The sequence below is a fragment of the Mauremys reevesii genome, linkage group 12 (assembly GCF_016161935.1).
Source record: "Mauremys reevesii isolate NIE-2019 linkage group 12, ASM1616193v1, whole genome shotgun sequence".
NCBI lineage: Eukaryota > Metazoa > Chordata > Testudines > Geoemydidae > Mauremys > Mauremys reevesii.
The window spans coordinates 17355491-17563645 of NC_052634.1; the positions used below are offsets into that span (position 1 = coordinate 17355491).

The 208155-nt window shown below is 47.8% G+C and overlaps 2 protein-coding genes across 9 annotated transcripts; one reads left to right on the forward strand and one right to left on the reverse strand.

Annotated features, from left to right (window-relative positions):
- Positions 1 to 5047: 5047 nt before the first annotated feature.
- Positions 5048 to 85007, reverse strand: HEPACAM (hepatic and glial cell adhesion molecule). Of its 2 annotated transcripts, XM_039496857.1 has the most exons (9): positions 84939 to 85007; positions 84175 to 84341; positions 72778 to 72977; positions 40871 to 41212; positions 26437 to 26718; positions 14619 to 14712; positions 12700 to 12773; positions 9704 to 9774; positions 5048 to 7183 (listed from the first exon to the last, which is right to left on the reverse strand). In XM_039496857.1, the coding sequence occupies exons 3-9, from the start codon at positions 72860 to 72862 to the stop codon at positions 6887 to 6889; spliced, it is 1245 nt and encodes a 414-aa protein (XP_039352791.1). In that variant the 5' UTR covers positions 72863 to 72977; positions 84175 to 84341; positions 84939 to 85007; the 3' UTR covers positions 5048 to 6886. The 2 variants fall into 2 exon arrangements, with proteins under 2 accessions (XP_039352791.1, XP_039352793.1); XM_039496859.1 differs by lacking the exons at positions 84175 to 84341; positions 84939 to 85007 and having other exon boundaries at positions 72778 to 73194.
- A 7932-nt stretch (positions 85008 to 92939) lies between these two features.
- CCDC15 (coiled-coil domain containing 15) lies at positions 92940 to 119865 on the forward strand. 7 transcript variants are annotated; one of them, XM_039496868.1, is made up of 11 exons: positions 92940 to 93018; positions 93989 to 94220; positions 98878 to 99027; positions 100002 to 100211; positions 101316 to 101432; positions 103520 to 103684; positions 106406 to 106525; positions 109824 to 109927; positions 117158 to 117337; positions 117457 to 117605; positions 119339 to 119865. In XM_039496868.1, the coding sequence occupies exons 2-11, from the start codon at positions 94026 to 94028 to the stop codon at positions 119458 to 119460; spliced, it is 1512 nt and encodes a 503-aa protein (XP_039352802.1). In that variant the 5' UTR covers positions 92940 to 93018; positions 93989 to 94025; the 3' UTR covers positions 119461 to 119865. The 7 variants fall into 7 exon arrangements, with proteins under 7 accessions (XP_039352802.1, XP_039352796.1, XP_039352801.1 ...); XM_039496862.1 differs by having other exon boundaries at positions 92966 to 93070; XM_039496867.1 differs by having other exon boundaries at positions 92968 to 93060.
- Positions 119866 to 208155: the final 88290 nt, after the last annotated feature.

Sequence of the window (208155 nt, forward strand, 5' to 3'; positions counted from 1 at the left end):
CTGTGTAGCTTTCAGTGATTCAGGATACGAGCTTCCTACCACTCCCCAGACCAGATCTCCCCTTCCTGGAGCCTGCAGAGACTTTTGCTGCATCCTGTTCTCCTTATGACTCCTTGTGACTCTCCCGTGCAGGGAGAAGAGCGGTTCCCAGGTTACAGCTGCTGCCAGCCAGCGCATGGAGCGTCAGAGTGCTTCTCTCAGACCTGCTCTGCCTTTGGGCACCTCCTTCTCTCCTGCTGCATCCCTGGACAGGCCGAGCTGAGCAACCAGAACCTCCCCTGCCAGCTCCCAGCCCCCTGATACCAACGAATACTTCCCAGCCAGCCGTCATGTGTGGGGCCTAGTTCAGCCCCCTTGGGGCTCTTCTTGCTCTGTGAGATGGGCCAGCCCTAGGGCAAGAGCTGGTGTCACAACCTCGGCTCTGAGACACAAGCCCAGGCCTACTGCTCTTGAATCCCCAAAGAATGACGTGTGAGAAGGTTCTTCTGCACAACCAGCCAGAGGAGGCCGTTTCTCCACAGGCCCTACCTGGCGGCGTGCGGGTCCTGGGGCGGCAGCGCCAGGGGGCCTGATGGGGGCCTGCCAGAATGCCCCTGCCACTTGTGCCCTCAGAGTGACCCCCCACCCCATTGCAGCCCTTCCTGTTGTTGGGGTGCGCGACAGCGCCCCCTGCTGTTAACCCTGGAGAGTGTAAACATTTTATTCCGTAACAAAAGTCCCCTATACACTTTGCTTATGTGAGGTCAGTGTGGCGCTGTGCTGGGTGCATGCAGCACGGCTGCCGTGCTGGCACACAGGAGGGCTCGCTCTGCATGAGCTAGGGGTGAATACTGTCCTGCCGTTGCACCATGGGGCTTGTCACCCGGATTGACAGGCTGGGAGTTGATTTTCCTCTATTTAACATTGTTGCCCTTGGGAATCCATTGGGCCTGATTCTGTGCAGCCCTGCCCTGGTGCATAGCGAGCCAGGCAGCGCTCACCCCACCGCACCCGGGGGTCGGAGATGGACGAGGTGCCAGGCAGGGGACACAGGCCCTGCTTTGATTCTGTGTCCGGCGTCTCCCTGGGGCGGTTGAGAGCTGCCATGCCACAGTGGGATCCAGCTGTGCCTGGTGAGTGCCGTCGGAGGGTACGGACAGGCCCTGTCCCACTTGCAATCACTTGTGTTGGGGGCTGACTCTGACACCGGGGGGAAATGGCTGTTGTTCCAGATGATCATTTATGTGAAACTGCCCTGTTTTTTCTGACCCCTTCCCCTGGCATTACGGGAGGCGTGGGCTGTGGGGGGCTAGCAGGGCCCACGCGGCCACACTCGGTGCTTATTCCAGCCAACACCGGCATGCTCAGAAATGCCCACTTAAAAAACATCAGGTTCAGCCATTCTGTGGGAAACACGAAACAGGCGTTTGGAGAGAGGGCAGTGCCAACAGCCCCGGGACAAGCCCCACACCTGCTACATCTAGGAGCCCCAGGACAGGGGAGAGGCGACCCCCATTGCCCTCCTTTTCCATCAGGCCCCTGCATGGTGGGAACCCCATACAGGGGGGCTCTAGGGACAGCGGGGAAGCCCCACTCCTTTGTGGGGGATGCCAAGCCACCACCACAGCTTTCTGCTTTTCCACTCCCCTGGCATGACAGCCTTAATTCCCTCTTGTCCGTGTCCACTCTAAGGTGATGATCCCGGTAGTTTCCACCTCTATCTCCAGGAGAGCTTTTCCAGGGCCCTGATCTTTGTCCTCACCCTCCTTTAAACTCCATCTAAAGAAAATGACCGCTTGGTAGCAAAACTGCTCATCCGAGACCAACTAGACAAAAGCAAAAGCTGGCAGACATGCGTCCTGTGCATTTCCTTTAGGCTTTTTAATTGCTGGGTCTCCCTTTACAATATATTGTCCCCTTTCTACATCAAGTACAGCTGGGAACAGAAACTAGGACACACAGAAAGAGGCCTGTTTTCCCGCTGTAGCGAAGTTAGTCTCATAATGAGGAAAGTGCAAGGAGGAGCGACACGTACATTGCCATGGAGAGCGGAGCTGACGACACGGGGAGCGGCAGGCAGGTCCATCTCTCAGTCCAATGTGGCAGGCCACGATCCAGCTGAAAGAGACGTGTGACTGTACAGGGCCCCTACCCCCACACTTTGTAATGCGTTCATTTTAAAAGAAGGAAGCTACCCAAGCACTCTTTCCAGCAGGAATCCCCATTCTCGTCCCATGGCCCAAAGGAGGACAAGTGTGACTTTTACTTCTCCTCTACGATGGGAGAAGACGGCCTCAGACTTTTACTGCAAACCCAGATTTTTCTGTCTGATTTACCCTAGGAATCTGCATCTGCCGAGAACATTTCCGCAGTGACTGTGTGCTCAGTATCCGAGTGCTGGCTAGGATCTGGAGAGGGCCATTCCAAGAGCTGCACCCGTCCAGCGGAGTGGAGCCTCAAACAGTCCAATTGCCCCAACGATTCTACCCGCATACTGAGCCCAAAGCCATTCCACTTTGCAGCCATCTCTATGACTGGGAAAGGGCCCACCAACCAGCAAACAAGCGTTTGCGCCACAGCTCACCTATGGCTGGATCCAGCCACCCCCTGCATGCTCATACCAGTGACGGGAGTGACGGGGTGAGCACCAGTCCCTGGCTATTACAGACACCAGGCGCTGTTCCTGAAGAAGGGCCATTCCTCTCCTTCTGGTGGGGTTCGTGCCCCTTTCTCTTCAGTGTGTCCAACAAACAGCTCTCAGATTCTGGATCAGCTCATCCTTCAAGCACCAGCCCTGGGGTCATGAGCTGGCCAGTCCTGTGGAGCAGGCAAGGAAGCACATGGACTTGCTTCATACACACCCAGTTACAGCAGGGACCACATTCTGTGCGTGCTGTAAGGTGGATTCTGTCCCAGGGGGAGCTCTACAGTGGCAGAGGCTCTCAGATGAGCAATTCCTCATTGCTTGTTCACAAGGCACTGGGGCTATTGTTTGGCTTTGGCATGACAAAGTTGGCTGAGAACTGTTCTGCCTGGAGCCAGCCTTAGAATTAACCATCAGAGCTGGGCAAAATCTTCCGGCCCAGGCTTTTTTTCACCAAAAACACAGATTTGGGTTGGTGGAAACGTTTCCCAAATCTGGGTTGAATTTGCCTAATAAACAAAAAAAAAAAAACCCCCAAAACCCAAAATAAAAAAATCTGGAAAAAATCACAACTTTCTGTTGTGATATTTGACTTCAGTGGTATGTTTGAAAAAGATTAAAAACCTTAGAATCAAAGTGCTTTGTTTCAGGCTGAACAAAATGTTCCATTCAACCAGAAATTTGATTTTTTCAACTATTTCAGTTCACTGAAAAAAATTTCATTTTTAGCCAACCTGAAACAAATCCCCCCCCCCCCGCCCCAAAATTTTCACTCTGCCCAGCAAACTGGAAGCCCAGCTTTGTGCACAGCTCTAGCCACGCCAGGCCTGACCTGGCTCCCTGGTGTCTCAGAGGCGGCTCCTGGGAGGAGAGGGGTGCTGGGGCTCTGGCACAGGTTTCCTTTAACCAAAGCGTTAATGAGTTGTTGGCGTTAAATGCCTGGTACCAGCAAACGGGCCCCAGGGGGTTCACGGCCTGGTGACCAGTCCCCCACCAATGCTGCTGCTTGTGCTCACTTCCCTCCTGCAGCGTCGCCAGTGTCTGGTCTCTGCTCCCCACACAGTTTCCAGCCTAGACAGGACCTGGGTTTCTAAGGTAAAAAATGAAGTGAAACTGAAGGGTCTCCTGGACGCCCTCTTGGTCTTGGCCCAGCTCCCACAGGTGCCTGCACTCCTCTCCCCCCTGGGCACCAGTTGCTCCCTTGGCAGCAGTCTGCCAAGGTGATGGGGCTCAGACACTGACCACAGGCCCCTTGGATCTGCCCTGAGGCCTGTGGGGTGGAGTCGACCCGGCTGTGCTCAGGCTCTGCCTGCCCTGTGCTTTGGGCTGGGGCATGGCACACAGGATGGACTTTGCTCCCTCCTTCCCTTCACGCTCTTTAATTGCAGGGTTGCCACCTGACCAGGTTTTCCCAGGATCACCCCTCTTTCGAGGGACTTGTCCCAGGAAATCTGCCCGGGGCTTAGCACTCCTGGCTAGTTGTGCAGTTCTGTGGGCTCAGGATCCTCCCGGGTGTCCCAGGCTCAGAGGTGACAGCTCCTCCCGCAGGGTCTGTCTTCACTACAGTTAGCCTGGCCCTCCCTGGGCTCCACCCCATCCCTTCCCTGAGTGTGGTGGTGCTTTGAGCCCAGGCCAGCTAGCCTGGCTGGGCGGTGGGCTGGAGTCTGGCACCGCTCTCCCTAGGGCTGGTGACCTGCCTGCTTTGCAGAGAGGATGTAGGTTAAATCACTCCAGTGCTGATGGTCCTCCGGTGGTTTCCCACAATCCCCCCAGGAGGTCAGACAAGTTCTCCGACTGTTCACCGGGGAAGAGTTAAAGAGCGGGTTCCTCCCTGCAGCACCACGAACCCTGGAATGTACCCCCCAGCAGACACACATGGGGGCATGCAGCAGCAAAGAGGATGCAGTGTTACCCACTGTCTGCGCCAGATTCACTCCTGCTTTACCCCAGTGTAGCCCTACTGCCTGTGGTGGAGTCACTCCTGATTTACACCAATGTTACCCACTGTCTGTGCCAGATTCACTCCTGCTTTACCCCAGTGTAGCCCTACTGCCTGTGGTGGAGTCACTCCTGATTTACTCTGGCCAGGCTGAGAGCTGGGTCAGGCTGTGAGCTCCCTCCTTCAGAGAGTGAGATGTTTTTCTGGGCCTTCAGCTCAGCCCATCTCCTCCTCAAGGAGCAGAAAGTGCCTGACCTGAGAGGCGTGTTGGTCGTGTTTTGCCTGGAAAGCTGTTCTACAGTGGGCTAAAGGTGCTCAGGAGTCTTAAAATCACCCTAAAGTTTTTCCTCAAATGTTTCTACACGTCGAGGGTGAGGCTGCAGGTCCCGGCCAGGCCAGACCCGTCTGTCTGCGACGTGCACGACTTGGGCGCCAGGTTTTGTTTGGCAGTGGTGGCAGATGAATGGAGCAAAGCAGCCAGGCTGGAGGGTAGTAGGTTTAGTTTATTAGTCAACAGTGTCTGCTCTTACAGGGATGCAGTACAAGCTCGCGGGTGTGAGGAGGATGTCGGCCCCTAACCCCTCCTGGCTAGATGGCAGCTTCTCTCACCACACATTGCTGGGGGTGGGGACGCTCTTCTCCTAGCTACCGTCCCCAGAGAAGTCAAACATGAATATGCACCAGTGTCACGTCTGAACGTCCGTGTAAAGAGCAGGCAATTTTCACAGAAAATAGAGACATGGCAGAGCTGGCGGGGGAAGGGAAGACAGCCGTCGGGCTAACTAGACACCTGTCAGGCAAATCCCAGGGCCCAGCGTGCTAGAAGCAAGCGGACCGCGAGGGAACATGGTCCGTGCAGCCGGAACAGTCAGAGACGGAACATAAAGCTATTTCACAGCAAAAGAACATACCCCAAGTTGTGCTAGTGACCTGGAGTTCCAGTCCGGGCCCTCGAAAGTCCCCCCCCGCCCCCCGCCTGGGGGGCTGCCCTACAGGAAGGCAGTGACAGTCAGTGGAGCTGACCCTGCAGGCAGGGGGCGGTGCCGTGGAGGGAACAGGGCGGCTCCTGCTGGGATGGCAAAGCTGACCGGCTCTGCTGCCCCAAGCAGAGATGAGATGAGGCCGAGGCTGGGGGTCTGGTGGGGCCAGGACTCACATCTGCGCTCGCTGAAGCAGTGACTGTTTTGGGCCCTCTGCGCTGTCGGGTGGGGGCAAAGGGCTGGAAAGCTGCAGGTAGGTTCCCCTCAGCTGAGGAGCCCCCTGGGCATAGGTGCGGGGAGGGGGTCCCAACCGGAACAGCCAGCTCCTAAGCCGGTCCTTGTGCAGCCCTGGGCACACGCATGGTTGGAAGGTTACTGCACCAGCTGTTCTCAGCCCCTGTGCTGCCCCCTCGGGGCCACAGCAAATTGAGATCTGAGGCGGCTTTAAAGTAGGCTGTGGCTGGGGCCCTGTGGAACTGGTCCCATGATCAGGGACCCACAGTGACCTTCTTTGTGGCTGTCAGCTCCACCCAGTGGCCTTTCGTTCTGCCTGCTTTTCCGGCACAAAAACGGACTAGTTTCAGCAGCGTACTGCCTCCAACGGGCCTGCCAGCCCCGCAGCCAGCTCCGTAAATGAGCAACGACTCACCAAGCAGCGTCCTGAGAGTCCTGGGCCTCCGCTCCCTTCCCCCAGCTCCGAAACCAGCCCCGCAATGCTTTGTGAATGTCTGCGAGCCCTGGCCAAATGATCAGCGCCCCCGTCCACAGGGACACGGCCACACGTGTGTGCCCACAGACACGCTCCACGCCCACATCAGCCCATCAGCAAGCCAAATGTACTTGCCCACAGGCTCACATAATGTCACCCGGAGAGGCACATTCAGGCAGACAGGCACACCTAGTCACACTCGGAAGCATGCCTGCTCACACACGCCTACTCACGCTAAGCTGCACACACACACACACACACACACACAGGTTCTCACGCACACACATACACGTGTAGAGCTGCGTAGGGACAGATCTCAAGTGTGAGGGGAATTAGTCTGACACCCCAGAAAGCCAAAGCTTAGTGAGCTGCCTGGGATTGCTCTAGAGCGTTAAATAGCAAATTAGTGTCTTTAAACCCGCTGAAGCTTGAACATTGAGGCTACAGTAAATTTTAAACTGGGCTCATCCAGCCAGCGGAGCAACGCGATTCACCTTTATCTACAGGCAGTACCTGGGCCCCATTCCCCACCCGGAACACGCGGACATACACACGCCTGAAACCAACGCGCTGCCACCTGTTAGAGACACATTCCTAGGCAGCGGGAGCTTCCTGTTCACATGAGCTGGATGCTCTCAGGCTTTGATTTCGACAGAGTTGGCCTCCTCCTGCTCCCGGATGATATGAACGCCAGCAGTCCGCAGCATGCGTGTAGCACTCCGGGAGCGCACCGGAGAGCCGGGGGACCTGGGCGGAGATTTGTGTGTTCTGGAGGAGGCTGGAGATCGGGCTGGGGAGCGGTGATATCTGCGAGCCGATCGAACAGGAGGACCTGGGGATCTGCCAGGAGGAGAGCTGGAATAGCTGGGTGGTCCTTGCTCGGCTGCGATTCTGGCATCCAGAGGGGAATCCTCTTCCGCCTCCGGAGAATCCTTCAGGAACACAAGAAGAAGCAACAGGCAGTGTTCAGGATGAGCTGGGCAAAGACAGTAGTGGCATTGCACTTGGGGCAGGCCTTAAAAGCCAGCAAGAGGCAGATCCTGCAGGAGTGCAGTAGCTGGGTTCTCCATCCAGCGCTTTTCCATTCCCAGAGACACACAGGGGTTAATGCTTGTGTGAGCCCCAAGTCACAGCACTAGGAGTCATGGGCAGCCTTTGACAGCATGGCTTACTATAGTTCTCAATCTGCTCCATCCTGCTCTGAGCGCAGACAGGCCTCAGGCCACTGCAGAGGGGGGACAGATCATGCCAGAGGGCATTTGTAAACAGCATCAATCGTGTTTGCTACCAGGGCGGGACCCCCGGACTTTTGACGGGGTTTCCCAGGAGGTGCATGCCCTAAAGCGCTGCTCAGATGGCGCTTTCTGATGTCCTGAGCTGCGGGTTATCGCACACACCGGCTCCCCTCCCTGGAGAAGGTTTAGCCAGCAGAGGATCAGAATGGCATGTTTTGCTGCCCATGCCTGCAGTCAGTGATGAGCTGCCAAAATCTTAACAACCGGTTCCCTATAAAAAGTTCTGATTTAAGGGGGGGGGAGCAGGGAAGGGGCCGAGAGAGAGATCCTCGTGGGGCCGGGGGCCCCTGCAGGGCCTGGGCCAATTGTCCCACTTGCCCCCTCCCCTCCCGTCTGGCCAGCCCTGGAGCTTGCAGCAGCCCCACCCCCCACCTTGCTGGGCTATTCAAAAAGTGGCAGCAGGACGACTCCCGAGCTCAGCTGAGCTGCCCAGCTGGTGCCGGTGGCTGGCCACGCTGCAGCTGGGGGGAAGCGGGGGAAGGGCTGGGGGAGCCTCAGCCTCAGCTGGGAATCCTGGGAGCAACAGGATGGTCCGGCCCACGGACCAGAGTTCTTTGCCCACCCCCTGGCCCTTTAACAACCGGTTCTCCACGGAGGTCTAATTTTAGCAACCGGTTCTTGAGAACCTGTGGGAACCTGCTCCAGCTCACCACTGCCTGCAGTGCTTCCCAGTGCTCATGGAGGCTTCTCCACAGCACCCTGCTCTTCGCACGTCTACCAGCAGGTGTCGCCCTTGAGTCACAATATGCTTCACTGCGACAAGCCGGGACGAGCCGGCAGAGAAGGATGGGAGGCATTACTGAACCTGAACTTGTCTCCTTTGCTTGTTCTTTTTAATGACAGAGCAGGTGAGAAATGAAGAAGCCACAGTCCATGGTTAAGGATGTGAGTCAGCTGCCATTAAAAGGCTGTTTTTTTATATCCCTCCCAGGTTGCATTCTGAAAAAAAGCCCCTTGCCGTTTGAAATTCCTTGGGTGCACAGTTCAGCCAGGGGAGAATGATTTGGAAAAAGTTTGGGCTTACCAAGGCGGGTTCAGGACTTAGCAAACTGGGGGGAGGGGAAGAGTTCAGTTTTTGAAGAATCTTGTCACTTCTCTTTCCTGTTCTGCCTCTGTTAGGCCTGGGGCTGGCTACCCCCTACGTGTTTGATAATTGGTTCGATGAGATGCTTTCGCGCGGGATCACTGTCACGCTGAGCAAAGCAGGAAGGCCTGCAAGATGCCTATCCTGCCACACCAGTGCTGTGCTGCTGGACGTACTTAATACACTCCCAGGATGCTGAAAGAGTTCCCAGCCCTGGCAGTACTGGAGCAGAAGAGCCCAGCAGCCACTGTCAAAAGAGCCCCCGTTCTGGGCCCATGGGAAAAGCTCAGCTGTGCAGAGGCCTGGCTACACGGAGGGGTTCTACTGGAGCTGGGTGGGAGTGAAAGCCGGGGCATGCGATTTTTGTACACTTGGTGGGCCAGGCTCCTCCATACCCAGATAAATGCAGTCTGATATCCTGGGTTGAATGTTCCACTGCAGCCAGCTACTTGGGACCTGCCAAACTCACAGGTGCCACAAATCCCATTGCTACCTGCAAATGCGCCCTTGCCTGTGCTGACACAGCTTCTTCTCATGCATGGCCAGTTTGTTAGAGCCAGATGAATCTCAGCACTTTGCTTTGGAGGAGCTCGACTGGCCATTTCCAGGGTGCGTCCCTCTGGGGTTCACGGCCCACAAGTTTTGCTTTGAGTTTCTGGCTCAAACAAACTTCACACCTCAGAGGAATTCAATCAGAATGCCTGGGTCTCCCCCTATTTCACCTGAAACCACAAGTCCTGCGCAATTTCCATGCACGGCTCTAAACTGATCCAGATTTGTCCAAGACAAACAGCTTCCCCCAAGCAGTGCAGGAGACTCAGCCCAGTGAGTCTATGACTCGTGCTGGAAGAAAAAGTTGCTAGGGCCTCACTGGAAGTGTTTCACAGAGCTCCAGGGTTGTGAGCCCATTTCCAGGATCTGTGCCCGTGCCTCCATGTGAACGTGCCTTGCCTTGCCTAGAACAACACTGTCTCACCCTCTTATATGGAAAGAAATTCCCCTGCGCCATCCCAGGGGACAGCTGTGAAATTACTGGCCTCCAGACCCGACGGGTTACAAAGCACAACACTTACTTTGTCCTTTAAGATGTAGAGAGCGACCGGATTCCTGCGCTCATGTTCTCCGCTGCGGGGGACAATCTCAACTGTACAGAAACAGCAACAAACTTCGGTGACATTTCTGATTAATAACTGGAGAAGGACCCTACACACAGCGTGTGTGTGTCTGTGTGTGTATGTATGTGTGTGTATGTGTGTGTCCATCTGTCCATCCCAGCTGCTGCCCAGGCCAGACCCGGTCTGTGGGTGTTAGAATCCTCCTGGTTTTGCTTAGATTCCAGGAGCAGGACAAGCAGCAAAGAATCCTGTGGCACCTTATAGACTAACAGATGTTTTGCAGCATGAGCTTTCGTGGGTGAATACCCACTTCTTCGGATGCAAGAAATGGGTATTCACCCACGAAAGCTCATGCTGCAAAACGTCTGTTAGTCTATAAGGTGCCACAGGATTCTTTGCTGCTTCTACAGAACCAGACTAACACGGCTACCCCTCTGATAGGAGCAGGACAAAGACTCAAAGTGCAAGTTCACACAATCTTCCAGTCTCCATTCAGTCAGACGTACTGAGCTAGATTTTGGAAATCCTGCCTGTTGTTGAATTACACTAGCAGTGCAGGCACAGGCTGCCAAGCACAGAATCACTCACAAGCGGGGTAAAAACATGCCCCCGCATGCTTGTGCTGCACAAAAAATAGATCAGGAGTGGCAGAGTTGGCTCCCTCCCGAGTGTAATATTTAGACAAACTCTGTGGGCAGCCCCCCAAAGGCTGCATCACAGCAGGAACCTGAGATCACAGCAATCAGCTACTAAAATTTAGGGACAAGAGCCAGCAGCTGTAGGGGTGGCCTACGGCATATAGGACCCCTCGTCTCCCGGGCTCCATATGAGAAATTGGCTCAGATGCAGGAAAGGGAAACAGGACTTTTTTTGCTCAGATTCATGGTCTGTGAAAAATCAAACAGGAGCCAGGGGTTTAGGGAGGATAGGCCCATCAATGGCTATTAGCCAGGATGGTGTCCCTAGCCTCTGTTCGCCAGAAGCTGGGAATGGGAGACAGGGAATCAGGGCCGGCTCCAAGTTTTTTTGCACCCCAAGCAAAAAAAATGTCCCCGCCCCAACTCCGCCCCTTCCCTGCCCCATTCCAACCCCTTCCCCAAGTCCCCGGCCCTGCCTCCTCCCCAGGGTGTGCCGCATTTCCCCTCCTACCCCTCCCTCCCAGGCTTTCCAGGGTGGAGAAGCGGAGCAGCAGTGTGCTCGGGGGAGGAGGCAGAGGTGAGCTGGAGGGGGAGAGCGGTTCCTCTGCCCCCCCCGCCAGGGTTACCTCCTGCGGCCCTCCCCACAGCTCACCTCTGCTCCACCTGCTCCCCTGAGGGTGCCGCCACCGCTCCGCTTCTCCCCACTCCCTCCCAGGTTTGCCGCAAAACAGCTGATTTGCGCGGCAAGCCTGGGAGGGAAAACGGAGAAGTGGAGTGGCGATGCGCTCCGGGGAGCAGGCGGCAGTGGAGCGGAGGTGAGCTGAGGGAGGAGCGGTTCCTCTGCCCCCCTCCCCCGGATTACTTCCTGCCGGCCTCCCCACACCCCCCACCGCCACAGCTCACCTCCGCTCAGGGCCAGCTCCCAACTTTTTGTGCCCCAAGCAAAAAAAAAAAAGGAGCCGGAGTGCCGCCCCGTGGAAAGTGCCGCCCCAAGCACATGCTTGGAGTGCTGGTGCCTGGAGCCGGCCCTGCAGGGAATGGATCACTTGATGATTACCTGCTCTGTTCATTCCCTCTGGGGCACCTGGCATTGGCCATTGTTGGAAGACGGGATACTGGGCTAGATGGATCTTTGGTCTCATCCAATATGGCCGGTCTTACGTTCTTATACAAGCCCCTTTGTACCCTCCCCCACCCCAAACAGGCCGAGTGACACAACACTGGTTTCATGCATGCATACAGAGCCCCAGGGTCTTAAGCAGAAGCCAGAATAAATGATGGGACTCAGGAGCTAGAAAGCAGAGAAATCTGAAAACAGTTTTTTGCAAGAGCATGGAGCTCCAAAGCCCTCAGTGCATCAGTCACAGCCACAGACTTCCCACCTCCATGTGAAGCAGGGCTTCCATTGAACAGATGCCACAGAGGAGTGGTTACATGCCTGAACCTCCCCATGCTGGGAGCTCAGGATTAACAGCTGAAAGAATGCACAACTGAAAGAGCGTGCAAGACATCACAAGGGAAATTGTGTATGCACACGTGGGCAGGAGCCACCAGCGCTGTGTTTGTTAACGCTTGTCTCAATGTTAAAAGCGTGGGTTTGGTTAGGCCTGTAGTCCGTTAATCCTGGCTCTGGGATGGTGCACAGCACCCTGAGCACAGGCAGTGACATTTGACCCACACATTGATTATTCAGGATAACGATCTGGCTAATGCATCCCTGGGAAATAATTGCTCAGGACAGAGCCTGGTGCTCTTTGCTATACAGGAAGCCAGGACAAAATCTCGCCTGTTGTTATTTCATAGAATATTAGGGTTGGAAGGGACCTCAGGAGGTCATCTAGTCCAGCCCCCTGCTCAAAGCAGGACCAATCTCCAACTAAATCATCCCAGCCAGGGCTTTGTCAAGCCTGACCTTAAAAACCTCTGAGGAAGGAGATTCCACCACCTTCCTAGGGAACCCATTCCATTGTATATGACTTTGACCCAGCTAGCATTTACTACCGGCCTGAGGAGTCCCACGGTGACAGCTGCGCCCACTGGCAAGGGTTTGCAGGTCATAAGAGTCATTGCATAAGAGGGTCACTAAGGAGCCCTGACAACAAGCTGTTACCAGCTGTTTTCCGAGCTCCCCAGTGTGTGCAAACAGGAAAACTCCTCGTTGACTGTTTTCTTTGCCTGCAGAGGTGCTGTGTTAAGGGGCTGCAAATAGCCACAAAAGCCATCTTGGCGGGATTGGCCAACAAGCCCTGTGAGGCTCCAGCCATCTGTGCCCTGCAGAGAGTTCAGAGTAGACAGACTCTCAGGACCGTTATTTACCTTCGTGCTTTAAATGCTCTTCGTTCTGATCCATGTATTCGGAGGAGCTTTGCTTGTCCAGCTTCTGTTTGTCTCTGTTAAATGTACAAGGTGTTTTGTAAAGAACAAGCCGGGAGACTTGTGCTCAGATGCCCTGTTCTCGTCCCAGGGGAAGGCCCTTTGTGTGCTACTTAACCTGCAATGCTCACGGCTCTTCTGCTCCAAGGCAGCACAGTGGCACTGAGGCACCGCTGCTGGGGAGGTTCCCCCAGCTTTATATACAGCCCAAGGCCGCTCCTGAGGAATGTGTTCAGTGGCAGAAGGGAACAAAAAAACCCAGGACTGCAAAACAAAAGGAGGGTGGCAGCTGAGTCTTGGAGATGCTGCTGCTGGACCCTGCCTGCTCCAGGACCTGTCACCTCAGCTACTGCAATACTGGCCAGCAAATTCCTGGGACAGCGGGATGGTTTGAAACACACAGAGGCTGACGTGGGGCAATGTGGGGAAACAGCCAGGGAGTGAATGAGCGTGAGAGAGAGTGAGGGGTTTTGGGAATTGGATTGGGAGGAGATCCCAGCTCTGGGGGGACAGAAGGGAACAGCATTGCAGTAGTGACTCCAGGGAAAAGGCAGGTGAGGAGTAGGGGTTCAATATACATGAGAATGGTGCCACACGACTCAGGTCAGAATCCACTGCCTGGAGCAAACAAGGAACTGACTTGTAGCCTGGGTTCTATAGCAGCACTAGTCGGGAGGGTGGGGGTGCTGGGTCAGGCTCCTCCACTGGGAATGGCTTGTCTTTTATCAGGGGGTTATGTCTGGGAATAGCTCAGGGTGCGTGAGAAGCAGTTAGCCCAGTCTGCCCTATTGTCGAGGTGGATATAAGCTGGTATTTAGCCTTCTCCAACCTCAAACATTTCTGGTTTTTAAAACACCAACCCACCACTTTGTAAGAGACAATTTAAAAGTGAACTACGGCAGGGGTGGCGGTGAGGGGGAGTGCCAGCTGGCTGTGCAGTGGCATTACACACATGCACATTATTTCTGGAAATGTGAGGAACTCATCAGAACTGCAGGACACAAGCAAGCCAGGCTGTCTGTGGTCCTGGGGGAATCAGTGATGGGCAAAGAGAAACCGACAGGAGCCAGGAAAGGAAACAGATTTTAATATTCCAATGACATCTCTGGGGATAGGGAATCCTCCCGCGCTCCCTAAGTGCTGACATCATCTCATGCAACAGGATGGGGGGGGGAGTTCATTGTGGGTTTGATTCATTGCGGAGTTCGTCGAGTTTAAATGCCCAGGGCTCTGGGGATCCCCTTCTTGGAGAGAATAAAGACACGAGGGACATGTTACTGGGGTTGTGTTCCCTGCGGCAGACAAAAGGCCCCCGGGCCCTGGGCTCCACAGACAGCCCAGCAAACCACATGGAACCATTTGCTGGGAGATGGTCCCCAGAGAGCTCCCAGCCAGCCCCACTTCACTAGGGTGACCAGGTGTCCTGATTTTATAGGGACAGTCCTGATTTTTGCCTCTTTTCTTATATAGGCTCTTATTACCCTCCACCACCTGTCCCGATTTTTCACACTTGCTGTCTGGTCACCCGACACTCCACTCCCCCTGTCGGGGCTGGCATGGGTGAGAATATGCAGCGTGAGAGGACAGATTGGAAAGAGAGAATAGGCCACAAGGAAACAAATACAGATAAATACTGGTGTGTCGAAGAGAGACAGGCCTGACAGAGCAGGGGGAGCAGCCAGGGGGCGCTGTGTCCCTCTGAAATCCCCTGGATGGGGCTGGGAGCCGAGAGCCGGATGCGGGGGAGCAGCCAGGGGGCGCTGTGTCCCTGTGTGATCCCCGGGATGGGGCTGGGAGCCGGGAGCCTGGTGTGGGGGAGCAGAGTAACAGCTATTTTATTCAAGTTATGTGAAAATGCTCACTTTTTGGAGGGTTTCCAGCAGGCACAGACCGTCACCAAGGTGACAAGGAGGAAAATGCCCCCAGTGGAGAGGATTATGTAGAGGGAGCTCCTTCCTAGGAGAGAGAAGGGAGAGGAATTACCCACTCACACCCACCGCGGCTGCCATGTCACTGCCTCAGCCTGTACAAAGCCCATTCTGCTCTCTGCAGAGAGTACAAGGAGCAACCCAGGGTCAGTCTGCCCTCAGCAATGCTCAGCTCGGGGTCACACTGAAACCTTGCCAGGGATGCCCCAGATGGAGGAGAACCCAAACAGCCCAGGAGATGAGCACAATCCTGTTCCTTTCAGTTCCAACACGCACAGCTGGGGAGAGCTGGAGGAGATCTGGACCAGCCTCTCTGGGTCCCTAGCATAAGGGAAATGAAGCAGAAAGAGACGATTTGCCCCTCTTCCAGGCTTCCAGCCTGACCCCCCAGGACCCAGTTAAGTGCCCTGCTTTATCACTTCCCAGGTGTTTGTCAAACACCGTACCCAGCAGGGATGCTGCAGAGGCAGTGAATGCCAGCGACTAGCAGAGAATGTTTGCTGGCCCTGGGCCTTGGACACACTGGAACTTCAGTGCCCGGGTTGGGTGGGGTCTGTGTCAGTGAGACTCAGACCTCAGGGGTTCAGGAGCCAAATTACATTACCCAAAAGAGCCACAGTCGTGTGAATTCATTGTGTCATTTACTACAGTACTATTCGTATTAAACAGTATGACGGGAAAAATTAGTTTATATTGTGACGGGGCAAGGTCAGATGGCTATAGTACAGTAGTGGGAGACAGATATATTGGCCACAGGCTAAACAAATCCCTGTGACCAGGATAAGCAAATGGCAGCTTCTCCAGGTCAATTAAGACACCTGGGGCCAATTAAGATCTTTCCAGAAGGCAGGGAGGACAGCTAGACTGATTGGGACACCTGAAGCCAATCAGGGGCTGGCTGAAACTAGTTAAAAACCTCCCAGTTAGTCAGGTGGGTGTGTGTCAGGAGTTGCAGGAGGAAGCTGTGCTGCTGGAGAGAATGAGCAGGATAAACCATATCAGGCACAAGGAAGGAGGCCCTGAGGTAAGGGTGAAGTGGATATTGAGGAAGTGGGGGCTGCTGTGGAGAAGTGGCCCAGGGAATTGTATGCATCCTGTTTCTAAAAAGTCACCTATCATAGCTGAAACTATTAGGGTCCCTGGGCTGGAGCCTGGAGTAGAAGGCAGGCCCGGGCTCCCCCTTTTGTCCCCACCCCCCCCCCCCGATTAATCACTGAAACTGGGAGACAACAGAGACTGTGCGAGGGAGGGTTGCTTCTCCTCACCTCCCTTGCTGGCTCATGAGGAAAATGGCTCAGCAGGCTGTGACCCTTGCCTCTAGAAAGAGAACGGCTACGTGAAGGGTCACAGTGGGCCTCTGAGGCTAGCGAAATCCACCAGGAAACGCAGGACCCATGGAGATAAGCCACAAAAGTGCTATGTGAATGCCTGTTCTCACTTTCAAGTGACATTGTAAATAAGAAGTGGGCAGCATTATCTCCTGTAAATGTAAACAAACTTGTTTGTCTTAGCGACTGGCTGAACAAGAAGTAGGACTGAGTGGACTTGTAGGCTCTGAAGTTTTACATTGTTTTGTTTTTGAGTGCAGTTATATAACAAAAAAATCTACATTTGTAAGTTGCACTTTCACGATACAGAGATTGCACTACAGTACTTGTATGAGGAGAATTGAAAAATACTGTTTTATCTTTTTTACAGTGAAATATTTGTAATAAAAATTATAATATAAAGTGAGCACTGTGCACTTTGTATTCTGTGTTATAATTGAAATCAATGTATTTGAAAATGTAGAAAAACATCCAAAATATTTAATTGGTATTCTATTGGTCAGTAGGTATTCTATTGTTTAATAGTGCGATTAAAACCGCGATTAATCACGATTAATTTTTTTATTCGCGATTTCTTTTTTTAAGTTAATCGTGTGAGTTAACTGCAATTAATCAACAGCCTTATAAATAATATATGTATATATTATTCTCACAGCAAAATGACTGACCAAGTATTATTATTTTATCAACTACAGTTAGCTAATAACATAGTAAGAGTATCCTGACTGGTTAATAGTTTAGATTGGTTAATATTGTTTTAATAACAAGTGCTGCAAAGAGCCACAGGAGATACATTAAAGAGCCCCTAGCCTGCCTTAGCCCCACTGTGCACCGCTGCCACCCTGGAGCCGCTCGAGATAAGCGGTGCCAGGTCCGAGCCCGAATCCCTCCTGCACTCCGCACCCCAACCCCCTGCCCTGATCCCCCTGCTGCACCCTGTACCCCTCTTGCACCCCAACCCCTGAGCCCCTTCCTGCACACCACACCCACACCCCAACCCCCTGCCCCAGCTCTACATTCATGGCCCTGCATACAATTTTCCCACCCAGACGTGGCCCTCGGGCCAAAAAGTTTGCCCGCCCCTGGGCTAGAGTCACAAGGGGACTTTGGTGCTGTTCACAAAGTAGTAGTGGAGGAGACTCCCACCTGACAACTTTTAGCCCCATGGTTAGTGCACTCATCGAGCATGTGGGAGACCCAGGTCCAAGTCCCCCCTTTACCTGCTGTGGAGCAGGGAGTTGAACATGGGTCCAGCCCTCCCAGGAGAGCACTCTAACGGCTGGGCTCTGGGGCTCTCACACGGGCCTTTGAAGCTGTTCCACTTTGTATAAATAACTAAACAGACATAGGTTAGGTTTCAGACATAGGTTAGGGGTTTGATACAGGAGTGGGTGGGTGAGATTCTGTGGCCTGCATTGTGCAGGAGGTCAGACTAGATGATCATAATGGTCCCTTCTGACCTTAAAGTCTATGAGACTATGAGCCAGTCAAGCATCTCACCTCCCAGGTGAGTGCCCTAAACACCAGACCATAAAGTCACTTATTCTCTCACTCTTTCTGGCCCAGTGACTAGTTCAAATGAAAAGTTTCCTTGGCTCCAAAGCAGACGTTGCCAATTCACCAAAAACTTCAGAAGTTTTTGGATTTGGTTTGGGTCAAACCACTTTTTAAAAAATTATTTTTTGGAACTGCCAGTGAACCGAAAAATCAGTTATTTGCCCAGCTTTGCTACAGAGGTTATGGATCTGCTTATCTGCCTATCTCAGTGATCACTAACTGGGTGTCCACTTGGAGGCGCCAAGGGCCTGATTTTCATTAGTACCTACAGCAAATATCGATTTCAGCTGAGGATGGGCTGCTCAGATCCTCTGCACGTGTTATAAAATGTGGGCATCAAGTTTAGGCACAAATTCTCAAGTGTTACCATGAATGTAACAGAGGGTGAACTTCCCTCCTAGCTCCCCCTGCCACCGCAAGGGGGGACTTTCACTGTTGCCAACTATCACAATTTTATCTTGATAATTGATGATCATTTATTGTGATAATTGGTGCACGTTTTTGCAATAACCACAGTCTTGTAGCAGATAAGCCTGATATCAACTGGAATGAAAAACAATATCCGTGAAGGAGTAATTCCATTTGGTGCTGCTGCTTTGCAGCTAATTCTTCACTGAGCAAAGGCTAGGGGAGAAAACGCTGAACTAAATCCACTGCAGAGAAAGTGGCAGGTGGTTGGCACTGCAATTCAGCTTTGCCCTCTGGCATTTCCTGCAGCTGTGCTGGCTTCCAAACATCTTGGTCTTCCAAGCCTCTGGGCGCAGTCAGTGCTGCCAAGAGAAGGATATTGATCCTAAGGCACACCTCTGTCTGCCGAGGCATCCACACTGAACGTTCAGGTAGAATGGTCACCCTCTTCAGACTTGCTTGTTGGAATGTGAGGACAATGTGCTCCGATATGCTAAATGATCTAGAGGAGGCTAGTGACCCTAGGAAATCTGCCATCAATGTAGGCCATCTCTCTGAAACCAGACTAACTGACAGGCTCTCTGCACCAGAGGCATTACACTTTCTTCTGGCACAGAAAAAGCAAACACCACCACCATGAACATGGGGTGGGTTTTGCAGGCAGAAACTCAGTAGTATCCATGGTTGAATGTCCCATTGCAACATCAGAATGAATCGTACCACTCAGAATATCTACCACAGGAGGCTTTGCCAACATCATTAGTATATCTGCTCCATCACTCTCCAGCTCTGAAGAGAAGGACTTGTCCTATCAGCAACTCGAGAGTGCCATCAGCAAGCTACCACCAGGCAAGCAACTCTGTCTATTGAGAGACTTCAACACAAGAGTCAGCTCAAGCCACAAGATGTGGCTGCTATGCACTGGCCACCGTGGATTGGGAAAAATGAACAACAATGGGCAAAGGCTGGAGCTCTGCACCCCCGAGGACTGAGCATGACTGACACCTACTTCCAAGGCAGCGTCTTGCGGGACGGTCTTGTGGAGACACCCCAGATGTGGATGCTGGCACTGATTGAATTTAATTGTCACCTGCAGAAAACCTCTACAGGCTGCTCTCCGTACTCACAGTTTTAATGGTGTGTGGCAAAATATGGCTTTCACTATGGAAATTCCATCATACCCAACAAAACTGTTGCCCATGTATTAACATCAATAACACACAAGACCAAGGAAGATGTCTCCAATTCACTACAAATCTCCTGGAAGCTATGTCATCAATTGCACTTCTCACGAATGGTGATGCAGCATGAATACAGTCAGAATGAATATACATATAGCTGCAACCTTAGCTTTTGGTAAAAAGACTGTACAAGATAAAGACTGCTTTGCAGCATATTCTGAAGAAATGCTTCCAGTTATTGAATCAAAGTGCACAGCATATCTGCACCACAACATGAACTCCTCTTCTGAGACATAAGCTAACTGCAGAGTGGCCAAATGCAATGAACAGCAAGGCAATGTGCTAAATCATACTGGCTCGATCTGTGTGAGAAGAGACCTCTTAGATCTCCATTCTCAGTGGATGCTTGTATGTATGATGCAATCAAGAAAGCAATAGGTCCGTCAGCCAAAAAGACTGCCTCATTCAAATCTCTTAATGGAGACATCATCACTGATGGAAGCAAACAGATGCAGTGATGGGTTGAACACTATCACAAAATTGATTCATGTGAAACCACAGTTTCTGAAGCAGCACTAAATGCAATCCCCAAGCTTCAGACCATCCAACAACTTGATACAGAACCATTTAAAAATGAGCTAGTACATGTAATCAGCTTCCTAGCAGCAGGAAAGGCTGCAGAAAGAGATGGAATTCCAGCTGAAGTACTGCAACAAGGGCAGGTTGTGCTGAAACCTCCACACAATGTCTTGCTTGGCTTTTGGAGGCAAGGAGGGGCACCACAAAACAGGAAGGATGCCAACATCATAACATTGTATAAAACTAAAGGAGATTGCAGTGATTGCCACCACTACCGAGGAATTGCTCTCCTCACTGTTGCTGGCAAGGCATTTGCATAGGTCCTTCTCAAACCATAAGTGCCGTTTTTGTGGATATGTATGTTCAGCCAGAAAAGAGTTCCGTGGCACCTTATAGACTAACAAACATATTGGAGCACGAGCTTTTGTGGGTGAATACATATCCACAGTCAGTGCAGCTTCCATGCTGGTAGATCTACTATCATCATGGTCTTCACACTAAGGCAGCTGCAAGAAAAGCATCAAGAACAAGGAAAACTTCTCTAAGTTGCCTTCCTAGATCTTACCTGGTTAGCAGAACAGGCCTTTTTCAACTGCTAGAGAGAACTGGTTGCCCCCGAATCCTCCTCAGTCAGATTAAATTCTTCCATGGTGGCATGAAGGCTATAGTCTAGTATTATGGTGATCAATGTGACAGATCGGAAATGTGCTGTGGTTTCAAACAGGGATATGTTTTGGCACAACACTCTTCGGTCTATTCTGTCTGCTACTTTGTCATGCTTTCTCCTCTCCATACAAGCTCAAATGGAAAAAAACTCTTCAATATTCCAACACCTGCTGATAAGAGAATTTCTTTTTGCCAACAATGCAGGACTCATCTCACACACAGTGAAGTGGTGCTGCTGCAACTTTGTAACAGCTTTTCGCTAGCTTGTGATACATTTGGACTAACCATCAGTCTAAAGAAGACAATGAATATGGCACAAAGTGTGTTGATTGCACCAGAAGTTTCAATAGCTAACACCATGCTCAAAGTTGTGCACAGGTTCTGCTCTCTAGGATCAACTGTGTCAGAATTTATCTCAAGATGAAGAGTTTAAATCTCACATCAGAAAGGCAGGTCCTATATTTGGCCAACTGACGTGTGTGTGTGTGAGAGAGAGAGAGAGAGAGAGAGATAACAGGAAACTAACACTGAACACCAAGGAATGAGTTTACCAAACGTGTTTTGAGCATGCTGCTGTATGGTGGCGAGACCTGGACCTCCTACAATGGGCATAAAGAAGACTAAAAACCTTCCACACCCATTGTCCACACTGTGCTCTAAATATCAAGTGGGAAAGCAGAGTTCCTGACACCAAAGTAAAGCAAAATTGCCAAGTCTAATCACTAATCTCAAATACAGACATTTCCGTTGCCTTGGTCTTCTGCATCAGATGGAGGATGGACCCATTCCAAAGCATCTCCTATATGGAGAACTTGTGGATGCTGCAAGGCTACTGGGCCGACCTAGATTGATGTTCAAGGACATTTGCAATAGGGACTTGAAAACTTTAAAGATCTACATGGCAAGCTGGAAAGATACAGCTAACAGGCCACCCTGCAGCACTAAGCTATGCCAGGGAGTCAAATAGGCTGAAGAGAGGTGTTTGAGAGAGAGAAAAGTGAAGAGAGCAAAAAGGAAAGCATAGCAGGCGTCAAGAACGGTTGTCACTGTTTTGATGTTCTTCTTAAAGCCCTAGCTCCTGGAGTCATGTGATGACATGAGAATCTCAGCTCTCATTTTTAAATGAGTACATTTCTAGCTCACTCAGCTTACTTTCTAGCTTACATAAGGCCAAAAATACATATTTTTTTAAAATCTCATGATTGTTTGAGCCCAGCTCATGATTTTTGAATGCTTGAGGTTGGCAATGCTGCATTTTTAACATCACGAATGGAAGAGATTCCTCTCCTGGTGGGCGAGATGCCAGATGAGCAGCACAGGGGTTGGTGCAAGGTTATAGCATCAACTGAAAGGCTCATCTGACCAGTGACCAGGGCTGGTGCAACCATTATGTGACCTAGGTGGTCGCCTAAGGCACTAGGATTTGGGGGGTGCCATTTTCTTTGGCAGCAACTGCAGCGGCCGGATCTTTGGCTGACCCAGTCGCCGCCGGCATTTAGGCGGAGGGAGCTGGGGCAGGGGAGCGTGGGGAGGGCCGCCTGCAGCAAGTAAGGGGGGGGTGGCAGGCAGGGAAACTCCTCGCCCCAGCTCATCCCTGCCCCGCCTCCTCCCCGAGCACGCCGTGGCTGCTTCACTTCTCCCACCTACCAGGCTTGCGGCACCAATCAGCTTAGGCGCCGCAAGCCTGGGAGGCGGAAGAAGTGAAGCAGCCACGGCGTGCTCGGGGAGGAGGTGGGGCAGGGGTGAGCTGCTTCATTTCTCCTGCATCCCAGGTTTGCAGCGCCAATCAGCTTAGGCGCCGCAAGCCTTGGAGGTAGGAGAAGTGAAGCAGCCACGGCGTGCTCGGGGTGCTCGTGCACGGAGCAGGGGTGAACTAGGGCGGGAGGGGGCGCCTCAGGGTGGAGGGGGGGAGCTGCTGCGGGGGGGGCGCCTCAGGGCAGGGGCGTGGGGGGAGGGTGCAAGGTGGAAGTTTTACCTAGGGTGTGAAACATCCTTGCACCGGCCCTGCCAGTGACAATCAGCATCCTCAACTAGACTTGAATGTGAATCACGACCAGGCTAAAAATGGACTGTGAGTGGGCTTAGTGGATGGGGACTCAGGAGAGCTGGGTTCTGTTCCTGGCTCTGCCATTGATCTGCTGGGTGACCTTGGGCAAGTCCCTTTCCCTTCCCAATGCTCCACTCTTTGCTTCATCTATTCATACTGCAAGATCTTAGGGGCAAGGACTGTCTCTCAGTCTGCTTCTGGGCAGTGCCTGGCCCCATGGGGGCCTGATCTTGATCAAGGCCTTTAGGTGCTAGTGTGATACAAATATTTACTAAGGAAAACCAGCATTGAGCACGAGGAGATTGAACTCATTCTCCTAACAAATGTAATCGGTGACTGTAAGGCAGGGGCGGCTCTAACGATTTCGTCGCCCCAAGCAGGGCGGCACGCCACAGGGGGCGCTCTGCCGGTCGCCGGTCCCGAGCTCCGGTGGACCTCCCGCAGACGTGCCTGCGGATGCTCCACCGAATCCGCGGGACCAGCGGACCCTCCGCAGGCACGTCTGCGGGAAGTCCACCAGAGCCGCCTGCTGCCCTCCCGGCGACTGGCAGAGCGCCCTCCATGGCATGCCGCCCCAAGCACGCGCTTGCCATGCTGGGGCCTGGAGCCAGCCCTGCTGTAAGGGCTGAGAAGGGTTTGCTAAGGGGAGGTGAAGAGAACAAATTCTAGCCATGCATTAAATGAACATTGTGTGTGTATTAGAATGTTATAAACCACTAGAACAAAGTCTGTTGACAGTTGAATGTTTAATTACCCTGACCCCGATTGGAATCAAGTAACATTCCTGGCCTGAAAGCCCTGACGAATACGGAAGACATTCTAGGCGCCACAGGAGACTTTCCCCCTAAGGGACAAATAAGGGGAGCCAGACCTCTCTTCTGAGATTGCACCTGGCAGCTGGCCCCAAGAATCTGCCTAAGCATCTTGACTTCTTCAAAAGTAAGAGGTCCCCATCCCACTCACTGCTATAAAGTTGGCAAGGTTTCCTCAAGCCCTGGCTGTGAAGAGCAGCATTTCAGTGACTAGGATACTTCTGCCCTGAGCATCAGACCCAGAAAATCCTGGCACCCTCACGTCCACCTGCAAACATTCTGCATGGGTCCGGTATTAAACCCGATTTGTAACTGGAGCCTGTGCTTACAAAGGTGGGATAGGCTCTGGCCCATCCCCAGGCTAACACAGGGCACTGATGGTTGGGCAGGACAGAATTGTGGCACTTCGTTATGGGAGAGTCCAGACAGCATGACACAGGCAAGGGGGTCAGGGGGATGGAACTGTGCAGGCCCCTCCCTCACAGAGAGGACCAGGCAGGAGTCCCCCTCTTTGAACGCTGTTTCTCTGGCACAGGTACAATCAGGCTTTGTATCCTGGCTACAGGGACAGAAAAGAACGGAGTTGTGACAAGCAAAGAAAGGCCTCTAATTTAGCTCTGTTTACCCTGCAGCTCTGAGGCCAAGTTCAGCACATCAGTGACTCTGCCTCACTTACAGAGAAGAGTTTAAAGAGGACACAAATTCCTGCCATCTCACCCTCAGTCATTTCCAGCATGGAACCAACATTTAACTCCTTGGGACCAGCCGGGTTGTTAACATGACAGAGACCTCAGCAGCCTGGCTGACGTTTGGGTTTTGCATCATGGACTGGGGTGGGAATTGCAGCATTTTAATGCTCTGTTAACTTAGGGAGATGTTTGAGCTCAGTAGCGGTACAGTGAGGGCTGTGCCCAGCACTGCAGCTCAGCCCTTGGTCTGAACACAGCGGGAAGCATGCCCCAGCAGGGATACAACATTTCCCCAGAAGACAGAGCCTGCAGGATGCCTGATAGACATGCAAACAAAGCCCCCGATGTGTGTGAGGCTCAGATACCGCGGTGATGGGCACGGCGGAGACACCCATGGACACAGACCTGCCCAGTCAATGCCAGGTTTGGATGGTGGTGGCAGGCGAGGCAGGGCCACACACTGAATGTCTCTGTCCCTTTCCATGAGTCCCCTGCCCCCTGTTCAGCCCTGTCCCCAGCCTGGCCTTGTCCTATGCATTCAGCCTTCCCTGCAGCCCCTCGCCCCCTACGCTGCTGGCATTGCAGGTGAGCAGCAAGCACAGGACAGAATCATAGAATATCAGGGGTGGAAAGGACCTCAGGAGGTCATCTAGTCCCACCCCCTGCTCAAATCAGGACCAATCCCCAGATTTTTACCCCAGTTCCCCAAATGGCCTCCTCAAGGATTGAACTCACAACCCTGGGTTTAGCAGGCCAATGCTCAAACCACTGAGCTATCCCTCCCCCCCCTGAGAGTCTCTCTGCTCTCAGTTCCTGTGCCCGGTGCCACACTGACCCCCACTGCCTTGGAGGAGCAATTGCAGGAAGAGCCCAGCTCAGCCTCACAGCCCTGGGCTGGAGCTTGCTCCCTGTGATGGACTGCTCTGAGATTTTACTACTTGTCTTAACAGAGGTCTGGTGATCATGTGCAAACGGTGATTTTCAGGTGCCAAATCTGGGTAGATGTATATGGGGGCAGCAAATGCCATTTCCCTGACCCCAAGGCTGCCGCCCTGCCAAATTTCAAGTCCCTGCTCCAAAGCACGGTGACACTAGGGCTTCTCAAAGAAATCGCGTGTAGGAATTTTTTTGACATGGACTAAACCACCTGTGTTAACTACTGGGGAGTTCATAGGCTAACTTCAGCTGCAGAATGTATTATCCCAAGAGAAGATCACAGAAAGTGTTTGTGAGCATTAGTACTGAGACAGTATCATTCACTTCTCGTGCACTGGGAGAGGAGAAGGAGCTCTACAACACTTGTGCCTTGCATTGGGGTTGCACAGAAGGAAGGGTGAAGTGGCCATTCAGTGGTACCTTGGCACCTCCTTTCTGCCACAGGAAGGCACTGTGTGGAGGGCAGCGGCAAGGGTGGTCTGTGCTAGGACTAAGGAATGTACCACAGGATCTCTCCAGGCAGTCAGTGTGCAGGGGCCGGACTAGCCAAGTGGCCTCAGAAGGCTGCACTGCAATGCCAGGCTCTAGCTGCAGATGGGAGGTGGATTTCACCTGCACTTCACCCACGCAGAATTGGAGAGTGGCTATTTCAGATACAGAGAGAAGCCACAAGCCTTCTAAAAGATCAGCCACCCCAGAGTGGGAACCTGGCCCCACACATTGTGGGCTCTGCACATGCAGCTAATTACTGCTTTTATGCAACCCTGAGAAAACACAAGTAGTTATATCATTTGGCATTAGGGTGACCAGATAGCAAGTGTGAAAAATCAGGACGGGGGTGGGGGATAATAGGCGCCTATATAAGAAAAAACTCCAAATATCGGGACTGTCCCTATAAAATCGGGACATCTGGTCACCCTATTTGGTATCAGTAAATACCAATTACTCAGTCACTTCCCGTAACAATTAACTAATCTTCGTAATACAGAGCAATCACCAGTAAAGGGCAAGGAATTCGTTTATTTCTTTTCAGTCATTAAAAAATTACTATGTAAATGTTGCTTTCAGGTTCTAGATGAGGAGGCACAGAACCGCTAGCACCTCACTGCGGCGTTTTGCGTCACTACCGACACAGAAGACCAGCACACCTCTCATGAGTGACTTACCTCCCTCGCTGTAGCATTGGGCTCTCTGTCAGCTTACTGTGGGCCTTGGACTGACCCCAGAAGCAAAGAACCTCCCACTGAGCTACTGGCACCCTTCCTGCAGCGCAGAACTCCCTAGTGTGCCGCTGGAGGGCTGGCTCCATATCGGTGCCGAGTGAAGAGGGGCCCATTTTACACCTATCAGCAGATTTCCACCGCAGGTCACAATTGTGCACTGCTCTCCACGGGCATTTCACTGGATTTAAACATGTCCCGCCTGAAACCACCATGTCGTGTTCCCCGTGTGTGCCAGGCTGGAGAATTGCTGCAGCATGTGGAACGGACAATGTCACCGCACAAACTGTATGCCTTCCCCCACGTGTCCGCGCCGTCGGAATACTTACTATACACCGTCAGCTTTATTGGGACGCTGCGCCCACTACTAATGGGGTTTTCTACCAGACAGCTGTAAATGTCATCGTCAGACATGAGGACTCGTGTGATGGTGAGCACCTTCTGATCGTGGGAGAGAAGGAGCCGGGAGTCGTTGCTGAGGGGCTTGCCGTCCTTCAGCCAGGTGTAGGTGGGCTTTGTGCCATTCTCGTGGGAGCAGTTCAGGGTGAAATACTCACTGAGCTCCAGCACGGTGGCTGATGCAAGGACAACATGAGGCTTTGAAATTGGAACTAGAAGAAAAAGAAAATTAAAACACTTCTAATTAACACTACGAAAGAGACGGCACCTCCCCACAGTTCTACAGCCCCCGCCCCTGCTCCAATATCTTTCCCCATCCCTGGCCTGAGGAGAAACTGGCGTAGCCAGTAGCAGAGTCCTGCTCACTCGTTGCACTTGGCCATTTTTGGGTTCTTTGGGGTTTTCTTTCAGACTCAGTGAGCGAACGCTCTGACTTTGCTGTGGCCGGGCCGGGGTTTGTCACAGTGCCAGATGCTAGGGAGGCAGAATGTGGCAGCCCTGACCATAAAACCAACCCCCGAACAATCAACCGGACTGCAACAGAGCCACGAAAGAGTCAGGGGGGTCTGGCCATGGAGGAGCACTGAAGAGAAGGGAATCCCCATGTCCTCCAGGCTCAAATCATTGGGCCTCAGCAAACTCTGACTGCAAAGCACTGCTGAGTTTTCCAGCAGTCCTCACATGTCATTATTTGTTTGCACCCAGAGACCACAAAGGAGATTGGGGCCATATTGTGCTGGGTGGTGCACAGACACATACTGGAAGAGACAGCTCCTGCCCCAAAGAGTTTACCCTCTAAACAGACAAAGGGAGGGTCATTCTCTCCCCATTGTACATATGGGACCTGAACCCAGAGCGAGAGCGCTGTCCTACCCAAGTGGCTGCCGGTCACCTAGCTGTCTCTGTGCCAACTGGCTAGTCCGGGGCAGGAGGAGGCACTGGCTTAGGGGAGAGCACACCTGGGTGCTGCTGGTGGAGGCAGCAGGCCCAAATACAGCCTGAAGCCGGGGCAGGGCGTTGATTCAGGGAGCAAGCTGGGCAGATGGCCGCAGCCAGGCTGGGAGAGGGGCCCCGTGGAGGCCTGCCCAGCACAGCCATGACAGGGCCAGACACCTGGCAATGCAGCAGGGACCACAATTCACACTGCAAGGCCCTGCAGCAGGAAGTGCCTGGCTTGGGGCTAACAGACCAGAGATGGGGCTGTTTGACTTCTAAATCAGGTTTGAGACTGTCCCTCCATAGCACAGGCTTTTACATTTAAAAATGACTACAAACCTGTGTGCAGCCAGTAATACAGGCAAGGACTGTGTCTTCCATTGTGTTTGTACAGCCCCTAGCACAGTGGGGTCTGGGCACTGACTGGGACCTATGGGCACTACCACAATACACAGATTAAATAACAATAGAGCTCTGCAAACTGAATAATTGCACAGTTTCTCATTATTAAGCGCACATCACTTGTTCTTAAATGTAGATCAGCTCATATGGGGATCTTGCTAGCAGTCAGAGCTGATCAAAATGAATTTCCATTCTGCAGGAAACTTTGACATTTCAAATTTTGTTTTCATTCCAAACTGGACTGAAAAATGTTTTCAAAATTTCCAGCAAAACAGAATTTCTGCACATTTTCAGTTTCAGAAAAATTTCAGTTCAGAATTGTGAAATTTGGTTTAGAATGTTACGTTTTGTTCATGTTATGAAATAATGTAAAAATAATGATAAAAATATAAACATGTCAGTGGTAGTAGCACATAATGATTTGTGTCAAAGTGACAAACTATTCCGTTCATTACAACACAAACAGGAGACACTTCAGTCGAGGAAAAAAAGATAAGATGTTTCAATCTGTGCTAAGCGGCAGCTGCCTATAAGCATCTTAAACATAGATAAAATAAAAATAATCGTCTATTTCAACTGTTATGCCATATTATGGCCTGTGAGGAGTAGTAGGAGTTCATATTATGCACTGCTGCTATGGAAATGAGAAAAACCCATAAAATAAAATTGAAAACAAAAGTTTAAAATTCCCTGAAATTAAAAATTTTCAAAATGGAAAAAAAAAGAGATGTTTTCTGTGGGTATTTTTCAAAATCGACACATTTGACACGAAAAAATATTTGGCAAACCAGCACTACTAGCAACATGCCTATTAATTGTCACAGGTCAGAGCAACTGCACCTATATTTCCCCCTCTAAGGTCCACCAAGCACACCCACCCTCAGGCTTCCAGCTCCCCAGCCATCACGGCTCTTGGGCAGAGTCCTGTGTCTTTCTTCCTCCTGAGCAGCATATTTCCAGACTGCACAGTCCCCTGCCTATATTGTGAGTTCCCCAGCAAGTCATATTGTCTAAGTAGGCCTGCTTTGCCTTCTCCTCAAACAGTGTAATTGCCACCGTTAAGCTAACACATGGCTCTTTCTAAGCAAGCATAGCTATTCTTAAAGTGAAAGCATTATAGAGAAAACATGTTATAAACAGTACAAGAATCTACACATGTGCTAATAAACTTACCAGAGATCACCCCACAAGGGCTCAGGCAGGTAAACAGTCCTTCAAACCCCCCACCAGTGTTTTTGTGTGGCTACAAGCTCATAACTCCTTTTTCTCAGAACAAGAGCACTCATGCAAAGCTTAGTGCCTCCTTTATACTGTCTGGTGTTTGATATGGGAATAGCTAATTCCTAGACAATGGGTTTCTCCTCAGGGTGTAGTTTCCAAAGGACAGGGTTTTGCAGAACCAGAGGAGTTACATTTGCGTACGCCTCCCCCTAGAGATTTCTTGGGGAACCCACTGAATTTCAAAAATTCATCTTGTTCCAAATAGTCCTTTGAAGCTCCTAACACTTTTCAGGGTTTTCATTAGTCAGGTCTCCTCCCTGGAGACGTCACACACAATCCCACAATAATATGTGAACATTTGGTATTTTCCATACAATGAACTCCTAAGATACTTCAATTTAAGTCAGTAAGATTTGTCCAGGATATTGCAGGACATTGCTGTCATGCTAATTACTAGACTTTTCTTGGACTGGATATAGGAAACTAAACGTTCCTAGAGGCTTTTGTGAACATTAAAATGGGAGGAGTGGTAGATACACTGGAGGGTAGGGATAGGATACGGAGGGACCTAGAGAAATTAGAGGATTGGGCCAAAAGAAATCTGATGAGGTTCAACAAGGACAAGTGCAGAGTCCTGTACTTAGGACGGAAGAATCCCATGCACTGCTACAGACTAGGGACCGAATGGCTAGGAAGCAGTTCTGCAGAAAAGGACGTAGGGGTTCCAGTGGATGAGAAGCTGGATATGAGTCGACAGTGTGCCCTTGTTGACAAAAAGGCTAACAGCATTTTGGGCTGTATAAGTAGGGGCATTGCCAGCAGATCGAGGAAAGTGATAATTCCCCTCTATTCGACATTGGTGAGGCCTCATCTGGAGTACTGTGTCCAGTTTTGGACCCCACACTACAAGAAGGATGTGGAAAAATTGGAAAGAGTCCAGCAGAGGGCAACAAAAATGATTAGGGGGGCTGAAGCACATGATTTATGAGGAAAGGCTGAGGGAACTGGGATTGTTTAGTCTGCAGATGAGAAGAATGAGGGGGGATTTGATAGCTGCTTTCAACTACCTGAAAGGGGGTTCCAAAGAGGATGGATCTAGACTGTTCTCAATGGTACCAGATGACAGAACAAGATGTTACGGTCTCAAGTTGCAGTGGGGGAGGTTTAGATTGAATATTAGGAAAAACTTTTTCAATAGGAGGGTGGTGAAGCACTGGAATGGGTTACCTAGGGAGGTGGTGGAATCTCCTTCCTTAGAGGTTTTTAAGGTCAGCTTGACAAAGCCCTGTCTGGGATGATTTAGTTGGGGATTGGTCCTGCTTTGAGCAGGGGGTTGGACTAGATGACCTCCTGAGGTCCCTTCCAACCCTGATATTCTATGTTTCTATGATTCTATGATCAGTACTGAGACTAGCGATAGCACTCTGTATACCCATTCGAAACAGCAGCTTTCCATAGTCTGAGCAGGTGCGATCCTGGCCCCCCTAAAGTCAATGGGAGTTCTGAGGTCATTTGAGGCCAGGATTTCACCCATATGACCCAACGGAGAACAATAGGACTCAGCAGGAAGCCTTGCACTTGGTAGTGTTTGCAGTGAGGTAATGTTGTTCTGACTCCTAGTTGCCTAGCTGTTACCATCTTCAAGAAGTAAGGTCATGCTTTTCGGTGCTCTGGAGTTGCTAGGTCCTTTGTCTTTGGCATTTCTGAAGTAGTAAATAAATTGGAAATCTAAACAAATGTTGAATAATAGAGCTCCGCAGCCTGCAGGCAAACAGCACATTCAAGCAGTGTTGCACAGAGGTGTCTGTGCATTAGTGTTTTGTACAGGGCCGGGAACATCACCAAACAATGAAATCTAACAAGGGTTGCTAAGGATGCTTAGCAAATGAGAACGATGAATAATGAAAAGCACTTTGCGTTTTTAGTGTAACACATGCTAAGGCAGGAAGCCTGTCCTGCTGCAAAGCCCAACAGCTATTCCATAAGAACATATGAACGGCCATACTGGGTCATATCTAGCCCAGTCTCCTGTCTTCCGACAGTGGCCAATGCCAGATGATTCCCAGAACAGGGAATCATCAAGTGATCTGTCACCCATTCCCAGCTTCTGGCGAACAGAGGCTAGGGACACCATTCCTGCCTATCCTGGCTAATAGCCACTGATGGACCTATCTTCCATGAACTTATCTAGTTCTTTTTTTAACCCTGATATAGTCTTGGCCTTCACAACATCCTCTGGCAAAGAGTTCCACAGGTTGACTGTGTGTTGCATGAAGAAATACTTCCTTTTATTTGTTTAAAACCTGTTGCCTATTAATTCATTTGGTGACCCCCTAACTCTTGTATTATGAGAAGGAGTAAATAACGCTTCCTTATTTACTTTCTCTGCACCAGTCATGATTTTATAGACCTCTAACATATCCCCCCCAATCATCTCTTTTCCAAGCTGAAAAGTCCCAGTTTTATTAATCTCTCCTCATATGGAAGCTGTTCCATACCCCTAATCATTTTTGTTGCCCTTTTCTGAACCCTTTCCAATTCCAATATATCTTTTTTGAGATGGGGCGACCACACCTGCATGCAGTATTCAAGATGTGGGCGTGCCATGGATTTATATAGAGGCAATATGAAATTTTCTGTCTTATTATCTATCCCTTGCTTAATGATTCCCAACATTCTGTTTGCTTTTTTGACTGTTGCTGCACATTGAGTGGATGTTTTCAGTGAACTATCCACAATGACTCCAAGATCTCTTTCTTGAGTGGTAACAGCTAATTTAGACCCCATCATTTTATATGTAGAATTGGGATTATCATAGAATCATAGAATCTCAGGGTTGGAAGGGACCTCAGGAGGTCATCTAGTCCAACCCCCAATTATGTTTTTCAGTGTGTATTACTTTGCATTTATCAACAGTGATTTCATCTGCACTTTTGTTGCCCAGTCACCCAGTTTTGAGAGATCCTTTTGTAGCTCTTTGCAGTCTGCCTGGGACTTAACTATCTTGAGTAGTTTTGTATCATCTTCAAATTTTGCCACCTCGCTGTTTACCCCTTTTTCCAGATCATTTATGAATATGTTGAATAGGACAGGGCCCAGTACAGACCCCTGGGGGACACCACTGTTTACTTTTCCCATTCTGAAAACTGTCCATTTATTCCAACTCTTTGTTTCCTATCTTGTAACCAGTTACCAATCCATGAGAGGACCTCCTTTCTCTCTGTCTCTCTCCCCTTCTCCTCTCTGTAACCTTCTTTCTGCACTCCTCTGTGAAGGATTCTCTCTGTGTTCCTCTTCTCTCTCTAAAGCACTGGGTGAATCCCCTCTACAGTAGAGCCCTGCAGCCTGACCCAAACCTGACACGACCCAGTACGAGTGTTGGGGCTGGGTTGGGGCTGGGTCAGGTCAGGTGGGAAAACAATCAGACCCTCTCTGGCTCAGGTCAGGTGGGATCTCCTCCTCTTGCTGCCTGTGGGGTTGGTGCAAGAGTTGCTGCATGCCCCAGTCCTGCCAGCCACCAGCTTACTGTGCCCTGTGTATGGCAGCCTGGAGCAAGTCACAGCACCTCTCCCTCTGCAGCGCACAAAGTGGGGCAGCTGCAGATGGCCAGGGGCAGCTCCAGGCCCCAGCACGCCAAGCACATACTTGGGGCGGCAAGCCACAGGGGGCGCTCTGCCGGTCACCGTGAGGGCGGCAGGCAGGCTGCCTTTGGCGGCTTGCCTGCGGAGGGTCCACTGGTCCCGTGACTTCGGCGGACCTCCTGCAGGCGTGCCTGCGGTGGATCCGCTGGTCCTGCGGGAGGTCCGCTGAAGCCGCGGGACCAGCGGACCCTCCGTAGGCAAGCCGCCGAACGCAGGCTGCCTGCCGTGCTTGGGGAGGCAAAATCCCTAGAGCTGCCCCTGCAGATGGCAGGAGCAGGCCATGCACTGCTAGCGCACTGACCCAGGGCAAGAGGAGGAGAGACACCCTAACGAGGAGGTGGTGGTGCCAAGTCAGATCGTGTGGGGTCAGGTTGGAAAATGACTTGACTCTCTTGGGTCAAGTCGGGTGGACTTGGTTCCAAGTCCGACCTAAAAGTTAGACTCAAGCAGACCTCTACTATAGAGGGCCTGGGACCCAGGACTGCCTCTGGACAGGACAGTATGCAAGCACTGGACACAAAGCTAGCAGCTAATGCACAGCTCAGAGAGATGGGACACCATGGGCCAGGAAATATCTCCAAACCGAAACCACGCTGCTTTCCCCGCGTGAGCTGTGGGAAAACCTCCAGCTCTACTGAGGCCAAGTATTCTGTAACACTCTCAGTACCGATAAGGAGCCAAGCAGCATTTGCCCTTGACTCTGGGGGCAGCATTACTGAGGTGCTATAAATGTAAAGACAAAGGCCTGAGTAAGAATTGTGTGACATGGACTAAAAACTGGTGGAAGGCTCATAAACAAAGGGGAATGAGAAATGATACGGCGATGCTTCGAGCTGGGAGTAGGGAGCAGTGTTAGGCTCAGCCTAAGGCCTGGTCTACACTGCGGGGGGGGGGGGGTCGAACTAAGGTACGCAACTTCAGCTACGCGAATAGCGTAGCTGAAGTCGAACTACCTTAGTTCGAACTACTTACCCGTCCTCACGGCGCGGGATCGAAGTCCGCGGCTCCCCTGTCGACTCCGCCACCGCCGTGTTCCAGAGTCGACGGGAGTGCGTTCGGAGTTCGATATATCGCATCTAGATGAGACGCGATATATCGAACTCCAAGAAGTCGATTGCTACCCGCCGACCCGGCGGGTAGTATGGACGTACCCTTATCTAACAGCGTTGTTAATGGAATAACAGCATGTTAATGGCCCAGAAAGGTGACACCAGATTAGGGGGAGTTGTGAAGACAAAGCAATTCAAGAAAGGCTAAAAACATGATATTCTACGAGGGAGGGAGGGAATCCAAGGATGATTGATATTGATGATCAGAGGCCCGGCAGGTGTGAGTGAAAGTTCTAACTGGGCCAAACTCATGCTTGGTGTAACTCCAATGAAATCAGAGATAGATTTGGCTTGATGTGCATAGCTTATCTAAACAATGACTAAAAGTAGGGAGACAGGGACATAATGGGTAATAGTATTTAGAGTGATGTGTGAGAGCAAACTAGGAATAATGGGACTGAGCAAAAAATGTAGCATGAATAGATCATTCCTGGGCAGGAGATGTATCAGGGTGCGGAATGATCTCCTGAGGAAAAGGTAGAAGCTCCATTGGTTGGGACTCTTCAAACTAGACAAGACAGAATAATAAAAACTCGGGGGGACAACACTGCACACTCCGGGGAATTGGTTTGTACAGCACCTAGCGAAACGGGCCCCATGGCTGGCTGGCCCTTAGGCATTACCGTAATAAACATGGCTGACACTAATAACAACTGGATGAATTTTTCTATCCCTCACTCCTCTGACTCTCTGACATGGTGCCCAGCATGATACCTGCATTGCTTATAACACCCTCAGCCCCAGCCATTCAAGTACATAGGCAAGTGTGTCACTTGCTAACTATGGTGATCTTAAATGTAGAGCCCTGCAAATCGCTGGATATCTGCAGATATCCACATCCGCGGATGCAAATATCCATGGACCATTTTTGTGGATTGCAAATCGGACACGGATACAAATTTTGTATCTGCGCAGGGCTCTACTTAGAATCATAGACTTTAAGGTCAGAAGGGACAATTATGATTGTTTAGTCTGACCTCCTGCACGACGCAGGCCACAGAATCTCACTCACCCACTCCTGTAACAAATCCCTGACCTGTGTCTGAGCCATTGAAGTCCTCAAATCATGGTTTAAAGACTTCAAGGTGCAGAGAATCCTCCAGCAAGTGACCCGTGCCCCACGCTGCAGAGGAAGGTGAAAAAACCCCAGGGTCTCTGTCAATCTGCCCTGGGAGAACATTCCTTCCCAACCCCAAGTATGGTGATCAGCTAAACCCTGAGCATGTGGGCAAGACTCACCAACCAGTACCCAGGAAAGAATTCTCTGTAGTAACTCAGATTCCAACCCATCTAACATCCCATCACAGACCATTGGGCGTATTTACCTGCTAATAATCAAAGATCAATTAATTGCCAAAATTAGGCTATCCCATCATACCATCGCCTCCATAAACTTATCAAGTCTTGAAGCCAGATATGTCTTTTGCCTCCACTACTCCCCTTGGAAGGCTGTTCCAGAACTTCACTCCTCTGATGGTTAGAAACCTTTCTCTAATTTCAAGTCTACACTTCCTGATGGCCAGTTTATATCCCTTTGTTCTTGTGTCTACATTGGTACTGAGCTTAAATAATTCCTCTCCCTCCCTGGTATTTATCCCTCTGATGTATTTATACAGAGCAATCATATCTCCCCTCTGCCTTCTTTTGGTTAGGCTAAACAAGCCAAACTCTTTGAGTCTCCTTTCGTAAGACAGGTTTTCCATTCCTCGGATCATCCTAGTAGCCCTTCTCTATACCTGTTCCAGTTTGAATTCTTCCTTCTTAAAAGATGGGAGACCAGAACTGCACACAGTATTCCAGATGAGGTCTCATCAGTGCCTTGTATAACGGTACTAACACCTCCTTATCTTTACTGGAAATACTTCGCCTGATGCATCCTAAAACCGCATTAGCTTTTTTAATGGCCATATCACATTGGCGGCTCATAGTCATCCTGTGAGCAACCAATACTCCAAGGCCCTTCTCCTCCTCTGTTACTTCCAACTGATGCATCCCCAATTTATAACCAAAATTCTTATTAATCCCTAAATGCATGACCTTGCACTTTTCACTATTAAATTTCATCCTATTACTATTACTTCAGTTTACAAGGTCATCCAGATCTTCCTTTAGGATATCCCGGTCTCTCTCTGTATTGTTAATACCTCCCAACTTCATGTCATCTGCAAACTTTATTAGCACATTCCCACATTTTGTGACAAGTTCAGTAATAAAAAGATTAAATAAGATTGGTCCTAAAACCGATCCCTGAGGAACTCCACTAGTAACCTCATTCCAGCCTGACAGTTCACCTTTCAGTACGACCCGTTGTAGTCTCCCCTTTAACCAGTTCTTTATCCACCTTTCAATTTTCATACTGATCCCCATCTTTTCCAATTTAACTAATAATTCCCCATGTGGAACCGTTTCAAATGCCTTACTGAAACCGAGGTAAATTAGATCTACTGCCTTTCCTTTGTCTAAAAAATCTGTTACCTTCTCAAAGATGGAGATCAGGTTGGTTTGGCACGATCTACCTTCTGTAAAACCATGTTGTATTTTGTCTCAATTATCACTGACCTCAATGTCCTTAACTACTTTCTCCTTCAATTTTTTTCCCAAGACCTTGCATACTACAGATGTCAAACTAACAGGCCTGTAGTTACTCGGATCACTTTCCCCTCCCACCACTTTCTTAAAAATAGGAACCACGGTTAGCAATTCTCCAGTGGTACATGTACAACCCCTGAGTTTACAGATTCATTAAAAATTCTTGCTAATGGGCTTGCAATTTCATGTGCCAGTTCCTTTAATATTCTTGGATGAAGAATATCTGGGCCCTCCGATTTAGTCCCATTAAGCTGTTTGAGTCTGGCTTCTACCTCGGATGTGGTAATATCTACCTTCTTATCCTCATTTCCATTTGTCATCCTACCATTGTCTCTAAGCTTCTCATTAAAGACTGAGGCAAAGTATTTGTTTAGATATTGGGCCATGCCTAGATTATCCTTAACCTCCACTCCATCCTCAGTGTTTAGCAGTCCCACTTCTTCTTTCTTTCTATAGAACCTTTTACTACTTAAATGAACTGGGTAGGAAGTGGAATAGTGAGGTGATAAAATTTACCAATGGCAAAGTTATTTAGCCCTGTCTACACTAGACATTTAACTGGGCTTGTAGCCAACCAGGGGCATTGCTGGCTCTACACTTCAGATAGCATTTGTACTCCTCAGTCCTCCAGCAGCACGCCCTCTCACTCTCAGCTCCTTGCACGCCCCTCACTAACTGAAGTGAGGTCCTTTTTAAACCAGGTGCCCTAATCAGCCTGCCTGTCTTAATTGATTCTAGCAGCTTCTTAATTGGCTCCAGGTGTCTTAATTAGCCTGCCTGCCTTAATTGGTTCCAGCAAGTTCCTGATTGTTCTGGAACCACCTCTGTAACCTTACCCAGGGGAAAGGGACCTGATTAATCTGGGGCTAATACATCTGCCTTCTATCACTCTCTTGTAGCCATCTGGCCCGACCCTGCCACAAAACAGACACGAGTTCAATTCATTTAGGTGTAGATTCATAGCAGAAATGATGAGGAGTCCGGTGGCACCTTAAAGACTAACAGATTTTTTTGGGCATAAACTTTTGTGGGTAAAAAACCCCACTTCTTCAGATGCATGGAGTGAAAATTACAGATGCAGGAATAAATATACTGACACATGAAGAGAAGGGAGTTACCTTACAAGTGGCGAACCGGTGTTAACAAGGCCAATTCAGTCAGGGTGGACATGGTCCACTCCCAATAATTGATGAGGAGGTGTCAATACCAAGAGAGGGAAAATTGCTTTTGTAGTGAACCAGCCACTCCCAGTCCCTATTCATGTATATATCACATTAGTAGATGTGCAGGTGAATGAGCCCCTGATGGTGTGGCTCATGTGGTTAGGTCCTCTGATGGTGTCACTAGAGTAGACATGGGGATAGAGTAAATAATGGGGTTTGTTACAGGGATTGGACATAAAGGTGGTGGCTATTCCAATATTTAGATTTACCAAGACAGCATAAAACAGTACGGTAAGCAGGTATAAATATACAGCACATGAAAAGATGGGAATTGCCTTACCAAGTGGTGGGGTCAGTGCTAATGAGACAATTCAAACACATGTTGCGGTGTTATCAAGAAACTGAAGTGCACTTTTGGTCATTTCAGTATTCCAGAACATCTAGTGATGGACAACGGACCATAATTCATTGCAGCAGAATTTAAGTAATTCAGAAGGAAATATGATTTTGATTGTATTACTAGCAGCCCACATTATTCACAAGCAAATGGAGAGGCTGACAGAGGTGTACAGAAAGCCAAGAAAATCCTACAGCAGGAAGACCCACTCCTTGCTCTTCTGACACCAATAGCGGCTACTGGATATAGTCCAGCAAATGGGAAGACAACTCGGAAATACTGTTCCAACTCTGGAAAAGAATCTGTCTCCAAAATGGTCAGACATGAAGAGAGTAGCCAAACTGGATGAAAAACACTTTTGCAACAGAGGACACTCAGAGAACTGTTGGGTCTAGAACCTGGTGATTGTGTTCATGTCAAACTGGATGGAAAAAAAGGATGGCTAGCTTCTGCTGTCATGAAGAAAAATAATTCAGTGCCCAGATCATATGTGAGCAAGACCAACAGTGGAGAGTTGGACAGTTCAGCATAAACCATCAATATAATCATAGGAGATATACTAATCTCCTAGAACTGGAAGGGACCTTGAAAGGTCATTGAGTCCAGCCCCCTGCCTTCACTAGCAGGACCAATTTTTGCCCCAGATCCCTAAGTGGCCTTCTCAAGGATTGAACTCACAACCCTGGGTTTAGCAGGCCAATGCTCAAACCACTGAGCTATCCCTCCCCCCAGCTCCAGTTTGTTCCTTAAAAAGAACAATCAACAGAGCAAATTCTACAGATGGTGGATGCTGAACAAGGAAAAGACTCAAGGATTCCAAACCAACCACAGCCAGTCATTAACTAGTAGACCGCCAGACGACCAAGTTGTTATGCATTCAAGGCATATAATTAGAAAATCCGTATGGTTCAGCAACACTTAGACTGATCTGTATTGAACTTCACAGATAGAATGATAGTATAAATATTGTAAATGGTAGGAATGTAGAACTTAAAGGGGGAGATGCAATGGAATACTAAACTGTATCAGAGAAACAAGGTGGGCGAGGTAATATCTTTTATTGGACCAACTTCTAGTGGTGAAAGAGACACGCTTTTGAGCTTACACAGAACTCTTCTTCAGGTCCAGAAAAGGTGTTCAGAGGGTCACAGCTAAATGCAAGGTGGAACAGATTGTTTAGCATAAGGAGTTAACATGTTCTAAGAAACTGTTGAAGGTGAAGTGGGCAGTTAATATCTCTGCTGTCGAAGGACAACGGAGAGTTAGTGAGTCAGCAAGGGAAGGGCCTGTCTTTTTGTTATGTGTGTATAAACCCAAGCATAATGGGGCCCCGACCCCTTGATGGAGTCCCAAGGTGTTAATGAAAGCACGTAATAAATAATAGCAACAGTCCAGGATGGTGAGGGCTGGACCTTTACAGGGTTCCCCTACCAGCTTTTTTAATGTGTCTCAGATGTGAGGTGCAACAACCCCTGCTAATCCAACTCTGTGCTCCATACACAGCTCTGCCAGTGACCCTGTTATCCAGTCCCTGGGGCCCCCACTGCACAGCTCTTACCAACATATCCACAGTCCTCACTCCTGGCCTGCAGAACCCCACACTGTTCCAGTGAAGGGTCCTACCCAGCCTATAGGATTAGAGAGCTGGCTTTCTAAAGTGTGCTCCTTGGCGGAAGTTTGGGAAATTACCTCCAGTGCCAGGATAGGTGACAAACACTTGGAATAATGTGCAGTGCTGGCAGGGCCGGCTCCAGACCCCAGCGTGCCAAGCGCGCGCTTGGGGCGGCATGCCGCTGGGAGGGTGGCAGGCGGCTCCGGTGGACCTCCCGCAGACGTGCCTGCGGACGGTCCGCTGGTCCCGCGGCTTTGGTGGAGCATCCGCAGGCGTGCCTGCGGGAGGTCCACCGGAGCCGCGGGACCAGCGGACCCTCCGCAGGCACGTCTGCAGGAGGTCCACCGGAGCCGCAGGACTGGTGACCGCCAGAGCGCCCTCCACGGCGTGCCGCCCTGCTTGGGGCGGCACAATTCCTAGAGCCGCCCCTGAGTGCTGGATAGCTAGGCGGTTTGCTGAAATTGTGTCTCACATTTTCCTGCCCTCCTCCTTCCCTGTGACTGAAGATTTGCTGGTACCTAAGGCCCGCTCCTTCATTTGGACTGAGTCTGCATGCAGCGCCGGCTCCAAGCACCAGCGCAGCAAGCAGGTGCTTGGGGCGGCCAATGGAAAGGGGCTGCACGTCCGGCTCTTCGGCGGCGGGTTTCTCAGTCCCTCTCTGAGGGAAGGACCCGCCACCAAATTGCTGCCGAAGAATGAAGCGGTGAGGTAGAGCAGCCGCCGAAGTGCTGCCGATCGCAATTGCGGTTTGTTTGTTTTTTCCCCCGCCGCTTGGGGCGGCAAAACCCGGGAGCCGGCCCTGTCTGCATGATCAATTGGGAAAGTGAATCATCCATATTCTATTTGGAAACCACATGCCTGAGGACAAACCCCGAATTCCCAAGACTGATGCAAAAACCAAGCAGGAAATGTTTGGGCCCCTCCACTAACCCTAACTACGGCTTTTCATTGAGAAGGTCGGAGCCCTTACAAATGTCCTTAATAGTTAACCAATCTGGCAAGAGAAATGCAGACTAGATGAGCTTGTGCTGTAAAATGGATACTTGGAAAGTGACCCTGCTTATGAAAGTCTAAGGACTCAGAACAACTGTGGTTCTAAGAACTTTTACTGAGGTTCCTTCTGCATTTAGCATGGAGCAAAATCCCCCTGGCAGCCCTCTGCTGGGCTACAGACAGCTGGCCTGGATCAGTCCTTTAAGTTCTCTGTAATAAAGAGAGAACAAAGGGACTCCAGGGAGGATTTTACTGAAGAAAGGAGCTGTGCTTGTTTTCTTGGGAAGTTCTGTACACTTACTGTCCACGGTAAGGTTAATGTTCTTCTCCCCGGTAAAAGTGTCATCTGTGATGGAGATCTCCACCTCATAGGTGCCCTCGTCTGACAGCTGCAGGTGACTGATCAGCAGGGAGCCATTCTCAAGTATTTTAATCCGGTCCTTGTAATCGGGGCGCAGGTTGCCAATGATCTCGGTGCCGATGGACTGTACCACTGTGGTAGGCTTGTCTCGCTTCAGCTGCCATTTGACCACCGGTTTATCGCTGCTGGTGCTGGTGTACCTCACCGAGAGCAGGGCAGGTTTGCCAACTGTGCCATGGATGAGGAGAACTGGGCTGGTGATATTGACGCCTTCCAGCAGACCTAGAGGGAAGAGACAGCAGGGCAGGTTAAGGCAAGGCTAAGACATGTGTTATCACTGTGGGAGTGACAGTCTAATACCTGTGTTCAGCTTCTGAAGATGCCCAGATGTTTCCAGAAGCTTTGTCAAGGCTTAGTCTTAGCTGGCTGCTTATGCAGTTAATGAAAGTACTGGGCCTTCTCTCCTGAGAGTTTATTACACGTTAGGCAGGAGCCAACGGCAACCCCATTGATGTCAATGGGGCTGCGCTGGTTAATTGAGAACAGAACTGAGCCCTTCTCAAGGCAATGAGCAATACCTATTTCCAAGCATGCTGATGATGATCCTTGCAGTTCAGGCTGCATGGCCCTTACCTCCTTACTGTGGTTTTAAATGGTGAGACAGCAAGACTGAGCATTTACACAGCACCTTCCCCCCCACCCCCCCAATCAACTTTTAGGCATTTCACAAGGAAGAGGAAATCTCGTTCTCTCCATTTGACAGGATATTGAAAAGCAGAGAGGTGACGTTCTTGCCTCAGACACAACAAAACAGTGAAGCACTGCTGACTCTAGTGCCCTTCTCTAGCCACTAGTGCACACTGCCTCCAGTGGACTGTAGACAGAAAACTGAGCCACACGAAGCGGGACAGCCTTCCCCAAGGAGCAAGTCTGAATTAATATTTTTAATCAATGTGTTCTCTGTCAGGGCTACATAAAGAACCCAGGCCTAGACATCCAGGAACCGTCAGAGAACCTGCTGTCCATGGTCATGGATACAAAGGCTGGGATACAGTACATGGAGGTAGGGCGGTAGAGGGCCTACCCCAATGGGTATAGCTAGCAGCTGGAATATTCTACACACACTAACAAAGCCATTATCCCCACAATTCACGGTGCTCTACCATTTCAGACACTGTGCACACACAGCAGCTCCAGCGAGTCAGAGAGACCTGGCAGTGTGCTAGTAAAAGGCCTGATGGAGATCAAACCTTCATCTTGCCCACTGCCTTTAATAGCATGGGGCAGGTGCGTGCTGTAGAGCTGCTTTGTCACATAACTGGACCTCTCTTCTGCTCCTACAATTCTGTGCAATGTCTTGGTGCACTGGTGAGCAGTCCCAGCCATAGTCCACCCCAGAGGTGTCTGCCTTTCAATGGCGGGTAGTGAAATGATTTATTATAGCTGTCGTGGTGGTAGCATCCTCTAGAGTTAAGACTGCAAAAGGGTGTGTATTAACATGTACATGGCTAGCCACTTAGCAGACATTTGCACAGACCTCACAGTGATGAGTGCAATATCAATGCTTTTCATACAAATAAAGTAGGAGCTAAGATAGAACTGGGCCCAATCTTTTTTACCTTAAACAAACCAAGGAAATTAAATTAAAAAATGAAGACAATGTTAAGATTAAACACAGTTAAGCTCAAGGTAAATGAAAGTTAGGGCTGAACACGTAACCGTAAGTCCTGGGGTCAGGGCGGTGCCTATTGCTGTCCTCATGAAAACCCACCTAGATCTGGCTAAGTTATAAGCATCTACAAAATGCTGTGTGAACATGCTTAGTAGAGGCTTGCTGATAAACTCTCTGAACAGCCCATCTGCACTGAGCATGCTCCAGCCCCACAGAGCTTCCTCTGCATCAACGGCTATAAGCTTGCTCAAGTTCCATAGAATTTCCTACAAGCCAGTGGTACTGAGCATGCTCCTAGCCATCACTCAGGGTATGTCTACACTTCAGTCATTGGGCCAAAATCTGCACTCCAAGCATGCAGACACCTCCTTCCGACTGCACTTACAGCTGCGTGTGTGTGGAGCAAGAGGGAATCTGGCCTGCAGAGGCTGGAGGTGGAAACGCTCTGCTAAGTACTCCAGACCATCTATCTCATTGTCAGTGCAGGCTCGTTCCCTACAGAGCATGAGCTAGCGCTGCGCTCACTCCACTGCCAGAGTCCGTCGTGAACATGCAGCATGTGGCACTAAAACATCAATGACTGTCACATGGCAATATTTGACTTTATTGCAGAATTCCCTACCCTGCAACTAGGAAATACCACCTTAAGATGATCTACTAAAGATGAAAGATTGTGAAGTATTTTGAGATCTACTGATGAAGAGCACTAGATAAGAGCTAGGCATTATTAATTATTTTATGACTACTGCAGCCAAGCAGTACATGCAGATTATTCTTTTAAATGGTGCCCACTTTGTTCAGAAAATATTTTCCATATTGTTTTAAAATGCTCATTTCTACTAATGGGTTACCAGGTTAAATAGCCAGCCACAAACCCCCACAGCAGCTAGGACAAAATCCCCTGTCAAATGAGAACAAATGAGCCAAACATGAATTAGCCAATTAAGAAAAGCGAGATCAGACCTAAAGAACACAGTTCAAAGAGACACACCTCAGCCTTGGCTGATCCACTGTTACACACAGTTTCCAATGTTTTGGTGGGTATAATCCTTGCACTGCTGCTCTGAAATGCACATTTAGAACACTGTCTCTGAGAATCGCACCCTCGACTGGCATGTTTGAGGCAGGCTGATGGGTGAGGTCAGCCTCCCAGACACCATTATGGGGAAGTCTCCAAATCATCTTCCCCACCTTTGGCAAAGCAAACCAGCCTCAGGCTTTGGCGGGAGGCACAGCCTGCCTGACCTTTCAGTCCCTCGGCACCCACGGCACAATGTCAGCAATGTGAAGGGCTGCTACACTACCAAGTTAATTACCTAGAACTGTGTGTCTGGAGTGGGGTGATGTATGAGCTCATCGCCATTCAGCCAAACACAGTGACCGGAGAGAGGCCAGGAGAAGCCTCCCCATGTAAAGGGCAAGGAGCCAAGACTTAGCAAGAAAGGGGAGGTTAATGACTGGCACAAGGAGAGCCCTGCAATTCCAGGGCCCCATTTTAAAGACAAAGCAGCAAAGAGTCTTGTGGCACCTTATAGACTAACAGACGTTTTGCAGCATGAGCTTTCGTGGGTGAATCCCCACTTCGTCGGATGCATGTAGTGGAAATTTCCAGGGGCAGGTATATATAAGCAAGCAAGAAGCAGGCTAGAGATAACGAGGTTAGTTCAATCAGGGAGGATGAGGCCCTGTTCTAGCAGCTGAGGTGTGAAAACCAAGAGAGGAGAAACTGGTTCTGTAGTTGGCTAGCCATTCACAGTCTTTGTTTAATCCTGAGCTGATGGTGTCAAATTTGCAGATGAACTGAAGCTCAGCAGTTTCTCTCTGAAGTCTGGTCCTGAAGTTTTTTTGCTGGAGGATGGCCACCTTAAGATCTGCTATTGTGTGGCCAGGGAGGTTGAAGTGTTCTCCTACAGGTTTTTGTATATCGCCATTCCTAATATCTGATTTGTGTCCATTTATCCTTTTCCGTAGAGACTGTCCAGTTTGGCCGATGTACATAGCAGAGGGGCATTGCTGGCATATGATGGCGTATATTACATTGGTGGATGTGTAGGTGAATGAACCGGTGATGGTGTGGCTGATCTGGTTAGGTCCTGTGATGGTGTCGCTGGTGTAGATATGTGGGCAGAGTTGGCATCAAGGTTTGTTGCATAGATTGATTCCTGAGTTAGAGTTACTATGGTGTGGTGTGCAGTTACTGGTGAGAATATGCTTCAGGTTGGCAGGTTGTCTGTGGGTGAGGACTGGCCTGCCACCCAAGGTCTGTGAAAGTGTGGGATCATTGTCCAGGATGGGTTGTAGATCCCTGATGATGCGTTGGAGGGGTTTTAGCTGGGGACTGTATGTGATGGCCAGTGGAGTCCTGTTGGTTTCTTTCTTGGGTTTGTCTTGCAGTAGGAGGCTTCTGGGTACATGTCTGGCTCTGTTGACCTGTTTCCTTATTTCCTCGTGCGGGTATTGTAGTTTTGAGAATGCTTGATGGAGATTTTGTATGTGTTGGTCTCTGTCTGAGGGGTTAGAGCAGATATGGTTGTACCTCAGTGCTTGGCTGTAGACAATGGATCGTGTGGTGTGCCCGGGATGGAAGCTGGAGGCATGAAGGTAGGCATAGCGGTCGGTAGGTTTTCGGTATAGGGTGGTGTTAATGTGACCATCACTTATTTGCACCATGGTGTCTAGAAAGTGGACCTCCCGTGTAGATTGGTCCAGGCTGAGGTTGATGGTGGGGTGGAAGCTGTTGAAATCATGGTGGAATTTTTCAAGAGTCTCCTTCCCACGTGTCCAGATGATGAAGATGTCATCAATGTAGCGTAGGTAGAGAAGGGGCGTGAGTGGACGAGAGCTGAGGAAGCGTTGTTCCAGGTCAGCCATAAAAATGTTGGCATATTGTGGGGCCATGCGGGTGCCCATAGCGGTGCCACTGATCTGGAGATATATATTGTCATCAAATTTGAAATAGTTGTGTGTGAGGATAAAGGCACAGAGCTCAGCAACCAGTTGTGCTGTGGCATCATCAGGGATACTGTTCCTGACAGCTTGTATTCCATCAGTGTGTGGGATATTTGTGTAGAGAGCCTCTACATCCATGGTGGCTAGGATGGTGTTTTCTGGAAGGTCACCAATGCATTGTAGTTTCCTCAGGAAATCAGTGGTGTCACGGAGATAGCTGGGAGTGCTGGTAGCATAGGGTCTGAGTAGCTATCTCCGTGACACCACTGATTTCCTGAGGAAACTACAATGCATTGGTGACCTTCCAGAAAACACCATCCTAGGGGCTGGTGAATAAGGGGTAAACTCCAGTTCAGGTCCCTCCTCCCACAGGTGCTCTGGGCTCTAAGGTCTGCCATTGCTGCAATCAGAGGCATGACTGCAGCACCTGCAGACATACTGGAGCTAGCTTTCGCTAGTACGCTGGAACATCAATAGAAGTGAACCTGCAGCGGCATGGGCTAGTCACCAAGTACATACCCAAGGTCCTGGGCGTGCTGCCGCAGCCTCATGGCTATTGTTCTTCAAGCTAGCTAGACCTGAGCACTGGGGGGCTACACATACTGCAGTCACACCTCTGATTGCAGTGTAGACGTACTCTAGGGCTGGGTTTGAACTTAAATGTTACCTCTAGAGATCTGCTCTTGAGTTAGATCATTTCAGTCACATGGCAAAATAACTCGGGGGCTGCACAGAGTGGTTGGGTTAGCAGCTAAGCTGAGTTGTAGCCAGTACTTCCATCATTGGGGGAAGGAAAATCTAATGCAGGATCAAGGTCTGTGCAGCTGAAGAGAAATTCCACAAGGGGCCCAGCTGAAGCAGAACATACGTGTATTAGTTATTGGCCCTAACTCCAGTCCCGTTCACAAAAGCTTGATGGGATGTAATCAGTAAGCTGTGGACTCCAGTTGATGGTGTTCTGCATTTCAAGCTGATTTCAGCACCAAGCCTCCTCTGTTCCATGGAACGGTTCCTTAAGGCTCCTTTAAGAGTTGTTGTTCTAGGCTCACAGGGCAGCGATTGCAAGAAAATCCAACTCCAACCATCTCCACCGAAACCAGGCAACGGAACAAAGAAGCAGAGAGAAATTTCCCTTGGTGACCTTGCACTTACAGGATTACCAGGAATGTACGCATGTAGGTGCATATTGTTATAGGGTGCCAGTCAGAAGAAAACACATTGCTGTCCCCATGAAAATCTGTAGGGCCAGTCACACCTATTAGTCAGGAGGCCACTGCTCTGAAAACCCAAAGGACCTCTGGATGTGTACAGCTCATGGGGCCTCGAGGAGGGTATGGAGCAGCCAATGGACAAACGTTGCCAGAGGCCTGGCTGCTGAGCCCCAGCTAGAGCCATTCCCCTGACCAAGCCCCTCTCAACCCCCTGCCACGCTGCACATGGCTCTGAGAAGCCTCGGAGCGGTGTTTGTGCTGCTTTGGATCTGGCTGGTCTCCGAACACAGTGCTCAGTGCAAGAGAGAGAAAGGGGGCTGGGGGTCCAATACCTCTGTCCCAGGTGTTCTCCAGTGACCCTGCCTTAGCACACCCCTTCTACCTCTGCTCTGGCACCTGCTTCACCAAATGCAGGTGTGTGCTGAAGCCTCACTCCCCAGGGCCGAGTGCCAACTTTTCCGCGTGCTCCATGCAGCCTGGAGCTGGGTGCTCCCTGCTAGTGTCAGAGCAGCTCGGCAGTCAGAGCCTTGCTCTGGGGCTCTCTGGTCTCACTCTAGTGATTCTTTTGGCAGAACTTGGATCAGGCAAAACAAAATGTCTCTGTCCTTCTTTAAAGGGCTTTCATCACACGTGAACTAAACCCTACAATCCTGGCACTGGCCGGAGACAAACAGCTCCAACACCAGTGGAGACGCAGGTTCAAGGGCGCCGCAGCCTATGTCGGCTGTAGCCTGCCCCAGGCCTTGGGTCTGCGGATAGTGGGGAGTAGAGGATTGAGGGGGACAGAATGAGGGCAGCTGGCTTCAGCAGTGTTACTGAGCATGCTCCGTCCATGTGAGCGTGCTTAGTACAAGCCAAGCAGCAAATCTGGGGGAGCACATGACCCCACATACCCTGTCTCCCATGCATCTCCTCTGAGCCTCACTAATATCAGGCAGCTGTGCCTCTGAGCCACACCACCAATCTGTGTGAGTCAGATCAGCTAACTCCACAGGCAGTGGGCTCCCAGGCTAGACTCCTACCCATAGATAACCTGTGCCTGCTGATGGGGGGATGGGGAGGAGTAAACCCCTGGAACAGCTTGAGTCATGCCAACCCTCCCCCCCCCGACCCTACCCTCCTGGAAAGCAGCAGCCCCTCCCTGCAGCTCCCAGCTGTTCCTTTGCTCCAGCTCCTGGGCTCAACTGCTCTGCAGGGAGTGAGCCCAGCCATATCATGTGACCAAGCAATCTGGGGGGGGGGGGGGCATGTGACCTATGTCACCTCTGCTCCCACCTGCACCAATGGTGTAAGTTACACCTCCCTGCACTGATTTGGCCCAGAAGTGGCCTTGCCCTGGACAGAACAGGCAGTGCCACTGCTGCTGCTGTCTTTCCAGAGGGTCACCCCAGCGGGAGTGGGTCCCTCAGGGTCCTGCCCTGCAGGCTGGGCAGAAGGGAGTGTTACCTTTACACAGTCACTCTTGTTTATGCAAGAAAATAACATGCACTGTCCACAAAGGTGTTTCTCGGTAATAGAATGTCAGTAGTGAGATCAGCCCATCCCCCGGCTGCTTTCTCTGTCCCTGTCCTGGCCAGGCTAGTGCTGTTTTCTACTGCCAAAGTCTCCTCCTGGATGGACTTTCTGCCAGGGCACCATGCAGCTGGCACAGAACCTGGGCCAGAGCTGTTACTCTACAGCCACCGATTAATCGCTGTGCTGGGAATGGCAGGGGGAAATATTTCCCTGTTTCACTGAGTTTCAAAACCCATTGGGGTCCATCCAGCAGCATGGACTCAGGTTAAAGCGACTGCCTCCCAGAACTAGTGGGGAAAACTAGTTATTAATTCAATCCATGGTTGTAACAGTCAGTAAACCACATGGACCATGGAGTGAAATGTGTGCAGACTGCCCCCTGCTGCCTCACGGCTCTAGAAGAGCACTGAGGGCTGCAGATCCTGGCACCAGGGCGGGTGCTGAAGGGCTGAGACATGGGGCCAAACTGCCAATCTCTCTGTATCTGCAATTGGGGCCCGATTTTCAAAAATGCTCAGCACTCCACATGGAGACACTTACTTTGGTGCCTAATGGGGAGCTGAGCTCTCTGGAACATCTGGCCCGGGAGCCTACTGTAGGCACCTGCAGGACATCCTAGAACTTTGTCTTTTTTGCAATGAATCGGTCCTAGAGGAAATCTGGAAATAGTGACGCAAGGGGCAAAAGTCTGCTCCTGGTCACACTGATGTAAAGCTGAAGTAACACTCTAAAATCCATGTGGGGTTAATGGACAGCAGCAGTTGGCTCCATGTCATCCAGAAAGAAAAATAATTGAATATTTTAATGAGATGGAACCAGATAAGATCCCTGTGGCATCCATCTCCTACAGAGAGCACAAACTTTCTCTCTCATTTTAACTGCTCCTCTAGATGAGGCTGAAGTGAGCGGCCTTCCTCTGACTCCAGGGTATTAAATGCCTAATTCTATCAGGTCAAGCGCAGGTAAATCCCTCTTTGCTGTTGCAGGGGCAGGGGTGACCACATGCCTGCCCCATCTCTTCCCCCCGAGGCCTGGCCCCACGGTCAAGCCGGAAGCCATAGCCAGGCAGGGGAACCCAGGTCCTTCCATCTGCCTGGCATGGGGGAGCCTGAGAGCAGCCTGCGGCCTGTGTCCCCACCTCCCCGGACCCCCTGCCCAGGGCAGCTGGAGGATCCACGCTTCCCCACAGCTGCCTGGGTACCCCAGGCCACTCATACCCTTGCTGGGGAAAAGCTGCTGTCCTGGCCGGGGGGCGGGGCCTTGGGGGGAAGTGGAGGGGCAGGGAGCTGGGTCCATGGTGAAAAGTGGGAGGGCCATCGCCCCTTGCCCTGGTCCCCCTGTGCAGAGGGGTACAGAAACCACAGCATAGAACTGTCTTATGTTAATATAATGCTCAGGTGATCAATCTGCTGCTGGGAACAGCTGTTTCTGGCCCCTTAAGTATTCAGAGGGGAGCAGGGTGGGAATGCTGCATTCAGACACCTATTGTCAAAGAGTGTGGAGGAAGGATCTCTGTATCTTAAGGTGGTATTTTTATATGATAAGGCCAGAAGGGACAGCTGTGATTATCTAGTCTGACCTCCATTATAACACAGGCCATAGAACTTCCTTGAATTAATTCCTGTTTGAACTACACACCTGAGTGCCTTCCATGTAAAAATCAGTGTCAATAACTGACCTGCTCACCAGCCAGGGAAGGAAGGTCAGGATCTAAAGACTAAGAAAGAAAGAAAGAAAGAAATGAATGAATTAAATTCAGTGTAGGAAAGGCAGAGAGAAGCAGCAGAAATGCCTTTTCGTGGCTGACGGGAAGCACGCCAGAGCGATGCTGGACAATCTGTTCCCAGCTAAGGCTCTTTCTCTTGCTGCTATAGAAAGGGGTTCTTCCTTGTGTCAGGTGTCATGGCAACAAAGTACTGGAAGTGAGAGAGGGGCAGAGAGTGCTATAGATACAGGAGAACCCATGAGAGAGCGAGGGAAGCTGGACTGAGAGAGAAAGAGAGAGAGAGAATAAAGAGTGAGTGAAAATGTTTGATGGAAAGAGGGAGAACAGAGAAATAACAGAGAGCTGGGGAGAGGGCAGTAGGAGAAAAGGGAAATTGGCAGACGTGTGTGGAGGAGAGGGATAAAGAACAAAAACGTAAAGTGGTGAAAGCGGAGAATGGAGCCCACATTTCTATGGAGAAATACAGTCTTGGCGGAACTACCATTAAGTGGATACATAATTGATTAAACAACTTCAAACAAAGAGTAACTATAATGGAATGTCAGATTGTAGAGATCTCAAGTGGGGTTCCACAGGGATTTGTTCTGGGCCTGGTGTTATTTAACATCGCTATTAATGACCTGGAGTAGGAACAGACAGCATATTGATCAAATCTGCAGATGACACAAAGCTCGGGGGTGGGTGGGGTTGCCAACACTTTGAAAGATAGAGCTAAAATTCAGAGGGATTTTGATAAATTGGAGAACTGTGCTATAGGTAACAAAATGAATTCAACAAAGACAAATGTAAGGTGCTACACTTAGGGAAGAGAAACCAAATGCGCAAATACAGAATGAGGGGAATCTGGCTTGACAGCAGCACTGCTGAGAAGTCAACATGAGTCAACAATGTGCTGCTGTTACAAAAAAAGCAAATGCAATTTTAGGTTGTATTAACAGAGGCATGCAGGTCATGGGAGGTGATAGTACCACTCTAGTCGGCGCTGGTTAGGCCTCAGCTGGAGTATAGTGTCCAGTTTTGGTCACCACTGTATAGAAAGGATGTGGAGAAACTGGAAAAGATCCAGAGGTGAGCAACAAGGATGATCAAATGGATGGAACACAAGTCATACGAGCAAAGGCTGAAGGAACTGGGTATGTTTAGTTTGGAAAAGAGGAGATTAAGGGGGGATATGATAGTCGTCTTCAAATACTTGAAAGGCTGCCATAAAAAAGATGGAGAAAAGTTGTTTGCTCTTGCCACGGTGGGCAGGACAAGAGGCAATGGGTTCAAACTACGGGCTTGGCTACACTTGCGAGTTACAGCGCAATAAAGCAGCCCTGGGCACCCTAGCTCACTCCCCATCCACAATGGCAAAGTACGTAGAGCTCTCTGACTCCGCAGCTACAGCGCTGCTGGTTCTCCACCTTGGCGAGTGGAATAACATTTGCTGCGCCCCTGCTGGAGCACTGCAGCGCCAGTGTGGACAAGGTGTTGCATTACTGCACTGTGATCGGCCTCCGGAAAAGTCCCATAATCCCCTTAAGTCAAGTGGCCCCTCGTCAGTGTTATGAAATCGGCTGCAGGAATGCAGAAATGCCCTTTCAAAGCTCCGTTTTGGAGAAGCTGGCTGCTTATCCATTTACTGTTTGCATTGAGTGAGAGGCGAGGGGGAGGAGGATCTGAATTACAAAACAGCGTGCTGACACACTCTCAGCACCCCAAAAACCCACTCTTTCCCCCCACATACACAAAACACACTCCCTGTCACACTCCACCCCACCACCCCTATTTGAAAAGCAAGTTGCAGTCATTGCATGCTGGGATAGCTGCCCATAATGCACCGCTCCCAATGCTGCTGCAAGGGCCGCAAATGTGGCCATGCCAGTGCGCTGTCAGCTGTCAGTGTGGACAGACTGCAGCGCTTTCCCTACTGTGCTGTACGAAGGCGGGTTTAACTCACAACACTCTACATCTGCAAGCGTAGCCATGCCCTAACTGTAAGCAGAGTAGGACAATGGAACAGATCGCCTAGGGAGGTGGTGGAAGATCTTTCACTGGAGGTTGTCAAAAGGAGGCTGGATGGCCATCTGCCTTGGATGGGTTAGACACAACAAATCCTGCATCTTGGCAGGGAGTTAAACTAGATGACCCTTGCGGTCCTTTCTAACCCTATGGCTCTAGGTTTCTAAGATATGAGTGAATGACCCCGCAGGCTGGATAAAGCGATGGGGGATTGAAATCCCATTATGGGCAGGGGGAGGTGCTGGAAAAGGCCATTGAATATCTCTGATTTCTATGGCTAAGGCCTGCACCAGGATCTTGGCAGTGGTGGGGATCTGAAAATGGCAAGGCTGACAGTGCTGGCAGATTAGTGACTTACAGATAACGGAGGATGTTTGGGGCCTGTGGTGACTTCAATATTTTTGGACTTTGGAGCAAGCTAAGGCCTGAATTGTCCTCCCTGATTTTTTATCACTGCTTCTCCTCTGGATGTTCCTCCACAGGCTCTCTCATGGGGGTTCCTCCTCTCTTCTGCTTTCTGCGCAGGCACCACAGGACTCTCTCCTTGGCCCCCTCCCCTTCTCATTTCACACTTTTTCTTTGGGTGATCTCCTCAATTTGTACGGCTTCAGCTGCCTTCTCTCCACTCAGGACTCAATCTGACCTCGCTGGTCCTGCCTCATCTCCCTCCATCCATCCTGCCACAGGACCTGTCTGACATTCCCTTCTGCAGGACTCACTGCCAGCTTTAACTCCACAGGTACGTCTACACAGCATTTTGGGATGAGCCTTTGACAGACTCGGGCTAGCGAGGCTCACCCCAGTGCTCTGAAAATAGCTGTGTAGACTGTGCACTGAAGTTGTGGCTCAGGCTGGAGCTTGGGCTCTGAAGCTTGGGGGGTGAGGGAAGGGAGGGGCTACTTCAAAGCACAGTCTGTACAGCTATTTTGAGAGCACTGGGGCGAGCCCCACTAGCCCAAGTCTGTCGATTGGGGCTGGGAGGCTCGCTCCAAAATGCCGTTCAGACCTACCCTAGATGGCCAGAAACTGGATAAATTGGAGAGAGTCCAGCGGAGGGCAACAAAAATGATTAGGGGGCTGGAGCACATGACTTATGAGGAGAGGCTGAGGGAACTGGGATTGTTTAGTCTGCAGAAGAGAAGAATGAGGGGGGATTTGATAGCTGCTTTCAACTACCTGAAAGGGGGTTCCAAAGAGGATGGATCTAGACTGTTCTCAGTGGTAGAAGATGACAGAACAAGGAGTAATGGTCTCAAGTTGCAGAGGGGGAGGTTTAGGTTGGACATTAGGAAAAACTTTTTCACTAGTAGGGTGGTGAAGCACTGGAATGGGTTACCTAGGGAGGTGGTGGAATCTCCTTCCTTAGAGGTTTTTAAGGTCAGGCTTGACAAAGCCCTGGCTGGGATGATTTATTTGGGTTTGGTCCTGCTTTGAGCAGGGGGTTGGACTAGATGACCTCCTGAGGTCCCTTCCAACCCTGAGATTCTATGATTCTATGGTCTGAATGGATTCCAAGGCCAGCAGGGACCATTGTGATCATCCAGTCTTCCTCCTGACATAACGCAGACCTGCCCCCAGATAATTCCTGTTTGAACTACAACTGATCTTTTAGAAAAAAAATCGTGATTTAAAAATGTCCAATGATGGAGAATCCACCGCAGCCCTTGGTCAGCTGTTCCACTGGTCAATCACCCCCATTGTTATGGTTTATTTCCAGTCTGAATTTGTCTAGCTGTTAGATTGAAGAGCCCATTGCCAAATGGAAGCCAGTTCTGGTGCACAGGTGTAATTTGTAAAGTCATGTGTATAAACCTGTAAAGCTGAAAATGGCTTGAAACTTAAAAACTGGACAGCAACAGACCACTCATCCCAGTGATGACTGACCTTGGTGATATTCTAACCCAAAATGCTCTCAACCATGCTTGTAGCTGTTTCCATCTCTTGACAGTGACTCAACAGTCGTTCTAGGCTTCAGAGTGATGTTTTGGGTTATTATGTGTGCAGATTGTGTTGTGTGGTCGTGTTGATTAGTTTGTGGGCTGTGTTGTGCTGGGAGATTGGTGTTGATTTGTGCAGGTGGGGAAGAAGGGGTTTGCGCTAAGGTGAAGGGCTGTGTATCTTTGGATTATTGTGTGTGCTGGTTGTGTTGTTGTGTTGATTTGTATCTGGGGGGGGGTTGTGCTAGTATATTAGTGCAGGTGATGAATGATGGTTGTGTGCTGCCATGAGGGGCTATTTGTGTTTGGGCATGGGTGGTGCATGAATCGCCAACTGGGGGAGACTAGTCCCCAACCCCGCCCCTTCTGCACACACACACACACCTCCGCCAGAGTCCAGAGCTCCCCCCAAGCCCTGAAGCACCGGGAGGGCAGGCGGCATGGCCTCGGCCCGAGCTGGGGCCACTGCACAACGGGATTGAGAAGGAGGATGGGGGGAGCCTGGGGGCAGAGCATGGGTGGGGCCACGCCTGGCTGTTTGGAAAGGCACAGCCCCCCTCAGCCTATCATACCCACTGCCCATGGTTTGGGGTTATTGTGTGTGCTGGTTGTGTAGCAGTGTGGGTGGTTTTTAACAACTGTGGCAGTTGGGCCCCATAATCCACCATTTGTGTGGTCTCCCTTGAACAGCCAATGAAATTGTTGCACGCAAATTTACTGTAGAATAAGGGTAGTGACTGGTGAGTTATCTTTGATATCACAACCATCTAGGACTCTTGGCATGGTATAGATACATGGCTTACTGTTGCACGGGTGTAATTCATAAAGTCAAAATGACTGAGAACTCAAAAATTGAATGGTAACAGACCGTGAATCCCAGTGATAATTCATCTTCATGATATTCTGAACAAAAAGAGGTCTCAACCATGCTTGTAGTTTTTTCCTCACTTCACACTGACTCAACAGACATTTTAGGCTTCAGAGTGACACAGAGAATGACAATCTTGGATTCTTATTATATAGATTTGTTCTCTTTATAGGTACTTGCAGATCATGATCAGGTCACCTCTTTACCTTCCCTTTGGTAAACTAAATCAACTCAGCTCCTTGAATCTATCACTATCAGGCAGGTTTTCCAATCCTTTAATCATTCTTGTGGCTCTTCTCTGACACCTTCCAATTTATCAACATCCTTCTTGAATTATGAAGACCAGAATTTGACACAGGATTCCAGTAACAATTGCACAGGTACCAAATACAGGGTTAATAGAACCTCTCTATTCATACTTCAGAATCCCCTGTTTATAAATCCAAGGACTGTATTAATCCTTTTCGCCACAGCCTCATACTGGGAGCACATGTTCGGCTGATTATTCATCATAACCTGCAAGACTTTTTCCGATTCCCTGCTTCCTAGCATAGAGTGCCTGATCTTGTAAATACGGCCTATAATCTTTGTTCCTAGAAGTAAATATTTACATTTGGCTATATTAAAAACACAGATTATTTGCTTGTGCCCAATTTATCAAGCGCTCCAAATTGCTCTGTACTAGTGACCTGTCCTTTTCATTATTTACCATTGCCCCAATTTTTTGTGTCACCTGCCAACTTTATCAGTGTTGATTTTATGTTTTCTTCCTCGTCATTGATAAAAATGTTAAATCGTGTAGGGCCATAAACACATCCCTGCAGGACGCCACTCAAGACACATCTGCTCAGTGCTGATTCCCCAGTTACAATTATATTTTGAGACCTATCAAGGTAGCAATATTTTAATCCATTTAATGGGTGCCATATATATTTTTGTATTGTTCTAGTTTCTTAAACAAAATGTTGCGTGGTACCAAGTCAAATGCCTCACAGAGGTCTAAGTATATTACATCAACACTATTACCTTTAAGAACATAAGCACAGCCATACTGGGACAGACCAATGGTCATCTAGTCCAGTATCCTGTTTCTGATAGTGGCCAGAGCCAGACGCTTCTGACAGTTGCAGGTTTAGGGACACCCAGAGCATGCATCCCTGACCACTTTGACTAATAGCCATTGAGGAACCTATCCTGCATGAGTTCCACAAGTTGATTAGGGATTGCATGAAGTACTTTCTTTTGTTTGTTTTAAACCTGATACCTAGTAATTTCATCAGGTGACCCCTATATATTGTGTTATGTGAGGGGTTAAATGACACTTTCCTATTCACTTTCTCCACATCATTCATGTTTTTATAGACCACTGTCATATCTCCTCTTAGTCGTCTCATTTTTAGGCTGAACAGTCACAGCCTTTTTAGTCTCTCCTAGTATGGAAGCAGTTCCATACCCTTAATATTTTCAATTGCCCTTCTCTGCACTTTTTCCAATTCTAATATTGCTTTTTTGATATGTGACAATCAGGACTGCATGCAATATTCAAGGTATGGGCATACCATGGATTTATATAGCAGCATTATGATATTTTCTGTTTTATTATCTATCCTTTTTCTAATGATTCCTAACATTCTGTTCGCTTTTTTGACTGCCGCTGCACATGGAGTGAATGTTTTCAGGGAACTATCCACAATGACTCCAGGATCTCTTTCTTGAGTGGCAGCAGCTACTTTAGGCCTCATCATTTTGTATGTACAATTAGGATGATGTTTTCCAGCGTGGATCACTTTGCATTTATCAACATTGAATGTCATCTGCCATTTTGTTGCCCAATCACCCAGTTTTGTGAGATCCCTTTGTAGCTCTTCCCAGTCTGTTTTGTACTTAACTATCTTGAGTAATTTTGTATCATCTGCAAATTTTGCCTCCTCACTGTTTACCCCTTTTTCCACATCATTCATGAATATGTTGAACAGCACTCACCCCAGTACAAATCCTTGGGGGACCCCGCTAGTGACTGTCACTGGGCAAGTTAAATGGGCCTTTGTGAGAACTGACCATTTATTCCTACTCTTTGTTTCCTTTCCTTTAACCAGTTACTGATGTATAAAAAGATCTTCCCTTTTATCCCATTTACTCCTTACTCTGCTTAAGAACCTTTGCTGAGGAACCTTGTCAAAGGTTTTCTGAAAATCCAAGTACACTATATCCACTGGATCACCCTTGTCTACATGTTTGATGACTCCCTCAAAGAATTCTAATAGATTGGTGAGGTGTGATTTCCCTTTACAAAAGCTGTGTTGACTTTTCCCCCAAATATTGTGTTTATCTATGTGTCACTCTACTCTGGCAACACCATCAGAGGACCCAACTACATGAGCCACACCATCAGGGGCTCCTTCACCTCCACATCTACTAATGTGATAGATGCCATCATGTGCCAGCAATACCCCTCTGCCATGTACCCCTCTGCAATACCCCTCTGCAATACCCCTCTGCCAAACTGGACAGTCTCTGCGTAAAAGAATAAATGGACACAAATCAGACATCAGGAATGGTAACATACAAAAGCCAGTAGGAGAACACTTCAATCTCCCTGGACATTCAACAGCAGATTTAAAAGTAGCCACCCTTCAACAAAAAGCTTCAAAAACAGACTTCAAAGAGAAACTGCAGAGCTATAATTCATTTGCAAATTTAACACCATTATTTGGGGCTCGAATAGGAACTGTGAGTAGCTGGCTCACTCTGAAAGCAATTTTCCCTCTCTTGGTATTGACACCTCCTCCTCAATTATTGGGAGTGGACCATGTCCACCCTGACTGAATTGGCCTTGTTAACACCGGTTCTCCACTTGTAAGGTAACTCCCTTCTCTTCATGTGTCAGTATACTTATGCCTGCATCTGTAATTTTCACTCCATGCATCTGAAGAAGCGGGGGGTTTACCCACGAAATCTTATGCCCAAATAAATCTATTAGGTGTCACCGGACTCCACATTGAAAAGGTTTAAGATTACCCAAGTCCTATCGATTGAAGTCTAGAAATCTTAAAATGCTTGACAATGTCACTTATTTGGAATAAGATGTGTAATTATATGAATCAGTGGGTAGTAGAGGCAGGAGGCTGAAGGTAGCTGTGACAAACTAAAGAGACGGGAGCCCTAGCACTGCCTAGGAGATCACAACTGGCTTTAAATGGCCCCTTTGTTGGCCACAGCAGCAAAACGTCCACGGGCTGCCTGGGCCATAATGAATGCCTCGGGCTGTGCCCAGCTGCCATCCCTAGCAGTGACCCTGTAGGTAAACATTCAAGCCAACACAGCAACAAGGTGTGGAGGACATGTACTCTACTGCCACCAGCACCGAACCTGTTCTGTGAATAGAGGTCACTTCCTTGGCTAGGGCTGCGTTACACAACCTCGTCACGTGCCCTGAATACAGACTGTGCTGCAGACTTGTGTGAAGAGGAGGACCAGGGGCACTCCAGAAGGCATGGGGGCCTGAGCAGAAATCCTAGGCAAAGGAAGATGCAGCAGGAAGCGACAGTGTCTGTTTGATGAAGGCCTTTTCTGCTCAGAGAGTGGGCTATTGTTCTGAGCTGTCTGATAGGAATGTCTCCTATCCTATAGAGACAAAGGGCCAAGTTAATCTTGCAGTCAGTCCTCGGTGTGTGCATGGCAGTGGGGTCCATTGTTGGATCTACAGCCGTCCTGGGATAGAGGGGCTGCCGCTCTGCTCGCCTGCCCCCTGCTAGTCCGTGCAGAGGCAGGGCTGCTATTTGCACTCAGTGCTTTGGAGTCTGGAAGAGAGAGCTTTGTAAACACTGCCTGGCTAACGGACAGCACAGGGCACATTTCTTCAGCCGTGATGTGGAGAGGGAGGAAATATGCTGTATCTGATAGGCCGCCTCCGACCGGACATCGGCCTGCAGCCTGGATGTCGTAATCCAATGGCAAACAAAACCCGTATTGAAATGCAGCGGGGGAAAATGACTCATCTGGGCGACAATTCAGTATTAGATTAGGAGCTGTGTGCAGGAGCATAAGAAAAGGCTTAAACAAGTCCGAAAGTCATGAGACCTATTAGTATGCAGAGCATCTCCTCCTTCCTGCTCCATGCAAGCAGCAGAAAAAGCTATTTCTGCTAACGGGTGATCTAAAGACAAGGGCTGATGAAAAAACAAGTTTCTGGTTCAGACATCCCCTTTCCTAGGGAGAAGGATGTGTGGGGCAGAAGTAGGGTGACCCTATTTCCCAAAGGGAAAATGGGACAGCACGAGGGGCTTGCCTGAACCCCACCACGTGGGGCTGACCTGGCCACTCTCCCAAGCTCTCCTCCCCACATGGGGGGAAGGCAGGGCTCAGGCGAGCAGCGATGCACACACTACACAGGGTGTGCATCCCAAAGGCTGGGGCTGGTGATGCTGCTTGCCCGAGCCCTGCCTGCATCCTGCCAGAGCCCTGCCTCCCCCCGCCACCACCCACATGGGGCTGGCATCACTGCTCTCCTTCCCCCGCTCCACGTTCCTCTGCACCCCACTTTTTTGACACAATGGGCATTTGTCCCGTTTGCTCTTGCCAACTGATCAAGTGTCAAAAAAGTCAGGATGGCCGGGACAGGGCTCAAAAAAGGATCTGTCCCGGCCAAAATGGGATGGATGGTCACCCTAGATAGAAGGGGTAAGAACTAGGAGCACCCACTCCATGACTAGACTGTCCACGCTGCTAACTGTCACTGGGCAAGTTAAATGGGCCGAGCCCCCTCCCATCATTTTTCAAATCTCCCTTAAACTCACTGCATGCTTAGCCAGGCACCCCTGATCCCCTGGCTGGCCCGCTCTACTCTGGCTGCTCTGCCTGATACGTTATCACTTGTGCTGGACCTGCCCAGCTAATGAGCTATGCTCCCTGGGGCAGGGAAGTTGGGCCAGATTTGCAGTTAAACCTTCAGAAAGGTGCCTAGTGGACTATACTAAAGCACCTAACAGGTCCGGCGCCTAACTCCTATTGAAATCAATGAGAGTGAGGCACCTAACTCACATAGGCACCTTTGTAAATCCGGCCCCTTGTCTTCCTCTGTGTCTGTGCCATTCACAGCTCTAACAGTGTCTAGCTAACATCCAAGCCTGACTCGGCAATGCCATGACCGCCCTCTGAGAGCACTTACCAAGCAAACGTTTCCACAGGTATTTATTCATCAAGCCTTGGGCCAGTCCTGACATCAGCAGGATCTCTGGCTCCGTGTGAGATGAAGGGGGAGAGGCAGAAGTTATCCAAAGGCCCTGGGCACGGGGAGATTCTAGGAGCATGTGCCAGACTTTTCCTGCCAAGTAACCAATGGGCTTTAGTCACCTGCCAAGAGCTGCTTTCTCCTGCTTCTGGATGATGGGGAGTAACACAATGACCGTGCAGAGTCATAGAACTCCAGCAAGCCACACACAGCCACACACCACTGCCTGTTCAACTATCACAGCAGCTTGCAGCTGCTTTGGCCATCATCTTCCCCAGGGTCCAGCCACCTCGTCCACAAATAAGAATAGGGCGAGGTGGTAGATACAGGTGAAACGTCCTCTTAGGGATGGGTATCTATGGGGGAGGGCGGAGTGGGGCAGCCTCTGTGCATCCCCACCCTATATCTTCTCATAGGAACTCAGGCCCCAGTGCTGGGGCTGGGAGGGAGGGATCTCAGGAGACACCCTGGGGCGCTATGGGATTTCAGCACAAACCTGTACAGAGATGGAGCTGTGACAATGGGGGGGGGGGTCACTGGCCCCAGCATGGCCAGTGGGGAACCAAAGGAGGGTGAGGATAGATGGAAGAAGTGGGAGAGCGGGGAGACCATGAGGGAAAGGACAAAAGCACTGGGGAGTGGGCTTTCCTCTTCCCCTGCTCCCAGCTGCCAAACCTCACCAGCACCTGCCTCTCTTCTCAGGGCAAGTACCACACACAGGGCCAGCTCAACCCATTAGGCGACCAGGGCACTAACATTTGGGGGGCGGCAACCAGATCTTCGGCCGCCCTGGTCGTCAGCGGTACCAGGGGCGGGACCTTCCGCTGCCTCTGTCGGGACCGGTATTTCGGGGGCGGGACCTTCCGCTGCCTCTGTCGGGACCGGTATTTCGGGGGCGGGACCTTCTGCTGCCTAGGATGCCAAAAAACCTGGCGGCGCTCCTGACCTCACACTTCCCCTAGAGCAGGGGGGAGCAGGAGGAAACCATCTCCCCTTGTTCAGGGCAGTTCACGCAGGGCGAGTGCGCACAGGGCTGCATCACTCCATTTATAAGCAGGAAGGTATCTGATCTGTCAGCCGCTTGCCCTGTTACGAAACGTCCCCGCTGTAAATCGCACCGGAAAGGAGAGGGATAAATGGCTGGTGTTGGGCCTATCTCCCCCCGGCTCGAGGTTAAAGGCTGCAGTGCGAGGCAGCTCCCAAGGCAGCAGCACAGACACAGTGACCAAACTCATCAGCAGCTGCACAAAGGCAGCAGGGCAGGCTGGGCTTCAGCCAGGCCCAAGCACAGCCAGTGGGGCCATTGTGAAAGGCCTCTCTCAGCCAATCGGTACCCGACTTTGCTCCGCATTTCAGCAGTGACTAAGGAAATGTATTCGGGGCACCTAATCCTTCCTATTGTACAGCAGTTTTAGCTGAATAAAGAGTCTCTCAACGCACACGGATTTAAGTAGCCCGGTAATCCGCAGAGATTGCCTTCCACAGTGATTGAGACTCAGAGAAGGGGCAGAGCGGGGCTAGGCCTGGCCTGAAAAGGGACATGCTTCTACGCTCCAGCCCGGAGACAGCAGCTGGAAAGCTTGCCACATGGCAGGGGCCGCACACTGGCTGCATTTCCCCAGAGTTGTTCTGTGAGCCACAGAGCCCCCATTATCACACTGCATAACACAGCATTATAATTAACCCTCGTGTTGGTTACATACAGGTGTCTGGAAGCTAGGAGGGATGAGGGACAGCATGGGGCGCTACGATGCTGTTTGGGGAGTAGTGTGGCCCAGTGGTTTCAGCCATAGGCGTAGTTTGTAGGGCTGTCAATTAATTGCAGTTAACTCACACGATTAACTCAAAAAAGTAATCACTATTAATCACAGTTTTAATCGCAGTTAATAATAAAATACCAATTGACATTTATTAAATATTTTTGGATGTTTTCTACATTTTCAACTATATTGATTTCAACTATAACACTCAATTCACGTGTACAGTGCTCACTTTATTTTATTATTTTTTATTCCAAATATTTGCACTGAAAATGATAAACAAAAGAAACTGTATGTTTCAATTCACCTTATACAAGTACTGTAGTGTGATCTCTTTATGGTGAAAGTGCAATTTACAAGTGTAGATGTTTTTGTTGTTACAGAACTGCATTCAAAAACAAAACAATGTAAAACTTTAGAGCCTACAAGTCCACTCAGTCCTACTTCTCCTTCAGCCAATCGCTAAGACAAACAAGTTTGTTTACATTGAGGGGAGATACTGCTGCCTGCTTTGATTTACAATATCACCTGATAGTGAGAACAGACATTCACATGGCACTTTTATAGCTGGCGTAGCAAGATATTTACGTGCCAGATATGCTAAACATTCGTATGCCCCTTCATGCTTTGGCCACTATCCCACTCTCATTAAAAAAAATCATGTGTTAATTAAATTTGTGATGGAACTCCTTGGGGGAGAATTGTATGTCTCCTGTTCTGTTTTACCTGCATTCTGCTATATATTTCATGTTATAGCAGTCTCAGATGATGACCCTGCACATGTTGTTTGTTTCAAGAACACTTTCACTGCAGATCTGACAAAACGCAAAGAAGGTACCAACCTGAGATTTCTAAAGATAACTATAACACTCAACCCAAGGTTTAAGAATCTGAAGTGCCTTCCAAAATCTGAGAGGAACGAGGTATGGAGCATGCTTTCAGAAGTCTTAAAAGAGCAACACTCTGATGTGTAAACTACAGAATCCGAACCACCACCAAAATAAATATATATATTAAAAATCAACCCTCTGCTGGTGGCACCTGACTCAGATGATGAAAATGAACATGCATTGGTCCACACTGCTTTGGATCATTATTGAGCAGAACCTGTCATCAGCATGGACGCATGTCCTCTGGAATGAGTGGTTAAGCATGGAGGGACATATGAATCTTTAGCACATCTGGCACATAAATACCTTGAGATGCCAGCTACAACAGTGCCATGTGAACACCTGTTCTCACATGTGACATTCTAAACAAGAAGCAGGCAGCATTATCTCCTGAAAATGTGATCAAACTTGTTTGTCTCAGCGATTGGCTGAACATGAAGTAGGACTGAGTAGACTTGTAGGCTCTAAAGTTTTACATTGTTTTATCTTTGAGTGCAGTTATTTTTTGTACATAATTCTACATTTGTAAGTTCAACTTTCATGATAATGAGATTGCACTACAGTACTTGTATGAGGTGAATTGAAAAATAATATTTCCAGGGCTGTCCATTAATCGCAGTTAACTCACACAATTAACTCAAAAAAAATTACTCACGATTAATCTGTTTTAATCACACTGTTAAATAACAGAATACCAATTGACATTTATTAAACATTTTGGATGTTTTTCTACATTTTCATATATATTGTATTATGTGTTGTAATTGAAATCAAAGTGTATATGATTTTTTTATTACAAATATTTGCACTGTAAAAATGATAAAAGAAATAGTATTTTTCAATTCACCTTTGGGATGTTACATTATCTAGTGCCTTTGCTCCATAGCATTGGGGTAGGTAACTGCCTAACCATGGTCAACAGCAAAACCAGCAAGTCACTAACTGACGCTGCTGAGCAAGGGCACAAGCTGGGCTGTGGGAGCAGAAGGGAAAGAAAGGCCATGGGCAGATGGTGGTGGGGACAGGAGGGGGTTGGGGGCAAGGGAGGGAAGTGACCAGGAACCATGGGGGAAGGAGGATAAAGGCCTGGGCAAGCAGAGGGCCGGAGCCTGAGGGGAGGCCAGAGCCAGTGCTTTAGGAAGAAAAGGGGCAGGCTCCCCCTACAGGTGTAGGAAACCCCAAGAGTGTGCGGGCTGGAAGTGTGGTGGGTAAGGACCAAGCCAAGGCTGTGATGGACAAGGGGGAGGAGGAAGGAGGACTCTAAGGGCCGAGAAAGAAGAGGTGAGCAGAGGATCAAGTTGAGAGAGGAATAGAGAGGCAGGGGAGAGGTTGGAAGGCTGTTTGAGGAAAGTGAGAGGAAAGAGGGCTGGAGCATGGGGAAATGATGGAAAAGGTCAGCTGGGAGTGAGGACAATGAGTGAAGTCGATGTACAGCAGAGAGGGGAGACTGGCCACCATGGCCATCTGCAGGGAGGAGGAGGAGGAGGATTCTATTCTACAAGCAGCTGAATGGCCATTGCATCATGGATGCAGACAGTGAGTCCAGAAGCTGCCATGCAGAAAATAGCCAGTTGCTAGGAGATATGGGTGCTCTTGTTCCTCCCTCCCCTAGAATCATAGAATCTCAGGGTTGGAAGGGACCTCAGGAGGTCATCTAGTCCAACCCCCTGCTCAAAGCAGGACCAAACCCAACTAAATCATCCCAGCCAGGGCTTTGTTAAGCCTGACCTTAAAAACCTCTAAGGAAGGAGATTCCACTACCTCCCTAGGTAACCCATTCCAGTTCTTCACCACCCTACTAGTGAAAAAGTTTTTTCTGATGTCCAACCTAAACCTCCCCCTCTGCAACTTGAGACCATTACTCCTTGTTCTGTCATCTTCTACCACTGAGAACAGTCTAGATCCATCCTCTTTGGAACCCCCTTTCAGGTAGTTGAAAGCAGCTATCAAATCCCCCCTCATTCTTCTCTTCTGCAGACTAAACAATCCCAGTTCCCTCAGCCTCTCCTCATAAGTCTCCTCTCCCTGTCTGTGTGCAATCTGTATCCTTAATGCTTCCTCTGAGCCTCTTTTCCCCTGCAATTGATTTTCTTCTGCTTAAATGTTTATTTTCTCTATGACATTTCTCTCTCTCTACCAGCCTCAATGTCCCCTGCATGCCTCCCCAACTCCAATGTCTGGCAGTCGCTCTCTCCATCTCTGGTACTCACATGGCTCCATTACTGTCACATCTGGCCGGCCAATGATCTTTAACATATTTAGCCTCACACACTCCAATGATCACCCTTTGTTTGGTGCCAACATAGCATTATTTGTAAGACAGTGATAGAGCTGGGCAAAAATTTTCAACTATTTTCTTCCCCAAAAGGGGGTTTCATTGAAAACAGGTCACAGAGCAGCAAAAGGGAAAATGAAGGTGTGGCTCTGACACCCTGTAACTCTCCCAAAGTTGGGGAAGTTTTGAAATGTTATAGAGTGAAGAAGGAAAATGAAAAAGTGAGGGGAAAGAAAAACAACAAAACATTCATTTATTGCACTCACTGCAAAAAGGAAGTGGGAAAGGAAACGTAAAAAAAAACAAAACCTGATATTTTTGGGTTTTCAATGACAGATTGGAACAAAAACTTCTATTTAAATGAAAATAAACAAAAAATTAATTTGTTTAGAACTTTTCCTGTGAAAAATAAAAAAAATGTGAATGAAAATTTTTCATGGGACAAACCTGTTTTTTCCATCACCTCTAGTCAATATCATGATCCCCAATTCACTGCCTAGCAGACACTGAGATTTGCCCCACATCATAGACCAAGTCAGTGTTACCGAGAACCTAGGTTAGAATCCAGGTCTCTTGTCTCCTAGGCCAATGTCTAAGCCACTAGATAACAGCATGTCACAGGAATTGTCACTGTTCCATTGATATTGACCATTATTAAGACAACTTGAGACTTCTCTTGAAGCAAGCTCTGCATAATGCCCTGGAAAATGGGTGTCATAGAAGCACCACGGCTCATTTCTGCAGCAGGTTTTCAAATGTCAAGTGAGTTCTCCTGTGAAAGTGGCTCAGTCAGGTATAGTATGAGGAAAGAATGTGAAAAAAATCAGGCCTAATCTGTGGTTTAGCACTGCTAGCATGGATACGTTTTTTATTCTTACAGTAGAGATGGGGGCGGGAGGGTGTCCCGAACATTTTTGACTAATAAGGGCAACCAGCCTGGAAAGGCTGAGAGACATTGGCCTAGGGCTGAACTCAGCCTTGCAGCACCACACCTGCACTTCCAACACTCATGGCGGAAACAAGCTGCAGCTAGATTCTCCTAGGTAGTTTCCTACATCAGCAATACTAGCTGGGGCAGAACATGTACATCCTGGATTTGGTGGGGAGGGGACCTGAGTCTGCAAAGACCCTGAAGCACTAGGGTGCATCTCAATTGGATCCTATCTTCAAGACCAACTGCTCTGGGCAGGGGGCTGACAACCCCCCCACCAGCAGGGGACCCTGTATGTCAGACTCTGCCCCCAATCCAGCCAAGCAGAGACAATTCAGCTGACGGGATAAGTGTTGTGGGCCCTCTCTGTTGCCTGCTCTTCCTGTCTGGGCAGAAGATGGGATCCCTGCTGCTCCTTACAGGTGGGTGGGCCCTTCTGGATGCCCTATGCCACTGCCCTTGCCTCTTTGGAGGAAAGGTGGGTACCCTGCCTCCACCATTCAAAACACAGGACCAGTGCCAGTAGGAGGCCCATGTCGTGTTGTGCCTAGTGTCCTGGATTGCCTTAATCCAGCCCTGGCCAAGGCAGAGATTACTAAATGCCATGGGGAAGGATGTGGGGCTCAGCTGAGAATGGTTCCCCTTTGCAGGAAGTGAGGGAAGCTGCGTGAGACTGGAAAGTGCATTGGGAGCTCTGGAGATGGACTGCCCCAGGGACAGGGATTCCCAGCGACAGGGGCACGCTGGAAGACGTTGGCTGCAGACTGACTCTGTCTGAGTGGTGACTCGGAGGAGCCATTCATTCTGAGCGGGGCTTTAGTCACAGGAGCCTAGGGCAGGGCTGCCAAGCATCGTGCAACTCGTGTGACATCCCCGTGTTCGGCAGCCCCATCACGCCTGCTCACTGGCTCAGCAGGATTCTCATGCCATGGGTTGAGCTGACTGAAGGCAGCTGGGCAGTTCCCTATGGCCCTGCCCCACCAGCTCTTCTCTGTGCTCACCAGTGGGTGAGTGGCCCACAGCCAGAGAAGGGAGTGCTCAGCCCAGCAACACTCCTAGCCTGGAACTGACCTCTTTCATCTCCCCTCTGCCAGGCTCAAGCATGGGGGGATGTTCACCTGAAAGCTGGGGGAAATGTCTGCCTCCAGCCATTCATGATTACACTACAAGGAGGGGCCACTGAATGGCCTGTTACCACAGAGCCTTCCCTGACACAGACCAGCCACTCTTCTTTTAGTGACAAATGTAACCATGGGCTATTGGCTGCGTGTCAGGGACCGCAGGCCTGGAACACTGGACCACAGGGCTCTCAGGTGCTACTCAGCTCCAACCTGCCACCCACTGACCTGCTAATTGCTTGCCAGAGTAGGACCCTGCCTGGCTCCCAGCTCTTATTTAACCCAAGCCCAGGGACAGGAAGCTGTCCATCCAGCTGGGTTCTCCCTGCTGAGGGTGCTTCCCAGCAACACCTGCTTCTGTTCACCTGACCCTGCCTGCCTCCTGTCACCTGGCTCTGTTTTGCCCTTTGACTTGACTCGGACTGTAGCCTCCTGGTATCTGACCTGGCCTGACTACTGACTCCTGCTCTGACCCTAGGTCATACCATCCATGCCCTGGTTATCACACTGTGCCATTTACATGCCTGACATCAGCAAGTAAAAGAGCTCTCTGTCCTGGAGCGCACTCAAAACCTGTCAGCCCAGAGGTGACCCATCATCCGACCCATCATCCCACCTGTGACCCTGGGGCCTGGTTATCCCATTACCCCATCATCCCACCTGTGACCCTGAGGCCTGGTTATCCCGTTACCCCAACCCGATCATCCCATCTGTGACCCTGAGGCCTGGTTTTGGGATACCTGGCATTGGCCACTGTTGGAAGACAGGATACTGGGCTAGATGGACCTTTGGTCTGACCCAGTATGGCCGTTCGTATCCCATTACCCTGACCCATCATCCCACCTGTGACCCTAGGGCCTGGTTATCCTGTTACCCTGACCCATCATCCTGGCAGGGACCTGGGGCCTGGCTATCCCATTCTTGCACCAGGTTTAACTGTATGAGTGAGTCTCTTAGCAGTAAACCCATGTCTCTGAACATCTCTCCATCAGGCAGGGAGGAGAGGTGGAGATTGGTGTCCTGGCTGGGTATAGAGAGGGTGTCTGCCCTGACAAACTGGGCCATCAGCAGCTAAAACCTTGTCCAGATTCTACATAGAAGGTTCCTGGGTTTGACCTTCCATGGTCATCTTGGTCAACTGAGCCGAATCCGAACCAACCATGGTAGATGCAGATATCTAATGCACAAATGGAAAATCCAGGACTCCCTGGTGTGCACACGTGGTTCCCCACAACAGACCATCAAACATCTCCCCACCTACTGCCCAATATATAAATTGGAAGGAGGCATCACTGCAATAATTCTGCTACTCCTGATGTAGCCATTTGGCTTGATCAACTTCAGGTGAAAGTGTAGTCGCTGTGCTACACCAGCCATACAAAAGAAGCAGCAGCTAAAAGGGAGGAAAGGGCTGAACTACGTTAGTCCAAGCATATGTTACTGTCCTATTTCATTGCATTTAATGGGGAAGGAACCAAGTGTTCCACATCAAAAATGTGATTTTTAAATGATCCATGGTGGCGCAGAACCACATTTTGCAGACCGGTTCCTTCTCAAAATATGTTTATTTTTAAGAGTCCAAAGTAAATATTCCTCGAGCCCTTACAGGGTTCCTCCCAAAAGCATGTGTTCACTACCCGCCGCCCGCTCCCTGAATGGCCCTTTGCCAAGTATGATTGACACCCCATCACTGAGAGCAGCACCCATTCATGACTAAGCAGAAAGAACCGAGTGCTGCCTTGGTGACAGAGGCAGATGGAAAAATGTGAGGCGGGCAGAGGAGGACACACCTGTGTGAGGTGGGCAGAGGAGGCATGTATACCGAGTAGGTGAAAGCAGCCGGTTGGTTGGCAGTACCTTACCCTGCACGTGGTGCTCCGTCCTGCTCTCAGTCACTGTGAATGGGACTAGGAGAGAGCCAGAGCAGAGAGAGGCAGGATCGGAGCTGTGCAAGGCACAGGGTGGGGCTGGCTCACGAAAGTAATACCAAAAGGGAATGGTAAAAAGGATGGGGGAAGATACAAGCACAAAATCAAGATGCTCAGAACAAAATTAATCCAGGAACCAAAGGACACAAAGAGAAGAAATTATTGACTTGCCTGTATACCACTACTAGGAGTCTGGGTAACAAACAAGAGGATTTGGAATTGTTCATTGAGGTGCATAATTCAATCTAGTTGTTTTAATGAAACCTGGTGGGATGATGTGCACAATTGGAATGTTAAAATCAATGGTTATAATCTATTCAGGAAGGGTCAAGTGGACAAAAGAGGAGGGGAAGTGGGACTCTATGTCAAAAATGGTATTACTTGTGTCTGAGTCACTGATAACTCAGAAGAAAATTATCTTGAATGTTCATGGATCAATGTCCCAACAGATAGAGCACAAGTGTGTGTCTGCTACAGACCACCAGATCATGCCAGCAGACAGGATGACTGCTTCTTTACACACCCGTTTCCAATGTGTAAGGAAAAAAGCTGTGTGATCATGAGGGACTTCAAGTAGAGTGACTTATGGTGGAGGGCTCATGCAGCCAGTGCTAAAACATCCTTGGATTTTCTAAATATTATACATGATAATTTCCTGGGGGAAATTCTTTATTAGACTTTATCCTCACAGATAAAGAGGTGCTTATCACAGAACTAACAATTAATGGTATCTTAGGTGCAAGTGAGCTTGACATGATCACATTGATAATGTACAAACAAAGCCCAGAGCAGTCGTATATATACTGGGTGCTTTAGAATGTTTTAAACAAGTAAGAGCCAAATCAGTTGGGAGGAAGAATTTAATCAGAACAGTATAAATGATAATTAGAAATTGTCTAAGAACACCTTCCCAGAAGCCCAAAAAGGCACAATCCCACAACTGAGGAAGAAGGCCATGCTAGTTAAAAAAAAAATATGACCTGGTTTAGAGGGGAATTGAAGGCAGCTATAAAAATAATATAATATATAACAAATGAAAAATAGAGAAAGTTGATAGTAATTAACAAAATCTGAAACAAGAAAGTATACAAAATTGATAAGGGAAGCAAAGGGACACAAGGAGAAATCTATGGCCAGCAGAGACAAGGATAATGAGTTTATTATGTATATTAATATCTAAAATAATCCTAACAATGGTACCAGTCCATTACAAGATGGCACTGGTAGAATTATAAATAATAATGGAGAAAAGGAAGAAGTGTTCAATAAACATTTCTGTTCTGTAGTTGGGGAAATCAGATGATGTAGTCATATTATATGATAACACACACTTTCCATTCCACTTGTATCTCAGTGACATTAAATGGCAGCTACAGAAGTTACACATTTTAAAATCTGCAGGTCCAGATAACTTGCATCTAAGAGTTTTAAAAAAGAGCTGGCTGAGGAGCTGGCTGGACCATTAATGTTGATTTCCAGTATGTCTTGGAACACTGGGGGAAGTTGCAGAAGACTGGAATAATGCTGATGTTGTACCACTATTTAAAAAGGGTAAATGGATGACCTAGATCATTATAGGGCTGTCAGTTTGATATCAGTCCTGGACAAGCTCATGGAGTGGCTGATATGGGACTCAATTAATAAAGAACTACAGGAGAGTAATGTAACTGATGCCAGTCAACATGGGTTTATGGAAAATAGATCCTGTCAAACTAACTTGATATCTTTTTTATAGGATTACAAATTCGGCTGATAAAGGTAATAGTGTTAAAATAATACACTTAGACTTCTGTAAGCCGTTTGACTTGGTACCACATGACATTTTGAATAAAAAACTAGAATATAATATTAACATGGCACACATTAAATGGATTAAAATCTGGCTCACTGATAGGTCTGAAAATGGAACTGCAAATGGGGAAATCATCATCGAGCTGGTATGTTTCCAGTGGGGTCCCACACGGCTCAGTTCCTTGGCCCTACTCAATTTAACATTTTTACCAATTACTTGGAAGAAAACATAAAATCATCCTTGATAAAGTTTGCAGATGACATAAAAATTGGGATGTGGTAAACAATGAAGAGGACAGGTCACTGATACTGAGCCAGCCGGATTGCTGGTAATCTTTTTCAGAACCACTGCTTCCCAGGAGAGAGTCCCCCAGCCTGTAAGCATGGCCTACCTCCTTTGTTCCTAGATGTACACATTTACTCTTATTAAAAATACGTATTGTTTGCTTGCACGCAGTTTACCAAGCAATCCAGATAGCTCTGTATCACTGACCTGTCCTCTTCATTTTTTAATCACCCCCCCAATTTGTGTGTCAACTGCACACTTTGTCAGTGACCATTTTATGTTTTCTTCCACATCACTGATAAAAATGTTAAATAGCGTAGGGCCAGTAGCTGATCCCTGAGGGACCTCACTGGAAACACACCTGCTTGATAAAGATGCAAATCCAGTGTCAGTGCTTTAGCCAAAGAGCTGCTGGCAATACGATATGACCTGTAGCTGCTGCAGCACATTGGACACCTTTCTGTGCCCTTCTTGCCTATGTCTTTCAGATGTAACCCAGCTCTGTGGGGTTGGGACAGGCTGAAAGCCTGGCTCCTCCATGGAAAGAGCAGGTCTAACAGCCCTAGCGTTTACCTCACATTCCCATGGTCCACCTCCCTTCCTGGAGGCCTCTCAGCTTTAGCACCTGATCAGTCGGCATCACTGTGGAGTTTAGAGCTATTTGAACATACAAGCCACAAAAAATAGCACAGACCGTTCTAGAGAGAAACATCTTCATTCAGCTGCTGAAAGGACTGGAACAAACTGTTCCAAATGGGCTCACTGCACAACCAGAACAGCTGAGTGGAACACTGGGGCACTCACAACTAACCAGCTACTGGGCAGAGTCTGTAGCTGGCAGGAGTGGACTAGCATGAGCACAGCATGGTACCAAAGGGGACTTTTCAAAAGGTAAATTAAAGTAGAAATTTCCTCTCTCGGGAAAGCCCATTCCAGAGAGTGTCTGCACAATGCATGTGTGGGCTGCCACAAGAAACAGTGACGTGGGAGACAGTTCTTCCCTGTAGCAGCTGGTTAAATCAAACTGGATCCAGGCTCACACACAGCACCCATTCAGTTCCACATCTCTTGGGAGCTGGGATGTCAGTATGAATATAGAGGAGTTTGTGCAGGAGCAAGCTTTTTAAATAAACTACTTTTATGGTATTTCTACAGTAATATCAGGAGCCAGTTACTTTCCAAATGTGATCCCGCCTCTTTTACACTTTGACTAGGGCGTGAGTCAAAACGTATGGCCAGCAAGCATGCCAGGAATGACATAACATTTTGTTTGAATTTTCCAGCATCTCCAGACCTTGGCTTAGCATTAAACACAGCTGAATTATGGGTCTCAACTGATTTCAATTGTCTTTCCAGAAGAGGGTGTTAGATTAACTCACGACATCAAACTGTCCTGCTTCTACAAACTCATTCAAACAGAACAAACACTCCCCAGGCGCGATTCAGTGTCTGATTTCAGAAGCACTAACCAACAATGTGTTCTATAAGAAACTGCTCATTAATTCTCTCTCGTTACATTGAAATGCAGCGGGAACAATCCTTTCCCAAAGCCAGAAAGCCGCTGCGTGAGGGGAAAGAAAAGGTATTCAGGACTGTTGCTTGAATGAACATCCCCTGATCGTGTAGGGGCTAAGCAGGCTCACGAACACCAGCATTCAGCTCCAAAGCCTCACCTCACCCCCGTCTTCACGCCACACGACGACATCCGCACACCCTCTCCCACTTCCCAGATTCTTAAAGAGATTCGCTTTCCTACCTGGGTGGATTAGAAGAAGGCACACTAAGCGCACGAAACCTGGAGCACTAGGGAGTCTGGACAAGGCTTCCCTTTCTCTCTTCATTTTGTGTTTAGCTTTAGGTCCCTCTCGCAGACAATTGGCATGATTTGTCCACTCCGGGCACGTCCCTCAGTACTGCTTGGAGTTGTTCTGCCACCGCTCAGCCCTGCCAACTCCTCTGTGAATAGACAGAGCTCTGTGTGTTGTTGAGTTTGTCTTTTCTTTTGGTCAGACCTGACATTTTCTGGTTTCATGAACCCTACATCCTCAGCATCAGGAGATTAGCTGCCAGGACTGAGAAATAATGAACAATCTCTCCAAATCTTCAAACACAAAGTAACAGCAAAGGCCTGATTAAACCTCTGAAAACAAGAAGCTTCTGAATCCCAGCTGACAGTGCCTTTCGCTCGCTCCTCGAGAGTGCAGCGCACACTGCATTGCATGTGCAGTTCTCCCTGAAACGCACCAGCAGGGCAGTTATGCAGTGCATTTGCATTTCCTGGCCTCTCGGGCTCAAGCCAGACACTTAGCATTGTTTTAAAGGGGTTGCGTTCTTTGTGGTAACTGTGCAGTGGAGTTTGCCAAGCTTCACTGGCTCATTGGATCACAAATAACTCTGCTCTGATGTCTCAGATGGTCAAATCTCTTGGGGTTCATTAAACAGGACTTTCTTTATAGGAAGCGGCGTGAGGAAGGGGGGACTGCTGCCCCCTAGAGGAACCCCCACTCCTGTAAAAACGGTTTAGACACCTTAATCCAGGGGTTGGCAACCTTTCGGAAGTGGTGTGCCGAGTCTTCATTTATTCACTCTAATTTAAGGTTTTGCGTGCCAGTAATATATTTTAATGTTTTTAGAAGGTCTCTTTCCATAAGTCTATAATATATAACTAAATTATTGTTGTAAGTAAAGTAAATAAGGGTTTTAAAATGTTTAAGAAGCTTCATTTAAAACTAAATTAAAATGCAGAGCCCCCCAGACCAGTGGCCAGGACCCGGGCAGTGAGAGTGCCACTGAAAAATCAGCTCACGTGCCACCTTCAGCACCTGTGCCATAGGTTGCCTACCCCTGCCTTAACCAATACATTCCCTTCCTCATGGAGGAAGGGTCTCCTTCCTGGTGCAGGATGCTATCTGCTGCCCATTCTTAGAGCAGTTTGGGCAGAGGATATTTGTTGGGATTCCCTCCAAGACCTTTTCCACTTGGCTTATCCAGCCAAGTGGATTTTCCATACTGTACCCTTCTGCTAGGCAGTGCCAGGAGCAGTAAGGGCTGAGTTCACTATCTAGGGGTCCCTCTTAAATGTTACAAAACCAAACCAGCTCAAGCCCCCTCTGCCCCCACCCCCAAATCTGGGAAAACTAAACACCCACACAGAGTGCCTCTAAGGGGCAATGCTTCCTCACTCGCAAACACCAGGTCAGGGGATAACAAGAGAAAACAGTTATTAAAAGGGAGTGGCAACTCAGCATTCATTTGGGAAAACACCATGATTCAAAAGTGTGCAAACCGGCCTGCCTCACTATACGGGGGCAGTGTCTTTGCCTCAGCTTTCCCCCTTGCAGTGTGAAAATCCAATGGACAAATGTCCCTTTAACACACCACTTCCCTTCCCCTCTGCTGCACCCGCAAAGCCCTAGAATTCAGGGGTGCTCTTGCATGGGTTCGCCTCCCATCCCTGCAAGGGATGCCTCTGCCGCTGTCACTGCTCACCCCCACCGCTAATGTCTCTGCCACTGCCTGCCTCCAGCTGTAGTGACATGTTCCAAGATTCCCGCACTGAGCCCAGTTCTCGGTGATTTCAGCAGTGAGTGGGGAACCTCGCTGCTGCTGCTGCGTCCTTTGTGCGATCTCTCACTGCAATGCTCTCCTCAAATCAGATGAAAGGCTCAGTCCCCCAGACCTGCTGATCAGTGATTTCAGCTCTCGTGACCCCTGAGCAGAACCACGGGCTCTAAGAGGAGTCTGATCAGCTCTCTCTTTAAGTCCTGGAGGTGGAGGGTTAAATAGGACTCTAAACAGAGGCCATTCCACCAGGTAGAAACTCTTGTCCACTCCCTCAGATTTCCCTTGGATTTGACGTTACCCCCTGCTTAGCGAGTGAGGCGTAGGACGTGTTAAGGACAGGTTTGTCGTCTTTTAGGCATACAATAAGGATAATTACATTTCATTACCCCTGCGGTCAAGACTAAAGTGAATTTTAATCTAAATCAGCCAAAACAGGTCTGACTGCTGAGCACCTAGGTCAGGGGTAGGCAACCTGCAGCACGCAAGCTGATTTTCAGTGGCACTCACACTGCCTGGGTCCTGGCCACTGATCCGGCGGGGGGGGGGGAGGGGCTCTGCATTTTAATTTAATTTGAAATGAAGCTTCTTAAACATTTAAAAATCCTTATTTACTTTACATACAACAATAGTTTAGTTATATATTATAGACTTATAGAAAGAGACCTTCTAAAAACGTTAAAATGTATTACTGGCACGTGAAACCTTAAATTAGAGTGAATAAATGAAGACTCAGCACAGCACTTCTGAAAGGTTGCAGACTCCTGTCCTAGGCCTGGTCTACACTGGGGTGGGGGGGGGGGGGGAAATCGATCTAAGATACACAACTTCAGCTATGAGAATATTAACAAGAGTGTCGGATGAAAGATATGGGAGGTGATTGGCCCCCTTTTAGTTCTAATAAAAGAAGACTGAGAGGGAGCCTGATGACAGTCTTCAAATCTATTACGGGCTGTTAAAGAGGACAGTGATCAATTGTTCTCCATGGCCATTGAGGGTAGGACAAGAAGTAAAGGGCTTAATGTGCAGCAAGGAGATTTAGGTTAGATATTAGGAAAAAACTTCCCTCTATAAGGATAAACTCTGCAATAGTCTTCCAAGGGAGGGTGTGGAATCCCCATCATTGGAGGTTTTTCACAACAGGTTGGGCAACCCCCCCGCACCGCCAAAATGCCGCCGAAGACCCAGAGTGGACCCCTCCACCCCTGCCGGGTGAGTAAAAAAATAAAAACGACACCTAAGGTGCGGGGCCCTCTTAGGCACGGGGCCCGATTCCGGGGAATCGGCTTAAAGCCGGCCCTGCTCCTTTGGGCTAGAGGGGTAAGCCAGAGGGATTTACAGATCTCTTGGCCCTTGGTTTGTCACTGTGGTGTTTGGGACAAATTTCCCCTTCTGTGTGGGAGCTACCGCTGAGCATGGAAAGGCTGCTGTGTTTGCTGTACTGACACTCAGTGATGGAGTCATTCATTGTACCAAAGTGCTCTGACCCATTCATCAAAAGCAGCCCTTCTTGTAGCTGCAGAGCTGGATCTCACATCACCAAAGGACACAGCCACATGCCACCAGATGGTGCCTTTATGTTTGCAGAAGACATAGCCATCAGTGACAGTATCATCACAGACAGATCCTACATCATTGCCAGAGGCAGAACCACAGTCTCAGAACATGGTCTCGGAACCAGTGCTGGAGGCTCAGCCACTACTCAGCAAGGCAGCACCAGCCACTGGATCCCCAATACAGTAACTCCTCGCTTAACATTGTAGTTATGTTCCTGAAAAATGTGACTTTAAGCAAAATGATGTTAAGCGAATCCAATTGCCCCATAAGAATTAATGTAAATAGGAGGGGGTTGGGTTCCAGGGAAATTTTTTTCACCAGACAAAAAACTATATATTACATAGATATGCACACAGTATATGTGCTAAACAAACTATTTAATACTGTTCACAGCTATGATGATTGTGAAGCTTGGTTGAGGTGGTAAAGTTAGAGGGTGGAAGAGGGTGGGATATTTCCCAGGAATGCCTTGCTGCTAAATGATGAACTAGCACTTGGCTGAGCCCTCAAGGGTTAACACATTGTTGTTAATGTAGCCTCTCACACCAGGCAACACGAACATGAGGGAGGGGAGACAGCATAGCAGACAAACACACACCTTGGGTGTGGGAGAGAGAGAGATGCACACTGCCCCTTTAACTAAGCTGACCCACTCTTAAGTGCATTGTCTTTTTAAGTGGATCAGGAAGTTGAGAGAGCAGCTGCTGCCCCAAGCTCTCTCTGTCAGTGTCCCCACCCTGCTCTATATGGAAAAGGGGTAAGTGGGGTGCAGGAGCAGGGGGGACACCCTGACATTAGCCTCCCCCTGCACAGCAAGCAGGAATCTCTGGGAGCAGCTCCAAGGCAGAGGTGGGAGGGACAGCTGAACTGCTGATTGCTAGCCTGCTGGGCAGCTGCAGCACAGGGAACTTAGGGGAGCGGGGAGCTGATGGGGGGCTGCTGGTCCACCCTGGTTCCAAGCCCCCACCACCTAGCTGCAACAGGCTGCTCTTCCTGCAAGCAGTGGACAAAGCAGGCGGCTGCCAAATGACGTTAGAAGGGAGCATTGCACAACTTCAAACAAGCATATTCCCTAACTGATCACCAACATAACAACATTAACCGGAACAACTTTAAGTGAGGAGTTACTGTAGTCTGGTGTGTAGCCATTTGTCTCTTGACAGCACGTAAATAGGGCCCTACCAAATTCACCATCCATTTTGGTCAATTTCATGGTCATAGGATTTTAAAAATTGTAAATGTCATGATTTCAGCTATTTAAATCTGAAATTTCACAGTGTTGTAATTGTAGGGGTCCTGACCCAAAAAGGAGGTTTTAGGGGGGAGGTGGGGTTACAAGGCTATTTTGGGGGTGGTTGCAGTCAATTTTCCCTCTAATTTTTTATATCTATGTGTGGAATGAATTTTGTGCACCAATACGGAGGTGAGGGCTCCGGAGTGGGGCCGGTGATGAGGGGTTCAGGGTGTGGGAGTGGGCTCAAGTGCTGGGGCAGAGCATTGTGGTGCGGGGGGTGAGGGCTCCAGCTGAGGGTGCAGGCTCTGGGGTAGGGCCAGGGATGATGACTTTGGGGTACAGGCTGCCCTGGGGCTGGGCCCAGAGGACTCCCCTCAGCTTGCTTAACCCTGATTGGTTGCTCTTTGCAGTCCTTCTCTAATTGGCTGCCTCCTGCACAGCCTCCGTAAGGCTCTATTAACCCCTTTATAGGCCAGTGTGGGGTGGATGCTCCATCACAGTCCCCCTCAGAGTGATAGCCCTGTGTTTTATTGTCCGTGTGTTTTGTCTCTTTCCTGCACAGTCTGCGTGGATGCTAAGATCAACCAAACCCTGTTGCCCAAAGCCATCGGCGCAACAGCGTGTTCTGGTCCTGGGGAGATCCAGGGCAGGGACAGCAGCTGCTCTGCTATTGAGAGCCACAGAAATGTTACAAGGGCTGAAAAATGCCTTACAATGAAAACTTAGGGGAGCTCAATCTTTTAGCTTACCAATAAGAAGATGAAGAGTTGATTTACTTACAGTGTATAAGTACCTTTATAAGTAGAAAATACCAGGTTCTAAAGTGATCTGTAACCTAGCAGAGAGAGGCAGAACAAGAACCAGTGGCTGGAAGATAGAGGCAGAGAAATTTGATTAACCATCAGAACAAATTCCCAAGGAAAGTGACTGATTTCTTGACATCTTCAAATCCAGACTGGATATTTTAGTCAAACATAAGTTATTGGGCTCAGTGAAGGGGTAATTGGGTGAAATTCTCTGGTCTGTGTCACACAAGAGCCCAGCCAGCTGGACAGGCATCTGTTGGATCCTTATACACTAGACCCATGTAATTTTAAGCTTCCCTCGAGCTAAGTTGACTGCAGCACTGCTTTTCTTCCTGGCCTCTCTGGCACATTTCTGAGCACAGACCGTTTGTGACCAAACAGCCTGGCTCCCCTATGCTCCAGGGCCAGTGATGACCCTGTTTTCCCACTGCCTTAAGCAAATCCTCTCCCAAAGCACCACGCTTGCAGCTACTCTGGGTTTATAGTTCACTTCTTCAGGGCACAGGATAGGTGAAGTAAAAATTCACACACACACGCTTTGCAAAGGTCTCTAATGACAATTGCTTTTTACTTTAGCTAGCACATGAAGCTTCCCCTTGAATGGAATCTCAGCTCTCCATTGTTAGCCCTCTGCTAGGTGCAAGAAATGTTCACAATGTCTCCTTTGTGTTTTAGCTCAGTATGGAGGCTCCAGGGCCAGTTTTACAATTAAAATGGCCTTCACAAAACAAAATGGAGGTGTAGGCTGGTGGACCCGATCACCAGCCCAGGAAATCAACCAGCCACATCCAGCTGAGTCCATCACCCCTATCTCAGGGCCGTTTATTCTCCAGCACACAAAACAGTGAAAATTGGAGCAACAGCGTAAAACACTCATCCTGTCCCTAACCTGGGTTTGGACCCTCTGTCAGCTTACAGGTCAGGCCTTCCCCAAGCAGGGGGAAGGATAAGAGGTTGATTGCAGGCCCAGTTTGCCCTCTTACAGTTATCTGCTCTAACCCAAGTAAAGGGGCAGGGGCATTTTTTTCCTTTTCCCTCCTCCTCCCATTGTCTTATGGAACTGGGCCCTCATTTTTACCCACTAGCTGGAATTCATCAAGTGCAATCACTAGATACTGGGTTTGAAGATTCCCAGCACCTGCCTGCTGGGCACATCTCCAGAATAGGGCTGGCTACTCCATGGCCCTCGTGGCATAGGTACATGCAAACATAGTGTAGTCTCTCACAGGATGCCACTTCGAAACCCAAAGCTAGGGCTGGCTGGGATTCACCTGGGTGACTCAGGGCCAGGTGATTGGAAGGAAGCGAGTGCAGCTGCAGACTCTTTATTGTGATGTTGTGGGAAGGAGAAGCAGGAGAGAAGCAGCTGCAGGGTTGACAGAAAGAGCAGCTCAGAGCCAGATAGTCCCGGCAAATGTAGCAGCCATGGGACCGGGATGAGTCTATGCAGCAGGACCAAAGACTCATCATTCTGAGCTCATGCTGCACCCTATTTTCAGAGCACACAGTGGGACATGAGGCTTTGTGCTTCTTGAACTCTGAACCAGGTCAGAGAGCACTGACCTGTATACCTAGGCATTGGGGACCGAATCCCTACTCATGTGGGAGTCAGGGGAAGGTTTGTGTGTAACTTTCCACAGGGCTCTCCTCCTGACATTGCTTCCAGACATAGGCCGGGGCTTCACTGCTTAGTAGTGCTTTATTGAGGTCTATTTGAGCAGTTACGGACCTGTCCACCACTCAACTAGTCTGGAGACCCCCACATGGACAGCCATTTCAGCAGTGTGTGTGTTAGTGACACATACCAACCTGCCCAGGGAGAGCTGCTGTGAAATGCTCTGATAGCAGCTAACCCAGCCCAGGGGCTGTTTGAACTGAATAGAGTTCAGTTTATTTGCCTGCTAACAAAGTATGCCCTGGCCTCCAATGGTAAATTATATCTTCACTTCAATTAAAGTCCCAGAGGCCGCTTTCTTGCAGCAGGGAGTGGGGTGGGGAAAAAGAGAAAAACAACCAAAGCATTATTGAGCCCATTTAGGGATGTAGGGTGGCCAACCCTCCAGGAATTCCTCCATCTCCAGGAATTAATTTTTCATTAAAGATTATGTCATGATGAAATCTCCAGGAATACGTCCAACCAAAATTGGCAACCCTACGTAGGAAGCAATGGGAAAGGGAATAAGCAAAGTCTTAGAGCAGCTCCTTTCTCTGGTTTTCCTGGTGTGTGTCTAGTTTGTGGCTGCTCTCAGCCCTGGAGCTTTAAAATGAGGCCCCCAAGCTGCTGCCACATCCCTGCATCCTAACCAGGCCCCCATGCCAGGCCTGGAGTCTCCTTTGTCTGCCAAAGCCCCGAACAGGGCATGGGCAAAGCCCTGCCACTCACTGAGAGGCACAGAGCAGTCTTAGGATTCCAGTGCTGCTGCTGTTCATCAGATCCAATATTTACTGTACACAGAATCCCCCTCTGTGCTAACATAGCTGATTTGAGATGGGGCAGCCCCCTGCATACTCCCACAATGCCCTCTCAGAGCTGGACCCCACAAGGTTTAGGGCGGAAGAGCCTGAGAAATGCCTGGATCCAAGCTTGTGAGGGCAGATTAGGCAGTCCCAAGGAGCTGCCGTCGCAGCCTAGATCTCATGGGGACAGGGAAGTGGGTTCATGAAGCCACACACAGGTTTGCTGGGAAGGAGCTGTCTAGTACTAGTTCCCAGGAGAGAGAGCACGTGCACGTGCACACAAAGGAAGAAACTGCCTGGACCTCACCCCTCCCAGGCACTCTCAGTCACATACAAAGGCCTTGTTTCCTAGGCACAGTCTGGTATTCTAGCCAGCACTGAACCCTTATCATAGAATCTCAGGGTTGGAAGGGACCTCAGGAGGTCATCTAGTCCAACCCCCTGCTCAAAGCAGGACCAGTTCCCAACTAAATCATCCCAGCCAGGGCTTTGTCAAGCCTGACCTTAAAGACCTCTGAGGAAGGAGATTCCACCACCTCCCTAGGTAATCCATTCCAGTGCTTCACCACTCTGAGTGAAAAGGTTTTTCCTAATATCCAACCTAAACCTCCCGCACTGCAACTTGAGACCATTACTCCTTGTTCTGTCATGAGGTACCACTGAGAACAGTCTAGATCCATCCTTTTTGGAACCCCCTTTCAGGTAGTTGAAAGCAGCTATCAAATCCCCCCTCATTCTTCTCTTCTGCAGAATGAACAATCCCAGTTCCCTCAGCCTCTTCTCATAAGTCTTGTGCTCCAGCCCCCAAATCATTTTTGTTGCCCTCCACTGGACTCTCTCCCATTTATCCACATCCTTCTTGTAGTGTGGGGCCCAAAACTGGACACAGCACTCCAGATGAGGCCTCACCAGTGTCGAAGAGAGGGGAATGATCACATCCCTCGATCTGCTGGCAATGCCCTTACTTATACAGCCCAAAATGCCGTTAGCCTTCTTGTCAACAACGTGCCCTTGTTGCCTCATATCCAGCTTCTCATCCACTGGAACCCCTACATCCTTTTCTGCAGAACTGCTTCCTAGCCATTCGGTCCCTAGTCTGTAGCAGTGCATGGGATTCTTCTGTCTTAAGGACAAGTGCAGAGTATCTACCACTCCAAGTAGAGTGTCATCTGCAAATTTGCTGAGTGCAGTCCACACCTTCCTCCAGATCATTAATGAAGATATTAAACAAAACTGTCCCCAGGATCGACCCTTGGGGCACTCCACTTGAAACCAGCTGCCAACTAGACATGGAGCCGTTGATCACTACCTGTTGAGCCCAACAATCTAGCCAGCTTTCTATCCTTATAGTCCAATCATCCAGCCCATACTTCTTTAACTTGCTGGCAAGAATACTGTGGAGACCGTATCAAAAGCTTTACTAAAGTCAAGGAATAACACATCCACTGCTTTCCCCTCATCCACAGACCCAGTTATCTTCTCATAGACGGCAATTAGGTTAGTCAGGCATGACTTGCCCTTGGTGAATCCATGCTGACTGTTCCTGATCACTTTCCTCTCCTCTAAGTGCTTCAGAATTGATTCCATGATTTTTCCAGGGACTTCTCTCAGTTGCTTGTCTGCCCTTTCCCTGCTGCATGGATGAGATTAGCCTCTGAGGTACTCCACAGCTTATGAGAACATGTATATACCAATTGCTCACAGGGTGTTTACTGTTGAGACTTAATTCTGTAGATTGGAGGGAGATGGTGAAATACTGAGGTTTTGGAGCAGTGTATGCCTCTTGCTGCAGTTTTTGCAAACTTTAAGCACCAGTGTGGGACAATATATGCATGTATTTGAGTGGAGAGACAGGATCCCCTTCCTCAAAAACAGTATAATCTACTAGAGAGGCAGCAGATTCAATCTATGTAGTTATTGAAAAGCCAGATACAACAAAAAGCAGCCATCTTTCCAGGACTGTCTCTGGCAGTACAGCTCTGCAGCTGCAAAATGAGTATAAAAGGCACAGAGAGAAGCTTAAAGCTGCCAAATAAATTGGCGGAAAGCTGTCACTCTGCCACATATGGTAGAAAGTTTACATCCCAGGATTTAGTAGCTAGTGAGGTCTTGGGAAGTGTCTTGTTTGACAATGAACAGCTGAAGCTGAGTGATGTAAAGAAAAGTGATGTTAGTAGGAGCTCAGGCACAGACTAAGTACATTGCAGAGCTGAGCGTGGACTAGACATTTGGGAATAGTGGAAGCGTTAAAGAGGATGTTAATTAAAAAAAGGGAAAACACCTAGTAAGTCAAAGAAAAATGACTAACACTGTCACCAAAACTGTATTGAGATCTTAGTTGGAGGAGACTCAGAAGAATAAAGAGCTCAAAAAATGGCAGTAAAACAGAATGTTGCTAAGAGCAGCTAACAAAGCCCAGGACAAAAAGTTATTTCACTGTTGAACACTGTAATCAAAAGCTTAAATATAAAAATAAAACTACAGTTAGAAGTGTGAGCTGCTTAGTTTAGGGGAAGCCCAGTGAAAAATGAAAAACTATTTTGATGGCCAAGCCAGTGGCAAGGAGCATGAAGTAGGAGATTGGGGAACTTATGCAGTATGTCTCAGATAAAAGTCCAGTTGGGATGCTCCCTACTATGCAATGGATTGCTGAACTACCGTCATGCAAAATTTTAGAGAATCAATGGGTGAGGTGGAATTGGAGGAAATTTGGTAGCCTGAAAAGGGAGAGGGTCACGGGAAGAGAGAAAACATATAGGAACAATACTGGTATTTGGGAATAGCATGGAATCATGGATATCACAGCATTGTGGAAGGAAAAATCAGAGAGGGAGAGTTCAGTTGAAAAACCTGTTAAAGTGAAATAAACAACAAAATGAAGATATAAGGGAGGATTTCAAGGATATCTAGAATGCAAAGATACAGGACAGCTGTTTAGGGAAGTGGAAGTAGCATTCAATGAAATGGGAAAAATAATGAACCATTGTTTTCTAGACTAACAAATTTATTTTAGCATGAGCTAAAATAAATTTGTTAGTCTTTAAGGTGCCACAAGTACTCCTGTTCTTTTTGCGGATACAGACTAACACGGCTGCTACTCTGAAACCTGACATTCTTTTCTAGTGTATCAAAAATTACCTGTTTGTGGTATGGCAGCTTCCTAATATAGGAGCTAGAGATAGGACTGGAGGAAATTCAAAGTGGAAAACTGCCCGTGTTCATAACAAATAAGATGCCGGCTCAATGGACAAAAATAAAAGGAATAGATTGGTGCAGGGTTAGGCACTATCCAAGGGTCTGTTATGTTGAGAAGAGGTGCAATTTTGATGAGATATGGAGCCTTCCTGTGACGAAGCAGAAAAACTGCCCGCCAGGAGTTAAAGAGAACCTTTTGGCAGTGAGCCCTGCCCCGTATCTCTGCAGCCAATGTTGCTCAACCTCAGATACTGGTACAGACAGCTGGGGCAGTCTGAAAACCCCCAGATAAGTCATGTTGCCCTAAGGGGAGTGGCACCTGGTTATGTCATGAGGTACTTACCTTGGTTGAAGAAACCCCAAATTATACAGTATAGCTGAGACAATGGGAACAAGGTCAAGCCAAGGTTGCAAAGGCTGGAGAAGGCAAATATGGTGTAACCGTGCGGGCTGGACACTCAATAGGGCACATAACCGGCCAATGTTCTGTTTTGCTCCAAGACAGGTTACCTGAATATGGGAAAAGGCAATTTTTCCAGTTCCCCACCAGAAGATCCCCAACATATCAACTGCTGCCCCTCTGATTGGTGATGCCCTAGTCACAACGGTACAGTTAAGCCAAGTCACACCACCATTGCATTGAAGTGTGCAGGCCTTAATGAGTAGGTGCTGTGGCAGAGCTCCAACCTTGTCCCTGTGGGTCCCGCACTTCTAGGCAGTATATGCTAGTCTCAGTAGCTCACTGCAATCCTCCATGTAACCTCTTTCTCTCTGTAGACTGCAACCTCTCTCCAGGGTTACAGTCTGAGCCCTTTTCATCATAAGCCAGGAAGGAGATTGGGGAGAGAACTCCCACAGTCTCTATTGTCCCTAGGGACTTATTTCAGGACAGTTTAGCCTCCTGTCCTCACAAGGACCTGGCTTCCCCTCCCAGGAGGGGTTTCTGTAGTGGTGGGTTGGGGGGAACCCAGGGCTGCCCTCTACTCCAGGTTCCAGCTCAGGGACCCTAATGGCAGCAGCAGCTGTTAGCAGCCAACCTTTCACTGCCAGAGTTACTACATTTCCCTAGGCCACTTCCCCACAGCTCTCCCACTTCTCCACCTTTACCTCAGGGCTCCCTTAGCAATGACTTGAGTGTGTCTTCATTAACCAGCCCTTCAACCACACCTCCTCTTCTCTAGTTCTCTTCAGCCTGACTGGAGTGAGCCCTTTTATAGTATCAAAAAGGGCCTTAATTAGAGTCAGGTGTTCACATTACCTTACTGGCCTCACCTGACTCTTTGCAGGTTAATTGGAGTCAGGTGTTCTCATTAGCCTGGAGCAGCCCCTGCTCTCCAGTGGCCAGTATATCTGCCTTTGACTATTTTGTTGTACCCAACTGGCCTGGGTCTATCACAGCATCTAGAATGTTTGTTGACCTTAAGTCAGGAAAGTTGAAATTTTCAAAGTGATACAGATATGCTGGGAAATTCCCCATGCTGGAAGTTAGCATACAAGACTGGGGAACAGCTATGGATACAAATGGTATCAATGGGCTTTATAACTATGCAAGCTATATTGGTGATCGTGTTAATTACTTAGATTTGAAAAGACAGGCGCTCGGTTAGGCAGTTTGGAAAGAGGAAATATAAATGAAATACAGGCCTTGATGAAGCCTTAAAAAGGATTCTATAGCTTCATGCAAGGGAGTGTTAGGAGGAAAGGCATATTTAGGCATGACTGAAGCCAGCTGTGATTCAGTTTTACAGCTTATCATGTTTAATGTTGTGCATGTGCAAGAAAGATACAGAGTAATCATGTCTGTGAGCAAAACAAAAGATAAAGTAATCACAAAACTAGAAAAAACTGGTTTGCACTAACATCAAACCTATATTGACAGTAAAGGAGAGTTAACATGGAAATGACAGACTTATACATATGTATAAGATAGCAGAAAGTAATATAAAGGGAAGCTGAAGCTGTGTATTGTCGGGTGCTGGATGTGATCATGGTGATGCCATCCTGATGTGTTTTCCACTTGTAAGTAACTGATCACTGCTTATGAGAGCTTTGCCTTAATGAAGATTTGTTAGACCCATCTGCTGAGTGGTGAATTGCAATCCAAGAATGTGCAAATAACCCTCCCTCTGTGCCCAATGCATCACTCCCGGCCACAAGCAGAGACAGCAAAGAGAGTCATAGGTGCTGGAACTAGGGGTGCTGAGATGTTGCAGCACACCCTGACTTGAAGTGGTTTCCATCATATCCAGGGTTCACAGTTTGGTTCAATGTCTCTCAGCACCCCCACTATACCCATTGTTCCAGCCCCACTGGATGCCATGATGAGGCATTTTCATCCCACAGCATATTACACACATACAGCTCTGCCGAAACCTGCCCCAAGGGGCACAGCCACAAGGCCTTGCACGGTTCCAGCCCCTTCCACAAGCAGCTCCCCCACCTGGCCTCAGAAAGTCTGTGGTGCTTAGTTAACGAGGCCAGGACATGGCCCCATACCTCTATGTTCCTGCAGGCCATGGATCCAAAGCCAAACCACAAGCAAACATCAGCAAGATCAGTCCAGCCTGGGCCGTTCCCATCTTGAGCTGATTTTGGAACAATGGATGGGTAGAATTGCCAACTTTCTAATTGCACAAAACTGAACACCTTTGCCACACCCCTGCTATGCCCCTTTCTCTGAGGTCTCGCCCCCCCCCCTCATTCCAGCCCTCCTTCCTTCATTGCTCACTCTCCCCCACCCTCACTCATTTTCACTGGGCTGGGGCAGGGGGTTGGGAAGCAGGAGGGGGTGAGGTCTCCAGCTGGGGGTGCAGGCTCCAGGGTGGGGCCAGAAATGAGGGGTTAAGGCTGTGGGAGGGGGCTCCAGGCTGGGGCAGGGCCCAGGGAGTTGGGGTACAGGGTGTGGGCTCCAGGAGGGGGCTTAGGGCTGAGAAAGGGGGTTGGGGTGTGGGAGGGAAGGAGTTTGGGGTGCAGGCTCCTGGAGGGAGTTTGGATGCTGGAGAGGGCTTGGGGTGCGGGAGGGGCTGCAGGCTCTGGTAGGGCACTGCTCTGCGAAGCAGTCGCCATATCTGGCCCATAGGCGGAGGCATGGCCAGGAGGCTCTGCACCATGCGTGCTGCCCATGCCCGAAGGTGCCACCCCACAGCTCCCATTGGCCACAGTTCCCAATCAAGAGGAGCTGTGGGGGTGGTGCTGGGGCAGTGCGTGGAACTTCCCTGATTGCACCTGCACCTAGGGCCCTACGTCACTTCCGGGAGCTTTGCGGAGCCAGGGAGCCTGCATTAGCCCTCCTGCACTGCCAACGGGACTTTTAACAGCCTGGTCAGCAGTGCTGACTGGAACCGCCAGGGTCCCTTTTTGACTAGGCACTCCTCTCAAAAACTGGAAGTCTGGCAAACCTATGGATGGGGCGCTGCCCTGGGGCAGAGGAATCACTAGAGGCCGCATAAGGTCCTTCTTAGCCTCAGGCTTGGCATGTGGCAGTGGGGAAAATCCTGTACAAGTCTTTTAGTTCTCCTCCCACCCATCTGGTGTCAGCCAGGAGTCAAGGATGTGAAGGTGGCATAAAAGACTGCAAGTGAGACCAGAATCAGGCCCAGTGTGGTCCGGGTGACATCCCTGTAAGAGGAAGAGGAAAGAAGTGTTGGTCACAGAGGGGTCCATGGCACTTAAAGCTGGCAGAGTGGGGAAAAAGGAGAGGTCAAAGCTACCCGAGGGTTGGCGAACAGGAAGTTGGTGTGGGCAAAGTAAAGGAAACTGGAGAAGCAAGAAAGTAGCTAAAGCAGAAGAGAGGCAGAGGGAAGCAGAGAGCCATATCTGCAAATATGGCTCCCAGCTCCCCTGCTCAGGGGCATTTGCTAGGAACTGCTGCCTAACTTGGGTTTCCTTTAAAATGGAACATCAGGCTGCCAGATTCCTGCTGCAGAGCTGCCCCTTCTCGGCCCTTTGAGAAAAGCCTTGCAGATGCCTCCATTCTGGTTTGTGAGTTTTCTACTGGGATTGTCACACACTGTCTGAGCTGGAGCCTCTCTGTCCTTGGAGTCCTCAGAGTTCCCAGGGGTTCAGGTGTCCTGACCCACCTCTTGCTCTCTCAAATCTGGCTATTGCAGTGCTGCATGTGTTCCAGGCTGTTCTATGTGATGCTGTCGAGGTTCTGCACTGAAGTACAATTTTCATAGAGGGTAAGGCTAGAAAGGACCATTAGATCATCTGCTGTGACCTAGGATGATGCTGGGTGCACACTGCCCTCCAGTTTCTGTTAGAGGGGTAAGTAGGCCCTTGTGGAACACATCAGTGTGTTAACGACTGTGAAGGAGGCAACATGAAGATGGCAGTGAATGTTTGAGATTTTGTCTTTAACTTTCTGGAGTGGTGGATGTGTCCTGATGCTGCCTTAACAGTCAGGAAATGAAGGCTCGTGTCAGTGTTAATTCCCTGTTGTATATACATGGTTTGTACCTGTGACAGAATTTATCCCTGTCTTGATACCTTATGCACTACTGTAATAATCTTTGTATGAAGATGTCATGGAGGATAGATTCATCAATGGCTCTTAGCCACGATGGGCAGGGATGCAACCCCATGCTATGAGCGTCCCTAGCATCCCTGAACCTCACACTGGCCTCAGTTGGAAGACAGGATACTGGGCTACATGGCCCATTGGTCTGACCCAATATGGCCATCCTTATTTTCTTAAGTATGCCTTTTAAGGTATCATTTGCAAACTCATAATCTTTGGGTCATATTTGCCCTGGTAAAATATGTGTGGCGACATGGTATGTGAAGTTATAAGATTTCCCTGTATGATGTTATTAACATGTTCCAAACCACAGCCCTACCGAAGCAGAAGTTGGCAAACAGATGTCTTAAAAAACAGAATGTGTGCTCTACTTAATTTGCATTGCTCTGTTTCTGCATTAGGGAAGCTAGTTCACAGTGTCACCAGTTCCTTGATTGTATTGTGAGTCTCACATTATTTGGGGGTTTCCTTAAAGCCCCAGATGCTGCTGCTCCTCAATGAGGAAACGTGGTGTTCAAATAGTTACATAAATGACCACGAGGTGTCACTGCTTTTCCATAAATTCCAAACTCCTTATTTACCACTAGGTAGCAAAGGTCCCCACTGCAGGATTGAAATGGAGCTCAGTTCCAAAGCTGAGATGTGGGATCTGGGATCTAGTGCACAGCCCCACAATTCAGTGGTAGGAAGGAGAACATGCTACATTGCCATGTTTGTATTCGTTAACTGCAGAAGGGATCTCTTGCTCGAGACCTGAGCCCAATGTGTCACGGCACCTGCAGATCCTGACCTGTATTGTCATGCACACAGCTAGAGCTACGAGTGTTACTGGTCGCTGAACAATCAAGATCTCGCCATCCAGCAGCTCAAGTGGGAGGGGGAACCTCCCCTCATGTGGTTTATGGGGGCCACAGGGAATAAAGAACACCCTCTACGAAATGTGGAGCTCCTGAGGAAGGGATCCCTGCTCCAGCCGATTTGGGGGAATCTGGGAGACAGGTTGGGTGGTACTACTGGGAGTACAGCAGCATTGTCCCCATACCTGTGTACTGAACTCTGCAGTGGGGAGCCACGTGGGCCTTGTCTAGATAGAAACCCTACACAGATGCAGTTCGCGATATAATAAGATTCTAGGACTGTCACTCTGTGTATGCAGTGTTGTTGTAGCCATGTTGGTCCCAAGATATTAGAGAGACAAGATGGGTGACGGTAATATATTTTATTGGACCAACTTCTGTTGGTGAGACAAGCTTTCGAGAAGCTGGTCCAATCAAAAATATTACCTCACCCACCTGTCACTCTGAAGCCCCAAATGGTTTGAGTCAGCTGGAAGCAGCTACCAACAGGGCTCTGTTTGTTGAGACTATTGCCAGCTTCAGTCACTTGGAGTCATGGGCTGCTACTGACCAATTTTTAATGTTTTTTTTTTTTTTTTTGTAAACCACACTTTACAAATTACACCCGTGAGCCAGCACAGGCTTCTAGCTAGCAGTACCAGGTAAAAGGGCTCGTTACAGGCAGGGCTGGTGGCACCATCCACTAGTGATGTCACCAGCACCTCCTGCTAGAAGATGCTGTTTTATAAAGATATATATATATATAAAAAAGCTAAACTTTAAATGTTCATGCTAAAACTTTTCCACACTGGACGTCAGCCTCAGGCTGTTTCTGTGAGTTGGGCCTGAGGGCCCCCAAAGCAGCTCCCATTGTGGCTGGGCTGGCACAGCAAGTGCTCCTCCTCCCCAGTACTCCTGCACAGGGTTATGCTGCCTGAAGATCAGCTGCTGCTCCTTGCCACCCCACCCCTTCAACTTCCCCCATGATGCTGGTAAACCAGGTGCCAGCTCTTGCCAATGCTGGAGGTGTCATAGCTGGATTCAGACCAGCTCAACTGTATATTAATATGGTTCAGGGTAGGTGTTAGACTTGCAAAGATGTGTTTAGATTCACCAAAATGCTTTTAAGTTGCTGTGTGCATTAATCTTACTTGTAATGTCTGTATCCCGCGCTAATATAGGTTTACTTTATAATTGCAGAAATGCCTGCTCCAAATCTGCGCACCTGGGCAAGAGGAGTGGTTCACCCACCCACAAAGAAGGGCTATCAAAACTTAATGGGGCACTGTAGGATGAGAACTTCGGTGATTGCCACACCCACCCACAAAGAAGTTACGTGCAGGAGCACTTGTCCCATGGGTTTGAACTCTGGGGGAAGGACAGGTAAAGATGCTCACAAGAAGAAAGTTATCTCTTTGCTCACAAGGGCTCAGAAATAAAAGCAGATATCCCCAGGTCATCTGGGGCTAGCCTTAAAAGGCATTCAACAGGCAGGTTACTACAGCTCTGTCACTCTTTGGAACACAGCCTGTGACTCATTGGTGCTTACGTGTTGGCTGCTTTAACCTGTCCATAACACTCCCGTTGCCTTTTCCTAGTTAATAAATCCATAGCTAGTTTACTCTTGGACTGGCTACCAGCTGTCTTTGGCGTGAGCTCTAAGTTGCCCACCGATCTGGGGGAAGGAGCTGGGCGCAGGCTGTGCATTTGGTATAAGTGACCACTAGCCAGCCATCCTGCAGAGCCAGAGCAGCATCCCTGAGGCCTGGTCTGGGGCTGCCTGGCAGGCTCATCTCACTGCCCCGGGTCACCCTTGTTGCTGGTCTGGGGAACTAACCCTATGGTGCTTGGCTGGGAGTCTCCTGGAATTGGGCTTGATCTCCCAGAGACTACTGAAGCCCATCCGGGAGGTTTAGGCCGCTAAAAGTCTAATGGCGCAGCGGGGCTAAGGAGGCGGTGCGGCCAGGGCAGCTCTGTGCACCGCCCCTGCCCCCAGTGCCGACGCTGCAGTTCCCATTGGCCAGGAATAGGGAACTGTGGGGGCGACGCTTGCAGGCAGGGACCGCGTGCAGAGCCTGGTCGCCTGTGAGCCACTGCCAGACATGCTGCCGCTTCTGCGAGCTGCCTGAGCTAAGTGCCTCCTAGCCAAAGCCTGCACCTTGAACCCCCTCCCACCCCAACCCCCTGACCCCTCCTGCACTCCAACTCCCTGCCCCAGCCCTGAACTCCCTCAAGCACCCCAAACCCTCTCCCCCACCCCAACGCCCTGCCCCAGGCTCAGCCTGGAGCCCCACCCCAACTCCCTCCCAGAGCCCATACACCAAACTCCCTCCTGCACCCCAGCTCCCTGCCCCAGGCTCAGCCTGGAGACCCCCTCCCACCCTCCAGCCCAGAGCCTGCCAACTGCCCCACCCCCCAAATGACGGAGAGGGAGGCGGCAGGGCTGGCTTGTGGCCCGGGCTGGTGGGGCAGGGCAAAGGTGTCGGGGTTGGTAGGCTGACCCGCTGGCACCCTGAGCCCGCGCTCACTCGTAGGGGCTGGAACCAGGGGGCTGCAGCAGCCTCTGCCTTGCCCTGGCACCACCACGTCCAGGGGTCCGTTTGGCTCCATGGCTCCCAGCCATGGGCGGCAGGTTATATATTTGTGTGGGGCCCGGGCCCCAGCAATATTCAGGGCTGGGCGCCCTGCTCCAGCAATAGTTGGAGCTGGGTCTCTTCCCGCCCCCCGGTCCTGCCTGGATTGGCCCCGGCCACCGCAGGTCTCCCCCCGCCGCTGCGACCCTGCCTGGAGCAGGTCCCAGCCCCTGCCTGCCACCCCCCCTCCGCGTGTTCCCCCCCCTCCGCCGCGTTGTGTTGCGTCCCTGCCTGACAGAACGCAGCGCGCCTCTCCCCTGCCTGCTGCCCGGAGGGCTCCCAGCAGATTTGCTGTCTGCTGCCGCAGGGTCCTAGTGCCTGCCCTCCGCCAGTACTGGCAAGGCAGGCTGCCCTTACCCTGAGCCTCTCCAACCCCAAACCCTCAGCCCCAGCCAGAGCCCTCATTCCCCCGCACCTAATCCTCAGCCCCAGCCCTGAGCACCCACATCATGAACCCCTCATCCACATCCCTCACCCCACACTCCAAACCTCTGCCCTAGCCCTGAGCCCCCTCCTGCATCATGAACCCCTCACCCACAGCCCAACCCTCTTCCCTAGCCCTGAGCCCCCTCCTGCATCATGTACCCCTCATCCTCAGCCCCACAGTCCTCACCCTGCACTCCCTCCTATCCCCAAACACCCTCCCCTTCCCACACCTTCCCAACCCCAAACTCCATCCCAAAGCCTGCACCCTTCACCCCCTCCTGCACACCCACCCCCTGCCCCAGCCCAGAGCCTGCACCCAGCACCCTTCCTGCACCCTAATCCCCAGCCCAGGATCTGCACCCCAGACCTCCCCCGCCGAGCCCCCTCCCAGAGCCTTAGGCAGGTGGGGGCGGAGTTGGGGGGGCGGAGTTGGGGGCGGGTTCTGGGCCCCACCAAAATTTTTACAAACTTGCCACCCATGCTCCCAGCAGCGCCAGCCCCGGCGCGGGTCACTGAGGCGGGCGCGGCAGCGCCTGTCCCCGGCCGGGCTCCCGCAGCCCTGCCCCGCACGGGACTCGCCTGCTCCTGCTCCATCGCCCGCGCGCCCGAAGCCGCCCTGCGGCTCACACGGCGCCTGCGCAGCGGCCGCCAACAGCCCAGCCCGGCCCCGCGGACACCCCGCTGGGGGCGTGTCCAGGAGCGAGCGAGGCGGAAGGGGCGTGTCCTGGGGTGGGGCGCGCGCGCCGGGCGGAAGCGGCGCCTGGATTCAAAGTGTCGGTTGGCGGAAGCTGCGTCCGGGCTGGGGCTGTGTTCGCGTGAGAGCGGGTGGGGCGAGGTGCCTGAGTTGCCATGGCGATGGGTGCTAGGGGGGCGCCTGGCTGCGGGGTAGCGGTGGGGTTCGGCGGCGCGGGGCTGGTCTGTGGGGTGTCGGGGGCAGGCGGTGCTGGGTTGGGTTGGTCTGTGGGGTGGGGGCAGGCGGTGCTGGGTTGGGCTGGTCTGCGGGGTGGGGGCAGGCGGTGCTGGGTTGGGTTGGTCTGCGGGGTGGGTTGGGGGCAGGCGGTGCTGGGTTGGGTTGGTCTGTGGGGTGGGTTAGGGGTGTCGGGGGCAGGCGGTGCTGGGTTGGGTTGGTCTGTGGGGTGGGTTAGGGGTGTCGGGGGCAGGCGGTGCTGGGTTGGGTTGGTCTGTGGGGTGGGTTAGGGGTGTCAGGGGCAGGCGGTGCTGGGTTGGGTTGGTCTGTGGGGTGGGTTAGGGGTGTCGGGGCAGGCGGTGCTGGGTTGGGTTGGTCTGTGGGGGTGGGTTAGGGGTGTCGGGGGGGCAGGCGGTGCTGGGTTAAGTTGCTCTGGGGGGGTGGGTTAGGAGTGTCGCGGGGCAGGCAGTGCTGGGTTAGGTTGGTCTGTGGGGGTGGGTTAGGGGTGTCTGGGGGGGCAGGTGGTGCTGGGTTGGTTTTGTTGGGGTGAGATGGGGGTGTCTGGTGCGGGTGCTGGGTTAGGTTAGTCTGTGGGGGTGGGGTATGGGTGTCTGGTGTGGGCAAGGGGTGCTGGGTTGGTTTTGCTGGGGTGGGATGGGGGTGTCTGGAGTGGGATGGGGTGGGGCAATGGGCTAGTTTGGGGCTGGCGTAGGGATGTCTGTGGCAGGGCAGCAGGCACTGGGTTGCTTTTGCGGGGGTGTGCTGGGGTTGGGGGCACTGGGCTGCTTTTGCCTAGAACTATCTATTGAGTTGTTGTTTTCATTGTTTTTGAACAGGGCTGTGGATGAGGGACTGGCTTCCCGTGTGACTGCGATGCTGCCACCTGCGAAGCAGCAGCCCTGTGCCCGGAGCATGGCGGTGGGACAGCCTGTAGGGGACAAAGCGAGGTGTCTGTGGATGGCAGTGAATCAGGCAGTACTGGCTGAGAGGAACCAGAGTGTGGCCCCTGTGGGAGTTTGGGTGGAGAGCGCCCAAGCTGATGGCAAATGGGAGGAGAGCATTGCTTTTGTGAGTGCCCTGTCTGAATGCTTTGCCTGTTCTGCTGTTTGCTTTCTCCAGATTGTTCCCTTGTCAACTTTGATAATCCAGGCCAGGATTAGATCATCTCTGAGTGGGAATCTCAGCTGGGGTTCAGATTATAGCTTCTAAGTATTCTTCCTTGACTTTGTGCTCCTTATCCCTCTACTCTTCCCCAGAAATCTGATAGTCACAGGCAGGGCCCTTTGTATTCTGCGATTCCACAGCTCCAAAGTCCTCCCTTGCTGCAGAATCTATTTTATTGAATTCTGTTTCTAGTACTCATAGTTGTGACGATAGAAAAGGTGACCTGCGTGTAAACCAATGCAACGTTTTTTTTCCTGAGTTTGCAGACAGTCTGAAATGATACCTGCGAGAGACCTGAACTTGCTCCCTTCATCTTAAGGGGTTGTTAATGCAGAAACCCTTAAGATGACAATCTATAGTACTCTAGAAAATGTGCAGACAAGTTCTTTTTTTTTTTTTGTGACTAACTGCGAAATAAATCCCACAGCGGCTGTTTGTTTATTTTCTCGTTTAACTCAATAAAACCTCCATTCTTAAAACTTACCTGAAACGTCCACAGAATTTTCACCTAAGCACTGCAGAGTCTAGGGACCTTCCAGAAGAATTTGGGTGTAGCTAAGGGAGGGAGTTATTTAAATTAAGTGCCAGTGGGTACACAAGAACAAATGGATATAAATTGGCTATCAACAAGTTTAGGCTTGAAATTAGATGAAAGTTTCTAATCACCACAGGAGTGAAGTTCTGGAACAGCCTTCCCAGGGGAGCAGTGGGAGCAAAAAACCTAACTCGCTTCAAGACTGAGCATGAAACGTTTATGGAGGGGATGGTATGATGAGACTGCCTACAATGGCATGTAGCTGATCTGTGACTGCGAGTAGCAAATGTATCCAATGGCTGGTGATGGGACATCAGTTGGGGAGGGCTCTGAGTTACTAGAGAGAATTCTTTTCCAGGTGCGTGGCTGGTGGGTCTTGCCTACATGCTCAGGATCTAACTGATTACCATATTTGGGATTGGGAAGAAGTTTTCCCCAGGTCAGATTGGCAGAGGCCCTGAGGGTTTTTTGCCTTCCTCACTTGCAGGTTTAAGCTAGTATAAATGGTGGTTTCTCTGTAACTTTAACTCTTTAAATCATGATTTGAGGACTTCAGTAACTGAGCCAGAGATTAGGGGTCCATTACAGGAGTGGGTGGGTGAGGATTTCTGGCCTGCAGTGTGCAGGAGGTCAGACTAGAATGATGATGATGATGGTCGTTTCTGGTCTTGGAGTCTATAAGTATGCTGTAGCAGGCTTCGGTTTGTATGTGCATCCTTGCCCTTACTTGTCTCTTTCTCTTTCATTGCTTTTGCCCAGAGATCGGTTTTGTTTTCTTTTTGTATAGCATCCTCAACCAAGTGGAAGGCAGCACTGTCCCCAGTGTGTTTACTTTGATTGTGCTAGAAAGACACATTTGTTATGAGCAGGTAGAAACTGAAATGTGCTCTTTCGGCCCAGCAGAAAATCCTACTCTAGTGGGCACAAGGGCTGCCACGCATAACTAACTATCTCAGTGAAATGAGTAGCCCATTTTACAGTACTCCTCTGGTAGGAAACAGACAGGAGAATAGTAGGCTTTGATATGCTGGTGTTTTGAGGTTCCTTATTTTGACTTTTTAACTAACCCATACTGCAAACCAATCAGCAATGGCCTTGTGATTTTTCTTTTGTTTTTTACTAGCATATTTACAAATAAATACACATGGGCGGCATCTGACACCTGCATTTGGGGAGGCTGGGTGCAAGTGCCAGAAGCTCCCCAGAAATGGGGGGGGGGCAATGGTACCTCAACTGTAGCCCCGTGCCCTTGGTCCATCCCGAAGAAGGTGGAGAGGTGCGGGGGTCTCTGGGAAAGAGGCAGTGTTGGGATGGGAAGAGGCGAAGTGAGGGTGGAGCCTCTTGGGAAAAGGCAGAGCTGGGGCAGGAAGAAGACAAGCAGGAGTGGGGCCTCGGGGCAGAGCATGAACGGGGACATGGCTCGGGTGCCCTTTCAGCAGCGGCGCTTCAAAGGCGGCGGACTGGCATGCCTCCGAAGGGAGGTGTGCCTCATCCTGTTTGGGGAGGCTTAGCTTCCCCTGACCTTTTATACCCGCTGCCCATGTAAATACACACAAAATTCATTGGTAGGTTAGGTGTTGTATTCAGGTATGGACAAATGTTCATAGATTCTGATTGCAGCATTGTTAAACACAAGTATTTGGTGCAGTCATATGCACTGATGTACAATTTTTACATACCATAAGGGCATGATACAGAATTATCATTTATTTATTTATTTATCAGAATATACAATATACTTTGTATAATGACCACCACCTATGCAAGTCAGAGACTGGCATCGTTCTAAGTACAGAACAGCGTTGCTCTAATTTGAGAGGCTTTTTATCATCTGTGTTACAAATGGGTCATTGACTAAGGCAGGGATTGGCAACCTTTCAGAAGTGGTGTGCCACGTCTTCATTTATTCACTCTAATTTAAGGTTTTGTGTGTCAGTAAAACATTTTAACATTTTTAGCAGGTCTCTTTCTATAAGACTATAATATACAACTAAACTATTGTTGTATGTAAAGTAAATAAGGTTTTTTAAAATGTTTAAGAAGCTTCATTTTAAATTAAATTAAAATGCAGAACCCCCCAGACCTGTGGCCAGGACCCAGGTAGTGTGAGTGCCACTGAAAATCAGCCTTTGGCACACGTGCTATAAGTTGCCAACCCCTGGACTAAGGCTTGATGTGCCATAAACTTCTCTTCATACTTTAATGAAGCTGCTTTCTGTTCCAGCTCTCATTTATTGTATGTTATGTAGGCACTTCGTATTGTATTGCAACAGCAGTGTAATATGGTGATGTACGGCCTCTCTGCTGTTAATATTCAGTTGTTTTGTAGTTTTACAGTTTTCTCTCTAAGCACATAACTTGAGTTTTACAAAATTTATTGAAAGCTTTTCATATTGTTCGATATGTCTCTAATGCTGGAGACTTGAGGGTGGTCTCAAAAAGTGTGTGTCAAATAACAGAGGAGTAGCCGTGTTAGTCTGGATCTGTAAAAGCAGCAAAGAGTCCTGTGGCACCTTATAGACTAACAGATGTATTGGAGCATGAGCTTTTGTGAGTGAATACACATGCATCCGACAAAGTGGGTATTCACCCACGAAAGCTCATGCTCCAATACGTCTGTTAGTCTATAAGGTGCCACAGGACTCTGCTGCTGTGTCAAATAACTTGATTTCATCCCTTTCAGTAGAAGCTGTGTTTACTTGAGCTCATTTCGTTGGTGATGATGAGTAGAAATGTGTTAATACTTTGGATTGGAATTCTTTTGCTCACTCTCACTCCAGCTGTCCTGCGTGCTTCTCTTCCTCATTTCCCCTCTCCTTCACCCCTGTAATTAGAATACACTTAGTACAAACACATGTAAACTAAAATAAATACAAATCTAGTCAAACACTATTAAAACAATCAGTGGAGGCACTAGCCTGACACAAGTCATCCCTGATCGTTATATGTGTGTGTTTTCTATCCCTTTCACTATCCTTTCTGTCTTGTCTGTTTAGGTTGTAAACTCTTTGGAGTGAGAAACATCTTTTGCTCTGTCTTTGGTCAGTGCCTAGCACAATGGGGCATTAAGGCCTCAAAACGCTATTCTAATACAATCAATCAGTAATAAGAATCCATTCTGGCCCTGATGGAAGGAGGGTGAAGAGTGAGTATTCTGGAGACAGTCTTAGAAGTTGCGCTTCTATTGTGGTTTTATGTGCTGTGACTTGTGTATCTTCGTATTATACATGGAGAAAGGTAAATCTAAAAGAAAATGCCATTTTTTTTCCCGAGTTTTCTTGCAGTTTATCTAATTTGGGTTTGTGGTGTTGGATGCCTGCTCTTGGTGTGGTGCTATTGTTGAATTTAGGATATTTATACCAGTCATATTTGAAGCTAATGTTGGATGAATGGTCCTCATAGGCACAAGTGAGAAACTTTAAATTGCTGATTTCTGTGAGTGTTTGTTTTCCATCAGATGGTGAAAATACTGTGAGAAGAGCAGGTCTTGCTTTATTTTGGCCCTGTAAGTTAGTTCCCTGACATGTTATAACAGATCTGGGATGGGTACATAAAACGTTGAAAGACCGATGTGGGACTTGCACTGGGCCTTAATGGAGACCACAAGGGGTGTCAACCCTCAGTTTTCTGATTTGGGTTTTGTGGCTTCTGTCAGTCTTTCTGAAAGCAGCTTCATGTCTGATTGCCCCATGAGTTGCTTTATTAAACATGCCCCTTTTCTTTCCTTTCTTTAAATTATCTATTTTAAAGGGGGAAAGTAAAGATTTCCACTTTGTAACATGATCTACCCAACCCATCCGTGCAGCTGTTACTAAATTCACAGAACAATCTGTTACACAGTCACAATTTTAACTAATTGTGTTTATCTTTAAACCAGAACATTGACACACATCCCTTTCCCTAGAGATACTGCTTGTCTGTAGGTTTATGTACAGGTCCCAGAGAGAGAGAGAAGCTGAAATCCAGGCTGTTGTGAAGCTGCATGGTGAAAAAGCTAACTTGAACATCTGCTTTAACCTGTTCCAGGCTTCAGCGTTTCAGGTTGAAGAGGAGCTAAAGGAGCAGCAAAAGGAAAAGGAGGAAAATCTGAAACGCTTTCAGGGGGAAGTAAAGCAGAGGGTGAATCAGCAAATCAAGATGAGGAGAAAGCAGCAGCTCCAGAAATCCTGTGAAGCGGTAGGGCAAACCTGTATCAACACTAGCCTCTGTCTGCTCTGATTCACACAAGGAGGCTTGCTTAGATGGTGACACTGCTTCAAAAGCAATCATTCCTGTGTAAATTCACCCACTATTTATACAATCTTAAGGCTTGTCTCTTAAGAAAAGTCAAGAAATTTGCAATTATTTCCACAGCTGCTTTGACTCTAGGCATCTTGCACAGATTTAATGTCCAGAGATCTATGTCCTAGTGAAGACCAGCAGGGAACTCCCCACTCACAACTGAAAACCATTGCTGAGGTGTCTGTTACAGATATGACCCTTGCAGGATTCCTACTGTTATGTCTTGTGCACTAGTGTGTGACTGGTTGGGAACTTCTCTAGTTCTGTATTTTGGGTCTTTCAGGTACTGGTAGTTGAGCATGAGCCTCCTCAAGTGCATGTTCCAACCTGCAGTACCTCTAGAACCTTCCCAGCTAGTTCCTTCTGACTGCAGTCTGCAGTGGAGCAATCTGGTTGAGCTCCATGTCGCTGGGCTGGGCTAGCTCCTTGCTCTCTTCCCCATTCCCCTGCCTTGTCAGCAGAGGAGAGGAGGAAGAAGAAAGAGGTATTGTCTCTGAAGAGCCATGCTTTTGCCCTGCTTGTATCTTTGAACTCTGGCAGGAGGAGATGAAGGAGGAAGGGAGATTAGCACAGCAATTCCCTTTTTAATAAACGTGTTCCACATGTTCAGTTCCATGAGGGGTTACCTTTGTGATCTAAGGGGGCACTAACCTTCAGGTGCACTCAACCCTTGAGTGCGGAGCCACAGGGGCAATAGCCTCAAAAATCCATCTGCTCCTGTACCTTTCTGTCATCACATGAATGAAAGTTCCACAGGTAGCACCTGCGGCAGCAAACTGTCAATACGTGTGTGGATTTACTCAATGAGTGACTTCAGTAAGATGGTTGTTCTGGACTTGTGTGGGTTTTTTTTTCCCCCATCACTGCAGGCAGAAAAAGAAAGCTCTGTTGTGATGCGATGTTCAGAGTCTGCACTGCACTTGACCCCTAAGAGGAATACATGTGTGTATCGAAGTAATGTAGCATCTGCCATCTGCAGTTCTGGTACCAACTTGATCCCTGTGCAGCAGCTTCATGCCAGTTGGGAGGAAGAGGGAAGAGAGAAGCAAAGCCAGTTATTCTATCAACAAGCCAACACAGTGAGTGTTTATTGACTGCCAACAATCTCACAGCCTCCATTTGTTGTATGCCCAGAATGAAAACCTATTTTCTGTAACAAATAGCATTAAAACTTCCCCAACTGCCCCTAGACCTGCTTATATTAGAACAAGAATAAAAAAAGCGACAGAGTCCTGTGGCACCTTATAGACTAACAGGCGTATTGCAGCATAAGCTTTCGTGGGTGAATACCCGCTTCATCTGATGAAGTGGGTATTCACCCACAAAAGCTCATGCTCCAATACGTCTGTTGTCTATAAGGTGCCTCAGGACTCTGTTGCTTTTTACAGATCCAGACTAACACAGCTACCCTTCTGATAGAGGAATAAAAAAAGAAACCACCACTCTGGGTTAATGTTGCTCAGTGTCTGTGTCAGTATATACATGAGCCCATAGGACGTTCAGAACTGGATCAGCTGGATCAAGGCAGACATCCACGTTCTGGTACTGGCTTCTAACAGATATTTTAGAACTGGGGGGAATCCCTCCTCCCTCTCCCCTTTCATGCACAGGTTACTGGTGGTAAGAGAATTGAGGCTAAATTGACTAAAGCATGGGTTTTTCTCTGAGCTAGTCACACAGCACCTGTGATTGGGTAGTAGAATGGGATCTAGAATGTCTCCTATCTAGCCCCAAAGTCCAAATCTAAAACAGGTCAGTAGGAACCAAGTCAGGCTGTGACAGCTGTGAGGCACATGAAACAAAACTGTTGGTGATCACATACTAATGGGTTACATCCCTGGCAATCATAACAGACTGGTCAAGGAGTGAATTGGCCATCAATGAAATTATTTTTCTTACCAAGAACTGTCCTATGGATTAGAGTTGAGGTATGCGTGCAAGGTACCGTAGCTGCCTGTCACGTACCTGTCAGTGGATTACCTCCAACAGTCAAGCAACTGATGCCGCATTGCACCCTCAGGCAAAGTGCCAAGATGACTTTGGCCACTTTGAGTGCTGACTACTTTCAGATGTGATGTGATCTACCTTGTAATGAACCTTTTGGCCTTCTCCTCATTTGTAGCAGCAAGCTGTCATTAAACTGTCAACCTGTTAGCACTTTGATCTGTCTTTCTTACTGGCAGCTTAGCAAAACTATGAAACAGGTCCGTCGCCGGCTAGCATCCTGCAAAACAGTGCCCAAAGGAGCAGGCCCACCCGAACTACCAGGAGGCATCTGGGGTGTCAGCCCAACCAGAAACGTAAGTGAGAGGCTGACTCAGCTCAGCCACTAGGAGAGTGATCATAAATTACTCGTTGCACTGTGTGAAGATCCTGAGCCCTGTACAATCAGCCAACCACACGGTGCCATGGATCTTTTCAATAAAGGGTAAAACAAAATGGGTTATTTCTGTCACTTAATAATTTATTATCCCATATGTTTAAATTCACTGGGATTAAGAGACCCAAGGAGATGCCTTTACAGTACGGAGTAGTGTGCCTAGACTATCCGGTTACTTTTTCTTCCCCTCTTATTACTATTAATTCAAGTAAAACAAGCTCCACTGAAAACCACATGAAAAGAAACTTACTGAAATAACCACCATTAAAGTACAGTCCTGTTCTGAATAATGATAGTAAAGATGGCTCCTCCTTGCCCATCAGCCCTGAATATACAGGGAGCAGATATGCCAATGCTCTTCACTTCTGTATGAGCAACCTGCTTTTGCCCTACAAAGCCAACAGAGCCCTGTTCCTCCTTGGGGCGTCAAGGATGGGGAAACCATGACCCTCCAGTTCCCTCTTACTGCTGGAGCTAGCGAGATAGAACTCGGTGAGTGTCCAACTCACCATCCTTTAACTTCAGCTAAGTTCGATTTTTCACTTTACTTGCTCAAGGAAACTAAAACAAACGAACTCAACCCATCTGGGCTAATTTCTGATGGACAGAATTTTGCTCCATTGTATTAAAAGGACCATGCCTTTTAGGGTGTCTCCTCACCTATTTGAGGCCACATCTAGCCCTTTAAAAATTCAGGCCATCTCATTGCAAAGACTATTTCTAAGTGGATCACATAATGTATTTCCACTTGTAGCAAGATAGCTGGCAGACCTCTCCTTCCAATGGTCAAGGCTCACTCTGTCAGGGCACAGGGATATGCCAATATCTGAGATCTGCATGGCAACACTGTAGAGCAGGTCACTGACCTTTGTCAGATATTCTGTCCTTGACCTCAAGGCTAGATCAGGTACCAAGTTTTGGAGAGCAATGCTTCAATTTTTATTTGAAACTTCTCATTCCTGCCATCTAATGAGGAAACTGCTTGCCAGACACCTGTGGGATCCAAACTGGCATTCTTAAAGAAGAGAGCTCAGTTACTTACCCTACAGTAACTGGCTAGTTGAGGCGGGGGATAGCTCAGTGGTTTGAGCATTGGCCTGCTAAACCCAGGGTTATGAGTTCAATCCTTGAGGGGGCCACTTGGGGATTTAGTTGGGGATTGGTCCTGCTTTGAGCAGGGGGTTGGACTAGATGACCTTCTGAGGTCCCTTCCAACCCTATGAGATGTAATCTGTGTGGATCTTCTACCCATCCCCGCTTTTCAGAATTCTCCAAAGCCACAGACTTTGAATTGCAAGGAACCAAGGGAGGTTTGTGGCTATCCCACCCTTATGCTCTCAGATGGGAGCATCAGGAGGAACAGTGTGTGTGCACCACCCTGACGCACGCTGGTATTCACAAAACTCTGATCTCAGGTACACTTAGAGTGGGAGCCACACTTACTACAACATCTCAAAGATTGATAGTTATTGTAGGGTGAATATCTTCTCTTCTGAGAGGTCCCAAGATTCTGCACTCCTCGATGTGACTCCAGAAACCTGCACATACAGCACCCTGTATTTGCCAACAGTTAATTTGCAAATGCCACAGGTAGTTCCTGTTTGTACCACTAATATAGATGGCTCAGATGGCGCCTGTTCTAAGTATTGAGAGAATCTGTAGCAGCAATTAGCAAGTGTTTTGGTTTTTTTAATGTTTGCGTCTCCTGCTACTGCAAAACGACATGCACAGAAAACTACTTCCTTTATTCCCACCAGCTAGTCACTTTTGCACTGTTGACAAGATTGTCCACCAGTTAAGATCTGCAGTGGCACTATTTCTTGCTCTTTCCCCTCTACTGAAGTTCAAGCACATCCTCTTTACAACCTGCCTAGTCTCCACTGACACAGAGAACAAATGTCCTCAGGTTGCTCTTACACCCAAAGCTTACAGGGGTCTTATATTCATGAGCTGCTCCTGCATTGAAATAATGCAATTAAGTTTAAATATAACATTTGTTTTCCCCAGAAACTAGTGTCTCACAGGCCAACTCCAGTGCATGGAGAAGAATGTGAGGAGTTTCCTCTGGCAGGACATCATGACCTTCCCGCTGAACTACAAGACCAGGCAACAACCAAAAATCAGGCTGAGCAGGGTGATGACAACTTGTACTACAAACTAGAATTTGGAAAAGTAAGACATCTAAAATCCCAGACCTGATGTGACCAAGGCTGGATCAGCCAGTCCTGGCGTCCCTAATTCTTGTTCTAAGTAAAGGTGGTTTCTGGTCTTTAAGACTGCTGTTCCAGAACAGCTACTGCCTGAGCAGTGGTGATGCACTGCCAGATGACCTCCTAACCTGAACTCTAGACTCTAGATACGAGTTCAGACTTCTACTTTGACCTTTTTGCTGAGCTTGATAGCAAAGAGTAGCATTTGTGGTGGTGACTTTTTTTACATAGGTGTCTATTCACTCAAGCCACTAAACAGCAAGTAGCTATTTAATTTTTTTATCACTGCCATTTTGAGCTGGAATTGAACCCATAATTACAGGTGAATATTCCATGTGAATCCAGGACAAGTACTTGTGACAGCATATTTAATGACTGGATTTTTTTTTTCTGTTTACAAGCAGGCTGATACATTTATATAAGCATTTGTTTGAATTTGATACTTTAGGCAAACATTTCACCCAATGGGTTGCTTATAAATTGTTTACTCAAAAATGGGAGCATTTACTATTTGTGCCAAGAATGGTTATATTAGACATGGGATGTTTGTATTTTTTTGATCCGTGATTCGATTATAAATATTGAAGCAAGAAGGCTTGAGCAAGTTCTGTCTGCTTCAAATACTTGCCTAAGTATTTGTGGGACTTCCACATCCTGAAAATATTCTTGTAAACAAATACTCACTGGTACAAATGTTTGTGAAACTAAAAAACAAAAATGTGTTGAATATAACTAAGAATAAGCACATGTAATTGGAACAGTTTGCAAGTAGCTTTTTGCAGTATTTGCACAGCTTTTGTGCTATGTCCTGTTACCAGCTACCAAATCCCACTAAATTCCGTTTTTGATCCTTAAACAATGGTTATACAAGACAAATTGCTGCATCAGTGGCCTTAACTTTGCACAAATGAACTGAAAAGTAATATTTCTGGCAGGACCCAAGTTCAGAGTTCATGTAAGAGTTAACCCAAAGTAAAACAGAAAGCTGCACTCCTATAGCAATGCTCTGAGGGGGTAAGAGCAAACTCCAAGACAGACTTATCCATCCATAATAGGTGAGCACACAGAGAAATGCTTTGTCCTTAGTCAATCAGTGGTTGTGCAAACTTTAGTCACCTTCATTAACACACAAAGGTCCACAAAAATACACATTCCCAAACCTGATTCTTCAGATAGCATGCTGAAGAATCTCTTCTTCACTAGCATTCTGTGTGCCACTAATTAAACAGGTGTAGCTGAACACATTGTATCTGTATATACAAACTTAAGTCTAGATCATGGAATTATTCTGTTTGTATTGAAAGGGCTCCTGTGGCTAAAGCATCACACTTACAACTGGCTTCCCACAGATATGTCTCCGAGCCCTTGTGAGGAAAAAGAACATAAGAAAGATGGGAGGATGGTCGTGATTTGGCCACTGTATGAGTGCAATGGCTTTACTTATTAAGATGTCTGCAAACTACTTTAAGTCCTTGAACAAAAAATCCCCATCTTTCAGTGTGGAAGCATGACCCTGTGAACTGCATGAGTAAAAGTTTGCAGGATCAGATCTTAAGTGTGAATGGGGAGAGAAAAAGGGAAGTTAGTGCTAGTGACACTACAGGGTCAAATGTAGCATGTTTGGGGACCTTAAATCTAACATCTGTACATCTCCATGTTTTAAAAAGTTTTGAATTTCTCATAATTTTTCACCAGGACATTCAGAATTAAGGTCTTTAATTTGTCAGTTTGGGCTAACTGCGATGCTCTTGTAATGATTTTTGTCTTTATAATAAGTATAGAATCTCAATCTTAACTGCATCTTGAACAAATTTCTGTCTGGGAATATCTAATAAAATAAGTCACATACATGTGTGAAAAACAGTAGGAATCATATACTGTGCAAAAACATCCACTAATTTTCACATTAATTACATAAGAACATAAGAGTAGCCATACCAGATCAGACCTATGGTCCATATAGCCCAGTATCCTGTCTTCTGACAGTTGCTAGTGCCAGTTGCTTCAGAGGGAATTAATACAACAGAGCAATTTGTTGAATGATCCATCCACTGTTCAGACCCAGCTTATGGCAGTGAGATGTTTAGGAGGAACCAGAGCATGGGGTTGTGTTCCTGATCATCTTGGCTAACAGCCATTGATGGACCTGTCCTCCATGAATTTATTTAATTCTTTTTGAATCCAGTTATGCTTCTGGCCTTCTCAATAACCTCTGGCAATGAGTTCCACAGGTTGACTGATTTTTTTTTTGTAAGATATAGTGTGCACAGAGCTCTGTACGGATATTGCACAATTTCTGGGCTAAAGTGGGGCAACTTTAATTTCCAAAACCAATTATAGCCGTGAATAAAACTTCAGTTTGTTCCAAGCTACGATTTTTCTTTTATTCTGTCCAAAACAAACTTACATGGCAGTGTTATAAATGCCTGATTGTAGAAATGAAGATGTTTTCTCAACAATAATAGTGGCACCAATGATCTTTCCTGTGTGCCATGCATAAAATTATCAGCAATGTCAATGCCCCATATTTTGTGTTTCGTATGAATGGTGTACAGATCTTGTGTACTTAGTCAAAAGACCAGTGTTACTGCTATAAACTTCAACAGAAGTCTGTTGATACTCTGGCTTACTGAAAGTGCTGAGGCCAATCATGTCTTGATCCACTGCATATTTTTTTTTTCAGCTTTATAACGGATTAATGAATGCGTCAGACCCTGCTGGCCCGTCTTCAGGATTGAGCACTGATTTCCAAGCTCCCCTTGTACTTTGGCCTGGGATAGACAAAGAAGAAACCAAGAAACAGGTATGTCAAATAGCATAAAGTCTTACTTGTATTTTCGGCATCTGCGTCTGAATTATATCAAGAGCAGGGCACGTTAGGAGACGCTGCTGTTTACTGTGAAACACCAGAAACTGGCATAATATATCAAAGCTGGTGGCATAGCTGCCAATACTGTATAATACTTATTAACACCTTTAAGGCTGTTGGTTGACTTCATACATGGAATCATTGGGGCAGTTGGAACCATAACTACGTAGTCTCAATTGGTGAGGTAATCCCTGCAGGATCCCAGCGTTTAACTTACCATGTACACTGCCACGAAAGACATACAAAGCCACTGAAACACTGCATTCCAAGAGGAGCAGAGTACATGCTCGGCCCATGAGGATTTCTATTCTCTTGCCATTTGGCTTCTTTCTAGGCTCCCTTTTTAGTTGCGAGCGGGGGATTGATACTTGTCTGTTGAGGTCCAAGTCGTTGTGTATGGAATTGGCTCCTATGCAAGCTTTTCATTCCTTAACACACAGGGCTGGCAAAGCTTGTTACTTTTCCATTTATGTATGTTGGAATCCAGACAAACTGCAAAGCATGTAGACTACAGCGTTGCAAGCAAAGTACCCACCTGTAATGGGCAGAGGTTTCTGTGGTCTGCCAAACCCAGAGTTGCCTATTGTAGCACTGCCCTGGATTTCAGCAGCAAAATTCTTCCAGAACATCCATTATAACAAAATAATTTTAACTGTACCATGCAATGAATCTATGACCACTGTCTTTATGAAGCACCCTCAGGGTGCTTGGTATGGTACAATACACAGGATGAGCCATGCTATCACGTAATATTTAGTAACTATTAAGTACAGACCACGTGATTGACACTGCACCAGAGACAACATGCTAGTCCATACCTTGCTTGGCTTACAGCCTAGAAGACATAGGAAGATGACAACCGCTGGGAGACCCAAAAGAGACAATTATTTTAGTAGGTGCTTCTCCCCACCCATTCCCTTTCACTGTCCACTTATTTTAATGTAACATTTCCCTCTTTCACTTGTGAGCCTTGCCGTATTTTATACATAAGCTTCAAATGATAAACAGTTTGCTTTTATTCTTAAATTAACAACTTCTTACCAATTACTTCGCAACCACTGAACCCCTGAGGTGCAAAGAATTTTTCCTTCATCGCTTCCAAATGGTCTCTCCCCTCTGTATATCAACCCTTCTGACTTGTTCCTCCACCCATTCCTCTTAGCTTACTGCTCTCTCCCGCTCAGCCTCCCATTTCTTTTCTCTTTCACACCCTAAAGCTTGATTCCTCCATTGCAAGCCTGCCAGTATCTTGCACACCATTATTTCTAACTTCATGATCACTCAAAAGTTCAGTCATCTCAACTCTTAGCAGAGGGCCTACCTGGGAGGAAAACCCTATATAAACTGTGAAAATAGCAGTGCATCAAATGCAGCATGTGACTTAGAAACCAGGTCTTCTTTTAGGTACATAGAACAATTCCCCACCAAGGAAGGATTCACTTGGGTTTCCATGCCATGTGCAGCGTTTGATGTATGCTCAGCAGGCCTCTGTCCTGAATCTGTTTCTAGACTCTGTATGCCTATAGGGTTTCTTTCCCATGTGAAAGATGAACTAGTTCAACCTGAAGTTATGGACTTGATGGAGGAATCACTGGATGAAATTCTATGGCCTGTGTTATGCCAGAGATCAGACTAGATGATCTTAATGGTCCCATTTGCTCTTAAAATTTACGAATCTGCATGGCGATGTGAGCTTAGTTAGACGCTTTCTCCACTCTTAGTACATCCATGGGTTTTTTTCTTCCCTTTGAATTCTATGGGTGGGGCTGAAGCCTTGACATCAAAGACTTCCCCTTATATAGCAACACATATGGGGCTTATCTCCCCTGTGAAACCGTGGATACTTAATAAGGCTCCAGCTGTTGTGGAGCTGATGGCATGACTTTTTCACATGCCCTGTGGCTGATCAGCCACAGGGCTAATCTTAAAACTGTGTGGTCTCTTATTTTGACTAGAAAATGTGTAAGCATTGAAGGGGAAAAAATGTCCCCAGCCACTCCTCTCTCCCTGGCTGGGTAATGTAAATCTTCCACACCCCTGGTTCTGGCTTCTCACTACAGGCCCTCCTTTATGCTGGATCTCCTTTCAGAGATTCTACAGCAGAAATCTTAGGGGTGGAGGAAGAACTATGAGTGCATGAGGTTGGGTAGATGAGTGTTGTCTTGGGAAATCCACTGTGGGTCCATCAGGAGCATAGAAGTTTTCAAACTGTGGCCTGTGGCCCACTTGCTGGTGGTTGTCAATGAGCTGGCTGGTCACATGGTGCTGCCTCTACCTCACCGCAACTACAAAATAACACTGAAAGAAGACAAAACTTAAAGATGATCGAGAAAAATGGAATTTCCATCCTGTGGGAAAGTCTGACACTTCAAAATTTCCTTTCATTTCCAGTCAGGATGAGAAGTCAAAATTTACCATGGAACAAAAATTCTGAAATACTTCATAGAAACCCATCATTTCAGTAATGTCCAAACATTGAAAAACTTTTTAAAAAAATTAAACATATTACATTTAAAAGTAGAAACAAAACAAGAAAATTGGAACACAATCCTCCATTTCCATTCAAATAGGTTTCAAACTTTTCTGTCAGTTGGCACATTCCAGTGAAACCTCTTTTGATTTCAATGAAACACCTTTTTCTGATGGGGAGGAGCGGGGAAACTCTTCCATTGGAAAAAAAATAAAATTTGGCCAGCTCCAGTAAAAATACCTTACAACACAAGCAATTGCTATAGCTGGCGTCCATGAGACGGTATTGCTAATAAGATGTCACACAAAGTTTAAGAACCCTTGCAGTAGAAGATGTTGTTACCAAGATCATGGTTTTGCAAGGTAGCTGAAGAGAAGAGGAGCAAGGTAACAGCTTTCTTCCTGCCTTTCATTCAGTTCTGGAACATGTGCAATGAAACATTTTAATTCTCCCTTGAGGAGAAAGAAGAAACTCATACACAGGGAGCACAAGATGACTGATATGTGTTTTCTATCATCAGAATGACCAGCAGCAGCAGCTGGAGACAGGTAAACTCTGTGGTGGATTTCACAGGGTGTTGCTTATTGGGTTTTTATTCAGTGTGATATTTGGCGAGACTTCTCAGCTCAAAACTTAATCCTTCCTCCTTTAATTCTTGCAGTATAACGTGCACAGTGTGAGTTCTTGCAGTGCCACTTCCAGGTCCTTCTGTATATTGCGCCAAGGCACCTTCCTCTTAAGACTATGTCGTCTTTCCTGCAGCGTCAAAATCAGTACCTGAGATACAGACGTCTCTTCATGGATATCGAGAGAGAACAAGTAAAGGAACAGCAAAGGCAGAAAGAGCGTCAGAAGAAAATTGCAAAGTAGGTACCTACTAATAATTATGGATTTCTTTATAGCTGTTGCCCTTGATGTACAGTCAACTGAAAGAAGGTTGTCGTAAATTTCACAGATTTTAAGCCTGAGGGGACAATTGTGATAATCTAGTCTGACTTTCTCCATAAAGCAGGCCATAGAATTTCAGAGTAACTTCTGCATCAAGGCCAATAACTTGTGGGTTTACTAGCCTGGAAGCTTTTTAAGACATCTGATCTTGATTTAAAGACTTCAAGTTATAGCGAATCCTCTACTTGCCTCGATAAGTTGTTCCAATGGTTATTTACTCTCACTGTTAAAAATTTGCACTCTTATTTCCAGTTTGAATTTGTCTAGTTTCAATTTCAAGCCACTGGTGCTTGTGGTGATTTTTGTCTGCTACATTAACGAGCTCTCTACTATTAGATATCTTCTCCCTGTGTGGATACTTACAGGGTATGTCTACAGCACATGTAGCTGCTAGAATATGTAAGCAGTGTCCTGGTTGGGCTACTGCAGCCCAAGCTGCCAGGGCTTCGCTACTGCTAGCTAGCTAGATGAAAGCTAGCTTGGCTGTGTCCTCAAGAGCTTTGATTGCATTGTAGCTAGACCCACAGACTTTGATCCATGTCAGCTCTTACTATCTAGTTTATCAAACAGAATGTTTTCTATAAAAACATGTTTTCCAAGACCTCAAATTAGTCTTGTAGTTATTCTCTGAACCCTCTTCAGTTTTTTCAATGCTCTTTTAGAGGCATGGACACAGGAACTGGATACAATGTGCGAGTGATGGTCTTGTAAGAGCTGTATGCATAGTCTCCCTACTCCTACTGGCTGTTCATATGATCTTTGAGTGTATTAGCTTTTTTGATCACGGCATTGCTCCAGGGTCATGGTTAACACCCAGCTGGCTAGATGTCCTTCTCAGAGTTGCTGCTTTTCAGGGTACAGTCCCCCATTCTCTAAGTATGACCAACATTCTTGGATTTAAGTTTATTACTTTCATTTATCTTTGTGTTTAACTCCTTGTTTAATCATGCCCAGCTTTCCCAAGTAATCTACGTTGCTCTGTGTAAGTGACCGTTTTCCCCATTATTATTTATTAGTCTACAGATCTTAACTTTATCAGGAATACTTTGTTCTAGGGCACTGATTAAAAATATTGTCTGGCCGAGAACCGATCCCTCTAGAAATGCTCCCATTTATGAGGATCTTCCATTAACAATAATCTATTGAGATCTGCTAGCCAGTTTCTAATAACTTAATATGTTCCTCATTCACTTTGTGCTTAAAGGAACTGGTATCTTAGGGTGTCACGCAGTATTAAGACAAATGCTGTACTGGAGTTTTGAGTGTGTTTCTATGCAAGTTACTCTTATCAACTGAACTTGTCAAACTTATCACTTTTTGTGTGTTGTTTTTATTAGATTAGAAGATGTATTTTCCATAAAACCATATTGATTGGTCTGAATTCTATTACTGTCCTTTTAGTCCTCTGATTGAATTTTTTTTTCCTTGCATCAGTTCCTTTGTTTTGCCTCAAATTGGTGTGTGGTTAACAGGAGAACTGCTGTAGTATGAGGGAAGCTTTATGTGCTTAATTGACTCGAGCTGCCATGTACTGCAGCCCCTTTGTCATCAAACACATAGGAGATATCCTGTATATGTGGTATAATGATCTAAGGGCTATATATATAGTGAATTCTCCTGTCAGCATAATAAAACCCTCTTTGTGAGTGGCGGTAGCTATGTTGGTGTTGGCACAGCACTATGTCAGCAGAATTTATGTCACTCTGGAGGATGGTTTATCGCACCCCTAGCTGACATGAGTTATGCCGACACAAACTGTAGTGTAGACATAGCCTAAGAGTAGAAGAACCATATAGAAGTATTTGAAGAATATAAACCCAAGGCAGGGAGGAGGAATTGGTGTGGCACAGCTTAAGGGGATGAAGCTGATCCAAGAAAGAGTTGGGTAAAAATCAGCAAAACTTTCCTGACTGTATAATCTGTTCATCGGGGAAAGTTGTCTCAGTGAGATAGCAAGTCACTTAAAACGGTACTGGACAAAACAATTGGAGAGCTGTGTAGGGAACGCCCCTCTCTGACCATTGGGGTGGACTAGATAATGGTAACAGATCTTATCCGTTTCTTAACTTTGACCCATTAAATGTGTAGGAAGAGCCGCTATAGCAAATGTAACTGCATTACCTGTTACCTATTACCTGAACTCTTCCATTTTTTGTGTGCCTCGTCGGAAGGAATCCACTCCTAATATGCCATACATGTGCATGGCATTTAACAGACACTCCCAAATGATAGGGAGTGTCTGTTAAATACCATGTCCAAGTAAGTGTCTTACAGTCTAAATCCTTACTCCTAAATTCATATGAACATTTAACATGTTCCTATTAACATCTTGATTTATTTATGCATTGCATAAATTGTATTTTAATCTTCTGTTTTCAGTTCTTTTCAACTCAGTAACTGCAGAAGAAAGTTTTTCTTCAGGTATTAGGTCACTGTATCATGACACAAATAGATCAAGAAATGTCAGCTGACTTCTTGTGTCTCTAAGTGACACAAACTGCAGCCTGATTTAACTTTCAGATAATACACACTGGCTCTGATCTGTACACATGTGCATGTGAATATTATGCAGGTGAGTAGCCTCATTGACTGCAGAGACGCTACTCATGTGCTGAGAATGACTCATGCATAAGTGTTTGTGGGATTGGAGCCATTGTTTGCAAGGGTGATCTCTGAGCTTTAAAAGAGGAAATGCTACTTCAAATGACCTTTTTAACCAGGAATTAATGCACTTACTTTTTTATATACAGTTTAACCTGGCGCTAATCTAAAGACTAAGTGTTGAATGAATTGAGAACAATGTTAAATAGTACACATGAAAGTTCTTAATAAAAACTTTTTTTTCCCCTGCAACGTACAAATGAAGGAGAGTTGATTTTAACGTGAATAAAAATCCTTTCTGCATTCTTCAAAAGGGGATGGGACTAGAAACTCTATGAACCTCAGGATTCTGTACCCCTCTGACATACTTTTTTTTTTTCTTTTCCTGTTCCTTGACCCAGGATGGATTTGATTTAGATCACTGACTGAAATCATTGATTTTAATCAAGATTTAAATCAACAAGCCAGAAACCTTGATTTAAATCATGGTTGGTTTGTTTTAAAAAAACCCAAACATCTTGCATTTGTACTTTTTAGCAATTTTCCTAAAGAGAGGATGGTTCACATTGCTTTGACCCAATATGGCCATTCTTATGAACCAATGGTCCATCTGCCCTAGTATCCTGTCTTCTGACAGTGGTCAATGCCAGATGCTTCAGAGGGAATGAACAGAACAGGGCACTTATCAAGTTATTATCTACTGTTGTCCAGCCCCAGCAACTGGTAGTCAGAGGCTTAGGGACACCCAGAGCATGGGGTTGCATCCCTGACCATCTTGGCTATTAGCTAGGGTTAAGATTGTCACAGGTATTTTTAGTAAAAGTCCGGGACGGGTCATGGGCAATAAACAAAAATTAATGGAACCCTGCAATCTGTCCCTGATTTTTACTAAAAATATTCTGGGGGAGGCGGAGGCTAACAGTCAGAGCGCTGCTAGTGGCTGACCTCCAGCAGCTGCTCCAGCTCAGCTGCTGCTCTTGCAGAAGGGGCTGACCATCTCTGCTCCAGCCCCACGGGGGATAAACTAACCCTGGGAGCTGCTGGTCCGACAGCCCTGCAAAAAGTCACGGAGATCCCAGAAAGTCACAGAATCTGTGACTTCTGTGAGAAGAATCATACCATTACTAATAGCCGCTGATAGATAAATTCACGGAGGACAGGTCCAATTCTTTTTTTAACCTGGTTATAGTTTTGGCCTTCGCAACATCCCTTGGCAACCAGTTCCATAGTATCTTTTTTGAGATGGGGTGACCAGAACTGCACGCAATATTCTAGGTGCGGGAGTACCATGGATTTATATAGTGGCATTTATGATTTTTGCCTAAAGTTCCTACCATTCTGTTAGCTTTTTAGACTGCCACTGCAGGTTGAGTGAGGGAATGGTATGGTAGATCTCAAATCAATGAAGGCTACTCTCAGAAAGACCTCAAGACTTCTGGAATATGCTGCTCAAACAGTTTTACTTTTGTTTCTACTGCCTGCCTCTCCTGTCTCACATTTATCTCCAGATTTCTCCTTGTCCAGATCTATTCCACCCTCAACAATCCTCTAGTCATTGAACTTTTTGAAACTTTGCACTTTTAGAGAGGCAAGGGATTGACTGTGTACGCAAATTTGCAGAGGGACAATAGGGTTGAGGTCTGTTGTGTATGTGGAGACCATTTGAAGTATTTTCTTGTTTCTGGTTGATGCAGTCTTATAAGTTTGCTAGATTTACTAGCTGCCCAGCCTTTCTATATATGGAAGTGAGCTGTTCCTATAGTTACTTGATGTAAAGCTAAGCTGTCCTTGTTCTGAGTTTTATAGGAGCACACTTACGATGTACTTAAGGTTGTATTACCACTTCATTGTAAAGACATCTTCGGGCGTTATAACTTGACTAGAGAAGCTTTGGCTTAGGCGTTCTCCTCCTTGGTGTGTGTTTTTTTTTCTGGTCCGTTGGGCAAACACCCTTTATTTAATTTCTGGTACTCTTCCAATCTGAGCTCAACCTAGCTTTGATTTCAGATTGAATTTTGGCAGTGATTAGTTAGAATATGTTATTGCATTTGGTATTCATTGAAAAGAATAACATGGTAGATCATAGAATCCTAGAATATCAGAGTTGGAAGGGACCTCAGGAGGTCATCTAGTCCAACCCCCTGCTCAAAGCAGGACCAATCCTCAACTAAATCAGATGTCTCTCTGTTTAAAGTCCATTTCTGCCTATGGTAATAACTTGTTCCAGAGAATGTCCTTAACATTTTTAGTACAAGCTTATATAGTTTACACAATAACCCAGATTCTGCATCAAGGTATGAAGAGCTTTATCATAAAACCAAAAATTACATATAAAGAATGTTCTGGTCCATTAAAGCACTAAGCACAGCATGGCATACCTTAGCCAGAGGTCAGGGCCCTCCTGGGGTTGAAGGCAAAGGTAGCTGTAAGTTACCTTTGTGCCCTCTGGATTCTGGGTTCTTCTAAGGGCTGAAATGGCCTCTGGCATACGTTGGAACAGTGTGTCCTGTGGTACAGCCCAGAATGTCCATAGCACTTGTATTAAATCTTCCCCCAGCTTTGTCCTCAGCATGTCGCCTAGGATGGTGATCGCATGGATGCAGTCTGCCCCATGTATTGTCTGCAGCAAGTTCCTCCCTAGCCAACTTCCATGCAAAGCTCTAACACTTGGCTCCCATGACTCCCACCCTCAGCCCTCTCACACTTGTTGCCAGTCTCTGCCCCAAACTCCAGACACCACATATGCGGGACTTTTTTTTTGTTTTAAAGTCCACTACAATGTAATAAAGATTAATTCCCCAGAGCTGGTCAGCCCAACACTTGCACTGAAGGCAAGCAGCTGTGAGCCTTTCTGTATCCCTTCCCCATCAGCATTTGGATGGAGTCTACACCAAATTTCTCCCTAGATTCAGGCTTCCTTCACTCTCCCTGCTCTGAGAATGCAACGGGGAGAGGAAGGGAAGCCCAGATTAGAGCTACAGCCCTCTGCTTTGGCTGATGGAGTACTGTCCTCCGCCTGGAGTGGTGGGAGGAGTGAAGATCATCCCCAGTACTTGGGGAGGAAACCCACTTACCAGGGCCCTTTGAAATCTGCAGTGGGCTGAGTGGGACCAGGAAACAGAATTGCTGGTTCCTGCCCTTTGGGCAGCTGCTCCTTTAAGAGGATGGAAGGGAAGAAGCAGCAGTGGCATAGGCATTGTTGCTACTTTCTAAGGTGGAGAAGAGGAGCAGCACAGGAGCCTCCTGACAAAGAATGTAGGCCATACTTGCAGGTTGGGGGATTCCTATCCCGAGAAACAGGGACTCTGATAAAGACTTGAGGGACATGGTGGATAATTATTTGAACATGAGGTCCCAGTGTGATCCTGTGGCCCTCTGGGCTAGTGTGATCTTTGGATGCATAAACATGGGAATCTCAAGTAGGTCTAAAGAGGTTATATTACTTCTACATTTGGGTTTTGGTTTGACCGCTGCTGGAATATGGTATCCAGTTCTGGTGTCCACAACTGGGGAAGGATGTTGATAAATTGAAGAGGTTCAGAGAAGACCCATGAGAAAGATTAAATGAATGGAAAAATTTTGTCTTGTAGTGATAGCTTGAGTTCCTTCAGGTTAACAAAGAGAAGGTTAAGGGGCAACTTGATCCGTTTTTATGTACTGACATGGGGAACAAATATTTGGCTCTTAAGTCCAGCAAACAAAGATAACAAAATCCAAAGGGTGGAAGTTAAAGGTAGAGAAATCCAGACTGGAAATAAGGCAGACATTTTTATACTGAAGATAATTAATCACTGGAACAATTTACCAAGTGTTGTGAGAGAATCTGACACTGACCATTTTTAAGTCAAGGTTGGATGTTTTTTCAGTTGTAATTCAAACAGGAATCCTTTCTGGGCAGTTCTCTGGCCTGTGCTGTACACAAGATCGGACTAGATGATCACAATGGTACCTTCTGACCTCACAAACTGACTATTGGAACTGTGTGCAAATCCTCCGAGCCAGAAGGAAGCCTGTGGGTGGAGGGGTCAGAGCTCCCTGGAGAGAAGAAATGTGAGACAGAAAACATGGGGGGGCAGAACAAAAGACAGTGTGGGGGCGGGAGGGGAAACAGGAGAAGCTATAAAGGAATGGAGGAAAGGAGAAGGCGCGCACACAAGGCACAAAACTCTCCAGTGAGGAAGCCAGGAGGGAAAATTAGCTTTGACAAATTTCAAGGAACAGTTACGGTATGTTAAAGTTTATCACATAGAAAGCTGATGCTGCATTTAAACACAGTGCAGAATTGTTTTCCTCTGCAGGTAGGTGACTAGTTGGGGCCTGGGCGAAAGCAGCAGAATCCAACTCCTTGCTGTAGATCCAGTGCTTCTAGAAAGAGGGTATTGTCGGTATCTTACAGTTGTGGGGGGAAGGATGATATAGGGCATACCCTAGGTCCCACATGCAGCAGAAAACAGAACCCAGTGCTCCTGACTTAGTCCTGTCCTCTGAACATGGGACCATCTTCCTTCTCTCTGAAAGATCCAGTTAAACAGCACTTCTGCCCACAGAATTAAGAGTGAGAAGGAGCACCAGCGTCGTGCAGAGGAGCAGAGGATCCAGGAGATGGCCTACCAGCAAGACACCTGTTCTGGGGAGAAGGCATGTGAAGTACTGGCTCAACTCAGACTGGAGGAGAGAAGAGTGAGGAAGAGTAAGGAAAAGCAACAGAGAAATAAGGAATACATGAGGTGAGCTGGTGAATGATTGAGGGCTCCTTCGTCTTGTTCTCAAAATCCTGGCTTTGCCAGTGGGATTAATGAAGGCAATGGTATTATCCTGTCACAGGGAAACTGTTTTATTTTTGCAGATACATGGAAGCTTTAAGAGCTCAGATGAGGGAGAAGATAAAACTTTATAACATTGACTTGCCTCCATTGTGCTGCTGTGGGTCTGATTTCTGGGACTCTCATCCTGATACCTGTGCCAACAACTGCATGTTCTACAAAAACCACAAAGGTTTGAGCTCTTGCTTCCTAGTAAGGAATCAGTGTAAACCCAGAACTGAGGTCAGATGTATGAGTCCTGCCATACAGGCAAACGTTAAGCCTGGCTAGGAGTTCCCATCGTTTCATAGCACCATTTCCATTAACTTACTCTAATGTGAGGTCTGCACTTATGTCCGTGTGCACACATCCCCCATGCACACTCCCAGGGGAATACAGACTACTTGGGTAGTATTTCATTTGATAGCCTCGGTGGTCTGTTGAACTAGATTTTCTTGTGGCACAAATATTTTGTAACTTTTATACAGCTGTTAAAGCTAAGCACCAGCTGCTGCTCTCACTAATGCAAAACCAAGGGGGAGTCCAAATCCAGGAACTAGAAAAGCCTGGGCATTCTGCAGACACCTGGCACCCCCCTTTGCAACCCTTGCTTTGGAGAAACTGCAACTGTCACACCAAGAGCTGGGTTGGCAACTTTCCAGGGATGCACCTGTTTCTGTTAGAGTTAATAATGAAATTATATTTGAAAGAACTGATGGGGACACATGTTATGGGGAAAAGTACCGCAAAGCAAACATGTAAACGGTACAGAAAATGCCTGGCTCTTGGAAAATCTGCTCTCCACTTTGATGCCAAGGTCTTTATCGGAAGGTGGATGGGAGGGAGATGTTATCAATCACCTGTAACAAAGCAGTCTTGTGCTTTAAATTATCCTGCAGAACAATTAGGGTATTTGGTTGTACAGACACTTGGGGCAATCCTCATAAACTACTTTCAAAAATACAAAGTCATGAGATTTAAATGGGAAATGCAACAGTTTGTAGAAAAAATAAATAAATACACAAGCCTAAAGTCAGTAATGGCACACGTGGGTGCTGCTATTGCTATTTTACAGTGCCCAGACCAGGGATTTAAAAGGTTAACCAGTAATTATTAGGCTTATCGGTTAACCAACGTTAACCGTTAAGCCTGATGGCCCTGCATTGACAGGAGGGACCCCAGCCATGCTGGCCACAGCAGCCATGTCGAGCTGGCGGGGCCCCAACACTACCTCGGTTAACCAGTTAACTTTTTTAACCAATATTTGCACCCCCAGCCCAGACATATGTTGTAGAATGCCAGCTAGTTAAAAATCAGCTTCTCCAGCACTTACCTTCTGGCTCCTATGTTCAAGGTTCCTTATTTTCCCTGTACCCACTAATACATCTCAGACACCTGCAATGGTGTTGGGAGCATTTCCCGACCCCTACCAAGTGCTGCTTGTGGCCTACAGAAAGGCCCCTGAACATCTGAGCTGGCTGGTGAGTGAGGAATTGCTGTTCAAACTCTTTACACTTTAAATGCTTGTGTGCAGAATACATGCAAGGCTCTCTTACGGAGTCGGGATTTTTCATGTCTAGTCTCCCATTTGGTGCCCAATCCTGCCCTTGCTTGTTTTGTGTGTCTCAGCTTCCCATGTGGTAATCTGCTAAGCAGCTACGCTGCCCCCAAAGCCATGCAGAAGCTTATCTTGCTCAGTTATGCAGCAACAGGAGCACATGATTGCTCGATATCCGTAGATCCTATGAATTTTCCCCCTTCAGAGATGAGGCCCTTGGGAAAATGTCCCTCTCTATTTTTGTCAAGAGGCACAACTGCATTTTTTGTTTAATTCCCAAGTTAGCAAATGACTCCAGAAGTAAGCCCCAGGGCTCTGTGGGAAAGCTGGCTCAGGCTACAGTCTTAGCACTTTCTGATTTTTTTCAGCTTATGCTCGAGCGTTGCAGTCGGTCATCTCATCATGTGACATTTCGGATGGGAATTCAACCACACGACTTGCAATCCATAACTTAGCGTCAGTACGTGCAACTTCTGTGAAGAATCCATGAAAGGTCGGCCTGGAATCAGCTTTTACGAATGTGCAGCAGACAGCTGGCGCGTGCACAGGGTAGACGATTGTTCCCCGGAGCAGTTTTCTATCCCAGAGCATTCACTCTCTTCTTCATTTGTTAGCCCTTATCCAGAGAGACACTAGGTTTGTTTTGACTAATACTCACATTTAGGGTTAAATTGTACCTCTAACTCCTTTCATCATGTGTGATCTATATACACTATGGAAGGTGAGTACTCCAAAGGCCCAGAATTAGCCCTGCTGCTACCACTGATCAGTAATGCAGGGATCTAATGTAAAGGGATACCATGGGATGGTTAAAATGGATGAGGGATTTTTGTTTGAAGCATAAATCCAAATTTTTATGTATTCAACAGATGAATAAACTCTTCCAAGTTCAAAACATCTGTGCAGGATTCTTCTGTAGCTGTAGCTGTGCATGCTTTCATGTTGTACGAGTCTCTAAACTGGGGAGGGAGTGGGGGATAGCCTGGATATGGCTGGGTTCCCCTCCCTCCCTGCTCCACCATCTCAACAATCCGTGTTCTGTTAGTGTGTCTGCCCAGAAAGCTTTTTTGCAGCTTTTAATTTATAAAACGAACTGTTCAGAAAAGAGGTGCAAATCTGCAACATCTTCAGCTTTTGCCCCATGAGGGAGAAAAACTAAAGCTTCTCCAGTTGAAGTCCAAAGAGAAGGAGGCGGTGAGATGTTTGTTGAAACAAAACACCCAATTCTCTTGTGTTGTCAATCCCATATTCTCCTCTCTGCAGGGTACAGAGCACTGAGGGTTTTTCTCTTATTAGATCCTGGCAATAAAGAGTTCCCAGGCTGCGTATCCACGTGTATACTGTGCATTCTCATTCTGCTGTCTGCAAATGGCTCCATCAGGTAGCAGAATATTCTTATACTCAACCCTGTGTGTTGGGAAGAGGAGACACTGGTGCATCCTCTCCTTGGATTTAGTCCATTTATAAAGCAGGGTCAGAAACCCTCCTCTTCCTGTAGGAATATGTTGCAGTCTTGTAGTGTTTGCTTGAAAGATGCCCTACTTCCAGGGAAGGTTAGGGGGTGTCATCTGACTCTCATTGGGGCAGTTGCCTTGTTCTCTGGCACTTTAGAGAGGCCACAGGCTTGGTTGGGAGGGAGGAAGCTGGGTGGGGGGCGATTTGAGCTGGGCTGTTCTGTGGTGTGTAAAGAGAACCAGCAACAGGGTGAGTTTGGATTCCACGTGCTGTGGATGCTGTCCTACATGCTGGCGAGGAGTGGTGCAGAGTGGACTCCCCAGGAGGAATTCTGTTTTGAGGGAGCCAGAATTCCCTCTGGGGAGTGGTCCCTCTGCCACTGGGGAGAAGCCATCACACACCTCCTCCCCCCTTTCCTTCTGGGTGGTTAGTAGCTGCCATAGGAGGGAGCAGGGACTGATCTCCCCAAAAGAATTTGACCAGCTCCTTTGAAGAGGCACAAGGACTGTGTCTCTGTCTGTGTCCTCTAGCTCCCTCCCATACCTCCACATATTAAATGCCCCATGGGCACTCTGCTGTCTATAATTTCCTGCTTGTTCCATTGGCTAGCTAATCACTCACTCATAAGACATGTCAAGTACATCTCTCTCTCATATGATGTAAAGAAACCTGCATCAATTGCCAGTTTTGCTTTGAGGCCTCACCCTATTCCCCATTGATGGACTGGCTAATCCCCAATTAGCTCTTCACATGGCTGCCAAGCACTCAGTAGCTTCTCCTGTGTCGCCTGGCTGGAGAGGAGCAGGTGTAGCGAGCAGCTTGTTGTGCGGGGCCTGTCTCTTCCACAGACTGATGTACAGACTCTTAACATGCTTCCATCTACTTGAAATGTAGGTCAGTATCATTCTCCCTCATCTTCAGACGACTAAACTAAGGCACCGAGAGTCAAGGGCAGAGCTGGGAAAAGAACCCAACTCTCCTTCGTCCTGGGCCTGTATATTAGCCACAAGTCTGTCCTTCCCCGTTAGTTCCTGGATTGTTTTGTTCCCTCTCCTGGTTCCAGTCTCTCTCCTATCTTTTCTTCTTAAGCGTGGTCTTTGCTCCCACCTGGCTTTCTCCCTGCCTCTCTCTGTAATAGTCTAGTCTCCTCCCACAGGTTCCTTTTCCTAAATCTCTCTGCCCCTGTCTCGCACCGTGGCTGCCTCCTGCATGTAGAACGTGTTACTGCTCAGGGCCCAGCAGCAGCCGTAGTGAAATGGGAGCAGAGGTAAAGGGGGGAAGCATTGGTTGCCTGCTCAAAAGCCCTAGGAGTTGCTTTTAGTAGCCAAGAGGAGGTGCTGCAGGCAAAACAATGCACCTGTAGCCCTGCCTAGGAGTGAAGGAAGGGGTGAAGGTGATTATTGCTGCCGCTGAGTGACGCTTAGCGGGTTTGTGTTTAGCTGGGCTGCATGAAACTGAAAGCTTATCAGGAAAATAAATGGCTGCACAGCACTGCAAATAAGACTAAGGTACAGTCTTCTGATGGAACAGGCTCTGTTTCAGATGGTTGCTCCCTCCTAGAGCAGAAGAAAACTGAGGCCCCTGGAGTTTCTTCCAAATTTTCTATGAGGGGGCAACATGTGCATGTCTCTCTCCATCCCTTAACCTCCCGCACCTGCTACCATCACATGGAAGAGCAGGAGATCTGATCCCTTCACCCCATGGATCTTGAGCAATCTCCTGGATGCTCAGGGTCATATATATAGAAGCCCCGTGTCTCTACTTCAGCTCCTGTTCTGGTCAGAACAGTTCCATTATAGTCAAGGGGTCCTCAGCTAGAAGGTATGCAGGGAATATGTACAGAGGGAGGTGGGGGGACTTTCCACCTGCGGAAGGGCCTATACTGACAAATTAATAGCCTCCTACAGCAGACTTATCACTGGGTGATGGGCGAGGGACAAGGAACGCTGCAGAGGCAATGATTTCAGAGCTCACCAGCTCAGATCAGCTAATCCTGATGGTGTAACAGGATCTAGGAAACTGACGGACCTGAGGAGCGTCCAAACTCCTGAGGCCTTGTTTGGAATATGAGTCCTAAACACACCTAAGGCCCTCACATGCTTTAAAACCATAATCCATATTTGCTACATTAGATTTTAGCACATGGTTTCAGTTTCTAGGTGCTGTAGACAAAACGAAGGATCTACATCCTACTTAAGAAGGCAAAAGCTCTCCACGTGTCCTTTACCTCTGCTCCCCTGAGTTATTTATACCCCCTTCTGCCAGCTACCAGAGGCATCTGTCTCTTCTAGATGTTCTGTATGTCTACCCAGGTTGAGCTTGCTCGTCGCTGCAGTGTTGACATACCCACCAGGACCTTTGGCCAGAATCCCTTTTAAAGCAGAATTGCACTTGACGTTCTGGTTTATCTTGTGGAAATCAAATAATGAAGTATTGTCATTAAAATTCATTAAAGCAATAATAAACCTGATGACTAAACATCAGGCAGACGTTAAAAGTTAATGGTTATCACAGCTGCTGAGCTGGAGTTTCCAGATGTTATATCTCCAATGATCACAAGCATTCTGGATTGTGACCTCTCGCCAAGGCCGATAGATTGGCGCTGTGCTTTTCTCTAGCAAACGGGAGCAGCTAACGGGAGTTGTGCGAGGGAGTTCTCCAGGTGAAGGAGGAGTGACCACCTGACACCTGCGGTGAGTTTGTCGCCTGTTTGTGTGTTTGCTGCTTGACTGAAGTTTACAGTGTGGTCTGTTTGTGTGGGGGGGCCATGTGCTGAGCCTAGCAGCCTGCTAGGTACGGCTGAGAGCTTCTTAACAAGGCTTTGAACCCTAATCCCTTGAGCACCTGTTAGCCCTTCGCCATGGGGTGGGGCTACTCAGGGAGAACCGGGAGTTAAAAAGCCCACTCCTAAGAAACCAGAGGAGCTAGCGAACAGGAGCAACTAATGGGAGTTTTGCGAGGGAGTGTAGGAGCCCAATACACCTGATTAACCTGCTCTAAACTTAGGCCAAGAAATATCTCCTCCCCCCCGCAACCCCAGCAATAAAAAACCCAGCAAAGACGCTACAGGAGTAAAAAGCATGCAGGCAGAGTCCAGCAGCAGAGTGGGGGCTATCCAGTTTATTGCACTGAGTGCAGCATGTACCATTATCTACCTTGTGGGCAGGTGCCGTGTGCATTCAGTGCAAGCAGCTCGTGGCCCTCAGAGACCGAGCACGGGCTCTTGAGACCAGAGTGGCTGAACTGGAGGAGCTAATGGAGACAGAGAGATGCGTAGATGAGATTTTTATTTATTTTGGTCCCACGCCTGAGGTGCTGCTGAGGAAGGTGAAAGTCTCAGGGAAGGAGAACATAAAAGTGGAGCAGAGGGAAACAATCCCATAGTTGGGACCCTCCTTCCAGAAGATGACATGGCATCCTCTCGGGGGTTTCTCTACCTCAGGGGTAGGCAACCTATGGCGTGTGCCAAAGGTGGCAGAAGAGCTGATTTTTAGTGGCACTCACACTGCCTGGGTCCAGGGGACTCTGCATTTCAATTTAATTTTAAATTTTAAAGCTTCTTAAACATTTTAAAACCCTTATCTACTTTACATACAACAATAGTTTAGTTATATTTATAGACTTACAGAAAGAGACCTAAAAACGTTAAAATGTATGACTGGCACGCGAAACCTTAAATCAGAGTGAATAAATGAAGACTCGGCACACCACTTCTGAAAGGTTGCCGACCCTGCTCTACATCTTAGTAAAGAGAAGAAGATGGAATCGTAAGACTGGAAGGGTCCTCGAGGTCATCTAATCCTGTCCCCTGCCCCACTAATGAAGATTCCACAATCTCCCTAGGCAGAAATTGATAAAGTACAGGTAGGAACTGGAGAGGCAGTCCAATGAAAGAATCCAATTCATTTACATCACATAACAGATAGCTAAAATGTGTCAAATTTTATAGGTGCTTGTATACAAATGCCGGAAGTCTAAATTGTAAGACGGGTGAACTTGAGTGCCTGGAATTAAATGAGGATATTGATATAATAGGCATCACAGAAACCTGGTGGAGTGATATAATCAATGGGACATGGTAATACCAAGGTACAAAATATATCGGAATGACAGCGTAGGTTGTGCTGCGGGAGTGGGGTGTGCACTATATGTGAAAGAAAGCATAGAGTCAAATATTAATAAAAAATCTTAAATGAATCAAACTGTATGATAGAATGTCTGTGGATAGAAATTCCATCCTTCAATAATTAGAGTTGAGCAGTAGGAATATACTACCAACCACCTGACCAGGATGGTGACAAGTGATTGTGCAATGCTCTGGGATATCAGAGAGGCTACAAAAAATGGGAAAACTCAGTAATATTGGGGGATTTCAAATATCCCCATATTGACATGGTACATGTCAGGATGGGATGCAGAGATAAAGTTTATAGACACCACCAATGACTGCTTCTTGGAGCAGCTAGGCCTGGAACCCACAAAGGAAGAGGCAATTCTTGATTTAGTCCTAAATGGAGCACAGGATCTGGTCCAACAGATGAATATAGCTGAGCACTCTGTAATAACGATTATAATGTAATGCAATTTAACACCCTTGTAGGGAGGAAATCCCAAAGAAGCCCACCACAGCAGCGTTTAACTTCAGAAAGGGGGAACTACAGAAAAAAGAGGAAGCCCGTTAAACAGAAATTAAAAGGTACGGTCATAAAGGTGAAATAGCTGCAAGCTGCTTGGAAGCTTTTTTTAAGATACCATAACAGAGACTCAAATTAAATATATACCCCAAATCAAAAAAGCATAGAAGATTATAAAGGTGCCACCATGGCTAAACAACAAAGTAAAAGAAGCAGTGAGAGGCAAAAAAAGGCATCCTTTAAAACTGGAAGTCAAATCCTAGTGAGGAAAATAGAAAGGAGCGTAATCTCTGGCAAGTCAAGTGTAAAAGTACAATTAGGCAGGCCGAAAAAGAATTTGAAGAGCAACTAGTCAAAGACTCAAAAACTAACAACAAAAAAATTAAGTAGATTGTTGGGCAGTCTTCCTGCTTCAGATCAGTAGCACCACTGGATGACAGAAGTGGTGAAAGAACAGGAGTACTTGAGGCATTTTAGAGACTAACAAATTTATTTGAGCATAAGCTTTTGTGGGCTACAGCCCACTTCAGCGGATGCATAGAATGCAACGTATAGTGAGGAGATATATATACAATACAGAGAACATGAAAAGGTGGGAGTTCCCCTACCAACTCTAAGAGGCTAATTAATTAAAATGAGCTATTGTCAGCAAGAGAAAAAAAAAATTCGTTGTGATAATCAAGATAGCCCATTTAAGACACTTTTGACAAGAAGGTGTGAGGATACTTAACATGAGGAAATAGATTCAATGTGTGTAATGGCTCAGCCATTCCCAGTCTTTATTTAAGCCCAAGTTGATAGTATCTAGTTTGCATATTAATTCAAGTTCAGTGGTTTCTCCCTAGAGTCTGTTTTTGAAGCTTTTCTGTTGCAAAATTGCCATCTTTAAATATGTTACTAAGTGGCCAGAGAGGTTGAAGTGTTCTCCTACTGGTTTTTGAATGTTATGATTCCTGATGTCCGATTTGTGTCCATTTATTCTTTTGCATAGAGACTGTCTGGTTTGGCCAATGTACATGGCAGAGTGGCATTGCTGGCACATGATGGCATATCACATTGGTAGATGTGCACTGTGAACGAGCCCCTGATGGCATGGCTGATGTGATTAGGTCCTATGATGTTGTCACTTGAATAGATATGTGGACAGTTGGCATCAGACTTTGTTGCAAGGATAGGTTCCTGGGTTAGTGTTTTTGTTCTGTGGTGTGTGGTTGCTGGTGAGTATTTGCTTAAGGTTGGGGGGCTGTCTGTAAGCAAGGACAGGTCTGTCTCTCAAGATCTGTGAGAGTGAGGGATCATCTTTCAGGATAGGTTGTAGATCTTTGATGATGCGCTGGAGAGGTTTTAGTTGGAGCCTGAAGGTGAAAGCTAGTGGCGTTCTGTTATTTTCTTTGTTGGGCCTGTCTTGTAGTAGGTGACTTCTGGGTTCTCTTCTGGCTCTGTCAATCTGTTTTTGTTTTTTTTTCACTTCAGCAGGTGGATATTGCAGTTTTAAGAATGTTTGATAAAGATCTTGTAGGTGTGTCTCTGTCTGAGGGATTGGAGCAAATGTGGTTGTATCTTAGAGCTTGGCTGTAGACAATGGATCGTGTAGTGTGTCCTGGATGGAAGCTGGAGGCATGTAGGTAAGTATAGCGGTCAGTAGGTTTCCGGTATAGGGTGATGTTTATGCGACGATACTACTGTGCTAATAAGTGATCAAGGAAATGGACCGCTTGTGTGGATTGGTGTAGGCTGAGGTTGATGGTGGGATGGAAATTGTTGAAATCATGGTAGAATTCCTCAAGGGCTTCTTTTCCATGGGTCCAGATGATGATGTCATCAGTGTAGCACAAGTAGAGTAGGGGCATAAGGGGACGAGAGCTAAGGAAGTGTTGTTCTAAGTCAGCCATAAAAATGTTGGGAGCACTCAAGGGAAACAAGGCCATTGCAGAGAAGTTACATGAATAGAGCCGTGTGAGAATCATAGAATATCAGGGTTGGAAGGGACCTCAGGAGGTCATCTAGTCCAACCCCCTGCTCAAAGCAGGACCAATCCCCAACTAAATCATCCCAGCCAGGGCTTTGTCAAGCCTGACCTTAAAAACCTCTAAGGAAGGAGATTCCACCACCTCCCTAGGTAACCCATTCCAGTGCTTCACCACCCTCCTAGTGAAAAAGTTTTTTCCTAATATCCAACCTAAACCTCCCCCTCTGCAACTTGAGACCATTACTCCTCGTTCTGTCTGTGACAGGGTGGATCACAGAAACCCCCCTTGGAGCAGCCAACTGATGTGCCAAGACTACCTCTGCTCCTGTTTTCCCTGTCAGCTCAGGACTCCAGCACCCTGTCTTGCTGAGCCAGCCACTCCCGTCTGCTCCAACAAAGACCCAGGGTCTGAATTACTTGCTCCAAAGCTGCAGGTTTACCTGAAAACAGCTCACAGAAGTGTGCTTGTCTTTAGCACTCAGAGGCCACAACTCCCAATGGGTTCTAAACCCAAATAAATCTGTTTTACCCTGTATAAAGCTTATGCAGGGTAAACTCATAAATTGTTCGCCCTCTATAACACTGATAGAGAGAGATGCACAGTTGTTTGCTCCCCCGAGGTTTTAATACACGCTCTGAGTTAATTAATAAGTAAAAAGTGATTTTATTAAATACAGAAAGTAGGATTTAAGTGGTTCCAAGTAGTAACAGACAGAATAAAGTAAGTCACCAAGCAAAATAAAATAAAATGTGCAAATCTATGTCTAATCAAACTGAATATAGACTCTCACCCTCAGAGATGCTTCAGTACGTTTTTTTTATAACTCAGACTTGACACCTTCCAGGCCTGGGCACAATTCTTTCCCCCGGTACAGCTCTTGTTCCAGCTCAGGTGGTAGCTATAGGATTCTTCACGATGGCTCTTATCCCCCTTTGTTCTCTTCCACCCCTTTATATATCTTTTTCATAAGATGGGAATCCTTTCATCCCTCTCTGAGTTCCCCCACCTCCTTCTCAGTGGAAAGACACCAGGTTAAAGATGGATTCCAATTCAGGTGACATGATCACATGTCACTGCAAGACTTCATTATCCACTTGCCAGCACACACGTATACAGGAAGACTTGCAGGTAAAACAGAGCCATTTGCAGACAATGGTCCTAGATAATGGGAGTCATCAAGATTCCAAACCACCATTAATGACCCACACTTTACATAATTACAATAGGCCCTCAAAGTTATATTTCATATTTCTAATTTCAGAGACAAGAGTGGTACATTTATACAAATAGGATGATTACACTCAGTAGATTTGTAAATTATCATTACAAAGTTTATAGAGACCTTTTGCATGAAGCATATTCCAGTTGCATTATATTCACTTATTAAATTTTTATAAAACCATATAGGCTGCACAACATCACACTGTCATCTGCTACCACTGAGAACAGTCTAGATCCACCATCTTAGGAACCCCCTTTCAGGTAGTTGAAAGCAGCTATCAAATCCCCCCTCATTCTTCTCTTCCGCAGACTGAATAATCCCAGTTCCCTCAGCCTCTCCTCATAAGTCATGTGCTCAAGCCCCCTAATCATTTTTCAGAGGGGTAACCGTTTTAGACTGGATCTGTAAAAGCAGCAAAGAGACCTGTGGCACCTTATAGACTAACAGACGTATTGGAGCATGAGCTTTCGTGGGTGAATGCATCCGACCAAGTGGGTATTCACCCACGAAAGCTCATGCTCCAATACATCTGTTAGTCTATAAGGTGCCACAGGACTCTTTGCTGCTTTTACTAATCATTTTTGTTGCCCAATTTTTCCACATCCTTGTAGTGTTGGGCCCAAAACTGGACACAGTACTCCAGATGAAAGCAGCAGAGTGTATCCGACGAAGTGGGTATTCACCCACGAAAGCTCATGCTCCAAAACGTCTGTTAGTCTATAAGGTGCCACAGGACACTCTGCTGCTTTTACAGATCCAGACTAACACAGCTACCCCTCTGATACAGTACTCCAGATGCGGCCTCACTAATGTCGAATAGAGGGGAATGATCACATCCCTTGATCTGCTGGCAATGCCCCTACTTATACAGCCCAAAATGCTATTAGCCTTCTTGGCAACAAGGGCACACTGTCAATTCATATCCAGCTTCTTGTCCACTGTAACCCCTAGGTCCTTTTCTGCAGATGTAAGCCATTCTTTTTAGATAACAAATCTGAGGAACTGTCTCTCAAACTGAGGTCTCAATAGAACAAATTGATAAATTACACAGTAATAAGTCACCAGGACAAGCTGGTATTCACCCAAGAGTTCTGAAGGAACTCTAATATGAAATTGCAGAACTACTAACTGTGGTATGTTACCTATCACTTAAATCAGCCTCTCTACCACAGCACTAATGTGACACCAATTTTTAAAACAGGCTTCAGACGCAATCGTGGCAATTACAGGTGAGTAAGCCTAACTTCAGTACCAGGCAAATTGGTTGAAACTATAGTAAAGAATAGAATTATCAGACACTAGATTAATTTGATTTGTTGGGGAAGAGTCAACATGGCTTTTATAAAGGAAGATCATGCCTCACTAATCTATTAGAATTCTTTGAGGAGATCAACAAACTTGTGGAAAAGGGTGATCCAGGGGGTATGGGGTACTTGGACTTTCAGAAAGCCTTTTGACAAGGTCCCTCACCAGTGACTCATAAGCAAAGTAAGCTGTCATGGGATAAAGGGGAAGGTCCTTTCATGGATCTATAACTGGGTTAAAAGACAGGAAACAATGATAGGAATAAATGGTCACTTTCCACAATGGTGAAAGATAAACAGTGGTGTCCCGGGGATCTGTACTAGGACCTGTGCTGTTCAACATGTTCATAAATGATCTAGAAATGGGATAAAGGGTGAGGTGGCACAATTTGCAGATGATACAAAATTACTTAATTATCTTAAGTCCAAAGCAGATTGGAGAAAAGCTACAAAAGGATCTCGCAAAACTGGGTGACTGGGCAATGAAATGGCAGATGAAATTCAGTGCTGATAAATGCAAAGTAATGCACATTGGAAAACATAATCCCAACTGCCCATCCAATATGATGGGATCTAAATTTAGCTGTTACCACTCAAGAAAGAGGTCTTGAAGTTATTGTGGATAATGCTCTAAAAATATCTGCTCAGGGTGCAGCAGCAGTCAAAAAAGTTAACAATGTTAGGAACCATCAGGACAGGGATAGATAACTCAGAAAATATCATAATGCCACTATGTAAATCCATGATACACCCATAACTTGAATACTGTGCAGTTCTGGTCAGCCCATCTCAAAAAAGGTATATTAGAATTGGAAAAAGTACAGAGAAGGGCAATGATTAAGGATATGGAACAGCTTCTGTATGAGGAGAGATTAATAAGACTGGGACTTTTCAGCTTGGAAAAGAGATGATGTGTGTGTGGGGGCGGAATATGATGGAGGTCTATAAAATCATGACTGGTGAGGAGAAAGTGGATAGGGAAGTGTTATTTACTCCTTCACATAATACATGAACCAGGGATCACCTGATGAAATTAATAGACAGCAGGTTTAAAACAAATATAAGGAAGTATTGGATGAGGGGGATTTAGATTCCAACATAAAAAAAAAAAAAGATATACTGGAAAAGGTTCAGAAAAGGGCAACAAAAATTATTAGGGGTATGGAACGACTTCCATTTGAGGAGGGATTAATAAGACTGGGACTTTTCAGCTTGGAAAAGATACTAAGGAGGGATATGAGAGAGGTCTATAAAAATCATGACTGGTGTAGAGAAAGTAGATAAGGAAGTGTTATTTACTACTTCTCATAACACAAGAACTAGGGGTCACCAAGTGAAATTAATAGGCAGCAAGTTTAAAACAAATAAATGGAAGTATTTCTTCACACAACACACAGTCAACCTGTGGAATTCCTTGCCAGAGGATGTTGTGAAGGCCAAGACCATAACAGGGTTCAAAAAAGAGCTAGATAAATTCGTGGAAGAGAGGTCCATCAATGGCTATTAGCCAGGATGGGCAGGGATGGTGTCCCTAGCCTCTGTTTGCCAGAAACTGGGAATGGGTGACAGGGGATGAATCACTTGATTATCTGTTCTGTTCATTCCCTCTGGGGCACCTGGCAACTGGCCACTGTTGAAAGACAGGAGACTGGGCTAGCTGGACCTTTGGTCTGATCCAGTAGGGCCATTCTTAAGTACTTCTTCAAAGAATGCAAAGTTAACCTGTGGAACTCATTGCCAGGGGATGTTGTGAAGGCCAAAACTATACTATACTATGAATTAAAAAAAGTATTTATATAGTATGCTATACTATATAAGTATAGTATGTATTTATAAAAAGTATTTATAATTGATTTATAATTTGATGCATAAGCAACTGCTTTCCATAGATCACCATACTTAACAGAGCTGCTCCTAGGCCTCATTTGGATTTGTCTGAAGACAATTTTGGGAGTCTGTTACTATCAAATAGTTTTAATACTGGAACTGTTTTCATTAGTTACTTAAGATGCTTAAATTCTTGATTATTTTTACAAAGTAAAGCCCTTAAATTTCTTGGGTTTTTTTTTCTGCTAGGTTAGGAATAGCAGCAAAGAATCCTGTGGCACCTTATAGACTAACAGACGTTTTGCAGCATGAGCTTTCGTGGGTGAATACCCACTTCGTCGGATGCATCTGACGAAGTGGGTATTCACCCACGAAAGCTCATGCTGCAAAACGTCTGTTAGTCTATAAGGTGCCACAGGATTCTTTGCTGCTTTTACAGATCCAGACTAACATGGCTACCCCTCTGATAGGTTAGGAATGTATCTTCCTACAAAATTAACCATACCAAAAAATGTCTGTAATGGCTCCTTTTGAGTAAGCAACATTATCAGTGGCTTGTATTCATTATGGATCAATCAGTAATCCCTGACTGGTCACTCTTCCTCCTAGAAACGTTAATTCTTGCGTGCTAAATTTACATTTATTTTTGTTAAGTTAAAATCCTGCTTCTTTTGCTCGAAATAATGACTTAGATCATTTTAATCATGCTCTTCTGTATTTCTTCCCCATATTATTATATCATCCATGTAGACTTGTGTGCCATCTAGATTTTTAACAATCTTTTGTATTTCTCTATGAAATACCTCTTGTGCTCAACATCATCCAAAAGGTACATCATCTAAAACAGTACCGTCCAAAAGATGTGTTAAACGTACACAGCCATTGACTTTCTTGTTCCAGCGGTATTTGCCAAAATCCATTTGAAGAAAGAAGAAAAGTACTTTGCTCCTGACATTTGTCCAAATATTTCTTCCTTTTTTTAGAATTTTAAAATGTTCCCTTTTAACATACTTATTTAAGTCTTTTGGATCTAAACATAAACAGGGATCCACCTTTCTTTTCTACTATTATTAATGAACTCACTCACACAATTGGCTCTTTCACTTATATCAGAATTAACAAACTTTTCCAATGCCATTTGTACCCTACATTTTAAAGCTAAGGGTATTCTTCTGATTGCATGTGTAACTGGTTTCTTTATTTTATTTAATTCTATTTTGCACACTGTATCCAATTTACCAGTGTCAGTGAAGAACTCTGTAAACTTATGTTCTATTTCCAGGGTTTCAGAATCATGAATAGTCTGAATCCTACCAATTATATTTAGTGCTAAACATGTTTCTAAATCTAAAACTACTACAAATCTTGTTTTCTAAATGATCTATAACTATGGCCTGTAATTCACAAATATCCATAAGAGGAATTTTTCACCACTATAAGATTGTAAATTAGTATGTATTTGTTCTCTTACTACAGGTTTTACTTTGACATTTTATAATTTCTTCTGAAATTACATTAGCTTGGGCACCTGTATCTATTACATATGAAATTAATGTTCCTTTAGTAGATAATGTAACCGTCCAGTCCTCCTTGTAGTTCACAGTGATTGTTTCAAAATACCCAGAAACAAATTTTCTTCCTTTGTAATGTCAGCTCTGTATTCCTTATTTTGTATTTTCTCAGAGACTTTTAAGTTTTGAACTAAATGTAAATTTCTAAGTTTTTCCAGACTTCTCTGTTTACAAAATGATTCTCTTTCTTGCAGATATGACAGGTTTGACCATATGCTGGGCGTTGGCTAAACTGGTGCCTCCTTCCACATCTAGAACATTCTTTCCCATGTCCATACATTTTAACTTTAATACTTTCACTCTCTTCTCCTCCATAGACTTGTTTTTTACTTTTACTTCTTAAGTCTCTATTCACATCAGTGTGTTGTCTTTCTAAAATGGGCAATGGTTGTTATGTTCAGCAGTTTGGCAAATTCTCAGTTTTTTCTAGATTTAGATCTGGCTCTTCTAACAGTCTTTTTCTTAACTGATATCTTTTTATACCCATCACAATTTGATCTCTGATCATTGACTCAATTAGATTCTGCAAATTACACATCTGACTTCTTATCTTTAGATCTGTTAAAAATGGTTCAAAAGTCTTTTTCTCTGTTTGATTTCTGGAGTGAAACTGAAATCTTTCAAATGTCTCATTTCTTTTTGGTAAAAAGTATTCCACACATTTTTTTTTTTAAGGCAAATTCAAAGTCATTTCATTCTCTCACATTAAGCTCAAATGAATGAAACTGCTTCAGTACCTGCAGTATTCAAAAAGACAGCAATCTTTTGCTCACCTTCCTTATGAGTAGATTCTGATGCCCTCAAACATAAGTCAGATTCTTCTTTAAACTTTTTCCGGTTTTCTGCAGCATTTATTGACCTTTTTAGAAATGTGGGAACTCTCAATTGATCCATCTAATTTCATTCAAACTTGTTTTTCTCTCCTGAGCAACTTTTACCTTTTAAAAACAAAAAAACAAAAAAAAAAAACCTTAACTTCTTCCAGTTCCTTTTATCAGGTCCCTCACTCCTGGTACCATGTGTTGTTTTATGGTCAAGTAATCCACAATCCTAATAACCATTCATTTCTAGTAACTTAACAATAGTCTTTATTAGATACACAATTAACAGACAGAGCACCTTAACTCCTGTCAATGTTTCTGTCTAACCCAGTGGTTCCCAAACTTTAACAACCTGTGAACCCCTTTCACTAAAATGTCAAGTCTCACGAACCCCTCCTAAAAATGACTATTTCCAGGGATTTTCTCTTTTACCTGAGTATAAATTATAAAAGCAGTGATCTTGGAAATATAAAATTTGTTTTTAATGACATGTTTATTCACACTATTATTTATCATTACAGTATTTTTATTACATTATGAAAACAGCAACACTCTTCCAAGATCTCACTTTCGTAGCTTGTATCACTTTGAATAAGCCTGTTTCATCAAGGAGTATCAGAGGTGAAGCAGCATGAAGGTATTTATGAAGCCTACTCAAAGTTCCTGCTACACAAGCATTCAGGTCTTGAGTAGTCCAACCAAACACCACATGTTACGAAGCTTAAACTCGTTCTTCATAATAATTTTAAAAACAGTGCTAGGTACCTAGTTAATTTTCAATACAGCAAAAAATATCCACCTCCCTTTCCATTTCTCATGAGTTTTGAAATTTAAATCTCCTCAGTGTGACATATATGCTTGCTTTGATCTGCATAGCTATTGGAAGTCCAAGGGACAGCTCTGTCCGCCAGTAGGGAACTTTTTTCTGAGAACCCCCTGTAACATTTTGTGAACTCCCAGGGGTTCACGAACCCCAGTTTGGGAACCAACTGTCAGCTCTGACACCTGGGAAAGTCTATTCATTCTCTTAAAGCCACAGTAACACCATAGCTTGGATTTGTCAAGAACAAACCATGCCAAACCAACCTAATTTTCTCCTTTGCCAGGGTTACTGGCCTAGTGGATGTGGGGAAGCAGGGGATGTTATATCTTGACTTTAGTCAGGCTTTTGACACAATCCCATATGACAGGCTAATAAGCAAACCAGGGAAATATGGGCTAGAGGAAATTATGATAAGGTGGGTGGGCAACTCTAGCACTTCCGGTTTAAACTTCCTGGAGACATTTTATTACTGGTTCACGGTCATGATTCCAGCCAATGCAGTGCAAGGATTTCAAGGCCAGAAGCCGATCCATCTTTTCTAAGTATGATTTCAGTTGGGCTATAGATCTAGTATTTATCCAGAGGAGACTGCCTCTCTGTGTCACTGTGGATCTACAACCCCTCTTCTGGAATTAGGTGCCTAATCCAGGTCAACCCTTTCTTGCCAAAAGGGAAAAAAATCATCCAAGGAGGGTGTTGTAGGGAGTAGCCCTGTCCCCTTATATTCACTAGCCCAATGGTGTGGGTGCTCAGCTAGGATGTGGCAAACCAACGTTCAAGTCTCTGCTCTGCCTGATTTGCAACAAACACTCAAAGCCCTGTCTCCCACTCTGCAGGGGCACGTCTGGATTACAGGTGTGACGTTATTGACATGAACTGTGACCGTATAGATCAGTGTTGCAACCAAGGTCCTATAGTTGCACTAAATCTTGTACAAAGGAGGTCAAGTAAGGTGTCTATGGAAAGGTTGTAATTTGCTGGTTATGATTATGCTGTCTGTATGTGTGTATCATTTTTGTATTTGAAGTTATGAATATTGGCTAATAACTTGCTCCTCAGCATGAGCATCATCATGGTTCCTTCCCCTGCAGCTGGGGAACAGGTGTGCAACAAGAATGTATATGACACTCAGTCACTTTCTATTAGGAGCCGAAATGGTGTTCCGATATTTTTTTCTTTTTTTTAAGGGCTCAAGCACAGGTTCTTAGATGCTACCCTAATGGGATTATATTGGCTTTGTTGGCAAGTGTGTAACAGCTGTGAGCGTATAAACAGCTGGCACAAGTGAATTTCACTCTGACACAATGAACTCTCTTTTCTGTTTGTACAGATTAGAATAGATCTGAGCCAAAGACGTTGATTCATGACCATTGCAGACCGCGTTTGTAAGAGCGGGAGTTCAAAACCCGCGAGTTACCGACCCATGGGGCACTCTGCATTCTCATAATAGCCACGAACCCAGCCGTAGTTCATTCACATGTCCTGAGTAAATACCCACAGCTTCTCTTTAGCGGTTGTAATAGCTGTGAGATGCCCTAGAAATAGCTGATTCCAGTAGTTATAAACTCTGCTGCCGTCTCCATGGAGCAGGTCTTTAGAGCGGCAAGGTCATGAAAAGCCAGTTTATGACTGCTATCAACCCAGAGGGCCAATACAAAGACATTTATGACCTGGTAATCTCCTTTGTGGCAGAGACCTCACCCCTAGTCATTGCCATTTGGGTTGTGCCTCTCTGCTAATAAATACAAAGCAGCTCATAGTTGGCCAGGAGGACTCTGGAGCTAGGTTGTGCTCTAAAGTACCACACCCCTCCGGGTGAATATTGTGATGCTCCAGGAATGCTCCACAGGCTGCTGATGGATCATCTCTCAGGAGCTCACTAACCACTTAAGTGACTCCAGGAGGCCATTGGAATCTCTCCTCAGGCACCTCGCTCAGGTGACTTGAACTGGGGGAGCTCAGTACTGGAAAGGAAACTAGCAAGTAAATGTCTCAGTCTGGATTGCAACCTCTGCCCTGGCCCGATATGTTTGGAATATATGAAAAACGATTGTAGGGGAGAGAGAGGAGGCAGGAGGATGGAATCCAGCAGGGCTACACTCTAAAGGGTAATAAAATGTAACTATTTCTGAGCGCCGCATGGCGTAGAGTCTGTCTGATGAATGAGTCTACAGGTGAAAGGGCTTCACAAAGAGTTCTTTGATGGCAGGTTCCCTTTTGGCCCAGGATGCTGCCAGGGAAGGTGTTGAATGGGTTACCTAGTGAGGTGGTGGAATCTCCATCCTTAGAGGTTGGGATGATTTAGTTGGGGTTGGTCCTGCTTTGAGCAGGGGGTTGGACTATATAACCTCCTGAGGTCTCTTCCAATCCTAATCTTCTATGATTCTATGAATGGGATTTTATCCTTCTCCAAGCTATTTATCTGAAGCTGTGCATTCGTCTGTGATGCACTCTTTGCCCTGCCTCCCCCCAGCTATGGAAGGGTTTAGAGCTTTCTGAGACGGGCGTTTAGGGTGAAAGGCATGAAATAACAGCATTCCCAGCACTGATTGGCTCCTGTTAACATTGCTGTTGTGTTGAGGCATCAGGCAAAGCCAAAGCAGAACGGTTTACCGGGCTGTGGCAGTTCACTGCTCTGTGTCAGTAGCTCTTGTCAGGCCTGGCCAACTCACTACACCTAACACATTGTTACTATAGTGTTTATCCAAAAAGAGTCTTGTACAGTATGAAATGAAAGGTGGTGATGGGCTGGAATTATGGATACTTTACTTTAAAGTCTGGGATCAAACACATTTTCTTCCAGACTGGAGGGAAGGTAGTTATCTCCCTACATCCAATGTAAATTAAGCCTTGGGAAACCAACACAAAGGCAGCTGTATTTGCATGTAAGTCCCTAGGAAAAGCCAGGTTGACGATGGCCAGGGGGAGATGGGCAATTAGCATGGATAGACATTGGAGACTGAAACCACAGTGGGACCAAAATGATGTGTTTTGGGGAGACATAAAGAGAAGCAAAAAAGATATTTTGTTACCCATTTACTGAGGAAACCACCAGTAGGGCATGGGGGAATCATGAAAATCTGGATTCTGATTTGCCTGAAAATCAGCAAAACTCTATAGAAAAACTCTGAGGGTGAGAAAACTGCTTTAGCTAAAGGACTGTAGCTTGCTAAAGTTATATTTAGTTTCTTAGAGGCATGTTGTACTTTTGTTTCACTTGTAACCAACTCTCCATTATCCTTGCTTTATATCACCTAAATCTTTGTTAATAAACACCTCTTTGTTTTATCATTGGTAGATCTCAGTGCTGTAATATTAAGGAAAGTGTGAATTCTTAGTTGAATCAAACAAGCTGGTGTCTGATAGCAAACTTGGTAATTTCTGTGTGTCCAGTGACGAGGGCTGGATATGCCAGGGGCATGCGCTTCCAAAGGGCTCAGGAACTAGTGTGCACAAATGATACCTGCAAGGCAAAGCAAGGGTTGGCGGAGTCCTGAGAAGTTTGTCTCAGGGGTTTGTCTGGAGTGGCTAACAGACTGGGGTGACAGGGAGCTGTCACCCAGTTTAGCACCAGTGTAAGCAGAGTCAGAATGAGCTCTACCCTGACATCTGCTAGTGAGCTGGGGAAAAGGACTTCAAGGGCTGATCTCTTTTGCATGGATACTTTGGCTGCTGTGGGATCCCCAGTCTCTTTGTTATTGGGGCAGGAGTAATAAAGTGTTGTTATCCTGGTTATGTGAATCAAGAACAGTAGAACTGTACTTGGCATGTTATGACTGAGGGACTCGTCCTCAGCTATGTAGCACTTGCTAGGCAAGGGACATGGGTTCCAAAGGCCAGTGAATTGAGAGATGGAGATGGGTATTTGTACCTGGGAGTGTGGGCCCCTTCTGAGGGCCCTAAATGCCACTTTGACCTCTTCTCTCTCCACTGCATCATAACAGAGCTAATTTTGATTCCATTAGGAGTCTTGTTACATGCTGCAGAGCTGAAATCTCTGATACCTAGGTCTATGCATTAGACCTACTTTGGGCTAGTTGTTCTGAGTGCCTTGGCACTGAGGCTCCCCTACTAACAGCTAGGGGGAGCTGAAGACATATTGGTGAATGGCTAGCAAAGAGGTGTGGCTAGGGGTGAAGACTGCAGCAGAGTCCCACGAAGAGGTGTGTCAATTGGCTTTCAACCCGAGCAATGGAGCATGTAAGGTACCCCCCCATACCTCTGTCCCCTCGCTCCCTTCCACCCAAGCTGGGAGGTAAACTCTACAGCTGGACTTCTGAACTCTAGGGCTGTACTGACCAAGGACAGAAACTGCGGGAGGGGTGACTTTTGGGTTGCTGGACTTAAGACCCTGAGGGGAAAAGGACACTGCCAAACTTACTTGGGGATGGGTCTTTTGCTCATGGTTTGTGTTATGAATCCTGTTTGTGGTGTTTCCCCAACATAATGCCACATTGTTTCCCTCCTTTATCAAAAGGCTTTTGCTACACTCCCCCTCCCGCAAGCACAGAGTCTAAGTATTGCCTCTTAGAGGCGCCCAGGGAGGTGGTATGTAATTGTCCCAGGTCACTGGGTGGGGTCTTGAGCCAGTTTTGCATTGTGTTATTGAAATGGAACCCCTAGATACTGAACCTGGCCCTTGTTGCTGCCAACTCTTGCCGGGCAGAAGAGTTACACCAGCAAATCTCTCTTTTGTTGAGGAAGCGGGGAGAGAGGGGTTACACAGTGACCTATGATTTGGGGCACCCTAAGAAGGTTGGAAGGGACCTCAGGAGGTCATCTACTCCAACCTCCTACTCAAAGCAGGACCAATCCCCAACTACATCATCCCAGAATTTCAGATACACTAGGCTCCTGCTGTATCTTTAGGAAACCAAATACTTTTGGAAAGCTCAGCTGGCTCTGTGCCTTTTATTGGTGCTTTGTTGATCTATGGAAACCAGTTGCTTGTTCATCGAGATCTATGTCAAAAAAGGAATGACAGTATGCTCCAATAGAAATAGGCTTTGGCATTGACTTTTGCATGCAAAAACTTGAATGTTTATTTATGGTAGATCTTCACTGGCAGAAACAGATCATAAATAGTTAATATTTCAAAAAGGAACAACATACATCCCGTCTCGGTTAGAATGATTATTTTTGTTCTTTGAGTGCTTGCTCATGTCAATTTCAGTCTAGGTGTGCACATGCCCATGTGCACAGTTGTCAGATTTTTTTGCCTTAGCTGTATCCGTAGGGTCAGCTGTGGCACCCCCTTGAGTGCCGTGCTCGTACACTGGTATATTAGGTGCTGCTGGCCCTATGCCCTCTCAGTTCCTCCTTACCGCCCTGTGATGGTTGGTCAGAGCACCTCATCTTGCATTGCAAGAGCGTTAGCGGTTCTTTACAACCTATTGTTCTATCGTCTTTGTATATAGTTTGTAGATACTTAGTCATTAAGTGACGTGTTAGGTTAGTTTAGTAGTTAGTCCTGTCTGGCTCTGTGCCCCGTTCCCCCAGGGATCATCCATGGTCCTCATACATCAGGTGCCTGTTAGTGACCCCCATGACAGCTGTTTGAAGTGTTTGAGGGGAGTCCCATAGAAAGGACAAGTGCAGAATCTGTAAAAATGTTTGCCCTAGAACCCAGGAGTGGGATGTCTGCTTGAGAGCCCTCCTCATGGAGGCCATGCTTCATCCTGTGCTGGAGCCCTCCCAATTAGATTCCACACCTAGCACCTCAGCAGCGGCCCACTCAATGGCCATACTGGAATCCATGGGGTGTTCCTGTCATGCTGGTCATAGAATATCAGGGTTGGAAGGCACTTCAGGAGGTCACCTAGTCCAACCCCCTGCTCAAAGCAGGACCAATCCCCAGACAGATTTTTGCCCTAGATAGCTAAATGGCCCCCTCAAGGATTGAACTCACAACCCTGGGTTTAGCAGGCCAATGCTCAAACCACTGAGCTATTCCTCCCTCCTCCCTGTACTGCTACCATTCCTCTCTGGCTACCTTGGACACACCGCCCCCAGCACCGCCGACACCAAAATCGGAACACGGTGCTGAATATGACACGGGCTACACAGCAGGCTTCAACACCTAAGCTAAACAACTAGTGGGGCCACTGGACAATCAAGATGCTAAAAGAGCACTCAAGGATGATAAGGTCATGGTGGAGAAACTAAATTCTTTGCATTAGTCTTCATGGTGGAGGATGTGAGGGAGATTCCCAAACCTGAGCCATTCTTTTTAGGTGATAAATCTGAGGAACTGTCTCAGATTGAGGTGTCATTAGAGGAGGTTTTGGAACAAATTGATAAAGAAAACAATAATAGTCACCAGGACCAGATGGTATTCACCCAAGAGTTCTGAAGGAACTCAAATGTAAATTGCAGAACTACTAACTGTAATATATAACCTATCATTTAAATCAGCTTCTGTACCAAATGACTGGAGGATAGCTAAGGTGATGCCAATTTTTAAAAAGGGGTCCATAGGTGATCCCGGCAATTACAGGCCAGTAAGCCTCACTTCAGTACCGAGCAAACTGACTGAAACTACAATAAAGAACAAAATCGTCAGACACATAGATGAACATAATTTGTTGGAGAAGAGTCAACATGGTTTTTGTAAAGGGAAATCATGCCTCACCAATCTACTAGAATTTTTTGAGAGGGTCAACAAGTATGTGGACAAGGGGAATCCAGTGGATATAGTGTATTTAGATTTTCAGAAAGCCTTTGACAAGGTCCCTCATCAAAGGCTCTTAAACAAAGTAAACTATCATGAGATAAGAGGGAAGGTCTTCTCATGGATTGGTAACTGGTTAAAAGATAGGAAGCAAAGGGTAAAAATAAGTGATCAGTTTTCAGAATGTAAAAAGTGTTGTCCCCTAAGGGTCCGTACTGGGCCTAGTCCTATTCAACATATTCATAAATGATCTGCAAAAAGGGGTAAACAGTGAGATGGCAAAATTTGCAGATGATACAAAACTACTCAAGATAGTTAAGTCCCAGGCAGACTGCAAAGAGCTACAAAAGGATCTCTCAAAACTGGGTGACTGGGCAACAAAATGGCAGATGAAATTTAATGTTGAGAAATGCAAAGTAATGCCCATTGGAAAGCATAATCCCAACTATACATGTAAAATGATGGGGTCTAAATTAACTGTTGCCACTCAAGAAAGAGATCTTGGAGTCATTGTGGATAGTTCTCTGAAATCATCAACTCAATGTGCAGCAGCAGTCAAAAAAGTGAACAGAATGCTGGCATCATTAAGAAAGGGATAGGAAATAAGACAGAAAATATCATATTGTCTCTCTATAAATCCATGGTATGCCCACATCTTGACTACTGCATGGAGATGTGGTTGTCCCATCTCAAAATTGATATATTGGAATTGGAAAAGGTTCAGAAAAGGGCAACAAAAATGATTAGGGTATGGAACGGCTTCCATATGAGAAGAGATTAATAAGACTGGGACTTTTCAGCTTGGAAAAGAGATGTCTAAGGGGGGATATGATCGAAGTCTAAAAAATTATGACTGGTGCAGAGAAAGTAAATAAGGAAGTGTTATTTACTCCTCATAACACAAGAACTAGGGGGTCACCAATAGAAATGAATAGGCAGCAGGTTTAAAACAAACAAAGGGAAGTATTTTTTTTCATATGACACACAGTCAACCTGTGGAACTCCTTGCCAGAGGATTTTGTGAAAGCCAAGATGATAACAGGGTTCCAAAAAGAACTAGAGAAGTTCATGGACGATAGGTCTATCAATGGCTATTAGGCAGGATGATGTCCCTAGCCTCTGTTTGCTGGAAGCTGGGAATGGGTAACAGGGAATGGATCACTTAATGATTGCCTGTTCTGTCCATTCCCCCTGGGGCACCTGGCATTGGCCACTGTTGGAAGACAGGATACTGGGCTAAGTGGACCTTTGGTCTGATCCAATAGGGACATTCTTATGTTCTTAAATACAGGATGAAGCTCAGTGCGGGGCCAGACATTTGACTGAAGCTCACCAATACCTCATCTGACAGAAAGCAGCTCTGTTTTGTCAAGCAAGAACATCCTTCCCATTAATGGCACTTTTTGAAAAATGTCAGCGCTACGCCGAACGTATTGTATTTTTCTTGATTTAAATTTTGTGAAAGAGAAGCAAAGAGAACTTTGACTTGTGTGCAACAGTAACCCAGATAAGAATTATCAGGAACTTCAAACTAAAATTAGACAAGTTAAAAAGTCACGTTACTGAGGTAATGCAGTGGCGCACACCAAAATATATCAAGATATAATTTATGGCATTTGTGTCTTGTAATTTGAGTAACACAAAAGACAAATATTGATAATGAGAGACAAGGTGGGTGAAGTAATATCTTTTATTGGACCAACTTCTGTTGGTGAGAGAGACAAGCTTTCGTCTTTACTCGGATCTGTTCTTCAGGTCCTCAAGGAACTGAAGAAGAACTCAGTGTAAACTCAAAAGCTTCTCTAGTGAAATCATATTTTAAGCATATTTTCCATAAAGAAATTTACTTTGTGAAAAAATTGTCTCAAACTTCACCTGTCTGGGACCTGGCTGAGCCTATGTCTATGAGCAGGCATATTTCTGTCTGAAGGATCAACTGCTATCAACTAGTTTAATTGCCTATTTTCATGCATGAGCTAGCGTTGGAGTGCATGCACAAGCAGAATGCCCTGAAGTGCAGACAGCTCAAGAGATGGTGCCACTTTATTTCATAGATCTTAAGCTGAGGGACTCCTGGGATCCTCTAATCTTATCCTGCATAACACAGGCCATGTAACTTCCCTGAATTGAGTTGTCTTTGAAATAGAGCATATCTTTTAGAAAAACGTCCAATTTAATAGATCATAAATACAGATCATGCATATATTCCAGAGCCAACCCCTTTGGCTGGTACCCTAGCACTTTGCAATACCCTTCCACACCTTGTGAACTCCTGGGTGAAATATTAAGATAACCATGTCAGAACACAATGCTGAGAATTCACATTAGCCCTATCATTCCTTTTGGTATTAAGTCTTTCATGGCTTGCTTAGGGGATTCAGAAGTCTCTTATGAAATGGATGCAAGTAGTTTTTGTACCAAGTCTTTTATTTAGGCTTTTAAGTGTGGCTGTTGTTTGACCTTCTACTACAGGCCTCATGGGCCTTTCAACACATACACTGTGCTGTGATCTCTCATGTTGATATTGTGCCAGTCACTGTCCTCTCTGCTTGCTCCCCACATCTTCTGATGTTTCTGACCGTCCTACAGCCACTGCCATTGGAAAGCATCAATATCGAGAGTTGCTATGGAAGTTAGAGCTACCGGTTGGGCTCTAATAATACGTAAAACCCAACGGGCTTTGTTATCCATGTTTGGCAGGGGATTAAGGAGACACGCAGCCAGCAGATATGGTCACAACTGCCATCAGGAGTGAATGGAAGGAAGAGGTATAACAATACATATCAAATTCTGCGGTAAAAGATGAATAGATGTTCCTGCCTCGTACACTAAAAGTGCAGCCCACAAATAAAAATTCTCTAGGTTCACAAGTGTCTTACTGTGAAATGAGAGCATAACTTTACATGACTGTTAAAGGCTCCCTGCTTGACTTCTGTAAGGCATGCACAAAAGCAAGAGTACAGTGACATCAAGGAAGTGCATAGTGGTTGAACTTTTTGGACAACCCTCTATTGTGTTCCCTTGTGCACCTGCTCTTGCTGGCTGGGGTTGGTGTGGGGGCCAGGAGAGAACAGGTTGACGTGGTTTTGGAGCCCTGTTTTCACACAAAGCCCCAAATCTCTGCTCCGTGGTACAGACGTGCGCTGTGTGCTATATGACTGAAATAATAAAGAATCCCATGTTTTCAAAGCATAGAATTTTTAACTACTGCCCCCTGCAGTTCTGCATCTTCTGCCACTTAGAATACAGAGGAAGCCCACGACACACAGTTAGACTCAGAACACGATGGGACAGAATCGATGTCTTGACTTTCTTTCAGAGTAGCAGCCGTGTTAGTCTGTATCCGCAAAAAGAACAGGAGTACTTGTGGCACCTTAAAGACTAACAAATATATTTCAGCATGAGCTTTCGTGAGCTGCAGCTCACTTCTTCAGATGCATAGAATGGAACACACAGACAGGGGATATTTATACATACAGAGAACATGAAAAGGTGGAAGTATGCATACCAACAGGCAGAGTCTAATCAATTGAGATGAGCTATCATCAGCAGGAGGAAAAAAAATAACTTTTTGAAGTGATAATTAAGATGGCCCATAGAAGGTGTGAGGAGAACTTAACATAGGGAAATAGATTCAATTGGTGTAATGACCCAACCATTCCCAGTCTTTGTTTAGGCCACAGTTAATAGTATCTAGTTTGCATATTAATTCAAGTTCAGCAGTTTCTCTTTGGAGTCTGTATTTGAAGTTTTTTTGTTGCAAAATTGCCACCTTCAAGTCTGTCACTGAGTGGTTAGAGAGGTTGAAGTGTTCTCCCACTGGTTTTTGAATGTTATGATTCCTGATGTCAGATTTGTGTCCATTTATTCTTTTGCGTAGAGACTGTCCGGTTTGGCCAATGTACATGGCAGAGGGGCATTGCTGGCACATGATGGCATATATCACGTTGGTAGATGTGCAGGTGTATGAGCCCCTGATGGCGTGACTTTCTTTGTTGCCTCTGTGCTGTAGAATCTGATGTGGATGCCATTCATTGTATCTCCAGCTTTACCGATTGTGGGACTGGAGCACGTGCACTGGGACACACTAGCCAGCAGAGTGTCTTACGGGCTGTGCTTTGCAGCTCATGGTTTTGAGTGTTTGGGTACACAACAGTGCATAACGTTGATTATCTGTCATTCCAATAACAGGGCAGACACCGTCATCCCTCAGTAATGGCACGGGAAGGAACCCTCCATGACCTATAACCACAGTCCATAGGTAGCTATGGATTTTTATTAAGCCAGAGGCAGATTGCCCATCTCACGTGCTTAGGGTTGTCTCCTTTCACCCTGTGCTAATTTCCTCCCACACAGTAGCCAAGGAATCATTTATCACTTTAATATGGTCCTTCAGTCTATTAATTAGCTGATGTCTCAGGAGCAATTTGCGTCAGAGCAAAATCAACAAAACACCAATAAAAGGCACAGAGCCAGCTGAGTTTTCTAAAGGTATTTGGGTTACTAAAGATACAGCAGGCGCCTAGTGAGATTTTTTGAAAGCTCCCACAGGGACGTAGGTGCCTGGGCCTTTTGGAAATCTCACTAGGCTCCTGTCTGCACCTTTAGTTGCCTAAATCCCTTTGCAAAGCTGGCCACTAATGCCGCGGCTGGCACAGAGATGGCACCTGCACCACAGACTCAAGCACCGGGTGAGCTGGAGATCAAGAAACCTGAAGAGGCCCTCAAACCCAAGCGCACAATGGCCTTGTGGAGATGAAGTTGCTATAAATGCACTATCGGTTCTGTTTACATTTTAAAGTGTGTAGAGGCCTTAACTGTACTTTTAGTGTACGTTGAATGTGATGTCACTGCCTCTGCACTTAGCGGGATTGCTGTAATGATGAGGGTCAGTGAGACCCTGGCGTGACTTGTGCCCAGACTCTAAAAGCTATTTCATAAAACACGCCCAAGGTACATTTTGGATATTTGGCAGACTCCTCGTTTTGGAAAAAACTGGGCCCAGGACCCCTGGTAGGCTTAACCCCTATTCTCGTTGTGGGTTGCTCAAGACAGGGGGTTAGGGTGTCCCCACTCTGGTATTCTCTCCTCACCAGCCACTTCCCTGACCCAGTGATCGCTGCCTTGAGTTTAAACCACATACAATTTATGAACCAGCAACTGTAAAGCAATAAGGAAATAATTGAAAAGGTTAAGAGCTCAAGGAACCTCACATGATGGGCATGAAGACACTGTAAACAACAGTCTTTGGGACTCAAGAAAATTCACAGCTCATTACCCGTCTCTGACCACCTTCCCAGGCCCTGACTGCGCTGTGGTGATACTGCGGGTAAAACACTTGCTGTGGTGGCGGCTACACACCCTCGGGGTCTAGGTGGAGCACCCTTCTCCTCAGCATGAGGTCTCCTGCTGGGGTCGTGTCCCGCCCCTCCGAGTCCAGCCTTCAAGGCCCTCTTGTCTGGCCACATCTCCGTCAGCGGGGATAGCTGTGCACCTGGCTCTGGAGCGAGACAGGACAGCAGAGCCACATAGCGTCACTCCTGTTTGCATCAGAAAGCAACTTGAGCTCAGGGACACTATCCTGGAGCTGTAGCAGGCTCATAAATCTGTCTATGGAGGCTAACTACTAGAATGGGCCAGAAACCGAAACAGTGTTTGTTTGGGTTAGACAAGTACAGAATTTGGACATTTCTTCTGAAAGGCTGTGGGGGACAGTAGAGGAGAGTTAAGCTGTCAGAGTAGAAACTTGGGTTGTATTCCTGTATTGGCCGGCCTCTCATTTATCTATAGTGTGGGGGGATGATTGGCACCTCCCCTTATTTCCTTCTGTAGACATTACTCTTTTACTTTGTCCTTTATCTTGGCTGTTTTGCTGGTTCCATCTTGCTTGGCCACCATTCCTGGCCCCAGTGCTGCTCTTCCTTTGATGTCTCACAGCTGTTCGTGGCATCCCAGGCAGATGCTCCTTATTTCATGCTTGTGCCCAAAGCAGGAGAAACCCTTCCCTCCAGCAACCTGATGGGGACCTGGCCTGGCATGGGAGGGAAGGTTTGGCACAATGCGCAGTGAGGTACAGGAGCTGCTCCCTCTTGCCTGGGAATGGCGTTCACCAGCATGGCTAGAATGGGATGCTGGAGGAGGAAGGGGTGCTGCCGGGTGCTGCTCTTAAAGCAATATACACCCAGATGTTAATTTCAATGCTCTATTGGAGGTTACAAGTCTATTAACAAAGCACCCACCATTTTAAAGATCAATTAAGAGACCAGACCACCCAGCACTGACCAGAGTCAGTCATTGTTTGCATTAGGATCCAAAGGCCCCTGTACCGGAAACATCCCCATGTCCTTGAGAGAACGAGGGCTTTGCCTTTTCAAATCACTAGGAATGGTCAGACAAAATCCAAGTGTTCTGTTTTCCTCTGTCCAGGATTTAATTAGAGTTCCAAACTCTGGGCAGAACTTCTGCACAATACCTGTAGGGGGAGGTGCAAGGAATCCCGCAAAGCCTCGTAAAGTTATTTTTCACAGTAATGCAAGGGGGGGGGTCACTCAGTTTAGGGCTTTTTCCATCTTTGTTTGCATACCCAGTGCCACATGGGATCTGTTTCTCAAAGAAGTCACCATGGCCCACGGGGACCCTGAAGATTCAAACATCAAGTCAGGCATCTCTGCTCCCAGCCCTTATTTCCCAGGAGAGCACTGTGCCAAGCTCAGCTCACCGTTGCATAGCACCCATCACAACTATCGACGGAGAGGGGCATCCCTCACAGCAGACTCCTCATGCGATTCCCAGTGGGTAGCTGGCAGCACAGATGGATTCAGGGTTGGACTTTCATAGAATCATAGAATATCAGGGTTGGAAGGGACCTCAGGAGGTCATCTAGTCCAACCCCCTGCTCAAAGCAGGACCAATCCCCAACTAAATCATCCCAGCCAGGGCTTTGTTAAGCCTGACCTTAAAAACCTCAAAGGAAGGAGATTACACCACCTCCCTAGGTAACCCAATCCAGTGCTTCACCACCCTCCTAGTGAAAAAGTTTTTCCTAATGTCCAACCTAAACCTCCCCCACTGCAACTTGAGACCATTACTCCTCGTTCTGTCATCTGTTACCACTGAGAACAGTCTAGATCCATCCTCTTTGGAACCCCCTTTCAGGTAGTTGAAAGCGGCTATCAAATCCTCCCTCATTCTTCTCTTCTGCAGACTAAACAATCCCAGTTCCCTCAGCCTCTCCTCATAAGTCATGTGCTCCAGCCCCCTAAGCATTTTTGTTGCCCTCCACTGGACTCTTTCCAATTTTTCCACATCCTTCTTGTAGTGTGGGGCCCAAAACTGGACACAGTACTCCAGATGAGGCCTCACCAATGTCAAATAGAGGGGAATGATCACATCCCTCGATCTGCTGGCAATGCCCCTACTTATACAGCCCAAAATGCCGTTAGCCTTCTTGGCAACAAGGGCACACTGTCAACTCATATCCAGCTTCTCGTCCACTGGAACCCCTAGGTCCTTTTCTGCAGAACTGCTGCCTAGCCGCTCAGTCCCTAGTCTGTAGCAGTGCATGGGATTCTTCCGTCCTAAGTGCAGGACTCTGCACTTGTCCTTGTTGAACCTCATCAGATTTCTTTTGGCCCAATTCTTTAATTTGTCTAGGTCTCTCTGTATCCTATCCCTACCCTACAGCATATCTACCATGCCTCCCAGTTTAGTGTCATCGGCAAAGTTGCTGAGGGTGCAGTCCACGCCATCCTCCAGATCATTAATGAAGATATTGAACAAAACCCAGGACCGACTCTTGGGACACTTCACTTGATACGAGCTGCCAATTAGACATGGAGCCATTGATTGCTACCTGTTGAATCCGATGATCTAGCCAGCTTTCTATCCACCTTATAGTCCATTCATCCAGCCCATATTTTTTTAACTTGCCAGCAAGAATACTGTGGGAGACCATATCAAAAGCTTTGCTAAAGCCAAGGAATAACACCTCCACTGCTTTCCCCTCATCCACAGAGCCAGTTATCTCATCATAGAAGGCAATTAGGTTAGTTTCATCTGCTATGTACTGCATCCACTCCAGGGGGCAGGCTGGAGGATTGCATGGGAAAGGTCTCTGCTGCTTGGGCTGCTCTGCACCCTCGCCTCAGACTGGCATCTCCTCCACTGGCTTTTTCTTTATGTTCTAGCCTGAAGGGGGTGGCTACATTTCATTTTCTCAGTAAGAGCAAATCAGCAAGGCTCTTTCCTTATTATGGGACTTTACTGTGGCCTGTCCCAGTAAAATGAGGAGTCTGCCACCCAGGAGAATGGAAGGGGAATCCTCAAGGTCAAGAAGGCCTCTGGGTAAAGGGAGTTGGGGAAGGAACTCAGATCCTTTCGCCACCCGATTCCACCAGGATAGTACAGAAGCCAGGAAAATTCCCCACAATAGCACCACCATTCCCTGCTTACACCCGACCTTGTCTCTAGATAGAGAGGCTTTGTTCTGCTGGTACCAGGTGGCTTATACCCATCACATTGCCCTTCCAGGTTCTCCCCTCCGTTCCTTTAGGGGTCATGCCATGGTTGGCCTGCCTTATGGGGTCTCTACCTTCAGGTGTGTGGTCAACAAATAATTTCTGGTCAACATCATGGCCTTAGACAATGTCTCAGGGCAGGGCCCTGTTACTCATTCCCAACCCCCAAGCTGGTAGAACTTGAAGGAATTGCTACAGGACCACCTTGTCAGCCACCTGGGCCCCCGTCTTCGCTGGCTAAAGTCACCACCAACAGTGTTCCCCCAGGAGTTGTGTCACTGCTTTCAGGGGCACCAGGTAGGATGTCTCCAGAAGGAAGATCTCTTCCATGATCTTGAATGCCTCCAGGATGACAGCTTTGAGTCAGGTGTAGTTATGTGATGTCATGGCATCTAGGCTTTGGTACACTGCTTGTGCTGTTCCCATCAGGTATGGAGCCAGTGTAATTGCCCAGCTACCCATAAGCCAGTGAGCCGCCATGGCAACCCACTCAAATGTCAGGAGGAAGGCCTTGGGGGTCATCATCCAGTTCCATTTTTGTCAGCTTTCAGAAACAGGATGTGACCTGAGCTCAGGGCCCTTCAGTGCTGATGCCCCAGGGGCAGCCAGTGGTTGCTACAAGCTGGCCAGCTGTTGGACTGGCTGCAGCTGCATGGCGACCTCCGTCAGCAGCTGCTATAGGGCTTGATATTGCTGCTGTGTGGCCAATTGCTGGAACAACTGGGTCTCCTGATGCTGTTGCAGCTAGTCCATCACCCATTTCAGTAGCTTGTCCAGAACCATTTTTTTAAAGTTCCACTCCAGCAGGGGCTGTCCCTGCATTCTCCACAAATCTGTAATGGGGTTGTCCATTTGGTCAGCACACCACATGGTCGGGGCCTCTGACTGGGCCAGCTTCCTTGCCACTGACCTCTTTCACTGCCCGCCCTGGGGCTCAGAGTAGGGGAATCTGAGGTGGGTAGGGGGACCCGGACCCTCCCGCTCCAATGCCCTGAAAGTATGACAGTGTGGGATGTCCGGGGTCCAGCCCACCTCCTTCTTACATTCCCCTGGCCACTTCGCACTACAACCAATGCCTCACTTTGGGGATTGGCTTCCATTGAGTTACACTCCTTTGCTTCACACCCCACAGTCTAGGAGTCATTGCAAGCTGGTGCCCCAGCATGCAGATCTCCCTTCTTCTTGGGTAATGTCATGGTGGGGGAAAGACTCTCAGCCAGACCTCCTTAGTGGGGGCTTCTCCTCCTGCTGCCAAGCGGTTCTCCTCCAGGAAATGGCTGCTCTCTTCCCCCTTGCCTGGGCTCCTGGTGCTCTGTTAATAGAGGTCCTTTTCCCAGGAGTGTGCTCGGCAGTGCTGAGGGGTGAAGCTTTCCTTTCCTAGTATTCTCCAGTCCTCCTCTGTCTCAGCCTGTGTGTGGGTTCTGTAAACATCATTACACATGGGGTGTTTTAAGGACGGTGGGGAGGAGTGGCTTCCGGGCTCCATGATTCCTGGACTGTGGAGTTGACAACTGTGACCAGAGCAGTCACTATTGCAGGGAAGAGAGCATTGTGGGACAGCTGCTAGACGACTGTGAGGGTCAGCATATGTCACAGTGTATACACTCACTCTCCATCAACCGCAGTAGGTTTACTATGGCTCAACGCAGTTCAGGGACATGGTTTTACTGCATTGCCATAGCAGGCTGCTTATGTTGGTTGGAGACAAATTTGCATGTAGACACATGCAAAACTAGGTCAGTGCAAGGCAACATACGTCAACCTCACTTTGCCATGTAGACCCAGCCTTAGTTACACGGTCTTCAAAGAGAAGCTGCTGGATTACAGAGACTGATGCTCCTCCTCAGATGTTGCTCATGGTTTTAAAAATGGGATCTGGCTTTCAAATGATTGTGAGGAAAAAGCTGTTAATAAATTACGGTGACACATCAGATGTGCTGTCTGCTTTCAGCTCTAACCCTGTGTGATTTCAGAACCAGTACACTTTAAAAACCCTGTGAGATGCTGCTTCAGACAAAGGGGGACATGCACAATGAGAAACTGCAGCGCACTAGTGCCTCCCTCCAAATCTGGAGCTGCTGGGAAAGTTTCCAACGGGCAGTTTGGCAGCAGAAAATGCTGATTCAAGTAAATCAAACCATACCAAGGTAACCTGGTGATTCTGTTGAACCTTTCAATGGCAGCCAGGCAGGCTGGGTTCCCAGCAGCTTGTGCAATAGGCTAACCAGCTGCCCTGGAGACCAGCTCCCTGACTCTCTGGCTGCCTTAGAGGCCGGCTCTCCGACTCTCTGGGTGCCCTGGAGGCAGGCTCCCTGACTGTCTGGTTGGCTGACTCCCCAGGCTACCTGACTTCCAGGGAGCCATCAGCTGACAGATTCCATTTCCGTTTGCCCCAAACTACATTCTTTGTGCATTTGTGAAAAGTTTGAATTTCTGACTCTTCATTACGATTTGGGACAAAATATGGCATTGCAATGACCAAGTTCCTTTGTGAATCTCACCTGGCTTCCTTATCTGTGCCGTGCTGCGTCGGATTCCTGACAGCCCATTATCGAGTTTCCCATCTCTAGTCATTTCCTCTCTAATTGCTGACTTCTCTTGGGGTTAGCTGTTGTCACAGGCCTGTCGCTTTCATAGCCCGGTCCCAAACAATGTACATTGCTCTACTTTACACCATGTTTACCTTGCTCATCTGATTTACCTGCCATAACCACTGTGTTGCTAGCAACCTGGAGCTGAGCCCTCTCTGTCGGCAGCAATACTGTCAGTCCTTCCCTTCCCCTCGCATTGTGACCTTCAGAAATAAATACATTTTGTATGGATCTAGGCTATTGACCCAGCGTTTACTGCTGGCTCAGAGCAAAGCTGTGACACATTCCATTTATCTAGGGCCAGATTCACAAAGTGCAGGTGCCTAATAGCCTCTTCCGATGCCTAAGTCCAATTTATCGGCACCACGGACATTCTCCGAACCAGCGCGTGGCTGCTGCCTCCCTCAGAGCACCAAAGTGCTCACCTTTCCCCCACGTTCAAAGTCTCCTGTGTCCTGATGACACCCCACAACTAACCAACAGGTCAGAGCCCTAGGGCAAGCCATGCCCCTGTGGGAGTTGCAAACAAGGTGTTCCCCTGCCTATCTCGCCAGCGGGGCCCATCCCATAGGCATGCTCAGAGCATGGGCACAGGGTGGAGCCTGGCACAAAAGACAGGCATGTGTGTTTGTCCCCAGATTCCCCAAGAGACCAGCAGTTGGAGCTCGTATTGGAGATGTGGGAGGCCCAGGTCTGTATCCCCCTCTGCCTGGTTTGGACTCAGCCTGTATCCAGGTGAGTGCCTGAACCACAGGGCAGGTCTCTCTCAATCTCTCCTCCTGGAACTGTTCCCTTTGTATCACTACTTCAATAACTATTGGAGCAGGGACTGAACCTGACTTTGCCACAGGAGTACCCTGTGTACATCACAGGAGTACCTCGACCACCAGGCTATCCCAGTCTCTCTCACACTCTGGCCCCATTAATAGAGAGATTGAGAGCTACCCCCTGCGCCCTCCCACCACACCTTATTCTCAATAGCCGGGTGCATGGGGCACCCACCTCGGAGCTCCGAAATAGGGAGAGCAGGGACTGGAGTCTGGCTCTCCCTTACCCAGATGAGCACCCTGACAACTGAGCTACTGGCTCTGATAGACTGACTCTCCGTTATTTGTGAGATAAGGCTGACCTGGCTTAGGTGCCTGGCTCCAGGAGAGGGATCATGGCTGAGAATCCTGAGAGGAGGGAGATGCCCCAAGGTCCAGGTCCGTGGGAGTTAGGCACCTAACTACCTCTGAGGATCTGTCCCTAAGCCCTGTCCCTTTCCTCTGCATTTCACGCTGGACTAGCTCAGGCAGCTCCCCACTCACATTGCTGGCTCCTGAGGATCACTTTCTTAGGTGCCTAACTCTCCCCAGATGATGCGCAGGGCGTCTGGGAGCCTTGGGCTGAGGGTCTCAAGAGGCAGCAGGTGCCTAAATGTTCTGCATGGCAACACCTCTGTGAGCCGAGCCCTAGCTGGATTCATTTTTCTCATTCCCATGTAGGTGGCATGGAAAGTCAACATAGGCCAGACACTGGAACCCCTGGAGGGTTTTCAATGGCAAACAGGCTTTTCCACTGGGCCCTGAGCTTTGTGATGCAGGGTGGCTCCCATGTAGGGTATGTCAATGGATGGGTGTCCCCCCAAGGAATGCCAATAATGTCAAGGGTTCGTTAGCATTTATGGAAATTATTTGCTGCTTTGTATCTCACGCTGTTGAGACCTTTATGTCCTTCTGATAAGCCCTAATAAAGTTTATTACTCTGTTCTTGATTACTTTAATTGGAGTACAAGAAGCTGTTATCTCTGCAGAAGGCTCTTGGCCAATGATGGCACTCGTGCTGCCATGAAGGAGCTAAAGCATCGCAGTGGTGGATATCGTCTGTGAGTGTGTGTGTGTATGTGTGCGTGATTGTGGGGGGGAAGCATAATGGCATACAGTCATTCCCCTCAATGTCCCTTGTCACACCGTATAATTATGTGATTCTTTGTCCCTGTGGTGTGGAGAACAGGTGAGCATCAGAGTGACCCCAGATTCCTTAAGCTTTGTCACAGCATGGATTGCATCCTAACAGGAAGAGAGTTGTGGATCTAACCCACAATACCCCCTCGTGCCCTGCAATGCCATGTGCCCATATCCCCTCCCGCTCCCCATGGTGTATACCCTTCCCAAAACATTCCTGTGGGACCAACAGCAGCGGCTGATGGAACAGAACTACACCCGGAAAGTGTTTCTGTTTTCGCTGTCTTGGTCCAGGAGTGTTTCATCTTATTTGAAAAATTGTTGCTTAGTTGGGGTTAGAGCGTCAGTGGAGACCTGGTCACCTGCCTGCTCTTCATTTCACTTCCTACTCCTTCGGCACCATGTGTCTCCTCTCCCACGCCCAGGCATATGCCGTTCTGCTGCCTGTTTCTCTTTTGTCTGCTTCCCTTATATATCTAGCCCCATGGCCCCAGTCACCACCTCTCTCTCCTCCATGTGCCTCTCCATGTGCTCTACCCTCCAGCGCATCTACCACTCCTCCCAGTTTAGTGTCATCTGCAAACTTGCTGAGAGTACAATCCATGCCATCCTCCAGATCATTAATGAAGATATTTAACAAAACCAGCCCCAGGACCGACCCCTGGGGCACTCCACTTGAAACCGGCTGCCAACTAGACATGGAGCCATTGATCACTACCCGTTGAGCCCGACCAACTAGCCAGCTTTCTATCCACTTTATAGTCCTTTCATCCAGTCCATACTTCTTTAACTTGCTGGCAAGAATACTGTGGGAGACTGTATCAAAAGCTTTGCTAAAGTCAAGGAATAACACATCCACTGCTTTCCCCTCATCCACAGAGCCAGTTATCGCCTCATAGAAGGCAATTAGGTTAGTCAGGCATGACTTGCCCTTGGTGAATCCATGCTGACTGTTCCTGATCACTTTCCTCTCCTCAAAGTGCTTCAGAATTGATTCGTTGAGGACCTGCTCATTGATCTTTCCAGGGACTGAGGTGAGGCTGACTGGCCTGTAGTTCCCGGGATCCTCCTTCTTCCCTTTTTTAAAGATGGGTACTACATTAGCCTTTTTCCAGTCATCCGAGACCTCCCCCAATCACCGTGAGTTTTCAAAGATAATGGCCAATGTCTCTGCAATCACATCCGCCGACTCCTTTAGCACCCTTGGATGCAGCTCATTCGGTCCCATGGACTTGTGCTTGTCCAGCTTTTCTAAATAGTCCTGAACCACTTCTTTCTCCATGGAAGGCTGGTCACCTCTTCCCTATGCTGTGCCGCCCAGGGCAGCAGTCTGGGGGCTGACCTTGTTTGCGAAGACAGAGGCAAAAAAAGCATTGAGTGCATTAGCTTTTTCCACATCCTCTGTCACTAGCTTGCCTCCCTCAGTCAGTGCTTTTAAAAGCACATTTTCACTAATAGAATAAAAAGTGAATTCACTTCCAGGTTGTCTTAGGGATTGTTTCCTGGGTTAACACCCACTCTGGCACCACAGCAGACAAACACACTCTCCCTGGCTGCCTGCAGCCCCAGCATACCTGAGGTCTGAGCCTCCAGGTGGTTAACTCACAAGCTACCCCATTTTATGCAGAGTGAGATTTATGGCTAGGGGCAGCTACATGGTGGGCTTAATCCCTTCCAACTGATATTGCTAGAAACACATGGAGCCCCCATGGCTGGTGCGGTGCGTGGTCGAGTTTCATGTCTATCGGTTTATTGAATGAGCTGCTGTGGGTGGGGGGCAGTCAGTGCACCCCAGCACTCTGAGCGAGCCCCTTTTACGCTTGCTTTGTCCAGTGGAAGGTGAGGACACCAGGTGGCAAAGCCGGTGCTGATTCTGCAGGAGACACAGTCAGTGCAACTGAGTGTCAGCAGCAGGGAGATGCCCAGATGGGCTGAGGGTTTGGTGCCTCCCAGCTCACGCAGTCGGAGGTGTCGTCGTCTCTAAGCACCGCGGAGCTCATCCCTATGGGCTGTCAAGGTTAATGATCATCCCCCGAGATGAAATTTAACACAAAAGGAAAACTGCAGGGAACCAAGCAGAGGTGAGCGCAAGCCCCTACTTCCTGCGAGTCTGAGCCCCCTCACTCCCCGGTGTTCTCATTAGTAACCCTGGGGTGCGAGGTCAGGGTGCTCCCAACCACAACACGGGGGAACCTGCCAAGTCGAGTAATTTGCTTGGCTGATGTACCGCGTGGCTGCACCAACCCTCCCTGGGAGCAGTGCTCCTCTCCCTCCAACGCAGCAGCCTCACGCTTCTCTGGGCCTTGCTGCACAGTTACGGTACCAGTTTAGAAATCTGTATCGTTACAGTGGTGCAAGAGTGGCTGGGCAACCACACCCCCAGGAACAAACACTTGTCTAAGTTATTCACTTGTTCTTGCCATATTTTAGCCTCGAACCCTACCTCAATTTCACTGGTGTTCCTTATGGGATGTGTGATCGCTCCTAAACTTTTTGTGGAACCTGAAGCAAAAAAGTCATTTAGCACTTCTGCCATTTCCACAAGAACAGAGATGTGGGTTTGGCGAGTCGCTGCAACTCAGAGCATTTAAAGGGCCAGCTGGTTATACACACACCCAGTGTAACAAAATATTGATTTTGGAATAGAAGGTGCTGGCATATTTCAATAGCATTTTTATGGCCCACTCTTCCTGCCATTAATCTGCCTCTTTGTTTTATAGTTCACCTGAAGTTTGTGAGACTTGACAAACACTGGCACGTCAGCATAGTGCAGAAGCCCCAAGCTACATCTTCTCCGGCTCTTGCTGGACAGCGACAGGGTACCAATGCTACAGTTCAAAAACAACTTGCAATTGTGTTAATCCTCGTGATGCTAGGTTGGCTCCAGTTTGACAGTTAGGTGTCTTCAAGTCACCAGGCCCTAATGAAATACATCCTAGAATACACAAGGAGCTGACTGAGGAGATGTCTGAGCCCTTAGTGATTATCTTCAAAAAGTCATGGAAGATGGGAGAGATTCCAGAGAGCAAATAAAGTGCCAATCTTTATTTGCTCTCTGGAATCTCTCCCATCTTCCATGACTTTTTGAAGATAATCACTAAGGGCTCAGACATCTCCTCAGTCAGCTCCTTGTGTATTCTAGGATGTATTTGTTATTCCTTAGGACCCTGGAAAAAGGACATTAAGGAGAATCTGCGGAATTACAGACTATACAGAAAGATAATAGAGCAAATAATCAAGTTTGAAAACACCTAGGAGACAGTAAGGTGATAAGTAACAGTCAATATGGATTTCTCAAGAATAAATCATGTCAAACCAACATAAGAGCTTTCTTTGATAGGGTAACACGCTTAGTGGATAGAGGGGAAATGGTAGATATGGTAAAGCTTGGCTTTAGTGTGGCTTTTGACACTGTCTCTCATGACTGTCTCATAAACAAATTGGGGAAATAGAGCCTAGATGGAGCTACTATAAGATGGGTGCATAACTGGTTGGAAAACCATTCCCAGAGAGTTATCATCAGCGGTTCCCAGTCAAGCTGGAAGGGCATAACGAGCCCAGTATAAAGGTGCTTATCCCAGTGTGGTTTACTCTCACCGTCCAATTTATGGGGAGACGCTATACCAGTATAAACCCTGTTACCAGCTGTTGAGGGGCAGGTGTGCTCTAGCCCCTTTTGCGGCAGGGTGAGCGTTATTATTTCCCTGCAGCTGAGTCTGTGCGATCACCCTTTGTCTCAGGATAGGGTGGCCTAGGGGCAAAAGTCAATATGGCTGCCCTTTCCCTCAGGGCTGCTTGGCCCACTGGCCAGAGTCAGTATAGCTGCCCTCTCTGTCAGGGCAGTGTGGCTTAATGGCCAGAGTCAGTAGGGCTGCCCTATTCAGAGGGCTGTGTAGCCTAAAGTCCTGAATCAATAAGGCTGTGTGGCCTAGTGACCTGAGTCAGTAGGGCTGCCCTCTTCAGCAGGGCTGTGTGGCCTAGTGGCTGGTCAGGTGGGTGATGGCCAGGGTAGGGGGACCCAGACCCTCCCTGCTCCACTGGGTCCCAGCTCAGGGCCCTGGCAGTGGGAAGTGTGCTTGCCACTGAGTTGGCAGGGGATCCGTCTGAAACACGCTGACACCACTCAGCACAATAACTAGTCCCCCTGAGCTACTTCCTACCCTGTCCCTGGTGTAGTGGTCCCGGCATCTCCAGGGTTTCTGGGCTCCTCAGCCTGTGCTGTCTCAGAAGCACCATCACTCCTTGGGCGTCCACAGGAGCTTGGGTGTTCGCCTGGGTCTCAACATCTCTGGCTTCCACTGCCTGGGGCCTCAGCAATTCCTGGATTGGAGCCTGCAGCATGCGTCTTCCCTCCTCAGCGGTCAGCACTGAATGAGCTGGGCTGCTCCCTTTTATACCTGGTCTCCAGCCAGAGCATGCCCAGCAGGGCCAAGGGGGCATGGCCTCCTCAGCCCAAAGGGTGGTGTTAACCCTTGTAGTACCAGTGTGGGGCAAGCGAGCCCCGTCACACCAGTATAACACCATCCACACCAAGGGTTGTACTGGTGTACCTACATGGGTAGAAAATCAAACCCTTAACTAACATGGTTATACTGGTACAAAATCTGTGTCCTTCCCTGGGGATTGGCCCCTGGTGTGGGGGGACGGCTTGTTCCAATGCCCCAGAGAGCTGAGGCTGGCAGGAGCTTTAGTTCCTGGTAGGGCCACCCAAGCTGGAGAGGTCAAAGGCAGTGCCCAGACAAAAAGCAGCTCACTGGCTCTCCAGGGTGGGGGTTGGGCAATAGGCCAGCAACCGATCCTTGCCGAAAGAGTGAAGTTCTAGAAACACAGCCAGGGAGCCATTCCAGTCAGGGACGGCCGTGCCTTGTTTGTGCCCTAAGAAACTTTTGGTGGCACGGGGTTTCAGATTCAGGAAATCTGTGGGTAGTCCAGGCCTTTCTCTCCACAGAAGTCATTACAGGGCAGTGAAGAGTGACGCCGGTAGCAGCAATGGCTCAGCCCACCACCCCTACCGTGGACCCTCACCCACTCTCGGATACTGCTCAGAGAGGAGCAACATGGCACTGTCACCCCCTGTCACGGAGTCACCGGGCGATGCTCTGGAACTGCTCCCCACCAAGCCAGTCAGGACTTTGGGGAGCCTCCTCTCCCTTGGAGCAGACTGTCTCCAGGGCAAGAAGCTCACACGGCTTCACCTCCTGGGTCTCTCCTTGGAGCATTCAGCATACGCCCCTTCGTGTGCTTCCCACGGCGAGTCCGCCCGGGGGGGTCCTGAGGAAGCCACAGGGTCCTGCACCCCCACTTCACAGTCAGACGTAACTCTTAGCCAGCCAGTAAAACAGAGGTTTATTCGATGACAGGAACACGGTCTAAAACAGAGCTTGTAGGTACAGTGAACGGGACCCTTCAGCCGGGTCCATTTTGGGGGGCAGCGAGCCAGACCCCCACGTCTGCACTTCACTCCTCGACCCCAGCCAACTCCAGACTGAAAACCCCTCCAGCCCCTCCTCCTCAGCTCAGTTCCTTTCCCGGGCCCGGAGGTCACCTGACCTCTTTGTCTCCAACACCTTCAGTTGGCACCTTTGCAGAGGAGGGGCCCAGGCCATCAGTTGCTAGGAGACAGTGTCAGGCATTTATGTACACTGGCCCTTTGCTCTGCAGCAACCATACGCCCTTATCCCACCACCTAGATACTTAAGAACTGCATGCGGACACTGAGGCACCAACACCTTATTCAGAGAAAACATTAAGAACAGTCCCAGTTCGTCACACCCCCTACTGGTTAGGAAACAGACCTTTGCCATTTCAATTGTAAACTTCAAATCACAGGCAAGAAAGTGCAACAGAGAGCTGCTGGGAGGGATTTGAAAGAGCTTCCCCCAGAAGACACACCTGGCCAGGCCCAGCCCTGCCATTGATGATGAGCTCAGTAAGTGAGATTCCCCCAGCTGCTACAGAGACATGCAAACTGCCCCTGGGCTCCAGGAGGATTCCCTCCGGTAATGGGGCACTGCCAGCCTCCTTCTGGGGCTCAGACAGTGTTAGTTTCCATCAGGGTCTGTGTGGGAGCCCTGCAGGCAGAGGCTGTTATGCTGACTCAGTGCAGCCCCAGTCCCAGCCCCAGCCAAGGCTTGCAGGACTGAACACTGGGCACTGTGATGTGCATTGCCAGGGTCCTGTTTGCATTTGTGCTGATATAACTGCATGGAAGCAGGTACTCCAGTGCATGCAAGCGGCACTGACGTAAAGGGGAACTTAGGCTGGAACGACATAGTCTAGTAAATTACTGGCGGAAGTACATGTTGGATCTCAAAGCTACACAGATGCAAGTTCATTTCCAGAGCTCCTGTGTCATCTCAGGAGCTGCTCAATTTGCATCCTGCTTTCAGCATTCTGCCCCTGTGCCTTGTCCTGTCCTAAGTTCTGGACATGGGTTTGTTCAGGCAGACCTGAGCACTGAGCTGCCTGTGCCTAGCTCTTCTGCTAAACAGTGTAACTGCTCAGCCATGTCCAGCTAAACCTGGTGATGAATCAGGAAGGGAAGTGGGGGAGAATCTCACAAACCCCAAGTTAAAATTCTGCCACCATCCCCGGGGTCTTGGATGGGATCATCCTCTCTCGGAATGCTGCAATATCATCTCTATTGGAGAGGAGTGGTCCCTGGATCACCTAAAAAGCACAGTATCATAGAAATGTAGGTCTGGACAGGACCTTGAAAGGTCGTCTAATCCAGTTCCCTGCAGTCATGGCAAGACTACATAATAAATAGACCATTCCTGACAGGTGTTTGCCTAACCTGCTCATAAAATCCTCCAGTGATGGAGATTCCACAACCTCCCTAGGTAATTTGTTCCAGTGCTTAACCACCCTGACAGTTAGGAAGTTTTTCCTAATGTCCAAGCAAAACTGCCCTTGCTGCAATTTACTCCCACTGTTTCTAGTCCTGTCCTCCAAGGTTAATGAGAACAATTTTTCACCCTCCTCCTTGTAATATTCTTTTATATACTTGAAAACTGATGTTATGTCCCCTCTCAGTCTTCTCCTCTCCATACTAAACAAACTCATTTTTGTCAATCTTCCCTCATAGGTCATGTTTTCTAGACTTGTAATCATTTTTGTTGCTCTTCTCTGGACTTTCTCCAATTTGTCCACATCTTTTCTGAAATGTGGTATCAAGAACTGGACACAATATTCCAGTTGAGGCCTAATCAGTGCAGAGTAGAGCGGAAGAATTACTTCTCGTGTCTTGCTTACAACACTCCTGCTAATTCATCCCAGAATGATGGTCACTTTTTTTGCAACAGTGTTACACTGTTGACTCATATTTAGCTTGCGGTCCACTATGACCCCCCAAGTCCCTTTCCGCCCTACTCCTTCCTAGGCAGTCATTTTCCATTTTGTAAGTGTGCAATTGATTGTTCCTTCTTAAGTGGAGTACTTTGCATTTGTCCTTATTGAATTTCATCCTATTTACTTCAGACCGTGTCTCCAGTTTGTCCAGATTAGGGCTGTGAATTAATTGCAGTTAACTTGCACGATTAACTCAAAAAAATTAATTGTGATTTTAAAAATTAATCGTGATTAATCACAGTTTTAATCACCCTGTTAAACAATAGAACACCAATTGAACTGTATTAAATATTTTGGATATTTTTCTACATTTTCATATCTATCGATTTCAATTACAACACAGAATACAAAGTGTATATCATTTTTTATTATCATTTTTACAGTGCAAATATTTGTAAACAAAAGAAATAGTATTTTTCAATTCACCTCATACAAGTACTGTAGTGCAATCTCTTTATCGTGAAAGTGCAACTTACAAATGTAGATTTTTTTTGTTACATAACTGCACTCAAAAACAAAACAATGTAAAACTTTAGAGCCTTTTAAGTCCACTTCTTGTTCAGCCAATCGCTAAGACAAAATAGTTTGTTTACATTTACAGGAGATAATGCGGCCCTCTTCTTATTTACATGTCACCAGAAAGTGAGAACAGGCATTTGCATGCCACTTTTGTAGCCAGCATTGCAAGATTTTTACATGCTAGATATGCTAAACATTCGTATGCCCCTTCATGCTTCAGCCACCATTCCAGTGGACATGGTTCCATGCTCATTAAAAAAAAATGCGATAATTAAATTTATGACTGAACTCCCTGGGGGGAAACTGTATGTCCCCTGCTCTGTTTTGCCCACATTCTGCCACATATTTCATGTTATAGCAGCCTCGGATGATGACCCAGAACATGTTGTCCATTTTAAGAACATTTTCACTGCAAATTTGACAAAATGCAAAGAAGGTACCTCTGTTAGATGTCTAAGGATAGCTACTGCATTCAACCCAAGGTTTAAGAATCTGAAGTGCCTTCCAAAATCTTAGAGGACTGAGGTATGGAGCATGCTTTCAAAAGTCTTAAAAGACTCTGATGATGCAGAAACTACAGAACCCAAACCACCAGAAAAGAAAATCAACCTTCTGCTGGTGGCATCTGACTCAGATGATGAAAGTGAACACGTGTTAGTCCACACTGCTTTGGATTATTATCGAGCAGAACCCATCATCAGCATGGATGCATGTCCTCTGGAATGGTAGTTGAAGCATGAAGGGACATATAAATCTTTAGTGCATCTGGCACATAAATATCTTGTGATGCTGGCTCCAACAGTGCCAGGAGAATGCTTGTTCTCACTTTCAGGTGACATTGTAAACAAGAAGCAGGCAGCATTATCTCCTGCAATTGTAAACAAGTTTGTTTGTCTGAGTGATTGGCTGAACAACAGATAGGACTGAGTGGACTTGCAGGCTCTAAAATTTTACATTGTTTTATTTTTGAATGCAGCTTTTTTTGTACATAATGCTACATTCATAAATTGCACTTTCATGATAAAGAGATTGCACTACAGTACTTGTATTGGGTGAATTGAAAAATACAATTTCTTTTGTGTTTTTATAGTGCAAATACTTGCAATCAAAAATAAATATAAAGTTAGCATGGTACACTGTATGTATAAATATCTCATGTTCTCTGTATGTATAAATATCTCCTGTCTGTGTGTTCCATTCTATGCATCCGAAGAAGTGAGCTTTAGCTCACGAAAGCTCATGCTAAAATAAATTTGTTAGTCTTTAAGGTGCCACAAGTACTCCTGGTTTTTTTGTATTTATTCTATATTGTAATTGAAATCAATATATTTTGAAAGTATAGAAAACATCCAAAAATTAAATAAATGGTATTCTATTATTGTTTAACAGTGCAATTAATCACATGATTAATTGCGATTAATTTTTTTAATAGTTTGACAGCCCTAGTCCAGATCATTTTGAATTTTAATCCTATCCTCCAAAGCACTTGCAACCTCCTCACCCCCAACTTGGAATCATCGACAAACTTTATAAGTGTACTATCTATGCCAGGGGTTGGCAACCTTTCAGAAGTGGTGTGCTGAGTTTTCATTTATTCACTCTAATTTAAGGTTTTGTGTGCCAGTAAAACATTTTAACGTTTTTAGAAGGTCTCTTTCTACAAGTCTATAATATATAACTAAACTATTGTTGTAAATAATAAATAAATAGTAAATAAAGTTTTTAAAGGAGCTTCATTTAAAATTAAATTAAAATGCAGAGCCCCCTGGACTGATGGCCAGGACCTGGGTAGTATGAGTGCCACTGAAAATCAGCTTGCGTGCCGCCTTTGGCACATGTGCCATAGGTTGCCTACCCCTGATCTATGCCATTATCTAATAATGGATGAGGGATTGCAACTGCTTTGGAGGATAGGGTCAAAATTCAAAATGATCTGGACAAATTGGAGAAATAGTCTGAGGTAAACAGGATGAAGTTAAATAAAGACAAATGCAAAGTGCTCCACTTAGGAAGGAACAATCAGTTTCACACATACAGAATGGGAAGAGACTGTCTAGGAAGGAGTATGACAGAAAGGGATCTAGGGGTTATAGTGGACCACAAGCTAAATATGAGTCAACAGTGTGATGCTGTTGCAAAAAAAGCAAACGTGATTCTGGGATGCATTAACAGGTGTGTTGTGAGCAAGACACGAGAAGTCATTCTTCCGCTCTACTCTGCGCTGGTCAGGCCTCAGCTGGAGTATTGTGTCCAGTTCTGGGCACCGCATTTCAAGAAAGATGTGGAGAAATTGGAGAGGGTCCAGAGAAGAGCAACAAGAATGATTGAAAGTCTAGAGAACATGACCTATGAAGGAAGGGTGAAAGAATTGGGTTTGTTTAGTTTGGAAAAGAGAAGACTGAGAGGGGACAGGATAGCAGTTTTCAGGTATCTAAAAGGGTGTCATAAGGAGGTGGGAGAAAACTTGTTCATCTTAGCCTGTAAGGATAGAACAAGAAGCAATGGGCTTAAACTGCAGCAAGGGAGGTTTAGGTTGGACATTAGGAAAAAGTTCCTAACTGTCAGGGTGGTTAAACATTGGAATAAACTGCCTAGGGAGGTTGTGGAATCTCCATCTCTGGAGATATTTAAAAGGAGGTTAGATAAATGTCTATCAGGGATGGTCTAGACAGTATTTGGTCCTGCCATGAGGGCAGGCGACTGGACTCGATGATCTCTCGAGGTCCCTTCCAGTCTTAGAGTCTATGAATCCATGAATCTATGTTGCACAGAACTGGACTCAAAACTGACCCCTGCAAGACCTCATTCGATATGTTCTTCCAGCTTGACTGTGAACCACTGATGATTACTCTCTGGGAACAGTTTTCCAACCAGTTATGCACCGACCTTATAATAGCTCCATCTAGGTTCTATATCCCCAGTTTGTTTATGAGAAGGTCGTGAGAGACAGTATCAAAAGCCTCACTAAAGTCAAGATATACCACATCTACCACCTTCCCCCACCCACTAGGCTTGTTAAACTGTCACTATTAGGTTGGTTTGACATGATTTATCCTTGAGACATCTGTGTTGGCTGTTACTTATCACCTTATTATTTTCTAGGTGTTTGCAAACGGATTGCTTGATTATTTGCTCTGTTATCTTTCTGTGATTAATCTGTAATTCCCCAGGTTGTCCGTAGTCCCCTTTTTATAGATGGGCACTATATTTGCCTCTTCTGATCCTCTGGAATCTTTCCCATCTTCTATGACTTTTCAAAGATAATCACTAAGGGCTCAGATATCTCCTCAGCCAGCTCCTTGAGTATTCTGGGATGCATTTCATCAGGCCCTGATGTGATGAAGTGGGAATATTCTTAATGTTTTCTTTGAATACTGTGTGGGTGCCTCAGTTTCCCCTATGCCTTTCTTAAGTATCTAAGTGGTGGGACAAGGGGTGTGATTGTTGCAGAGCCCTAGAGGGCCAGTGTGATGCTGTCTGCACAGAGAATGGCTGACAACCTGTCTCCTAGCAACTGATGGCTTGGGCCCCTCCCCTGCAAAGGTACCAACTGAAGGTGTTGGAGAACAAAGAGATCAGGTGGCCTCCTGGCCCAGGAAAGAGACAAAGGCCAGAGGAGGGGCTGGAGGGAGTTTCATTTTAGAGCTGGCTGGGAAATGGAGGGCGGCCCAGAACTGGGTTCTGGGCTCCTTAACCTCCCCATGATGGGCCTGACTGAGGGGTCCTATTCTCTGTACCTACAAGCTCTGTTTTAGACTGTGTTCCTGTCATCTAATAAACCTTCTGTTTTGCTGGCTGAGAGTCACGTGGCTGCAGAGTTGGGGTGCAGGGCCCTCTGGCTTTCCCAGGAGCCCCACCTGTGCAGACTCGCTGAGGGAAGCGCACGGTGTGGAAGGGGATGCTGAATGCTCTGAGGTCAGACCCAGGAAGGTGTAAGCTTCTTGCCCTGGTGACAGTCTGCTCAGAGAGAGGAGGTTCCCCCAGAGTCCTGACTGGCTTCGAAGGGAGTAGTTCCAGAGCATCGCTCAGTGACCCCGTGACACCTGGTGACTTGAAGACTGTCAAACTGGAGCCAACCTAGCAACATGGGGACTAACGTAATTGCAAGTTGTTTTCAAACTGTAGCATTGGTACCCTGTTTCTGTCCAGCAAGAGCTGGAGGAGATGGAGTTTGGGGCTTCTGCACTATGCTGAGGTGCCAGTGTTTGCCAAGTCTCACAAACTTCAGGTGAACTATAAAACAGGAGAAAAGAAAGACCCAGGTTAATGGCAGGAAGATTGGGCTATAAAAATGCTATTGAAATATGCCAGCACCTTCTATTCCAAAATCAATATTTTGTTACACTGGGTGTGGGTATAACCAGCTGGCCCTTTAAATGCTCTGAGTTGAGGCGGCTCGCCAAACCCACATCTCTGTTCTTGTGGAAATGGCAGAAGTGCTAAATGACTTTTTTGCTTCAGGTTCCACAAAAAGTTTAGGAGCGATCACGCATCCCAAAATGAACACCAGTGAAATTGAGGTAGGGTTCGAGGCTAAAATATGGCAAGAACAAGTGAATAACTTAGACAAGCGTTTGTTCCTGGGGGTGTGGTTGCCCAGCCACTCTTGCACCGCTGTAACGATACAGATTTCTAAACTGGTACCGTAACTGTGCAGCAAGGCCCAGAGAAGCGTGAGGCTGCTGCGTCGGAGGGAGAGGAGCACTGCTCCCAGGGAGGGTTGGTGCAGCCACGCGGTACATCAGCCAGGCCCATTTCTCGACTTGGCAGGTTCCCCCGTGTTGTGGTTGGGAGCACCCTGACCTCGCACCCCAGGGTTACTAATGAGAACACCAGGGAGTGAGGGGGCTCAGACTCCCAGGAAGTAGGGGCTTGCGCTCACCTCTGCTTGGTTCCCCGCAGTTTTCCTTTTGTGTTAAATTTCCTCTCGGGGGATGATCATTAACCTTGACAGCCCATAGGGATGAGCGCCGCGGTGCTTAGAGACGACGACACCTCCGACTGCGTGAGCTGGGAGGCACCAAACCCTCAGCCCATCTGGGCATCTCCCTGCTGCTGACACTCAGTTGTACTGACTGTGTCTCCTGCAGAATCAGCACCGGCTTTGCCACCTGGTATCCTCACCTTCCACTGGACAAAGCAAGTGTAAAAGGGGCTCACTCAGAGTGCCGGGGTGCACTGACTGCCCCCACCCACAGCAGCTCATCCAGTAAACCGATAGACATGAAACTCGACCACACACCGCACCAGCCATGGGGGCTCCATGTGTTTCTAGCAATATCAGTTGGAAGGGATTAAGCCCACCATGTAGCTGCCCCTAGCCATAAATCTCACTCTGCATAAAATGGGGTAGCTTGTGAGTTAACCACCTGGAGGCTCAGACCTCAGGTATGCTGGGGCTGCAGGCAGCCAGGGAGAGTGTGTTTGTCTGCTGTGGTGCCAGAGTGGGTGTTAACCCAGGAAACAATCCCTAAGACAACCTGGAAATGAATTCACTTTTTACTCTGTTGGTAAACATGCTTTTAAAAGCATTGGCCTTTAGAAGCCACTTCCTTAGCACCGGACAAGGCTGTACTTCATTAGAGAATAGCACCAGCAAACCCAATTAACTCCCCTGTGTCACAAGGCAAGGAAACTTTTGAAAACCAATAGTGCACATTGTAACGTCCTTGGGGAACAGTCAATGGACAAGTCCTGTACCAGACAAATGGTACCATTGCACATTTTCCAACCAGTACATTAAATAAAGATTTGGTTTAGTTTTTTAAACCAGTCAAGTTTGTCTGACAAGGTTTTATTTTATCAGCCCTCAGTGCTGCTTTTAGCTGATTCAGTTGTGCCAACCTCACAAGTTCAAAAATCTTATGTCAAACCATGAGATTTTGAAAAGCAGTAAGGCCATGGCTACACTTGCAAATTTGCAGCGCTGCAGCAGGGTGTGAAAACACACCCTCTCTAGCGCTGCAAATTGCGGCGCTGCAAAGCGCCAGTGTGGTCAAAGCCCCAGCGCTGGGAGTGCGGCTCCCAGCGCTGTACGTTATTCCCCACAGGGAGGTGGAGTACGGACAGCGCTGGGAGAGCTCTCTCCCAGCGCCGGTGCTTTGACTACACTTAGCGCTTCAAAGCGCTGCCGTGGCAGCGCTTTGAAGTGCAAGTGTAGCCATAGCCTTTAAGTGTTGGGTTCTTTCTAGCACTTTCTATTTTCTGAGCCTGTGAGGGGATAGGGGCTGTCACATTTTCCAGCTTTTCTCCACAAACAGGCGGGATACAAATTTACTTTTTAAATGAAAGCTGGGAATCTTTTGTAATCACCTGACTCCAGGAGCTGGGGCTTTAAAAATACCAAATATCATGGGAGTGTTACTTAAATCACCCAAGCTGGCAGCACTGCCAGCCTTCTCAGCCATTACAAAGTCAAACAGCCAAAATCAATAATTTGGGGCAGATTCTCTGTCCTGTTCTGCTCCCTTTGTGCCACTCAGGAGCATAAATCATCTACAGTCATCTCTGGCGAGCCCCCAGTGGGAGTCAGTCAGCAGCCAGCATAAAGCAGTGTAGCTGGTTCCCAGTGGCGGATTAGCCACTGGACCCATGGACCCGTGCCCAGGGACCCCGGCCAACTGGGGGCCCCCTAGGTTTTGCTGCCCAGCAGGTGGGATGGAGGAAGCCCCTCTTACCCTGTCCCGAGCAGAAGCTGCGGGATGGGGGAAACGCATGCAGCGGACCTCCCTGATCCCATCCCCAGCTGAATCCAGGACAGGGGAAGCCTCCCCAGCGATCCCAGACCCCAGCAGAGGAAGCCCCAGTGCCCTGACCCTGGCCCCCCGCAGAAGTGCGGGGTGGTTGCAGGGGAAGCCCCTGCACCCAGACCCCACTGCGGACCAGGGACTGGAGGAGCTCTCACTCCCTGCTGCGGCCCTGAGGTTGTGGCGCAAGGAAAGAGCTTCTCTTGTCTTGGGGCCACAATGGTGGGGAGCAGAAAGGAGCAAATGGGTTGTGGGGCTGGCGGAAGATGGGGGGACCCTGGGTGGAACAGAACAGGGTCCTGGGGAAGGGGAGGAAAAGGGTGGGGCTGTGGGCGGAGCAGCAGGTGGAAGGGATGGAATGGGGCGGGGCCACAGGTGGAACAGGCAGTGCTGCAGGCAGAAGGGAGGGGGAGCGGCCCCCCATTTGCTCTGGCCCAGGGCCCCAGGAATCCTGAATCCGCCTCTGCTAGTTCCTATGCTTTCCTTTCTCCCTGTTACTTTGGGAGGGATGTGGAGTACCTGGAATGCTGGAATGCTCTAATGTACAGGTCAGGGCTGGATGGTTCTCAGCTTCTCCTTGTTGCTGTCTGCTGGGTTGCCCGGGGTGGCTGCATGATTGGAAGCATCGTCCTGTGTGAGGCAGTTCCCTGGGGCCCGGCAGAACCCAAGTGCTAGATCAGTGGTTCTCAACCAGCAGCTCAATCAGCAGAGAGCTGCAGCCCATGTGACATCCTCAGGGCCATACAGGTAGTATTGGATGCGGCCCATAATGGTCAATAGGTTGAGAACTACTGTGCTAGATCCTCCAACCTCCTGTCTGTTGGAAAGGGCCAGCTGCCTAGGCAGAGTATCCAGGGGAGAAGAAAGTAGAGGAGAGAAGAGAGAACCAAGCATTGGAGAGGCACATGGAGGAGAGAAAGGCAGTCAGACCCAACAGTGACTGGGGCCATGGAGCTATATAAGGGAAGCAGGCAGAAGACAAACAGGCAGCAAATGGCACGTGCCTGGGCATGGGAGAGGGGACACACAATGCCAAAGGAGCAGAAAGTGAAATGAAGAGTAGGCAGGTGACGAGGTCTCCACTAACGCGCTAAACCCAACTGAACAACGATTTTTCAAATAAGACGAAACACTCCTGCACCAAGACAATGAAAACAGAAACATTTCCCAGCTGTAGAAACAGAGAATATTAGGGTTGGAAGAGACCTCAGGAGGTCATCTAGTCTAATTCCCTGCTCAAAGCTGGACCAACACCTACTAAATCATCCCAGCCAGGGCTTTGTTGAGCCTGACCTTAAAAACCTCTGAGGAAGGAGATTCCACCACCTGCCTAGGGAGGTGAAGCACTGGAATGGGTTACCTAGGGAGGTGGTGGAATCTCCATCCTTAGAGGTTTTTAAGGCCCGGCTTGACAAAGCCCTGGCTGGGATGATTTAGTTGGTGTTGGTCCTGCTTTGAGCAGGAGATTGGACTAGATGACCTCCTGAGGTCTCTTCCAACCCTGATATTCTATGATTCTATGAATGTTTTGGGAAGGGTATACACCATGGGGAGCAGGAAGGGGGCACATGGCACTGCAGGGCATGAGGGGGTGTTCTGGGTTACATCCACAACTCTCTCCCTATTAAGATGCAATCCAGGCTGTGACAAAGCTTAGGGAATCTGGGGTCACTCTGATGCTCACCTGTTCTCCACACCACAGGGACAAGGAACCACATAATTATACGGTGTGGCAAGGGACATTAAGAGGAAGGAGTGTATGCCATTATGCTTCCCCCCTCAATTACGCGCATGTACACACACACACACACACACACACACACAGACGATATCCACCACTGCGATGCTTATTGCTGCTTCATGGCAGCATGAATGCCATCGTTGGCCAAGAGCCTTCTGCAGAGATAAGAGCTTCTTGTATTCCAATTAAAGTCATCAAGAACAGAGTAATAAACTTTATTAGGGCTTATCAGAAGGACATAAAGGTCTCAACAGCGTGAGATACAAAGCAGCAAATAATTTCCATAAATGCTAACGAACTCTTGACATTGTTGGCATTTCTTGGGGGGACACCCATCCATTGACACACCCTACATGGGAGCCACCCTGCATCACAAAGCTCAGGGCCCAGTGGAAAAGCCTGTTTGCCATTGAAAACCCTCCGGGGGTTTCAGTGTCTGGCCTACGTTGACCTTCCGTGCCACCTACATGGGAATGAGAAAAATGAATCCAGCTAGGGCTCGGCTCACAGCGGTGTTGCCATGCAGAACATTTAGGCACCTGCTGCCTCTTGAGACCCTCAGCCCAAGGCTCCCAGGTGCCCTGCACATCATCTGGGGAGAGTTAGGTACCTAAGAAAGTGATCCTCAGGAGCCAGCAATGTGAGTGGGGAGCTGCCTGAGCTAGTCCAGCGTGAAATGCAGAGGAAAGGGACAGGGCTTAGGGACAGATCCTCAGAGGTAGTTAGGTGCCTAACTCTCACGGACCTGGACCTTGGGGCATCTCCCTCCTTTCAGGATTCTCAGCCATGATCCCTCTCCTGGAGCCAGGCACCTAAGCCAGGTCAGCCTTATCTCACAAATAACAGAGAGAGAGATTCAGCCTATCAGAGCCAGTAGCTCAGTTGTCAGGGTGCTCATCTGGGTAAGGGAGAGCCAGACTCCAGTCCCTGCTCTCCCTATTTCGGAGCTCCCAGGTGGGTGCTCCATGGACCCGGCTATTGAGAATAAGGTGTGTGGGGGGGGCGCAGGGGATGGCTCTCAATCTCTCTATTAATGGGGCCAGAGTGCGCAAGAGACTGGGATAGCCTGGTGGTTGAGGTACTCCTGTGATGTACACAGGGTACTCCTGTGGCAAAGTCAGGTTCAGTCCCTGCTCCAATAGTTATTGAAGTAGTGATGCAAAGGGAACAGTTCCAGGAGGAGAGATTGAGAGAGACCTGCCCTGTGGTTCAGGCACTCACCTGGATACAGGCTGAGTCCAAACCAGGCAGAGGGGGATACAGACCTGGGCCTCCCACATCTCCAATACGAGCTCCAACCGCTGGTCTCGTGGGGAATCTGGGGACAAACACACACGCCTGTCTTTTGTGCCAGGCTCCACCCTGTGTCCATGCTCTGAGCATACCTATGGGATGGGCCCCGCTGGCGAGATAGGCAGGGGAACACCTTGTTTGCAACTCCCACAGGGGCATGGCTTGCCCTAGGGCTCTGACCTCTTGGTTAGTTGTGGGGTGTCATCAGGACACAGGAGACTTTGAACGTGGGGGAAAAGGTGAGCACTTTGGTGCTCTGAGGGAGGCAGCAGCCGCGCGCTGGTTCGGAGAATGTCCGTGGTGCCGATAAATTGGACTTAGGCATCGGAAGAGGCTATTAGGCACCTGCACTTTGTGAATCTGGCCCTAGGTAAATGGAATGTGTCCCAGCTTTGCTCTGAGCCAGCAGTAAACGCTGGGTCAATAGCCTAGATCCATACAAAATGTATTTATTTCTGAAGGTCACAATGCGAGGGGAAGGGAAGGACTGACAGTATTGCTACCGACAGAGAGGGCTCAGCTCCAGGTTGCTAGCAACACAGTGGTTATGGCAGGTAAATCAGACGAGCAAGGTAAACATGGTGTAAAGTAGAGCAATGTGCATTGTTTGGGGCCGGGCTATGAAAGTGACAGGCCTGTGACAACAGCTAACCCCAAGAGAAGTCAGCAATTAGAGAGGAAATGACTAGAGATGGGAAACTCGATAATGCACACAGTGGTTGGGCTATCAGAAATCTGACACGGCACAGCAGAGATAAGGAAGCGAAACAGTAAACCATTTGCTGACTCTGGGCATCCATCATCCCATGCCAAGAACCAGAGCGAGGCCTAAGCACCAAGAAGGGATCAGCCATTTCTAGGGAACTAGCCATGCAGAGTTACGACAATTCCTGCTAACAGATTCTGAACGGACGTTTGAAATTCCGGCTTCCAGACTTTAGCCAATCCCTACCTATTAGAGACCAGAACGAGGCCTAGTGTGGGGCTCTTAGACTTACCTCTGAAGCACCTGGGGCTGGCCACTGGCACAGACAGGACACTGGACCTCAGGTCTGACCCAGTCTGGCAGGTCCCATGTTCCACCTTGTCCATTCCCTTCTCAGGCCCTGTACTGGCCCTGGACATAGAGAGAATTGTACCCAGAACCAACATCAGACTCCACTAAGGCATCTGCCTACGAGACACATCTAGAGACAGTGAGTAAAGATGTAAGTGAGTGTAAGCTGGGGGCCCTCGGCTCCCCTCTGCTGCCTCTGGAGGAGAGGTCGGGGTAGGCAGAGGGAAAAGAACCCACAGCACGCTCCTCTCGCACTCCGCGCCCCCTGTCCAGAGTCAGAGCTCTGCAGGGAGGGTGGGGTCATTCCAGGGGCAGCTGCCCTCTGCAGCACACTGCAGGAGACCTAGCGGAAACCCCCTCCAGAGTTAACACAGCTTCCAGCAGGAGTACCACAGCTTCTCCCTTAGCCACACGGAAAGCCAATGGTATCAGGTTCCTAAGGTAGCTATGCTGAAGGGGAGAATGTGACTAGGTAAGCCCAGGAGCCAGAAGAATGGAGCATAGGTCTTTGCTGGACACACAGGCTGTATCCCTGATCCCGCTCCAAGCACAATCCCCTCACACTGTGGGATGATGCAAGGGAAACCCAGGGAACTGGGTGCAGTTTCCAGCAGTGTGCTGCCCGCAGGAGGAGACTGTCTGACCCTGGCAAAGCAAGTGATGCAACAGCACCATTCAGCGCGTCCGATGCATCTTCCTGAGAGGCAGCATGACTGCAGATTCACCAGAGCTTGCTCAGCAGTGCCAAGGGCAGCCAGCGGTAAGTGGACCCTGGGCTATTTTTGGATTGACATTTAGTTCAAACTGGTTATTGCTAGGTAAGAGAGTTTACGCTACTAACATAATAAATTACTGCCCTGAACTCCATAACCTGCCCTGAACTCATCTCCACTCACACTGCTGCAGATCAGGAGTAATTCCACTGGTGTAAAACTGGTGGAAGTAAGAAGAGAATTGGGCCCAGCCTCACTGAATTCCCCAGCAGCCAGCACACAGTGGTTCTTTTTTAATGTACAGCATAAAGGGCTTCTCACCGACATGCTACCAGAGCCTCCTGGAGTGCCACAAGCCCGGTTGGGGGAAGGAAAGACTAAACTCCTCCAGAGCTTGCCCAAAAGCGGCTCCTGAGCGAGATGAAGAACATCTTGTATGAACTCCTCTGCCACTGAGGGATCAGAATCACAAGAGGCAGAGGACTGATCTGCCCATCCAGCTTTGGATGGTAAACATGAGTCCTACGCTGGAAGGTAAGGGAGGCACAAACGTGTAAAAAAAAATTAAGTACATCAGAAGCAGCAAAGCTGCTGAACAACCACTGGGGTCACTGGACGATCGAGGTGCTAAAGGAGCAGTCAAAGACGATAAGGCCATTGCAGAGAAACTAAATGAATTCTTTGCATCGGTCTTCATGGCTGAGGATGTGAGGGAGATTCCCAAACCTGAGCCATTCTCTTTAGGTGATAGATCTGAGGAACTGTCCCAGATTGAGGTGTCATTGGAGGAGGTTTTGGAACAAACTGGTAAATTAAACAGCAATAAGTCACCAGGACCAGATAGTATTCATCCAAGAGTTCTGAAGGAACTCAAACATGAAATTGCAGGACTACTAACTGTAGTCTGCAAAAAGAACAGGCGTACTTGTGGCACCTTAGAGACTAACAAATTTTTGAGCATAACAAATTTATTAGTTATTTATTAGTTTATTTGTTAGTCTCTAAGGTGCCACAAGTACTCCTGTTCTTTTAACTGTAGTCTGTAACCTATCATTTAAATCAGCTTCTGTACCAGATAACTGGAGGATAGCTAATGTGACGCCAATTTTTAAAATGGGCTCCAGAGGTGATCCTGGCAATTACAGGCCTATAAGCCTGCCTTCAGTACCAGGCAAACTGGTTGAAACTATAATAAAGAATAATACTGTCAGACACCTAGATGAACATAATTTGTGAGCAAGGGTCAACATGGTTTTAGTAAAGGGAAATCATGCCTCACCAATCTACTAGAATTCTTTGAGGGGGTCAACAGGCATGCGGACAAAGGGGATCCAGTGGACATAGTGTACTTAGATTTTCAGAAAGCCTTTGACAAGGTCCCTAACCAAAGGCTCTTATGCAAAGTAAGAGGGAAGGTCCTCTCATGGATTGGTAACTGGTTAAAAGATAGGAAACAAAGGGTAGGAATAAATAGTCAGGTTTCAGACTGGAGAGAGGTAAATAGTGGTGTCCCCCAGGGGTCTGTTCTGGAACCAGTCCTATTGAACGTGTTCATAAATGATCTGGAAAAAGGGGTAAACAGTGAGATGGCAAAATTTGCAGATGATACAAAATTACTAAAGTTAGTTAAGACCCAGGCAGACTGCGAAGAGCTACAAAATGATCTCTCAAAACTGGGTGACTGGGCAATGTCACGGGGTGGAACTCACCCCTGCGGGGCCTCCTGCTGGTCGTTCAGGGAATTAGCATTTCCAGCCTCCAGAGTGCCCTCTGCAGGCACTGTCCCACTTGCCACTGGAACTGAGTCCCTCCTGGACCCCGGTGCCCCTTTCAGGCCAGGGTGCTTCCCCCTGGCAGTACCCCCACAGATCTGGGTCTCCCCTTCCCGGGCAACCGCTACCCTCTATCCCCACCTAGCCTCAGACTATGGCTACTGCCAGTCTCAATCTAGCCCCGGTTCACTGGGGCAGACTGCAGTGTAAATGCCACTCATCACTGGCAAGGAGGGGGGTTGGACCTGCTGCCTCTGCCTACCCTTGGGCTGCCCCTCTGCAATCCCAGTACCCTTTCTGGCCTTTAACAAGGCCTGCAGCCTGGGGGGTTTCCAGGCTGGAGCTCCCCCAGCAATTCTAGCCTTCCCAAAGCCCTGCTCCACTTTAGGTACCTTCTCTCAGCTCCCTGGAGCCAGGCCCTTCTCCCTCAAGAGCTAGAGGGAGAGTCCTGTCAGCTCTTGGCTTCACTGGCTTTTATAGGGCCAGCTGCAGTCTGATTGGGGCATGGCCCAGCTGTGGCTGCTTTCTCAATCAGCCGAGGCCTTAGCTCGCAGCCCCAGCCCTCTCCCAGGGCTAGCTTCAAGCCCTTCAGGGCAGGGGCGGGTCACCACCCTGCTACAGGCAACAAAATGGCAGATGAAATTTAATGTTGATAAATGCAAAGTAATGCACATTGGAAAGCATAATCTGAACTATACATATAAAATGATGGGGTCTAAATTAGCTGTTACCACTCAAGAAAAAGATCTTGGAGTCATTGTGCATAGTTCTCTGAAAACATCCAATCAATGTGCAGTGGCAGTCAAAAAAGGGAACAGAATGTTGGGAATTTTCAAGAAAGGGATAGATAATAAGACAGAAAATATCATGTTGCCTCTCTATAAATCCATGGTACACCCACATCTTGAATACTGTGTACAGATGTGGTTGCCTCATCTCAAAAAAGATATATTGGAATTGGAAAAGGTTCAGAAAAGGGCAACAAAAATGATTAGGGTATGAAATGGCTTCCATATGAGAAGAGATTAATAAGAAAAGAGATGCCTAAGGGGAGATATGATTGAGGTTTATAAAATCATGACTGGTGTAGAGAAAGTAGATAAGGAAGTGTTGTTTACTCCTTCTCATAACACAAGAACTAGGGGGTCACCAAATGACTTAATAGGCAACAGATTTTAAACAAACAAAAGGAATTATTTCTTCATGCAACACGCAGTCAACCTGTGGAACTCCTTGCCAGAGGATGTAGTGAAGGCCAAGACTACAGCAGGGTTCAAAAAAGAACTAGATATGTTCATGGAGGACAGGTCCATCAGTGGCTATTAGCCAGGATGGGCAGGGATGGTGTCCCTAGCCTCTGTTTGCCAGAAGCTGGGAATGAGTGACAGGGAATGGATCACTTGATGATTACCTGTTCTGTTCATTCCCTCTGGGGCACCTGACAGGATACTGGGCTAGATTGACCTTGGTTTGACCCAATAGGGCCATTCTTATGTTCTTATGCCAGTTCCATGAGAATCTGATTCATAAACAGAGAAATCTTTGCACCTGCTAAAACTCATACAGCTCTTAGATGAAGGAGAAGGAAGAAATGACCTGACTGAAATCTATTCACAAAAAGTTCGGGGCAGATTTGCATTTCTTGGAAGAGCTTGTCAGAGAGTGGATCGGGAGGGATGACTGATCATGCCATTTCCCCCAGAACCTGAGCTAGGCCCTCAAGACCTATAGCCCCAGGGCCAGAGGGACCAACTCTATGGATGGAGCAGGAACAACAAGTCCAGGAGCTTGTCTAGACTGCCACAACAGTTTTCTTAAAGGCATCTGGCCATACACATATTGTGTTCCACCACACAGAAATAGAATGGGGAAAAAGGGTACACGACACTTCAGACCACTACCAAGACACAAGTGGAACATGGTTCGTAAAGAATTATAGGCTGGACCTGGGCATGGTGGAAGAGTCCCACAGCAACTGGCATAGCCTGATCATTCTCATTCCCAAGCTGTGTCCAAGTTGGATGCATACCCAATGCTGTGAGTTTCAATGCATGGATGAGACAATGGTGCAGAGAGGAGGGTTTAGATTTATTAGGAACTGGGAAAATTTTGGGGATGGGGGAGCCTATACAGGAGGGATGGGCTCCACCTAAACCAAAGTGGAACCAGACTGCTGGCACTTAACATTAAAAAGGTTGCAGAGCAGTTTTTAAACTAAGAGATGGGAGAAAGCTGATTGCTGCAGTGGAGCACATGGATCGGACAGAGACTTCTCTTAGAGGAGAGCCTATTGATAGAGATTCTCTAGGTTTTAGTCAGGAGGAGAGGATGTAAGAGGATAAAGTAGGGGCAAGATCAGATGAGAAACATTCACATAACAAAGAATCCAAAACATCAGAAAAGGGCAGACAAATGAACAGTGACAAGTGCTTGTACACAAATGCTAGAAGTCTAAATAATAAGATGGGTGAACTAGAGTGCCTTGTGATAAAGGAGGATATTGATATAATTGGCATCACAGAAACCTGGTGGAGTGAGGACAATCAATGGGACACAATCATTCCGGGGTACAAAATATATTAGAAGGACAGAACAGGTTGTGCAGGGGGTGGGGGGTGGGAAGTGGCACTATATGTAAAAGAAAATGTAAAATCAAATGAAGTAAAAATCTTAAGTGAATCCACATGTTCCATAGAATCTCTATGGATAGTAATTCCATGCTCTAATAAGAATATAACATTAGGGATCTATTATCAACCACCTGACCAGGACAGTGATAGTGACGATGAAATGCTAAGGGAGATTAGAGAGGCTATCAAAATTAAAAACTCAGTAATAGTGGGGGATTTCAATTATCCCCATATTGACTGGGAACATGTCAACTCAACACGAAATGTAGAGACAAAATTTCTCGATACTTTAAATGACTGCTTCTTGGAGCAGCTGGTAGGGGAGCCCACAAGGGGAGAGACAATTCTTGATTTAGTCCTGAGTGGAGTGTAGGAGCTGGTCCAAGAGGTGACTATAACAGGACCACTTGGAAATAGTGACCATAATATAATAATATTTAACATTCCTGTGGTGGGAAGAAAACCTCAACAGCCCAACACTGGGGCATTTAATTTCAGAAAGGGGAACTATGCAAAAATGAGGGGGTTAGTTAAACAGAAATTCAAAGGTACAGTGACTAGAGTGAAATCCCCGTAAGCTGCAGGGAACACTTTTCAAAGACACCATAATAGAGGCCCATCTTAAATGTATGCCTGTAGGGAGGTTCAGCTGGGACGCGTCCCTCTCCAGGGCGGTGGGGAACCAAACCGCCTCACTACTTCTGTCAGGTGTGTCGGGGCAAACAGTTGGTAGCTCAGGCCCTCAGGCACGGGCTGAGCAAACTGTTCAGTGTTAGCAGTTCCAGGGCCGGGATCAGGGCGGGGCAACAAACAGTCAGTGGTTCAGGCCCTCAGGCACGGGCTGAGCAAACAGTTGAGCAGCAAACCCCAGGCTCCTGGCTCTGAGTGGCCGTGGAGAGGGGGAGGCTGCCACCCGCGAGGTGGGTGGCACGGGGGACGCAGCCCACCCATTCTACTGTGTCCCAGCCCGGGGCCCTAACAGCGGCAGAAGACCCACTGCTGTGTCAGTGGGGATCCTGACTGCAACACGCTGACATTGGCTCTGGCGGTGGTGCAGCCAGACTAGGGTCAGCTGCCCCCGGGCTACTTCCTTTCTCCTCCTCTAGAGGTACCTGGGTCCGGATGGCATCCTCCAAGGGGTCACACACCATGGGCTCCTCAGGGTAACTGGCACATGGTTGGCTTGGCAGCTCCTCAGGGTAACTGGCGAGCGGCAGGCTTGGCAGCGTCTCTGGGCTCAGGCTAGCATCAGGCATTGGCTGGTCTGGCCAGTCCTCAGGTCGGGCCGCTGATTGCCGTGGTCTCCCAACTGGGAGCTATGCCACAGGCGTCTGGCCCCTCCGGTGGCTGAGTTCCAAGTGAGCTCTGGGGTCGGGCTTTTATACTTCCTGTCCTGCACCTTGATCTCTGAGGGGAAGGCGCAGGATTCGCTGGCTCCACCCACTTTGGTGTCCAGAGAGGCTCGTCCCTCTCCGGGGCAGTGGGGAACCAGACCGCCTCACTACAATACCCCAAATTAAAAAACACAGTTAAAGAACTAAAAGAGAGCCACCGTGGCTTAACAGCCTGTAAAAGAAGCAGTGAGAGATAAAAAGGCATCTTTTAAAAAGTGGAAGTCACATCCTAGTGAGGTAAATAGGAAGGAGCATAAGCACTGCCAAATTAAGTGTAAAAATGTAATAAGAAAAGCCAAAAAGGAGTTTGAAGAACAGCTAGCCAAAAACTCAAAAAGTAATAACAAAATGTTTTTCAGTACATCAGAAGTAGGAAGCCTGCTAAACAACCAGTGGGGCCCTGGACATTCGAGATACAAAAGGAGCACTTAAAGACGATAAAGTCATTGCAGAGAAACTAAATGAATCTTTTGCTTCAGTCTTCACAGCTGAGGATATTAGGGAGATTCCCAAACCTGAGCTGGCATTTGTAGGTGACAAATCTGAGAAATTGTCACAGATTGAGGTGTCACTAAGGAGGTTTTGGAATTAATTGATAAATGTAACAGTAACAAGTCTCCGGGACCAGATGGCATTCACCCAAGAGTTCTGAAAGAACGCAAACGTGAAATTGCGGAACTATTAACTATGGTTTGTAACCTGTCCTTTAAATCAGCTTCTGTACCTAATGATTGGAAGATAGCTAATGTAATGCCAATATTTAAAAAGAGCTCTAGAGGTGATCCCTGCAATTACAGACCGGTAAGTCTAACATCAGTACTGGGCAAATTAGTTGAAACAATAGTACTAAATAAAATTGTCAGACACATAGAAGAACATAAATTGTTGGGCAAAAGTCAACATGGTTTCTGTAAAGGAAAATCATTTCTTATTAATCTATTAGAGTTCTTTGAAGGGATCAACAATATGTGGACAAGGGGGATCCAGTGAACATAGTGTACTTAGATTTCCAGAAAGCCCTTGACAAGGTCCCTCAACAAAGGCTCTTATGTAAATTAAGTTGCCATGGGATAAGAGGGAAAATCCTTTCATGGACTGAGAACTGGTTAAAAGACAGGGAACAAAGAGTAGGAATAAATGGTTAATTTTCAGAATAGAGAGGGGTAACTAGTGGTGTTCCCCAAGGGTCAGTCCTCGGACGAATCCCATTCAACTTATTCATAAATGATTTGGAGAAAGGGGTAAAAAGTGAGGTGGCAAAGTTTGCAGATGATACTAAACTACTCAAGATAGTTAAGACCAAAGGAGACTACGAAGAACTTCAAAAAGGTCTCACAAAACTAAGTGATTGGGCAACAAAATGGCAAATGAAATGTAATGTGGATAAATGTAAAGTAATGCACATTGGAAAAAATAACCCCAACTATACATACAATATGATGAGGGCTAATTTAGCTACAACTAATCAGGAAAAAGATCTTGGCGTCATCGTGGATAGTTCTCTGAAGACATCCCTGCAGTGTGCAGTCAAAAAAGCAAACAGGATGTTAGGAATCATTAAAAAGGGGATAGAGAATAAGATGGAAAATATCTTATTGCCCTTTTATAAATCCATGGTATGCCCACATCTTGAATACTGCGTACATATGTGGTCTCCTCATCTCAAAAAAGATATACTGGCATTAGAAAAGGTTCAGAGAAGGGCAACTAAAATGATTAGGGATTTGGAACGGATCCCATATGAGGAGAGATTAAAAAGGCTAGGACTTTTCAGCTTAGAAAAGAGGAGACTAGGGAGGGATATGATAGAGGTATATAAAATCATGAGTGATGTGAAGAAAGGAAAAGTTATTTACTTGTTCCCATAATACAAGAACTAGGGGGCACCAAATGAACTTAATGGGCAGCAGGTTTAAAACAAATAAAAGGAAGTTCTTCTTCACACAGCACACAGTCAACCTGTGGAACTCCTTGCCTGAGGAGGTTGTGAAGGCTAGAGCTATAACAGAGTTTAAAAGAGAACTGGATAAACTCATGGAGGTTAAGTCCATTAATGGCTATTAGCCAGGATAGGTAAGGAATGGTGTCTCTAGCCTCTGTTTGTCAGAGGGTGGAGATGGATGGCAGGAGAGAGATCACTTGATCATTATCTGTTAGGTTCACTCCCTCTGGGGCACCTGGCATTGGCCCCTGTCAGTAGACAGGATACTGGGCTGGATGGACCTTTGGTCTGACCCAGTATGGCCATTCTTATGTTCTTATGTACCTGTTGGTCAACCGGGAGAGCTGCTACCTCATTCCCCTAAACCCCAAAATTAGGATTTAACCTATATAATTTAATATAAATAGTTTAATGGTAATTACTTGTGTATTAGCAATATGTTAACTTAAGCCATGGGTGGAGCCATTATGTAATCTTTTAGATCATTGGCTTATTGTGCTTATCTTGTCTTGCTGATAGAACCTATCCAGGGGCTTGGGAAAACCCATCCCGTTGCTTCTCTCCTCCCATGGCACCCTATATAATTAATTGTTGGGCAGTGTCTCTGAGCCTAATAAGCAAAGTGACACTCCATCAGCACTGTGCGTAATAAACTCCTGTGCTTGACTCTACATAGTGTCCATACGTTCCTTCACAGAGGTTGCTGAACAAGGCATCAAAACCATATAACTGATAAGCAGTGGCATATATTGGTGATATTGTGTACTGCAAGGCTTGGGGAGACTACTTCACACACGTCTTACAGCCCCTCTGAAACATAGGACTGATGGTAAACCCATCTAAATGTAAATTGGCTGGGGTGCGGGGGCGGTGTTGCCTATGACCTCTGCAAGGGAAGGTGCAAGGTTTGCAGGACTGACCCACCGAAGGGCAGGTTTCAGAAAAGAGTCACAAGAGTGATTACACGGTTAGAAAACCTGCCTTGTAGAGACAGACTCAAGGCACTCAATCTATTCAGCTTAACAAAGAGAAGGTTAAGGGGTGTTTAGATCACAGTCTGTAAGTACCTACACAGGGAACAGATTTTTAACAATGGGCTCTTCAATCTAGTAGAGAAAGGTAGAACATGATCCAGTGGCTGGAAGTTGAAGCTAGACACATTCAGACTGGAAATAAGGTGTAATTGGAACAACTTACCAAAGGTCATGGTGGATTCTTCATCAGTGCCAATGTTTAAATGAAGATTGGACTTGTTTCTGAAAGAGCTGCTCTAGGAATTATTGTGGGAAGGTTTTTGGCCTACGTTTTACAGGAGGTCAGACTAGATGATCTCAATGGTCCCTGGCCTTAGAATCTATGAATCTATAATTCATAGCTTCAGTAAAACACTATATATTTCCTAACAACCCCCAAACCTTCAGGGCCAGAGTACAGTCCAGCACAGCACATTAATTTGGCTAACCACTAAAGTGCACTTTCAAAGCCTACCTCAACCTCATAGCTCCACGTTGAGCTCTTGTAATGGCCCTTGTGTCTGGTTGTTCAAACTCATCTGACAGCTGCTCTACCTGCATCCTGGCAGTACCTTTTCTCCATTTGCTTCACAGATATTATGCAGAACACAACATGCAGTATAACCATTGGGATATTTTTCTCACTGAGATCCAATCTGGTGAGCAAACACTGCCAGAGTCCCTTCAATCTACTGAAACCACATTCAACTGTAATTCTGCACTTGCTGAGCTGGTAGTTGCATCTTTCCTTGGTGCTGTCAAGGTGGTTGGCATACAGATGATGAGCCAGGGGAGCAAGGGGTAGGCTGGGTCCCGCACAATCACTGTGGGCATTTCAATATTGCCAATGATAATCTGCCTGTTGGGAAAAAAATGTCTCTGCTTGCAGCTTTCTGAACAGTGGTATTTTCTTAAAGATGCAAATATCATGCTGCTTCTCTGACCAGCCCACATTGATGTCAGTGAAGTGTCCCTGGCAATCCACCAAGGCTTGCATAACCATAGAAAAGTAACTCTTTCTGGTGCCAAAATAGGGATGTCCAAAGTTCAGGAATGCCATTGCTGAAAATCCATCCACAAAGCAGGAGATGATTAATGGCCCTGCACCCTTGCATGGCAACAGCCTCCACTGTGGATTTTCTAACTCCAAAATGATTCCCCACTGACCAGTAGCAATACAGCTTTGCAAGCTTCTGGAGTGTGATCATCACTCACTTCTCCATTGTCAGTGCAGCTCTCATTCTACTAAGATGGAGCAATAGGACACTGCCTTTCAGATGCTATGGCAAGGATGGAGGTTATTCATGGGTTGAGGACAGGACCTTTCAGGATAAGTCTACACTGCAGTGTAATCCCAGGCTCTGACTCAGACTCAAGCCTAACCCCCTTTCCATCTACACACAAATCAGACTAACCCAGGGCTTAGTCCCAGGGTACCAGGACCCTCCTGGGCTGCAGAGTCCAAGCCCAAGTCAAGCTGGGACCCAGAGTTTGAGCCTTATTGCTTTGCAGTGTAGACACAGCCTCACTTGACTCATGTCCTGGAAGTCTACCAAAAGTATCTACATGCCCATGGGCCAACTTTCTTTGTCCTCTTGGTCCCAAGAATCTCTAAAGGACTCAACTGAAAATGGAAGCCAGCCCCCTTGGTGTACAGCAGCAGTTCAGTGAGTCGGCATTCACCTTTCCATCATATTCTGACCACTGAGCTCCAAATTCCCCGTTGGAAAGCAGAGCCTTTCATGTGTGCAATGGAGACTGACCAGAAGAAGCTTTTTGCAAAGGGTGCTGCATCATGGTCATGGGGAAACAGCCAGATTTTGGTGAATCTCTGGTGCGAAGTCAGCAAAATTGTGGACTTTAGCAAAAGTACCAGGAATGACCACGCAGATAGCAAAAAAGCTTTGCAAATTTTCTGGACTGGTGACCTGTGCAGGGAGCAGATCAAGAGGTTCACAAGTGAGTACTGGAAGACCAGGTACCAGAACTGCACCTGGGCAACGTGCCAACCTCATTCCTGTTTTATAAGGTGTTTGACTGGATGCTGAGCACCACACCCATCACAGAACCAATGGTGGTGCATGACGATCTGGTCAGTCGGGATGGTGACTGATGGAAACCAGCAGCAGGCTTTGAGCGAAGACCATCAAGTGACTCTGTTGCTGAAATTGGTCCCACAGCAGGCTGTGAAACAGGATCAGCAACAAATTCTGGGTCCATACTTGGAGGAGCTGTTTGATGCCCCTGCCCCTTTCCCTCTGAAGTAACAGCCCACTGCTGAGCCTGCAGTGAACCCAGAGGAGACAAAAATCACAGGAGTACTTGTGGCACCTTAGAGACAAATTTGTTAGTCTCTAAGGTGCCACAAGTACTCCTGTTCTTTTTGCGAATACAGACTAGCACGGCTGGTACTCTGAAACCAGAGGAGACAGAATCTTCCCCCGAACCTGGTAAGTTTCTGGCTCCATTTAAAAGTTAATTACTACAGCAAAGCAACAGTTATGAGAATCCGCAGCTACCAGCATGTGCCCACCGATGGCAGATTGTATCCCAGCACCTTGTCATCCTTCAACCCCCTTCCCCACCCCTTCCCTTCGCATGGCTTTCAAAATGGCAGCTGGGAAATGCAAACAGTAAATAACATCTTTGAAAAGCATTTTCACTGGACAGGCACTGATTTTTTTTCTAGGGTCATTCATTTTTTCCTTAAAGTAATAATGGCTTTACCTTTGCTGCTCTGTAGTCACTCAGCGGTCTGTGGAGCTGCCAGGCAACAGTGAAGTCTCTGTGTGTGTTTGGGAAAATGTGTTTTGTTTCCAAAGCTAGCCCATTTCAGTTCGAAGTAGTCCATGCAGTCTTTAGGGGACAAAATCATTTCTCCCAAGTATGACTGAGGTGTCAGTTTTTGTCCAGAAATGTGCCAGGGGAGGGAGGGGGAAGGCTGTGGAGTTCTGCACGTTTGCATGCATGTTTGCATGTGGAAGCTAACACAGCATCCTATTAATTTCCTCATGGATTCTGACCAAATCCCAGATGCTGATAGATGGGTGCTTTTCCTGAAGCAGGAACTCCAGCTAGGCAGTCACATTGCAGGGAAGGGTGTATTTTCCAGGGCCACCTTGATAGCTGACCAACCCATTCCACTGATAGATGTGCTGGTCAGTCACTATACATTTGAATACTTTGGCTGCATACACCACAAGTTTCCCACCAGCAACTTGGAATAACATCTCCCTTTGCCACCATAAGAACGATTATATGAAAGGCTGAAATGGTTGAAGAAGCCTTTTGTTGCAAGGCCATCCCCACTTCAACTAGTTATGCAAAATTTATCAAACAGAAAAAGCATGCAGAAAAGGACCTAGGGGTTACAGTGGACGAGAAGCTGGATATGAGTCAACAATGTGCCCTTGTTGCCAAGAAGGCTAACAGCATTTGGGCTGTATAAGTAGGGGCATTGCCAGCAGATTGAGGGACAAGATAATTCCCCTCTATTCGACATTGGTGAGGCCTCATCTGGAGCACTGTGTCCAGTTTTGGGCCCCACAATACAAGAAGGATGTGGAAAAATTGGAAAGAGTCCAGCAGAGGGCAACAAAAATGCTTAGGGGGCATTTGACTTATGAGGAGAGACACATGACTTATGAGGAGAGACTGAGGGAACTGGGATTGTTTAGTCTTCAGAAGAGAAGAATGAGGTGGGATTTGATAGCTGCTTTCAACTACCTGAAAGGGGGTTCCAAAGAGGATGGGTCTAGACTGTTCTCAGTGGTAGCAGATGACAGAACAAGGAGTAATGGCCTCAAGTTGTAGTGGGGGAGGTTTAGGTTGGATATTAGAAGCACTGGAATGGGTTACCTAGGGAGGTGGTGGAATCTCCTTCCTTAGAGGTTTTTAAGGTCAGGCTTGACAAAGCCCTGGCTGGGATGATTTAGTTGGGGATTGGTCCTGCTTTGAGCACGGGGTTGGACTAGATGACCTCCTGAGGTCCCTTCCAACCCTCATATTCTGATTCATTGTCTCTGCACTTCTATAAGTGTGATTAACCAGGCTGTGTCCAGGGCTGTTCTGTGGACTGAAGCATCCCTTTCACAGTCTACTGGGGTTCAGTTTTTAAATGTAACATTTTATGTCCTTGAAATTCCACAATAATTAATTCTGTGCTCCTTCACTGAGCTCTTTGAGACAATAACCCTCTGTGTCTTGTCCAGTTTCAGGCCCCTTGACCTCTGCTAGCTGCTGTATGTCCACAACTTGACTCCGAGCTCAACGTACTTTCACGGACAGTTCCAAGAGGAAGCATATCTGTGATGAAGTTATGATCAGAGTTCTTGAAAGGGCCGACAAGCAGATCCAGTACCAGGAGCAGAGAGACTTAAGACTGGAGAAACGGCATGCTGAGAGGCAGGCGGAAAGACTGAGGCTCCCCACACAGCTGGAGGACAGGCGTTTCAGCATGGGAGCAGGCAGCAATGTTCCTGGAATGGGAATAGTGGCTAAGGAAGGACAACAGAGGACAACAAAGAGAACTGTTTGATCAACTCACCTCCATCATGTCTGGAAGAGTACCAGCTCCTGCTGCCTCTTCCACACCATGGTCTGATTCCTCTGCAACGTACCCTCTGTCCAGAAGTAGCCCAGACAACTCCATGTCTGGGTGGCCCATGCAATTATGCCCCATGAGTGGCTGGGCAGGGCACCTAAAACCTGTGCAGCCTTCCTTCTGAACCCCTCTCCTGTGGATACATCCATCGCCCTGCCCTGGCACCAAGTGTGTGGAAAACAGGGCAAGAAGGGAAAGAAGAATGTGGGGCCAGGAGACATGCAGCGGGGAGGGGAGTGAGTTGTGTCTACACTGTGTTCTGCACTTTAATTGTTTTTGTTTTGGAAATGTTCTGTTACTTGGTTTGGGGTGTTGTTTTGTTTTGCTGACCCATCTGACAATTGTTGAAGATCTACTGTTTTATAATATGTTTACAAATAAAACATTTTATAACATCAAGGATTTTTATTGCTATTACTGCATCCCATCATATAATCATGATTTGCAATAATAAAACTAAAAACAGGATCAGGAGCAATTATACATGACTAAGCAAATACTTCTCCTCTACACAGTTAGGTACAGCAATTCACACTTTAATAACTTCCTTACAAGAGCCTATGCCGTGATTCATTGACCGCCTCCCCTCCACCCAAATCATTACTCATCATGTCATTCATAAGTACATTGCATGGTAATCAAGCCCCCTAACACCCAAGCACTGACCCTCCACAATTAATTAACCCTTTTCTCCCCACAAGCACATTCATAGCGGTGCTATTCCCCCTATTCCATTGGGCCATGCAAGTCCATAATGTGGAAGCACAAAGCATCCCTAACTTTTGTGCCTGGGTGCATCGAGCTCCAGGTGTGGCAGGTGCACTTTCTGGCTGAGGTACCGATCCAGCAGCCTCTTCTGTCACAGGTCCATTCAGGGGAGAAAGGCCCACCTCTCTCTTCACACAGATTGTGAAGAGCACAGCAAGCCACAGTGATGCAGACAGCATTGAAGACACTGGTATTCAAACGGGGCTGAAGACAGCTCCAGTGGGATTTCAATCTGCCAAAAGCACATTCAGCAACCATTGTGCACCTGCTGAGAGGGTAATTAAACCATCTTCTGCCAGAGCCGCTGACATCAGGGTACAGTTTCATAAGTCAAGGCAAAAACTAGGTATACGGGGTCCCCCAGAATGCTGGTGGGGACAGTAACTCCATTTATGACACTGTCATGTGGTGGGAAAAGTGTCCCAGCTGGGCCATGAATGTAGACTGCTGAACAGTGAAAATCCCTGGCATCATGGACTTTCCCTGTGCAGCCCCCATTAAATCACCCTTTGTGGTCCACAAGGACCTGTAGTGCCCTTTGTGGTTTATATACTCATGTGCTCCATGAGGAGGGCAAACTATGGGCACATGGGTCGCATCAATGGCCCCAGCACAGTTAGGAAACCCCATTCTCTCAAAGCCAGCAATTGCCTCTGGAATAGTTTAAATGCCACCCACCTTGGGGTAACAGCGGAGGCTAACACAGGGAGTTTGCCTGGGAGTTTGCCTGTGGAGAGTGCCCTGAGGCTTTCATCTTGCAGGCTTCTCTGAGTAGTTAGTTCAGCAGCTGAGGAAGCTCTTAGAAGGAAGAAATTATGGAAGGTGAGCGTTCAGCTGTTGTTACCTGCACAGGATGTGCCATGTTTGTCTTTCTTCCACAGGACAGAAGTACGTTTGTCTGTAAAAAGTGTAAGCTGGTCTCCATACTGGAAGAGAAGGTTCGAGGTCTGGAGAAACAAGTATCAACCTTGCGTTGCATAAGAGAAAATGAAGATTTCCTGGACAGACGTTAGGATATGCTTCTACGGGCACAACGTCCTGAAGAATCGGAGCAGGCTGTGCAGAGAGGAGAGAGGGACGGTGAAGAAATCTGGCAGCATGTGACCTCCAGAAGAAGAAAGAGGAGCGTCCATGTGCTAGCAATGCAGATACAGGTGAGCAACCATTTTCATGTTCTCTCCACAGGTACTAATGCGGAGAGTGGACTAGATCATGCATCTGAGGGAAGGGAGCAGAAGGAGACTCCACCAATTGGAAGACATGAGATACACTGTCTTAGGGATGGGGGTTCCACGACCACTGCTCCCAAGAGAAGGAGGCAGATGGTGGTGGTCAGGGAGTCCCTCCTCAGGGGGACTGAGTCATCTATCTGTCACCCCAACCGAGAAAACTGAGAGGTCTGCTGCTTGCCAGGAGCTAGGATTCACGGTGTGATGGAGAGACTGCCGAGACTCATCAAGCCCTCAAATCGCTACCCTTTCCTGCTTCTCCATGTGGGCACCAATGATACTGCCAAGAATGACCTTGAGCAGATCACTGCAGACTACGTGGCTCTGAGAAGATTGATAAAGGAGTTTGAGGCCCAAGTGGTGTTCTTGTCCATCCTTCCTGTGGAAGGAAAAGGCCAGGGTAGAGACTGTTGAATCGTGGAAATCAACAAATGGCTATGCAGGTGGTGTTGGAAGAAAGGCTTTGGATTCTTTGACCATGGAATGGTGTTCCAAGAAGGAGGAGTGCTAGGCAGAGACGGGATCCACATAACAAAGAGAGGGAAGAGCATCTTTGTCTTCATCTTCATCTAACACACTTGGTGGTGGCAGCGATACCGTCCAAGGACAAGGAAGAATTTGTGCCTTGGGGAAGTTTTTACCTAAGCTGGTAGAAATAAGCTTAGGGGGTCTTTCATAGAATATCAGGGTTGGAAGGGACCTCAGAAGGTCATCTAGTCCAACCCCCTGCTCAAAGCAGGACCAATCCCCAGACAGAGTTTTGCCCCAGATCCCTAAATGGCCCCCTCGAGGATTGAACTTCCCCACATCTGTACCCCAGAGTTCAGAGTGGGGAGGGAACCCTGACAACCCAGGTGCAAATCCCAAACCCAGGTTCTTTAGTATGTCCTCACACAAGCTGCTAAGTTATCTGGAGTGGATTTATATTAGCTTTTCAGGGGGGCAGATGGAGGAGGGAGGGCCCAAGTGCTCTGTATGTTTAATAAACTAGGAATTTTTAACTCCCAAGGCTCACTGGGGATGGATTTTTTCAAAACAGCACCTGGAAGCATTCCAGCATCACAGCATCACAGCATTCCCATGGGGAGCCCAATGCCACTCTGAGAGCCCATCAACATAGATGAATTTGGTTTCAGCCTTAGGGTGATGACAATGGAATGTCATCCCTCATCACACTGCCCAGTATCCTTGTTCAGGAAAGTCCAGCTGGAGGTACTTAAAGTCTTCTGTGGTTCCTGAAATCTAACCCCATCAGCAAGCTGGCATCTGCAGTGACTGTCGCTCTGCAAACCACTCAGCCAAGTACCTTGGCGATGTGCTTGTTGGAATTCTGCCACCCATGTCAGGGAGAGTTGGAGTGATCTCCCAGCCTTCTCTGTTTGCTGCTACTTCATCCCTGCCAGAAACAACTTGTCCTGGGAACTCAAACTTCTCAAGCATCAACACATTCTGAAAATGTTACCAGAGCATATCCAGAAATTGCATTTAATCCAGGTTTATTTGCTGAAGGGAGGAAACACCCTTCAGCAAATAAAGTTATGAAAATGTTTTTTTAAAATGGGTAGACAACTGAATAGGCTCTCGTAAGCACACACACAGCTGGGTTTAGCAGAGGCCAAAGGAAACCTTTGGTTAAAATAATGGCAGCAAATCACTGAAATAAATGTCACCAACTCAAGGAAATTTCCTCTTCAAGCTATTAAGTGTATGAGTCACATTGGTTCCAGTACCTACCCCTTAGATCTGACTCCTATTAACCTCTATCCTTTCTAGGACAGGCCGCGCTTCCTTATTGCCTAACCAGTGCTTACTCCATAACGAGACTTTGCCCCTTGTCCTGTGGGTTAGTTAGATTCCTTAATAAGCTTTTATGACAATCCTTATCAAAAGCTTTTTGGAAACCCAAGTAAATTATGGATGAGGTCACATTCAGCTACTACTTAATTATTCTTTTCAAAGAGTAGCAGGTTAGAGATTTCCCCTGCTGTTTTGAGCCTGACAGTTTTTACTTATCTGAGTGTTCTTCTTATCTGTCAGCAACAACCTCTGAGGGTGTCTGTGATTGTCACACACACTTGAATGTGCTGAGGCATGAGACAGTGGAGTGCTTTAGCACACCCAGGGTGTGCACTATAGTCATTGACACTCACCCCCAGCATGTTCTATTGCACTTGTGTTTTGTTTTGTTCTTTTTGAGGAGGGGGGTAGGGTGTGTGTGTGTGTGTGTGGGGGGGTGTTACATGGGAACTTTAGGAATATAGGATTTGCCAGACCTGATAAGGTCATAGGTCCCATGTCCTGGCCTACAGAGGCCAGTACCAGATGCTTCAGAGATAGGTGTAAAACCTTCATAATGGACAATTATGCAATAAAATGCCTACCTGGGATGTTTCTTTCTTATCCCTAAGCAGTCAGTGATTGGCGTATTCACCGCAGTGTTCAGACATTCTGTCCTTTTGACTGTTGATGTTCCCACTGGCCATCTAAAAGTCCAATTCTTTTCTGAATCCTGATAAGCTTTCATCCTCAACTACATAGAATCATAGAATATAGGGTTGGAAGGGACCTCAAGAGGTCATCTAAGGGCCAATCCCCAACTAAATCATCCCAGCCAGGGCGTTGTCAAGCCTGACATTAAATACCGATAAGGAAGGAGATTCCACCACCTCTCTAGATAACCCATTCCAGTGCTTTACCATCCTCCTAGTGAAAAAGTTTTTCCTAATATCCAACCTAAACCTCCCCCACTGCAACTTGAGACTATTACTCCTTGTTCTGTCATCTGAGAACAGTCTAGATCAGGGGTAGGCAACCTATGGCATGCGTGCCGAAGGTGGCACGCAAGCTGATTTTCAGTGGCACTCACACTGCCCAGGTCCTGGCCACCGGTCCAGGGGCCTCTGCATTTTAATTTAATTTTAAATGAAGCTTCTTAAACTTTTAAAAACCTTATAAATTTTACATACAACAATATTTTACTTATATATTATAGACTTATAGAAAGTGACCCTCTAAAAACGTTAAAATGTATTACTGGCACGCAAAACCTTAAATAAGAGTGAATAAATGAAGACTCAGCACACCACTTCTGAAAGGTTGCCAACCCCTGGTCTAGATCCATCCTCTTTGGAACCTCCTTTCAGGTAGTTGAAAGCAGCTAAAAAATCCCCCCTCATTCTTCTCTTCTGCAGGCTAAACAATCCCAGTTCCCTCAGCCTCTCCTCATAAGTCATGTGCTCCAGCCCCCTAAGCATTTTTGTTGCCCTCTGCTGGACTCTTTCCAATTTTTCCACATCCTTCTTGTAGTGTGGGGCCCAAAACTAGACATGGTACTCCAGATGAGGCCTCACCAATGTCGAATAGAGGGAAATGATCACATCCCTCAATCTGCTGGCAATGCTCCTATTTATACAGCCCAAAATGCCATTACCCTTCTTGGCAACAAGGGCACAGTGTCAACTCATATCCAGCTTCACGTCCACTGTAACCCCTAGGTCAATTTCTGCAGAACTGCTGCCTAGCCATTCGGTCCCTAGTCTGTAGCAGTGCATGGGATTATTCCGTCCTAAGTGCAGGACTCTGCACTTGTCCTTGTTGCACCTCATCAGATGTCTTTTGGTCCAATCCTTTAATTTGTCTAGGTCCCTCTGTATCCTATCCCTACCCTCCAGCATATCTATCACTCCTCCCAGTTTAGTGTCATCTGCAAACTTGCAGAGGGTGCAGTCCACGGCATCCTCCAGATCATTAATGAAGATATTGAACAAAACCGGCCCCAGGACAACCCTTGGGGCACTCCACTTGATACTGGCTGCCAACTAGACATGGAGCGACTGATCACTACCTGTTGAGCCCAACCATCTAGCCAGCTTTCTATCCACCTTATAGTCCATTCATCGGGCCCATACTTCTTTAACTTCCCAGCAAGAACACTGTTGGAGACTGTATCAAAAGCTTTGATAAAGTCAAAGAATAACACATCCACTGCTTTCTCCTCATCCTTCTTGTTACTCTTAACATCTCTTTCTAGCTGCAACTCCAAGTGTGATTTGGCCTTCCTGATTTCACTCTTGCATGCCTGAGCAATATTTTTATACCCCTCCCTGGTCATTTGTCTAATCTTCCACTTCTTGTAAGCTTCCTTTTTGTGTTTAAGATTAGCAAGGATTTCTCTGTTAAGCCAAGCTGGTCGCCTGCCATATTTAGTATTCTTACTACACATCGGGATGGTTTGTTCCTGCGACCTCAATAAGGCTTCTTTAAAACACAGCCAGCTGTCCTGGACTTCTTTCCCCCTCATGTTATTCTCCCAGGGGATCCTGCCCATCAGTTCCCTGAGGGAGTCAAAGTCTGCTTTTCTGAAGTCCAGGGTCCATATTCTGCTGCTCTCCTTTCTTCCTTGTGTCAGGATCTTGAACTCCACCATCTCATGGTCACTGCCTCCCAGGTTCCCATCCACTTTTTTCCCTCTACTAATTCTTCTTGGTTTGTGAGCAGCAAGTCAAGAAGAGCTCTGCCCTTGGTTGGTTCCTCCAGCACTTGCACCAGGAAATTGTCCCCTACACTTTCCAAAAACTTCCTAGATTGTCTGTGCACTGCTGTATTGCTCTCCCAGCAGATATCGGGATGATTGAAGTCTCCCATGAGAACCAGGGCCTGTGATCTAGTAACTTCTGTTAGTTGCCAGAAGAAAGCCTCGTCCACCTCATCCCCCTGGTCTGGTGGTCTATAGCAGACTCCCACCACAACATCACCCTTGTTGCTCACACTTCTAAACTTAATCCAGAGACTCTCAGGTTTTTCTGCAGTTTCATATCAGAGCTCTGAGCAGTCATACTGGTCTCTTACATATAATGCAACTCCTCCACCTTTTCTGCCCTGCCTGTCCTTCCTGAACAGTTTATATCCATCCATGACAGTGCTCCAGTCATGCGATTTATCCCACCAGGTCTGTTATTCTAATCACATCATAATTCCTTGACTGTGCCAGGACTTCCAGTTCTCCCTGCTTGTTTCCTAGGTTTCTTGCATTTGTGTATAGGCACTTAAGATAACTTGCTGATCGTCCTGCTTTCTCAGTATGAGGCAAGAGTCCTCCCCTCTTGCGCTTTCCTGCTCGTGCTTCCTCCTGGTATCCCACTTCCCCACTTACCTCAGGGCTTTGGTCTCCTTCTCCTGGTGGACCTAGTTCAAAGCCCTCCTCACTAGGTTAGCCAGCCTGCTTGCAAAGATGCTCTTCCCTCTCTTTGTTAGGTGGAGCCCATCTCTGCCTAGCACTCTTGGAGTAGGGAGTTCCACTGGTTAATGGTGCATGGTGTGAAACAGAAAATATGTTGTAAATATGCTGCCTTCCACTGCCATTGCACAGACCGTTGCTGCTGGGTTATGGAAAAGGTAAACAAGAACCCTCTTTTTATCACAGTCACAGATGCCCAGGCCAGAAGGGACCAGTGTGATCATCTAGTCTGACCCCCTGTATAGCACCTGCCAGGCGGTCTCACCCAGATATAGTCTTCTCTACAACATCCATTATTAAGTACCTCTATCATGAGCCTCAGAAATAAAGACAATAAGGTTAAATCCTTTGCCCCAGTAGATGACAGGCTGTTGCAGGCACAGGTCCCAGAGGCTACTGATATCCCCATGCTGACCCACCAAGGGGATTTGTCAGGCCAGGTCCAGATAGGCCAGCTGGCAAGACACAGACGCACAGGGGAGCTGGTGCTTTATCTGAAATGTTGCGGGGAGGATATGTGTGAGTAGCCTGGCCAGGAGGAAGGCAATGGGAAGGGCAGAAAGTGCAGTTCCCACCAGTGACCCACAGATTGGGACTGCCTAGCTGGAAGGGGCATTTTAAGACGGGCAATGTTGGGTGGGAGGATTCAGCTGGTGAATGAAGGTGGTTTGTTGGGTAAGGAAGCTCTCACATTTGACAGCTGTGAGAGATAACAGCGACCCTGCCTCAGTTGAGGCGAAGAAGTCCTCGTGTAGACACAGGGCAAACCTTACTCCTATTGAAGGTGTAGAATGTAGAAGACCTCAAACATTTGTGCCTCAGCTGGACAGAGCCTATGCCAATTTGACCAGTCTGCCGTGTTTACACCAGACTTGTAGACAGGTTTCAAAGTGGTAGCCATGTTAGGCTGAATCAGCAAAAGGAATGAGGAGTACTTGTGGCACCTTAAAGACTAACAAATTTATCTGGGCATAAGCTTTCGTGGGCTAAAACCCACTTCATCAGATGCATGGAGTGGAAAATACAGTAGGAAGATATATACAGAGAACATGAAAAGATGGGGGTTGTCATACCAACTCTAACAAGACAAATCGATTAATGTGGGTTATCAGTAGGAGAAAAAATACTTTTGTAGTGATAATCAGGATGGCTCATTTCAAACAGTTGACAAGAAGGTGTGAGTAACAGTAGGGGGGAAAATTAGCATGGGGAAATAGTTTTTAGTTTAAAGGTAATAATTGGAGATATACCAATCTCCTAGAACTGGAAGGGACCTCGAAAGGTCATCAAGTCCAGCCCCCTGCCTTCACTAGCAGGACCAATTTTTGCCCCCATCCCCTAGTGCCCCTCCCAATTGATTGAACAACCCACTGTTGTAGACCAATCCACTCTCAGACTTTATTCAAGCCTAATTAATTAATTAATTAAGCAAGCCTAATTGTAGAGTGTTAGTTCGCACATGCTAGCAAGACATCTTTCTAGCCTAGACAAGGATGTGGAACAGCCTGGCGCCCCTGGCTCTGGTCTCCTGCAGACATCCCAGGATCTATGAAGCTTGGGACCCAGACCCACAGCCTGCTCTGTGGAGGATTACCTCATTCCACTGCCACCCCTCCCCACACATGCCTGAAATCACACAGTGGGTCAGTGGCAGAACTGGGTCCACACCACAGGTGTCCTGAGACCTAGTCCGGTGCCCTCTCCAGGGGACAATATTGTGTGTCAACAAGGACATTGTTGTGAGTGGTTTATTTATTTGTCTCTTTCAGGGGCCCTACTCCCCTCCCCATTCTGTGAGGCTCCCCATGGATATGATCTTGGCCCTTTGCTCTTCCTACAGCATATCCTGGCTCTGGGTGACCTCATCGGCCGTTGGGGCTCCAGCTCTCACCTCTGTGCTGATGATTCACAAATCTCTCTTTCCATCCAATCCCATATTTCACTTTACCTCTCAAACATCTCCTCTTGCAGGCCTTGTCACCACCTTACACAGACAATGGCTAACTTTTCTTTCCTCCTGAACCTTCTCCTTTTTCTTCCTTCTACAGCGTTAGATCGATTTAACCTGCACCCGTCCATATGACAAAGCCATTTTTGTCGACTTAAAGGGCTCTTAAAATCGATTTCTGTACTCCTCCCCAACAAGGGGATTAGCACTGAAATCGACCCTGCTAGGTCGAATTTGGGGTAGTGTGGACACAATTCGACGGTATTTGCCTCCAGGAGCTATTCCAGAGTGCTCCATTGTGACTGCTCTGGACAACACTATCAACTCAGAAGCACTGGCCAGGTAGACAGGAAAAGCCCTGCAAACTTTTGAATTTCATTTCCTGTTTGGCCAGCATAGCAAGCTGATCAGCACAAGTGACCATGCAGAGCTCATCAGCACAGGTGACCATGGAGTCCCAGAATCGCAAAAGAGCTCCAGCATGGACTGAATGGAAGGTACTGCATCTGATCGCTGTATGGGGAGATGAATCCGTGCTATCTAAACTCCGTTCCAAAAGACAAAATGCTGGAATATTTGAAAAAATCTCCAAGGGCATGAAGGACAGAGGTTATAACAAGGACCCACAGCAGTGCCGCGTGACGCAGGGGGCATTGCCAGCAGATCGAGGGATGTGATCATTCCCCTCTATTCGACATTGGTGAGGCCTCATCTGGAGTACTGTGTCCAGTTTTGGACCCCACACTACAAGAAGGATGTGGAAAAATTGGAAAGAGTCCAGTGGAGGGCAACAAAAATGATTAGGGGCTGGAGCACATGACTTATGAGGAGAGGCTGAGGGAACTGGGATTGTTTAGCCTGCAGAAGAGAAGAATGAGGGAGGATTTGATAGCTGCTTTCAACTACTTGAAAGGGGGTTCCAAAGAGGATGGATCTAGACTGTTCTCAGTGGTACCTGATGACAGAACAAGGAGTAATGGTCTCAAGTTGTGTGGGGGAGATTTAGGTTGGATATTAGGAAAAACTTTTTCACTCAGAGAGTGGTGAAGTACTGGAATGGGTTACCTAGGGAGGTGGTGGAATCTCCTTCCTTAGAGGTATTTAAGGTCAGGGTAGACAAAGCCCTGGCTGGGATGATTTAGTTGGGAATTGGTCCTGCTTTGAGCAGGGGGTGGGACTAGATGACCTCCTGAGGTCCCTTCCAACCCTGATATTCTATGATTCTATGATTCTATGATAAGCCTACTAAAGAACCAGAGAAGCAAACGGCCGCTCCGGGTCAGAGCCCCAGACATGCCACTTCTATGATGTACTGCATGCCATTCTAGGGGGTGCCCCTACAACTACCCCACCCCTGTGCTTCCCTCCTCCCCCACCCCTCCCAGGCTACCTTGTCAGTTATCCCCCCATTTGTGTGATGAATTAATAAAGAATGCATGAATTTGAAACAATGACTTTATTGCCTCTGCAAGCGAAGCTCAAAGTGGGGAGTGGAGGGCGATTGGCTTACAGAGAAGTAGAGTGAACCAAGGGGGTGGGTTTTCATTAAGGAGAAGCAAACAGAACTTTCACACCGTAGCCTGGCCAGTCATGAAACCGGTTTTCAAAGCTTCTCTGATGCACAGCACACCCTGCTGTGCTCTTCTAACTGCCCTGGTGTCTGGCTGCACATAATCAGCAGCCAGGCGATTTGCCTAGACCTTCCACCCCGCCATAAATGTCTCCCCCTTACTCTCACAGATATTGTAGAGCACACAGCAAGCGGTAATAACGATGGGAATATTGGTTTCACTGAGGTCTAACCGAGTCAGTAAACTGTGCCAGCGAGCTTTTAAACATCCAAAGGCACATTCTATCACCATTATGCACTTGCTCAGCCTATAGTTGAACTGCTCATTACTATGGTCCAGGCTTCATGAGCCATGGACGCAAGGGGTAGGCTGGGGTAGGTGCGACCACGCGGTGCTGCCGACTGGAAGAGCAGCCTGAGCAGAAGCCTCCAGCTGGCATGATATTCCAGGCAAGACTGAATCTCCATTAGACGAAACTTAAAGAAGAGAATGACCTAGAGTCATTCCCATTTTTGTCCAGGCACCCGCGACCAACCTAACCAAGGTCAGCCAGGAGCACCTATGGATGATGATGATGGCTAGCAGTTGTACTGTACCGTCTGCCATCTGCAAGGCAAGGCAAGGGGATGCTGCTGTGTGGCACTGCAGTACCACATCTGCCAGCAGCACCAGGAGACATATGGTGGCAGTGAGCTGAGCGGACTCCGTGCTTGCCGTGGTGTGTCGTCTGCACGAGTAACCCAGGAAAAAAGGTGAGAAATGATTTTTTGCCATTGCTTTCACAGAGGGAGGGAGTGAGGGAGGCCTGACGACATGTACCCAGAATCACCCGTGACAATGTTTTTCCCCCATCAGGCATTGGGAGCTCAACCCAGAATTCCAATGGGTGGCAGAGACTGCGGGAACTGTGGGATAGCTACCCCAGTGCAACGCTCCAAAAGTCGACGCTAGCCTGGTACTGTGGACGCACATCGTCGACTTAATGCGCTTAGTGGGGACACACACAACTGACTGTATCAAATCGATTTCTAAAAAATTGACTTCTATTAAATCAACCTAATTTCGTAGTGTAGACATACCCAGCTGACAGAGGGAATGGAAGGTTATAAGACGGCAGGAACTGATCTCTTTGGGTCATCATGGGCCAGCTTAAGATGAGGGAAGCTGATGCAGGACCCTGCTTCCTTGAACACAGATGGTTCCCAAGGACTCCTAAGGAATGGTAAGCTAAAGTGAGGAGCACTCTGCACAGGTCGTCTGTTGTTTTCTATATGGTCTGTACCCACTATGTAGTTCTTGAGTGATTAAGCAAAGCGTAATAATGAGTCAGACTCCGTGCAAAGTGTCTGTGTGTTATATGCTACACCTGCCATGTGGCCCTTTGAAGCAGTAACCCAGCAGGCTCACCCCTTCAGTGGGACTATGGGAAAGGTCAGGGGCGGCTCCAGGAATCCCGCCGCCCCAAGCAGGGCGGCGCGCCGCAGGGCGCGTTCTGGCGGTCGCCGGGTCGGTCCCGGGGGACCTCCTGCCTCTGCGCTGCCTGCCCTGCGGAGGTTCTGTTGGTCCCGCGGTGGGGGTGGAGCATGCGCTGCCATGCGGGAGGTCCACCGAGCGAGCTGACTGACCAGCCAACCCGCAGGCATGACTGCGAAAGGTCCCACCCCCTGCCCCTGCCCTGCCGGCAATGCCGCACCGGCGGCGCGCTGGGAGCCTGAGCCGGCCCCTGGGAAAGGTGTGTTCAGAGATGAAAATAAGCCGATCCGGTCCGGCATACCAGCAAGAGCCAGTGCGCCGTGCCGGACTGGACCGGCTTCTGCGGAGGTGATTTAAAGGGCCCGGTGCTCCTGCCGCTACGGGGAGCCCCAGGCCCTTTAAATCCCAGCCGGAGCTCCGGCAGCCGGGCTCAGGCAGGGATTTAAAGGGCCTGGTGCTCCTGCCACTGTGGATCACCACTGGAGCTTCGGCAGCTGGGCTCAGGCGGGGATTTAAAGGGCCCGGCGCTCCATGGTGGCCAGAGCCTCAGGCCCTTTAATTCGCCCCTGAGCTCCAGGGCTCCCAGCCGCCTCTGCAGCTGGTAGCTCCGGAGTGATTTAAAGGCCTTTAAATCTTGAAAGGCCCCGCCTCTTCTGGTTGAGGCCTTGCCCTCGCTCAGGACTCCGGCGTACCGGTAAATCCTTTAAGTTACTTTCACCCCTGGGTGTGTTTAAGATATGGGGGTATCTCAGGGGTCAGCATTGGTCTTGGAGTGCTGCAGGGCTCCTGTTCCATGAAGCGGTAACAGACTGAGAGTTAATGCCCAGGAAATGGGGAAGGAACCAGTGCTGCAGCCTGCTGACACCCTGGGAAGCTGAGAGTCCACGGGGAGAATCACTGACTTGATCCCTCATTGGAGTCCGCAGGCTGCCAGCAGGGGGAGCCTGACTGGCTCTGTGTGACAGTGGGCGATGTCATGTTCGTTTCCCTCTTTCCTCCAGAACTTTAACACGTGGTGTCCATGAGGTTAATGTGATAGGCAATAACGAGTAAGAGCAAACCAGCTGCTCGAACACTCTAGTCACTGTCCCACACAACTCAACCTGGCTAGAGTCCTTTGGGCCAGCATTGCACAAAGGCATTGAGGAGCCAGTGGTGCAGAGCCATAAATCATTACACGTCTGCACGAACTTTCAATCATCTGTGATAGCAAAATTCTCAAAAATCACACGCAGGTCAAATAACCAGGCTGGGCCCTTAGCCATGTGCCCTGAGGAACAGAAGTCTCAGGTCAGATCTATACTACAGAGCTAGGTTGACGTAAGGCAGCTTATGTGGACTAACTATGTATGCATACACATTACAGTGTTCCTCCCGCCACTGTAACTCACTCGCTGTGCTGACCTAATAGGTCCATCTCTGCAAAAGGCATAAGGCTTAGGTCGATGTAGTTTGGGGAACACAGTGTCTGAATAGACACTGCATTACTTGCATCACCTGTTGGCTGTCCGTGTTAAAATGTGTTTCGAAACTACAGGAGAAAGTCCCTGGTGATCTGCACAGAAACACTGATCCATAATTTGAGTAGTTGGGCACATGACACAACCTATAAAGAGGGAACATTGTGGCTCTGGAATTTATAGCTGCACTATTATCTTTGGGAGCTATGCACGATGTCTGAGAGGCAGAACTGCATGCTGCTGATAGCTGTGTCTCGGACACTGCCATCAGTGGCTGTTTCATGTGACCCTAGCTCTTTGTACTATCCGAAAACAGGGCTTTTATTTTAAAATGCGTATTGAATTTTAGGCAATACATTCACAAACAGCCAAACCTGAGAGCCATCACTCATAACAGAGTGTGACACCGGGGGGCCAGAAAGAGACGGGACTTGAGCACAGAGATCGGGGAATGATACAGGTTTTTATGCTCCCTTAACAGAATAACCATAAACCAAAGTAACTGAAACAAATATCAAATAGCAGCAGGTTTTAAATAACTATCTCTGCTTACCCGGGTGGTCTCCTCACTACCCACCGTCCAGAGACTCTTGTCGAAAAATCCTTGCCAGGCAGGTCTCTATTGGCATGGGAATTTTATCAAGATTATGTATTAAAAAAACACAGCTGCAAACCTGGAGGCCCCCTGTGATGGAGTGGGAATTTTTCATAATATTTTGTATGTACACCTCTACCCCGATATAACGCTGTCCTCGGGAGCCAAAAAATCTTACCACGTTATAGGTGAAACCGCTTTATATTGTACTTGCTTTGATCCACCGGAGTGCGCAGCCCCGCCCCCCCGGAGCGCTGCTTTACTGCGTTATATCCAAATTCGTGTTAGATCAGGTCGCGTTATATCGGGGTAGAGGTGTATATTGTGCGTGCCTCAGTTTCCCCTATGTGCTACATGGTTAACTAGATGGTGGGAAAAGTTTCTTGGGGCTTGTCTACACTGGCAATTTGCAGCACTGCAACTTTCTCACTCAGTGGGGGTGAAAAACACCTCCCTGAGCGCAGCGAGTTTCAGCGCCGTAAAGCTCCAGTGTAAACAGTGCTCTGGGACTGACCCAGATGGACTATGGTGTAACTATCTGTTCTCTATGTTAACTAAGGACTTTCTATACTGTGTTCCAGACAACTAATAAACCCTCCTGCTTTCACACCGCTGCCTGAGAGCTACTCCAGGTTAAGGAAGTTGGGGGTGCATTGCTCCTTTTGGATCTGCAAGTCTCCCTCAGGTTTCCAACTCAGGTGGACTCCCTGCAGGGAGCTCACAGCATCAGGCAGGAGTGCTGAAGGCCCCGAGGTTCAGTCTAAGGAGGCAGTAAAGCCAAGTGATTTACCCTAGTGACAGAGTGTGACCCTAAGGGGGCTAACAGACTGAAGGGATTCTCCCAGGAATGTTCCAGAGCTGTACGAGAGCATCGGACTTGTGGATCTGTGACACCCCCACTGCAGGAAACCTTTCTGTCTTGCCCGGTAGTTTAAATGTGAAGCTCTCCCTTGGCATAGCTTGCTTGCTGAGCAGAGAGCAGCACGCTGTGGAAGGGAGGTAGGGCTGTCACCTATCCTACAGAATCAATCCCTTCTTTCATAGAGTTATAGTCTTTAAGGCCAGAAGGGACCATTGTGACTGTGACAGATATGAAAAAATCGTGGACAAACTTGATTGAATTTAGTACAAGTATCTTTGGAGTTCATTATATTCCAAATGCAAATGTTTATGTACGATTGTGGGATTGTACGTAACGTCTTTTAAGGGATATATTCCAGTTATGCAAGAACTCAGCCTTTTGACGCTTTGCCCTGAAGGGGGGACCCATGTGTGGCTGATAACCTATTCACAGTCCCTTCAAAGAGCTCAACTGGATCAAGGAGGGACTCCCTCATTCATGAGAGTCCTTGTTCTGAGCTGAAGTGCTGATGAACTTGTGAACAAAGGAAAAACCCCTGGGTGGAGTTTGAGGGACTATGATGAACCGACCAAAGCCCTTGTTGGAGAGAGAGGGTGATCTCTGGTGAGTTTAGTAGCATGTGTGTAGGTTTTTTTTATTGTTTTAATATGTTTTCTCTGTAATACTTTATCTTAAGAATAAGCGTGTTTGTTTAGAAAGAGCTGTGTGGTAACTTAACTATAGTAACTACACCGTTTACTATCTCTGAGCTCAAACACAAAGCAGGCCTGCTTAGACAGTCTGATTTTGCTGGACATCTCACATTGTAGGCAGAGCCTTAGTAGTAGGGATCCTTCAGTCTCAAACTGTGACCATCTATTCTGACTTCTTGCATAATACAGGCAAGAGAATTTCAGTCAGTGATTCCAGCATCAAACCCATAACTCCTGGTAGAGCTACAGCAGATCTCTTAGAGCTACAGCCAATCTTGATTTAAAGACCTCAAGTGATGGAGAATCCACTAGGTCTGTTGTTCCAAAGGTTAATTATCCTCACTGTTAAAAATTTGTGCCTTCTTTGTAGCTCGAATGGCCTCTAGCTGTTGCACCTTACTCTGCCTGGTAAATAGTCCTTAACTATCAGAAATCTTCTCCCTGTGTAGGTATCCGTAAACTTGCCTAAAAGAATAATGCAATGCTCAGCTAGTTAGTGCTGGCAGTATTGACTCTTTCTTGTCCCACACTAAGCCGGGTGAGTGAGTGCCAAGAATGTAAGAAAGAAGAAATCTGTTGGAAGCAGCTAATTGTGTTAATTAGCTCAAGGTTCTGCAGCTCCAGATCTGCATGGCCCCACAGCATCTGCTCTGCCCTCTCCGGTGAATGTTAAGGTCCTCAGCAGGGCAGTGACCTAGGATTGACAAACCCAAACGTCCAAAAATCACAGAAGATTTTAATTCAAAATCATGAGATCAAAACAAAACACAGATTTGAGCTCTTTTAATTTGCCTGCTGACTTTTGAGTCTTTTAGCGATCGTAGGGTTTTAAGCTTTTTTCCCCCGCTATGAAGGCTAGACCGTTCCTCTCCTCTAAATGGAGGCCGAGATTATCACATACCCTTTGACTCTAGGAGTTAACGCTGAATAGTGCAAGAGTTGACTCCTAAGCTTCAGTTACAAGGAAAGCAGAAATTCTACCTCTAATTAAATGCACATTCCTCATATAATCACAAGTACAAACATTGGTTTTCTACAGTGTCCCCAGTTCTGCTTTGACTGCTGTGAAAGTGGGAGGTGTTATGTTGCAGTAAAACTGATGTGACTTCAGAACCAGGCTCTGCATTGCCACCTGTTTTATGTATTGGTGCTAGAGGGAATTGCTTTGCTACTGGTGGGGGAAAGCAGCAGCCACTAGGACAGGGGTTCTCAAACTGGGGGTTGAGACCCCTCGGGGGGTCGCGAGATTATTACATGGGGGGTCGCGAGTTGTCATCCTCTACTCCAAACCCCGCTTTGTCTCTAGCATTTATAATGGTGTTAAATATATTTAAACATGTTTGCAATTTATAAGGGGGGGGGGTCGCACTCAGAGACTTGCTATGTGAAAGGAGTCACAGATACAAAACTTTGAGAACCACTGCACTAGGCGCTCCCTCCACCCTCTGACACTTAAACCTGCTTTAGTGCCTGACAGACTATGAGCCAGAGCCCTGAGGTTCTCTACTAAGCTCTGCAGGGTCAGGGCGCTCTCCTCAGGTTCCTGTCAGCCAAGCAAGGGAGGACGGGGTGAGTTTTCATTCCCCTCTGTTCTGCTGCCATGGCAGAGCCCAAGGAAGGAAAATGGGGAGGGGGAGCCTGATTGAACTTGGGTGCTACTAGGTGCCCTCAGTCAGCCTGGTCCGGTCGTTCCCCAGCACTCCCACGCTCGGTGCTGGGCAGCTCTCCTGGGAGCCAGTGCCTTTCGTACCCAGGCTAAGTTGCTCTATGACAAGGTTTTGTTTTCCCCAGAGATAGAGATCCACACAAGAAAGTGGGTTTCTTTCCTTACCTGCTGCAATGGCTAGACTGACCCAGCAGACACTTTCTCTGCATCCCTGAAGGGCTCAGGAAGACATTTCAAGGAGATACTTGTATTTAATATTTTGTTCAGCTCGCAGCCTTGGTTCAGACAAAGTCAACTGGAAACCTCCTCTGCTGTTACAGAAATGGATGGGGGGTAGGTGTGAGTATGTGCAGGGAGAGGGTGGTGCTTGTTTGGGGGTGCAGGAAGGGGTTATCTCTGTGGCCAGGCAGCTGCACTTTCCCCTCCCTTCTGCTGGATCCCAGCCAAGGGACAGAGGCTGGGGGAGCAGGGGCTGGAAGGGGGCAGAATGAGAGGGGGTAGATGAGATTTCTGCTGGTTTTCCTACCCTCCTTGCCCCCCCATTTCAATCCACCAAAGCCTTCTCCCCCCACTTCTCCCTTAGGTTCTCTCCACCCACACACCCTCTTGCCCATGGCTCTCCCAACCCTTCACCAGCCTCTCCTGCCCTGCTCTCCCAAAAGAAACCCTGGGGCGGGGAGGGAATGAATGGCTGGTGCTCACCTGTGAGAAATGCCACATACAAATGTGGCCGTTCTCTGTGAGGAATGGAGGGAAGTGTGTGTGTGAGGGGGTGCAGGATACTCCCTGGCAGGCAAAGCCAGTGTATGGGGGTAGGGTCTGGCATAGGGGGAAAGTAGCTAAATATGGGGGCTGAGAAGTTTGGGGGTGGGGAGTGTCTGGAGATGGAGATGTGGGTGTATGGAGAGTGTGTGTAATGAAAGCAGCAGAAGGATGTGTGAGGATGGCAAGGCTGGGGGGAGTATGAGGAGGGAGGGAGTGGGGGTGGGGCTGGGGCAGGAGGTCTGTGGAGAGGAACAGGGTGCAGGGCTGTATGTGCTTGGGGATACAGGCAGGGCTGTATAAGGTTGGTAGGTGTATGGGGAGACATGGGGTGGGACGTGTGTTAGGATGGGGTGGGGGTGCATGGAGAGGGAAGGTTTGTGGGGATAGGGGCAGGGTTTGTATGGGGAGGGAGGATTGTAGGGCTATACGTATGGAGTGGAGAGAGGTGGCGAGATGCATGGCCAAAATGAAATGTAAAAGATGGGAAATTTAAAACCAATTGAAATAAATACTTTTTCACACAATGTGTGATTAAACTGTGGAACTTGCTGCCACCTGATGTTGTTGTGGCCAATAATTTAGCAAGATTCAAAAGGCATTTGGTATTTATACGGATAACAGGGATAGAGATGGGTGGGGAGGGGGGCATGTGGGGGGAGGAGCAGGGAGAGGGCAGGGGTGCACAGGGAGGGGATAGAGTCAGGAGGGGTGCATGGCAGATGGGAGGAGGGGTGCATGGGGAGGGGATAGAGGTGGGAGGAGGGACACACGATGGATGGGGTGCGAACAGGATAGAGGTGGGAAGGGCAGGGGCTCCGGGAGGAGGACAGAGGTGGGAGGAGGGGACACAGGAGGAGGGGATAGAGACAGGAGGGGTGCACGGTGGTTGGGAGGTGGGGGGCGCGAGGGCAAGGAGAGGGCAGGGGCGCACGGAGATGGGGATAGAGGCAGGATGGGCGCACAGCAGATGGGAGGAGGGGGTGCACGGGGAGGGGATGTGACTAGATGGGCACACGCAGATGGGAGGAGGGGGATGCATGGGGAGGGGGATGTGGGGCGTGAGGGGGATAGTGTCGGGAGAGGCAGGGAGGGGGTGCATGGGGGGATAGAGGCAGGAGGGACAGGAGAGGGCAGGAAACACATGGGGAGGGGACAGAGATGGGAGGGGTGCAGGTAGGGGAGGAGCAGGAGAGGGCAGGGGCGATGGCAGAGGAGAAGGGGTGCATGGAGGGGGCACAAGGTGGATAGAGGCGGGAAGGGAGGGGCAGGGAGAGGGCAGGGGGCACACAGGGAGGAGGAGAGGGAGGGTGCACGGAGGGGGCAGGGAGGAGAGGAGGGTGCACGGAGGGGCGACGGGGATAGCGGCAGGAGGGGAGGGGCAGGGTGCACAGCAGAGGAGAGGAGAGGAGGGTGCATGGAGGGGATAGAAGGGAGGAGAGGGACAGGAGAGGGCAGGGGCGCACAGTGGAGGAGACGGAGGGGCGAGGGGATAGAGGTGGGAGGAGGGGACAGGTTGGGGAGGGGCAGAGAGAGGCAGGGGGCACACGGGGAGGGGAGGAGAGGAGGGTGCATGGAGGGGCACGAGGGGATAGAGGTGGGAGGGGCACAGGTGGGGGAACGGCAGGGAGAAGGCAGGGGGCGCACCGGGAGGGGAGGAGAGGGAGGGTGCACGGAGGGGATAGAAGGGGAGGAGAGGGACAGGGAGAGGGAGGGGGCCACAGTGGAGGAGAGGTAGGGTGCACAGATGGGATGCGAGGCGGATAGAGGTGGGAGGAGGGGCACATGGGGAGGGGCAGAGAGAGGGCAGGGATGCACAGGGAGGGAAGGAGAGGAGGGAGCACAGAGGGGCGGGAGGAGAGGGACAGGGAGAGGGCAGGGGTGCACGGTGGAGGAGAGGGAGGGTGCACAGAGGGGCGCGAGGCGGATGGGGCGGAGGGGCGTATGGGAGGGGAGGAGACGGAGGGTGCATGGAGGGCGCAAGTGGGGAGGGGCAGGGAGAGGCAGGGGCGCACGGTGGAGGAGAGGGAGGGTGTACGGAGGGGCGCGAGGGGATAGAGGTGGGAGGGGAGGGTTCAGGAGTGCACAGGGAGAGGAGAAAAGAGAGGGTGCATGGAGGGGCATGAGGGGATACAGGAGGGAGGGAGGGGCAGATGGGGAGGAACAGGGAGAGGGCAGGGGCGCACGGAGAGGGAAGGAGAGGAAGGGTGCATGGAGGGGGCGTGAGGAGGATAGAGGCGGGAGGGGAGGGGGTGGGGGCGCTCAGCAGAGGAGAGGGAGGGTTCCTGGAGGGGGCGGGAGGGGATAGAGATGGGAGGGGAGGGGCAGGAGAGGGCAGGGGCGCACGGGGAGGGGAGGAGAGGAGGGTGCATGGAGGGGGCACGAGGGGATAGAGGCAGGAGGGGCGCAGGTGGGGAGGGGCAGGGAGAGGGAAGGGGGCGCAGGGGGAGGGGAGGAGAGGAGGGTGCACAGAGGGGGCACAGGTGGGGTGAGAGGCAGGGGGCACGGGGAGGAGGAGGAGGGAGAGTGCACGGAGGGGCGCATGGGGATAGAGGCGGGAGGGGAGGGGCAGGGGCACATGGCAGAGGAGAGGAGGGTGCACGGAGGAGGATAGAGGCGGGAGGAGAGGGACAGGGAGGGGCAGGGGCGCATGGTGGAGGAGACGGAGGGTGCATGGAGGGGGCGAACGGGGACAGAGGCGGGAGGGGAGGGGCAGGGGCACACGGCAGAGGAGAGGAGGGTGCAGAGGGGATAGAGGCGGGAGGGGCAGGGGCGCACGGCGGAGGGGGCGGCAGGGGCG

Bases quoted from the DNA above. Each gene is read 5' to 3' on its own strand.
- CCDC15 (XM_039496868.1), top strand. From the start codon at position 94,026: ATGCTGCCACCTGCGAAGCAGCAGCCCTGTGCCCGGAGCATGGCGGTG. The intron at 103,685-106,405 runs GTAAGACATCTA...TTTTTTTTTCAG, and splicing joins ACAAACTAGAATTTGGAAAA to CTTTATAACGGATTAATGAA. The intron at 117,338-117,456 runs GTGAGCTGGTGA...TTATTTTTGCAG, and splicing joins AGAAATAAGGAATACATGAG to ATACATGGAAGCTTTAAGAG.
- HEPACAM (XM_039496857.1), bottom strand. From the start codon at position 72,862: ATGAAGAGAGAAAGGGAAGCCTTGTCCAGACTCCCTAGTGCTCCAGGT. The intron at 41,213-72,777 runs GTAGGAAAGCGA...TCTTCCCTCTAG, and splicing joins CCTTCTTCTAATCCACCCAG to GTCTGCTGGAAGGCGTCAAT. The intron at 26,719-40,870 runs GTAAGTGTACAG...TTTTTCTTCTAG, and splicing joins CATTAACCTTACCGTGGACA to TTCCAATTTCAAAGCCTCAT.